This window comes from Pelodiscus sinensis, chromosome 20 (genome assembly GCF_052426305.1).
Source record: "Pelodiscus sinensis isolate ZL-2025 chromosome 20, ASM5242630v1, whole genome shotgun sequence".
Taxonomy (NCBI): Eukaryota; Metazoa; Chordata; order Testudines; family Trionychidae; genus Pelodiscus; species Pelodiscus sinensis.
This window is the reverse complement of record NC_143071.1, coordinates 4,522,178-4,805,000: the sequence shown is the minus strand read 5'-3', so window position 1 is coordinate 4,805,000 and position 282,823 is coordinate 4,522,178. Positions and strand designations below refer to the sequence as shown.

General features: G+C 51.6%; 1 protein-coding gene and 1 long non-coding RNA gene across 6 annotated transcripts in view; both read right to left on the bottom strand.

The window, feature by feature from the left end:
• Positions 1-46,460: 46,460 nt before the first annotated feature.
• On the bottom strand, positions 46,461-166,054 carry LOC102460467 (uncharacterized). The gene is made up of 3 exons (XR_331134.5): positions 165,453-166,054; positions 97,110-97,193; positions 46,461-47,958 (listed from the first exon to the last, which is right to left on the bottom strand). It is a non-coding gene; the product is annotated as an uncharacterized LOC102460467 (long non-coding RNA).
• A 45,943-nt stretch (positions 166,055-211,997) lies between these two features.
• SLC39A11 (solute carrier family 39 member 11) overlaps positions 211,998-282,823 on the bottom strand; it is a 322,339-nt gene continuing 251,513 nt past the window's right edge. For all 5 annotated transcript variants that reach the window (XM_075904010.2, XM_075904012.2, XM_075904009.2 and 2 more), the window contains 3 exons: positions 218,073-218,171; positions 215,566-215,724; positions 211,998-214,084 (listed from right to left, as the gene is read on the bottom strand). In XM_075904010.2, the coding sequence (XP_075760125.1) occupies positions 214,006-214,084; positions 215,566-215,724; positions 218,073-218,171 (337 nt within the window). In that variant the 3' untranslated portion in view covers positions 211,998-214,005. The remainder of the gene's footprint in view (positions 214,085-215,565; positions 215,725-218,072; positions 218,172-282,823) is intronic.

Below are 282,823 nucleotides of genomic sequence, written 5' to 3'. Positions count from 1 at the left end.
GAAGGGACTCGTGTCACTGGGTCATGCCGCAGAGCCCGGTCGTAAAAGGTGACGTATTGACTTGGGAGGCCGACGTGAGTGCACATGAGGTACTGGGCCTCAGCCGGGCCATCTTTCTCCTTTGTTAAAAAAGATCCCAGCGTCCGAGTGCTTGCAAGTGTTGGTTTCGGGCTGTTCCGGCAGCGTGAGCTCTATGGCTTTACACCGCTGCCTCATCACCGTGTTGCCAAAAAGACAAGGAATTCTCAGGCCTGGACTCGTTTTAGTGGCCTGACACCAGATCTGACTCCAGCCCAGTGGTGTAGCTAGGACAGGAAAAGTGGTGGGGTGGGAGGGTGCAGCTTTCAGAGGGGTGGGAAGCGGGGGAGAGGGATGGTGGGCCTGGGGGGCAGGAAGGATGGGGTGTGCAGAAGGGATCTAGTGCTCTCTGGAGGTAGGAGAGGGGCAGGAGGCAGCCGGTGCTCTGGGGGGGGAGAGATAGGGAGGGGTCACAGGAGGGATCCAATGCCCTGGCAAGAGGGGGCAAGAGGGATGGGGGAGCTGCCTCAGGGGCATTCAGGGTGTGGATCACACTCATGGGGCGGGGAGAGGGAGGCTCACTGGGGCTTGAACTCCGCTCACCCTTCCCACCCCAGCTCAGTTGCTGCCAGCCCATTCGCATCCCCCTCCTGCTGCACACTGCTGCCCCAGACAGTACCCTCCCGGGACAGTGCTAGGGCCAGAGGCCGGGGCAGCAGCGCACGGCGCCAGTAGGAAAATTATGCGGCCCAGCGGCGAGAGGGGGGTGTTCCAGCCTGTGGATTTGGGGTTTCCAGCCCTGATTTGGGTGGGCCTGGATGCTAAGGGGCAGGCCAAGGCCCACTCAGGCCCACTCATAGCCACGCCTCTGATCCAGCCCAAGATCCCATCAGGCAACTTGGGTTCCTTTGGCAACACCCTGGTGAGCACCGTTTCCAAGCCCCTTCCTTGCTTATGGCTTGGCTTGCCAGATGCTTTCAACAAAAATCCTGAACATGGCAAACTTGGTTGAACCAAAAAAAAAAGAAAAAAGAGAGAGACCAAAAAGGTCGCTGTGCCTTTAAATGGCCCCACACTCCTCACTCCCCTTCCGGACACCTGGCAACCCTACTTATGGCTCGCTAGACGGCAAAGGTCATACGAGACAGAGCCCTTCACCTCAGAGAGACTCCTGAACTCCGCTCAGGCGAGTAACACACAAAATACACGGGGCCTGGTCCCAAACGGGTGTAGCTCCACGGACAAACATGCTCGTCGACAATGGGTCCGGAGGTGGACACCCATGGACTTCTCTGGGAAAACAAATCAGCGACGCTCAGTCTAGCTGCTAGTGGACAGGCAGCGTGTCGCCAAGACTGTCACCTCAGTTGGAAAGAACAGAGGCAAAGCCAAGGACTGGAGGGATCGCAGGAGCCTCCACCGCTCTCGGGTGTCCGTGGGAAGATTATTCTAGACCAGTGGTCACCAAACAGTAGATCAGGATCTACAAGCTGAACCTCTCTAGTTCGGCACTCTTTGATCTGGCCACATCCATTGTCCGGCATGATTTGAGTTAGCCAGATGGCCACTTATCATGAGTGCGGCCAAGTTTCCCGCGATCCCATAAAGTTTGTTTATAGCCACCAATCCTGGCGCTCAGTGTTTTTAGCGCTAATTTAACCCTAAAGAACCCAGGGTATGTCTACACTACCCTCCTAGTTCAAACTAGGAGGGTAATGTAGGCATACCGCACTTGCAAATGAAGCCCGGGATTTGAATTTCCCGGGCTTCATTTGCATAAGCGGGGAGCCGCCATTTTTAAAACCCCGCTGGTTCGAACCCCGTGCAGCGCGGCTACACGGGGCTCGAACTAGGTAGTACCGGTACGAGGTGTACCGGTGGAACGAGGTGTACCGGTAGTTCGGAATAGGAAGCCTAGTCCGAACTACCTAGTTCGAGCCCCGTGTAGCTGCGCTGCATGGGGTTCGAACCAGCGGGGTTTTAAAAATGGCGGCTCCCCGCTTATGCAAATGAAGCCCGGGAAATTCAAATCCCGGGCTTCATTTGCAAGTGCAGTATGCCTACATTACCCCGCTAGTTCGAACTAGGAGGGTAGTGTAGACATACCCCCAGTCAGCAGTGGAAGTGCTGGTAATGCTACTAGGCCATGATACGGATTCGCATGATATTCTTATTGATAAACTAGGCAAATATAACTTAGATAGGGCCACGATAAGGTGGGTGCATAATTGGCTGGATAACCGTAGTCAGAGAGTGGTTGTTAACGGTTCTAAATCCTGCTGGAAAGGGATAACAAGTGGAGTTCCTCAAGGGTCTGTTTTGGGATCCGTACTATTCAATATCTTCATCAATGATGTAGATATTGGGATAGAGAGTACGCTTATTAAGTTTGCAGATGATACCAAACTGGGTGGGGTTGCAACTTCTTTGGAGGATAGGGACATAATTCAAAATGACCTTAGCAAGTTAGAGAAATGGTCAGAGGTAAACAGGATGAGGTTTAATAAAGAGAAATGCAAAGTGCTCCACTTAGGAAGGAACAATCAGTTCCATACATACAAGATGGGAAGCGACTGTCTAGGAAGGAGCATGGCGGAAAGGGATCTAGGGGTCATAGTGGACCACAAGTTGAATATGAGTCAACAGTGTGATGCTGTTGCAAAAAAAGCAAATATGATTCTAGGTTGTATCAACAGGTGTGTTGTAAGCAAAACTCGTGAAGTCATTCTGCCGCTCTACTCTGCACTAGTTAGGCCTCAGCTGGAGTACTGTGTCCAGTTCTGGGCGCCACATTTCAAGAAAGATGTGGAGAAATTGGAAAGGGTACAGAGAAGAGCGACAAGAATGATTAAAGGTTTAGAGAACATGACCTATGAAGCCAGGCTTCATGAACTGGGCTTGTTTAGTTTGGAAAAAAGAAGATTAAGGGGGGACATGATAGCGGTTTTCAAATATCTAAAAGGGTGTCACAAGGAGGAAGGAGAAAATTTGTTCCTCTTGGTTTCTGAGGACAGGACAAGGAGTAATGGGCTTAAAGTGCAGCAGGGGAGGTTTAGATTGGACATTAGGAAAAAATTCCTAACTGTCAGGGTGGTCAAACATTGGAATAAATTGCCAAGGGAGGTGGTGGAATCTCCCTCTCTGGAGATATTTAAGAACAGGTTCGATAGACATCTGTCAGGGATGGTGTAGGTGGAGCTTGGTCCTGCCTTGAGGGCAGGGGGCTGGACTCGATGACCTCTCGAGGTCCCTTCCAGTCCTATGATTCTATGATTCTATGTTGACCTCTCTGTGGTTCAGCAAATTCTCTGGTTCGGCACCGGACAGGTCCCAAGAGTGCCAGACTAGAGAGGTTCCACCTGTCCTGGTCGATCCTGGAGCCTCTGACAGGGGATCCGGACTGATTTGGTCTGGAGGTTATGAAGTGCTGGCACATCATCTGCCCCTTCCCACACTGCCGTGTTGTTTTCTGCTTTGGAGCGGCCCCCGGGAGCCTCCGGCTTGCCAAGCCAGGTGGGGGAAGCAGAAGTAACGGACGCTGATGTCAAGGTGACCCTCTCTCCCTGTACCCCATCTCCACAGTGTGAGCAGGGCGGGGCCTCAGAGAAGGGGCGGAGAAGGAGGCGGGGCAACAGTGTTTGGGTTTGCGATAGATCCTGGATTGACAAACTCAAAAAGCGATCTTGTGCTTTGAAAGGCTGGAGGCCCCTGTTCCAGGACAAGGCTTGGGCACATGGGGAGACGAGGGAAGCTGGTGCCGGCTGGCATGGACAGACGAGGTTTCGCTCTGGGGCTGACACACGAGCGCGACAAGTCCCTTGAGAAGCAGCTTTTAACAAGCATTCCCCGCCCCACCCTCCCTGGCAGCTGCGCCCCAGGGCTGGGGAATCTCCCAAGCTCCCCTGCGACTGCTTCTCCACCTCTCGGTGTCAATCAGTGAGACCATCCCCTTCGGCGGCTCCTCCAGGCTGCCATTCAGAAAACAAGTGGAGGAAGAGGAGTCGTGAGCTCCCATTTGATCCTGTTCCTGTCGAGCCGGTTTGCTCTCCCATCCCACATTGTTACTGTTCCCATGCAACCTCCTCTGGGCATACCGGGGCATGTCCGGAAATGATTACCATCAACTACAATAACGTTAGAGCTGCTCCAGAGCCCAGCCACTGCGAGGGGGGGGACCCACTGTTCCTACATTTTATGAATGAGTAACGCCTGATGCTTTCTATAAACGTCAAGATAAATCACCTGTGGGCATTCTCCTCTCCGCACAAACAACCCATTCACGGCTGCAGCTTTTCATGGAGACGGCAGCCCAAGGGCCTTTCTCCTTCCCAGGAGCAGAAGCAGGGGTGGGGGGAGTTGTTGTGCAGACATTCTTCCCCATTTACTCCTTCACATTTGCCCAAGCACAAAGATCCTCATCTCAAAGCCGGGGGGGGGCGTTTTAACTAAAGGCTGAAACTCTCTAAACCAGGACTCGGATGCTGCAGGACCAGAGCGCCCCGGTAGTGGGCCACCAGCAGGGAGCCCTGCGGGGCTGGCAGAGTTGCCAGCTGCTCACAACAAGCTGTGGGTGGAGCAGCCCAGTGCTCAGCACGGGGCTCGGAGACCCGGCGTGCGGCTGCCTGGTGGAGCTGGGAGCCGCAGTGCATGGCTGGCCGGAGAGGTCCGGAGCCATGGTGCACAGCTGCCTGGTGGAGCTGGGAGCCGCAGTGCATGACTGGCTGGAGAGGTCCGGAGCCATGGTGCACAGCTGCCTGGTGGAGCTGGGAGCCGCAGTGCATGGCTGGCTGGAGAGGTCCGGAGCCATGGTGCACAGCTGCCTGGTGCTGGGAGCCGCAGTGCATGACTGGCCGGAGAGGTCCGGAGCCATGGTGCACAGCTGCCTGGTGGAGCTGGGAGCCGCAGTGCATGACTGGCCGGAGAGGTCCGGAGCCATGGTGCACAGCTGCCTGGTGGAGCTGGGAGCCGCAGTGCATGACTGGCCGGAGAGGTCCGGAGCCATGGTGCACAGCTGCCTGGTGGAGCTGGGAGCCGCAGTGCATGACTGGCCGGAGAGGTCCGGAGCCATGGTGCACAGCTGCCTGGTGGAGCTGGGAGCCGCAGTGCATGACTGGCCGGAGAGGTCCGGAGCCATGGTGCACAGCTGCCTGGTGGAGCTGGGAGCCGCAGTGCATGACTGGCCGGAGAGGTCCGGAGCCATGGTGCACAGCTGCCTGGTGGAGCTGGGAGCCGCAGTGCATGACTGGCCGGAGAGGTCCGGAGCCATGGTGCACAGCTGCCTGGTGGAGCTGGGAGCCGCAGTGCATGACTGGCCGGAGAGGTCCGGAGCCATGGTGCACAGCTGCCTGGTGGAGCTGGGAGCCGCAGTGCATGACTGGCCGGAGAGGTCCGGAGCCATGGTGCACAGCTGCCTGGTGGAGCTGGGAGCCGCAGTGCATGACTGGCCGGAGAGGTCCGGAGCCATGGTGCACAGCTGCCTGGTGGAGCTGGGAGCCGCAGTGCATGGCTGGCCGGAGAGGTCCGGAGCCATGGTGCACAGCTGCCTGGTGGACTTCTCCACCCCTGTGCTCGCCAAAGGAGGGGAGCACTCCAGTCTGGCCAGAGCAGCCCCCAGATACAGGGAGCTCAGCCTGGGTGCACCATGGGTAGGGGGCTCCAGCTGGACCCAAGCAGCCCCCAACCACGCTTTCCCCATGGCAGTGCGGTGGGTCTTTCACTTCCCCCATCTTTCCCCTCAGGCCTAGCCCCTGTCTCCGAGTTTTCTACCCGCCTCGCTCTGGAACTCAGCTTTTATTTTCCAAGGCGTATTTGGAACAGAAACGGCTCCGTTTAGTAAACATGAGTCACGGGCTCGGCGCATCGCTAAGGCGTGTCTAAAAATACACTGCCTGATTGGGATCTCCCAGGCACCCAGGTGTCAGCCTCCCTGGCACGGCCGAGCGAGCCTGGAGAACAAGGCAATCAGTAAAAGCCAGGCTCTGCGGTCACAGGGGTCATGTGTGTGCGGCATGGCCCTGAGCAGAGGGCTCTCAGAGGATTGGAGGAGGAAGATCCCACAGGAGAGAGCGGGAGTCGATTTCCATACTCCGCCCCGGGGTGTTCAGTCGTGCAAGCCAATGGGACGTTCCACCGGAGTCCAGCTGTGCCGAGACACGTGGTTCATAGACACCCGCCTCTCCGGGGTGATGCGTAGCTAATCCCACGGCCACAGACATTAACACCCGTGCACAGCAAGGACCCCCGCAAAGTAGGGATCTTCCATAGCGCGTGTTTTAGTAATCGTGTAGGCTCAATCGGTTTTAGCGGTTGCACAGGTATTAAAGGGACAGGGGTGGCAGCCAGTGCACTCCTGGCTCCACTCCTGGGGAGTTTGCACGGCTGCTTCTTTTAAGCCATCTCCCCATCCCGAGCATTGGCTCCCGCCTGGCCCCCGTGATACTGCCTCTGTGGGAGACAGTATGGGGGTGGGCGGGCAGCCACATGGGGAGCTAGCTTAAAAGAGGCAGCAGTGCAAGGTGGCTGGGGGCTCCCAGCACTTTTAAGCCAGCTCCCCACGGCCCATGGGCACCAGCTCCTGCTGCCCCCTCCCCTTGCTGCCTCTGATACTGAGGCAGCAAGGGGAGGTAGGTTACATAAGAACATCACAACGGCCATATTGGGTCAGGCCAAAGCCCAGTCCATCTAGCCCACTGCCCTGTCTTCTGACAGTGGCCAATGCCAGAAGCCCCAGAGGGAGAGGGAATCTTCAAGTGATCCCTCTCCTGTCCCCCATTCCCAGCCTCTGACAAATAGAGGCCAGGGACACCATTCCCACCCATCCTGGCTAAAAGCCATCAATGGGCCTAACCTCCATGAATCTATCCAGGTCTTCCTTGTCGTGGTTTGGATGAACTGATAAGCCCAGGCTTATGCGTTAATGTTGAACTAGCTATCCGCTGCCATCCCAACAGCAAAGGACTGAAATCAACACCGGTCCCGGCCACTTGAGCGAAAGGAGCATCCCCCTTCGCAGCTGTAATTTTGTTCCTTACGGTGCCTTGGGGCCGTCCGCAGGAATAACATTCCCCCTGGAGCCGGCAGCCCCACACAGAGGGGCTCCCCACGTCCATAACCGATCCCCAGCCTGTTCCTAAGCCGCCGGGCCTGCAGCTCTGCAGTGTTGAGTTTTCAGCGGGCCACCCTGCCGCCGCAGTGACGCCAGGCGTTGCAGACTGGGCCTACGCCACAGGAATGCCACAAGGAGGGCAGTGAAGCAAGCCCCGGGTGCCTCTCGCTGCCAGCTGGCCCAGCTGTGCCCCGCCACACTATGCAAAGCAAGGACGGCGCCAATGCTCAGAATGCAGTTCAGCGCGAGCTACCCCAAGTCTGTGAGCAGGAGGCCGCGCCTGGCGTGGGTCATGTTTGACTGGTTCCCGGTGGGGGCGGCTCCCACGCCCCTTCCCCCAGCTAAGATTTTTTTTTTCCCTGACACCACTAGCTTCCTTCAGGCCGGAACTTGTCAGGCAGGCTCGCTCCGGTATTGTACCTTAGACAAACATCTCTGTCTTTCATCCACTCGGTCTCTCCTTACCAGCCATCCAGAGCAAATGCAGACGTCTCCGAGCGAGAGGAGCTTTCATTCACCCACTTTCTCCCTAGAGGTCACTCATAGGTCAGTCACTGGGAACCCACCTGGTCCCAGTCACGTGGCTGGGACTCAGTCTGGAGTTTTCGGAAAACGAGGATCTGGCGAGCTGAGCAGAGAGTTCAGAGTCACGTGAAAATTCAGTGCAACAGGACGGGCCGCTTGATGGCATTGATTTCCCACCCCCAACATGATAGCAACCAGGCCCCTCAATGTCTAATGAATTTACCCTCCCATGGCCCCTTAGCAACGCCATTTGACAGGTGGTGAGTGGAGGAAAAGTGACTTGCCCAAGGTCACGCGGGAAGTCAGTGGCATAGCCAGGAATCTGCTTGTTCTCCAAAACTTTCTTCTCCCCTAACTCTCAGGTCTGCCTCTGTCTGTCAGGATATTCCCCTGGCTCATTCCAACTAGGGGGGCAGATAGCAGCTCCCCCCACAGTTACGACGGTGCTTATCTTTTCCCCCAGGCAACACCAGCTGCAAAAGAAGGAGTTCTGTCCCATCTACTACCGCCCCTGAGACTCACTTTGGGGCCCCACTCCACAGCCAGGGAAGCGTGCTGAGCACTCTGCATGGATACCCATAACAGAGGAAGCAGTTTTCCAAAAGGGTTTTAACAAGCTCAGAAAGGCAGGCCTGGGTTAGGACATGCCTCATGGTAACGCCCTTATCAGCCCACCTCTCTAGGTTCTTTCCTCCCCACCAATCCTGGCACACCTCCCACACCTAACTGCTCTTCCTACAGCACGTGAGATGTCTGGCTTTCCAAGGCAGAGTGATTTGCGGGGTGGGGAGAGACGTGAACTCACCGTGACTGCCATGAAAAGGCCGTGAGCTGGCTCAACCTTTGCTAGCCACAGAGGCACGCTGGAGGCCCTAGCACATCTCGAGGGCCGGACACAACATGCGGATTTTCCCCTGCCTCCCTCAAGCCTTTCACAACGGCCTTGGGTTCCGGGTCAAATTCACAGCTGGTTTCATTCCATTGACTCCAACGAGAGCACGGCTCTTGGCTTGCGGCCCGTGAACACAAGGGCTTTTGCTCTAAAGGGGTCCGTGATGTGGCTTGACGTTCCCAGCACACCCCCATTGTCTTCTCTCTCTTGCCCTTCTGTTTTGTTACCTACTGGCCCCTTGAGGTGAGCCCCCAAGCCCAGAGAACTAAGATATTCCTTTGGCCCCCATCACCAGCTTTGAGTGCTGGGTGCCCGTGTCCTCACCGCACCCCTGTGAAGAAGGGCAGTGCGGTCGTTCCCATTTTGCATATGGAGAAGAGAGACACCAGGAGATGAGCAGTAAAGGTGGCCCACCTAACCTTAACACTGCCCTTGACTGCCTTGAAGTCGCACAAAGACCTGACTGAGGAAGGAACTGAATTCAGACTCTGCGCTACCCTCCTCCCAATGGGCCATCCTTCCTCCTAACCAAACCCCACCCTTTCTTCATTAAATGCTCCATCCTCCAGCCCACATGCCTTTGTTATAATTTCAGGGGAAATGAAAGCGTTTGGGGTCGGGAAGACCTGTCTGGATTTCCGAGACCACGTCGTCATCTTTCTCCATCAGAGATTCTCAAACTTCATTGCACCATGACCCCCTGCTCCACAGGCTTCAGTGCTGGCCCTGGATGGTGGGACTTGGGGCGCGGCCCTGAGCCCCAGCAAGTCTGCCACCAGCCCTGGGACCCACTTTGGGGTCCCAAGCCACAGCTTGAGAATGGCTGATTCAGTTTGCAAGCTCTTTGGGGCTGCATAAATGTACCACCCAGAAGCAAGCCCGTGACCAGCATCAGACAACATTAGTAACATCGGGGCTGGGTAGAAACACAGCTGGGAGATTAATGAAGATTAGGTTCTGCAGAATAACACCACCAGCTGAATATCGGGGGGGGGGGGAAATTCCTCACGAGTGAGCTGTACAAAACTGGTGGGATAATTTCCTTAGGGAATAGGTAGCAGCCGCAGCATGTGAGTCATCTGAAAACAAGGGAGAAAACTAGGGTATACTGGAGGAGATGAGTGGGTGCTGGTGGGAGGGCAGACTAGATACCAGACCCATCTTCTCTCAGCTCTGGTGTCTTTAATTCTTTGTCATTCCACCTTGTCTTTTAATGAAGTCACAACAGCCCTTCTAGGGCACACAGGGTTAAAGATCTGGGGTGCACTAGGGATGTAAAATCCTATTTAATTAGTTAACCGGTGCAACATTAAGATTAAATTGGTTAACTGATTAAATGGGGTGGGCGGGAGGGGAGCCGTCTCCACGCCAAATGGGTTGCTTCCGCCTGGCTGCTTCAGATCCCGCACACGGTTCCAGGCAGGCCTTTCCCCGCCACCCCCCATCCACCCCTGCGAGGCTGGAAACTCCCACCCCGTGGGGGAAAAGGGGCTGCTCCCAGGTAATAGTCACCCATGAAGGGTAATGCTTACCAGGTAACCAGTTAACCGGTTACCCATTCAGATCCCTGGATGCCACGCAGCAGACCAAGTAGGTCCATGCGTACACCACAGCCCCTAGCACAGACACGGCACACATCAACAGAATGAGTTTTTCTCTTGGTGCAAGACCACCACCTCCGCAGGGGCTGTTCGCTGTGCCCACATGTGCTCCAGCGGGCAGTCGCATCTACCCCCGGGTTGTGTATTATGTCACCATAGCTATCTAGGGGCAGTTTTTCACACCTCTGGCCAACGTAGCTAAGTAGGGATCATTTTGAAACCTAGACCAAGCCCTAGCGTCTGGTTTCCAGCAACTAGACACACAACCGGGCAGAAGAAACTCAACCGCCCACCCGGCCCGAAGAGCCCTTTTCTAACAGGCTTTGGTTTTAATGATGCACTCTTGTGTTCTTTCCACTCCCCCCGTAACGTGTGGGCCAGCCCTGAGATGTCACATACCAGCCATTCAGAGGCACTGAGTCAGCCTTATCTTGTTTTCTAGGAAATGAGTGCAAGGTGCTTTTGCCAAAGTAGAGCCTTGTACGTGGTCGGTGAACACAGCTGCTGCTGGACTATTTGGAGAGAGAGGAAAAGAAAGAAAACATTGAGAAAGGGCAGGTCTCATGCGGAGGGAGGTGAGAAGCCAGGGGAACGGCCCCGTTGAAAATGCCGAATGAGCTTTGAATCCGACCCTGCTAGCTCCTCGTCCGCAAAGCGTACAGATTAAAAACAGGATGTTGTGCTCACAACGGGAGGCATATCAGTTAGACGCGACAGAGGAGAGAGGCCAGGCCAGCCGACACGGGCAGGCAAACGGAGCAGTTGCCCCGGGACCCAGAGGTTGAAGGAGGCGGTGGTGGTTCTTTAAATCGCTGCCGGACTGCCACTCCACGCCGCGCCGAGAGCTGAGGGGGTACGCGTCATGATTGGGCAGCACAGAGGGCTGGCGGCACCCAGCCCCGCCCCTTCTGCCTGAGGCCCCGCCCCTTCTGGGAGCACAGAGCCGCCTCCCCCTCACACCTTGGCCAAGGGCCCACACCATCTGTCAGCTCCCCTGAGAAAACCTGCATTGGTCAATCACGGGATAACGACCACACACCAGCGTGAAGGGGCCAAGAAAATGCTGGGCAAGCCGGTGCCCAGATTTGGACCAGAACCCCGGTCAAAAAGTGGGTTCCAGCAGCTTTAGTTAGCTGTGCTGACCGGGCCATTGGCTGTCCGGTTGGCAGTGCCACCGTGCGGCAGGGCCGGCAGACTCTCTGGCAGCTGCCTCTGCTCGCAGGCCCAGCGCCCATTGGCTGAGTCAGGGCAGGGGAGGAGCAAGCGCGATGCGTGAGCACTCCACCAGTGGCCGTAGAGGGGCCACATGGCGCACACCTCTCCCGCTGCTGCCTGGCCCTCTACACCTCATGCTCTTCATGGGGCTGGGCTCAAGGGGTGGCACATGCCCTGTGACGAATCGTGGTCTGGCACCCCTTTGCCGGGAGTTCAAGGAACAAGTATCCCTGCCTCCGCGTGCTGGGAATGGTGCTGCTCCCCCATCCCGCCTCATCCCAACCCCTCCCTATCTGATCCTGTCCTGCCTCCATACCTACCCACACCCCTTACAGCGCTCTCTGCTGAAGTGCATGGCCAGCACCTACCAGCCTGGAGCCCTAATCTTAGTTGGGGCTCTAGGCACTAAACAATTGAAATGCCAAATAAGGGGGAAACTGTTCCCCTGTGGATTCCTAGTTGAGCCCCAGGAGTGGGCCTTTCATGGACTCATTGCAGCTGTGATTACGGGTGGTCCTGATGCCACACACAAAATTATAACCACTTTATTGGACCAAAACATGAAGCTGGTGACGAAAAATGAGAAGGGGGAGGCAAAGAATCATGGAAATCTTTGTGCAATTTCACTCATTAAAAAAAAAAATCACCCCTTGTGACTATTTTGCTGCCAGCTCTAGCATCCTGTAACAAATAAAACCTGAGCTTAGCAGAATACATCTGTCAAAACAATAAATAGGTCTCTTTGGGCTTTGCAGGGAAAATGAGCACGTGGGGGAGAACAAGTGGCAGAGGGAGGAGGGATGGAGTGGGAAGGGGCAAGGCCTCAGGGAAGGGGCGGGGTAAGCGTGTTCCGTTTTTTGGAATTAGACATCTGACAAGCCTATGAAAAAGGCTAATACAACCTTAGGCTACATCAGGCAAGGGGTTTCCCGTAGAAATGGAGAAGCGAAATTATTATACAGAGCGCTGGTGAACGTTCATCTGGAATACTGTGTGCATCTCTGGTCTCCCGCGCTTAAGAAAGATGAATACAAACTGGGACTGGTACAGAGAAAGGCTATAAGGAGGTTCACAGGAATGGAAAACCTATTATACGACTGTATGGCTAAGGAGCTTTGCTTGCTTAGCCTAATAAAATGAAGGACTAAGGGGGAGATAGGACTACCCTCCCTAACTATGTCAGAAGAATGAAAACCAGAGAGGGTGCAAGTTATTTAAGTTACGAGCCAATGCTGGCACAAGACGAGGTGGATATAAACTGGCCCTTGGTATATTCAGGCTTGAAATTAGAAGAAGGTTTCTAACCCTCACAGGAGCAAAGTTCTGGAACAGTCTTCAAAGGGGAGCAGTGGGTGCAAAAAAAACCCAACTTGGTTTAAGACTGAGCTTGTTAAGTTTATGGATAAGACAGCTAAGATGAAATTGCCTACAGAGGCAGGTGGCTCATTTGTGTCTTAGCAAATATTTCCAAGGGCCTGAGATCGGTCACTAGATGGGGAAGATCGAGTCGCTACAGAGAACTCTTCCCCCCAGGTATGCAGCTGGTGGGTCTTGTCCACATACTGAGACTTTAACCGAGGACCATATTCGGGTCAGGACGGACTTTTCTTCCCCAGGTCCCACTGTGGGTTTTTCACCTCTCTCTGCCGGATGGGTCACAGGTCACCATCGAACTACACAAAATGGTGGATTCTCCGAAACGTGAAGTCCTTTAAATCAAGGCCTTAATGTGTACGACCTTGGTGTCCAACATGCTAGCCGCTAGCCACCGTGGCTATTTGGCTAGTTGGCTCACAAAATTACATTTTCAGAAACATGTGGCTAGTTTGTTACCGCAGCAGCCATTGTAGCGGCTACTGCTTCAGGACTGGTTGGACACCACAGGTCTACAAGGTAAAGATGGACAACCCTGCATGAACACACCATACAGCTATGACAGTGAAACTGGCAAGTTCTGCAGAGTTAGGTGAAGTTCCCGGTTTCCCAGTGTGGCAGGGCGTTGTCCTGCGCTGGCCCTTTCAGGGGCTGGGAGCTGGAGTGAAGGAGGGAAGCCCAGCTGAGGCAGCTAACCAGGGCCCAGCTGGAGGCCATATAAAACAACTCCTGGAAGGAGGAGAGAGACCTGCCTGTCTGCCTGCAATGAGCAAGGCTTTGGCCTAGCAAACCCAGGCTACCCGGCCTGAGGCCCAGGGCTGCAGGGAGGCAGCCACGGTTCGCAAGGAGGCAGCTGCGGTACCCTGGGGGAATTTGGACCAGGGAAGCCTCAGGCCATAAGTCCACAAGGCAGGGTTGCAGGAGACAACCGGGCAGGCAGAGTGGGAGAAAAACTGGGGGTTCTAGGGAGTAGGGAAGACCCTGCAGGAGGAGCGGAGGAAGAACAATGACCTCCCCCCCTCCGAAAGGGGGTGCAGACCAAGAGCGGAGCGATCGCTGCCGGAGGGCAGTGACCTGAAGAGAACACCTCACCCCAAGGGGGCGCGTCGGTGTCGGAGCAGCCGGTGACAACCCCACAAGCCACCCTGAGGGAAGAGCCATGCAGAAAGTGAGTGAACCTGCTACACCAGCCATGGTCATTTTCCCGCAGTTAGATGGAAGATGACAGGAAAGGGGCACGGACCCTGGAAGACTAAACGAGATGCCCATGAAAAACCAGGGAGACAACTCTCAGCATTGTCCAGCGTCAGCCAGAACTCCTGCATCTCGTGGAGGGCAGCTGCACAGGGCTTGGCTGTGACCAGACAGTCACTGCAGCTGCTGAACAAGTTTCACAACAGGAATTAACCCGCTGAGTTACCAGAGGACGGTGCCTTTTGCTTTTGAGCTTCCACAGGAAACCCCTGTATGGACACACGCCAACCAAGGGAGGGGAAAGTGGTGAAGGGAAAATGGTGAAACACAAGGAAGAGCTGTAGAGGGCAAACCACATTCACTGCCGCTCTTCCCTCCTCAGACTGAGAATGATACTAGGTGTTCATACACAGACACGCAGGAGATGGAGAACAACAACTTAGCTCCCTGGGCTTTACCCAATACCTTGTAGCATGCCCCTCCCCTTGCTGCGTTTTCCTCAGGCGCTCCAGACACACTTTTAATTGCAAACACAATGGCTACGTCTACACTGCGCATTGTTGCACAAGATGATATGCAAATGCACAGCATAGACATTACCAATGAGGAGTCTTAACCTTAAACACTAAGGCTACGTCTAGACTGGCATGATTTTCCGCAAATGCTTTTAACGGAAAAGTTTTCTGTTAAAAGCATTTGCGAAAAAGAGCATCTAGATTGGCACGGACACCTTTCCACAAAAAGTGCTTTTTGCGGAAAAGCATCCGTGCCAATCTAGACGCGCTTTTGCGCAAAAAAGCCTCGATCGCCATTTTCGCGACTGGGGCTTTTTTGCGCCAAACAAATATGAGCTGTCTACACTGGCCCTTTTGCGCAAAAGCTTTTGCACAAAAGCTTTTGCACAAAAGGACTTTTGCCCAAACGGGAGCAGCATAGTATTTCCGCAAGAAGCACTGATTTCTTACAGTAGGAAGTCAGTGTTCTCGCGGAAATTCAAGCAGCCAGTGTAGACAGCTGGCAAGCTTTTTCTCAAAAGCAGCTGCTTTTGCGGAAAAACTCGCCAGTCTAGACACAGCCTAAGGGTGAGTCTACACAGCAGGGCTTAACTCGGAATAAGCTATGCAAATTGAGCTATGTCAATTGTGTAGCTTATTTTGAAAGAGCTTATTTTAAAATTGGGGGCGTCTACACAGCACTTATTTTGAAATCGAGCGCCCTTCCTCCGACTTCCCTTACTCCTCGTACAATGAGGGTTACAGGAGTCGGAGTAAGAAGTCCTCCAGCTTGACAGTATTTTGACATTATTTCGAAATAACTGCCTGCTGTGTAGACGCGGACTAACTTATTTCAAAATAATGCTAGTTACTTCGAAATAATGTTGCTGTGTAAATGTACCCTAACAGATTTATTTGGGCATAAGCTTTTGCAGGCAAAACCCCCTCTTTGTCATGCATCTAACAAAGCAGAGTTTCGCCCACAAAAGCTTATGTCTAAATAAATCTGTTAATCTTTAAGGAGCCACAGGACACATTGTTTTTGCAGATATGGACTAAACACAGATAGCCCTCTGGCACTTTTAATCACAGTCTAGTGAGAAATATGTGCCCTTTTATTTTGTGCACAGCTCCAGGTGACAGCGTACATGGCTTGGTATTCAGATACATTTTTGAAATACCTACAGAGAGAGGTGTTTCCATTAAAATCAGATTTTTCCAAGCCCTTCATCTCTTAGGCCAAGTCTACACTAAATGCTGCCATGATCAATGTTCCAGAGTTTGATTTAGTGAGTCTAGTTAAGACTTGCTAAATTGAATTCAGAGGGCACCCTCGCTGGCTGCTGGCACTCCTGCTTGCGAGAAGAGTAAGAGAAGCCAACGGGAACATTTGCTCCAGTCGGCCTTGCGCTGTTGGATGGCACGTAGGCGCAAAACAAGGTTCTTAACTTCAGCAACATTAATTATATAGCTGGAGCCAGTGTACTTTCATTCAACGTTCCCTAAGAGTGTAGACCTGGCCTACAAGATCAGCTGCACCTCTCCTCTGAAACTTCCAGTCCCCAATTTGTATAGAAGGCCAGAAGGAAGCAATAGAACTATCTAGTCTAGCTGGCTGTGCAAAACAACCCAGAGAAACTCGCCCAATAACTCCCGCATCAAGTCCTTCATTTCTGGGTGATCTATTGTGTAAAAATCCTGATTTAAACACTTTCAGGAATGGAGACCCCAGACAGAGAATTTCTCTCAGTCGGTAGCTATGGAGAAGTGGGTAAAATGGAATCTAAGAATCTGAAGGAAGCAGGATTTGCCCGGTTACTCCCATGGCTGGTGGAGGAGTTTGGCAATTAACCCTTTCCTGCCACCCCTGTAAAAATTCACAGCGCAGCATTGCTAATCAAGGTGTTTAAAAAAAAAAAAGCATAAATCCCCAAGTCATTCGTGAACAAATGTCAATAATATTCAGTTCATTGCAGCGAGGAACTGCCCGCATGCCATGAGGAGGGAACACAGCCGCCGTCGCGTGGTCCCTCAGGCAAAGAGGTGAGGAAACTCGGCTCCACCTCCATTCCCCGTATTCTAGCTGCTTGTTTTCTTAGAGGTGAGCCAGTCTCCCCTCCCTCCCACACTTCCTGTCCCCCGGTCCCTGCACTCACCACCACATTGTCAAGGGGGAAGGGTGCCAGGTCCTGCAAATTCCCTCTTTTTTAGAAAAAGTTCCCCTGCTCCTGAGGAATGATTAATTATCTGCCTGGTCAGAGTGTAAAATACCTCACTCGTGCTGCCGGCAGGGCTGAGTTATTGAGTGAGAACGCTCCCCCCACTCTCCGCCTTGAGATTACACGGCCAGGGCTGCACACTGAAAATCCAAGTGCATGCTGGGAAAAGGTAAGGGAGACACAAGGCGCCTTTTGTGAAGCAGAGGCTGGGGGCTCCCACCGTCACATGAAGTCAGTTTCTGAACAGAAAAGCGTTCGTGCTAATCAAAGCAGACGGGGGCTGCGTCGGAGCAAAACGACCCACCTTTCTTGTAATAGGGCAAGGCCATGTCTGCTCAAAGATGAACACCAACGAAGCTTTTCTTAAGGAGCTGCCCAGCAAAGAGAAATGCAACACTTAGCCCTTGCCACCTCGCTACATTTCACAAAGGGCTAAGAAGTATTATTTCCCCATTTCATGGGACGGGGAAACTGAGGCACTGAGAAACCAAGCTCCACATTTTCCAAAGTGGCTGCTGATTTAGGGTGTCAGACTAGAGATACTCAGAGTCTGATTTGTAAGAAGTTTTGAGAACTCCCTTTACAATAAGGGCAAAGGTCACCTCTGCAGGAGACGGAGCTTTCTCAAGGATTACTGAACCATCTTCCCCAAGAACTAGGAGCCATCATACACACATCATATTTCTTTGACCTGGAGTTCTCTAACATCAATACACAGGGACAAGTCGATATGGAAACACCTAACCCCTTCCCCAAACAACACTGCACACATTTCTCCCCCGGGGAAGAGGAGGAGAGAACTAGCAACATGATAGTGGTTTTCAAGTATCTAAAAGGGTGTCACAAAGAGGAGGGAGAAAAATTGTTCTCCTTGGCCTCTGAGGATAGGACAAGAAGCAATGGGCTTAAACTGCAGCAAAGGAGGTTCAGGGTGGACATCAGGAAAAACTTCCTAACTGTCAGGGTGGTTCAACACTGGAATAAATTGCCTAGGGAGGTTGTGGAATCTCCATCACTAGAGATATTTAAGAGCAGGTTAGACAGACACCTGTCAGGGATGGTCTAAACGGTGTTTGGTCCTGCCATGAGGGCAAGGGACTGGATTTGATGACCTTTCAAGATCCTTTCCACTTCTAGTGTTCTATTAAATAGATGTTGGCCAAGTCCCAAAGGATACGTCTAGACAGAGGTGCTATTTCGGGATACATCCAGTAACCCGAAATAGCATTTTCCAAGTCTTAACAGCATGCCTGTTATTTCGAAATGCAGTCGAAATAATGGGCTTGCTATTCTGACGTCCTGGCAAACCTCGTTCCATGAGGATCAAAGCACTTGTCGGAATAGCGGTCTATTTTGAAAATTGGTGCTGTGTAGACTGCACCAAATTTTGAAATAGGGTACCTGCCTTCAGAGCCAGAGCCTAACCTGGAACCCTGGAGAAGCCCCCCCAACTCTGTACAATCTGGGCGCCCCTTATCCGTCCAATGTCCCAAGTCCACATTGGTTGAGGGCAGGGCTCGAACTCTGGCTCAAACCCTTTGACCTCATAGCTCAAACTGCATAGCTTATTTCCAGCTAGCGCTGCTGTGTAGACGCACCCTTAATGCACTAATGGGAGGTGCTCAGATATTACAGTGCGGAGAACGATAGAAGATGCTACAGAGCATAGAGGAGGCTATGCAGGCTCTCAAGCCCCTCTGAAAAATCAAACTCAAGTGCAGCCCCATAATTCTTGGCCACTCTTGAAAACAGTGGGCAGAATGACTTACGCCACGTCTCTCTCTGAGTCAATGGTCAAAGGGGGAACAGAAATCGGATCAATAAGCTTCCTCTAACGTGGCGCCGTCTGCATTTCTTGCTCCACTTTACAGTTGGACACACCAGATTTAACCGTGGCCTTGTGCATTGCTCAAATCCTGCTGCTTCAAAAGTCAATCTTCTCCCGACCCTTCTTTTCTCTAAATGATGCCCCAGCTACCTATGAAAAGCGGTTTATATGGAACAAAGACTTCCGTCCTTACCACATTTGTGATTAGAATGGATTATACCCTGGCACTTGAAATGGGTTTGCACATGTACCATTTGGGTCAAAGCCAGCTCCGGTTACAGCACCATACCTAGGTTCCCCTCCGGCTGGATTTGATCCTCTGTAACTAGATGCTTCCCTCTTTAAGTAAAGGTTGTCAGCCCATGTCTGCCAAGATATTTTTCTTTGCCATCCAAAGCTGATGCTTTTTTTTTTTTTTTTTTTTTAAAGGGAAACTTCATGGTGGAGATTTCAGATTTAAAACTTCCTAGCAGTGGTGATGAAATGGTGTCTAAAGGCTCCAAACCACATTCTTCTGCTGCCTTCTCTGATCAAGACATGGCTTTGGGACTCCGCGAAGGGATGGAGAGCTCTTCACTTTCACATGACCTGGCAATGTGGCACTTGCTTCCTGAAACTACTAGTGCCTCTGTCTCGTAATGTTGCCGATATTTGGCGACTTTCTTAAAGCTCCAACTCCTGGAGTCACGTGAAAACACACACATTTCAGCTTTTATTTTAAAAAAAATAAGTATCTAGCCCTTATAGTTGGGGGAGGGAGAGAAACCCAAAGCAGGGGTAATCTACAGATTCAAAAGCCAGACATTACATTTAAAAGAACCCCAAAGTATTATTTTGTTTTTAAAAACATGGTAATTGAGGATCTAATTCATGATTCTTGAAGGCTGGGGATGCTATGGGAGTCATTAGCAAGTCAGTGACAAGGCAAGTCAAGGAGACAGAGCAAGAAATAGAATTCTAGCCCGTCTCCACTAACAGCATTCATAGCCTAAGACAGAAAATGCTCGCGAGGACATCGAAGTGAATGTCTGTACAGAAGGGACGAACTGCAAAGGAACATGGCAGCTGAAAGATTCAACTGTTTGGGGGAGGGGGAATTATTTCAACTAGCTGCCGGGGAGAACGCAAGAAGGGGCGCTCATGCTGGGCAAAGACGTCCACAACGGAAGTGGGGAGAGACCATGCAATTAGCAGATCCACTCTGTCCCCCAGGTCCAGTGGCTGCAGTCCCTCCATGAGCGAGCCAAGAGCTGTTCAGCAACAACAGCTGTGGAAGGGTTTCTCGTCCAGATTTGCTTAAACCCAACAGACAGAAGCCTGTGCTTTTTTAACTGAACGTAAGAACATAAGAATGGCCACACTGGTTCAGACCAAAGGTTCATTCAGCCCAGCGTCCTGTCTGCCAACAGTGGCCAATACAAGATGCCCCAGAGGGAGGGAACCCAACAGGTAATCCTCATGTGATCCCTCCCCTGTCACCCACCTCCAGAGAAACAGAGGCTAGAGCCACCATTCCTACCCATCCTGGCTAATAGCCACTGATGGACCTAACCTCCATGAATCTATCTAGCTGTTTTTTGAACCCTGTGAAAGTCCTAGTCTTCACTACATCCTCTGGCGAGGAGTTCCACAGGTGGACTACATGCTGAGTGAAGAAAAACCTCCTTTTGTTAGTTTTAAACCTGCTGCCTATTCATTTCATTTGGTGACCTCCTGCTTCTTATATTGTGGGAATAAGTAAATATCTTTTCCTTATTCACTTTTTCCACACCAGTCATGATTTTATAGACCTCTCTCATATCCCCCTTAGACGCCTCTTTTCTAAGATGAAAAGTCCCGGTCTTTTTAATCTCTCTTCATACGGGATCCACCCCAAACCCCTCAGCATTTTCAGTGCCCTTTTCTGAACTGAAGGTCAAAGCCTTCCTGAGTCTGTTGTCTCCAATACATGGATGGGTTCGGATGCCAGTCCTAGAGATTACCGCAGCGGAGACATGACCCGTCACCCTGCAGCTCCACTGGCAGTAGCAGGGTGACCTCAAAAGGAAGTCTAACTTGGACCATGCTGTGCACAATTCATTGCAGCCTGTAGACCCAGGGTGGGGAGGAGAGTGGGGCCCATGGGGGATAAATTCCATCCCTCTCCTTCCACTGCAGCATTCTTGGCTGAGTCTCTGGAGGGGGGGAGCTTTCCAGAGGAAAGGAGGGAGCAGTTGCTCCTCGAACGATAAAATGATGCAGTGTGTTCTTTTCAAGGCCAACTTGCCGGGCCAGGCGTCTATGGGCAGCTACTGAGGAAAACCACCTCTTTGTGCCTGAAAAATAAAAATCACCTTACACTAAACCCCCCTCCCAGAGATGGGATGTCGTCTCTGATCCTGGCACATCAGTGTCCCATGCGTGGCCTCCTCCCTGCACACCGCCCAGCTGAAACACACCCACGGCAATGGAGTTCCCTCAAGCGGATGGACAGGAATGGAGCATGAATGGAGGTCAGGCTTGCTCCAGAGGGGCCGGGACTTTAACAGGCTGAAAAAGGAGCTAGATACATTCATGGGGGACAGGTCCATCAATATTGATTAGCCAGGATGGGTAGGGATGGTTTCCCTAGCCTCTGTGTGTCAGAGGCTGGGATTGGGCGACAGGAGAGGAATCACACGATGATTCTCTGTTCTGTTTACTCCCTCTTGGGCACCTGGCATTGGCCACTGTCGGAAGACGGCTAGAGGGACCTCTGGTCTTACCCACTGTGGCCATTCGTATGTTCTCAACGAGAGTAGCATCAGAAAGGGGAGATGCCCTACAGAACAGAACACACCCCTTGAGAGCAGAATACACCACTGCCCAGGCCAACAGCACACGTCAGGAATGCATGGTCACTGCTGTGCAGACCCAGCGGAGAGAGGACTTTAGGGTCCTCTCCTCCCAGCACTTTCCACCCCCAGATCTTTCAGCAGGATGCCAACCCTGCTGTCCTTATCCCGCATCCTGTGGCCAGCCCACTTGCTTTATTGTTTTGCAGCATCTGGCTTGGGTTTCAGGCCCCGGCCTTTCCTCCGTCCCTGCCACGAGTCTCAGCCGTTTCCGCCTGGAGTCCAGCTGTACCACTCCACCTCCTAGCCGCAGGCGGCAGAAAAGTAGGGATTACGGAGAGGAGTAGGCAGTGGGAATTCTTGGGGGAGGGGAAGGATGTGGTATGGGTCAAAGTGCATTAACCCCCGAAACAGGGAGAAGCACCCTCAGAAAAGCTTCTAATGGGGCCCTATGCTTTTGAGCGGAGTAATGGGGTTGGGGGGAGGGGAGCTTGGAGGCATTAAGGCCACCACGTCGCAGCAAATGAAGACAGCCACGTCTTGCAGCTGCACGGCGGCTTAACAAATACGGTGGCCAATCCTGCAATTCCTCTCTCACACGTGGGGCCTAGAAACAAGCCATGTGCAGCTCCTCCTTTTCCCCAGCCCCATGCTCACTCTGACCAGTTCAGTGCAGCAGCTCCTGCTGGATGTCTCTGGCATGCTAGCAGGACCATCACTGGACCAGAGAGCCTCCTCACTTGTAGGTCTGGACTCTCCCTGCCCTGCAGGGGAGCGAGCGCTCATTACCTTAGACTTCACTACATCCCCACTGGACAAATTCCCCCCTCCCCACAGTGCGAGTGGACTCTCCAGGCTAGCAGAGAACGCTTTAATATGACCCACTGGCCGGACGTTGCAGTCAGAGTGGAGATGAGGGACGTAAAATCCCATTTAAAAAGTTAACTCGTTAAACTGGATGTTTAATCGGTTAACCAGGATCCTACTGGCAGGGGTTTGCTCCAGCCTGTCCAGGCCCACTGTGCCACAAACCGCTCCAACCTGGCTGGGCCAAGCCGGCTGAATCATGCCAGGCCAGGCACTGGTTAACTGGTTACCCTGGTAAGCATACCGGTAAGAAGAATGCTTACCTGGTAACCAGTTAACCCTTTCCATCCATAGTGGAAACGGGGTTTCATTTTTACCACCGGGGGTAATTAACCACTGGAGCAATGTGCCAGGGGCTGGGGTGAATTATTAACATTGGGTATTTTTCTCACAGCTCTAGGAATTATTTCGGGGAAGTTTTGTTACATGGGAGGTCAGACAAGATGCTCACAGTGGTCCCTTCCGGCATGGCTATCTATCATTCTATGAAAACCCAGACGTTTGCACAAAGAAATCAAAGCTATTTCACCACCAAAAGCACCAGCTCATCCAGGAAAACCCTGGAGCCAACTTCTCCGTGCTCCAAGACAAACGCTGAGCAGCTGTGAATTAATTTAGGCCAGCTAATATTTGCATTACTCTAGCACCCGCAAAGGCCCACTGTGGTAGGAAGATGGTGAGAGACAGTCCGACACATTTCTATGGCCACGTCTGTATGTACACACTAGAAGCTCGATCTTCTGGCGTGCGATTTAGCAGGTCTAGTTAAGACCAACTAAATTGAATGCCGAGGGCACCTCCAATTGGCACCAGTACTCCTACCAGTCACGGGGAGTAAGGCAAGCCGAAGGGAGCCTTTGCTCCCATTGACCTTCCACTGTGAAGACAGCACCAAGCTCAATTTAAGGTATGTTGACTTCAGCTACGTTATTTAGGCAGTTGGAGTGACGTCCCTTAAGCCAACCTCTGGGTCCAGTGTAGACCTGGCCTTTGAGATGATGCTCATATGACCAGAGAATAATCCCGGTTTGGGGGGTAGACTCTTCTTGAACTAAGTCGCTGTTTGACTTGATTGCGGAGCAAAACAAGAACCCTACGCAATCGACACACACAGCCTCACAGAGTGTATTTAGAGTGATGTGCGGCTAGAGACACCCCTGAGCACTGTCGTTCAAATCCTGAATCCGAGGACGTTTGCTTTGTGATTTTGGTTCAGCCCATCATAGAAACAAGCCCCGGACCAATTCCAGACCTGAGGGCTACTGCCTTCCTTGGTCCTTAGAGGTCCAGAGTTTTGCTCCATTTTCTAACAATAGTTCTTCCTCCTGGGCTTTACCCGTCTTCATCGAATTGCTTTCCTGTGGTGCACCATGCTTCTGCAGCGATGCCATTCACTGGCAGGGTTTTCCCATCGCCCTGCGGATGCTCCTTAAAAGAGCAGCAGAAGAGCAAGACCAAAAGGAGAGACCGCTTCCAGCAGCACCTGGATGTCTCTCCTGTTGGATCAGGGAGCCAAGGAAGGCTCCCTGCTGGGAAAAGCAAACAGCTCCGGGAGACGGCGAGGGGAGGAATCCGCTCCCTGCATTCTGCCTTGCCAACAGCCGCCACCCACGCCTGGCCTGGCTCCCGCTCCCAGTGCTGAACTCCTGACCCTCCCCCCCCCACCCCAGGCCGAGGGAGAGTCCTGGGACAGCCTGCGCCTGGCTCCCCCATCAGCCTATCCTGGGCCGCGAGCATTAATGCCAGCAGCAGCCACCACGGCATCCCCCCAGCTCTCCAAATCAGATTAAACCCACAGAGCGGCTGGTGCCTTGTAAGCTATAACACTGTAATAATCCCCCCACCCACCCACCCACCCACACGCGCGCTCTGCCCCCCCCCCCCCCCCCGTTCCTGTTGAGTGACTGTAGAGGAGGGGGATGGGAGAGAAGAGCAGCTAGTTTTAGACCGGGCTGGGCAATCATTTGTGATGGGGGGGGGAGGGGGAGGCACTCCATGATTGTGGTAAGGGGTCAAAGGTCGCACTTTTCTAGGGAGGGGTGCGGGGTGTAGGATGGGTGTAGAAGAGAGCTCGGGGTGCAGGAGAGGATGTGGAGTCTGGGAGGGAGGTTGGGTGAAGGGGGGGGAGGGTTGTGGCCTGGGGCAGGGGATTGGGATGCAGTGTTAGGGAGGGGATATTGCTGCAGGGGAGGATTCTGGCCTGATGCAGGAGCCGATGCAGGGTCTGGGTGGGAACTGTAACCTGGGTCAGGAGCAGCAGGGGGTGTAGAGAGTTTGGGCGGTGGAATGGGGCAGGGAGTTTAAAACATAAGAATAGCCATGCTGGGTCAGACCAAAAGGTCCATCTAGCCCAGTATCCTCTCTGCCCACAGTGGCCAATACCAGATGCCCCAGAGGGAGGGATCACAAGTAATCCTCACATGATCCCTCTCCTGTCAAACATTTCCAGACAAACAGAGGCTAGGGACACCATTCCTACTTATCCTGGCTAATAGCCATTGATGGACCTAACCTCCATGAATCTATCTAGCTCTTTTCTGAACCCTGTTAAAGACCTAGTCTTCACCTCATCCTGTGGCAAGGAGTTCCACAGGTTGACTGTGCACCGAGTGAAGAGAAACTTCCTTTTGTTTGTTTTACATACAATCAATTTTGTTTGCAACGTGGTTCTAGCATGTTGGTCCCCAGGACATGACAGAGACAAGGGGTGGGGGAGGGAATATCTTTTACCGGACCCACAAGTCCTCGAGCTACACAGAGCTCTTCCCCGGATCAGCTCAAAAGCGTCTCTTCTAGCTACGGCCATCAGTCCATCAATCAGTATTACTCCCCACCTCCTTGTGTGTCTCAGAAATAAATGAGAGAGTCATAAGCGAAGAGGACTCAGAAATTCCACAGCAAAGGGTCGCATTGGGTGAGATTAAGTTCCATTCATGGAGCCTGGGAATTGAAGCAGCAACGATGTGCAAAGTCTTGGGATTTTGATTTCTTTGTACCATAGCTGCACCTAGGAGGCCCTCGGGGACAGACCCCACGGCGGCAGGTGCCGTGCAGATTCAAAGCAAAGTCCATTTCCCTCCCTCGAATGCTGCAGCAGCCGCCTGGGTGCCAAGCCACGGCCAGACACAGCATGGGTGGTAGGTGTGCTAGGAGGGGGAAGCATTGGCACCCCAAACCACCAGCCTGGCCCCACCAGTACTCCGCCCCCACTGGGCACAGGGAGGCCGCCTGCCCTCCTCATGCTCTAGGGCCGGGAAGGAGGCAGGAATATGATGGAGGACTCACCCTGCTGGAGCAGCAGTCCCCATTTTATTCACCTTCAGGTCGCCTGCCTCCTCCCCTCCACTTAATTTCCCTCTCTTATGGCTCCCCGTAGCAGAGACCAGAATGTTGCCTTTTCTATGGGAAATGCGAAAACGGGGTGACACCTTCGTTGCCTGCCATCCGATTTTTTTCCCTCCGCTCTCTTTTCCTCCCTCCTGTGCTACCAGATTTTGCTACAGAGCCTCTAAGCCTGTCTAATTGAAAAAACATGACTGAGGCTAATTGACAGCAGAAAACGGAGGGAACATTTGCCCAACATGATTTACGGCAGCAAAGCAGCCACCTTCCCCCACTCCTGTGCCTCGCTCGGAGCCCTGCTGCCAGAAACAGCTCAGCCAGGGGGAGCGAAAAAAAAAATAATTAGTGTTTAATTTTTTAACCATTTTTACCCCCTTTTTAATGGCTTTACATAAACCTGTCCCGGAGTTTTATGGCTTCCAAAGTTATGCCCCAGTCTAGTCCTCCTCACTGGTTTTAATTAGAGCGAGACATGTCTGGCACCGCGAAGCAGAAGAGGAAGAATATCGACACAAAAGCCCCATTTCAGAACTGTGTGGCTGTTGTAAGGGCCCAGACCAGCACAGAGTGGGTAGCCCCGAGCCGGAAGATCACGGCTTGGGTGAAAGCTACAATGGAAAGGCTCTCTTGCTAATCGTTAACACGCCCAGTTTCGAAGCAGGTCTGGCTTTAGCTGGCCAGAAAACGTCGCTAGGTATTCAGACTACCTCGGCCACGCCGGAACCCGCCCCACCACCTTACCATCAGGGCACCCCTTATCCCGCCTGCCCCGGGGTCGGCCAGCTGTTGGCCTTCCCGTCTGCACCCAACCCAACCCGACTGGACCCATCCTGGGGAAGGAACGGAGAGGTTTCCAAGGGGATGTTGGTTTGTTGCAAGGCAACGGTTACAGGAAGGTTGAGAGGGAAAAACGAACACAGGCCTCAAATTTTGCCACAAAATAGGGTTGCCAACACTCAGGTCGGGCTTCACTCTTCTGGAAATCTGGGGCTATTAGATTTAGGGAGGCCCCCGGGCTCTGCAGTGGGGCCAGAGATGAGGAGTGTAGGGAGCCATTAGGGGCTCCAGGCTGGGGCCCATGGGTTTAGAATGTGGAAGGGGACTCAGGGTTGGGGGGCGGCACAGGGTGGGGTACTTACCTGGGGCAACCTCCCTTTGGTGGCCGGGGGCGGAGGGGGCCAAGTATCTCCGCATGCTGCCAGGCCCTCGTTTACATTCCAGCCCTGCAGCTCCCAGTGGCTGCCATACCCGAGGGTAGAGCCTGCAGGTGGGGAAAACATGTAGGTAGGGCACCTGGTGCTTATAGTTCCAGCCTAGTGGGGGGGGAAGGGGGCGAACGGGAGCGCCTGGAGCTGCTTCCCTCTCTCCCACGAGGCAGGGCTAGAACGCATGGGCTTTGGTGTCTACAGCCCCGGCTAAGAGGGCTTTACATAAAGATCTGCACTTTAGGCTGCCTGGAGATCTTTTTCTGGGGGCCCCTCTTAGCCAGGACCTGGGCTTCATCCCCTGAAGCCCCCCTCTTAATCCAGCCCTGCAAACACTTCAGGATGGGCCTGGAGTCACCCAGAATCGGCATCAATCTCTCAGTGACGACTGAAAGCCAGCCTGAGGAGTCTAACAGGATAGGCTCAGAAAATAAGGAGGTCACGTTGGTGAAGGGGGGAAAAAACCCCTCTCGCCTGGAATAGCTTCAGTCAGAATGGGCAACCCGCCTGAAAAACTGATTTTCAATGAATTGGCATTCGCGAGCCAGTGTGCGTTTGCTGGGTCTCCTCTCCCTGACTCAGGCCTGCTCGGGCAGACGCCCCATGTGAACGGTGTGAGAAGATGTTCCCACAACACACCCAACCGAAGCCACGGGGGGAAGTCCTGGCCCACCGGCCCTGAAGCTGCCTCAGCGTCCGTGGGATGGGAGGACAGTGTGGAAGGCCTCTAAAATCCATACACACGCTGGAGGAAAGTAAAGGGGGGGGTGGACGAGGGAGGGAGGGGGGAGATTTCAGCCTTCAGCATCCTGGTAGGCACTTGACCCGCTGCATCAAAGCTTCCAGGATCAATAGCAGCAGAAGGTCCCTGCCGTTTCTCTTCAGCAGAACCAAAGTTCCTCTCCAGCTCAGAGCCTTCAGAAATGAGACAGGCCTCCAGTCTGGCCATAGGCCCGGGCTGCCCAGGGGTAGGCCAGCTACTGGAGGGGGGAGCCGTCTCTGGCAGGGTCATGCACACATGCTGGGCTACCCGGAGGGAAAGGCTGGCGATAGCTCTGACTGCAAGCCCACTGACATCATACTCCATGAGGCTTTGGATTAGACCCTATATTCGCCCGTGGTCCAGGAGGTAGGAGGCCTAATCCCTAGACACCGGGGCGTGAGGTACCTGCTGCTCCGAGGCATACATTGACCCACAACAGGACATAATTTGCAATAGCTTCATTTATCGCTGCTCAAACTCGACTATTTACCTCACAGCAGCGACCTAAGAGCTTGTGCTAGGGCAGCCACGCCAACGCAGAGCACCGCAAGGCCACGGCTCTGCTTTGGCGTAGGGCAGGAGGCACGCTGCAAAACGCCACGCCTCTCGGCTCCCACTGCCTCAGCGGCAACGCGGGGTCCCGTTGCGCCATGCCGGCCAAAGCTCAGCCGCTCCCTGCGCGTGCAGCCCAGCCCCAAAGCGGAGAGTCACCTGGCACCACGGAGCAGGGCGCTCAATCCGGCTCCGTGCACACGGTAACGAGCACACGGACACCCGGCAGCTATTACAATTACAAACACAACTCCCGAGGAAAGCACTTTAGGATTAAAATAAATTAGAGCCATCTCCATGGCAACAGAGCCGCCAGTTTAGACACCATGATTATTTGCAAAGGTGAAGGGGAGAGAATTTTGCAGGGGCTGGTAAGTTGCAGTGCACGGTAAATGGGAATGCACATTGCCTCCCCTTCTTAGCTGTTAACCCCTTAGGAAGAGCTTGCATGGGATGTTTCCATCCCAAGTGAGGGTCCAAACACCGTCTACCTCCTTCCCCAAATGCCTACCAGCCACCACCGTTCCTTTCCTGCATAGCCTACAGCAAAAGCCCATGCAGTCTGCACAGATCCTCACCAATGTTCCCTCTTATTTTTTCCATCCATGTGTGCAATGAATTTTGTTATGTGCACCAAGGCATGTGCAAATGTGCACCACCAGTAGAAACCCAGGCTGCTGGCTGTGGGCTCTCTGGTAATCAGTGGGGTGGCATCTGAATTTCTCCCAGGTAGTCACCCAAGCGCCCAGCTTCCAGGGAAGACGGGTCCTCACAAACCCCTGAGCACACCAGGGCAGCTGTATATTTAAACATCCTTTCAGCACAGACTCCCACTGACCTGCAGCTTCAGCTCCCGAAATGCTGATGCTATAGTACAGGGGTGGGCAAGCATTTCAGCTGGGCGGCCGCTCCAAAAATTGGGTAAGTGGTCACACTCTTCCATGATCTCCACGGAGGTGGTGCAAGGTCTGGGATGGAGGATGGGCGCAGAATGGAGCTTGGAGTAAGGGATTGGGGTGTAGGAGTGGGTGTGGGAACTGGGAGGGAGTTTGGGTGAAGGAGGGGGGGTTGTGACCTTGGACAGGAGACTAGGGTGGAGGAGGTGGTGGAGGGTCTGGGAGGAAGTTGTGACCTGGGGAAGGCATGCAGGCGGGGGTGCAGGGTCTGGGAGGTGGTAGGGATGCTGGAGAGGATTCTGAGCTGGAGGAGGGATGCAGGCGGGGATGCAGGGTCTGGGAGGGGGTTGTGACCTGGGGCAGGCATGCAGGCGGGGATGCAGGGTCTGGGAGGGGGTTGTGACCTGGGGCAGGCAGGCATGCAGGCGGGGGTGTAGGGTCTGGGAGGGGGTAGGGATGCAGGAGGGGGCAGAGGGTTGGGAGGCAGGAGGGAGGGGCTGGGGTGACAAGAGGCAGGCTCTGGCGGGGGGGCCCTTACCTGAGTGGCTCTTGGCCAGCAGCCCAGCAGGTTCCTCAGCCAGGCTCCCTGCCTTCCATGCCCCCGTCGGTCACAGGGCCCATGTGCTGCTCTGAACACTGCGAACTGGCGGGGGGAAGGGTACTCTGTAGCCCAAAATAGCACTGCAGCGTAGATGTAACCTTACTGTGCATGTGCAAGCCGTGCTACCCCTTTGAAACGCCGCTGCAGGGTTTCAAAGGGGCAGCGCCGCACAGCTGATCCCGGGCTCCGTGCACCAGCGTTTCAAAGGGAGTGATCCCAGACTCCCCGCATATAGTACTTCAGGGAGGTGAACTGAAGGTTGGGGTTTTTGGTTTTTTTACAGTGTAAATGTTTTGTCATAAAATATAAAGTGAACACTCTACACTTTGTATTCTGTGTTGTAATTGATGCAGAAAAGGCGGGGGGCATTTTCCTCCTTTTTCTGAGCTTGGCACTGAACAAATGACCAAATCTCGGGATGTCTGAAAGGGATTCCTCCTAGGGGAAACAAAGGATTATCTCCTAATGAACCACACCAGCCCTGGATGTGCTCAGCTGTGTGCTCTGAAGTACCAATAAATAATAAATAATAATAATAATAATAATAATTAGCCGTTTCATTCCTAGGTTCTGTCATCTTCGCCCTGGGAGCACGCCTGTTTCCCAGAGAAAGCATGTAGGGCCACCCACCCTGACCGCCCCACTGCTTGGCACACTTTGAATTCCTCCACCTGAAAACGGGGCTTCAATGGGAGACAAGCTCCCCAACATGAGGGGCACAAAAATTAGCCCTGCAGGCAGGTTAAAATGCCTTCCTTTGGTCTCAGTAACTTAAGAGCATTGGAGTCCTGACTATTTCTACTAAAAAGCCTCGACGTGAGAAACGTGAGGGGACACCAGATTGGCGGGGAACATACGGACCTTGGAGATTGAAACGAGGGCCTGTCCGGTGGGATCTCTCAGAGGTTAAATGTCGGCTGCCAAGTCAAATCTTCAGAGCCATCTGCTATAGCTACAGTATAGATAGAGCTTAGGGGTGTCATGCATTAACTCACTGCTAAGAACGTAAGACCGGCCATATTGGGTCAGATTAAAGGTCCATCTAGCCCAGTGTCCTGTCTTCTGACAGTGGCCAATGCCAGTTGGCCCCAGAAGGAATGAAAAGAACAAGGAATCATCAAGCAATCGTATCCCTGTTACCCATTCCCAGCCTCTGACAAACAGAGACTAGAGACACTATTTCTACCCATCCTGGCTAATGGCCATTGGTGGACCTAACCTCCATGAACCTATCTAGCTCTTTTTTAACCCTATGAAAGTCCCGACCTTCACAACATCCTCTGGCGAGGAGTTCCACAGGTGGGCTTTGCAGTGTGTGAAGAAACTTTCTGCACACCTCAGTGCCGTGGAGGGCATGTTTCTGAACATTTGCAGTACAATGGTTAGGGTGGCAGCCTGGGATCTGTGTCAGCGATGGAAATAGAGACCTCACGTGCAGCCACTGCTAGAGAGTGTTCCTTGCCCGAATTGGCCTAATTTCTCATCTTCACACTCATGAGTTATTGGCATCTAAGGGGAAATCTTACCTGATTCAAGGGATGCTGGGAGGGGGAGAGGAAACCTGGGTTCAGATCCCTGCCTTAGCATGGACTTTTGGTGCTTCGAGTCCCCATCTGGCCAATGGGGCTAATAGCATTTTCCTACCTTACAAGGGCTCGGATACCATGGTAACGGAAGCCATAGACAGGAACACTGATGGGAGAGGCAAAGAGTCTCCGCCCCTTTTACCCGAGCCCCACCCCTTTCCTGGAGCATGTACCCATCCCATCCTCTCCCTCCCGCCCCACAGACCCATCAATTCTGTCAGCTCCCATGGAAGTACCTGTACCTGCGCGACAGTTAGAACCACATTAGAAGGGACCGCAAGGGTCAGTTCGCCTCAGCCCCTGCCAAGCCGCAGGAGGAGTTGTGTCCAAACCATCCAAGACAGGTGGCTCTCCAGCCTCTTTTTGAAACACCCCCAGCGAAGGAGCATCCACAACCTCTCGAGGCGGGCTGGTCCATTCTGCTATTGCTAGGACAGTTAGGAAACTTTTCCTGACACTTCCTCTAAATCTGCTCTGTGGTCGTTTAAACCCGTTTCCTCTGAGGTGAAGTAAAACACTTGATTTAACCAAACCTAAATGGGGGGGGGGGGAGGGTCTTAACTATTTGATAGCATCCCTACCACACCTGAGCCAGGCTGTGAAAGCTGGGACCTCATCAGCACATGGTTGGCTGTATCCCCAGGTGTCAGACCTGAGAGAAATAGAGTCAAACAGAGCCAGCCTCTCTATCTACATTACTCCTCCAGTGCAAAGGGCCAAGCAAAGGGGAAATTGGTGGTGTCTACCCATCTGTCCTCTTCAAGTGAAAAAACAAGCCAGATGCGCCAAGAATGAGACACGTATCAGAGGGGTGGCCGTGTTAGTCTGAATCTGCAAAAGCAGCGAGGAGTCCTGTGGCATCTGACGAAGTGGGTCTTTGCCCACGAAAGCTTATGCTCCAACACTTCAGTTAGTCTATAAGGTGCCACAGGACTCTTCGTCGCTTTTGAAGAATGAGACACGTTCCCCTCCTGCCCCTTCACCCCGGGCTCTCTCCCCTGAAATCGGAGAGTTGTCGCCTGAGTGCTACACAGTTTAGTTACCATCGTTCTGTTCAACCATCTAAACCAACAGAAGCAAAGTGCTAGAATATAATCTCATCTCTTTAAAAGTTAGGTGCGGAGCAAACCCTTCTGTGTGCAGGCAGAATATGAAAAGGTGATGAAAAGGGATGAATCTACTTTTCTACTGGCCTGCTTAAGCAACTCTCAAAGTGCTTTTGTAAACCTACCAGGGCATCTTGCGGAGCAGGAAAACTGTCAGAGACCAGCACCTGAAAATTTGGGGCCCCGCAAGGTCTTAATGTCCATCCACCAGCCTCTTCCGCTCCCTGGTCGGTGGCTCTGCTTCCGAGAGAGAAGATCTAGTGAACTGAAAAGTGACAGAGCCGGCCAGAGCTCTGAGCAGACACTGAGCCCGTGAAAGAGCCGTTCGTGTGGTAATGAAACCATTGAACAGGCACTGGCCAACCCCCGGTCTAGACTATCAGTTTCTGAATTTACTGTGTGAGGCGACAGGGCCTTTGTTTCAAATAGTTCATTAGTGTGTTGCTGATGATTGTAAGTAAAACCATCTCTAAAAATCATCATCCGTCCCAGCTGTTTCCCAGCACAGGGGTAGCAGTTTAATAGCCCTGCGCTGGGCCCCATAAATCCTAAGGACGACCCTGTCTACCACTCAGCACCTCCGGTTATTCCCTCCCCTCCCAAGAAAATCGCTCAGAGATCTGGTGTGTGGCCTCATCAATTAAATGTCTGTCCGGGCGGGTTGAGATCCTCCAAGGACAGAGGCAAACAAAATGGCCAAAGCGTTATCCCGCCCTGAAGGGGTCAGAACGGCGTATGGAATTCCACCGCAGAAATCGATCCATGAAACCGACGCTAACAGTTTAGATCAGGGGTTCCCAACCTGGGGTACGCGTACCCCCCAGGGGTACGAGACGCTTGTCAAGGCGGTATGGGGAATATTTGGTAAATAACTAGATTATCCTAATTGAAATATTCCAGAAGTAGTTGTGTTAGTGAAAAAAGTTGTGGATTCTACAGTCTAGAATGTATTTCCTTTCATATTGAATAGGGGGTACGGGAAGGTCTACTAAAAGCCAAGAGGGTACGGGGACCAAAAAAGGTTGGGAACCCCTGGTTTAGATGGTATCTTTTTTTGGGTGGACATTTTCTGGTGTTTAGACTTGTCTGGACACGGGGAAATTCAGCAAGAAAACGTCCTTGCCAGAAAAAAAGGCCACTTTGCACCCTCCCCCCCAACATGTCCACCCGCTCTACATTTCACTAAAAGGCCTCAAGCATTTTTCAGAGAAAGCTTTGTCAACAGGCCCCCCTCCCTTCACCTTGTTTGGAGACATCCGGCACACACCTGCAGCCCCCACGCCCGACAATGTGAAGCTGTCAAAACAAACAATGTAACAGAACGCGCGGCGTCCAAATCTGCAAGCCAGCGGTGGAAAGGACCACCCCAAGGCCTGGGAATTCCCCCGGAGCTGGCCAGCCGCTCCAGCAGATGGGTTTTATGAGCCCCGGAGGAGAAATAACATCTCCAAGAGCATCGAGCATGGCTTCTAAATACACACCAGATGATGCAGGGACAGATGACACAGGGAGGAGATAGGGGTTAGGATAGAAAGCGGGGTAGGCGGGGGGAGTTAACCACAGGGGAAAAGCAGCCTACAGCTCCCTCCTTTCCCATCCTTCCTGGCTGCAGCTCATTCAGAAATCCAGCCAAGTTCCCTCCCTCCTACCTGCTGAGATCTATTTTTACTTTGCTGGGTTTCTTCAAACTGAAATCAATTGTTACTTTACAGTAAAGGTAACTGCCTGGACATCCTTCCTTCCATGGGCAGGAGCGAAAAAGCCCCTTCTCCCCCTGTATTAACACTGCTCCTCCTGAGGTCATTTACACATTGCTGGAGGGGGTGGGGGCGTGATCTATCGCAAACGGATTTTGCTTTAGCAGCAATATTGGATGCGGGGCGACCCCAGCCCCGGTGCCCCTCTCTTCCTTTCCCGTAGTGACCCCGTCTGGAGTAATAGGATTGCGCTTGCTTCTAAAAAGCAGCCCGGCCCTTTCTGCAAACACTGATGGGGAACGCCTCCCGTGGTGCGTCTTCCGGAGTTCAAGCTGAACTTGGTTCAGACTCAAGCCGGGCAGTTCTGTCCCAGATTCCTCCGAGGATTATTTGGGGATTTCTTTGCAGTGGGGGTTTTTTTTTTTTTAAAGCGTGGAAAGAGCAAAAGCGCCTTGTGAAGGGGCGGGGGAGGGAAGGAGAAATGAAAAATAGAAACAGGACTTATAATAAACAAGGGGCTAGAACAGCGATGGGCAACCACGCCTAGTGAGCGGGCCCCCCCGTAAGCTCAGAGGGCCATGTGATTGCCAGTGGGGGGGCAACCTGGGGGCCACTGAGGCCTGCCCACCTCCTCTCTGCTCCCTTCCCCCCATGCCTTTCGCACATGGGAGCGCTGCACGGCCGACTCTTCCCCCTTGCCGAAGCGCCGTGTATCCGCCAACTCACGCCCCGCCCTGCTGTTCCCCCTCCCTCCCAGAGCATGAACAGCAGACTCACGAGGCTCCGAAAGTGCGAGGAGGAGGAAGGACGGGGCTCCGGGGCCCCAGGGCGCAAGACACACACTGGGGAGGGGAGCAGACAGGAGGGCTGCAGGTTGCCTGCTCCTGGCTTAAAAGCCTCCTTCCAAGCAATCTGTGCATAGTGGAGGTGGTGGGAGAGGTTAGCTACAAGCCACGTCTCTAGTCTTGTTCCAGTCAGGAGCAGAACCTGAGCGGCTGGAGGCCTACGGGTGTGGCTGCTGCCGACAGGGCGAGCGGTGCTGAGTCCTTTCTTTGGGTGATGTTCTCATCTCTGTGGTAACCAGACAGCCAAGCTAGAAGGACACAATTGGCCCTTTCCCGCCTTCAAATCTAGGACGGAGTCTGGTATCTGGAGGCAAATCTTGTTTATCTACAAGGAATGGTCCAATTCCTGCTTCCGCAAATGCAAGAGGAACCAAAAACAGAATTCAGAGAGGTGGCCGGATTAGTCTGCATCCGCAAAAACAAGGCGCCCGGTGGCACTTAAAAAACTAATTCGGGCAGACGCTTTGGTGAGATACAGCTCACTTCCTCGGACGCTGCCGAGAAAAGGAAAGGAAAGAGGAAGGGATACAGAGATGGGAGTGTGACATGAGCGCTAATGAAATCCTAGTGGATGTGGCTCACCTCTAACAGCGATGAGAAGAAAGAGGACCCATTGTTATGGGAGAATCACTCCATGGGTCTATTTAAACCTTTTCGCCGGGGCCCACGTTTGCCTGGGAATTCCAGCTCGGCTGTTTCGCTCTGCCGAAGAATGACACCGTGCAAGTCAGAAACTGCGTGGCTAGGGAGGCGACAGTGCTCCCTTGCTGGTTGTGGGAGGTTGCGATTCGGACTGGTGTCTATTTATTCTTTTGTGGAGAGCCAGTCCGGTTGGCCCGATGTACATGGCCGAAGGGCGTTGCTGGCACATCGCCCATTAGCAGATGTGAATGAACTTGTGATGATGTCACTAGGGAAGATGGGCGGATAAAGTTGGCAACGGGAACTGGTTGCTGGTTCTGTGGAGGGGTGGGAAGTTTCTGGAAGGGGCGGGGCTTTGGCCAAAGGGGCAGGGCCAGGACACTTCCTGTGCTCCCCTGTCCACGGACCCTGATTAGACTAGGGGTGGGAGAGCGCGTGAAGTCTTTGCCCGGCGCCTAGAGAGAACCGCCAGCTGTTCAAAACAGCTGTCGATTCACTCGAGCCGCCGCACACCCCTAGCAGGGCAGGGGGTTAGATACTTTACGCACTTCTTCCACCCCCAGGCCAATCAGGGCTAGAGAGACCTGCCAGCTGTTCTGCACAGCTGGCCGTTCCCTCTGGTGCTGTGTGCCCCTGGTGGAGGGAGGAGACTCAACCAGCTTGGCGGGCCCAATCCGGCCCGCAGGGGGCTCTCTTGCCCACCCCGTCCTTGAGCAACCAACTGGCAGACTATGTATCGTGTCCTCAAACGGTTGGCATATAACAACCTACTATCGCTAGCCACTAATGAAGCTACCGCAGTAGAGAGGCCAGTGTGGAAATGCTAACATCTCCTATTTAAACCACACAGCATGTATTTACAATACAAGCAAGAACCAGAAAGGGAAGCAGCACAGTCTAGTTTCACAGGCCAAGAGGAGAGAATTTCAAAAAGGAACCAAAGCACGTCAGTGGTGAAGAAAAGCAGGCTAAGGGGTGAAAGGGATTGTTTTGGTTTTTAGCATATTAACAGTACCCCTTTAAACTGGGTTTCAGCGATCCATGGCGAAGGGTCAGAGCCAAGTAAAATCAGCAGCCATTCTTATTTCTTTTCCTCTCCGCCACATCGAGCTCAAAGCAAAAGAAAAGTGCTGAAACAAGAAGTTTCCTTCAAGCCTTCTTTTCCTGGTGAGCTGGTTTACAATAAGTACCTGCTGGGGTCACAGAAACATGAGAGAGGCGCCTTTCACCTCTCACAAAAGCGGGAATGGGGAGGGGGGGAGTCACTCTGAAAAGCTTGCAAAATGGAAAAAAAAAGGCACAGAGAAAAAGAAACACAACATTACCCCTTTTTTCATCTTCTGCAGCTTTCATGGGAGACCATTTCTATCCCGCTTTGGCTCAGCATCTCAGAGCCAAGTTTTTTGGATACCCGGCTCTCTTCCAGGGCCATAAGCGTATTTTTGCCAAGCAACGAGGTGAAAATCAAAGAATGTTTAGTGACAGGAAAAAAAGGGAAAGTTTTTCCGCCTTAAAAGAAAAAAAAAAGGGGGGGGGAAGGAAATGGGGCAGATTGTCTGTTAAATCAGATGAGCAATGAGGAACCCCTCAAAAGAAAGGCTCAAGTTAAGGCTATGTCTACATTTGAACTCGATCAACAAAACTCTGTCATTTACCGGTGCTTAAAATCATGCCACCCCCCATGGACAGAAAAGTTTTGCAGCAGCAAATGAAAGTGTCAATGCTGCTTTCTGGGCAGGAGCGCTCTGCTGCCAATCAAGCAAAACCCCCTCATTGAGGGTGGAAGTATTTTGTTGACAAAAGGACAGAGCATCCACACCTGCTTGTAGTGACTGGGCTGTGTCGAGGCAGCCTTGTTGTTAAAAGCTGCATAGCGTAGAGAGGACAAGAAGCAACAGGCTTGAATTTTGCCAAGGGAGGTTTAGGTGGGATATTAGGAAAAACTTCCTAACTGTCAGGGTGGTGAAACACTGGAATAAATTACCTAGAGGGGTTGTGGAATCTCCATCTCTGGAGATATTTAAGAGCAGGTTAGACAGACCTGTCAGGGATGATCTCACCGGATTCGAAGCCTGGTAAATTTCACGTTTCCGGCTGTTCCAGCCTGAAATTTCATGGTGGTGTAACCACGAGGTCCACACCCAAAAGGAGATGGCGGGGAGCTGATGGGGGTCATGGGATTGCCCTCCTCTCTTCTGTGCGGCCTTCGGAGCTGGACTCTGAAGGCAGCAACCTCAAAACTTCCTGCAGCTGCAGGAAGTCGCAAGAGGTAGAATAGGGTCTGGTCAGGCCCCCTACTTTCTACCACCAGAGCAGTTTGCAAGAAAGGGACAGGTCTTGCCCTTCTCCAGCCCAGTAGGAGGTAGGAAGCCCCCTTGAAACCAGGAGACATCACAATTCACTGGGAAGGGCTTATTTCATGGTCTGTGACATGGTTTTCACCACGGAGACACAGGTAAGGGGCCCGACTGAGGAGGTTTTCAAAATTCACACTCAGTTTCCAAAGGGAGAAATATTAGATCAGATTTCTTGCCTGTCTCCCTCACCAGCTGAGGTGCCCCACTCCCGTAGGGCAAAGCAATACAGAACCGGGGGGGGGGGGGGAAGGGTGAGGAGCTGCTTTTTCCACTCCATAGACCTAGGTGCCAGTGGAGTGAAAAGTTTAGTGAGTCTCAGCCGCCTCGTTGCTGTTGGACCTGAAAACCGCACGCACATGAATCGAGGGCAGGGCCGGCTGCTTTAAAGAGCCTGGTCTGTTGAATAATCAGTAACGAAACTGGGATGTTGTGAAGGCCAAGGCGATAACAAGGGTCCAAAAAGAAATGGAGACATTCATGGAGGTTGGGTCTATCGATGGCTGTTAGCCAGGCGGGGCAGGAACGGTGTCCCTAGCCTCTGTTTGTCAGAAGCTGAGAATGGGTGACAGGAGATGGACCACTGTAGGGGATGATCACCTACTCTGTTCCTTCCCTCTGGGCCACCTGCCATTGGCCACTGTTGAAAGACAGGATCCTGGGCGAGATGGACCTTTGGTCTGACCCAATCTTCTATTCCATCTCTGGCTATCTTCAGATCAAGATTGAGGGTTTAGCAAAATATAAGTTATTGGGCTTGTTACAAAGGTATCAATATAATTGAGGAGCTTGTGCTCTTCAGGTGATCAGACGCAGTGACCTTAAGACTCCCTTCTGTCCTTAAAAATCTGTGAATCAATTCAAGACCTAGGCCACATCTTCACTCATCAAAGCTTGGCACCACTGTGATCGGTCTTCCGGAGTTTGATTTAGCGGGTCTAGTCAAGACACGCTAAATCAAACTCAGAGGGCACCACCAGCCACGGCTGGTACTCCTGCTTCTGCGAGGAATAAGGAAAGCCGGTGGGAGTGTTTGCTCAGGTCGGCCTTCCACTGTGGGGACGGTGGGGATACTCAAAACAAGGTACACTGGCTCTAGCTACTTAATTAACGTAGCTGGAGTGGCGTATCTTGATTTGACCTTTCCCTTTAGTGCAAGCCTGGCCTGAGATGTGTTGGCAGCACCGGGTGTGGAGTTGAGAGGTATCACTGATCGTGTGTGTGTGTGTGTGTGCACACGCTAAGGCCACTGCTGTCAGCAAAATTCCATGTGAATTTGAATGCTTGTGAAAGCTAGACGTGAGTGCCAGTTTCCATTCGCGCTCCTTCAGTCTGCAGCCTAATAAGCATTAATAGAGATGACAGTTTATCTAAGGAATAGCCCGTGCAAGCTTTTAAGCGCCTATAATTATGTTCTGACAGCATCCGAGGGGAAGGGAAGCCTCCAGAGCCAGGCATTGACGCATGGGGCTGTCTCGCACACAGGCTGTATCAAGGTGGAAGGCTCTTTCTTGCAATCGCACAGCAAGCAGCAATCTGGGGCTTAGGAAACCAAGCGGCCCCACACAGCTCTGCACTCAGGCCTGGATACGCCCGTGGGTGGCACAGCCCTCCCCGTAACCGACTGCAAAATGAAAGGCGGCACCTGGCAAGGTGCCGAATGCCCAAGATGGGCTGGGGGTGGAGGTGTTCTCCCATGGGCGCGGATGGGCACGGAGGGCCAGTCGCACCCCATTGGGGCTGCCTGGCCTTTTGCAGGATCCGGGCCAGAGACAGGTAGACAAAGGCATTTCAAAAGCACCTCCTTTAGCAAAAACCGGCGCACCCCGGAGAGCCCTCTTATCGGACAGAGCAGGCGCCAGCCAGCACAGCGCACACAAAAGCCCAAAAGCAGCGCTCAGGCCGAGCGAGCCTCGACTGATTATTTGCATTTCATCAAAAGCAAACTTATAAATCCCCACGGGTTTAGCCGCGCTTCCTGCTTGTATTTATTAGCAAGAACAACAGGTCGGTTTTCCTCCTTAGACACACAGGTTAAAAAAAAAAAAAAAAAAAAATCACATCACAGCTCCTACACCTCCTTCCCTTTCCAATGGCCCGGCCTCGTGTTGACTTTCCATCTCTCCACAAGCCTGGATTACACGCCCGACAAGAAGAGCAAACAGCCTTTGAAGTCAATATTAGTTATGAACTTCAAGACGGCCGCAGCAGGAAGCGTCTTACCCTGCGCAGTGCTGGGACCACTTCCCCGGAGCTGCTGGGGGAAATAATTCACACAGTTCAGAGAGCCGGCAGAGCCCAGGCAAGGCTGTCTACCAGTGGTTCCCTCTAATTTCTTTCCATCTGTGTGCAGAATAAATTTTGTTACATGCACCAAAGCATGCAAGGATGTGCACCGCCAGTAGAAACACGTGCAGCCAACTGTGGGCACTCTAAGCATGGAGCAACCTAGGAATCTCTCTTGGGTGACCACCCAAGCTCTCAGCTGTCCAGGAATGCTGCAGCATGCATCCCCCTGCCCTGCACAACCCCCACAGTGCTGTCCACTAGCATGAACAGGAACCAGACGCCACCACCACACGGCAGTATGTGCGTGGAGGCGCAGATTCATCCAGGAGCAGCTCCCTGTAAGAACATTATCTGCCAAACTGAGTCAGGCCCATGGTCTCTTCTATACCTGAATCCAGCCTCCACCTCTCACCAGTGCCCAAACTTCAGGAGTACCATGCAGAACAAGGCAAATACAAAGGGCTCTGCCTCTGCTTTCTGCTCATAACTTCTAGCAGTCAGATTTAGGGGTCCCCTAAATATGGGGCTGCATCACTGGCCATCTTGGCGAATAGCCATTGTAAAACTGGTTTCAGAAAAGAAAACGTCCAACTTTTGGCCACACCACCATCCCACAGCAAGGAGTTCCACAAGTTAATTGTGCTGAGTGTGAAAAAGTATTGCCTCTTGTTTCTGTGCCACCTGCTGTCTATTAAATTAACTGGGTAATCTTTGCTTTTTGTATCATGGGCAAGGGTGAAGAACCCTTCTCTATTCCCTCTTTTCCTCGTGGTTTGTGATTTTATAGACGTCATATCCCCGCTCAGCTGTCATTTTTCTAAGCTTAATAGTCCCAGTCGTTTTAGTCTCTCTCCTCGAAAGGAAGCTCTTCCAGAGCTTTGATCATCTTTGTTGCCCTTCTCTGAACTGTCTCCAGTTTCACTATATCCTTTTGGAGCTAGGTCCTGCTTTGGGGAGGGGGTTGGACTTGATGACCTCCTGAGGTCTCTTCTAGCCCTAGGATCCTAGGAGATTGGGCAACCAGAAACGGACACATCATTCCAGGTGTAGATATACCCTGGATTTGCATAACGGCATTATAATTTTTCTGTCTTACCCCTTTCCTAATAGCGCTAACATTCTTATTGGACTTGCCGACTGCTGCAGTGCATTGAGCTGAAGTTTTCAGAGAACTGTCAACCGTCCCTCCAAGATCTCTTTCTTGAGGGGTAACAGCATGAGGTAGGCATGGTTGGGACTATTTTTCCAAGGTGCATTACTTGGTACTTATCCATGTTTAACAATTTACATCCAATTTAGTTTACGCCATACCTGCACGGGCTATTGGCGTAAGTGCGAACCAGCACCAGTGAATGCATTAGCTCCGATCTGCTCCAGCACCAAGTTCAAACCTATGCAATCAGTGAAATGAGTCTACAAGGGCTCACTGGCAGACATGGTCTTGCCCCAGTCTATGCTATTTTATTTTTCACTTTTTATTCAAGTTACACGGAATCATCATCATCATAGAAACCTAGAAATGGAAGGGACCTCGCAAGGTCATCAAGGCGAGTCCCCTACCCTCACAGCAGGACCAAGCCCCATCTACATCATCCTTGATAGGTGTCTGTCTAAAATGCTCTTAAATATCTCCGGAGATGGAGATTCCACAACCCTCTTAGGCAACTGATTCCAGTGTTTCACCATCCTGACAGTGAGAACGTTTTTCCTAATGTCCAACTAAACCTCCCTTGCAGCGATTTAAGCCTGTGAACATACAACATTGGCTGGTGCTTGTGATGGATCAGACTAATATTCAAAAAGAAGCTGGCCGCATGACTGGAGCACGGTCTTCTTGCAAAGGGTGGCCACATTTCCAAAAACCTATCCGCTTTCTGAGGCTTCTCTTACGCGCCCACTTGGTATGAACTTTGCCATTACAAAAACGGCCCCTAGTTTACCATCACACACTTCCGTCGGAGGAGGAGCTCATCGTTTTTCCAATAACGTGCAATACAAAATCTTGCTGCTAACAATGAAAAAGTAATTAAGTTGTCATTCTGTTCAAAATGTAGCATGGTAGACTCTTTCCTAGAGCATTACGTTAGCTGGGATAAGGCACCTTCAGAAAGCTGGCAAAAGAACATCAGAACGGCCAGACTGGGTCAGACCAAAGGTCCATCTAGCCCAGTATCCTGTCCTCTGACAGTGGCCAATGCCAGACGCCCCAGAGGGAGGGGAAAGAACAGGAAATCATCAAGTGATTCCTTCCCCTCACCCATTCCCAGCCTCTGACAGACAGAGGCTAAGGACACCATTCCTACCCATCCTGGCTAATAGATTCATGGACGATAAGTCCATCTGTGGCTATCTAGCTCTTTTTTGAACCCTGTTCAAGTCCTGGCCTTCACAACATCCTCTGGCAAGGAGTTCCACAGGTTGACTGTGCTTATGCCTATCGTCATAAGCTGGATCTCTTTAAAAATGTCCCCAAAGCCCCATCTAAATCCTGGACATAACTCACCACATGTCTAAGTATGTTCCAATTTCCCTACAATGCCTCCAACAGAGGGCATCCCCCTATTTCAATAAGCAGAGGTGATTTTTTTTTTTTTTACACTAAAATAGTTTTATCAGCACTGTCTAGATGGATACAGTTATTGCAGTAGGGAGGTGCTGGCTTGTTTCCCTTTTCTTCTAGGAATAAGCCACATTTGTTTAAGCACTGTTTTAGCCTGTAACTGGGAACAAATTAGGATGATGGTGCATGAAGACATACAGGTAACACTGGAGTAAAATTCAGGGTAAGTGGAGCGATTGGGCGGCCATCCAGGAGATATTCAAAGACTGCCTAGCTGAGCAGCAGAGCACCCACAGCAGGCAGCATGAATTTCTACCGGGGGGTGCACATCTGTACAGAACAAAATTTATTCTGCACGTGGATGGAAGAAATGAGAGGGAATGCTGGTTGAGATCTAGTAGCGGAATAGCAGGGCGTGGTGCAGAACACGGATGAAAAGAACCGGTCCCGATATACCTACATGCGTCTCTCCGAGCTGTCAATGTCATTCAATCATTTTTAAAAGAATTGTGTTAATACAAGAGCAGCATTGGAACCACACTGGGGGTAAGACATACTGAAGTGACAATTCAAGACAAGCAATACAAGCTCCCCTCACCTCCGCTCTAGAGGCAGCCTCTGCTGCTTAACTGAACACTTAATTGGCCTCATTAACACAGGTCTTACAACTGACAGGTACTTCTGTTGTTTTATATATATCTTAGTTTTTTCTATTTCTACACCAATTCATCTGATGAAGTGGGTTTTACTCACGAAAGTTCATGATCCTATATATTTTAAAACAAGGAGTTTTACCCGGACTTTCTCTTATAATTTCAGATATAAATTCTGGGTTTGTGTTATCCCTTTCTGAGGAAGTGGGTTTTGCCCACAAAAGCATATATATGTTAGTCTCTAAGGGTACGTCTAGTCTACAGGGTTTTGTCGACAGAAGTTTTCTCGACAGATACTGTCGACAAAGCTTCTGTCGACAAAGAGCGTCTAGACTACAGCCAGTTCAGTCGACAAAGCAAGCCGCTTTGTCGACATAACAGTGTGGACGCAAAGGACAGTGTAGATGCAATAACGCCTTCTATCGACAGAACTCTGTCAACAAAAGGCGTTATTCCTCGTAGAATGAGGTTTACATACATCGACAAAACTGCTGAGTTTTGTCGACGTTATGTCGACATAACTCAAAGGCAGTGTGAACGCAGGTATAGTTTTGTCGACAAAAGTCCACTTTTGTCAACAAAACCCTGTAGTCTAGACACACCCTAAGGTGCCATAGGACGTCTCGCCATTTTTAAAGTTACAGACTAACATGGCAACCCCTCTGATTTTTCTGCTCCTAGAAGTTCCTTTAGTCCCCGTGCCTCCCTGCTAGCAGTAGGATGAGTTCGTGCCAGCTGCGAGGGTAGCTTCTTTTGGACATGCAGAGGCCTGTCCTCAAGGCAGAGGACTAAAACCGTGCAACTTATTTCCCAGACACCACCCAACTGCAGAGAGGTAAACCTCAGCCACTCTGGCTGTTTTCCATCCCTTTGTCTCTGATCGAGCCTGGGTTCGCCAGCGTTCCTACAGCAATGCACGGACGGGTGGCGTAAGGAGAGAAAAGGATCGGAGAATAAACACTCACCACCATGCACGCCCTCGATTTGAACTACCTTCTGAACTCACGTCTTCCCTGGCAGAGATCCAAACCAACATTTGTCGGTTCAAAACACAGCAGCTACAAAGGACAAAACTGGGTTGAGTTGCCGGAAGAGAGATGGGACAGTTAAAGAGGCGGTGGGTGGGTGCATGGCACACAGGTAGTAGTGTCAAGGGGCATTAAGGAAAAGGACAAGGCCATCAGTGGAGACATGTGGGGTCTTTTTTTGGCACTGCAGCTCAGTTGTGTGAGTTCCCTTTGCCAAGCCTACACAAAGCACAATTCAACCAAGTTTCGGCTGGGGGTGTGTTCCAACACCACCTTCTATCCTGGCTGGTATCGTCTCCTTCAGCTCCCCTGTCTGTTGTCTCTCGTCTTGTGCTTCGGCTTGGTCTCCACTGCCAATTGAACATCACCCATGGGTGCTTTAAAAAAGCCCCATCCCCGCCGAAAAGTTTAGACAAAAGTTTGGCCCTGGCAAGTGGCCGTGTAAATGGTTGGTTGGCAGCAGACGCACTCTCCTGTTGAGAACGCGAACCCCGCACCTAGGGGACGGAAGTATTTTGTTGGCAAAGTACCAGCAAGCGGAGCTCACACTGCCAGACTTTTAGTGAGATGGCTGTGTCGACACAGCCGTGTCACTAACAGCTGTGGACTGTAGACAAAGCCTTCGATCATAAGCCTTTTGGGCAGGCAGTCTCTCTTTGTTCAGTGTTCGTACGGTCCCTAGTCCAATGGGGGCTGGGCTCCTCCTTACTATGGTAATTAGTGATGTGAAGGATTAACTGGTTTCCTCACTCTTCCCAGGAGAGACTTACCGATTATGGTTAACCGAGGGGAAGAGGCGGGACCACTCCAGCCTACCCAATTTAATCGGTCAAACATAACATTTAACTGGTTAGACGGGATTCTATCTCCTCAATGGGAATGTAAATAAACAGTTAGGTCTCTGTAGCCTCATTAAAAAGAAAGTCACCGGGATTCACAGGTGTAACAAAGCAGATTTTGGCCCCCACAGCTCACGTTCAGAAGTGATTTTAAGTGGTGGTGAATATCACGCCATTAGACGAGTATAGATGCCATTGTGGAGGCCGGCAGGTGGAACGGTAGCAAAAAAAGCAGCCAACAGGAGGTGTAAGTAAGAGATGTAGCATTATCTAACCACCTGTTAGCTGCCACCCCTACCATCTACATGTTTTGTTAGTCTACAAGTGCTACCAGACTATTAGTTGTTTTTTTAAATTTACTCTATGTTTTTGTTAGTTTCTACAGTGCCCCGGGACCACTCATTTTTAAAGTTACAGACTAACACAGAAAACCCCTCTGAGACATGGAAATCCAGGTTTGACTCACAGAGGGGAACCCTTTAATTTGCCTGGGGACTGTTCCTGCTGGTCACAGCTGCTGCAGAACACCAATCCACTGGGCTCCGCTCAACTCTTCATGCATCCAGGAGGAGAAATACTGGCAGACCTCTTCAAAAGCACTCCAGCAGCTGAACAGACCAACGGGCTATTCTTGCATTCAAGCCGTTTTAACTCTGCACTTACTCTTTGGATCCTCTGTGCACCGTGGAAGTACATTATTGCTTTAATGCAGCACTACACAACGGGATGGAAACAGTTTTAGGAGACAGTTTGCACACAGTTAAATTCTCCTTTACTTACACCAGTGTGGCTGTAACCACATCCACCAAGGAAATCTACTTCATGAGAGAGACCAACATTTGATCTACCTTTGGATCATTGGCGAACAGAAGGAAGAGAATATCCTTTTGATCACATCTATTCTGCACCACTCAGAATCCAGTTCTGCATCTGGGCATTTAGAGGGGCCATTTCACGTACCTATATGCCCACCAGTTAAACTGGGCTAATTAAAAAAGAGCCAGTTACAAGCTTGCTCCCTTCATTTTTCACCATGAGCCACACAAAACCATCACTGCAAAACCACAAGCCATTCAACCATCTTTTGATTCGGGGTTTCATCAACACTCAAATTTCAGCCCAAGGGTACAGACTAGGTCAAAACCCCTTTTCAGCAATTCTGGGGCCAAGGGCCGCTTGCAGTAAAAAACTACATGAAATACAGTGAGTTTCTTCAAATCTGAACTGAAAACACAAAGCAGAGGCAGGAAGCCACAGCATAAAGAAAACTATGCAAACTTTAACCACAAAGTGCTGCCAATCTCAAATCTAGACCCTTGGTAAAAATAAGCATCATGGCACACGGAATACAAAGATATTAAACATACAGTCTTTATTCTAACTTGGCTTCTGTGAGAAAACAGTTCCCACAGAGAACTGAAGTCACATCGCCTCCATTTTGAAAAAGATTTTCAGTCTCCGTATTAGTTAGTGCTCCTGTTGCTGTGTAATTCCATAGAGCACTTCTGGTGCCTTGCATGAATATCGGGTAGGAGGGAGACAACACACACATTTGGGAGCTGAAAACCACACACGTTATTGGCACAATTGCCACGTAAGCCGGTTGTACATTGGTGCTCACACCATCAGGCGGTGACGTTTCAGACGGGTGTTCAGGTGGGAGTAGGACAGGACATCCAATTTCCACTCTGGCACATTCAGGTGCCGAGATGGTGGCCAGCACCCTGGCTTCCTTTGTATCCGACTCTCGCATTCTCCTGCTGCCTGACACCCCAGTGCTGAGGTCTCAGAGCTAAGGCACGAGGGACTGAGTAGCAAGAGAGGCGATTGATTTTTTTTTTTAAAGGAGACATTTAAGAGATGCTGAAGGTGACATTTTCCCAGTTTGTTACTGGTGCCTTGATGCTTGCTCCCTGGAGTTACCGGTCTCCTGTGTTCCTTCATCTGGTCCCCCGCCCATTCTGGTTTAAAGATAGCTGCAATTAAGTGTCTCCGTGGACTTGCACTGAACTGAGGTATCCACACAACACGTCTTTTCTCTACACCACGAGAGGACCTGCATCTCAAGAGACTATCCCAGCAAACATCCCAACATGTTCTCATCACCATGCAGGTGCACACAGCTTGCTCCCTTCATTCAGCAAGTTGCACGTCAGCAGAGGTTTTCACCTTTGCTATTTTTGTGGCAAGGGGCTGCATCTACACTGGGTCATAAACCAGCCGTACGTAGAGGACCAAGATCCAAAGAAGTCAGAAGGGAGAAAGGAGAAAAAAAAAATCTGTAGCTGTTTCCATGGAAAATAAGCAAACTGTGGGGCTCTTTCCAAAGAGCATGGAAATCAAGCCCCTGGTTGACTTGAAAGCATTTAGCCATTCACCCCACCATAGCCGGCCTGAAAGCCTCCTGGCGAAAAGGAGAATTTCCAGGTCTAAAGGCCCAGAAGAGTGCATCTTGAAGGAGGTCAAGTCCCATCTCTGCATGGGATTCCCCAAGGTACGGTCAGAACCAGGAGGAAGCGGAGTAAAACAGAAAAAAAAATGGGGCAAAGCATAGAAAGTGAACCACAGTAATTGCACTGTGAGGTAGTTTCCAGGTGGAGGGAGGCTCCTTTTAAGATCCCATCATAACCTCCAAAACCATCTAGACTCCTGTAGAAACCAGGCTGAACTCCTTTCACCCAACACCTCTACTTCAGGTCTTGCAGGTGAAGGGTTGCTCTTGTGCTTTCCTAGGATTCCACTTCCCAAAAGGTGGAACGAAACCTCTTTTACAGAGATGCTCCAGCAGCAAGTTGGTTTTCCCCTTCGCATACCTGGTCCACGTGCCCAGAAGTCTCCATCTCTCGCCACAGAACCTGCAAAGAGGGGAAAAAAAGAAAGCAAAGAGTCAATGAAACACTTGGGTTGTCAGGCTAGAAGATTCAAGACAAGAAGCAAGGGGCTTAAATTGCAGCAAGGGAGGTTTAGGTTGGTTATTAGGAAAAGCTTCCTACCTGTCAGGTGGTTAAACACCGGAATAAATTGCCTAGGGGGGTTGTGGCATCTCCATCACTGGAGATATTTAAGAGCAGGTTGGTCAGACACCTGTCAGGGATGATCCAAACGGTGCTTGGTCCTCCCATGAGGGCAGGGGACTGGATTTGACCTCTCATGGTCCCTTCTAGTCCTAGTATTCTAGATTCTAGGGTTCAGAACCTCCTCCGCTATTACGGAACCAAAGAGCAGGAAGGCTGGCGCAATGCAGGGAAGTGTAGACATCAACCTGACGGGTACCTTAAAAATGTTTGGGCCCATTCTCGTGCGGTGCTTCACACCCGTGGAGAGAAGCTGTGCACTCAATTCATACCAATGTCAAGAGCTCTCGGCACCTGGCACCAGTGAGCCCATAGGAGGTACAAATCCACACTGAAGTCTCCAATGCCACATCCTTGCGTGCTTCTTTTCCCGCCTTAGGGGGAAGCAGCAGGTACCGGGCACTGCTTTCCCAGCAGACGCAGGGCATCAGAGAGCCTGAATCCACTCTTTCCTTCCTGAGCGATACTGAGGGCAGCATACAGAGGGAGGAGGATCGAGGACAGGACGGAGAGAAGTAGCCAAACTTGCCAATCCGGGCTAGCACGGGGAATGCGTAGGTTGGGAGTGAAGCAGCTTTTGGGGGCAGACGGTATCACCCTCTCCATGCAGCACCAAACACAAGCGGGGACCTGAGCTGGCAGCCCTCGAGGCCCCATGGAGTTATGAAAATGCTAACCCCCACCAAGAATTGCATCCAACGGGGCGTTCCCCACTTCATTATATTTTCTCCCCTTTACACAAGCTTGTGTCTATTAGTTTAGAGCAGGGGTTCCCAAACTTTTTGACACGGGGACCAGTAAATCCATTCATGAGCTTTCGGAGGACCGGTAACATTCATTTGCATATTTGCATATTCATTAAGCAAATGATGACTATTCAAATACGTTGTTTCTGGTCCTCCCAAAGCCCCCAGTGCCAGCTTTAGCAAAGCTCTTGATACGGTCACCCACCATATTCTTGCCAGCGAGTTAAGGGAATATGGATTGGATACATGGACTGTAAGATGGATAGAAAGCTGGCTAGACCAAAGTTTCCCAAACTTTTTACTTTAGTTGGAACCTGGTTTTTTTGGTACTGTTTTTTGCAGCCCAAAAATATAAACGCATATAAAAAAAGAATTAAAAATGAATAAATTTTCAGTGTTTCACCAGGACCAGGCCTTGGGGGACCCAGCCCCACATGGGCACTCCAGGAGGCAGGAGCAGAAGCAGAAGCAGATTGGGGGTAGGGTATCTGGCTCAGAGGGAGGGTGCAAGGAGGGTTGCCAGGTGTCCAGTTTTGTACCGGACAGTCCGGTATTTGAGAGCTCTGTCCGGGAAACAAACTGAGAAAATACCGGACATAGAAAATGTCCGGTATTGTCTAATTAGGTAAGTTTTATTATTATTAGGAGTATCAGTTGTGGCTGAGAACTGCCTGGCTGGTAGATGTGCTAACGCTGCCTGAGTGTGTCTACCAGCCTGGCAGTTTGCAACTACTCGAGGGAAGGTATGGGGGGGGGGGGGCAAATTGGAATCCCCGGGGCCGGACTCACTCGTGTGCCCGGGTCTGCATGTGCCTGGGTCAGTCCTGCTTCCCGCCAGCCGATTTGCTCCCTCCCACCCCTCCTCGCTCTCCCCTTCCCCCCCCCCCCGCTTCTCCTCCCAATCTCCCCTGGCCAGCCCCGCTGCTTCTGGCAGCTGATTCTCCCATTCTCCTCCTCACAGTCTCCCCCGTCCAGCCCCCCATCCAACCCTGCTTCCTCCGCCCGCCCGCCCTGATCTCCTCCGGACAGCCCTGCTGCCGCCATCCCTGCTTCCCGGTGGCCGGTTTCCCCCACACACACACACTTCCTCCCAGCGTACCCCACCCTGCTCCCTTCCTGGCAGCCACGCTGAGGCCTGGTATTTTTTTCCCGTGGCCCGGTATCAGGCCCATAGTTTGGGAAACGCTGGTTTAAAGGAAGCTCTTTGGGGTCGGGACAAAGTCTTCCAAAAGGTCGGTATGGCATCAAGTACAAGGGATCAAGCCAGATGTGGGAACATCCACGCATGACATCTGCTACAACAGCAGACCTTGGCTGGGGCAACAGTCCTTAGCAGGCTATTTGCCATGGACTATGATGGTATAACAGGCCCGATCCTGACAGCCTGTAGGCATTACCACAATACAACTCAACGTCAGGGCAGAGCAAGGCTACTGCTGTAGGTCCAGGCCCCAACCGACTGCCGCCTAGAAAGTTTATGCCTTCTGTACACCAGCTGAGCCAGACTGGATAAGCAGCAGCAATTCCAGCTTCCCCGACCCGGTTCAGTCAACGTGCCCCATCCCAAATCCCTCTAGGGCTACGTCTAGACTGCAGGCTTCTTTCGGAAGAAGCTTTTTTCGGACAAGATCTTCCAAAAATACTTTTTCCGAAAGAGAATGCCCACGCTGCAAAAGTGCATCGAAAAAGCGATCTGCTTTTTCTAAAGAGAGCATCCAGACTGAATGGACGCTCTCTCGCACGTAAGCTGTGATTGCTATGGACGGAATAGTCACTAGGGCACCTGCGCTTTTTCCTCCTCTTCCGAAAGAACTCCCTCTTCCTCCCCCACACACGCTCTTCCCCATAAAATGAGGATTACCTATTGTACAAACACCCCTGTTTTCGATTTTTTTGAGGAAGAACGCACTTGCAGTGTGGATGTAACTCAAGTTGTGTTGGAAAAATGGCCATTTTTCTCACAAAACTCTGTAGTCTAGACATACCCTAGGGGGTAAAGGAAATCGCAGCCCACTCTCTGCTGAGATGACATGCCTAAGGGAAGCCCGCCAGGATGGAGGCTTGCGTGATGTAGACACATCTGCACTAGAAATTGGTCTGAGATCTCCTAGTTCATTCCCAGTAGGCTGCCAAAGAGTCGTGGGCAGATATCTCCTTGCATTGGCCAGCTCAGTTATCATTCAGTGATAAGAGCAGAGGATGTGCTGACATCATTCCTGGGAAAAGCAAATGTACTCAGCCGGATCTCTGCAGGGAGCCAAGAAAGGACATCTGCTCCTACTTTCGGCTTCTATCATCTGAGCGTGTGATTAAGAGTCTGATCGACCAAACTCAATTTTGCTGGGCATGGCTCTGGATTGATCATATCGGAGTGCGTGATAGGGCTTGGAAGAATGCAAGGAGCGGGCAGAGGGGGGTTCAAACTTACAAAGGGGGGTGTCAAGGCTGATGAGGGGTGAGACCGTGAGGGTGAAGGTGGGCTGTATGGCACCATAGTTCACAAAACTGGGAGGGTGTTGGGGAAATTCAGGGAGGGTAAACACCCCCATGGGGGGGGGGAGGTGTAGGGAAATCCCTGGGGCAGAGGCTGATGAAAGGAAGTCAAAAAGCTCATTTCCAGACAACAAACAAAGCCCCATGGTTGGGAACACATAAGAGATCGATCATGGACTACTCCTTTGTGGATACTCAGTCCCCTCTTACCCATGGAACTGATGAAACATCACAAAGCCCGCAGGCAGATAACACGATAAGCCTATTTTGCCGGGGGGCGGGGGGGGCTGGAGAGGAGGAGGGGAAACTGAGGCACAGAGCAGTTAAGGTGGTTAAAATTAAATTGTCCCAGTACACTAGCCCTGACAGTAAGGAAAGGTGCCTTAAGACAGACACAGGAACAAAATGCTGGAGCCCTGACTGACCCCTCCACCCCCATACTCAGACTGAAGTGTAACTGAACCCCGGGAGCTGCGAATGGCTCTTTAATGCATCGCCTGCAGCTCTTTGCACGCGCATGTGATTCACTAACCACCAGTCTAAACCATCAACCAAGCCAGATGCTTTTACTAGGGATGTGAAAGGTTAATTGGTTCACCAGTAACCAGTGGGGGCTGGAGCAGCTGTCCACCTGGTACCGGTAAGGGGCTGCTCTTGTTCGGGGTAGCCCCCTCCATCCATGGTGGGCCTGGGCACCTCGCGAGGCAGGGGCTGCTCCCACAGAATAGCCTCGGTCCGCGAGGCGCCTGTGCCCTCCATGGACGGGGCTACTCTGGGAGCCAGCAGCCAGCCCCAACTTGGGGCTGGGAGCTACTCCAGACAGGCTGCAGCGGTCTCCAGCCTGGATCCTGCTTAGTTAACCGGTTCAAACGCTAGGGTAATCTAACCTTTAATCGGTTAACTGATTAACCAGGATTACCCCCTTCACTTTTACCAAGTTATTAGCCACCTGTAATTAATAAAATAATCATTCTAATGTCAGCCATTTTGCTATGAAAATAGACAACGAACGGACATCGCTGTTAACGCAGAGCACTAATCCGGCCAATCCACGGAGGTCTGAGTCTTGGTTTTAAGTTCACTTTGCTGCAACAAAATTGTACTTCAAGCCACGGATGATGTGGGCTTTGGCTGCTGCTGGTTGGCTTCCCCCGTGCTACTCTCGGTCCCCCTGGAGTCTCTATGGGTACGTCTAGACTACAAGCCTCTTTCGAAAGAGGCGTTTTTGAAAGAATCTTTCGAAAAAGCCTCTTTCGAAAGAGCGTCTAGACTGCAACCTCTTCTTTCGAAAAAGTGAGCCGCTTTTTCGAAAGAGAGCACCCAGGCAGTCTGGATGCTCTCTTTCGAAAAAGCCCTGTTCGCATTCAAGAACACCTTTTTTCGAAAGAGCACTTTCGAAAAAGGCGTTCTTCCTCGTGAAAAGAGGAGTACCGCCGTCGAAAGAAAAGCCGTGTTCTTTCGATTTAATTTCGAAAGAACGCGGCTGTAGTCTAGACGCAGGTGAAGTTTTTTCGAAAAAAGGCTACTTTTTTCGAAAAACCCTGCAGTCTAGACACAACCTGGGTGTTCAGCAGGTTAGGAATACATGCAACTGTGCCCTAAGAAACTTCCCACACAATGACTAGCCAAACGGTGCCGTTCAAACCGGGCCTTCCTCCCTGTTGCCCAGCAACCCCATGCACTTGTCAGGGGATGATGAACAGAAACGGAAGGGCTGAGTGTGCCTGGGCGACCCCTGCAGTCGATCCGACGGTCCTGGTGGAGACAGGAGGAAGCCAGACTTAGGAATGGAGTCTTGAGAAAGGAAACTGGACAGGACTGCTGTCCATACAACCCACTTCCAAACTCAAGGAGTCATGGGAGCCGACATCAGACAGCCCAGCCCCTAGGGAGCACAACATCCTCCGTGCTGCGTCTGGAAAGTAGGAAGCCAATGGCCAAGTGACTGTAGCGCAGCCGTGTCCGTCCAGTGCAGAAGGGCAGTGGTCTGGGGAGGAAGCCCTCAGACAGTCGGAGGCCCCAAACAGCGGACTGTTAGGCCCCATTCCTGGTGACACGTTCTGCCCCCATTTAACAGCATAAGGGAGAGGGAAGACCATCCCCCCCGACGAGGCCTGCGACTCCTACGGAGGCAGACCGTTAGCAAGAAACTTCTTCACTGAGCAGGACTGGTGGATTTTAGGCCCTGTTGCTATGGAGGCAGCTTTGGCGTCTCCTGTGAATTCCCTTGCAGGATGCCTGATTTTTCTTTTCCCCTCCTCCCCCAATCCCCATCCTTTTCCTGCCTCCAAAACTGGGGGGAGGGGGAGGAGCACGGATTGTTTTTTTTTTTTTAAACCACCATCGACTCGAGATTGGACTGGGGGGGAGGAGAGCAAGGAGAAAGAAGAGCCCAACAGCCAGCGCTGTGAGATGAAGGGTCCAGTCAAAGTGGATCACACCCCGCCCTTCCTTCTCCAGGGGTACATCTACACTTCGAGCTGGGCGTGCCATTCCTAGCCTGAGTGGACATCCACCTGGTCGCTCTAGCAGAACAACGTGGCTGCAGCCATACGAGAGGCAGGAGGGTGCAGCCTTTCCGAATACTCACCTAGCCAAGAGGTTAGGCAGCTAGCCCCTCCGTTGGGGGCTGCGCTCCATTTTTAGCAAGCTAGCTCGATGAGAGTTACTGCAGGCACGCCTCCTTGCGCTGGGAACGCCACGCCGTACACCAGGTATAGACCTACCCTCAGAGGATTCCCCTCTCTTGGGCACCGTTTAAACACACAGTACCAGCAGCTTTCTTTTCTTTTTTTTTTTTAAATAAATAAAGAGTCACTTAGGGTACGTCTAGACTACATGGCTCTGTCGACGGAGCCATGTAGATTTGTTGTTTAGGAAAAGGTAAATGAAGCCGCGATTTAAATGATCGCGGCTTCATTTACATTTACATGGCTGCCGCGCTGATCCGACAAACAGCTGATCATTCCACGAGGAATAACGGGGCTGCCGACAAAGTGCTTTGATGTCGACAGGGGGAACGTCCAGACTAGCGCGTGAGCCGACAAACAGCTGATCAGCTGTTTGTCGGCTCAGCGCGGCAGCCATGTAAATGTAAATGAAGCCGCGATCATTTAAATCGCGGCTTCATTTACCTTTGCCTACAACCCTAATCTACATGCCTCTGCCGACAGAGGCATGTAGTCTAGACACAGCCTTAGAGGGAACTGAATTTTGCACCATAACCCTGTTCCATTTGACTTTATTTGGCCTCTGGAGGTTCCTGTCTTAAGGAATTGATTTTTCTATTCTCTCTTATTTTCCCCCTTTGTGTAAAAAACCCCCCAAAAATCCCAAACATGTTTCATCATTAACAGACATCCTAATGAGAGCACCATGTCTGGCTTCCCTTTACTGTTGACATCAGGTAACAGCATACAAGAGAGGGAGGACTCAGATGCTCTATTGCACCTCTCATACGGTGTTCCCTGTAAGTTGGGCGTTCGTGCGGCCACTCAGAAGATATTCAAATGCCATCCAGCTGATTAGAAGAGCGCCCACAGCTGGCAGCCTGTATTCTTATTGGTGGTGCACATTTGCACATGCTCCCATGCACATACATTTATTCCGCACATGGACGGAAAAAGTCCACACGTGGTTGGAGACGATTAGAGGGAACATTGCTCTTATACCTCTGGGAGCAGCGGAGAGTGAACGACATTCAGAGAAGATCGGTGCCTATATGGCAAGGTGCCATCTATCTCTGAAATGCCACAAGATGGTTCTTTACATACACCGCGAGGGAGACCCATTCTAGGCTGTTTGGTGAGGCGGGTTTGGAGGTAGCCCACCATGCAGCTCCTAAGAGTTTGCAAAACCCTGTGCACGAGAGTCTCCGGCGTTTGCAAATGTGTTAAAAAACAAAGCCTTTTAAGAGCTTCCAGATGTTGTGTTTGTGTTGTGGTGTTACCCTGGCCGATCCTCCAGAGGCCGATACGCAGCCCCCTCACTGCCGGGATGACATAGCCGCAGCCAAGGGGAACGGCCTGGAGGAGTGGAAGGGGTCAGAACCCTTTTCTTTTTCTCTCTCCTCAACTCAACCAGTTAACCCAGGCGCTGCTGGCAAACAGGCAGATCCCCCCCCCCCCCCCAGAAACCCAGCATCACGTCCTTTCTTGCCTGGGACACCCCTGGAAATATGGTGAGGGAGGCAAACATCCCAGCTCCGGGTCATTAGCGTACGGTGAAGCCTTTAAAGCTTAACATTCACCAGGGATGGAACGAGGGAAGCGCAGAAGAGAGTAATTGTCTTCTATGGCGGCCAGGTGGGGGGGTCTTTCTTCACTTCCAAATCAGCGGTGGGCAACCTGCGGCCCCAAGGTCGCCTGTGGCCCCTCAAGGTTTGACGGGTGGCCCGCAAGACAGCTCGTTTTCCTACCGATATTACTAACGGGATAGGCATGTGAAGTCAGGCACGGGCGGATCCCTGGGAGAGCCATGAGCTCTCTGCATCCAGTCCAAAGCACTGCTCTGGTTCCATCCGCACTCCCCCGCAAAACGACCCTATCCCAGACAGCCTCCTGGTTACAACAATCTTGTGGCCCACTGAGATGAAGGAGGGCCACTCACGTGGGCCATTCACTAGCCTGGGTTGCCCATCGCTGTACCAGATGGTGGAATTTAGTAGACTCCTAGAATCCCAGGGCTGGAAGAGACCTCAGGAGTCATCGAGTCCAGCCCCCTGCCCAAAGCAGGACCAAGCCCAACTCAATCATCTCAGCCAGGGCATGGTCAAGCAGGGACTTAAACACCTCCAGGGATGGCGATTCCACCCTCTCCCTAGAGAACCCACCCCAGTGCTTCCCTATCCTCCTAGGGAAATAGTTTTTCCTCATATCCAACCTAGACCTCCCCCATTGTAACTTGCAACCATCGCTCCTGGTTCTGCCATCTGCCACCCCTGAGACCAGCCTCTCTCCAGCCTCCTTGGAACCTCCCTTCAGGGAGTCGAAAGCTGCTCTCAAAGCCCCGCTTGCTCTTCCCTTCTACAGACTAAGCTCAAATCCCTCAGCCTCTCCTCGTAGGTCATGTGCTCCAGCCCCCAATCATTCTTGTTGCCCCCCGCTAGACCCTCTCCGATGTGTCCACATCCTTTCTGTAATGGGAGCTCAGAATTGGACGCAATACTCCAGCTGTGGCCTCACCAGGGCCAAATAAAGGAGAATAATCGCTTTCCTAGATCTGCTGGCAACGCTCCTCCTACTGCAGAACAGAGTTCAAATCCCGACAGAATCAGCACAAGCGCTGGTGAGTTTCAGACACATTGTGGGCCAGACTCAGGCCCAAGACTGGGATCACAGGGCCTGACGGACGTGCCAGGGCCAACCCGTGTGTGAGGGATCAGGACTGCAATGGGCAGGTGAATGCCTGGAGACGCAGGGGGAAGGGGCAAATGGGGACTGAGTTGCACTGGCAATGCTGGAGGAGAGAAAGATGCACATCTCATCTTCTGGCTGTTCCAAGGAGCGAAATTCAAAACCCACAAAAATAAAATACATGGAGATATACCTCTCTCTCAGAACTGGAAGGGGCCTTGAGAGGTCAAGTCCCCTGCCCTCATAGCAAGACCAAGAACCACCCCTGACTGATTTGCCCCAGGTCCCTAAATGGCCCCCCCTCAAGGAGTGAACTCACAACCTTGGGTTTAGCAGGCCAGTCAGCTATCCCTCCCTCTAGAGCACCTGCCTCCTGCAGCCAATCCAAACCCACGATGCTACTCAAAACCATCCCAGCTTCCCCATGGGCAGCAAAACCCACGGGGCGAGGAAACGATTTGCGCAGCTTTGGCCTCCCCCGGGCCAGACAGCCACAGAACGGAGATGGGAAAGTCCCACGGCGGCGGCATCTGCAGACGGAGCCGACAAGCCAAACGACATTGCTTAACGAGCACTGGGCTGGCAGGCAGGGTCTCCCACCCGCAGGACTCTGGGAATCTTTGCCCAAGGCGGTGCGGTTACAATACGCTCCTTTTGAAGTTCCCTTGAGCGAGCGGCCTGGAAGGCAGCAATCGTAAAACACAGATGGCGCAACTGTGTGTGCAGGCGCGGATCGGTTATCTCAACCTCTCCCGGGGTGAGGCGGGGGAAGGAGGGTGAGCGCTACGCGGCTCATTTGAAAAAGTGCTTGCTGCAGGAGATCAAAGCCGGTTCCTGAAGGGCCGCGCCCAGACCTGGCCTCCGAGGAGCAGCATTGCTTCCATCGTACCTCGCAATGCAGGCTCAAACGTTGCTAGCAGAAGGGAAGGCGTTCTTACAAATAGCAATGACGGCCCAAGTACAGCCAGGTCTCTGCTGCACCCAGCGGCACTTCCTCACCAGTAGACCTCCAAGTGGTGGAGGTCGGCAGCATGATTTCTATCTTCCAGATGGGGAAACTGAGGCACAGGAGGAACTGGGCTTGGCCCAGAGAAAGATCCAGGGACAGAAGTTCTAACCTGGTCCACTACCACCATGCTGCCTCTTCCCCTTTTCATCAGATGGCTCTTCTGGCACTCAGACTCAGACTGTAAGGTCAGAAGGGACCATTATGATCATCTAGTCTGACCCCCTGCACAGTGCAGGCCACAGAATCTCACCCACCCCTCCTAGAATAATCCTCTCACCTATATCTCAGATATTGAAGCCTTCAAATACTTTGAAGACCACAAGATGCAGAGAATCCTCCAGCTGTGATCTGTGCCCCATGCTACAGAGGAAGGCGAAAAACCTCCAGGGTCTCTGCCAATCTACCGTGGAGGAAAATTCCTTCCTGACCCCAAATATGGCGATCAGCTAAACCCTGAGCATGCGGGCAAGGCTCACCAGCCAGACACCCAGAAAGTTCGCTCTAGTAACTCCTATCATCCCTCCATTGACCTATTTCCCACTGACAATGAATGGTCAATTAGTTACCAAGATCACTCAAAGGTATAACCACATGGTAGTCCCCAACCTTGAAAGGGTGGGGCAGGTATTCTTGACACAGGTGCCTGTTGGGGGCAGGGCAGGGCAGGGTGGGGGGAAGGAGGAGAAAGATGCAGCCACTCGACCGGCTTCCAAAGCAGAGAGCAGAACTGGACTCCAGCTCCAATCTGATCCAGAGACCGAATGCCCCTGTGTAGACGAGATGTGACCCCAGCGTCCTGCCCATTTCATTGCTCGACCTTCCTCCCCCTCCCTGGTGCTTTTCATTAGGGCAGGATTTGAACCTGCGGGAGCTGGTTGAATGCCGGCGGGGGGGACTTGCATTCGGTTAGTGATGCAATTCCCCTGCGGTTGCCACTGGAGAAGTTCTACGTCAGCAGTACCCCTTCCTCCTGCCCTCTGCTCCCAACCCCGCTGCATTTCAATGGGCAGGAAAAAGTTCCGACACAGGTGCTATAAAATGCTCGGGGATCCCCAGGCTGAAAGCTACACTGAGTGCAACACACATGCCACCTTCGGCCCCACCCCTTCTGCTCTCAGCCCCGCCCCTTCCAGGCGTGCAGCGCCGCCTCCCACACCTCGTCTGGCTCACATGCACTATCCCCAAGCTACCCAAGGGCTGAGATCCTCGTGATGCCAGGAGGTCAAGTGACATGGCCAATAAGGCCCCACATGTAGCAGGGCAGCAAGGTCTCTACAGCCCATGGTTCCCCCTCTGACCAGTAGGAAACACTGCCTCCTTGGGGAATGAGGAGAAAGAAGCATGAACTGCTAAGGCCGAGGCTGCAGCTGGTCAGTGCCAGGCTCAGCAGCAGGACAGGAAGAACGCTATGTCCAGAGGAAACAGAAAAACAGAAAGAGGCAATCACCAGATAGCCGTAGGACGTGCCTGCCAATTTGTTTGCTTGAGGCGTTTCTGCTTCTCCCTCCGGCCCCTCAAACACAGAGCTTGGGACTGGCCGCGTCTCTTTTGGCAACGCCACCCTTTTCTAATGCATCAAGCTTCCCAGGGGAACTTTGTACCGGTGGACTGGCTCGGTGCAACAGCAAAGCCAAACAGGCACGGAAATCATTCTGACCGATTTGGCCTCCTGGCTCCTGCGGCACCCGTCCGAGCAGAGCGACTTCCCAGCCGCCTCTCGTCTCGCGGGCATTCTGCGTTTAGTCCCTCTCGCCCTCGGGCACTGGGAATTCTCTCCAGCAGGTGTGCCGAATGATGTAACCTCCTCCACAGCGGTGGATCCTATTAGTGCAAGTTATTATTTCCAGCCCCTACAGAGCCCATCCAAGATCAGGGCCCCTTTACGCAAGGCGCTGTACGTAGGTAGAGTAAGAGACCATCTCTGCCCCAAAGAGCTTCCGATCTAACCAAAGGAGGGCTGGTTATCTCTGGCTTTACAGAGGAGGAGCAGATGAAATGACTTGTTCCAGCTCACACAGGGCATCTGTACTGGAACAGTGACATGAACCTAGAGCGCCCCAAGGCATGAACCATCCCCCAAGAAGCACCGATTAGCTGACAGAGGGCAAAAAGAGACCAATGGCGCTACAATTTACCCCTAGTAGAAGATCTGACCCCCCCCCCCCCCCGAGACTTATTTAGCCTAAACAAAAGCTCGTCTGCTTTCTATACCATCATCTCATGTCTCTTGCTCCCATTTCCTGTCCCTATGCAGGCTCCTGCAGGGCCAAGGCACAGGGAATATTTTGGGGAAGGGGAGAAGGGACGAGACTATTTTTAATTTGTTAAAAAATCCACAAGCAATGAGACAGGCCCCCTCCTCTGGAGGGGGAGAAGATATAGAATGCATGGGTAGAACAAAACAAAAAACAGACAGTGGTTTGCACAGTTAGTGCCTTGACATACCAGACACGGGTTTGATTCTAGCCCTAAAGGGATTCATCGTTTTGGGATGCCGGTGTATTCACATGCTCCAACGTGCTTCACGGCCAGAGTGATCTTCAGTACGCCAAGGGCTGGATTGTAAAAGAAAGATCACCATGGAAAGGGATTTATTGTTGAAGGGAAAGACTCTAACCGAGATGCAGCAGACCTATGGCCGGCACATCAGCCCAGCTAGTTTGACAAGGCAGCTCTGGCCCAGCCATCGCTTCTCCTGGGAGACTGTGTCTCGTCAACCACGCAGAGGAAGATCAGCGTGCTGTCCCAGGAACTGACTCCCAGAGTGGACTGCAGTCCATGCTTGCAATTAGGAATGGGAAAGCGTAATCTTGTACACCGTTAACCAATCAACTCATCGGTTAAGGTTCACGGTTACAAGCAGGCTCCTGGTACACGGGGAGCTTAAAAGCCGTCACCCTGCATGCACCAAATCCTGGGGAGCTGCCTGTCTCCCTGTGCTGCTGCCTCGGATACAGAGGCAGCAGCCGGCTCCCCACACGCATCCCACTGCAACCCCGTGTGTGACCGCTGACATTTTCAGCAGCTACATGGTTACTTAATTACATGCATGTTAACATCCTGAGATGCAGTTGCGGCAGGTGGGTGGATAACGGGGGATGGGAAGAGAAGGTGGGTCTCCCTCCAGCTTATGGTTACACTACATATAAGCCCCTCGCTGCTGAAACAGAATGCTACTCTTATGCCCGATCTCTTGGCCTGGCGGTGGCGTGATCGTTAGCGCCCGGTGCTCATTCGTATCCTGCCTTTAACAGCGCTGGTCTTCGCTGCAGAACGTGCATGCGGGCTGCCCCTAACTCGAGTCTCGTCCACAGACGAACCTCCTTCGCTTGAGCACTGTGGTGCTTTTTCGCCCAAGCTGGGTAGGCCAGCAGAAACAAAGGCTCCAGGACGAGCGAGCCGAACGCCTGCTCCCATCGCTCTGCAGCGTGCATGCGAGGCTGCGAGCCCTCCAACGCCACAACGCGCCCGGGGTAACCCGAGAGGCAGAGCCGTGCTCCCACAGTTGACCAGGAAAATCCCCCAGAGCGGCTCAGATGGCTGCAGCAGTGAGAAACAGGCAAAGCCTCGCAAAGGCTGCACTGGGGCAGAGGGAACACGGAGGCAGTTGAACCGGCACCCTCGGGTCCGGACCGGGGCTGAACGAGAGGCTTTGCCGGGCCACAGGAGGTCAATATTGTCTGGCAGCGTTACCCACACGTCCACTGCTGCTGCATTTAGGGTTTAATTAGAGCTAAATAACACAGAACACTGAAAGCCAGGACTGGTGGCTGTAAACAAACTTTATGGGACCAGGGGAAACTTGGCCACACCCGTGATAACATCCTGCCGGACCACGGATGTTGCCAGCCAGCCACCTCTCCAGTCTTTTCACCCGAGACTCTCTGCTTTGTCAACAAAGTTACAGCTGGCCAACAGGAAAAGAGCAGATGGGGTTCCACCCCCTGAACCCTACCACCTCCAGAACTACGGGGGGCACCCAGGTGCAGCCTCTGAAGGGAGGCCAAGGAGGAAAGCAAGCTGGAGAAAAAACGGCCAGAAGCAGCTCCGTATGGAAACGTGGTGTCTCCTACCCCGTTCTGTGGCTCAACCATCCAGTGGGATTCACTGCCTGGGGTTGGATGACCTGCAATTTGATCCATATAAATTGCAGGGGGAGGGGGGAGCGATGGGGAGCAGATTGCATTGTTCAAGCAGCCTAGAGCAAAGCTGTACTGTGATGGGACCCTGGGCAACAGGGTTCTTCCTGGCTTTCATCAGCTGGGTCATCTTGCGCAAGGCACGTCCCCACTCTGTGCCTCAGTTTCCCCTTCCACCTTGGTGGCCTGCCTGTTTAGGCTTGTAACCTCTTGGGGACAGCACCTCGCACCATGGGGGCCTGATTGCTGCTGGGCCCCTCCCCCCCCCAAAAAAGACAACCGTAAAACACGTGAGTAATATCGATAAAGATTCCATTGCACTATTCCACCTCCTTCACGGAACTCTGCCCCAAACGGATTATCCTCATTTGCCAGCCTACACGTTCAGCATGAAAGCCCTGCTAGAAAACACAGCGTCTCGGAACAGATGTCATGAAAGCTTCTGGCGCTGGAGGAAGCCAAGCGAGCCTTTTGTTCCCATGCCACCCTTGCTGGCAACATGTTAATAAGTAACCACGTCCCAGACAGGTGCTGTCAGCTTAGCCTTAGGAGTTCTCCTTCAGTTGAAAAGGTGAGTCACTTCCCTTTTATGGCGTAAACCACCATGAGTCATAGAAAAATGGTCCCTTTTAACTCAACGCGCTTACACAGACACACACTCGCCTATTGTTGCGCACACAAACATCGGCGATGGGCTACAGGAGAGATCCAGAGGAGAAGTCCCTTTGGTTCTGGCTGTTAAAGCCAAGGATCGCAAAGGCTCTTGCAGCAAGCTGGGTCCAAGACCCGGCCTGAGCCCAGTCAGATTTCACATTGGAAAACCAGGTTACCCCTAAACTCGGTCAGAAAGGACCAAGGCACCTTTTGCCATGGCAACAGCTTCCTCCTCTCACATCAGAGGAATGATCACCCATGGAGCGGCCAATGGGTCATCTCCTAAGTGGGGGCACTCAGACCGCAGGTGACGTGCCACGGCCGTGTCCCATCTGCAAGCCCATGGCGAGCATCTGGTGACGGCTCGGGGAGGAGAAAGAATTGCTACTGTTCCTTGGCGTTTCATCAACCCCCCCAAGATGCTCAGGTGCCCCCATCACAAAGAGGCCATCAGATCAGGCAGCCTTGCGACGGGCCGAATGCCGTGGAAACAGCAGCGCACTTGGCTAGGTCACAAAGGAGACTGAAGCTTGCCTGGTGCAGGAGCTGACAGAGCTTGGCCCTCCAGTCCTTACAAAAAAAATAAAAAGAAAAAAAATCTACCGATCAAGCAAATGCATCAGAGGAGAAACTTTGCACCCGGAGCCTGGGGATGCAGAACAGGGGGGCTTAGTTCGGCCTGTTAACCACAATCACCAAGTTTCGGATCAGAACCTGGGGTTGAAGCTGAATCCAAACACCCTCATCTCAAAGCATTTTAACACAAGATTCCCCCCAAACCCACACCCACACACACACACACACACCCCCTTCCCCCCCTCCCCTGCTTACTCTAACTGCATGGCTATAAACAGGGCGGGCCCACAACATTTTGGCACCTGAGGTGGGGAGCTCAAATGACTCCCCCCCCCCCCGCCTCCTCGCTTGGGCCAAAACTTTGAAAGGTCTCAATTCTGCCTCCTTCCTCCAGCCCAGCACTCCTCCATCTCGGTGCATCTAGAGCAGAGAGAATCCCTCTGCACCAGCAGCTGACACAATCTTCTACACGCTGGGTCCTAGTGACACCCTCCCATAGTCTGGCACCTGTGGCTGCTGCCTCAGTTTGCCTCATGGTAGGGCCGACCCTGGCTATAATGATCATCTATCACAGGGGTCCCCAACACGGTGCTCACCGGGGCATTTATGTGCGCCCAGCCTGAGCCATTCTTGCGCTGTGGGCTCCGGCGCATGCGCGGATCCCGCCCCCGGGTGCGCGGCAGCCCCAAAAAGTTTGGTGACTGCTGATCTAACACATCTTGCAGCTGCTTGCATTTCAGACCCTTTCCTCTGTGGGAAGAAGAGACCTGGAGCTAGTAGAACAATTCATTTCCGCTCTTCCTATCCAGTGAGTTCTGCTCTCCTCCATCCCCAGCGTTCCCGGTGGTTTTGGTAAAAGGGGACTGGCCCTTTAAGATGATGCAGGCGCCGTGTCTAAACGGACCAGCAGAGGAGGGAGTGCGGTGCTGGGGAGAAGGGGATTTTCGTCTAACGAGATCATCTAGGCGGGTATGTCAGAGCTTTGGAAGGGCTCCAGGTAACGCACCGGAGGGGCTGGAGGCAGGTTTCACTCAGACCTGGCACCTTCATTAAAAAACAACATCCCACAACAGGATAACCTTGCGACGGCTGGATGGATGGGCTGTCAGATTAAATTATCTCCTCGCCTGTGAACTTCCTCGACGTCCCCGCAACCTCACCCCTTCGGCTGCCGCGCCAACCAGCCTTCCCCTCCCCTGCACTCAAACAGAGACAGGATGCCAGGCAGGCAGGCTACGTTTGTGCCTTTGTAACCACCACCGGGCAGATTTGAACCTGGGGATCTCAGTGTAGGAGCCTTAAGTGACAACGCCAGCTGGCTCAGCCTAAACTGGAGAGCTCCCTTGTTCGTATCTCTCGCTGGAAGTGGTCTAAGTGCCGCTACATGGGACAGTGCACCACACGAGGTGTGCGAGTTACACCTTCCCCAGTGGAAGCCCTTGGAGGTCTGACGGTGCCAGTTGGACGAGGGACAGCGGTGGTGGGTGAACAGCTGGCTTGGGGAGGCAAGTCTCAGCTCCGCCCCTTCTGCTCAAGGCTCCGCCCCTTCTGCTGGCTCAAAGTTAGTGCTCCCCCGCCCCATCCAGTGCTGAGCAGACGTACAGCCCCAGCATGCTGGGCAGCCCCAGCTCAGCTCCGGAGCAACCTGGTAACTTCAGCCCCGCCTCTGGAGTAGTCAGGCAACCTCACTCCCTCCCCTCCGCCCCACTTCTGGCTTTTCCAGCTGGCTGGACAGCCCCACCCTGGCCCCAGCCTTTCCAGCCAGCCACAGCATGGGCAGGGCCATCCCTGACTTTTGGGAAGGCAACGCCTTTCCTTGCCTGCATTACCCACCGCCCTTGAAGATGGAAACTGAACTCGGTGGACAGGGAGAGCGGCCCCTCTAGATTCGGTCCACTTGCCCCGGCCCATATAAGGAGAGGTCCCTTCCTTAACAGTCACGTGAGTTTCCCCAAGAGGTTTTCCTCCGACGGATGCTGCATTGTGCACTCGTCTGGGGAACGCAGGGCAGCTTCGCCGGCCCACGCCTGCGCCGAGCAGCACTTTGTGCCTCCAAAAGGAGAGCACCGAGTGAGCCGTGGGCCTCAGCTCCTTTTTGACCACGAAGTAGACTCTCCACAGCTGAGGGGAAGGAAGTTGGGAGGTAGAATCGATGTCTTGAAGACCTCAAGCCCACTGCCAGGCAAGCAGCCGCTCCTCCTTCTGCGAGTATTAGCTCACCAAATGAAGTGAATAGGCAGGCAGTGGGCTTAAAACAAACAAAAGGACGTTTTTCCTCCACTCAGGCTAGGTCTACACGTCTGAAAAAAAAAAAAAAAAAAAAAAACCCACGTCCAGACTACTTTCACTTTCGAAAGACCTGCTTTCGAAAAAGCGATCGGAAGAAGATATACCAATTCCTGAAGAAAAAATAAAATATCTTCTTCCAATCGCTTTTTCGGAAGCGGGTCTTCCGAAAGTGAAAGTAGTCTGGATGCGTCTTTTTTCAGAACACCCTCCCCCTCTCAGAAAACCTTAAAAAAGGAGGTTTATGCAGTTTTTTGGAAAAGGTTTTTCTCCCCCCCCCCCCCCCCAAAACGCATCCAGACTACTTTCAGTTTCGAAAGACCCGCTTTTGAAAAAGTGATCAGAAGGAGATATGCACATTCCCACGGAATTTGCATATCCTCTTCTGAAAATAAAACTTAGTCTAGACATGCCTTAAGTCTGCTCCTGCTTCCAAGCCAAGGATGGGCCACCTAGACTAGTGAGGGGGGCCACGAGTAGCCTCCATCTCAGGGGGGCGCACAACTGTCGTAACCAAGGTGGTCTCCGGACGTAGGGGCGTGTTGCTCACTGCACTGGTGTACCTAGAATTTGCAGGGTGTGCCAAGCAAACCATAGCCGCGCTGTGTTTGGATGCAGAGGAAGCGCGTGGCTCTCGCCGTCACGGTTGTGTGCAATCGGCCTGCACCTCATTACATGCTAGGGATGTGAACAGGTAACTGGTTAACCGGCTTACAGTAACCTGTTAACTAGTGCTCAAGAGCAGGCCCCGCACCCACAGCCGGTGGTGGGCGCAGGCCTGCTCCAGCCCCCCTGGGCCCACACTGTTGGCCAGGCTGGCAGCCTAGCAGGACCAGAGGCTGGCAGCCCCACAAGGCCGGGACCAACAGCCGCCCTCGGTAGCCCCGTGAGGCCAGGAGTAGCAGCCCCATAGGACCAGGCAGGCTGGAGCGGCCCCCACACCTGTGGGATCCCGCTTCCATCGGTTAACCAGTTCAACTCAACGTTGAACCAATTAACTGATAAAAACGGGAGTTTACATCCCTGCTTCACGTGCCCTCGCTTTGAGTGTGCGTCACTAAATACGGCGGCAACGGGAAACAAAACGCCTCACAGGTCACAGAGAACCTGCATGGCCCACGGGCTGCAAGTTGGTCACCACTGTCTCTAGCATCAGCACTGCAGGTCCCCCCCCCCCGCCCACACACACACCATAAGCATCACAAATTGCTGGACATTACGGAGTCTAAACAGGAAACGATGCCAGCGTTGGGAAGTGCCAGATGAATCGGTGTGGAAGGGGATAAAGGAGGCGGCACTCTCAGAAGGACGGGACCGTCGGGGCAAACACCGCTCGCGGTGGCATTTAATTCATACACATGTGGATAGGGGGCCTGTAGCATCCCCGTTGTGGTCACTGTACGGCACATCCCCCCCTCGATCAAAACTCAACATTAGCCAAACTGTTTGCCGTGGGCTTTCGGAAATGCACACACGGCACAGACCCTGCTGAGCAAGATGAAATTAGCTACGCCTCTGCCAAACGAGGCGCCTGCAGATGTCTCCGTGAGAACGAGCTAACTGCCCAAAAAAGCTAGAGATACAACTGCCAAAGAGTTCCCATCCGACTCGCTTGTTTCCTAGATAATCATAGAATCATCCAGTTGGCAGAGACCTCGGGAGTCATCGAGTCCAGCCCCCTGCCCAAAGCAGGACCAACCTCAACTCAATCATCCCACCCAGAGCTTTGTCAAGCCGACATTAAAACCTCTAGGGATGGAGATTCCTCCACTTCCCTAGGGAACCCAGTCCAGTGCTTCACCACCCGCCTAGGGAAATAGTTTTGCCTAATATCCAACCTAGAGATTGGATCCGCCAAAATTGCATCTCTGCAAACTGCTCCAGAAAAAGCACAGTAAAGAACAGAAGAGGGGAAAACCATCCCTACATATTCAAGGGACTGTCACTTTTTAAAATGTATCTATAACTAGGCTCGGAAGGAGAAGATTGTGATCAGTAAATGTTGATCTTACCATACACGCACAAACCAACCAAAATGTTTCCGTCAATAACAGAAACGTACAGATAGGCAGAGTAAGCAAAAAGCAAAATGCTGCTTGAGAACCTACTAGACTAGAGTTTGATTTAAGGCTATTTGCTTTGTATAGTGATATACAGCATTGACAGTTTGTGTTTTAATGGGTAAATCTCAACACCTACAGTCACATTCTCCTCAACTGTTTACATTTAAATTAATGAAACATCCAAAACAAATGCTAAAAAATAAATGATCAATTATTTTGTATTTAAAAAAAAAAGGAATTCTGGCAAGCTTAGCTATGACTTATCAGCTTGACCTGTCCTTGGACCCTGCTAGCTGTCAAGCAGGACAATTAAAGTGGCAGCTTTATTAAGTTACCCAGGGCAACACGGCTTTAGATCTTCGAGGCCATTCCCGGTAAGTACGGGCTCCGGCGTTCCCTGTACGCTGGGCACCAGTGCAGCCACTCTGGAGAAATTTCAATACTGCCCAGCTGATTAGCAGAATACTCATGGTGAGGTTTGTGTTTCTCCTGGTGGTGCACATTCACTCATGCCTGGGTGCGCATAAAATTTATTCTGCACCAAGATGGAGAAAAATCCACCTATGGATGGAAAGATTAGAGGGACCATTGACTGGCTCCACATTTTAGTTGGCTGAATTTCATATTATCAGGGCAGGAGGTAATTTTCCAGGTCCTCTGTGTTCTGTCTGGGAAGGAGAATGGGTTTTAAAAAGGACAGTCTTTTGTTGTCCAGTTGCTTTCTTGATTAGGGGCGCTACAAAGACTTGTGTGGGGGAAGGAGGGAAGGGACTGGAAGAGCTTACAAAGCTCCAATCCAGCATTAAAGCACAGAAAAGGCTTAGCTACCGAAGTCTGTGCTAACCTCCCTCAGTCTGGAATTCTCCCTTGGGGTAATTCATTAACCCCTTTTGCCCATAAAAGTCGTGGGAAAAGCCGCAGTGGGGAACTTGGGGCTTGTTTGCCATCACCCCTCCTAATCTAAACTCAGCCCCTCAGCTTCCTCATCCAGGAAGGAAAGATTCCCCACCCTCTCCTCTTTCCTTACTACTTTGGGGTCCTGTATAATGGAGAGCGCTCCTCCTGGCCCGCACATGCGGCTGTCTACAAACCGAGTGAACCCAACGGACCTGCGCAGCCCGGCACTACTGGAGCGTTACATGGAGAACTGCACTAAGCAGTTGAGTGTTGATGCTTAAACAGCCCCTAAATAAATCCAGCCAGTAGGATCTGAGCGTTCCCCCCTCCCCCCAACGTAAATCATCCTTTATTAGGAGCAGGCTAAGTCAGTGTTAACTCAAGAAAGCCCTGCAATCCTGCACCAAACTCTTCCCACTTGAAGGCTAACAGGTGTAAGCCTCCTACTCGGATTATCGCCCCAGATCCTGAATTGATTTGTAAACTTGGGGGGGAGGGGGCAGTCACACAAGACACCCGTGGCTTCCCAAGTAAAGCAACCATCTAGAGCTGCTTGCCGGAAGATGGACTCAGCCCCAGGACGGAGGGAAACGAAAGGGCAGCATGCTCTCTCGTGTGGGAGTGAACGGCAACGCTGCCTCTCAGCCCCACCTAAAGAAATGCAGCCATCCTTGTATACTTGAGCCTCCCCATCTGACCCTCTCAGACAGAAATCAAGGATGTAAAAAATGCACTTATTTAGGTAAACGTGGAGCCGCCGAAATTTTCAGCAGTTACATATTTTCATGGGGGAGGGGGAGAGGCGGCTCCGTGGGAGCTGGTATGCATGGGGAGCTGGCTTAAAAGCCAGCTCCCTGCACACACCAGCTCCTGCCTCTCCTCCCCCTCCCACACTGCTGCCTCTGTATCAGAGGCAGCAGCGCTATGGGTGGGGAGAGATAAGTGTAACCATGAAGGTTATTTGAGGAGCTGAGTCTCTTCAGCTAAATGTGTACACGCGTTTACTTTCACATCCCTAAGAGAAACGATCTCCCCACGCATTCCCTTCTCATTACCCAAGGGCCATCACGCAGCTTGGATTCCCGGGAAGAAACTCAAACGCCCTTGAGGAAATATCAACAACTTCAGTTGCAAACTAATCCGCGTACCTGGAGGGGTAGGCCAAGAACTCCTGAATCCATAGACATGGTGCTGTTTCTAAACCCAACCCTCAACCTGAGCACACAAGGGTTTCTTTAGGTCCAACGCTCTTCTCACTTACACCAGAGTGGGAGGGATAGCTCAGTGGTTTGAGCATTAGCCAGCTCAACCAAGGGTTGTGAGTTTAATCCTTGAGGGGGCCATTTAGGGATCTGGGGAAGATCCATCAGGGATGGTACTTGGTCCTGCCATGAGGGCAGGGGACTGGACTTGAACTCTTAAGGTCCCTTCCAGCTCTACGAGCTAGAGCAATGCCGCTGAAGATAAGCAATCAGGACTTCATTAACACCCCATGGTGCTTTCCATAAGTAGAGAATTAATAACCCCAAAGTCTGATGCAGCGCTCATCGCTAGCCTCTATACCTAGTTTAGATGCAATTCAAGGTGGTATTTTTCAACCTTATCCTCAGTTGCCGTATATTTAGTTATGTTGCATTATCTTAACCCCAGTAAATGCGTTCCATGCAGAAGTAGCCACATTTTACCACTGGGGGAAGCGCGTCTATTTCTTGAGGGCGGGAAAGTTTCAATCGTGTTTGTAAACAGCCTGGAACGCTTTGCAACGTTCCCATGCTAGAGTCTGGGCCAATTCTTCGGAAGCAACGTTTTGCAAAAAGGTTAATACGCAGGAAAGAAATACTTCAGCAGAAGAGGTGTTAAAAGCCAGGAGGGACCCTGGCGACCACCCACACTGAGCTCCAGCATAACAAACCAGGGACTTTCCCCCAGGGATTACTGCATCCTGTAATGAAAGCTTTGCTGGGACTTTGATGTTGGGGAAGGAAAAAGCTAGCCAGACCCATCTATCGCAAGCCATCCACAAATTCCTCCTAAGCCTGACAGCTCTGTTTACACCCTTCAGGGATGGCCGGAGGCACCTCCTCCCCATTCCAACCTATGAGCCCAATGCCACAAGGTGCTGAACCACCTCCTTGTAAATGCCCCACCACGCTCAGGTCCCACAGAAGCCACTGGATAGGTGCATAAGCTCTGCAAAGAAGGCAGGGCCTGTTTGTGACGTTCTGAGAAGGCTTCAGCAGGCAGGGAGACAGGAGGCCACTGGGGCGAGGACAGGTTTAAAGAGTGCTTCAAAGAGGAGGTGTCATGGCAAATTTTGAGGGAGGACAAAAAACGTCCACCGGAGAGGACGAAGACACTTCCAACTGCTCTCACGTCAGCCTGGGTCCGCGTTTGAACCCAGAGTGGGCAGCAGCCGGAACACGGCAATAGAACCGACTGTACTCCCCTTTTAAACACACACTACTTTTTCTGGGGGCGAGGGGAGAGAACACCACTCGGCAAATTCATTCCCCAGCTCTGAGCTGATTCCTATCCTAGGGGATTACCCATTTAAGCAGTGTTTTTTCCTGTTCTGACCATAAGCTGATTAATTCCCCCGCCCCCTTTTCTCCCCTGCAAAAGGTGGATATCAAATACAGGCAAGACGTAGCGCATCCGGGAGAGAGAAAGAGCGCGACCAGTCCCTGAGCAACACAAACACAGAGCGCATGTCGGGGCTCAAGGAAGGAACTGCAGCTCCTATCAACCAGGAACGCCTCCATGCGCCATAAAATTGGCCTCGGGCCTGGAACCGTTGGGTCTCACTGCCCGGGTGCACAAAAGGGGTGAGTGGTCAAGCTCACAGTCATGGCCTTGGTCTTCAGAGCACTTCATGGAATGGAACCGGATCCCCTAGAAAAATCTTCTCAGCACCAAGACAAGGCTGATGGACAGCAACTCTGCTCTAGGGATGTAAAATTGTGGTGAAACAGCACGGCCAGCTCCCACCTGCCCCTTCCTAGCTGAGGCAGGCATGGGGTCACCGCAGCTCAGTGTGGCTGGAGCCACCCAGCCCAGTTAACCAGTTACCTATCTGGTAAGCCAAATGCTTACCAGGTAACTAGTTAACCATGTAACTACTGATATCCCTAATCTGCTCCTCTAGTGCAATGGAAAAAGACTTGCTTGTACAAGACACAAAACCTTCTCAGGGACCCAAGCAAGAGCAAGGAAACTCACCCTGGCAGGATGTATTCACCATCCTGAAGGCCATTGCTTTCCACGCTTCCACAGACAACCATCACTAACGCGCACGCAGCACAAAAAAGCTCCATCAACAAGTGTGACATTTCCACTCTCCTGTGGAAAGTCACTTCATGCATATATAGAGAGCTCTATAAAATCATGGCTAGTGTGGAGAAAGTAAATCAGGAAATGTTTACTCCTTCTGAGAACATAAGAACTATGGGTCACCGAGTAAAATAGGCAGAAGATTTAAAAACAAACAAAAGGATATGTATTTTTTCATACGCACCCAGGCAACTTGTGGAACTCCTTGCCAGAGGATATTGAGAAGTCAAAGACTATAACAGGATTCAAAAAAAGAACTGAGCAAGCTCATGGACACAAAACCATCCTGGTCTTTTTGTCGCTATTAGCCAGGATGGGCAGGGAGGGTGTTTGTAGGCTGTTTGCCAGAAGCTGGGAATGGGCCACTTGACAATTCCCTGTTGTATTTATTGTCTCCGAAGTGCTTAGCACTGGCCACTGTTGAAGGACAGGAGACTGGGCTAGTGGACCTTTGGTCTGACCCAAAATGGCTGTTCTGATGTTATCACTGGGAAGTGCTCAGTTGCCATAGAGATGGTTGCTGTGCATGTAGCACTGGGCAGGCCCTCAAGTTCATGGGTACAAAGGTGACAGAGCCTTCTCCTGATGCCCGAGCTGCATCCACTCAGGAGATGAAGGTCAGATTGTGGGTCCTCGAGGAATTGCCTCCCCACATAAGCTGGGTTATGGCAGTTCGCACAGTGGCCCAAGTTTGGGGCTATTGCGTGAGGCCCTGTACAAAGGTATTCTAGTTATAGACCCCCATATACGGGCATGTTGGACAGTAAAGTCAACCAGATGGGGGAACAGATAGCCTGCTGTTCTAACCCCAAGCACCTACAAGGAAAGGCAGGTCACATTCATGGAGAACCGCACAGGCCCTTTCAGCGTGAGGCGAAGGATCCCTTCTGATCATGCCATCAAGAAGGATGAGAGCGAGACAGTATGTTCTACAGGTCTGTAGCACTTCAATTGGACATGTTGGGGCCTGAAAATTACCCGCTCTGTGAATGGAGCACAGCCAAAGGCAATGCAGTGTTCATGCTAGCAAAAACCGAGCCAGGCTAAAAGATTTTTCCCTCTCCAGAGATGGATTCCCACGCCCCTCAGATTCCGAACCACCCCGAAATTCGGCAGCTCTTGCACTTAGAGCCCAACTTTGTAGACCTCACATTCACCCGCTTAGTCCCAGTGCATCAGCTGTGTATCACAGAACCTCCTCTCCCCCCCCCTCAAAGCTAGCCAGAACATGGACTCAAGTTCTGGTGAGCGAGCATGGAACCAATGCAGTCAGTCTGTCAATCTTCGGTCGATGGAGGACCCAGTCACCGTGGTACACAAATACCTTGGAATCTTTAATGCATTTATTCTCCCAGGCCCTCAGTGAGGTAGGCTGGTGTTATGATCCCCACGTTAGGCCAGGTCTACACTACCAGGGAAGTGCGAATTAAGATATGCAACTCCAGCTACATTACATAGCTGGAGTCAATGTACCTTAATTTGAGTTTCTGCACCGGCCCCACAGCAGGAGATCAATGGGACCAAGGGTTCCCATCGGCTTCCCTTACTCTTCATGATGAGTAGGAGTACCGGCACCGACAGTGGTGCCCTCTGAGTTCGATTTAGCGGGTCTTGACTAGACCTCCTAAATCAAACTCTGGAAGATCAACTATGGCAATGTCGATCTTCCATGTCGTGAAGACAAGCCCTTACAGATGAGGAACTCAGGAAGCAACTAGAAGTACTTTTGTAGAGCTCATCCGGGAAGTCTAAGCCGAAGAGAGGTCTGTGTGCACACACCTTGCTGCAGGGCAGCAGGGAAACTGAGAACACACCCAGCACAATAAAAAGATAATTATACGATCGGATCTGGGAAATTAGCACAGCAAAAAAGCCTGTCTAATTCTCACAGTGGACTCTGGGACAGGATAGAGAGGTAAAATTAAGTCACATTTTTAGTGAGACAGGCCCCTGGGGCGAGAATTAGGGTTTACTGTAAAGAAAGGGTGGAAAAGCTTGAAAAACTATCCCCACCCTAAATTTGGCCTTTGGGCTGCTCCTGGTCCCTTCCTGACGCTCAATGTGAAATTAACACTCAAACACACGCCCAAGAACACACAACATTGGCCCCGTAGACTAACTGGCCTAGGATTTTAGAGGGAAAAGCATTAAAAAAAAAAAGTTACCAGGATTAACTAACTACCTTCCAAAGAGCAACAAAAAGGCCCACCCAACAATTTACCTTTCAATTGCTCCAGTCGAATGAGGAAACATGTATGCAATGAGAAGAAATTAAACAAACAAAGTTATTTTTAATATAAAATCTTCCTCTCTTTCACCAAGAGAAAAATATTTGCCTTCTATCCAACGTCGTGTTAGAATGCGGTGGAAGAGAGAGCTGGCGGGTCTCATATCTGCACCAGTTAGCACTATAAACACGGATATTGCTGTGCATATTGGTTACATTTCACAGAGGATGGCCACGTGGTCACAGCTGCCACTTCTACAGTATGTATCCACAGTGGTTTGCAGCTCCCTTAAAAAAAAAAAAAAAAAAAAAAAAAGGATTTTCTTAAAAATCTGGAGGAGGTTGTGAGTGTGGGTGTGAGTGAGTGAAATAGACATTTTGGGCAGCAGAAAACTGGTCAGAGCAGAAGAAACTACTGTTCAAACTTCAGTGCACCTCAGTCCCGCCCCCAGTCCTGACCTACAGCACCTCCTAATCTGACACGGCTTTCCCCAAACCATTACCCCACAGTTATATAACCTGTCTGCCCTCTATTCCAGCGCTTGGCTCAGAATCTGCACCTTTCCCACCCCGCTCTTCCGCCCCACGGCCAACAGCTATCGCCTCCACGGCTCTGCCAATGCATCTCAGAATCAGAGAAACCTAGAACTGGATGGGACCTAGAGAGGTTATCAAATCCAGTCCCTGCCCTCCTGGCAGGACCAAGCCCCATTGAGATCATCCCTGACAGGCGTCTGTCTAACCTGCTCTTAAATATCTCCAGTGATGGAAAGTCCACAACCTCCCCAGGCAATTTATTCTAGTGTTTAACCACCCTGACAGTTAGGAAGTTTTTCCTCATGTCCAACCTCAAGTTCCCTTGCTGCACTTTAAGCCCACAGCTTCTTGTCTTATTTCTCTCATTTATTGATAAGAAAATCACACAAGACTGTATCAAATGCCTTACTACAGGCAAGGTATACCGCATCTACCACTTCCCCCTTATCTGCAAGGCTTGTTATCCTATCAAAGAAAGAAAGCTTGTTATCCTATCAAAGAAAGAAAGCTATCAAGTTGATCTGACATGATTTGTTCTTGACAAATCCATGCTGGCTGTTACCTATCTTCTGCCAGACGCCCCCATCCCTGTATCACACTCAGCGCATCTGACTACCATTGGAACTCATAGCTGATCTGTATTCACCAGCTACCCCGGTGCGGAGTACTCCTCGAACACACCGCTCAGCCAATGCGCCTCAGCCTACTACGCTCACCTGTGGGTCCCACTGAACTCGGCTAGAACTCCGGAACATCCACAGCCTCTCTCTCTCTGGAAAAGAGAACCGCTTTTCGCTACAAGTCTCATTTAACACCCTGTTGTTTCCCATGCACAGGAAGACAGCAAAGCTACAGCGAACGAGCTATTTTACACATCCAGCGAAAGATTGAAATGCCCAATTTCACACACTCCCCCTTTTTTTAACATTTTAGATACTGGCAGAGCCCAACCAGTTCATGTCATTTAAAAAAAAATCAATGCTTTTTCCTGAAAAGTAATTGTGGCCAGCATCAGGGTTACTAGTCCTGCAACTACACAGCATGGGGCTCATGCACATCACCAGCACAACTTCACAGGGACCGGGCCAGCCAGCTGCTCTAGAGAAACAAGGTATTTTTGGGTACAATGAAGAGATTCCAGAGGATTAACAATGAACAGTGACTAAAACCAAGGGACTCAAGTTTATGAGAGGCTTTTAATTAATTTACATGGTTTGAACTTTTGCTGAGTTCTGCTAAACTTTTGAGCCACGAGGAGGACCGAAAGTGATCCCTTAAAAGAGCAAAAATGCACCCCCGCCCCCACACACACATCTGAGAAAGAAGAGTAAACTGCAGTCAGAAAAGTTCCATGCCAGGGTGGAGCTAAGTTTGTGCTAGGAACATTTTTGAAAGGTAATCGGTATGATCAAATCTCATCCTTCAGGGTTTAACTTTCCCATAGGGGTCAGGAAGGGATGGTGTCCCCCATACCTACAGACATGCTCCCCGCCACACTTGGCCAGCATGCACCGGGAGGAGAGCAGCTCCTTGCTTCTGAAGCATCAGAAATCAAATCCCACAGTTAAGAACTTGATTAACGAGATCAGTTTGTAATCAGGAACGTGGTAGGGCTAAAATCTTTAGAACAGGGATCACATAAAAGTCAGGCTCTCCCTGCCCAGGGAACATTGCAGGAGCCTGCCCCCATTGCTATCTTGGCACACGGCTACACCAAACACAGGCATGAAATCTGCCCTCTGCCTAGGGGGGAGACTGGGGTGTTTCCCCTCCCAGCACCACCGCAAGGCTAAACAAGTGGCCAGCCACACAAAACCAGTGTCTGAATCAGCGCTTTCCATCTCCTGAGGAGGAGCCCGGCTCAGAGAAGTCACGTTCCACCTGGGGCCTGCAGGACTTCCTGCCTTCGCCGACGGGCACGCACTGTTCTGACACCCGCAGAAACTGCGCAGAGCGCGGACGACCCTCGTCAGCCTCAAAAGGTTTGAGCGGGGAAGAAGAGCGACGGAGAGCAGAGGCCGGGGAAAAGGAGCAAAGCAAGGGGCGCACGCACGCCTCTGAACTAGGGAAGGGAGGAGGAAATAAGTATCCAGTGTAATTGCAGCAGAGCGAGGCAACAAGCTTGCGTCAGCATGACGGCCACCCGGCAAGAAACCTCCACCTCCCTTCCCGCACCCCAGGGTGGGTCTGCCGACAGACCAGCTTCTTCCAGGGAGGAGAGCACCCTCAGTTCCGCTCGCTCATCCAGCTCTGGAGAGCCAGCAGTTTGAGCTGTAGTTACTTCATTCCAAGGGCGGTCGGTGCAGCCGGGACAGGGGGAGGCAAGCCAGCCCCACCTACAGCCCCGCCCCTTCTGCTGAAGCCCCGCCCCCACCACGGGCTGGGGAGGAGGCGGGGCAGCACGCTGAGTGCGCCCCCTGCACCATGGGGAGGAAAGAGATGGGAGGAAGGGGGTTTCGCCCAGCCTCTGGAGCACCAGGGAGAGAGGGGGGGTTGTTAGAGAGGGGGGGTTGTCAGATGGTTTAAACAAAAATACCAAACAGACCCTCCCCCCCCCCAAAAAAACACACCATGGGGGAAAAAATTCTGTTGAGAAAAAAAAGGGGGGGGGAGGGAAAAGACCAAAGTTGTTGAGCCCCCCCCCCCAAAAAAAATAAATAAATAAATACACACACAGCGTGGCCACTTTAAGGAATGCCTTTGAGGTTTCCTGGCCCCACCAGGCGGTCCCAACAGGCTGCCCGCCATCTTGTCTCCCTGCTCCGGGCCGGACAGCTACCCTGCAGAACCTGGTAAGCACCTGGAATTTTCTCTTCATGGCTGGGAAAAAAATCAGAAAATACAGGACATTTCAGTATATTCCACGGGACAAGGAGACCCGAAATCTAGCTACACCGGGCCTTTGTCCTGCCTGCTGTCGGCACAACTGCATCACTGGAGTCCTGGCATTTGGAGCAGAGGAGCAGGCAGAATTCTGTCTTGGATGGGTTCACGAGAGTGCAGCTGGCGACGCGGGGCATCGGGGACCCTAACGGGGGCAAACCCCAGAATAAACAAGGTCTCTCTACTGTAGAGAAAGTGCAGGAGCACGTAGGTACCAGCCACATTCTTGGACACAAACGGTCCGGAGCACAGCGATACCCAGGTATGTGGGTGAAACAACCCCCAATCCCACCTCTTCCTCCCCTGCGACAGCTGAACCCCTGCACTGCAGGGGCAGGTCTCCAGTTCCTGCCATCAGCTTCCCCAGCCCTGAAACATGGGGAAGGTGGGTGGCAGGCGACCTGGAGCACAGGGAGGGCAGGCAGCGCATGGTCCCAGCCTCAGTGTGGCTGATGCCCGGGGACAGCCCAGGAGTCATGCTGAAGCAGGAGGCAGAGTGTGGGCGGAGCCACACCTAGCGGTTTGGGAAGGCCACGCCTTCCCGACTCGTATACCCGCCGCCCATGAGTAGGCAGCAGGCACTGTGCGTAAGAGGAAGCGTATGGGGACAGGACAATCAGTAGAGGTGCTCTTAATCTCCCAGTCACTGCAACGGTGCCCCAAAGCCCTCCCCGGCGAGAAGCGTGATGGGGCCAGCTGCGTTTTGGGAGACATTCTGAGCCACCCCTGTGTTTGCGCCATCTTGGCCCAAGGCGAGGCAAGGGAAAGAAATGCAGCCGGAGCTGCCCAGGTGGTTACAGCCAACCACAAGGCGTGGCCACGGTTCCCTCCACGTCCGAACTGCTCTTTCCTCAGGGAGTTTGCTCCCCTCAGTGTCTCAGTGGGGAAGGGACAGCTGGATCGCTGAGGGCCAAGCCTTCCTGGCAGTGAGCTTCGTATTGTACAGTGAGTCTCTGCACTTCCCCCTCGTCGGCTGCCTCCCGGAGCCCTTGCTACCCTCCGTGAATTTATCGAGCTCTTTTTTGGAACCCTGTTGAAGTCCTGGCCTTCACATCCCCCTCTGGCAAGGAGTTTTCACGCTTCAAGTGAGAAACCGGCTGCATGCCGCTGCCAGTCAGGAGAGGGTTAAGGTGGTGCTTTTCAGTATGCACACTGCTGCTGTGCAGAAGGGGCTGTCCAGGTTGCATCTCCAAGACAAACATACCCTCGCTGGAGCCTGCTCTATTTGCATGCAGGTCACAGGCATTTGGCAGCTCCCAAAACGTCCCACTTTCTTAAAAAACTGTTGTGAAGTGAACAGATGGAACATCATGCTTAGTTACCACCCCGGTGGCGGCCTGACCGCAGTTAGCCACCCACCCTTCCACCCAGGCTACCTCCCCACCCGCTCTCCTTCACCACACGCCGGGCCAGTAAATTGTCACGGAGTTTGCAGTAAATCTGTGCAGCATAAGGGGCAGGAAGTGAAACAAACAGGGAGTAAGAGCCACCATGGCTCGAGGGCGTCTGCGGGAAAGGTGGCTCGCTCAAAGGGCACAGAAGATCAGGCAAATGCAGACAGAGAGAACACCCTTTTGCACTCAATGCTACACGCCACTAGGGTGGCAGATGCATCTATGAGGTACGCAAGAACGACCATACTGGGTGAGACCAACGGTCCATCTAGCCCAGTGTCCTGTCTTCCAACAGTGGCCAGTGCCAGGTGCCTCAGAGAGTGAACAAAACACAGAATCATCCAGTGATCCTTCCCGTCACACAATTCCAGCCTCTGACAAACAGAGGCTAGGGACACCATTCCTGCACATCCTGGCTCACAGCCATGGATGGACCTAACCTCCATGAATTTATCTAGCTCTTTTTTGAACCCTGTTGAAGTCCTGGCCTTCCCATCATCCTCTGGCAAGGAGTTCCACAGGTTGACTATACGTTATGTGAAGTAGTTCTTCCATTTGTTTGTTTTAAACCTGCTGCTTATTAATTTCTTTTGGTGATCTATAGTTCGTGCATTTTGGGAAAGAATAAATAACTCTTCTTTATTCACTTTTTCCATACCATTCATGATTTTATAGACCTCTATCATATCCTCTTTCAGCCTCCTCTTTTCCAAGCTGAGAAGTACCAGTCTACTCTCTCCTCATTTGGCAGCCAATCCCTACCCCTAATAATTTTTGCTGCCCTTTTCTGAACTTTTTCCAATGACACCATCTTTTGAGGTAAGGCAATCACAACTGCCTTCAAGGTGTGGGCATACCAGAGATTTATAAAGAGGCAATAATATAGTATTTGTTTTATCCTCTATCCCTTTTTTAAATGATTTCCATCATTGGGGGGGAGGAGGGGTTCTTGGGACAGCTGCTGTACATTGAGTGGATGTTTTCAGAGAACTATCCACAGTGGACTCCAAGGTCTCTCTCTTTAGGGTAACCACAAATTTAGCCCATCATATTACACAAATATTGCTACCCACACATAGCCCCTTTGAGATCCTCTCCTCACGGTAAGTTTCCGTCAACAGCTACAGAAGTTTCCTCGGTGGAGAAACAATGGGAGAACTTCATGGTCACAATTATTTTACCCAGCCAAAATCTAACCTTCCCGAATCTATGCACCCTCAACCGTTTCCAGAAGCCGCTTTTGAAAGCTGGGAGACCGCTCTGAGCTTTGACCCTGATAGGCCCTGTTTTTTTGTTTTTTGCTTTTTTAAAATTGACTCCAGAATCCCAAGGCAAATGGCCACGGACAAAGGACCACCTGGACTCGCTAAAGAAGCTCTTTGGTACCGAAGGGAAGCAGGAGAGGGTCGCCTGTAGCACACGCCAGCGAAATGAAGGCCATCTCGTGGTGCTCTTTGCTCTGCTACACAACGCCGAGTGAGCATCGAACCAGAACCCGGGCAACATCAACTGCACCTGTCAAACCCGCACAGGGGCTGCTCTGCTGTTCTCTTCCCTTCCCAGTAGGGTAAAGGGCCTCCTGTCTTTTCCAGAACAGGGCTTATGGTAACCTACTTCAAACGAACTCAGAGAGGTCTTCTGGGCCCTTCTCTAACCAGGGTGAGGGGGCCCCCCTCCGGTTACCATGGGGCTTACAGGGGGGCGTTCTATGGCTTTTGTTCCACAGGTCCGACAAGATGACCGACAGCCTTAAAAAAAAAAAAATCTGTCTCAGATCATGGCCCAGTTGAAGGCCATGGCAGGATACCCATTGGTTGCAAAAGGGCAAAGATTCCACCAAGGAAGTCTAGAATTCCCACCCTCAGCCGGAGCAAATGGATCAGCACCACGCAGATACATGAAAGAATCTAAAAGGGTCTTGCCCAGCTGACCCTACCCAGCACACCACAGGTGGCTTGGCACTAGCGTGACCCAACATTTAACAGGCTCTTTCAGGCTTCCATTGGAATGCAGGGTGGCTTCCCCAATGCCCCTGCCTAGCCACACACGACAGTGAGGAGGTTTCTCGGCAGTGCTACTGGCTTCCAGGAAAGCTCAGAAGCCCTGCAACCACCTTCTCTCCTAGTTCTCCAGCAGGTTGGCTCCCAGAGGCAGGGTTTCTGGGGCTCTGCTCACCCAGTCCTTGCAAAAAGTTTCATTCACCTGCGGCATTGCGGCATGAGGGCATGGCTCACAAGAGCAATGGAGGAAGAACATAAGAACAGCCAGAGTGGGTGAGACCCAAGGTCCATCTAGCCCAGTATCCTGTCCTCCAATAGTGGCCAATGCCAGGGGCCCCAGAGGGCATGAACAGAACAGGGAATCAAGTGACCCCTCTCCTGTCATCCATTTCCAGTCTCTGACAAACTGAGGCTAGGGGCACCATTCCCACCCAGACTAGCCAATAGGTATTGATGGACCTAACCTCCATGAATGTATCTAGTTTATTTAAGAGGGTTTTAAAAGTCTTGGTCTTCACAACATTCTCTGGCAACATCCTTTGGCAAGGAGTTCCACAGGTTGACCACTTACCTAGCCTCGTCTGTAGCCCGGAGTCAATCCGGGAGGCAGGTCTTTGGAGATAGTGACTCAGCCTAGATTGGGGAGGTGGTGGTGGAAAAGGAGAACTCAAAAGTGGGCGTAGCCAGTGCAAAAGGGGGCAGGGCAAGGCCAGTTGGAAGAAGTTAAACACCCAACCCAGGACTGAATTTGAGGAGTGCTTGTGCCCACAAGCCCATACCGCCTGGCATGCACTAGTGTGAATCTGGCTGGCCATAAGGCTTCAAAAAGATAACATTTGTACACACTGATGTTTTTGCACAACTAAATGCTTTTCATGGACCAAATTTCAAAAGCAATTACAAATATACAGAAACTGGACTGAAGACAGCACCAAACGATACTATTTGAAGCCAATTTATTTATGCCTTTAAACCCACCCGGCTGGTATTTCAAGATGAAGGCAGAACGAGGCATCTGACCATATCGCCTTGTGTGAACTCCAACATCCCTATAGAACTCTGGTGGTCTTCAAAACCAGCCAGCGGCCCCCTCCACTCCCCAGCTGAACTACCCATCAGCACCTTTCATGGACCACACAGGTCAGCCATTGTTAAACATTCCACCCTTGGGGCAGTTCGCGATCGGCAGCCCCCATCCTCAAAGAACACAGCTCCCCCCTACCCCCAGAATAAAAGGATTTCTCAATATTTGCCTTTGCAATATCAAAGGGGGCAGCACACTGGTTTCTGAGGCCCTCGGGAGCTTGCTGGTGGTCTCTAAACAAGCAGACGCATGAGCTCATACCAAACACCCACAGGCTCTTGCGGCCAGCCCCCGCTCAGGCCACGGAAACCTTCAAACAAACCCAGCGAACAGGAGAGTCCCAGTTCTCCACGCAAGCCACCATCTCTCTCAGCTGGTTCCACCCAGGGAGATGGTTCTTAAAGTAAACTCCGCGTTCCTGGGGTTTACCCAAAATATAAACCACCCAGGACAGAGGCTGGAAGGGCAGCCTACAAGGGAAAAAAGAAAACACAGAGTCGCGACTATTTCCTTGGCCGAGCCGAGTTAGTTCTCCATGATTTAAGGAAAGGGAATTCTAGACAGCCTTCCAGGAACCCCTTCCCATCTTATCTAGATCAGGGAAAGGGCAAAAAGGTAGAGCACCCCTCCAGGATCTTGCCGCTAAAAACACAATGTCCAGGTCACAATAGGATGGCAACTCCCAGCCGAGGAAATAAACCGCAAGCTCCCGGACTTACTAGTGATGCTCCCCCATTTGAAAGAGGCTGTCCCCACCTGACGGGTGGGGGGGGCACCTCGTGATCCTTTCGGGGCACGTCAGTGGTTTGCGGTTGCCTGGCACAAGACTGCTGGGGTTTCCTGCTCCCCTTGGCACATGGGGACTAGGTCTCTCGTGGCTGCCATGTACTCCAGGGAAGGGAGCCGAGAAAGAAAGCCAGGTGCAGCCGTAACCACTGCCTAGTGTGAACGGAGGAGATGCTGTGGGAAATAAGGCAAAATGGGAGCTCGCGGTCAGTGGTGTAGGCGGGTAAAGGAGAGGAAGAGGCAGAGGGAGGAAGGGAGGAAAAGTGACCACAAGAAGCAGCTCATTTGCTGAAGCCGGTCTTTGAAGGACACCTGGTAGGAGCTAGAGCTATTGATTCCTAGTGGGGAATTCCACCAGCGGAACCCTTCAGCCAGAACCTGTCTGAACTAGGGATGTTCGCGTGTCAACGACTAACCGGTTAACCGATACGTGGATCTTATCGTTTCATGGTGTTGGTTATGCTCAGCCCAGTCACCTTCCTGGAAGCCGGGCCGGCGGATGACCCCATTGCGTTGCTACACAGTTACCCCATCGCACGGTTACCCCATCGCACGACTTTTCACATCCCTCATCTGGACTGTGGGCTAGTGGCCTTCTTACAGGAACAGCACAATGACAACTCAAAGGGGTAATTGACCAATAGACCTATAAGGGGCTGAACCTTAGACAACCCCCTCCTCTAACCCATAAATTGCTTTTCTTCTGACCGCCCCAACCCCACAGCCCCCCAACTCCGTTTTACACGTACTCCCACTATTGCTTCGCTCCCAAAACTTGGTAAAACGACACACATGCAGGAAAGCTATTCCATTGCCTAGAGATGATCATTGCTGCCCAGGGACGAAACACGGTCCCCCTAATCTCTACCGAGATTAGCGCTACGGATTTATTGTCTTCGTCTCCCAAGCAGAATAATCCCACCTAATCCCAACAGGATAGGAGGAGGGCATTGCTACGTCAGTACCACGGCGCTTTCCTAATACCTCAGCTGATCAAGTTCCCGAGATGAACCAGTTTCCCACAAACCCTCACTGCCCTCTGTATGGCCCCACGGGGCTGCCCTTGGGCCTTCCTGCTCCTTCGGCGATTTCTCAGCCAGCACTTTCTGTCCAACCGGTTCTGCTCTTTATTTCTGTTTCAGGGAGGATCGTCACCATGGCAATGTCCAGGTGACCGCACAGGGGGGAGAGAACCCACCTGCATGCAAGTCTTAATCCCTGAAAGAGTGTCCAAAAGCGGCACGCACCCAGAGTAAGAAACAACGACTGTCCTGCAGCCGGGGTGTGATCAAACACACGGGGATAGAACGGCAGGACAGCGGAGCAACCTTGTGCAGCTGAAGGGCATTTAGGGAGTTCACTGAAGCCATAGGATACATGCGGCTCTTTAAAGGAAGGTATCCACCACGAGTTTCCTCTTTGTTTGAGGATTCAGGATCTGGATAGCTAGGAAATACGTCTCTGCACTCGGGATGTGAAATCCCCATTCATCAGTTAACCGGTAATCCCATTCATCAGATAACCGGTAATCCCATTCATCAGATAACCGACTAAGCGGGCTGCTGCCGCCACCAGCAGCAGGAGGCTCCCAGCCCCAGGGCCAGGACTTCCGCTGGCTCCCGGCCCCGCAGGGACAGGCCACAAGGCGGGGCTACTTTCAGGCACCGGTTAACCAGTCCCCGATAACCATTGCCCAGTAAGTTTTGCCAGTTACCTGATCACATCTCTCCTCCGTACTAGGCAGCGGGAGCAGCGTGAAGATCTATGAAGCATCTCGTTTGCAACATCCAGGGACTTGTTCTGGCCCCCATGGTGACACAGCACAGAGGGGCTCTTAAAGTGCTCCAGTTGGAGGGCGGGGGGGGGGAGGGAAGGGGAGATTCAGCCATTTCAAGAGCAGCCTCTGGATGGGGCTCTATGCTGGCCCCTTGCAGCCTCTGGATGGGGTATCTCACTAGCCCGGAGCACAGTGGCTATTCTGTGCGGTGCTGCTGTGCAGCCCCCTCCCCAAAATGAAGCAGCCTCTGGGGCAGGCAGTTCCGCTCCGTTTCAGCTCACACCAGGTTTGGGAGCTCAGACCTCCTGCCCCAGCCAGGGGCTGCTGCCACACGGCGCTGCTGCCTCTATCACAGGCAGCAGCACGGAGCAACAAGCAGTCGGTCGTGAGGGGAGCTAGTTTTTCAACTGGCCCCCCTTGCAGGCCAGTTCCTGCCTGGCACCCTATGCTGCTGCCTCTGATACAGAAGCAGCAGTGCAGAGTGGCAGGAGGCTCCTCAGGAGCAGGTCTGGAGCACGCTGCCTGCCGGCCTCACCCTTGAGGACTATAGAATAGTGGACTAATCGATAAGAATTCGTGAGGTTACTCGACTATTCAATTAACCGATATTTAACATTCCAAACCAGTGTAGAAGCCTGGTTCCTCCCACTGGGAATAAGTCTCTTGAGAAGGGCTTATTCAAAGAAAACCCCTCTCTCTAGGTTACCATAGTGTTCCCATCACCAGGCTATCCAAGCGCCTTGTATGAACTGAGCCGGCCCTGAAAATCCCAGATGTGTTTCGGCACCATGTGTTTCAGGCCGACACCACGGTAACAGTCCCGCAGGACAAAACTCACCCTGTGCCTCAGTTGGCTTCTTCACGCGGCTCCTCTTCACCACCCGCACCCACGGCGGCTGCACGGGTTGGCAAAAACAGACTCAAGCGGGAAGGAAGACTCGTGACTCAGTCTGCCCATTTTTTTCCCGGCAGCCTAATGATGGAGCAGAGACAGCTACGCCGACCTCGCCCCTTTCATGCCTCACCTCAGGGAACGCACACGGATTTCACAATTCCCTGCCAAGTATCAAGTGTGCAGATGTTGGATTCTTGGCAGGCAGTGCAGCTCTGAGCCCTGAGGTCACCACCACACCCCTCCCAAAGGCATAGTGTGGGGCTGATGACCATACCCACCCAGCATGCTTTCAGCTGTACCTTTGTGCCCGAGGGCTTAAGGGAACGAGAATCAAACAGCCTCCCACAACCACGCAAAAGAGCAGGAGCAATACAGAGAAGGAAACCAAATAGATTCTTGCCCTCTGCTGGGGTTCCTGCTCCCCAGGGACCATCTATCCCTACTTCCCATGGCTGACTCATGTGAACTAAAAGGGTAGAGAGCCAAAACGCAGCCTCTGGAATCCACCAGGTTGTTTCAAACGGCCATCGCATGGCCTTGTTGGTGGAGAAAACTCTCCTAAGCAGATACTGTTAAGTAACACAGAAGCACACTCACCCCCACCCCCAGCTTTGATAGGGCTCACTAACACACAGCCCCAGCCTCTTTCGCGGTTTTCTTCTATTTTCTAAAATTAGTGCAAGGTCTTGCGATAACCTCTTTGCAAACATTGGTTCATATGAACAGTGTTCCCCATTAGCTGAGCATTTGGGAGGGCACGCAGAAAAGATTCAGATGCCGCCATGCTGATTAGCAGAGCGCTCACAGCCGGCACTCTCTGTTTCTATGGGTGGTGCACATCTGCACGTATTTTGGTGCACATACAATTTATTCCTCACAGATGGAAAGGCTTAGAGAACATAATGTAAGAATATAAGAATGGCCGTACTGGGTCAGACCAAAGATCCATCTAGCCCAGTCTGCTGACCGTGGCCAGCACCAGGTGCCCCAGAGGGAGTGGACTGAAGACAACGATCAAGCAATTTGTCTCGTGCCATCCTTCTCCAGCCTCTGACAAACAGAGGCCATGGACACCATTTCTAGCCCCTTGCTAATAGCCTTTTATGGACCTAACTTCCATGAAATTATCTAGCTTCTCTTTAAACTCTGTTCTAGTCCTAGCCTTCACAGCCTCCTGTGGCAAGGAGTTCCACAGGTTGACTATGCGCTGTGTGAAGAAGAACTTTCTTTTATTAGTTTTAAACCTGCTACCCATTAATTTCATCTGGTGTCCTCTAGTTCTTCTATTATGGGAACTAATAAATAACTTTTCTTTATTCATCCTCTCCATACCACTCATTATTTTATATACCTCTAACATATCCCCCCCTCAGTCTCCTCTTTTCTAAACTGAAAAGTCCCAGTCGCTTTAGCCTCTCTTCATAGAGGAAACGCTGCAGATGATGGATTTTTTTCCCCCTCCACCATTCATCACATGCAACATGAAAGAAGAAAAATACCCATGAACTAACAGGAGGCGAGAAAACTAGAGACGAGACCGGCTTTGCAGTGGGAAGGGGAACCGGAGCCAAGCAATGGCTACTTGGCGGTCTCTTCTATGCATTTGCCCTGGAGCTGACCTGCAGGCCGGGTGCTGGTCATCCCAGATGTAAACAGAGCCTCTGGGACTCTAGGAACAGCCGGTGATTTATGACATCGCAAGTGGGGCTCTTTGGATCAGAAGATTCTTCAAGACATACCTGGAGTGCAGGCAAGAGCGGGATTGCAACCCTAGCCCGGCTCCAGCTTGGAGGGAGGCATAACATGATCCGCTCATTATGTAAAACCCTTGGCACAACTCCATCTCCCATGTATCCTGTTCACAATCTTGTATCCGGTCTGGGAATTCCAAGAACATCTGCAACTGTCTTTTGCCTGACCGCACATCTGCGAGCCGAGGCGCGTCGTGTCCCTACCTGCCGCGCTCTGTCATTAGAAACGAAGCGTGAATTCCCTTCGCACCAGTGAAACACATGAGCCTCAGTGCCAGGTCACACCTGCAGCACAAGGACCTTTTAACCTTCGCCCCCCCCCCCCCCCCCCCCCCTTGGACAAACCAAAAATACACTGCATTCTTCCTTCTCCCCAAAGGAGGGAGATAGAGATCAGAGAGTGGGTGGGGGATTAAAAAGTAACAGGCCGCTCAAACAAACCCCCCAAGCCCTGCCATACAAAACATGTCCAAGTCTGCCCACGCAAAAAGTCACGTCTCTTTTTAAAAGAAAAAGCACCCAAACGAGAGAGCTCATCTCATGGTTAAGACAAAGCTTGCCTTTAAAAAAAGGGGGAGGGGGGAGAGGCAGATCTCTGACCTCAGTCAGGTGGGAAAGATACAGCCCAGGGAATTTATTAACAGCTTCAAGATAACTAACCACATTCTCAGAACCCATTTCCTTCCTTTGGCCTCACCCAATCTCTCCCCCTCCAAAATGACAGCTACATAGAGACATGCTTAATGATTGACCAGGGAGGTGAGCTGTACTCCAGATGATCTCAGAAAAAAACCCATAAAGGGTATGCAGGCTGGGGCATATGAAGCGCTTACCGCTGCCTTCAAAATCAGTATGGGCAGGTGTTCGATTCCTGCATTTGTGCTGGTCACTTGTAAAGCGACGGACAATTTCGAGGACTCCATTAGAGACATGTTAAAAAGAAGCCCGGGGGGAACCCAGGCCCTTCTGAAAGTCCTGGCCCCAGTTGCTGGACAGCAGCATGAACAGACACTAGACATGTGCTACACCCCAGGCAGGGGCACAATGAAAGCTTTTCGTTTTAACCTAAGCAAACCCTTCTAGGGTGCCAGGTGTCTGGTATCTGTCTGGTAAAAAAAAACGGAAAATACCGGACATGTAAAATGTCCACTACAGGCAGTCCCAGGGTTACGTACAAGATAGGGACTGTAGGTTTGTTCTTAAGTTGAATTTGTATGTAAGTCGGAACTGGTACATATTGTAGGGGAAACTCTAGCCAAACATTTCTCCAGAGCTCAGTTTTATTCTCCCACACCTCACTTCCCTCAGTCCTTTATTCTCAAGCTGAGGTGTCTGCTGAGAAAAGCCGCTCCACGTCTCCCTGGTCTGCTGGGGGAAAGCAGCTAGTGCGGGGTTGCCTCACCCCGTTTGTAAGTAGGGATCCGATGTAAGTCGGATCCATGTAACCCGGGGACTGCCTGTATTTTCTGTTTCTCAGAGAGAAGGCCACTTGGGACATTCTGACATTCTTCCCCTGCTGCGTGTGAGGAAGCATGGTGATTTAAAGGTGCAAGGACTTTTTTTCTTTTTTTTTTTTTTTGGTGCAGGTTTTTTTGTTTTTTTTTCCTCGCCACGTTCAGTATTTTTTGTGAAACCATCTGGCAACCCTAAGCCCTTCTGCACTTTGGGCTGGTTTTAGTTTTGAGAGAGGAGAGACCGTTTCTAACCGAATACTTTGAAGGTGAAATTTAGTCTCCCCAGACAGGGTCAGGGTAAGGGCTGTAATTGGGGAGCCCAGCTATGGATAAAGATTACTCCAGCCGAGCCAGAGCAGCCCCCACCATTGAACACGTTAAACGTTCACATCCCTAGTCGAGGCAAGGCCTCGGCGTTACCGGGACTTCAGCTGCCCAGCGATTTGGTGCCGGCCTCCTCGGCACCGGCTTAAATTTCACACTGAAGAAAGGGCTCGTAGGTCAGCCCCCCTTCTGCTGCTCCTCTTGCTTGTTTACACTTGGCTTGATGGAGGCCTGGGAACGGGTAACCAGGGGGTTGGGGTGGGAGCAGAAGCCTCACTAGGCCCCGATCGCCTTGACACCACCCCGTCTCATCTCTTTTTTGGGTCGGGGGGGGGGGCTCTGACCCACAGAAAAATCAGTCTGGGGGAAGGGGGGGGCGCGCACACAAGTGACAAGCAAAAAATGCCCCCCCTCAAAACAAAACGCCCTCAGTGACATGAGTGACATGGCTGCCGACTGGGAAGCAGAAAAACACTCATCTCCCCCTCATGCACCAGAGCATGGGAGTGGCCAGGCTAGTAGATTTTGTGCGCCCCCCCCCCCCAGGCTCTGGAGTGGGGCCAAAAATGAGGGGTTCAGTGTGTGCGAGGGGGCTGCCAGGAAGGGAGCTTGGGGTGTGAGAGGGAGAGTGCAGGTGTGGAGTGGGGGTGCAGGATCAGGCTGGAAGGTGGGGGGGGGGGGTCTAGGCAGTGCTCCAGCCTCATGGGGGAAGCCGCAGGGCAGAAGCACCAGCATCAGCGCCCCCGATGCTTTAGGATCATGTTGAGACCCTTTCGATGGCACAAACCTAGACTCTCTTCCTTTTATGTCTGTCCATCCCAGAACGCCCCATGCAGGGCTTGTAACAGGAGCTCAGTCTGTACCCCCTAAAGTGCCATGGGACACTCAGGAAACTGCTCAGGGCTTTGCCTGTGAATACAGGGTTTCGTTTAACGGGATGCAAAGGTTTCTGTGCGCCACTGAGCCTTCCTCTCCCCCACCTACGCCACTTCTTCAAAGGGCTCCAACAGCCTCTGACGACGTCCCGCATTGGTCGTTGGCAAGAAACTACCAAACAAAGCCATTGAAGAAAAGCCAAGATGGTGGCATTAGAGTGGCTTGGGAAGCAAATTCCCCCTGCCACCCTCCACACCACACCCTCCTCACCGGACGGAGAGACCACGCTGGCAGGTACAGGCTGTCCTCGTGCCTGCCTGAGTTTGAGAGAGGAACAGCGCTGACCTGGCATCTGCAGGCATCGAAACGTAGCCTTTCAGTGGTCGATGGAGTGATGGGGGGATTGCTGAACCGCCCCGTTCTTCGTGCTCATACTCAGGGGAACCCCGCCTGGAGACTACATACTCCCAACTCTCCCTCTCAACCCCCACTGTGTCCTTAACCTGTAGCCAAGTGCGACGGGGCACACTCACCCCACCCGGGCGAGAAGGGGTTAACCCTGCATGGAGGGCTGAGAAAGCCACACCCCACCCCTCTCACTGGGCATGCTCCAGGTGCGCTGGGATAAAAGGGAGCAGCTCAGTTGAGGCTGACAGCCGGAGGGAGAGGGTGTGCGCCGTCTTCTCCAGGCACGCTGCAGCGCAAATCCAGGGATGGAGATGCCACAACCCAGGCGGAAAGCAAGATGCTCCCAGAGGCCTCCCGGAGTGCAGAGATGCCAAGCAGGGGGCAGCCCACACACCAGGGAGATGAGACAGAGCCCCTGCCCACACCCCCAGCAGTGGGGACGGAGGCAGGAAGTAGCCCAGGGGAAGGTGTCTCCTAACGGGTGAGTGAGACAAAGCCGGGCGTCAGTGTGTTTTGGCTGGAGCTTTTCCCCACCGACTCAGTGGCTCAAGCCACAGCCATTAATAGGGCCCTGGGTTGGTATGCAGTAGAGGGGGAGCCTGAACCAGTAGGGGATGTAGCTCTCTTCCCCTGTCTCCTAACTGGGGAGCGGCATAGCCCTGTGAATCAGGGGGAGTTTTCTGACTCTGCCTATTAGGCCACACTGCCTCACGATGGAAGGCGAACATCTAGACGTGGGTTGGGAAGAACAAAGCCAGGAACTGCATGCGCGCGCTAAAGGAGGCAGGCACACTCGCCCCACCCTGGGCAAGGTCTTCCCCAAATGTGTGTCACCATATCGGTCAAGAATAGTCGAGTTATTACTTAGCCCTGCCTGAGTGTAGGGACTGGACGAGATGTTCTAGTAAGGTCCTTTCAGTCCTACGCGCCTAGGATTTAGTCCTCTGTACCCTGCCTCATCCTGTACATCCATCCTTCCAGCCGGTTTTTCCTAGCTCTGCCCCAATTGGTCTGCCTACCCCAGGATCACGGTCCCCTGGACTGCCAGCATGCCCAGGGACGTTCCATCAGAGCGCAGCCAGGAAGACGAGCCCTATACGCGAGCCCTCCGCCTGTGCAGTCCGAAATCGCACTGGCTTCAATTTCCCTCCCAGCCAAAATTACAGAAGGGCCCAAGATGGAACGGATTAGAAGGGCAACGCCTAGGCCTTCTGAAGAGGACACCAGAAGATCAGCCCCTCTCCAGCGGGGAACACCCATAAAACCTGACCCATGCACCATAACTCATGCGAGCTGGCAGCTGACGCTCAGAGGCCAGCCGAGTCTGCACGTAGGCAGCGTAACCTTCACCTCCGGAGCTCTGGCCGAGGTCAAGGGACCGATGTGAACAGAGGGAAGAGAAGGCTGGTAGGGGCTAGATTTTTTTTGGTAGATGTGAGCAATTGCACGTGTTTATTTGCACGCACCGACAGGCAATGAGGCAACACACTAACTCTGTGCATGTGCAAACACCCCAATCTGCAGGCAGGCATCCGGTTGGCAGGGGCAGACCTTTGGCGCATTTTGCATATTCAGCAAAGCTGGGCCTGGCTTATGGCTACAAATGGAAGGGTTTATTTTTAGAAAAGGGAAGGAGAAGAATACAGGTTTTCATGGAACGGAAGAGATGCCGTTATGGAGAAATTCCCTGCACCACGGGAAATGCTCCATTCGGACTGCCAATCTTCGTGGAAACGAAGAGGCGAGGTTATTGCAGAAGCTGGCTAAAGCCTGCAAACACAGCGGTCACTATTTTATTTTCCAAATTCTGCATGGCCACTGGATTCTCCCTCTGGGTTACTACTTTCATTGAATGGAAACAAGGATGGAAACACGAAAAATAAGGGACAAGGCTTAATATAGTGTGCATCTTTCTCTCAACTGTACATTTTACTGCCCTCGAGTATACAATGCAATTTAAGTGTCTAAATAATTGGTACTCTCAATTATTAAAAATAAGGGCGGGCAGGGTACCTTTACTCCCACAAAGCCCACACCCCTGGTTCCCCCCCCCCCCACACACACACACCCCCTCTGGTGCCCAAGCCCCTACAGCACCCCAAATCCCCTCCAATACCCTGTGCCCCTTCCTGTACCCCAAATTACCTCTGGTACCCCACATCTCCTCCAGTGCCCCCAAGCCCCTGTCCACACCCCAAACTCCCTCCTGTACTCCAGGTCCCCTTTCATGCCCCCTCCAGTGCCCCATACCTCTGCAGTGCCCCAAGCCCCTTCTTGTACCCCAAATCTCCTCCAGTACCCCAGGTCCCCATAGTATTAGCGACTCTCATGTGCTGGTGCAGAGGTATTTCCCTTTAAGGAACAGTCCTGCACTTGGCTACATAATTGGAAGTAGTAACACACTTGTCGCACCCATCTGGTGGTTAAGTCACAGAGGACAACAATCTACTGCTGCTGCCTTCAGATGAAGCCACTCCTTAAGGTCAAATGGGCTGTGTCTAGACTGGCCAGTTTTTCTGGAAAATCAGCTGCTTTTCTGGAAAAACTTGCCAGCTGTCTACACTGGCTGCTTGAATTTCCGCAAAAGCACTGACGATCTCATGTAAGATTGTCAGTGTTCTTGCAGAAATACTATGCTGCTCCTGTTCGGGCAAAAGTCCTTTTGCGCAAAAGGGCCAGTATAGACAGCTCAGATTTGTTTTCTGCAAAAAAGCCCCGATCGCGAAAATGGCGATCGGGGCTTTTTTGCGGAAAAGCACGTCTTGATTGGCACGGGCGCTTTTCCGCAAAAAGTGCTTTTGCGGAAAAGCGTCCTGCCAATCTAGACGCTCTGTTCCGAAAATGCTTTTAACGGAAAACTTTTCCGTTAAAAGCATTTCCGGAAAATCATGCCAATCTAGACGTAGCCATGGTGTATATCCCTGCTTTGGTGCGGTTTGGATTTAAACAGGTCTGAAGCAAGGTGAGGGAGATTAATCCTCTTATTTGCATGAATATTCGTTCCCTATTTACCGCTACTTATTGACCTGTACACACCACAAATAGTTACTCCGATTATGGGTTGCTTGCAGGTTGTTCAATTTTGAGCAAGTTGACACACAGCATCCAAGATACTCACAAATAGTCACGTTTGGTTCACTACCAGTTAGCAAAAACAGGGGGAAAAATAGATTACACGAGGAATAAGTCTCTCATGGGTTAACTCTCAACCAACTAGTTAGGAGGGGTTATTAAATAAGCAGCCACGGGCTCTGGTGCTACTTGGCTCTTAAACACCGAGTAAAAACACTGTATGGGGAGCTTAGATCCTCAATGAGCCAGACAACACATTACGTTACAAGACAAAGGTGCAGGTAGCATTACTATGCAGATATTTTTATATTCCTCTCCAGAACGGAGGTGCAACACCAACCCGCCTAGACTGGTGTTCCCTGCAAGATGAATGCTTGGGCAGCTGCCCAGAAGAGATTCAGGTGCCACCCAGCTGATTGGCAGAGCGCCCACCGCCGGCAGCCTAGGTTTCTACTGGTGGTGCACATGGGCACGTGCCTTGGTGCATATACCAAAATTTATTCTGCACATGGATGGAAAAAATTAGAGGGAACATTGGTCAGCGGAGGAACCGGTTTACAGAGCTTAATACATGAGCCTGTGGGAAGGGATATGAAAGGCTAACCAGTAACCACATCTGGATCTGTTCCTGTCTGGGGCGGGCCCAAGCACCTCGCAGATACCAGCCAGCCCCAGCGCCGCGGCCTGTAGTATGGAGGATGCTCCAGCTGAGCTGGAGCAGTCCCCTCCATGGATCCCACTTAATTGGTTAAATGTTGGGTCAACCTAACGTTTAACAAGGTAACCGATTCATCCCGATTTTACATGCCTAGCCCCTAGTTTTTTTCCTGAACCTCTCCCCTGAAATTTACATACCAAAACTGCAACCTTAATTAATATGCAATTCACATGACAGTGTCTAATGATCCTCAATGAAAAGGTGGGTGAAAGACAGACCCAGAAAACCAGCAAGAAAACGGTGGTTGGAATCACACCCACACGAGAACCGGGGGAGGAAGAGAAAGCAGCAAAATTAAGGGGCTCGGTGACGCTACTTAACTCGTTTCCTTTTATATTCAAGCCCTGCTCTGGTTCCCACCATCCACCTCTCTAGTCTGCTTGGAGAACGCAAAATCCATTATTTATTTTACCACAATCAAAGCTAAACTCCCCCCCACCAGACCGGAATCACCTGTTATTTACCTGGACAGGTGTCACTCCAGTTGCACAAACTTCAGAGAAGCTGGGCAGGAGCCAGGCCTCTGATTTAGATGCCAGGAGATGGGGGGGGGGGGGTAGGAGAGTTGCGGGGGCGCCAAGCAGGAAACAAACAAGGAGAGAGAAACTTTTTGATTAATTGAGAAACTGCAGCCGTGCCATGTTTGAATAAGATTGCACAAAGGAATGTGGGTCTCCTTTTTTGTGTGTTCATTCAGTTGAAACAGAACGAGCGGCGTTCACGCCAGACAGGGAGGGGAGGAGAGAGAAAGATTCATGGGAACTGGCCCGTATTCGGGATGGGGAGAAGAGGGTAGCAGCAGTTGGGGGGGGGGGGGGGGTCAGCTGCTTTTTTATAAATTAGAGTGATTGCATGTTTATGCAATAGCTGTAGAGCTGCTGGAGTAGCCTAGCTCACCTCAAAAACCTCGTACTCAGAGGGGGGGAAAAAATTCAAAAACCCTGCTCTGCCCCACATGCAAGCCCCATCATAATTTCGCTTATACCCTCTCCTGTCCTGCTGGAATTGTACAGGGATATTTGTGCTCTATAGCTTAAAAAGCCCCCTAAGAAACGTCAATGTCTTATTTCCGGGTTACTGCTCCTTTTAAAACCTGCCCCTTGTTTGCCATCTGTTCCTGAGAACAAGATACCGGCTGCATGTTGCAGAGACTGTAAGGAGATGCCTACTCTGTGCTCCCTTGTAGCGGCTTTACTCTTGTTCTTTCTTGCTCCGCTGTTTCCTTTGGTCTAACGTTGAAGAGTCAGACACACAGTTGCTCTTTCGGGAAGAGGGGAAAAGAAACAACAACAGATGGGAGTTGGATACGACCACACTGCCACATTCAAAGCGTGGCAGACCCACGACACTTGGGGGAATGTTGCTTTATTTTTTTTTTATGAGATCGTCATGAGATCTCATTGCACAAAACGCAGCTATGAAAACAGACCACCACCAGCTACCATGGGGAGCTCTTTCTTCTGACAGCCACTGCACATAGAGCAAGGGTGAGCAAGAGGCTGCCAGCGGGCCGAATCCGGCCCACCAAGCCACTGGATCTGGCTCACAGCTGCCTTGCTGGGACCCTTAAGCGCAGCTGCAGCCGCTTTGAATGTGGCTGCTCTATTCTGGGAGCGAGGAGGGAGGGTCTGTGCTCTGTCACGCCCCTCAGCAAAATCTCTCTGCTCCCATTGGCCAGTTTCCAACCAATAGCAGCTGAGATGTTGCTGGCAGCAGGGGCAGCCAATGAAGCCGCCTCTCCCTCCCACCACCACTCCTTCCCCCGCCAGAGCAGAGCCACTTGGAGCAGCTTGCGACTGTAGCCTCCAGGTTCCCGCAGGGCTGCTGACTGGGAGCTGCTCAGGTAAGAGCCTTCCAGCCAGAGCCTGCCTTTGGCACCCCTCCCTCACCACAGCTACCTGCTCCAGGCCACCACCCAAACCCTCTTCACCCCCTTCCCCCAGGTCACACCTCCCTCAGGCCAGAATCCTCTCCTGCACTCATACCCCCTCCCCGACCCTGCACCCCATTCCCCTGCCCCAATCACAACCCCCTCCTTCACCCAAATACCCTCTCTGACTATTCCCCCTCCTGCACCCAGTCTCCTACCCCAAGCTCCCCTGTCCCAGGCCCCAAACCCCCTTGGTAAAAAGGTGGCCCTTGACCACTTGCCAAAATCTTGGAGTGGCCCCTCATTAAAAATTACCCACCCCTGACATAGTATATTGGCCATTACAGAATGCCACGGATTTGTTTCCAGCATTCCCCCAGGACTTTAGGGATTGCGTATAAATCTACCTTTGTATCTATTTGGACTCTACAAACCCGGGAGCCCATTCAAGACAATGGGAGTCCTTCCATTGACTTGAGGTTTGGGTAACACACCCCTCACCCCAACCCGCCAGCACAGAGCTGTTCTGCCAAAAGTCACAGAACACGGACAAAGTACTTTTTTCTCTTCCTGCGTCCAATCTGTGCTGTCTGCAGGACTTCTGTAAAGAAGCCAAAGTACGAGGAAGGAAGCACGACAGAGAAATGTCTCTCAGGTGATTGAGCAAGTCAATATTTTTGTCCTACCATTTGCGATGGCATCCCCACCACATCCTTGGGGCTAACTTCCCTCACAACGGTCTTATGCTCACACAAAAGAGTCAACCTATCCCTCCCACGTCATCTCTCAATCCTGTGCTAAGTCTTCCATCTCAGGCTCAAGGGGCAACCGCGAAGCTGGAATTCGTCTGCAAAATCTGACCCCCATCAGAAGGGATCCGAATAGAGACATGGAACGGCTCTCGTTACAATGAGTGATTTCCCCTTCAGGTCCTCTCACCTTATTGTTAGAGGTAGGTCACATCCACCCTGAATTAGCACTAGGTGGCACTCCCACCTCTGTATGCTGCCCCTCCTTCGCTTCAAGCATCTGAGGAAGTGAGCTGTAGCTCATGGAAGCTTATACCCTAATGCAGGTGCTAGTCTTAAGGTGCCCCGACTCCTGTTCGTTTTTACAATATTTAGCTTTGTTTCTACGTCCAGTCAAAGACACCCTGGCTTGCTATGTAGTTGTATCCCTCTCCCCCAAGGAAAAAAAAATTGATCATCAACGGAGCACTGTTGAAGAGCATGATCAAAGACTATCATGGGGGAAATGCTAATGAAATGAGTCTACCGGCAAAGGGGAAAAAAACCAAACCACCAAGGCATGGCATTGCGATCTACTTACGTGTCTTCCCGGCTATCCGATGCCATTTCAGTCTACAATGCCAGCGTGCCAAAAGCCTGACCCGGAGGCTTCATGAAGGACTGTCTGGGAGAAAGCAGGGAATCGGTGTTTGTTATTTGCATATACCCATCGTGCCTCCTTTCAAATCCCACCCCCCCACGCAGCCACTTTCCTCTTTCATGCAGCAAAAGGAGGAAGCGCTCTTCAAACACACGGTGAATCTGGTCACTGCACTGCCCTGCGACAGCATATGGTGACATTCAGGGCACGCCTAATGCTATGCAGAAGAGTGACGCTGCCACGGTCGATCTTCCAAGGTTCGATACAGCAGGTCGATTTAGCGGGTCTAGAACAGACCCACCAGATTGAACTCAGAGGGTGCCCCCATCAGCGCCAGTACTCCTGCTCCTCATGAGTAGAGGAAGCCAAAGAGAACGTTTGCTTCCATCCACCTCATGCCACGCGGACAGCGCAGAAACACGATGTAAGATACGTAGCTGGAGTTGTGTATCTTTCTTCGACCTTCCTACGTAATGTAGACCAGGCCTCAGTGTCTAGGAGGTGCAACTGAAATCTTTTAAGATGTTATTTCCGACACGTGCACGGATATTTTTCCCTCTTTCCAGTTGTAGAGGGTCATACATTGCCCAGAAAAGGGAAGAACCCTCTCCCTACCGCCTGGAGGACTGACCTGGCATTTCGGCAAAACCTACTTTTGAGGATGAAAAAGGAGATGGGGGAAGGCACTGCTACAAAGATCTCACCATCCTATCAACCACCCCCAAACTCAGACTTCAGGGATCACAAGTGAGCCATCCCCTCTTCCCTAACCAGCATGACTTTCACCAGCCCTTTTGTTGCTGCATCCGTCACAACACAAAACCCCAGGGCCCTATTGTATCACACGTGATGGGGGGGGGGGGGGACATTCCCGGAGAAGCCAACAGAAATCATGGATGCTCGGCAACCTCTTTTCCTTTAGCTGCCATAATCTCGCCATTAGATCCCCCCCACGTGGGAAAGTTTTGACCTTGCTCTCCCCTCCCCACCTTTTGTAGAGGTGGAAAAAATGATCCAGGGAGTTTGAGAGACCTAATTAAGTCAATATTTGCAAGGCTTTAGGCAAATGCCTCCAAGGGCTAGGGTTAAGATCAAGCTTCTTCTACCTGTTCAGCATAGCCACTGCTGAGCAAAGTATTTGGATCAGTGACAGCTTGGCACATCTCTGGCCGTGCACTTGCAGGCACGTATGGTATTAAGAGACCGCATTGCAAGTAAGAGATTCATCCCCACTGCTCAGGAGGGCCTAAGGGAGAGGAAGAGGAGGAAGAAATTCAATCATGGAAGATTTATGCAGCCAAGCTACTGTTTAGCCAGGTAACCTCCACCGTGCTGCTGGTGAGGTGCTTTGAAGATGGATACGCAAAGTTCAGCAGCAAGGGCTGCCTCACACCTGTTCCTAGAAACCACAATCCACCCCCCTCTGGGCTCAGCTAGTGTTTGGGAACAGTCTCCAAATTACAATCAATTCTCCTTGTAGAATTGCCCCATTTCCACAGCAGAGTATCTCTCCAACGACCACACGCTGCACCAGACTAGCAGCCGCCCTTCAGTACTTTTGCAGGTCTTCAGGAAGGGCAGGGGGAGGAAAAAAAAAAAAAAAAAAAAAAGAGTAGACAGTGGCCTAATCTCTCTCAGGTCTACAGTTGCTATGTCCTGCCCAGATTCTTCAAAGGAGAGGATCACCAGGCACAGAGCCAGCTCTCCTCATCTGTTGGTACCCATATGGCTTTGCCTAAACCATGCCACCCAGAACTCATCAGGTTTTCATTGCTCTAACCCAGTGGCTCTCAAAGCGTGGTCCACTAGTGGTCTGCAGCTGGCTTACAGGTGGCCCACAGCAAGGAGCCTGCCCGGATTGGCTGGAGGTCCCCAGAAAGGTCTGTAGTGAGTGGGATGGGCCACGGGCCAAGAAGTTTGAGACCCACTGCTCCCCCCGGCACCGCCTCCCCCCCGCTGCTCAGTAGCATTGTCTGCATCTCCCGCACCCCTTCCCCACCAGCACTGGAGTTCAATTATGTCCTCAGAAAGCTGCCGTGCTCCTCCTTTATACCAGCGCAGTTTACAAGAGGAATATTGCAACATGTGGGGTGGTTATTAACAGTGACTACTGTAGCCATTTTGGTTTTTATGAAGTGCAAACGCATGTGATTTTAGGGAACCGGTCACCTAGAGGAGAGAGAGATTCATTCCCTCTCCCCTCTCTAGGCTTGGTGGGGGGGAAAAACTGCACAATCATCCTTCAAAATTGCTACGGCCCAGCTGCATTACAAGGCATCTCGAAGAGGAATCCGACACACCAACGAAAGCGTCCCGCTTTACATATGGGGCCATTTCATTTAAGCACATCTCGCATTCATGTGGCCTGCGTGGGAATAGAGAGCGCTTTGTGTACCAACGATCTCTCAACACCCTTTACACATGGAATTTGATCAAATGGGACTTATGATCTTCGCGTTGCTTTGAAATCCACCTCCCGCTCCCCAGCCCCCGCTTCTGCACCCAGCGTTACCGCAGAGGTCAGCCAGGACATGAAAGCGAGAGGAGAGAGACAGAGAAGCTTGGCACGTGGACAGCTCAGCCGTGGGAGGCGGCAGGCACCCCGACTGAATGACAGACATTGTCCCCACAGCGCCATGAAGGAAGAGAAGCCGCCAGTGAGAAAGCATTGGCCAGTTTCTGATCTCTAAGATCCTCTCCAACGTCAATGCTCAGAAGAGCTGCACCCAGCACAGATGCAACTATAGCCATGTTGCAAACACACACACACACACACACACACACACACACACACACACACACACCTACCCCTCCCTCCATCCCATCATCACCTAGACTAAATTTTCTCCTGAAGTAGGGATGTAAAAATGTAGCCATTTAAATGGGACATGGCTACACAACTCCTGGGGAGCCGCCAGCCACTCCACGCTGCTGCCTCTGCATCGGAGGCAGCAGCGCAGGACGGCCGGTGGGAGCCGGTGCATGCTGGGAACTGGCTTGAAAGTCCACTTCCTATACGCATGGGCTCCCAGTGAGCCTGCTGCCACCTCGCATGTAAACCATGTAACCGCTGACGTTTTCAGCAGTTATACGGTTATTCAGGTACACGCATTTTCACATCCCTATCACGAAGTGCATCTACACGAGTATTTTATGTTCCATTTTTGGAAAGTGTTGGTTTAATAATAGTACTCATGGCAAGGAACCAGTATCTGACCCCTGCAATGGATTTAGCATCTTCTCTCTCCATGCTGCACAGACCTGGGATGCTTCTGCATTTCTAAGCCCATCACCCCACTCTACCAACGCAAGTCCATTCTGAACAGCCATCATCGGGCCACGTGAATCCAGTGGTTTTGTACCTCGTCCTTCCAGTACGCCACACTCTCAGCTATGGGCTGTCGTCATTGGGCTCGGAGCAGGAATTAACAGAACGAAGTTCTACGCCTTGTGTTATACAGGAGGGCAAACCAGACAATCCAAAGGCCTCTTCTGGCCTGGGGGAGGAACCCCCCCCCCCCCCCACAAACTCACAACTTCAGCTGTTCCTGTCCTGCCCTCCCACCCCAACGGGAGCTCAGTTCCGACTTGCATTCAACGCGGAGTCCTACTTGCCTGATGAAGTGAAAGACCCTCACAACTCTATTATGGGGATAAACATGCAACATGCTGTTTAGAGAAGTGGTTCTAAAACGATGCGTCATGACCCAGGATTTGGGGGGGGGGGGGAGATGGAAGGCCGGGCCCTGGGGCTCATTGCTGCAGGGGGATCAGGGGAGCAGTGGAGAGGATGAGGAAGCTCCCTGCCTGTCCTGGCACTGCAGACTGCGCTGCACCCTAGAGGCAGCCAACAGCTGGCCCAGCTCCTAGGTGGGCTAGAGGGGGAAGAGCGCACGGGGCTCCACGCACTGCCCCTGCCCCAAGCACTAGCCCCACACTCCCATTGGCTGGGAACCTGCTGCTGGCTGTTTCTGGGGTGCAGCCTGGTCTGCGGTGCCAGGTGAGGCAGGAAGCTTCCTTAGCCGCCCCCCCCCCCCCCCCCACAGCATTGCTGTCCGGGAGGTGCTCAAGGTAAGACCCTCCTGCTCCAGTCCTGCCCCCGCAAAGCCGGAACCCCCTCCTACACCCGCAAGCTCTCATCTTCAGCCCCATCCCGGAGCCCACACGCTAGTCAATTCACATCGGGTTGCAGCATCAACGTTTTTCTACAACTGGGTCACGAGAAAATAAAAGTTTGACAACAGCTGGTTTAGAGCATCCCCTTACCCGTGCTCTCATTTGAGCTATGCAGGAGAGGTATCGCAGGTACCTTTGAACAGCAGCAAAGGAAAACAACGCGGGAGAAACCCCTTCGCCCAGTATCTTGGGGACGTGCCGTTGGCACCCGGTGGAGAGCGCGTTCTTTGGCTGAAACGCTGACCTGTGCGTCAGGCGTCCTGGAACCGCATGCTACAGACACACCAGGAAGTCACAGCCTTCCTGGGCCTCTGCAGAGCTGGGTGACGGATGCTGACAGCGGGGAGCTCAACAGAGGAAACGCACTAGATGAGATTCACAGTCCCCACTTCCAGTGTAACTGGCTTGACCTAAGGATGTTAAGTATTGTGTAACTGACTAATCGAATAGTCAATGAATTTTTGCATCAACTATTGAATTAGTCGACAGAGTGACGCTAGCCCCCTTTGAAACGCTGCCGTGGCGTTTCAAAGGGGCAGTGCCACGCAGAGGCCGGGATCAGATGGGGACTCCCCAGCTGACCCCAGGCTCCACGCGGTGCTGCCCCTTTGAAATGCCTCCGCGGCATTTCAAAGGGGCAGCGCCACACAGCTGATCCCGGGCTTCGTGTGGCGCTGCCCCTTTGAAGTACCCCCCCCTTAGGGGAGAAGCAACTAGTTGACTACCCTGTCGACTAGTCCTCAACATCCCTAACTTGACCCAGACCCCCAGCAGGCTATTGAATTGCCCTGGTATTTGAAGCCATCTAGAACATTTTGCATGGAAGCCTGTAGGACGGGTGGTTGACGACTCGTCTATTTCCTCACCGGGTCCTAGGCTCTTGGGCCTTTCTGCGTGACCTCGCCCAGCTAGTCTGGAGAGTTAACATGGCTTCCCGGGGCTGCGCTATTAGCCGAGTTTAAGCTTGTGGCACAGTGCAGTTCTGGGTTTTCCTTATTCCTGCCTCGACATATCCCTCTTCCCTCTCCTCCACAACTCAACTGTGGGTTATTACCCACATTCTTGCACCATGCGAAGGCCACTGCCTTCATATGGCGAGGGCCTTCTATCTGGTAGCCTCCCCACAACCTCTCCTGTCACCACCGTCCCAGAGATGAATCGAAATCTTAGCCTGGCTTATGAGCTCATTGACGCTACTGGAAGAAGAAGAGGAGAAATTCATGGCAATCCACGTTAAAACAAAGATTAGATTACTAGCACATCTGAGAGAAACAAAATCTGGCCACTGGATTTGGGAAGAGTTAATCGTTCTGCAACTTTTCAAGAGAACCGAAGTGGGTCCTCGCGATCGGGGAGAGAAAAGCGAGAGTCCCCTTGACTTTCTATGCCCAATCAAAACAGGGGAGGGAAATAAAGAGAAACAACATGTTGCTGATGAGTTTTCCATTAATAGCCAACAGCTAAACCCCTCTTCTTTGTATTCCAGTCTTAGCTCTTAGCCTCAGCAGGCCACCAATTTTCCCCCTCCCTGCTTTTTAATAATAATAATGATAATAAAAAAAGTTATATGACTTTAATTAAATGCACTTATTAAAAGGGTGAAATATTTGGAGAGGCTGTTTTTTGACGCTGGAGGCACATTTTCCAGCATGCTGCAGAGCGCCTACATCCGCCCGCCCCGGGCCATTTTTAATGCACAAATAAATCCCCACCTGACGTGCTGACAGATTATTCTGCAGTGTGGCAGCCAACGAAAGTAAACACCGGGGCAAAGTTTTAACCTCTTGCAGTCCCGATGCGTTTCCCCCGCTGAGCCCAGCTTAGGTGTAAATGATCAGCAACAAAGTCACTCTTCCCATTTGCTCCCCTTCAGCCCTACTTTCACAGGGGAGCCCTTCAGACATCGCCACCTGTGGGTTTTGGGGGGCTTGCCCCGCCCAGGATGAAGAGGTGGATGCTTAGATCGTGCCCCTTCCAACCTACACGTTCTCCAACCCCAGCCTGGACTAGCCATGTTGGACTTCGGGCTCCAACGTCACCAGCTCACCCATGCTTATCTCCCCAGTTTGGTACTTAAAGAGGTTTCAATGGAAGCCCAGTTTCATTCATCACGGCCCTCCTCTCTACAACCCTGCCTGAAGAGAAACGCTGAACCCACAGGGAGGGAGCCAGTGGAAGAGAGCAACAGAAGCGACATATGTATGAGTCAACAGTGGGCCCTTGTAGCCAAGAAGGCGAATGTTATATTAAGGTGCATTAGGAGGAGCATTGCCAGCAGATCTAGAGAAGTGATTCTTCCCGTTTATTCAGCTCTGGTGAGGCCACATCTGGAGTATTGTGTCCAGTTCTGGGCCCCCCACTATAGAAAGGATGTGGACGCATTGGAGAAGGTCTAGCAGAGGGCAACCTAAATGATGAGGGGGCTGGAGCACATGACCTATGAGGAGAGGCTGAGGGATTTGGGTTTATTTAGTCTGCAGAAGAGAAGAGTGAGGGGGGTTTGATAGCAGCCTTCAACTTCCTGATGGGAGGTTCCAAAGAGGCTGGAGAAAGGCTGTTCTCAGTAGTGATGGATGGCAACAAGGAGCAATGGTCTCAGGTTGCAGTGGGGGAGGTCTATGTGGGATATTAGGAAAAACTATTTCCCTGGGAGGGTGGGGAAGCACTGGGATGGGTTCCCTAGGGAGGGGGTGGAATCTCCATCTCTAGAGGTTTTTAAGTCTCGACTTGACAAAGCCCTGGCTGGGTTGATTGAGTTGGGTTGGTCCTGCCTTGGAGGCCTGGACTCGATGACTCCTGAGGTCTCTTCCAGACTTAGGGTTCTATGATATTTCCTGCCACTGTACTGTTCTCTCATTCCTTATCGAAACACTGAGGAAAGTGTCCATCGTACGCCATACACTCCAGTCCGACAGAAAAGGCCCTGGGATGACAGTGGATGAGAAGCTGGATAGGAGTCAGCAGGGTGGCCCCTTGTAGCCAAGAAGGCTACTGGCATATTGGGGTGCATTAGGAAGAGCATTGCCAGCAGATCCAGAGAAGTGATTATTCTCCTTTCTTCAGCACTGGTGAGGCCACATGTAGAGTACTGAGTCCAATTCTGGGTCCCGCATTACAGAAAGGATGTGAATGCATCAGAGAGTCCAGTGGAGGGCAATCAAAGTGATTCAGGGGCGGGAGCACATGACTTCTGAGGAGAGGCGGAGGGATTTGGGTTTGTTTAGTCTGCAGTAGAGACGAGCGAGGGGGGATTTGAGAGCAGCCTTCAATTTCCTGTATGGGACTCCCAAGAGGCTAGAGAGAGGCTGTTCACAGTGGCGGCAGATGACAGAACGAGGAGCAATGGTCTCAAGTTGCAGCAGGAGAAGTCTAGGCTGGATATTAGGAAAAACTATTTCACAAGGTGGTAAACCCTGGAATGGGTTCCATAGGGTCTCCATCCCTAGAGGTTTTGAGGTCCCGGCTTGACGAAGCCCTGTATAGGATGACTTAGTTGGGTCCTGCTTTTAACAGAGGGGTCAAACTCTGACTCCGGAGATCTCGTCCAACTCTAATAGTCTATATTCTGGAGGACTGGAACAGCCTGCCATTGCCCCCACCCAAGGACAATAGTTTGAGGGGAAAAACCCTTCAGAGTGTATTGCTTGTATAGGTCCCCTATTTGCAGTTTTCAGCACCATGCACAGTCGCCATTCTGTAATAGCAAACCAACATCCAGCAGGGGTGAGGTTTCTGCATTCAGCATCAGGCCTGCATCACACCGCCGTTGCTACGCCAAAGGATCCGGCGCAGGAGGGTCCAAGTAGCTCCCAACCCACTGGAAAGCACTGGTCTGCACCACCAGAATCCCAGATTCCCAACAGCAGCAGAGTCATAGGCAGAGCTGAAAGCCAGAAAAGACCATCCCGTCTAGCACAGGCCGTCAACCCCACCCTCAGGAAAAACCCAGCCAGCCACACTAGCCTGACTCACTACAGCCCGCAGGAGAGTACACCCGGACGAGCTACAGGCAGAGAACAGAAGGCTCCGCGCTGTGACGACGTCTGAGGCCAGGAAGGGGAATGAATAAGCTCTAGCAGGTCACCAGAGAAACAGAAAGGTGTGTCGAGCCGGCCACCTTGCTCCCCCGCCTCCCTGCCTCCATCCGCACCCTGGCAATCCTCCAGCCACGGCCGCTGAAAGAACTGTCTGGTCTAGAAACCAAGACTTTGCCAGGTGGAAAATTTTCGCATGCTACAAACTACGTGGGTGCGTGGCCCCAGCAGCTCATAGAAACGGACTGTTGAAGAATCCCATCTCAGCAGAGGAACACCCAGCCGCCAGTAGGGATCTTCTTTGGGTCAGGGGCCGCTGGTCCACAGGGGAAGAAAAAAAAAACCTATATCAGCCTGCACAAACGTGAAGGGAAAAGAGACACCAAACACCCACGCCTCCCTGATGTGGCCTCTGACCGGGAAGCACAAAGACACTCCCCCACATTGTGCTCTCACACCCGAGCCTGGGGGGGCCCCATGCAGTACATTTTGTGAGCCCCCCCCAGGCTCTGGGTGGGGCCAAAAGTGAGAGGTTCAGTGTGTGGGAGGGAGGGTGCAGGAGTGGGTCGGGGTTGGTGGGTCTGGGAGGACGGTAGGGTGCAGGAACAGAGCAGGGGTGCAGGGTCTGGGTGAGAGGAGGTGCAGGAGCGGGAGGAGGGTGTGGGGTCTTGGCAATGGAGGGGCGATGACCTAGCGCCGCTCCCTGGGGATGCGGGGCTGGAGCGCCGGACCCACAACGCTGGGGATGGGAGATTACTACGCCTCAGGGTCCGGATCTAGGCAAGCCGGAGGCTGGATCCAGCCCTTGGGCCATAGGTTACCCACCCCTGCTTTAATCCGTCTTTCTAGTCCTCATTCCCCCTGCAGCTCACCAGGCCAGTCCTCCTGAAGGCTGCTCCCAGTTTTGCCAGGTGCCAAGAGACCTGTGTGTCTGGAATCTCTTGCTGGGCCCCCTGCCATAGCTGCCTCGGCCCCATGCCATCCGTTCCAGTGAAGGAACCACAGCCACTAAACCATGGCCTGCTACCCAGGGCTTTAAAAGGCAGCTTTCCACCATGAAGCTGCCTTAGCACAGGAGGTCTGGCTCTCCACAGAAAAGAGTGCACAGAATGAGTGCACTGTGAGTGTGCATCTCACCAGTGTTAAGTGAGTGGCAAGGCACCAGAAATCCTCACCCTCCGACAATTTTGTATAGATGCAGCAAGTTTCGTGCGAGGGCGGCACTTGCCCTCCCTGTCCCCTCTCATCTGTCTCACACACTGCATCCCTTACCCTACTTTGCCCTCTCTTGAATCCTCCCCTTCTTGTCTCAAAGTCAACCTGTGGAACTCCTTGCCAGGGGATGCTGTGAAGGCCAGGACTTGAACAGGGTTCAAAAAAAGCTAGATAGATTCATGGAGGTTAGGTCCATCAAGGGCTATTAGCCAGGATGGATAGGAATTGTGTCCCTGGCCTCTGCTCGTCAGAAGCTGGGAATGGGCAACAGGGGAGGGATCACCAGATGATTCCGTGTTGTGTTCACCCCCGCAGGGCACCTGGCATTGGCCACTGTGGGCAGACAGGACACTGGGCCGGATGGATCTTTGGTCTGACCCAGTGTGGCCATTCTTACGTTGTGGCATAAGCATGTGGGAAGCCAGAACACAGGGCTTTCGGTGGAAACCGCTGACTGGAAACCGCTTTCTCCAGTCCAATACAAAGTTCTGCCACAGGCAAAAGCAACAGCCCACTTCTTCAGGTGATCGGAGTTATGAGTAGGGGATATGAAAACTCGAATTCATAATTATGTAGATGGTAAATGGCAAAGGCTTCGCGCTTTTCAGGTGAGGACACCAGCTGAAAATGGAGTGCCAAGAAAGCGCCGTAGTTCACCCGCTGCTGCCTTGGGCTACAGCGATGTCTCCAACACACATGCAGCCAAGTCTGGTGACAACAGATTGGCAGCTCCCGCCTTACAATGGCTTAAGCTTTGGTCAATGCTCTGATTACTGTGGTAGCCGCAAAATACTTGAGCCAAAGTCAGGTCCCCACTGCACTAGGACTGCTCAAGTAGCCAGGCCTAGGTCAAATGTTCAATTTGCTTCTCTGCCACAGATTCCCTATATGACCAAGGGAAAGTCACTTAGTCTTAGCGGGTGGGGTGTGGTTAAATACAGTAAAGATTGTGAGGGGCTCCGATTTTATAGCACTAGAGGCCAAACACCACTATGACTAGATGAATACACTTATCAGTTAGAGACAGTCCCAGCCCCAAAGAACTGACAGTCTATTTAGACCAGACAACAGAGGGGAGGAAGAAATGCCCTCCTCCTCACTTTGCCACCAGGGACCAGATACAGAATGTGACATGCCCAAGGACACAAGGGCCATCTGTGGCAGAGAACCCAGAAGTCCCACACTCCAGCCAGGTGACTCAAGACTCAACATTGAGAAGAAAAACGGTCCTGTGATGGAGATGTTCAAAGTGACGACCACTTTTCGAAACGTCTTGATGCACTAAGCCCTTCCTTCTGCCCACCAGCCAAGAGTCACACTGGTCACCTTTCAAGTTCATCAGAAAGTAGTTGGCCCAATGCTGTTTGTACCCATCTCCCGCATGTCATAGTACGAGGAGTCTCTGCCAAAACAGGTTCTTAGCAAACAGCCGAAGCAGGAAAGACCAACAGGCATGTCAGCCACTGGGCTGAGTTTCTCAGTGTTCAACCCAAACGTGGTCAGCGCAGCAACTCCTCCTCAGCGAGACGAACAATCCCTTCCTTCCCCATTCGGAAGAGCCACCCGGATCACTCGGCCCGCGCGTGACGGAGATATGCTTGAACAGAATCCTCCCTCTTGTCCCGAAACATTAAGGCCTGAACTGTGCTTCTAGGCCTGACAAGACGCCGCATGCTTTGCTAATCCTTGGAGGAGATTAGCTTTTTATTTAGAATTCCTTCCTTTAAAATGTGGCAGTTATGAAGATTTGCCCACCCCCCCCCCCCCAACCCCCTCGCCATCAAGCTCTTGGCAAGGAAAACAAGACTTTCCCCAAGCTGACTGGAAAGGTTTAGATAGGAGCAAAAACTACATTCTAAACCGTAGTCAAAGCAGTGAGAACCTTCACTGGTGCAGAAAAAGGACAAGAAACGTGCCATAAAAGGGTTGCCACCTGCAAAAAAACCCAGATTTGCAACATCATCATGCAGGACAGGAGGCTGTAGAGCAGTGATTCCCAACCTCTTTCCGATGGAGGAACCCCTAAAATAATTTTTCGTATCCCGAGGAATTCCTACCTATGAAAACGTTTGCTTGGCCAAGTTGACAGCAGGGAGCGTAATTCAATTACTGCTAAATTATTGTCAAGAAAATTTGTAAAGAGGTGTATGTATGTACACACACACACACACACACACACACACACACACACACACCCCCCTTGACAAATGGCGGTGAAAGCCGATTGCCAGCCCCGCACTGCGCAAGAGCCGCATTGCGCATGCGTGCGCTGCCGATAAACGGGGCGTGCGGCTGAAATCCAATCGCCACGGGTGTGTTGATTCTATAGTTTGTCGAGCCCTGTATATATATATATATGTCAGCTTACAGCAGGCATGTCCAAAGTCCGGCCCACGGGCCAATTGCGGCCCGTGTTCCGGTTTAATACGGCCCCACAGGTAATTTGGCAATATCTATCTTTTATGGCCCCCAACGAATCCATATGTATTGAGATGAATACATTGTAAAATCTCAGTTAGTCAGTTGGTCTAAATCAGTTATAAATATATTTGGACACAACATGTATACTTGGTGTTATGTTCCTGTTCATATTTTTTGAACTTAAAAGTTGACGGACAACCTTTATTACCAATAATATGTAATGTACTTTACAATGTTCCTGACACATATTTCAGCTTCCTGGATTTTTTTTTCATTTGGGCTTCAGATATGAAAGGCAGAGCGATTTAACACCTGTTTAGATTTGTCATCCATGTGACGAAATGAAAAGTATGCCGTTTGCAATAAACTTTGCCTAAAATAGTTAATTTGCATTTAATTTTAATGGTTCAAAGAATGTCAGGCAAAATGGTCGGCCCTCACGCATGTTCACTTCATCAAATCTGGCCCTCTTTGAAAAAAGTTTGGACACCCCTGGCTTACAGGATAAGAAAAAAAATGATTTATTCCACGATTTCTCGCGGAACCCCTGACGATGGTCTGTGGAACCCCAGGGTTGAGAAACACTGCTGTAGAGCATCACCCAGGCTTGCAAACATGTGGGCGTGCCCATGATGGGGTAGAAAGTTGCATTACAAAAAAGCCTCTTCCAGTGTTGCAGATCAGTTTAACAATGTGGGCCACAAGAAACCCCAAACAAAAAAAAAAAAAGAACAAACACACACCACCCACATCCCACAAGATTCAAATGCCATGCTACAGATTTAAAGGAGCAAGGAGAAAGCATCCATCCTGAATGAAAATAAAGACTGCAAGTTTTTCTTATGAACACTACATAGAGGCAAATTCCCAGATGGTGTAAGCTAGCAAAGCACTGCTACAGTCAACAGAATTCTGCCTGCTTACACTGGCAGAGAATTTGGCCTACACATTTTACACCTCAGAACAGATGTATGGCTGGCCAATTCCATTCAAAAGGTGCTTCAATACTCCTTCCTGTCTTGGCCCAAGATCAAAACAGCTGCCACATCTCACTCAGAGGTGGCTGCTTTTCACAGATGGATGAAGCAATTCTGATTTCGTGTCCACCTGACGTTGATCACCACGGTGCAGACCATCTTTTATTCCCGAGTATCCCAAAGAATATCAAGGTAGAGGAGAGAGAGGGGAAGCAACAGAACCAACAGCTACCCGCTGTGTGTGGGGCGGGAGGGCCTGCACTAGCCCAAAAATCAAGTCCCAAAATAAGAAAGAAATATTCCCATCTCATCCAGTAGAGAAACCGTCAGTGTGTGGACTCCAACCAGAACAATCATACAAGGACTTCCTTCTACCTAGCATCAGGCTGTTTCCTCTAGCCAGGGTCTAGCTGGAGAAAACAAGTGCTTCTGGTGGTCATAGACCAGGGGTTTTCCAACTACAGGTCGCGACCCAGTGCTGGGGGGGGTGGGATGTCAGGCACTGGGGCTCCTTGCTGCAGGAGGATCCGGTGAGCAGTGGGGGGCCTAAGCTCCCTACCTGTCCTGGCACTGCAAACTGTGCTATGCCCCAGAAGCAGCCGCAGCAGGCCCAGCTCCTAGGTAGGAGGGCGGGCAGACAGCGCGCAGGGCTCTGCACGCTGCCCCTGCCCCAAGCACTAGCGCCGCTCCCCCATAGCTGGGAACCTGCTACTGGGGTGCAGCACGATCTGCGGTGCCGGGAGAGGCAGAAAGCTGCCTTAGCCTGGGAGCCGCTCAAGATAACCCCCTCCTGCTCCAGCCCCAACCTCCCCTCCAAAGCTGGAGCCTCTTCCCCTCCACTCCAAAGCTCCCATCCTCAGCTCTACCCCGGAGCCATGCTCACCTGTTTTAGGAACGCTCCTGCCACACGCCCGCTCTGCCTCCTGCGCCTGGCTTCCCCATCCCGCAGCCAAACAAGTCACAGCTGCTAACTCTTCCTTTTAAGTCTGACAGCTCAGGCAGTCAGGCCAGGCTACCTTACCCCTTCCTGCTTCAAACGGGGTGAGGCACATACACCTTCAGGAAAGGTCAATATATTTTTTGCATGTGTGTTTTGGTGAAAAGGGGCTTACAGCAGAGGACAAATTATTATTAGTGGGGATACATCGATGGGAAGGAAACACCAGCTGAATGTTTCGTTTCACCTCCACCTTTGGACGCAAGCGAAGCAAATTTGGTGGGTCTCCTCAGCTACACAAGATTGGTTTTGTTGCTTTGCAACCATCTAGCTATGCTGATGCAAACCCCTAGGCTGTGTCTAGAATGGCAAGTTTTTCCACAAAACCATCTGATTTTGCGGGAAAACTTGCCAGCTGTCTACACCGGCCGCTTGAATTTCCGGAAAAGCACTGACGATCTCATGTAAAATCATCAGTGCTTTTCCAGAAATACTATGCTGCTCCCATTCGGGCAAACATCTTTTTCCGAAAGACTTCTGCGCAAAAAGGCCAGTGTAGACAGCAGAGTATTGTTTTCCACAAAAAAGCCCCAATTGCGAAAATGGCGATCGGGGCTTTTTTGCGGAAAACCACATCTAGATTGGCCACGGACGCTTTTCTGCAAAAAGTGCTTTTGCGGAAAAGCATCCTGCCAATCTTGACGTGCTTTTCCGAAAATGCTTTTAACGGAAAACTTTTCTGTTAAAAGCATTTTCGGAAATTCATGCCAGTGTAGACGTTGCCCTAATGAAGATTCACTCAAACCGGTTTCAGTCTTGCTTCAAGCTGGTTTAGCTTAGATCCATCGGCAAGTCACGAGAGGCTTGAACCGGTGCATCTACATTAGAGGTTTACCCCCAGCATCGCCATCATTCAAGATTCGCTAAGGAATCTCTCGATGTTTAGCGTTTTATATCCTTGGCTCCCAGAACGATATCAAATGTATGAACATCTCAGTTCACACCTAAGGGCGGGGGGGTGGGGGAGGGAGGGAGTTTCTAGCACTTATTTACAGGGAAGAGCTTTAAAAGGGGACCATGAAGGCTCCAAAAATCAGAGCATGGATTTAACTCCCACTGGGCAGATTTGAACCTAGGACCTCTTGAGCTTAGTGTAGGAGTCTCTACAGCTTGAGCTATAAAGCCAGCTGGCTTGCAGTCCAGGCTGAGGCACTTCCTTGTTCTTACCCCTTGCTGTAATTGGTCGAAGTGCCACTCCATAGTACAATGAACTACACCCAGGTATGCAGGTTACAATGAATAAAAGGCACCTGTGATATTTGACACTCAATCTTTGAATGTTTGGGAGGGGCAATGCTTTCACTTGATAGAAGAGTTGGACCAGTGCAAGGAAGTCAAACCCAGGTGAGGCCCAAGACTTGGGTGGATCTCTGGCCACACCAGAAACACGCTATGCGACTTGGGCCTTGTTTGATTAGCAGAGCCCCCCCTCCCCGCCCCCCCCCCCCAAGCCACATGGGGTAGACTAGTGGGCAGGTCCAGAAGTTAGAAGAGCATCATGGGGGGGGGGGGGATTTGGAGTGGCTTGTCACCCCTTTGACTTTGGTCGGCCTGTCGCTTCTACCAGTGCTAAAATCCCACTGCAGTGCTGAAATTAAATGAAAAATGTAGTCATCAACTCACTTGCCCACACAGGGATCGGAACGTATAAAGACAGACAAGCAGCCCAGAAAAGGTTTGGAGGACTCAAGCAGCTGTTTTCACTCACCAGACAGAGACGGGATTGACTCCAGCCGTGCTAGATCAATTTATATGAAACATGAGGAAAGATGCCCTGGAACGGAGCAAAAGGTAACCCGGGCACTATATTAAAAAAGGAAGGGTATCGTGAGGCGGTAGCTGTCAGGAGGCATTTCTGCAGCAATAGCTTTGGCAAGATAGACACAACTAATTTAGGGCTGCCTGACGGAGGTATATTAAGCTGTCAGTCTGGATGATATGAATTTAATCACTCCTGGGAGATCAAACGCGCCACTGGGCCCCAGTGGTGGTGGGCCGGACACACACGAGGGTGAAGAGAGGGGAACCCCTAACGGAATACAGTCGGCGCAGGAAAGCCCACGTGAAGCGGAACAACCCCAGGATGTTAAGAAAGCTCACCTTGCTTCAGGGATCTTCTCTCTGGGCTGGGCCCCCAGGGATTCAGTTTGTGGGGACAGAGCAGAAGACCAGGCGGGGTGACTGCAAGACAAGTGTGCCAAGAGACATGTAGGGCAGCGGGACCCTTGCAAAGGCTCAATGCTGGCCACGCTCCTTGTAGGGAAAAGGGTTGCCCCAGGGCAAGACACTAGATCCGGGCTACTCGACTTTGGAAGCTCTGGGGGCCACAACGATACTCACCGCACATGCCGAGGGCCGCAACTTAAGTGTGGTTGCATAGACATGCAAATATATGCAAATATAGGCAAATCGCTTTTCACACAATGCCCCAGAGTCCAGGCACCTCCTCCACGGGGGCTAGAAACACTGACAACCTGTACCCATCTGTTCCAGCCAGCCCGTCTTTCAAATGCTTACCCCCGCCTGGGAGACGCCTCGCTGTTGTGGAGCGTGTTCCAAGCGGAGGCCGTGTTCGAAGGATCCTACCTGCGAGCTGTGTGTTGAGCCCTGTGTCAACCCAAACAGCATGGTGGGCCACAAACGGGCCGTGCGCTGAGCAGCCCTGTATTAGATCTTCCTTTGCACGGAGGTCAGGCAGCTCAGTAGCGCCTCTCCGCTCAGACCGATGGATATCTGCTTAGGAACCCAAGGGACCGCTGACCTGGCTAAGTTGGCTGAAGTAGGAGGGCTCAGGGAGAAGCAGACGGACTCCTTGGTGGCTAGTCCCGGGTAAAGAACTCACATGGTACATCTTCATGAACCCTGAGCAAATGACGACTCAGGGACGGATCCACACAAGCACCAGGGTCATCAGACATGGAGCCCCGGATCTCTGGCGTCGGAGTCCAGGTTACACCAAGAGTCACGCCAGGAGTGGTTAGCAGGCTACACCACGCGCTGGGGCTAGTGCCATCCGCACACAGAGCCAGCATATCACCTGAGCATTTGCTTTGCCTACCTGGGGCTGCCCTACAAATCGCGCGTTTTGTCCTGTTCCGGCCCAAAGCCTTGAACGGGCCAAAGTCTGCCCGAAACCGTGGTGACTATTCCGGTGACGCGGCTTGGCGTTTCACTGCCAACACTGACTCGGTCTTGCTCCTAAACTACTGAGGAGGAGGGGGTTGGAGAAGGTGGCCGGCCGTTCAGTGGGGTGGCAGGAGACCTCCTCAAGACCTCCCCTCAGAACTGAGCTGCTCCCTTTCACTCCACTTGAAACTTCCTTCTTGGCCATCTATTGGAGCCCCATTTCTCTGGGCACTCCAGCTCTGGTCTTCATTTGCTCATTGCTGTGGTGGAAAGCAGAGTCTACTACAGGGTCTCTAGGAGACTGGATGGCTGCCCTAAGGTTAGGGAGAGCACCAAGCTCATGGCCAGAGGGAAGGGTCAGAGAGGGAAGGGCATTCTCTCTGCCGGGGGGGAAGGGGGCGAGGGACAAGCCCGGGGAGACGGCAGTGGGTGAAGAAAGAAGCAAGGTGTACGAAGTCAAGTGACCAGCGCGCTCTGTCAAGCTGCCAAGGTGGCAGAAATACTTGGCAAAGATCCCTCACAAACACCGCGCCCGGCGAGTCTCTGTGTAAATAAGGGTGAAGAAACCAGCCACAGATCCTACTTCCAAACATGCTTAGAACAAAATAATCCCTTCCGCTGCCCCCGTCCTTCCACTTCCCACCCCCGCCGAGGCGTCAGAGAGGCCTGTCTAGCAGCTTGGGTCAAGCCGTGCCCGTCCCCCCACCTCTGACCTACCTGGGCTGCATAGGAGTGAAGGCAAAGGCAGTTCTAGGATACCCTCCCTGGGCAAAGTGGGCTACAGATCCTGCATTCAGAGCCAGAAGCCGAGAAAAAGCGGCTCTCAGAGCAGAACAGACTGGAGAAGACCCAATGAAGAGGCACAAGGAGGCTGTCAAACTCACCTCCCCTTTGCTAGGGGGCAGGCAGAAAAGGGGGGGGGAAGGAATACGGAACACCAAAGCCGCAAGCACCAGAAAATGCCTTGAATGCTCTTCTCCACTCCGGTTGGACGTATTCCTGGATGGGGAGTTCGGCGTTCCCATCAGACCTGCTATTTCTGAAGCCCTCCCGGTGTAAAATTGGAAGGTCTTGTCACACCCCCAACCTAAACCACATTCAGGGGTAAAGATGTTAAGTTTCCATTAACCAACTAATCGAGTAGTCGATGGAATTTCCATCGACTACTCGATTAGTCAATGGAATTTCCATCGACTACTCGATTAGTCGATGGGGAGGCGCAGCGGGGAACCCGGCATGAGGGAGTTCTCCGCTGCACCTCTACCTCCCGACATCCCCGTCCACGCAGTGCGGGACCGGCTCCTGCTCCACCCCCTTGCTGCCTCTGATATAGAGGCAGCAAGGGAGGGGCCAAATGCGAGTAGTCGACTCGACTAGTCTTTTACATCCCTATTCAAGGGGCAGTTGGTGGAGCAAGGTCTTGCTGCTAAGCAAGATTTCACCACAGCATCATGCTGGGACGTGGCACTGGGAAGAATGCCTCATTGTACACCGCACGATGTCGATACAACAGGAGAGAATCTGGGAAGGTCATGACAGTCAAAGTCTGGATTTTAAGGGACGGGGGAGGAAATCAGTGAAGAGATTCTGGAAAAAACAAAACCCACCACACTGGCGGGGAGGGGTGGGTGGAAGAGGCTCATTCCCTTTTGTAACAGCCACCCTTCATTTGCAAGTCAAAAGATTTTTCTCCTTTGCCAACAGCAGCAAGTCCATCCAAATTCCAGGTCCAAACACCTGGGTGCGCAAACCTGCCCCGTCCTCACCGCCCAACCTAACACTGACTCACGTATCAGGTACACGTGATCCCTCTTCTTAGAGGGAAGGTAGAACACTCGAAGAACATCTCTCAGCAGGGGTGGTCAGGAAAGCCACACCCCCATGACAGCAGAACCATCTGCAGCTAAGCCCCCTGGAACCGTTTCTACCCACAGGATTCCTTTGCTCCAAGACGCTGCAGTCCGTCGAGAGCCACGCTCATTGGCTAGCCCCTCACAATGTCCGTGCCGCGTCGTCGTTGGATCGGGATGCTCAGTAAAGCTACGAAAAGAGTTCCTTAGCAACCTGGGAAGGCCAGCCCCGATTTCAGCAGGCCTGGTGATTAAAACATGCTCCCCCAATTAACGAAAGCAGCTGGGTTCCCCTCCCCCACCCCCAGCCTACCCCTAGCCCGTTACATAAAGCCACGAAAGCTCGTTACATAAAGCTAATTAGCAGGGCTCCACTTTCAGCGTGGCAAACAGCTACGCTAATCCTGGATTTATTCTCCTAGAAACTAATTTAATCATACCATGCCAGCCAGGCGGTTCACATGGCTGGGGGCACCGAAAGCCCTCTCGCCTGGTAACCAGCCATCGCTTAGGAAGTGACCTCATGAGCTACCCAGGCTGATCCTAGGTGACTGACAGCACTCCCCATGGAGGGGCTCTTTTAATCCTCTAACATGGCCCCAAACAGAACCGGCCACATACAAGTCTCAAATAAACCAACCCAACAGAGGTTTGGGGAGGAAGGAGGGTCCAAGGATCAGAACACTAAGCTACATCTCCTCCATCCATTGGGCTAAACTCTCTGCTCCGCCACAGACGTCCTGGATGGTCTTGGGCATGTCTCCTAACCTCTCCATGCTTGAGTTCCCCCCCCCTTTGTACCATGGGGATAGTAGCAGCACCCTACCTGATAGGAGTTTGGGGAAGCCTTACACTGAGGTGCTCAGACACCATGGGGATGAGGGTCATAGAAAGCGTAGTGAGTGTATTTCTCCAGCACACAGTAAGGGCTCACACCACTAGGAACTGCAGCCCTGCTTGACGGCCATTTGACACGTGGGGCCCCATGAGGTGTTTCTGGCCTCAAGGCAAACAGCACAGTCATGCCCTAGAGACAGGGGCCTTCCAGACACTTCTGTCTGATGTCTACAGTATTCCCAACGCTAGATGTAAACCGCATGCAGCAGGGCCGCCAGCTTCCCCGAGCCCCCACGTACGGTGCGGCGGGGAGGCTCCGTGCCCCTGGAAGGAATAGGGCCTTGGGCAGAGGGGGGGCAGCCAGCCCTCAGTGCTGCTGGTCCCACCACCCAAGCACATAGAGTAGCCTTCCAGCGGTGATTTAAAGAGACAGTAGCAGCGGTGGCGTCCGAGCACCTCAAGCCCCAGGGTAACTGCCTACTTTGTGTGCGCCCCCCCCCCCCCCATCCTGTTGGCCTGCCCACCTACCTTCTCGGCATGATGTACTGTCCCACCTAAAATAGTGATAGAAATGTAGCCGTGTTAGTCTGCTGTAGCTGAAACAAAAAACAGGACTATGTAGCACTTTAAAGATGCTAATTATCTTACCCATTACACAAAGCTAGCTTCCCCAATTATCACCTCTAATATCATGAGCTCACAGACATGCATCTCCCCCCTCCCCCCGTCCCCCTTCTGTTCTGAAATTTGATTTGTCCTTTTCATAGGTGGTTTTTTTTTTTTAAATTGTATCCTTTAGTATATATGGTTGTGACAATTTTCTTCCACTATTTGATCTGAGGAAGTGGGTCTGGCCCATGAAAGCTCATCCCCTAATAAGCCATCTTGTCAGTCTTTAAAGTGCTACATAGTCCTGTTTTTTGTCCCATCTAATGCCACCGAGACCACTTACAGAGAGAACGAGTCTGCTCTACGGCCTTAGCTGAGAGCCAGCTGGCTTTTAGGCTCAAGGGGTAGAGGTTCACGCACTAAGTTCCAGAGGTCCCAGGTTCGGTTCTGCCCGCGGATGACCAGGCTCCATCAGGGCATTCAAAAAGGTATGAGTAAGATTCAAAAAAAAAAATCCATGAGTTCTTAAAACAGTGCATTTAGTTCTCTCTTTTTTTGGCAGCGTGGCTTTTGAACTTCTGGGTTCAGGTTTTCAAATTTAGCTCAAGAATGACAGAGGGCTATACACTTTTTTTTTTTTTTTTTAATTGAAAGCTGCGATTCTGGTATACTCCAATTCCCAGATTATAGTTTTTTTTTTTTTTTTTTTCTTAAAACTCTCTCAAACAAAACATCACAGGAATTGGCAACACTGTTTGATTTAAAAAAAAAAAAAAAGTCATTCACAGGTGTGAAAACTTGCGGAGGGGGAAGTCATCTGCACTATCCATGCTTCAGAAGAGTACCCCAAAGTTTGGGGGCTCACCTAGCATCTCTGAAATTCTGAGACGGTGAGGAAGAGGACACAATGGAAATAGACACCTCACGCGCTCTAGGCTCGCCGAGCTGTGTCTATTCATTTATATTTTGAGCCTCGCAGACTTGTTTACACGTCTGTCTTCCCCGCAAGCCCAAGGCAACTCAGACACAGGAATGTCAGCCAGGAGGAAATCAGGAAAGTGTCACCCCTCTCCCCCCAAGCATATTGGCAAGGACCTTTGTTTTCCCTCTCCATCCTGCGGAGTGCTGATGGGGAAGATGGAGGAGCTCCCAACTTTTCCTGAATCTTTACTCTCTGCCTCACTTTCCAGAACCTGCGTGCAGTTGAATTGCTATGGAATTTTGCTGCTTATGTGAGTGTTCAAATTAAAACCCTCCACCTCACACAGCTTCTCGCCCCCTCTTTGCGCTTAGCTGGCTGATGCCTGAGACACTACACAGCGGCGAGAGCTGGGGGCTTTGGCAGCCCAGTCAGTGGGTGCTGGCCCAACCTCTCCGCAGGGTTGAATTTCCTTCTCGTTCCTCTGTAGCAACTCTTGAACGTTCCCTGAAGGCTCGCGACACAACCCAAGCCTCAGGACAGGAGGAGATCCAATAGTCCAGGGGTGGCCAACCCGTCGCTCGCGAGCCGCATGCGGCCCTTGAAAGAAAAAGTTGCGGATCCCCCACCTGCTGCTCGCAGCTCTTAAAGGGGCAGCGTGTTTGTCTGAAAGAGACAGAGCCAAGTCGCGGTGTCATGTGCAGACTTCAAAACGGCCGCATTAAAAAGGGAAAACTTTTTTTTTTGGCTCAACCAAACACGATGGCCTTCCCCCCCCCCCCCCGCCCTTTACGCTGTATCCACCGCTATTTTGGCTCTTCATCTGTAATAGTCAGTAACTTCATTTCGAAACAGACCATCGAGTTTTTGCCTAAGCTCTTTGTGGGTACAGAAGGGAATAGGGAACAAAAAAGGAGCTGTCAATCCAAATTCAATCTAGATACACACTGCACCATGCACCCTGCCAGCCAAAACCCAAACAAGGCCACGAGATCTTTCCAAATCGCTAGTAGCTCTTCAGCATGGACGAGCCCATTTTCAACGGGCACCGAGAACCCGCTGAAAACCTCGCTGCTCGGGTCCGGGAAGCGTGGAAGGGTTGTACTGTATGAAGCAGTGTTTGATTCCACCCCAGCATTTGGAAACCCGTAACTCTCACTTACTCAGGGCATTAATCTCCATAGATTAACCTAACTACTGTTGAACCTAACTACTGTTTCCCTGCTTCTGAAATATAATCTACATCGTCACAGGCTGGTTATCTTTTAAGCAGCTAGGTCTGGGAAGCTCCAGAAGCACATAGCAGTTGAATTTCGCCCCACTACTGCAGGGAGGAGAGAAGTATATTTGTATATTTTGTTGCGTGTGAAGAGAACATGCATCTCATTAGCTCAATAAAGAAAATAAGGCCTAAGAACATGGCAACCGAGGTCACAAGCAATGCTCCCTGTAATCATTACCATCCACATGGAGAATAAATTTTGTTACATGCACTGAAGTGTGTGAGAATATGCACCACAAAAACCTAGCCGTGGGCACTCTGCTAATCAACTGGGTGGCATCTGAATCTCTTCTGATCTTACACTAAAACAATGGTCACAAATAGTAAATTCCTAGCCGATGACAAAAGGGCATTGAAAAGCGAGCTCCATGCTCTTTTCAAATGCAGATGAAAGGCTCGGAGCCGGAAGAAATTGGGCGGGAGGGGGCTTGCGCAGCGGCAGGGAGTAGCAAGAGAGTCTACTGCTGGAGGAGGGAAATGGAAGACCCACCTACAACTGCCGGCAGTTCCAGTCCTTAGTCCTACACAACACGGGCATGCGAATCCTGTCGTGCCCCACCCCAGCACCACTCCATTCCAGAAATCTCTCAGGACAAAAGGCTACCGCTTGTGTCTAATTAGGAGAAAGCATGTAGCTCAAGCCCCAAACCACAGCGTGCAGCAGGGAGAGGTTAGCACATTAGAACCACAGCTGCATTGGACACGCTTCCACACGTGTTCCCTTCTGGAAGGCCCGGTGCTGGAGTTAGCGCTCTCAAGTTAAAGGCAGCGATGGGCAAGCGAGGGGGCCGCATGAGCATGCCTCCACCTCGGGGAGCCACAAGTTTGTCATAACCAAGATGGTCTCCCAAGAGGGGTAGTTTTGCTCACTGCACTCGTGTACCTAGAAGCTGTGCCGGGGGAGGAGGGGTGCCGACTGATCATGGCTGCCTCCCCTCCAAGCGCTGAGGGAGCGTACGGCTCTCAACGTGGCACGCCATCGGCACGCACCTCACTTTACGTGCGTCTCACTTCAGCAAAACCAGTTGGGGAAAAAACCCAACCAGGACTGAAACCAACAGAATCTGGCAGAATCCGCAGGGATCTCACACCCTCACAGAACGTTGGAAGTTAGCGCCGTTGGTTCTGCAATAAATGTACCATCGTGCTCCTGGCAACCTTGGAGAAACAGGACTCCGCATTCCAGAAGGTAAAGAGCATCCAGAAAAAAGACGATGACTCATGAGCGCAGAGGAGATTTTTGATCCTTGGGAACGGTCCACTTGAGGACTTGACTTTCGGCTCGGTGATGCCAGCTTCACGGACAGCCTTCCATAAAAGTCACTCGTCCAGCATTCGTATGGTAGGTCTCATCTCCAAAGACAGACCCCAGCCTGCTTTCCACCTGTGCCGTGCCTCCTGGTGGGCTGTCTGCGTGGACTGAACCCTGGAGAGCTAATATATGGAGATACACCATCTCATAGAACTGGAAGGGACCTTGAAAGGTCATGGAGTCCAGTTCCCTGCCCTCACAGCAGGACCAAGTACCATCCCTGACAGATTTGCCCCAGATGCCTAAATGGCTCCCTCAAGGATTTAACTCACAACCCCAGGTTTAGCAGGCCAATGCTCAAGCCACTGAGCTATCCCTCCCCCTTGTATTTAAAGTGCAAGTCCCTACTGCTTGAGCTAAACCCAGAAGCTCCATTAGCTTAGAACAGCAGTGAACATCCTGTGGCCCACAAGACATTTTGTTCACCATGGCTCATGCACAGGGTTGCCAGAGAGTCTGCTGGTTTCTGTCCACGTAGTTTCTCTCTTAGCGTAAGGCAAGGGCCGTGAAGTGAGATGCGTGCTGTTTGCACACAACACTGACTGAGCGCCGGGTGCTCCTGCTACAGCCAAAAATGCTGATACGGTTCCATCGGCACCCGCCGCAGTGAGCAACACGACCCTAGCCCAGGAGATCGTCTTGGTTATGACAATCTTGTGGCCCAGTTTGATGCAGGAGGGCCACTCGCTAGCCTAGCTAGCCCATCACTGGCTTAGAAGCAGGACCAGACTTACAGAGCTCCTGATGTGGTCCAGCAACTGCAAGACAACCAAAGATACAAGAGTGATGTGCACGATCAGTGAAATGCGGCCATCTCTGGGGAGGAACGCAGCAGTCGGGTGGGGAAAGGATCTTGAATGCTTCCCTCAACCTTCTGAAAAACTCAACATACACTTATGCCGCTATCTCTCCGCCATCCTCCCTGTAAATCATTCTTATCAGTCCGACGCACAACAAACAAGCAATAAAAAGGCAGGACTGAGTAGCTTATATAACTGCTACATGACAGCTGTACTCCGCGGCTGAGTGTGTTCAAGATATGGGCCGGCTTGCTTTCATCCTCAGAGGCTGTATTTAAGCAATAAACCATGGTCATGCCCTGCAGTGTCATTCCACTCCGCAAAGTAACTTTAAAAGAGATGCACCGAGGGGGGAGCGGTTCCACATTTATCGCTTGGCAACGTTTCCCAACTACCCGCTCTGACAACTGAGGCTGGGGTCGGAAAGTCAAGTTTCTTCTGCATGACGGATGTAATAGTGTAGTCGATTAACCAATAAGCAAAAGCGTATCCGTTAATTCTATAAATGCCCCCCCCCACCCCGAGTACATTTTTAGCAGGCTGACCAGCCGCATGGATGCTCTCTTGAAAGAAAGCTCTGATTGCTAGTCACAGAATAGCACCCAGAGCACCTGTGCTTTTTTCGATTGGTTCTTTTTGCACAAAAACCCCGTTGCCCGTTCACACCCCCCTTTTTGCGCAAGAACTCTGGTGCAAAAAGGAGTTCTTCCTCGTAGAAAGAGGAGTACCTACACTGCAAAACCCCCTGTTCTTTTGTTTTACTGTCAATTTTTTGGCGCAAAAATGCGCTTGAGGTGTGGACGCTCCGCAGGGTTTTGCGCAAAAGCACTGTAGTGTTGACATCGCCTTGGCATTAAGCCACCTCCGTTAATGCCCCTCCAGGACAAAAGCAACCGCAGGCTGACTCTCTCTCAAGTGCTCGGCAGAGTTCAGCCTTCCAGGACAAGTTATGTAAGTTTCATGCCTGTGTGGAAGCCGCCTGCCTCATTTATTGCTCCTTTACCGCACCCTGAGATAAGGGAAGAGGCGAAGGGCCGTCCCGAGTCACCGGCCCAGCCAGACGCGCAAGACCCGGCAGGTGCTGTTCAGAAACTGGGTGCCTTGGACATCACCAAGCAAACAGCACCTCGAGTTTGGGGAGCTGGCCCGGCAGGTGTTAACGCAGTCGGTGGGAACGATAGTCCCCGTGAGGTAGGAGCTCACGGGGTCTCACGGTGCAAGTGAAGAGGCTTGGGATTTACGCACAACATGCATTCGTGTCCGTGGATGGGCCCACGGGAACACAGGCATGGCATGCTATGGAGAGAGCGTGTCAGGTCTCTGCCCCAGGGGGCTGCCATCTACCCAGATAGGGCTACGTCCTGCCTCTCTGGCCACTTCTGCACATTGATGTGGTAGCAGCACGCGACGCCATCTCTCCCCTTTCTTCCTGACTCCCGCACAGTTCTTCCATCCTTGCTCAGAGACGCTCCTCCTTCCCCAGTCCAGGCCGGTAGGGGGTTTGAAAGAGAATGGCTCAGACAGACACACCCCTCCCCGCCAAAGCTGCCCCTGCCAGGAGCACTCCAGGAGGGAACTGAGGCACTGCAAAAGGAGCCGGCTAATTAGGCCCCTTAATTAGGGCTCTAAATGGTTACCCGGTTGACCAGTTACCCAGTAAGCATTAGGGTTAGCACTGCGTTTCTCAAACTGTGGGTCCTGACCGCCGGGGGGGTCGTCAGCAACTTAGAAGGGGGGGTCGTGGTGTCTCAAAGTTTGAGGACCCCATGGTTAGGTAAGTGGTTAACCGGGCCAGGCAGTGGGTGGAGCTGCAGTGGCCCTAACCCACCACTGGCTAGGAAGGGGCAGGCAGGACCCCAGTCTTGGAAGCTCCGGCAGCGACCGCAGCCCCATAGACCCGCTGTGTCCCATAGGCTGGGGCGGGGGCCGCGCTCCAGCCTGGCTGAATCAACTACACCACGCTGCGGGCACTACAACGCAGCCCAGCAAGAACGAAACACACACACACACACACACACACACACACACACACAGAAACATTTTGTTTACCCTGTTGACAGGTTAACCACAGTTTTGCACCCCTAGCCTTCATCCATCATGGGTTGATTCCTCTTGCAACGAGGAGGAGGCTGTGTGAGGAGGGGATTTGCCGCACATCCCAATGTGGAAACGCTTTGGAGCAGACTGGCCACTAGGGGGCAGCGGTCATGACCCATGACGTGGCCCGTCACCGAGATCTGTGTCGCTAATATCGAGTTTGGTCCCCACTATCCCTGCCACCCGCTCTTTCTGGGGGAGGAGCTGCCAGGGTCCTCGGTCTAAAGGGAGCACACATGGCTCCCGCTCCTTGACAAGCCACCCTGGCACCGAGGAAAGGGCGCTCAAGACAATTCCTTGGCTCATGGGGAGCGGGAGGAAAAGGCCGGAGTGAGGAGATGCGACGGCAGGGGCAATTCTGCCAGGGGAGATGAAATGGAACCACGCCGACCAGGACTATTCCAGTCGGCTTTGCTTAACCAGGTTAACTCCCTGTGCAGCCAGCGTGAAGGTCCAGAGCTGCCTCAGAAACTAATGTAAAATCCCAAATTAATCCATTCGTCGCTTCACTGTTTGGTGAACCCAACATTTAACCGGTTAACCGACTAGGCGGGATCCCAGCCAGGAGAACACTGCGGCATGGCTGGAGCTGCTCCCAGCCCTCTGGGGGGGGGGGGGGGGCTGCTCCTGGGGAACTGGACCATTTCCCATTCACATCCCTATCAGAAGCCCCAAAGGAGAGAATTCAGGACAGCCACTGGCAGCTTTCAGCTACCACACCCCCCCACCAGCATTCAGATCCCAACAGCCTCTCACCCAAACAAGCTGCCAATTCAGCAAGGTCACCGTGGGCAGGCAGAAGCAGGGTGGGCGCCTGACACCCAGGGGTGCTGGAACCATTAGCCTAGCCAGGGTGCTGAGCCATAGAACCGAACGGTAAACTCAGTATAGGATCGAAACCACTTCAAGCCAAGCGAGTGCATCAACACACATTCCAACGATAAGCACATCCATCCAAGGGGTTGGGGGACGATTACAGAAAGCTTTTAACCACTGACAAATATTCAAGTATCCGTTTGTTATAAACATTCAGTCATAAGGCATTAACCCTTTGTAAGCGATTTACGAAGGTGCGCCCTGAATAGAAAGTGTAACCTTTAAGACTGATCCGTCCGCGGCGTTAGACAACACACGGCAATTTGTTCCTTTGAAACCATTCGGAAAGTAGCAATCAAACCCAACAGGGTTCTATTGGCTAAATTACCAAGTGTGGTTTCGAGTTCGCAGCCATGCTGTAGCTGCATTGGTCCCAGGATATTTGAAATAGTCTGAGGTCAGATTATGTAATTTTAGAGTGTTATTGGGGGGGGGGGGGAGAATTGCTGTGGTTTTAAAAAAGGTGGCATCTGTCACCTCTTCTTGTCCCATAGCTCCTGGTGCTTGAAAACACCCAGAGATGAACGTCTGGGCAATGCAATCATGCCCTTCTCTTAAAGGATACACATGCTGAATATTCAGCCTCTGAAGCTCTTGCATCTGTCCTCCAGAACCATGAAATGGTTCTTGCAGCTATCCATGCACAGACTTAGCCCTGTATTTCCTCTCAGCCTGAATTTCCCAGGCATTGGGTTTAAAGAACGGTTTCCACTTAAGAGGTGAAAGATCTCACAAGGACAGTGGGAAAATCATCCACAACACAACACAGTCCTTCAACCCCATACAGTTGCATCACTTCAAACAGCACCTGGCACAAACAACCTCACGGAGCAAGTTTCAGCCGACAGAGAAACCACCCCGGTTTTATAGGCATCTGGATGAGTCAAGGGCGGTTATGGGAAGTTAGTTCAAAGGAGCGCCCTCCGTCACTAGCGCCCTAAACCAAGATGTGCTCTCATCCATGGAGAAACAAAACCCCACCAACTGTATCCTCACCTGCATGACCTGGACCCAGTATTATCTCTGCAGAAACTACTAGCCTTGTGCCCAGGTAGAGGCAGGATTGCAAAACAATTTCTGACAATTCGTGGTGGTTTGAATTCTTTCACTGGAAGATTTCAAATAATTTGTTCCTGGTTTCTTAGTTCTCCAGTTCTCCCCTCTAATTTTCTTTCTCTGCAGGGGGAGGAGTGGGGAAGAGAGGGGAGGAGAGGGGGAAGTGGAGGAAGAGGGAGAAAGATGGGGAGCCAAAAAAGTTTTGATTTTAAAAGCTTCTTCTTTTGTTGGAAAAAAATATACTTCCGAATTTTGGTTTTAAAAAAAAAAAAAAAAAAACCATCTTCAACTCCCTCCCTTATTTTATTCCGGTTTATTTTGTTTTATTTTTGTAGAGAAAGAATTCTAACTGTCCAAGCCATTTCTGCTGGCGCCTTACCCAGGAGTATTGCTAGTTCTCAATGTGGACGAGGGAGTTGGGGGTCCTTTTGTCACCCCTTGGCTCGCATAGCTTTGATGAAAGCCAGCTTCACAATCCTGCTTGGGGTTAACCACCAGGATGGATCCACACCGCCAGAGGAGTGATTTAAAGGTACCTTCAGAGGGGTGAGCACAGAACATCTCTATTAGCAGCTAGGCCATAGCCGCAGTGCTCACCCCATGGCAGGACCTGTGCACTGACTTCTTATCTCCACAAAGGCTACTCCCAATATTCCCCACTGGAAAATGGACAATAGAGCCAAGTTTAAAATGAACCAGGAGTGTAATAGCTACAACTAGATGATAAAACCCAACACAGGAATAAGCAGGTGTCTCACACGGACAAGGATAGAGGTCACGGGAATATGCCGTAAGGAACACGAAAGCACCATAACCCGCCTGCTTAGCTTGACGGGCCCTGCATAGTTTGCTTTGAAGAGACATGTTTTACTGGAGATTGTCGGGCGGAAGGGAACCTGCTCTTAAACGCCGCCATAAATTTGCCTGAACTTTGTTTTCAAATGTTTGCTGGGTTATTTCTCCCCCCGAACGTGTGCACACCCCCCCCCCCCCCCATGAAGACGGGATTTATGGCTTGTCAGAGCACTCATTTTGCGAGCAGGAGGGAAAAAAGAAAGAGCCCCGGGGGCAGTAAGCCTTGCCACGTAAAAAAAATAAATAAATAAAAAAATCTGAGAAAAAACACTTCTAAAAAGAGGGGGGTTATTTTGAGATAGAGGCATGGGGCTGTACCGGGGTAAGATCAGCCAAACAGCATGGCGAGAGCGGGAAAATATTACACGGAGCATGCATGTGCTCTTGTTGCCCTTTGTAAGCATCTCCCCTCCACCATCCTGTCTGGCCTAGTAAAATGCCTTCCTCCCCCCGCACTAGCAGGCATGTCACACCATTTTCTCCCTCATCCTAGTCTAGAAAAGGATAGTTTTCGGGGGGAGCAGAGAACGAATGGCTTTGGGGTGCTGGCTACTCAGTGTTCAGTAGTCTGCTTCACCACAGCTTTCCCGCCTGGCCAGAGGCCCGTGCACTGAAAGTCTGGACTTTGTTGCTTTTGAAAAAAATCCACCCGTAATCATCCGCTGCTTTATTACTGTCCTTGTTCCACACAGGGGAAACTACCTCCCCGCCCCAGGAAAACACCGCGAAGGCGGCCTCTTTCATCTTCGGCAGGTGAGGGGAGCCACTGCAGCAGCTAGATACGCTCAGAGCATCTTTTTCGTACTGCGCAAATAAGACGCCTCGGGATGGGAGAGGTCGATGGGTTAACCGTTAACTCGGGGGGACTCGGTGGGAGGCTGTGCCTTTAAGGCGGGGCGTACTTCCACGACATCCCCATGACTGACGTCCAGGAGCCACACGGAAGCTGGAGGTGGAGGGTGGGTGGGACCACACCTGGCAGTTTGAGAAGGCAAGGCCTTCCCTTGCCTGTTGCGCCTACCGCCCACGAGCCAAGGGCTGGCATAGACCGAGTGGGGATTGGGGAAGGGCAGGGTGGATGTGGAGACCTGCTGGAGCCAGGCTGCTCTCCTCCCGCCCCCCACCGGCTATAGGGTGGTGCTCCTGGTTCTCAGCTGTGGGTTTCCACTGCTACTCTGCCTCTTTCGGGGTGTCCCCCCATCCCTGCTCCTCCCCAAACTTCAGCACAGCAAATGAGCTATTTCCAGTGCTCTGGGAAGCATCTACAGGACTGCCAGACCACTCAGGGTGCCGGACTACAGAGGTTGAACCTGTACCACTCAGGGTGCCGGACTACAGAGGTTGAACCTGTACCACTCAGGGTGCCGGACTACAGAGGTTGAACCTGTACTACTCATGCATTCAGCATTGCTGACCCTTGTGCACAGGAGATAACCTGCTGATCTTGCAAGGCCAGGGGCCAGGCACATGAGAAAGAGAACCCGGGTACTAGAGTCCAAGCTATCCCCGAAGATGGCACGTTGGAAAGCAGCTGGCACCAACTCGGTTATACATTGGGGCTCAAGCTACCAGAGACAAACACCAGCACAGTAGGGTAGCTGTTGCCTGCAAGGACCCTAAAGGTTTTGTATTTGCAGCAACTTTCCATGGCTCATTTGCCACAAAAATAGAAGGGGCAACTCCAACTTTTGCTACAAGGTGGTGGTTTCTATTTCCACACCCTGTGGAAATGGCTCTCACCAGCCAGCAGGAAGGGAACAATACCTGCTCATCCCCATGGTGCAAAGCAGATAACCGGGTGATCCCGCTGCATTTCCCCGGGCAAAGCAGCCTTCCATCTTTGAGCAGCGTATTCCTGCACTGTCGTTCTCCCATCGCCACAGTAAAGGGCGGATATGTTTTACTCTAAGTTCTGCTGGGCGATGGACGTCCCATCATAGGTGGTGCACCTCCCCCCCCCCCCCCACGTCCTTGCTAAAATTTAGTTACAAAATAGAGTGCTCCATATGCCTCCTTCCTGCCCCACTGGGTGAGGACTCCCTGCACCCCCTTTCTCCTCCCTTGGGGTCCACAATTCTGTTTCCTACTTTTTTCTCCACTCATGCTCATCTGAAGAGGGTTCTTCCCCATCGAAAGCTCATGATACTGTATATATCTTTGCTAGTCGCTAAAGGGGCCATAGGACTTTTTTTTTTTTTAAGTTACAGACTACCACGGCGACCACCCCTCAGACTCTTCCCACTTGTAAAGGGAGACCAAAAGTTCAGGGATGTCTCCATTTCCATGCCCCAACCACAATACTTTTTACGAAGGGCTCAGAAACCATAGCAGAGAAGACGCGAGAAGGTCTTAGAGTTGCTTTTACTGTGAAGAAATTGAAGCTGAGTCACAGAGTTACAGCCGTTTGGTTTCCAGATTCAGGGAGTGCCTTACAGTTACCGGATGCGTTCCTGGAAAGCAATTAGAGGCCGGAGGGCAGGATAGCACAGGGACCTGGTCATGGGGAGCAAGAGCCTTTCATCTCAAGGTTACCATCCCGCCCCTAAACCAATCCAGCCCAGGTTGGTGGAGGGGAATGGGTGTGGGGAGGGGAAAAAAAAAAAGTCATCCCGCTGCCATTCGGTAGGGTAGCTAGGCAAGAACTGTGCATGAAAGAGGTCACCCTCCATGCACGGGATACCTCATGCCCAAGCAGGTGGGCCTAGAAACAGCTTGCACCTGGGCCTTTTGGCAACTGAAAGAATCAGGCCTAAAAAGCAGATTTCCTCACGGTGAGAGCAGTTTTCCTTGCCCTTTAAGTCACTCTTCTCTCCCTCCCACGCCCACTCGCTCGGCTATTCGTTATCCCGAGTGATTTCATAATCTCGGGTACACAATGTAAGTAGAAAAGAACTGACAATGTTGCACTTAAAACCCAGTCACAAGAGGGATAGAGGGAAAAAAACCCGACTCTGCACTGCACAACAACAATGGAAAAAAATTGGCGCTACAGTAACTGAATTGTAGAACTGCAGAGCTTGAAGGGACCTGGGAAGGTCATCGTGCAGCAGATAAACTCAGGGTTTGTCTACATGATGCAGCTTTTAGCCACCAGGTTGTGGTGCTACAAGTCAGGCTTCATAAACACTGTTTGTGGGCACTTTTGTGGACATAGAGTGTGCTATTTATGCTAAAGTTTCTGTCTTGGGGGAGAGGAGGTTAAGCACCTGTGAATGACAAAAGCTGTGTCGCTGAATTACCAGTGTAGACATGGAGAATAATTGATCACCCTTGTCTTGATCGCATAGCAGCTGCTCATATATTGAAAACCTGTTGTCCCTCCTCAATTGTCTTCTCTAGACCAAACACATCCTGTCTTTTCAACCTTTCCCGATAAAGGGTTTAGAAAAATCTGACCCATCACTTTTATTGCTCTCCTCTGAAATCTCTCCCATTTGCCCGCATCCTTCCTAAAGCATAGCACCACCCACCCGGAGACACTACTCCAGCTGAGCTCTCACCCGGGCTGAGTAGAGTAGGACAATTCCTTCCCTTATCTTCTAGACGACGCTCCCGTTAATACACTGTATGAGGACAGCAGCCTTTTTTGCCACTGCATCACATTGACAAGCCCTATTCAATTTGTGATACGTGATAATCCCTAGATCCTTTTCAGCAGTGCCAGCACCTAGCCATTTTGCAGTACAGGCAGTCCCCGAGTTACGCGGATCCGAAGAGCACTAGAGCAATGTTCCCCATCATTTTTTCCATCAATGTGCAGAATAAGTTTTATGTGCACTGATGATGTTAAATATTGGATAGTCGATTAACCTCATGGATTCTTATTGGTTATTCGGGTATTCTATAGTCCCGTGGTCCCCAACACGGTGCCCGCGAGCGCCATGGCGCCCACGGGGGCATTTGTCGGCGCCCGCCAAGTGCTCAGGGCTGGCCTGGTCCCAGGCACGTGGCGCATGTGCAGTGCCGGAGCCGGCCCCGGGTGCGTACCGCACGGTGAGCGCCGGCCCCGGGGGCGCCGCGGATTGACCCCCCACAGCGCATGGGGGGGGGGAGAGAGCGCCAGCCCCCGGAATGCGGCTATGGGGGGGGCCGCCCCCCCTCCCCGCCCCTCCCGGGCGCCCGGCAACCCCAAATGGTTGGGGACCACTGCTAGAGTCCCTGCGGGTGAGGCTGGCACAGCCTGTGCACTCCAGCTCCGCTCCCAAGGAGCCCCCTGCCATGCCGCACTGCTGCCTCTGCGTCAGTCAGCAATGGAGATGCCAGGTGGGAGCTGGTCCACAAGGGGAGCCAGTTTAAAAAACAGCTCCCTTTGCGGACCAGCTGTCTGTCACCCCGCGCTGCTGCCTCTGATACAGTGGCAGCAGTGTAGGATGGCAGCAGCCCCTGTCCAGGGGTGGGGCAGGGGAGCTCCTGGACCAAGCGTGAGCTGGAACTAGGCCGGGCTGCCTGCCCACCTGGCTCCTAATACACTTTAAATGCAGAGTCATAGCAGGGTTAGGGCCTGGACCTGGCGCAAGCCGGGACTCAGTCAGGCTGCTGGCTAGCCTGCTAAAACATTTCCTGGGGGGGCGGGGAGGGGGGGGAGGAAGAGGGAGGGGAAGAAATGCATGTAGTCTACAGCATTAATTGATTAACCGATAAGCAAAACTTATCGACTACATTAGTACATCCCTAATGTGCACTGAGCCATGGATGGATGTGCACCACCAGTAGAAACATGCTGGCAGCCGTGGGCGCTCTGCTAATTATCTGGGCGGCATCTGAATCTCTCCTGGGTGGCCAATCAAGCATTCAGCTTATAGGGAACATGGCACTGGACCCAGGACTGATCCCTGTGGGACCCTATTCTTTCTATCTATCTATCTATCTATACACACACACACACACACACACACACACACACACACACACACACACACACACACACACACACACACACACACACACACACACACACACACACCCCGCTCAATTTGACAGCAACCCCTTGGTTACTCTTTGCATATGCTCTTTCAGCCAGTGTGCCCACTGCATCGCTCACATCTCCTCAGTCTGCTTACGAGAACAGCGTGGGACTTTCAAAAGCCTCACTAAAATGAAGCGATATCAGCTCTGCTGCTTCTTCCTCCTCCCCCCCCCCCGCCCCTCTATCCTCACACAATGCTACTGTGCACATGCTCAGATGGCCCCCGCCCGCTTGCAACATATCCAATGTCAAATCCAAGGATGATTTTGCAATTCAGGCAGCAGACAAGAACCAAGGATACCTGGGTTCCACTCCTGGCTAGGCTATAAGTTCTGTTTGACCTTGGGCAAAGGAGTTTGTGCCTGGCTTTCCCAGCTGTAAAATGGGCAGACTGTATTTTCTCCCTCCACCCCTTCTCTTGTCTAACTGCGGTTGACGCAGGAGCCGGATCTTGCTAGGTGCTGTTCCATTGCCTACTGCAATGGGGCCATGAAGGCTTCCGGTCCTACTCTGGGACTAAACCAGCAGCCACGCACACAAACATGCCATTCCAGCCCACTACACAAATTCCACAGCATCGGGCCCTGCCTGCCCTTGTCCCCATAAAGACAACCCATGGGGCTGCACCGGCGGCAGCCTCTAAGCGTAGGAGAGCGAGTGCAGATTTCAGAGGGGCCGAGCGCGCTGGGATCTGACCGGGAAACCACACGATGTTGGACCCCGGTTCTCAGCGCTGCTACGTGATGCTAAATGGGCACCACCCTCTCTAGCGCTGTAATGCCACTGGAGCTATTTCAAGGGGGGCAGGGGAGACAAGTCCATAGGCAGATGTGAATGCAAGCCCGCATAAGAGCGGCGTGTTTCAGTTGCCAGCATTAGCTCCCGTTATCAGGCTCAGGAGGTTCTGCAGAACCCCCCAGGTCCCCTCGGCCTCCCCATGTGCTGTGGGCCCTGCTGCTGGCTCCTCACCTGGGCTACCAGCCTCTGCTGCCCCACACTCTGGGGGCTCTGCTGCTGGCCCCAGGCCTGAGGTCCCAGCTGCTGACCCTGCACACTGACCCCATATGCTACAGGTTCTGGTGCCAGCCCCATGCTCCAGGTTCCTGCTGCCGGCCCCCGCACGCCAGGGCTTTGCTCCTGGGGTCAGCTGAGGTGGCCGGGGTGGGGGGGGGGAGAGGATGCCAGCAGCCCCACTCTTAAATGTTCCAGTGCCACTGTCAGCACTAACTGGAATTTTGCTCAAGGCCAGTAACGGCCCTCACGGTGAGACAGCTGCTCCGAATGCGGAGTCGGGCCATTCCCCAGCATCGAGGAAAGCCGAAGATGGGAAGAAAATGGAGATGCTCGATGGCCAACAGCGTTGAGCAAAGAGGCGGCAAAGCAGGGAGTTCGGGGGCTTAAACGTGAGAAAATCAACTTTAAAAAGAAAAAAAAAAGCCCAGAAGCTAAATAGAGCAAAGGACACAACAGGAAACTGACGAGGAGGAATGCACAGGGAGAAGCAAGAAAAGGGTGAACGGGATAGAGATGGGGAGGGAAAATCTGCATGAAGTGGAAGCTACACCCAGTTCTGGAAGCTACAGGCCTGTGCATGGGCTACCTCGCAAATGCCATTAAAAAAAAAAAAAGCAAACAATTAAGGAAAAAAGTCTCTGGCTTTGTTTCTGGGCTAGAGGAAGCGGTAGTAACCGCTCCTGTTTGTTCTTCTAAAGAGAAAGTTTCAGTGTTTTGATTTCTCCAGCTTCAAACTCTGGAGATTTTTGTCTTCTGTGAATCAGAATTGCTCCTCTCCAATTGCTCCATTCCAGATTCACACCCCTTCGCAGGCTTTTTGTTGGTCCCCCAACCACCCCATGAAAGAGGGAAAGGGCAAGACACAGCTGTTTCTGTGCCTAGAAAATATGCACCAAGAGAGCATTTCTTAAGCCAGAAGGGCTCCCTGTCACTCCCACCGCACAAGCCCAGCTGGGCAGCACCATCCCAGGGACGGGTAAAGGCATTCGAGTCAAGTCACTTGCAGTACCAAACCCGTGAGGAAATGCACACGGGAGGCCTCGATAAAAAGCAGCCGGCCGGCTAGGACTCAGCTCCAACTGAAGTCAGTGAAAACGGAGCAGAGATTCCTACATTGTAGCTGCAGCTAGCCAAGATCTGTCCCCACTGCGGCACTGCACCAGCACACAAGCCTGGTCTGCAGCGATTCTGAGCCGATCTAGTGAAACCCAGCTGCAAAATCCCACGTGAATGTTCTTGTTTCAGTTGCCGAGTGGCTTGGTTTGGTTTGAGACCGCTTCTAAGGGACGGTTTAAGCATCCTGTTGCTTGGAACTGGATTCAGTGTCACACTTGCTGGAGACAAGCTCATAGGAGGGGACTAATAGAAAAAGACACCTTGTGTAAGGGGAAACTGAGGCACAGAGGGCAGCGTTGACTCGCCCAAGGTCAGACACACAGCCAGGCATAGAACTGGTTTCTCTGCCTAGCGCCCTCTCTATGATCCATATTCCCTTTGAGAGGTCTATATAGTGTTGCAGAGAATTGTGTCCCTACAAGACACGGGGGGGGGGGGGGGAAAACGCACCAACAACAAGAGGTGAGTTTTAGAACCTCGTCCCTCCAGTGGGGAAGTCCCAAGAAGAGAACAATTCCAGGGTGGCAGGAAGGAAGCTTCTGTCCTACTGTGAAATTTGCAAAAAAAACCAAGCAAACAAACACTCTCGGGTTTCTGAGTACAGTAGGGAACCAAGTCACCATGGAAACCCAGCTCCCAGGTTTGGTTGCATCACTGGAATTTGCATTTGTAGTTTACAAATACAACCAGCTAAGAATATCAACAAGACTGAACAGGGAAGCCTTTCATAATGAAAGTCACCTGCTGAGCGATCCCTCGGTTTGGCTGCTGCAGTCCCGAGGCTGCATTCTCTGCCCCCCGTGTCACTCCAGAGCCACTCCGCAATGCTGCTCAAGATTTAAACACAATCCGAATTTGGCTCTTTTCCTCTGTTTGTTCCTTCCAGCCCTGCTTGCGAGTCAGTCACCAACTTCTGTGCACGAAGATCTGAGAGTGCGAGTCAAATCTGTCGCCTCTTCACCGGAGTCGGGCACGAAGGATGCAAACGGGTAACCGGTAAGAATCACCCTTAACGAGTGATGCTTACTGGTTATGGTTAACCGTTACTGGGAGCAGCCCCCAGCCCCACAGGGCTGCTGGCTCCTGTGGGCTGGGAGCTGGCAGGAATGGCCCTTCCCTCTGCCGCTTCCGACCCTCCATCCCACTGTAAGAGGCTGCTAATTCCCAACCTGGAGTCCACAGCTCCACAGAGCTGGAGCAGCTCCTGCCAGCGGGATGGGGGCCCATTCCAGCCCCCCTCACCCCACCCCTGCCCACCATTTAACCATCTTGTTAGTCTTTAAAGTGCTACATAGTCCTATTTTTTGTTTCTGGTTAAACTGAGCATTTAACTGGACTTTTACATCCCTACCAGGAACTTCCTAAAAACGGTTTTAAAGTATCTTTAAATCTAGCCATCCAGGTTGGCTGAAAAGTTGATTTTTGAAGGAGTGGGCCGGGGGCAAAAGGACTTATTCAAATTATGGAGACAGCTCACGCACTAGAGCCATGGAGTCCCACACGCTAGACATGGGGCTATTTGGCCACTTGAGTGTGGCTAGTTTGCCACCGCAATAGCCACTATAGGGGCTGCTGCTTCAGAACGGCTTGGACACCCCGGCTCTAGAGTGAAGGGAACTGGATTTCCCCTCCCTCCCGCCCTAGTTCAGAAATTCTCTATTCAACATGGCCTCTATTCCAAACACCCAGCGGCCTCCAGCATACAAGGGGCTCAGGGGCCGAGTAGCCCGGGGGCTAGCAGTGAGCCAGGAGAAGTAAGGCCAGTTCCCTTTGATTTGCTCCCACTGAACAAGACTGTCGGGAGGGGGATTTTGGTCACTGATCTGGAAGGACCCTTTGAAAGTCCTGTCACCAGGAAGGCCGGCACATTTCAGCCTCTCACAGGACTGTCAGGAACCAACAGGCTGAGTCATTCCGCAGCAATGCGGCCATCCCTACACAAAAAGGTGTGTGTCTGTAAGGGGTGGGGGAGGCAGATTCCACTGCCCACCCCCTCGCTTCTGCATCAGGGGAGAGCTTGGGACGCAAAGGAGGAAATCCCCCCAACATGGGGGAGGCTCATTTAAACCCCAGGTCCCTGTGTCCTTCAACACAGACACTGTGGGGAGTAGGGCAGGACTGCATGGGTGAAGTAGGAGCAAATACCTAAAGTGCAATTTCCACCTTCAAGGCCCCCACTACAAAAATTGTTCCAGCACAGCAGGGCTGACAGCCACCATGGGCCCGAGGGCAAGTTAGGGAGGTGGGCAGGCAGATGGGGTGGGGCCTCAGGCAGAAGGGGTGGGGCCAAGGGCAGTCCATCCTTAGCCCCGCCCAGAGCGCAGCCCACCCCCGAGCCTGGAGAAGCGCAGCCCTCCCATGGTGTTTCAAAGAGGCCTGGAGCTCCAACCCGCCACCGCTGGTACTGCAGCAGCTCCAGGTCCCTTGGAGACACCGGGACCCTGTGCAATTGCCTCCTTGTCGACAGGCCTGCTCCAGCACCATTGCACACGGCAGGGTCCAGTCTCCCTTCCACTGCTGCGTCTCGTTTCTGACCCAGGCTGCCTCACTCAACCACCCCCAAGTGAAACACTCAAGCCCCAAGCTCAGCACCCACATTTCAAAGTTGGGTTGACAAATCCGAGGCGCCTTGACCGCCCGTGGGCATGCGGAACCGCGCTATTTGCTAGCCGTTTTTATTCCCCAAAATCTGGGTATTAGGATTTGGGGGGGGGGGGGAGTTTTTGTACCAAAGCCTGTAGAGATGAGGTTTTGGGGTGCTTCTGCAGGCCCCCGCTTCTGCATTTAACGTGCCAGAGTGGGGAACAGCCTTACAATGGGGCTGGAAGCGACCCGAGGTAGTCACCCACGCCCCTTCCTGCACTGAGGCAGGATTAAAGAGGAAAGATCCCCCCCCCCCCCCCGACACACTTCACCTGGATCACTGCACGGGTCCTATCTGAACACCAGAGCACGTTCGTCTGCCTTCGAACGAGGCCAGATTTCTACTGGAGTTCAACACAAATAAATTGCATCTAAAGAGAAACTTCACTGGTGGCGCCCGGGTGTAAAAAGGACCGTCCCAGAGCTAAGGCCAAATCGGAGTAAGCATCCATTAAAGGAACGACACACACCGATAAGGGCCAGGTGGAAGCCAAGCGACGCGCTGCTCAAAGCCACGGCACGGCTGCCGGTAACCGGACAGAACTGAAGTCTGGAAAGTCCAGCCCCGGCAAAAGCTGCCTGTCGAGAACTGAGACCTACGCTGGATCGACAACGCAGGGCTGCGGTGCACAGCCTGGCACCTACCTATCCACAGCCGCCTGAGAGCGGAGCCATGGAACAACACTGCCATCAAGCGGCTGTTCTACAGAGCAACTCGGTTCTGACATGGCTCCTGGGGGTTCGCTTTCTGTGCGCGCCTGTGACAGGGACATTTCTCCTTCTAGCCCAAAGTTAATGAAAACCAAGGCAGCCACCCCCGCACGCTACGCCTTCGGCGTAAGTTTTAAGATACTCGGTACAAGGAAGCTGTGTGCATTAGGGACGGCATTGTGTAGAGAACGACACAATGAGCCCTAAACCTAGGCTTATCGGTTAATTCTCTGATAGAGGCAGCAAAGTGTGTGGGCGAGGGGGGGGAAGCAGGAGGCTGTCCCCATTCGGAGCTAGCTTTAAGCAGGCTCCCCACAAGCACCAGATCCACCTGCCCCCACCCTTGCGCTGCTGCCTCTGATCGTCAGAGCTAAGGCCAAATCTGAGTCAATGTCCATTAAAGGAACGACACACAAAGGCAACAGAGCCAGATGGAAACCAAGTGACACACTGCTCTCAGGGAGCCGGCTTTCAAGCATGCTCCTCCCGCGCTTGCCGGCTCTGCGGACTAACCGGCAACTCCCCGCCCCCCCCCCCCGCCGCTGGCTCCTACCGAGGCAAGGGGGACAGGGAGCATCGCAGAGCTAGTGCTGAGGGCCGAAACCAGCTTTTAAGCCAGCTCCCACCAACTCTGGCTCCTGCCTGGCCCCCCTCCAGCACCAACTCTGCAATGCCGCCCGCCCACGTTGCTGCCCCTAGCAGAGGCAACAGGGCAGGGGTGGCAGGGCAGGGAGGCTGCTGCAAAGCAGCCCCTGGTCCGTGGGGCTCCGAGCTCTCCGCAGAGGCTGCAACGTGGGATGCAGAGCAGCCTCTGCCTGTGGGGAGCTCAGACTCCGCAGACAGGGGTGCTCCACCCCCCACACTGCTGCCTCTGTATCCTGCCTCCCATCTCCTGCCTGCCACCCCACACGGCTGCCTCTGCTCGATAGCAGGGGGCTCCCCGGGAGCGGGGTTGGAAGCACACTGGCTACCGCCCCCATCCCGAGGCACTATCGAACAGTCGTGTAACCACTACAATGTCATGTGGTCACATGACTCCTCAGTCACACAATATCTAACATCCGGAGTGTGCAATCGGCAAATCATGCTACTTCCAGCCCATACCTGACAATGCCACTGAGAAGCAATTCACAAATAGAAATCTGTTTCTTAATCCGCTACAACCTCAACATTTGCAGCCAATAAACAAGCCAGAGAGTAAAGCATCCCAAAAAAGCCGTGCGTTTCCTCTGAGCACGAGTCTGTACAATAAAGACAGCTTCAAAATAACATGCATTTCAATTCATAGGACGTCAGGTCTCGATCCTGTCAGTACAAAGATCCAACGCCTTGACGAAAGGTTCTGTATCAAAGGCTCAGATGCAACACGCCCATCTCTGTCGCCCTACTGTTTCTCTCTCTCACTTCAATGCATCTGATCAAGTGAATTGCAACTCACAAAAGCTTGTGCCAGGGTGGGCAATCGTTTTTGATGGGGGGGGGCCACTCCAAGATTTTGGAAAGTGGTGGAGGGCCGCGCTCTAACATAGTATTAATGGAGGAGGTACAGAGTCTGGGATGGAGGTTGGGTGCAGAAGGCAGCTCGGGGTAATAGATGGGGAGCAAGAGGGAGACTGGGAGGGAGTTGGGATGAAGCAGGCGGTTGTGACCTAGGGCAGGGGACTAGAGTTCAAGGGTTTGGGATGTGACCTATAGTAGGAGAGGAGACAGGAGATTGGGGTGCCAGATCTGGGAGGGGGTGTGGTGTAAGAGGAGGACAGAGGGTTTGGGTATGTTGAGTTGGGGTGGGGGGGCAGACATAGGCCGTGGCCAAGAGACTTGTCAGCTGCCAAACTCGTCTGCCTGCCCGCCCAGCTTAAAATGTTTCCCAGCCGTGTGCTTCAGTGAATAACTGAGCCTAGGAGAGGGGGCGTGATTCTTCGTAGCTGCCTGTTATTCTAACAAGCAGTTCCCATTGGCTGGTTTCTGGCGTAAACCAGCCAATGGGAATGTGCGGGGCGGCTCCTACCACTCCCCCCCTCCCCTCCAGTTTCACAACAGGAAGCCCTGCAGGTGTGTTTCTGCACGGCACAAGCTGGGGAGCCTGGCTGGGGCTCCCCGCTGCCTCCGTGGGCCGGATCTTGTGGCTGGGCAGGCCCGCGGGCCGTATTTTGCCCAGGCCTGGCTTACGCCATCATAAATGTTTTCGTTTTAAAGGTGCCACCCAACTTGGTTTTTGCTGAAACACACGAGCACGGCTACCTGTGACACCGATCCGTTGGGTCGCAGCGACTGCTAGACAGAGGGTCTCTTCCTCCGAACCCTTTAGAGGTGTCCCGCAGACAGATCTGCAAATATTAGTTCAAACTGGATTCCTCCAGGGGAAAAGGAAGGAAGAATTGCTGGGTAAATAGGCTGGTTATAAAGCCTCAGAACCGTTTTCCTGATCCAGCCAAAGGCCAGGATGTCTGAACCATGGATGGTGAAGGCAGACTGAGGCTTCGTAAGACCGGGTACTTGCTCCGAACGGAAGACGCGAAGAACCTGAAATCGCAATGCTGGACTATTCCTGCCAGAGCCAGTGCTAGGATCAAGAGGGTTAGATGTGAAACACAGATACAAGCAAGCCAGATGCACGGATGGATGGGGTGAGGTAATGGTGTGCCCAGATCACTGGGGTTGGCATCGCAGCACCGACACTGGCAGACATCAGCTCCTGCCGACCAACCCGGCCCTATAGCCGTGTGCCTCAGTTTCCCCACTGTAAAAAGGAGAGGAGACTAACCTCACAGGGGACCGAGCATGAGTGGATGGGAAGATTCAGCCATTTAGTTAAATGACGAGCTCTGGAGATGAAAAACTATTCATGATCAGAAGCAGAGAGATTATTAAATTCTCCAGAGATTTCCACCAGGGAACATCCCCGCACGGAACTGCTCGTTAAAAGAGAAAGGGACTCCTTCAGAAGAAAGGCAGTTCCCTAGTTGTGGAAGACAGAAAGGTGTCTTTTCATAGGCACTTGGGCGGCGGGGGGGGGGGGGAATTGTCGACTTCTCTCCGCTTTTCCACGAAAACGCCGCTGGATCACGAACGTGGCGCATACTCAGTGTGAGACACGGATCTCCCTGCTGGCACAGAGAACGGGGAGGCTGAAATAAAGGCTCACGCGCACCTTGGAGAATTCCCAAGTTTGGAATCAAGCGAGCGTTATGAGGATTGAAAAAGGAGGCGGGACAGCTGTAGACTGCCGGGCTCGAACTACCGGCAGGAAGAGCCCAGAGGATGTTCTTAGCAAGGACGCAAGCCGGTGGCCACCTAGGACTTCACGGCTGCCACTGTGCTGCTCAAAATGGCCCTGGGATGTTATTGGAGCCATAGGTCTTTACAGGTTACGGTTGCAACCACCAGAGCCATCCCATCCGGAGGATGTTTCGGGGTGACCATCCGAAGCCCTGCCCGTTGGTTGAGGAGGCTACTGGGAGGCCCCCGTCCTATGGGCACGGACCTGAGCAGCCGGGGATTACCTGGGTGCCTGGCACCAGCTGCAGGGGCTGCCGTCCCCCTACCACATTCACCACGGTGGCAGGAGCTGGAGAGACCCAGCTGCTTGCTCACTCAAACGGCCTCTCCCCCTTGGCTTGCCTGTCCAGGGGTTACAGGACCCAGCTGCAGCGTCACCCCACGGCACGTCATGCCAAGCGCCTTCCAGCTGGCAATATGGGGGGGGAGGGGGGGGAGACGACTGGTGATCCATGGCTTGTTGCCTTTCCCTACAGTCCTGGCTGGACTGGGACTCATTGTCCCTCTACTGCCCCAGTCTGACGGCTCTGAAATTCTAGCTGGGCCCAGCCACATCCTCCGCTGCAGCTGGCGGGGACCCCTGGCCCTAAGGGAGATGCTCTAATCTAGATACTGGCAGGTGTCCATGGCACCATGGACATGCCTCGGCCCCCTACATAAGGGATTCTGTTGCTCAGAACCCCCCAAATCCTCCCCCTCCACTTACTGACATGGTCTGTTCTCTCAGCTCCCTGCACCAGTCTCTGCCCAGGCCCGGATCTCCTTTGGCCTCCCCGTCACAAGCCCCTCTCCTCCGATCTTCCACTGTCTCCCTCTTTTCAGTCTGGGCAGGGAGCTGCACCCGCGAGGGTCTCCCTCTTCCGTGCACCTATAGGAGAGGGGCAGATCTTGTTGCGCACACATCAGCAACTCGTGGTAGAACCCAGGGGGTGCGTTGCCCCCCATAAGCCTGGCCAAGATTCACTTGCTAAATGGGGTGCTCCTTCATGCCCCCTCCCTGGTCCCCAGGGTGGCCCTCCGTACACGCCTGCCCCCACAGGCTCCAGTCGCCAATGTGTGCTCGCGTAACACCGACGGGCGGAACCGAACCGGGGGATCTCTGGAGCTTGGTGCATGAGCCTCTACAGCAGTGTTTCGTAGGTGTGCTGCAGAGGACAGAATTCAAAATGGCCACCCTTAAAGGAGCATGCAGCTTTTTTTTTTTTTGCTCAATAACTTTCCCCCAATTTTTTTTTTTTTTTTGGAACTCTACAAAAAACATCCTTGGTGTTTCTCAAAAAAAAAAAATGTTGTTTGGTGTTCCTTGGTCTTAAAAAGTTTAAGAAACACTCATCTACACCTTGAGTTTAAAGCCAGCTGGCTCTCAGCTAAGGCTGTAGAGCAAACTCAATCTCTAAGTGCCACTCCATGGAACAGTGACCCATGCCCAGTACATGTGGGGGTCACACGCAGGTGTGGCTGCAGAGACCAGCAGTGGAGGGCCAGGAGCTGGCTGTCAGGGGAGCAGAGCAGGCTCATGGAAGGTTTTAAATTCACGTCCTTAAGCATTAAATACAAGCTCCCTGGCTCCCGAGAGAACGGAACAAACGCGCGCGCACACACCCACACCCTCTGCCCAAGTTAACCCCCTTCAGCTCCCTGCTTCCTCTACCTCCCCTAAATGTTGTCACACCTGCAAGCTCCAGCACAGTCTACCTCCCCAACCCATCCAGCATGGATAAGCTGCCACCCGCCTGGTGCAGGCAGCCCCCTACACCTGCCGGGGATGCAGCAGGAGGGAAAAACAAGGCTTTGTCAACGGCATGGTGTGGCCAGCCTCATTCTGGGGGGGGTGCTCTATGGAGACATGGCGGGGGGAGGAGGGATTTTTTACCTCCGACTGGCCAACGCGTGTTAATGCAGCAGAGCAAACAGCTCAGGTGAGCGGTTCTTCTTCCACCAGAGGCTTTAACCTGGGGGAACCACCCCAGCGGCCATGTCATCACAGCTCTAACCCGTCAGCTAACCTGAGTGAAGAACACCCCCTCCCCTCAACCCACAGCACACACACACCCTTGGCCTCACCACAGCCAGCACCCGACCAGCAAAGCTGGCCTCTTGCCAGGCTAGGTTCCCCGCCCCCCCCCCCCCCCATCCTCCTCCAGGTTCACCTAGATCTTCCCCCCGCCCCGGCCTCCACCTCCCCTCAAGAGCACAGGAACAACCTTACCCCACCCCAGGCAACATTTCAGCTTAACAAGCCACACGCCCTCGGGCCCAGGCCCCACCGTCCGCTGTCTGGCCACGTATTTACCCTTCACGGCAGGTGCTTCTTTGAATTTCTCCGTTAATTCCTTCAAGAAGCTATTAACCATGTGCGGCCCCAAAGGTGCTAGGTGACTCCCTGAGGTATTTCCAATGCCCCCCACCCCCCCATTACCAGATTACCTGAGCACCTCACCTGGACTGGTCCTCACATCACCACCGGTTGGGAACTGCCGTTCTCCGCACACTGGGCACTGCGGCCGAAGGAGGGTTCAAGTCCTCGTCCCCCACAAACTCCCAAATCCCCACCTCATGCCCTAACTCCTCAGAAGCGATGCTGTCAAAGGAACAAGCGCACCACCCGCGCTTCAGCCATTCATTCCCCCAGAGCGCTAGCCTGCTCATAAGCCACAGCCTGCTCCCCGACCTGCCCCAGCCACGAGGGCTCACACCAGAGCTCCTCACTGGGCCACCCAACAGAAATCAGTCAGAAAACACACCCACCCATCCCCCCGGCTCCTCGTTTGCTTCTGTGCTCTGAACGAAGGTTACTGCTACCTTGCAACAGCAGCCCTTCGAGAGAAACCTGGCCCAGGTGCTTTGAACCTTTGGGATGCCAGGAGGCAAGATTTTCCGCCAAGCACACCCCACACCCACCAGGTGGCAGCACACACCAAGAAGAGCAGCGGCCACCGTCCAAAGGGCCCACGTGCAATTTCCGTGGGTCACCACTGTAACGAGACTCCCTCGGGCAGCCTCCAAACGGTATCCGTTGGGGACATGGATTTGTGTGTTTTAGGGCGTAACGTTGGTTCGGAGGAGGAAGCGGAGGGATGACGAGAGACATCTGTAGGACTGAGAATAGACGTTTAAACCATAACCTCTGACCCAGCTGTTGGGAGAGTGTTCTCTTCGGAGAGCGTGCGGGAGAGATACCTCGTGGGGCCTTCGCCCAGGGCCGGTCCTAACCAACTGGCAGCTCCGGGCGACTGCCCAGCTCACCCGTAGGGTTTCTAGATGGTTTAAAAAAATTAAAAAAAAAAAAAAAAAATCGATACCGGACAATTTGTCAAGCCAAAAAAAAAAAAAAAAAGATCGGGGAGTAACCCAGGAAACCTGGGGGGAGGATTCAGGAGGTCGGGCTGAAATGCAGTCACGGCCTATCCCTAATACCAGCTCTGTCGGCAGCCCCTTGAAAATGGCCCAGCTCACCCGCCCCTAAGACTGGAAACCCAGCCACTGCAAAGAACAGCTGTAAAGTCACGTTCTTGCAGAGACACAGTGTGCCCGCTAGGGGGCGCTGCTCTCCGCACGGCCGATGCAACCTGCAAAGCAGCCACATGGCAAGTCCACCTGCCAGGAGCCCAGGGGCACCGTGAGCATGAGGCAGGATCTCGGAAAGCAGGGAAAGGGGGGATTGGGCATGAGGCTGACCTAGGTATGAGGTAGGCCAGGAGGTACCAGCAGCTCCCTTACCACAGGGGAGGGCAATGCCCACAATGCACCTCTCCCTCTCGTCCCAAGACAAAGGCCTGGGCATCCCAAGTGACAGAGCAGGCCACAGGTCAGTCCCGTGTGCCTCCTCCCTCTCCAGCAAGCTCCAACCAGATGCCTGGAGGCAAACGTCAGCCCCGGGCACCCTGCTTTGCCTGGTTTTGTTTGCATCCAAACATCTCCGTGCCTGGCAGCGTAAGATGGGATGGCAGGGCAGAGCGCTGCTGGCTGGGGGCACACGGAGACTTGACTGCCTTGTCTCCCTGTCCCAGGCCAAGGCACGTCGATGGGGAAACAGGCCCTGCCATTACCCATTGCTACCAATTCAAGGGAGAGAGAGGAGACCAGCGCCGAGGGCTGTCTGCCTAACTTGTCGTCCCCAGCATGCCGGGCCAGAACGACCCTGCTCCTGCCGACACCAGAGCCAAACCTGCCCCCTTGCTTAGGGAAGCGGCACAGTGCACTCCAGCTGGGGCTCTTCGCCCGTTGGAGCTTGAGTCAAGTTTCCCTAGAGTCGGGGGCAGCGATCCCTGTAAGCCAAGTGCACGGGCGACCACCCAGGAGAGATTCAAATGCAGCCCAGCTGATTAGCCGAGAGCCCCCAGCCGGTAGCATGCCTGGCTACTGGTGGTGCACATCCACACATGCCTTGGTGCACATAAAATTTATTCCACACATGAATGGAAGCGATAAGAAGGAACGCTGGTTGGGGATAGCGCTGCTTTGAGAAAGTTCCTGAGACCCAGGAGTGGAACATTGCCAGGTGCTCTAGCCCACAGACTGGAGAAAAGGAAGGGAGGTTTGGGGACTTTTGCAATTGCTAGGGCAGCCAAAGCGACACAGGCTGACTCCAGGCACACGGACTCAGGCATGGGATGGGAGGAACGCTCATTCTGATCACCCTGCAGCGAAACCATGGGTCACAGGCCATTCTCAAGTCCAGATGCAGGTGTCTTGAGGCCCCGGGACGTGGCAAGGCGCGAGTCAGGAGGTAGCGAGCAGCCACTAGACAGACAACTATCCAGATATGGAAGGATTATGGAAATACCCCCAAGTGTCAGTTTCACAAAAATATTTCCATTGATCACTGAAATGTACACTAAGGCCAGGTGAGAGAGAGTGCCACCTGAGAATGTAGAGTATGATTTAGGGATATTTCCTTGGTAGATTTTGACACGCTGCTGACAATGTGTGTTTGAACAGCTGTGAAGCCTGCCCACCCCCAATCTCAACTTCTATCATCCACTAATTGTCTGAGCCTCTTCACCCCCACCACCACCACCACCTTCACGTAATTTAGTGCAACTGAAAAATCGGTAACAGCCTTAACATGGGCCATCAACACCACACAACACCCTCCATGTAATTTAGGCCAGCCCCACTGGATCCCAGGTAACTCAAGTCAGCTGTTTGTGGGTTTTCTACAGAAAGTCAAAATGAGGCCAGCACCCCACAGATAGGTGAACTCCCCTCCCCCCTCCCCTGGCCACAAACAAGTGTAAAGCTGATGAACCTGGATTGTTAGCAGGTGAACCTACAACCTTAGGGGCTAAAGCAGGGCCAGCTCGAGCCATTCCTGTGCCCTGGGCAGCGGGCACGTGATGCATGCGTGGCTCCGCCCCCGGGCACGTGATGCATGCGTGGCTCCGCCCCCGGGCACGTGATGCATGCGTGGCTCCGCCCCCGGGCACGTGATGCATGCGTGGCTCTACAGCTGCCATCAGGTGCTCCCCAGACAGCTGCCCAGCTAGCCGCACCCCCCCTTAATCCGGCCCTGGTAAAGCCATGTGCCTATACAGCATGAGCTAAAACGCCAGCTGGCCCTTAGCTAAGGCTGGAGGGCAGATTTCACTCTAGCGATCCAAGCGCCTTTAGGTTACACACAATGAGGGTCTAAGAGTCCAAGCAGCATTAGCGGGAAAGAGCATTTTTCTTCCGAGACTTCCGGCGGGATCTCCCTGGTCTGGCACTCAGGACCTGAACCGCGGCGTTTGCTAGGCCAGGGGAAACCAAGAGCTCCCCGCCTGGCTGTAGGCTCTGTACCCAGCCAGGGCTCTCTGGTCCAATGACACTCGTAATCCTGCCGGACCACGGATGTTACCGGACCAGAGAGTCCTGCATTTTAGAGGTTCAACCTGTACTGCGGCAGACCTTGGGCTCAGCAGCAGAATCGCAGGCTGGTTCTGGAGAAGGATGCGGCTTGTCTGTCCAATGATTTGTATTAGGCCCCAACTGAAAATCAGGGCTAGACACGGGCACGCCGACGATTTGACAGGGCGCTTTTCTTTTTCAACACAAAACCACTGATGACTCAGACGCGTCTCATCCCGCAGCCAGGAGACTTAACGCAGCAGCCTCGGTCACCACCACTGCAGCCAGCCCCCTCCGAAGCCTGGTCTCAAGACCACATTTTAGACTCCTTAGGGGCACCAAGTCTAAATGCACCACGGAGGAGTCATGTAATATCGGAGAGGGGGGAGGGAGGAAGGGGAGAGATTTCGGCTTGTCCTCTCCACGCAGCTCTGAATAGCAGGGGGAAGGCCAAGACTCCTATTTTGGAGAAGAGATTGAAGCCAAGTGCTTGGGACTGCCGGATGCTCATTTAAAACAAAGAAACAAAAATGAGACACCACTCCAAGCCTATAGGCCAGGGCAAGGCAGAGCTATTTCATCTGAGACACATTAGCACAGTAGCCTGGGGAGATGGAGGGAGAGGGGGGTAATATGCAGCCAAAAAAATCTTTTCAAGCATGGGAGGAAGTTTGGAGTCCTCCACGCCCAAGGGTGAAAGGGAGGGAACCAGACTGCGGGCTATGGGCTGATATAAATCAGGGAGCCGGAGGGAGAGAAGACTTAATGAAAATGCTGTCTTAGAAAGAGGGGGAGTAGAGAAGGAGAGGCAGAGAAGTCACTAAAGGAGGCTTGTTTACCCTAGTTCAAAGAAAGGCACAGCAAGCCAAGTAGTGGGAGATGCACCCAGGGAGAACCTGCGGCCTAGTCTGACTTTAGAAATTCCAGGCCCATGAGGCTGTTTTTCAGGAAGGCGTCTGAGCATCCAACTGGCTGCGATTACTCTAGAGAAGAAATCAGGCCACGGTTTTCCGGACCTGGGCTCGGTAGAAAGGGGATCAGGCATCTTTAGGGACTCTATGACATCCCCCCTCTTGCCCAGTTTCCATGGCCTGATGCGCATCTGCAAGTTTCTAGGGGCAAGTTGGCCTGCAGCGCTCCAGGGCCAGCGGCGGTCGGGAGGAGACGCCAGACACGGGCCATGAAGCGTTGGGTCCGGAGTCACGGGGAGGCTCCGAGTCAGGCAGGGGCTGGAAGAAGGCAGCTCTCTGTTTGGAAGGGTTGTTTGTTTTGCACTCAGACTGCTGGAGAGTTACACAAACCCAGGGAAGTTTAAAACTGCTGGCAAATGGTTGTCACCAGCTGCTCCCAGGGCCGGCTTTCTCCTCCCCCAAGTCCTCCAGAGAGGGAGGTCCTAGATTCTGCAATTGTTTTCTGAAACAACATTTAAAAACACCACTGAACGCCTGGGCCGCAGAGACGGCTTTGAGGACTTGCGGGTCTTCTCCCAGCTCCGCACAGCTAACCGCTGCCAAAGCCCATCCTCCCTGTCTAATCAACACCCACTCCCTTCACTCCTGCCCCACGTGGCTAGCCAGCCTCCGGGACCCGCTCACACGCTAACCGACCCACTCCCATCCAAGACTCAACAGCATCCATGGCCCACGCTCCCCACCAACCTCCCCAGCACCCCACACGACTACGCGGCTCCTGTGACTGGCACCGGGGCAGAGAGGAGAAAAAACAGCCACGGATTTGCACATGAATTAGGGATGTAAAATCCCCTTTCATCGGTTAACTGTTAAACTAGATGTTTAATTGATTAACCAGTTAGAGGGGGCATGGCCCCGTCAGCATCCCAGTCTACCACTGGGCTGGAGAACTCCCGCCCACCCCCAGCTCTAGCTCCCACTGGTTAACCTTAACCAATAATAACCTTAACTGACCCGTTAAGGATGAGCGTTACCAGTTAAACATTCAGATCCCTAGCATGAATGGCAGCTGGGCCCATCACGGAGTGACCAGCTGCCCTAGGATGGGGGTGGGGAACAGGGGGAGAGAAAAGTTACCATCTCCTGGGCTCAGGGCAGTTGTCATGCTCAGAGCCCCCCGAGTTATGGCAAGCCAGCCCAGCCCAGCCCAGCCCAGCCCTGGGTTCTGCGGGACGGAAGCCTCAGCAGGCACAGGCGCTGCAGAGGCTGTGGGAGGACCCGGACCCCGGTGGGTCCGGCGGGAAGGCAGGCCGGGGTGGGCATTTATCCCCTCTCTGAAATATGCCACGGCGCTGACTCTAGCAAGACGCCAACACGCAAAGAGATCAGGTCGCTCAAGCTGGCCGGTGAAGCCCAGAGCCCAGCGAACGCCAAGCCCCGTGTGCAAACCCCCACGCCAATGCCACTGGCCCCAAGAAACAGCCCGCCAGAACGCCTGTGGACTCCAGCGAGGCAGGGTCCTCCCCAGCGCCCCCCCGTCTCCGCCTGCCCGCCTTCGGGCCGGGCTCTGTGAGATCACTTCTACCGAGACCAGCCATGAGTCCACAAAACCCAGCGGGCTCCCCGGGAGTGGGGCTGGGAGCACACCGATGGGGTAACCTGAGCGACACGGAGGAAGAGCCGCGCACAGCGAGGCAGAGTGCGAGGGGCACCGCGCACACAGGGAGAGGATCCGCCACGCAGCACGGACAGATCGCATGAGGCTGCTGCCCACCCAAAGGCACGTCAGACATGTGATCTTCCTGGCCCAGCGGTGGTCAGCGGGGCCAAGAGCCATCACGGGCCCCAGGGCAAGGTGGGAGGGGGCTTGGCTCCAGGCGGCGGGGCTGGCAGCAGAAGGGGCATGAGCCCCCGAGTACCACCCAGAGCATGGCACCGAGCCCCACGAAGAACCCTCAAAGCTGCACAGAGCGGCACTCCTGCAGGTGATCCAAGGGACACGGGACTGCGGCTGCTGCTGAAGTAGCAGGGGCGATGGCCAGGAGCTCCCGGAGCCTTTGAAAATGCCAGGCCCCTGGCCAACTTCCCCCAACCCCTCCTCACTGGCAGGCCTGACGCCGGTGCACAACAGAGCAGAGTCTCTGGAGACGGACAGAGCTAGGGAGCAGGAGCCAGGGCCCCTGGGATCCATCCCCAGCTCTGCCACGGAACGAGTGCGCAGCCTCAGTTTCCCCCTCTGTAAAGTCACGATTGTGATCAGTGTTCCCTGCAAGCAGAGCACTGGGGCAGCCACCCCAGAGAGATGCCACTGCCCCCCAACGGAGGAGCAGGGTGCCCACAGCCAGCAGCATTGTCTCTCTCCCGGTAGCGCACCGAACAAAATTGATTCCGGCCATCGATGGCAAAAATTAGACCGGCAACACTGACAGTGACATGTGGCCTCGCTCACCTAAGGCTGCAGGAGCTGGGATGTGGGCAACTCAGACTAACGAACGGGGAATCGAGAGCCTCGTTACATTCCTGTTCTCCCCAGCTGTGGTCAACGGCATTTGAGAAACACCGAAATAACCAGCGACGGTATTTGTCGGTTTATATGCACAGAGCCCCTACGACCCGCTCTGACGTAGCACGAAGATTAAACTGATCACAGCATGACAGCTCCCGCAGAAACAAGCCTGGCCCCCCTCTCCGATTGTCCCACCCAAACGCTGGCAAAGACGACTCCTGCCACGTAAAGTACTGCACAGTCCAAACGTCAGCCGGCAGGGGTTCTTGCAGACCAAAGGTGGGGGCAAAGTGGGCATCTCCCTTCTATTTAGAGGTGGGGCTCAGCTGAAATGCCTACGTAAGACCGGCCAGACGGGGTCAGACCAAAGGTCCCTCTAGCCCAGTGTCCTGTCTGCCGACAAGGTCTAATACCAGGTGCCCCAGAGGGAGTGAACAGAACAGGGAATCACGCAGGGATTCCATCCCGTCACTCATTTCCAGCCTCTGACAAACAGAGGCTAGGGACGCCGTTCCTGCCCATCCTGGCCCATAGCCATTGACGGACTCTCTCCCCTCCAGGATGACCTATCCTCTGGTGATCTCGGCAGTCGCATACGGCGGCATGGGGGTGACACGTAGTGGGGGTACCTTGCTGGTTGCTATGCTGGGCAGTGGGTTGTGAGTGACCTCCACTGGCTGCTGGCTGCAGCACGGCCCAGCAGGGCAGGGGATGAGTCATTATGCAAGGGGGCTAAGAACCTGTCTGACCAGTGATCTCCCAGGGAGCGGAAGAAGGGGAGGGGAGCCCTGGCTGGGGGCAGGGCTGGAAGTAAGTTAGTTTCGGTCTGGGAAGCAGGGGAGAAGGAGCTAGGGAGGGGGCTGGGATTGTAGGGACCTCAAAAAACAGCAGCTCCTCCTCCCGGCCACCACCACTTGCTTTGACACGCTTACCAGGCTAGAAACAGCAGCAGGGTTCTCCTTCCCGGGAGAGAGGAAAACCTGCTTGTATCCCGTGCCACTTCAAAACCTCTTTGAGGGACCATCTTCTCCAAATGGAGAAGGGGCGGTTTGTCATGAGCACATGTTAAGTCTTACAGCAGGGCTACTCAATACACGGCCCGTGGCCCGTTTGTCTGTGACCTGTGGTGCAGTTTAGGTTTACACGGGGCTCAACATGCAGCCCACGAGTGGGAGCCAACACAAAAAAGTAGTGAATATAGTGGTCTTCTGTTGAGATCTGTTTTAGTAGTTAAGTCCCTGGACTGTCATTGCTCATTCAAAACATGCAATATGGGTGGAAATTGGGGAAATATTGCATTGTATTAATATCAGCAGAACTGACTTAAATGGGGCCTGCGTGTTGTGTAGTCTTGCCTTCATCTTTGTGTTCCTGCCCGTCACTGTGGAAGAAGCTATTTGCACGTGTATGCAACCACACTTAAGCTGCGGCCCTCGGCTTGTGAGTATCATTGTGGCTCCCGGAGCTTCCAAAGTTGAGTAGCCCTGCGTTAGAGAGGGATTTCCAATCTACTGTGATCATGCAAAAAAACCTAAAGACACTTAAGAGGTCTCAATCTCTCTCACACCCTGCAATCCAAATTGCAGGGCTGTGTAGACAAACCATCAGTCCCAGTTCCCAGAGTCAGAAACTTGTGAAAGTTCCACCTCTGGTCAGTTACAGGTGTGACCAACCTGCCTCTATCTACTCCACTGTCAACTGATAATTGGAGCGTTCATGGTGCTCTGAAGACCTTACAAGTTGCCTGCCAACTAACAGTCCCTGAACAGCCTGCCTAGTGTACCCAGCTGCCTCTAGGTGACTCATGGGAGTGGAGGAACCACTGAACATTGCAGGACCAGGTCCTTCATGGCTGCATTTCCCAGCATTTTGTTGGCGATCTCTTGCACAGAAACCTGTTCTCGCAGAAGAATGAAAGCACGGTGCTCCCAGAAGCAAGTCGAGCGGAGAAATTCACTGGATTTTAAACATACGTCAGTGTTTACGTCCCCAACAGAGTTCCATTTCCAGAGATGAACGGCCCCTCGGGCACCCAAAAGTTACGGACAGGCCACTCAGCAACCTTTAGCTCTCAAAACGTAAAGCCAAGAATAAATCGAGACAAATACACATGCTACCGTTCAATCGCAAAAGTCACTGGGCTCAAGGAAGGACTCACTGGGCGAAGATCCATTTTAATGGTCCCTTCTGATTTTAAAGCTAGGACTCTATGAAGTGATAGCCAGTGGCAGCAGAGTCAGTGTCAGTAACAGCACCAGGTTACCGGAAAGGCTGCACCAAAAGAAATCAAGGTTAAAAGCAGAAGGACTTGGCTGGCCAGTATCTCAATGTTTTCTACTGCTCTCCAGCGCCTAAGACATGTGCAAAATCAACATCTTCTGTGCAAAATCAACCGAGCCAAAATACAGGCGGTCCCCGGGTTACATGGATCCGACTTACATCGGATCCCTACTTACAAACGGGGTGAGGCAACCCAGCACTAGCTGCTTCCCCCCAGCAGACCAGGGAGACGCGAAGCTAGCGCTCCCCCCAGCAGACCAGGGAGCCGTGGAGCGGCTTTTCTCAGCAGACACCTCAGCTTGAGAATAAAGGACTGAGGGAAGTGAGGTGTGGGAGAATAAAACTGAGCTCTGGAGAAATGTTTGGCCAGAGTTTCCCCTACAATATGTACCAGTTCCGACTTACATACAAATTCAACTTAAGAACAAACCTACAGTCCCTATCTTGTAAGTAACCCGGGGACTGCCTGTAGTTCCAATCGCAGCAAACGAGGGATGGGTCTTTCTGCTCCTCCATCCACAGTCTGGGGTGGGGACAATTACTAAGGTGTGAAAAGGACATTCGTCCCTACGACCGCTGCCACGTTTGGGAAGGAAACCCAAGGACGTTGTCTGTTCGGCAGGAGGGGTCCTCGGTGCACTGGTTGAAAGACTAGAGAACCTTTTGTCTATGAAGGATTTGGTTTTGGTGGAAGGCAAGTGACTGGCTGGCAGCCTCAGAGGCGTTTTGATAGCCACAGAAACGGAACTGCGCCAGCTGCTGGCAGATACTCAAGGGCCATGTGGAAAGGAAGCCCATGATATGAAAACCAGATACCACAATTGGACATGCTAAGCAAAGAGCGGTGTTGCAAGAAACCCCAGGCGGGAAAGGCTTCCAGTCCTGCGGGATGCTCTGCTTCCACAATGGCCATCTCAACGGTTTGGCTCGTGCCGATTGTAGACATTGGCCGCAACACCTGGCACTATCGGTCTATGGTTTCCTTCCATAGGACAAGAAGCCACAACACAGGAGTTTAGCGAGTTTTCTGAACAAAAAGAACTGCACCCCGGAAAGTTACCCGGATGTTCCTGTTCTCATCCCACAATGCGAGCGCTGCTGCTAAGTGCAGGAATAGAACCGGGTTCGTAAAACACGCAGAAAATAGCGACGCTACGAAACAGCGAGGCACCAAGTCCCCTGGAATTTGCACATGGAATTTGCACCTGTGCCTAGTGCCAAAAACTGCTCAGCCCAGGGGGGTCTCTCTTGAAGATCTGGCCCATTATAAAAGAGGAACCCTGGAAAAACCTTGCACTTTGGGGGAGGGGCTCAGCCAAAAGGCTCAGCGTGGAGTGGGCTGCAGAGAACGCCCTCCCCCCCCCCCCCACCTGCCTCACCCAGAAGCAAACACACACATCACTGAAAGGCTAAGTTAGCGGCAACTCTCCTCCGCCAGCCATCCTGCATGCTGACCGTTGCACAAGGCAGCTTGATTTATAGCTTGCCCATCAGTTTCATCCCCCAGAGGATATTTATGATCTTTTCATAGATCCACAAGTCCGTGCACACACACACACACAAACACACACACACACACACACTCACTGCTGCCTTGTCAGATCGCCGCTTGCTGACAGAGTCCATATTTGTTTCCCCGCGGGGGTGAAAATAAAGGGGGTTTTGTATTTTCCTCCCTCTTCTCTTTACGGGTCTGAGTGCGTTTATTTGACACTCCAGCGCTCTTTGTGAGCGGCGTGCCCCAGGATAAATGCTGCCCTTAAGAGCGACTCGCCTTTAGACACAGGGACCCTCTTCAGAGGAGAATGGGGGGCTTGTTGAGATGAGGCGGGAGGGGAGGGGCGAGGAGGCCGCTGAAGAGAGTCTGTGCAGCCCTCATAGAAGGGTCTCTGTCCTGGACATACAATAGAGCAAATTCTTAAAGACACCAGGCACTGAAAGGAAGGAACGGGCATTTTCCTCCCTTAAAAAAATAAAAGAAAGTTTTATGGAACAATCGAGGAAGCAATCAAAGAGGGGCTTTATTTTCCCCAGACATTTTAGGAAGCAGAGAAAACACCCTCCCCTCCCCCTTCTGCTCCCTGACTTTGCTAGGTAAAGTTCCCCCTCTCTCCCCTTTTTACAACATTTTCATCTTCCACAGAACCAGGGCCCTAGAAGTCCCCTTTATGGGAGCGGGCAGGGGAGAAGAGGGAATAGAAGGGACCTGAGAACAATGATAATGGAGAAATCATAATTTCCAGTTGAAACCAAGCCAAATATTGTCCCATGGTTCAAACCTACAAATGGTTCCTATGAAAAGCCTAATTTGTCAGGGCGAGGGGAGAGAAGAGCAACAGTCCTGGTGAGAGGTTTGTGTTTTGCCACAGGAGACAAAAACGCAAAAAAACCAAATCCAAGTAAGCCACAAAGAAGCAGCCGCACTAAACGCCGCCGCTTCGCCTCCTGCCCCCAGCGCAGAGCAATGGCTTTGCGTGCCCGTCACACAGGGGCGGCCCGTCCATACAGGCGAACAAGGCGGTCGCCTAAGGTGCCAAGTTACATGGGGTGCCAAATGGTGGCGCAGTAGCGTTGAGGGGTTGGGAGGTGGGGGCGCCGAGTGCATGGTTCACCTAGGGAGCCAGTTCCTGGCAGCTCGTCTAGGGCCGCCCCTGCCGTCGCACGCACCCGTTTGGATGTCTGGAAGGTGGGAAAGTGCAGAGAAGAGAACATGCCCGGATGCTGGATGCACGAACATGAACTAGATCCAGCCATCCCTGATCCTTGCATTCAGCTGCAGACACACGACCGGCGGTTGGGTTAACACACACAAGAAGGGGGAGAGGTTGCATTTCCTCCTCTATCCTTAGAGCAGTCAGAGTGTCGGCCACACCAAAAACACACAAAACAAAACCCCACAGCTACCAGCAAACCTCCACTCGCAAGGTCTCAAGCAGGGGTGGGGAACTGAAGGCCCGGGGGCCAGATGTGGCCCCTGGCTTGCCTGGATCTGGTCCCCAAGGCTCAGGGTTCCATCCCCAGGATTGGGGAGCTAGGACTGGAGCACCCCAAATCTACTCGCTTGCCCCTGCTCCCCACCCCAGGTGCTAGTGTGCGAGGGGAACGTGGAGAATGTTTTTCTTCTCAATTGGGGCCACACCAGTCAGGGTTGGGGGGCTTTTTTGCTTCTCATTTGTGGGGGGCTGACAGACTTCTTGAGTGGGTCAGCAGCCCCCCACCCCAAAAAAGTTCCCCCAGTCCTAGTCTAGAGTTCAGACCTCAGCCAGTGGGCAGACAACATCCCCTGCTGTTCCTGCCCTCCTCCTCCCCAGCCCTCTGCCAGCCCCCTAATATTCCACACCTAGGACCAGTGCCTCCCAGGAGAGGGGGAGGGGCAGCTCGCCCCAGGTCACCCATTTGAGAGGGCTCCCGTGAGGCAGGAGGGGGACAGCAGGGCCGAATCTGAGTGAGGGGCCATCGCCCCTATCCATAGTGCAGGGGACAATTCATGCTGCCAGCCAAGCCCAGATTCCACTGTAACCACAGTGCACCAGGGCCAGAGCTGGGAGCAGGGTGAAGGAATCTCACAGCTCAGGGACAGGCGTGATGGGAACCAACCCCATGCAGAACCCCCCACCCCACCCCGAATCCCTTCTAAGAGGACAGCGACCTTGTGCCTGGGCCCGCTAACAACCTTAACCTCTGATCTCCCGGGGGATTTTTGAAAGGAGGAGGCGGTTTCAGACTCTGCCCCAATCCCCCCCAAAATGTGGGTGTCCCTGCCTGGAACTCTCCTTAGGAAAAGACTGGAGACCGTACCACATTGTATGGGTGTGGGACTTGGGGAGAAGTCTAGTGCACCTGTAACCGCCACCAGGCAGATTTGAACCTGGGACCTCTGGAGCGGAGTACAGGAGCCTCTATCCTCTGAGCTAAAAACCAGCTGGCTCCCAGCCCATGCTGTAGAGGGCTCTTGGTCTTAACTGGGGCTGTGGTCTAAGTACCACTTGCATTGCTCAGTAACCACACTAGGTGTGTGGGTTACACACTCACCCAGGCGTGACCTAAATTAGGATTTCCAAGCCAGGTGCCAAGAGGTGAGCAGCAGAAATCCCGAGCCTTTGCCTTTCTAAACGTGCACACGCACTGCTGCTCTACACTCTTGGTGCAGAGCAGACGACTGAACGTGAAAGAGGCACCAGAAGTCCTACCCTGGACCCCTGACCATGACAAAGTTCTCCCCACCACACATCCCTTCCTTAGTCTCAGACACGGACCTATAGACCATCTCGACGTACCCTGTTTGCTCCATTTAGCGTCATTAGCCAGATAGTATCAGAGGGGTGGTCGTGTTAGTCTGGATCTGCAAAAGCGACAAGGAGTCCTGTGGCACCCTATAGACTAATAGATGGATTGGAGCATAAGCTTTCGTGGGCAAAGACCCACTGAATCGGACGTAGTGGGTCTTTGCCCACAAAAGCTTATGCTCCAATACATCTGTTAGTCTATAAGGTGCCACAGGACTCCTTGTTGCATTAGCCAGACTAGAGTCATCAGCAAACACGCTCAGACTGTTTGTATTTAGATCTGGCCTCCTATTAGATAGATTGGTTTGTTTCTTTAAATGCTCAAGGCTTAAACCCAAAAGAAGTTCCCCAAAGCCACTTGCTGGGTGTTGCAAGTGTTCAGCTCGTGTTGCCCATGTAACACATCGGTCAAAGCCAAGAGACCTAGCCAATCCATGTTGGCTTGGGTTGCCACTTTGCTCAGTTTCTTGCATTTGACAAAGCAAACCCCAAGCTTGAGGGCTGCAAATCCACTCCCCATGCCCACACCAACTGCTGTTCATCAGGCGTGTCACGCTCAGACTACAGCTCTTCAGGTTTTAGCCAGCTGAGTTCTCTAGTTTCTTGCATCTCTGGTTTGTGCTGAGGACTTTTTGACCACAGCAAACATGCAACAGAAGAGACACCAGCATTCCAAGGGGTAGCGAACAAGAGAAGCAACTGTCTGCTCCATGCAGAGCCGCTCCCCCCTTCCCCAAGACATGTGTCAACTCCTTCCTCTTCCTCCTTCCTGGTCATAAAACAGACTCTCCCACGATGCCCAAAACCGTTACAGCCAAGGTGGGTATCTGACCATATGGTTTATGGACTCCACTTTACACCAAACAACTTATTAGGCCCCTGATATCACAGAGGTCAGTCCAGAAGGGAGACAAGTTAGGAGCCCTTGAGGATATCGAAGCATGAAGGTCGGGGAAGAAGAGAAGAGTCCCTGGACCTTCTGTAGGAGTTCACGAGCTATGCAGAGTCAATGAGCCCAGGTCCGCAACATTAGCAGTGGCCTAGAAGGGACGATCATAGTCTAAGCCCAAACTAAATCCAAACCCACTCTAACAACAGGTGGGATCTTCCTTATCCCAGAGGACTGCTATACATGCTATTATGCCCATTACACAGATGAAAGCAAAGTCTTGATGTACAGAAGGTACTAGGTTCCTACAGCTGCTAGGGATGTAAGCGACTAATTGACTAGTCGACTATCCAATAAGCAAAAGCTGATAGGACAGTCACCACACTAGTTGACTAGTCACTTCCCCCCCCACCCCGCTGTCTATCAGAAAGAGGCAGCAAGGGGGGTGAAAAGGATGGGGTGCTGGGGGGAGCCAGCTTAAAATCTGGTTTCCCCCCAGCTCCATCAGAAGGGGCAAACGTGCAGCGGTGGTGTTCTACCTTTGAAATGTAGAGTCCTCACTGGGGCTCTTGTACATTTCAAAGCAGAAGCATTGCATGGAGACTGGGGCCAGTGGGGGCCACCGAGTCGCCCGAAGACTCCATGCGGCATTTCAATCTTTGAAATGCACAGGCGCCCCCGCTGGGGCTCTTGTACAATTCAAAGGCAGAACGCCGCACTACACTTCCGCCTTCGAAATGTAGCCACAGCCGGCGGGCTCTTGCAACATTTCAAAGCAGAAACGCCCTTCTTGACTAATGGAACAGTTGAAGGAAATTCCATCAACTATTCCATTAATTGATTCATCTAATTTTAACATCCCTAACAGCTTCCCCTAATGAAAATGAAAGCTGCCGGTGGTCAGCATGCCTTAAAAAAAAAAAAAAAAAAAAAAAAAATTAGAGTCCAGGCCCTTGTGACTTGCCCATGGTCATGCAGGTCAGCATCAGAGCACTAGAGATCTGAATTCATCCAGTTTTAACCTACATGTCACACTGCTTCCCTAGGCTCAGCTCCCCTGCATTCCTCTAGCACCATTCAAAAGGGGGCCAACCAAGTCTCTGTCATGCAAGCACATTGCATGGAGATCCAGACAGAGATTATTCATCCTAGTCGGCACCACCCGACCCAACACATGGCTTGATATTGCCTTCAAGGACTGAAAAGCAGCGATGGGCAACCTAAAAGATAGTGCCAGTCTCCCAGGATAGAGTGGCTTTGCTTACTGCGCTGGTGTAGCTGGAGGGGGTGCCAGTTGAACAATAGCCGCGCTGGGATTGGATGCAGAAGGAGCACACTGCACACAACACTGACTATGAGAGCAATCAGCAAGCGCCTCACTTCCTGCGCATGTCACTTCAGTAACACTGGTAGCGGGGGGTGGGGGGGGAGAATAAGTGGAAGGAAACCAGCAGAATCTGGCAACCGTGCCTGTCGACACCAGTCAACAAAATGTCCCAGGGGCCAAACCGAGAGCCCCTATTGGCTACAGGTTGCCCACAACGGTCAACGAGCATTTTTAGGCTTTTTGACAAAATGACTCATGTGGCCCAATCAACAAGAGGCCTCCTCATTCTACACAATGGGAAGATTTTGGCTGGGACTTGGGATCAGAAGAGGAAGAGAAAATTAACCTACCTCATGTTTTAACAGGAAAAAAACGGCATGGCTAAAACGCATGATCTCACACATCCATAAGACAATTTGTTTTCAAGAATTGTAAGAACTAAAGTTCTCCAATTTATCCACTCTCAAGAACGTTGTGGACACGGATTTCCAGTGTCTGAACTAACACGGCTTAGTGGTTTATTTTACTCTTCCTTCCCCTCCTTGAGTCCAGAGCCAAATGTAATGCCTAGTGGGAAGAAATACAGGACTGGGAACCAGGAGTTTTAGTTCTGGCTCTGACATGGACTCGTTAAGTCACACCCTTATCCCATGCCTCGTGCATCCCATAGGCAGAATGGGGAGAATTAGGATTACCCCCTCTTCACTAGCAGGCTGGGGCTCAATTTGTTACAGCTCTTGGATTTTGCACCACAGCAAGGATCAATTGCCATTGGAGGCACTGAGCATGACCAGTGTTCTCAGCACCCTCCATTCTCAGGGTGCACCCTTGATGCTCTTCCGAAAGGGGGGACTTCTCCACCAAGAATTTATCCCCGAAGGTCTAACATCAAATGCAAGCAGCACCCAGGTTGTTCTGAAAAAGCTCCCATCACCCAAGCCTCCACGTTCATAGGCACAGACGCGATACGAACAAAACGATCACGCTAGACATCAACTAGACTCAGAACGATCCAGTCAAAACACCAGCGCAACAGTCCCACCCCTTTAGGCAAAAACCTGAGCCCACTCAAAGCCTGCATGCCCCAAACGTGCATCATTACCCTGCCACACAACAAAAGATCCCCAGATGACGGGCCATTACTGAAGACATTCTGCCCCTAGATACACAACTCTAGGGACCACCACCAAGAGCCCATGACGGAGCATCTCTTGCAGTGATCTCAGTGTGGATGCTCTCCAATGCTGTAATGGCATCTCTATCATCTGATCCAGTACAGAACTATTATTAGCAGCCGCTCCCACCCCTCAGTAGCATGTACAAAAAAAAAAAAAGGACACTGCCTCTTTAAAAGAAAAAAGGAAAAGGCTTTTTGGCCATGTGAGGCTCCCGTCGGCCGCCACTATCTTGGCAACACCATTTTGAATTGCCGGAACTGACAGCTCCCCTGCCCTGGTGAGCACAGGGAGCCGGGGGCCCAGGTTTGCCACCCATGATGTACAGGCTACTAGCTTCCAGCTCCGCATAAGGAACAGATCCTCGCCTTCTTCTGAAATCGGCCCTCCAATGCATGCCACACTGGCGGAGATGGATTTACCACGTGTTTACGTGCAGCACTTTTGATGGACCCCAGGGAGACAGTCAAGAGCAGAACCATTAAAAGAGCAAAGCCCTGGATTGGCCTTTCAAAGGAAGCAGTGAGGGCAAAAAAAACAACCCACCCACCCACACACACCAATCCCCTACACAAGTCTTGAAAAAGGTTACGTACAATGGCACATCCATGACTGCTATTAGCAAATCTCTCCAATGGCTGGAGATGAGACCCAACGGGTAGGGCTCGGAATTACTGCAGTCTTTCAATCAAGATCTGAGGACTTCCATATCCATGAGAGATTCAGATACCAGCCAGCTGTTTAAGCAGAGGGCTCACAGCAGGCAGTGTGTGTTTCTACTAGGGATGTAAAGTCTTTTAATTGATTAACTGCTTAAACGGGACATTTAACCTGTTCACTGCTTAAGGGCAGGGCATTTCAGCCCAGCACCCCCTGCCCAACCTGGCTGGTGTGAAATGGCTTTCTGGCTGGCCTTGGTAACCGGTAAAACGTTGGACTTTTATCCCTCTTTGTTACTTTTCTGTTCTGCTGAAAGTTTAAACAAGTACTCAAGCTGAACTGTGCGCCTAACACTATCCCTCAATGCTCCAGCGAATAATAAGGTGAAGGAGGTGAGCCTCAAGTCAAGCGGCGTGAGGATCCAAAATTCAAGAGTATTCCAAATCTATTCTGAAGAGAAGACTCTCTCCATCCAGAGAAAAGCGATCCAAGGAACTGTCACAGTTCAGACGCAATCGCTATTTTTAATATACAATCAGCAAGGAGAAGTGGTGCTGCTAGTGTTATAAAAACCAGTTAATTAAAAGGGAACATACGTTTTCCACAGGAGGCTGCATTTCACCATATAGCAAGAGGATGATGACAGACAATGCACCCTCAAAGGAGTATAAACAAGCACTATTCAGAGCCAGAGAGATATTTCTGCCATCAGTGATTTGCCAGCCTTAGATAGCATTGTGTGACGTTCCATCCCGCAAACGAAGGCGTCGCCAGTTTTATTTATATCGCAGCCCTGCCTGCATGCCCCACCTGAAACCAACACTCCATGGTGTTGGGTACCCATCGACACTATGGGGAAGATTGAGGCTGCCACGGTCAAACTTCCAGGGTTCGATTTAGAAGGTCTAGTTAAGACCCGCTAAATCGAACTCAGAGGGCGCCCTCATCGGCGTCAGCACTCCTGCTCCTCAGGAGTAAAGGAAGCTGACGGGAGTGTTTTTCCCCCCTGTCGACCTCCCACTGTGTGGATGGTGATTTAAGAGACATTGACTCCAGCTACGCAATTAACGTAGCTGGAGTTGCATATCTTAGGTCAACCTTCCGTTCCAGTGTAGACCAGGCCGGAGAGAGACAATCCATGCTCTGAATCTATGATGGCAGGACAAAGGATGATCATCTTCCTTCAACAGATAGCCAGTCAAGTCAGAGAGAAAGGAACGATTTGCTATACGTCACAGAGGTAGTGGTAGATCCAGGAACGGATTCCAATCTCCTGCACCCCCAATGAGTGATGGAACCATATGACCATCCTGCCACTACCACAACACCACGGACCTGGGCAGGATTATAGTTAGAGCCCTGCGCAGACACAAAATTGCTATCAGCATCTGCACAAAATGATCTGCGGATACCGGCAGATACAAAGCGGATCGCCGTGGATTTACAAGACTAATTATTGATGTGCCGAGCCTGACAAGTCAGTCCCCTTGTTGGTCTTCGCTTAATGGTGGTGATTTGAGAACTGCTTTGCCTATCCCTTCACTCGGAGTTTCGGCAAGGGAGGGACAAGTACTCAAGTGAAGGAGCAAACAATGCAGTTGGTAATACCATCCGTTGGTAATACCTGGGTAGGTTCCAGTCCCACCTCGCCGCAAGAGCACTCTCATATTGATTTGTGGCTGCTTATTACCCTCACTCGCCAAACTTAGCACGCAGACAGTCCGATTTCATTTTCGGTTCACCAAGGCAGAGTCTACCAGGAAGCTTCACAGCAATCAATAAAAGCTGCAGCTCAGACAGGACTCCGGAGTAGGGGTAAGTGGGTTTAATTGGGACGGTGTCCTCCACGTCCCATCAGTGCTGCAGCCGCCACGCCGGCTAACGTCCACGGGAAACCAAGGCTGTGACACGTGCTCGTTCAGGCAAGCACTTGTGCCATGTGACACTGAGACAAGGAGAAGATTTTAAAAGACTGATCCATAACTAGCGTGGAGAATGGCACTAACAGCTGGGCAGGCTTCTGCACCCCAGCTCCGCCAGTAAGCGGGGGCTCACTCCCCTCCTCCAGCTCAAAAGGGACCATAGTGAGGGCTAATCCGGGCACCATGTTGATTTGCTCAGAATCGTAGGAAATCGCTTGGGCAAGCAGTGCACAAAATGTCGATGCCATGTGGCCGTTTCACAGCCGTAAGCGGGCAGGGGCGCACAGACGAGGCTGGCTGGGTGACAAGGGCAGCACGTGCTGGGCCAAACCTCCCCCAATGTGCAGGAAGAGGAAGAAGCAAGAGCAGATCACGACTGCACCTCTCCAGCACTCCTGCAATGGAACTGCTTGCTGGCAGGCCAAGCTGGGGATTTCACTCCCTAGCACTTTGTTTGCGGGGAGGATTCTGGCAAGAGGTCTGCAGTGTGCAGACACACCAGACTCCCCCACTTGGGGGTTCTGCCATGGAGAACACGAGCTCTCAGATCTTAGTCCCCCAACACATGGGAAAAAAAGCCACCGATCTAATTCCACCAACCCAACCGCTACCCGCTCTACGCTCTTGTGCGATTTCAGGAAGACATCCTGATGTACAGGACAGCGAACAAACACGGGACCAAAACTCGCCAGTAGAAGAACTCTGTTCAAGCTAGTGTTGAACTCATGCCAGGGACAAAGAGGACCAAGTTGGCGAGGCAAGTTCCCGCCACCTTCTTCCACACGTGAACCTTTCAATGCAGCCATTCTTGAGTGACTTGACTGAGGGCACAGAACAAACCTGCAAGAAACCAAAAGACGGCCTGACACCCTGTCTCTTGTTCTAACCACTATGCCGGAATCTGTTCCTTCATTTGCTTAGGATCGCTGCTGGCTTCTTCCTTCCTACCCGTCCTCCGGCCCCGCTGCAGGCTTACAAAAAAAACCCGAAAGGGACTGCTCACTTCTCTTGCAGGGACATTTTTATAGGGGCACTGTCAAATCTTGAGACTGTAGGGGGGACGTATTCCACCCTGTAAGAAGCAATCATAACAATGTGTGGGAAACGAAGCGGACTCTTGTTTACGTCCAAGAAAGCTCAAATACTTTTATGCCAAACAAGCATCACTTTCTCGCCACAGAAAGCTGCGGCGAGCACTTTGGAACAGTCGCGTCCCCAGGGAGCTGCGTCCAAAGGCACAGACAGCACTCATTTTCTTGTGCGTTATTGGTTGCAGGTCTAGACTGGTGTGGTCTTTTTGTTGTAGGACGCACAAGAAGGGAGTTATTCATATTTTTCCAGCAGGCTCACAGAAGTACTCTTGTGCATCAGAGGGACTTGCATAATCAGTCTCAATCAAGTGTTTCTCTGATTTGGTGTGAACAAGAAGCCGCCTGCCAGCCGCACAGCACACACGGCCCATGCCCTCCGCAAGACATTGCTGCTAAGAGAAATTAGCGCGCACAGACCAGGGCCAGCTGGTGGCATAGAAAAACTGAGCTGTATTACTGCCAATCCATATTTTTTCCCCTGGAAACATCCATCCATACCTGCAATGTCAGGATCACAAAGAAATGCCGTGTTTTCGCTCATTTATTGCCTTCCCTGCCACTCTTAGCATGGACTGACAAGATACCCGTTTGCAGCTTTTTATAGACTGGAACTTCTACTCTCTTCACACTACTAGTAAAAAGAGTGTATTTTCCCCATTCTAAGAAGCTAAAGATTTCTTTTAACGCCCGTGTAATAGACATTTATCCGAGGATAAAATATGCACGTGCCAAAGAAAAGCAAATATTTCTTCGAGCAAGAAATAGAGTCCTTCCTTTTACCCCCCCTCCCCAGTTTTAAGTTTCTCCAAGCAGCAAGAAAAGCTGCAAGCTGTGTTTATACCAACTCCTTCCTACACCCGCCCTTTTAAGAACAGCCAATATCACTGTCCAGTTCAAAATACTTCAAGCACTCATTGAAATGGCTATGACAGGTTAGAACCGTTTCCAGGCCGAGTGGCAGCGCTGGGGAACACTGTGTGGCCCAATAAAAACAGTCTTGTCACAGATAAAGAGGAGGCTCAGATTGCAAAACCAAGGGGTCAGGTCACTTAACAGGAGTTTAAGAACGTGAATCATTCGAAAGCCTTCTAAGTTTAGATTCCCAGAGCGTTCTCCGTTCGTTGTCCACCCTAGCTGCAGGGCGCATGAAAACATCTGTCCTTCCCACTGGGAGAGTAAAAACACGTCACCAAGAAAGATGTAGGGGGGAAATGGAAACAAAGACTTATTATATAGGGGAGAAGCCGAAAGCAACCATTAGACCTGCTCACAGTGCCCCTGAAAGTAAAGGGCTTGATGTTAAATTGCAGGCCAGGGATACTCTGTGCCTTCAGGGAGGGACCTCAAAGACCAAATAAAAATAAAGCACCTTGCTAAAAAGGTGGTTACAAGCAAACTGGCGGCGCTTTCTGTAAGGACAAGCCATTTTATCCGGCTTTTCCATGGAGACCCGGGCGCACCAACGTCCTTGTGATCAGACACCCGCAAGGAAGGCGCACTGCCCTTTTGGACTGGAGACGGCTGCCCACCGCACCTCCCTGGCATGAGTTGGAGAAGATCAGGGCAACACACACTGAAGCCCTTCTATCTCAGATCTCTGGGTGTAACTCAGGGAATGGATTATTGTCCTGTCGATTGTACCCCCAGATCCACCCCCACACATGACATTTAGTTGTTTTTATTCCAATGTCCTTCCCTTCACAGGCTGATCATCCTCCATTTGGGCCTTTCCAGACATCACCTTAACCTCCTGGTCAACCTGAAGCCCAGAATCCGGGAGGTTCCTCAGTTTCGCGGATAGGCTCTTCCTTCCAAGCCTGAACCGGCTGCGGTGGCGGGCTGGCGCTACTTCCTCACCCATCCAGCCACCCAAGTAACGGATCTGGGGGCGAGAGCCACTGAAGAAACAAGTGCAAAAGGCACCGTTTTATGGCTCTTTTCCTTTGCCTCTCTGGGGCACAGTTGCCAGTTACGATGCCCACGGGAGCTGCCCTCTGATGAATTTTCTCTGGCCAAGAATAAAGGGCGCTCAGGACAGTTTGTAAAAGGCAATCGGGGGAGACTTGTTTTCCAAATGCATGTAAACCCACCCTTCCTGGGGGAGCAGAGAGAGGAGACAACTGGCTTGTGAGCACCGAATCTGGTTAGGTGCGCTCCAGTGCACCCCACCTGTTACCATGTCCCCAGTTCCCACCTAAAACGTTTCCCCAAAGGCTAACGCACCAGGAAAGCCACTTACCTTCCATTCAGCACCCAGGGTGCGCCAGTCACACGAACGGGCCCCGGTCTATTCCACACAAAGGGGCAGGACGATACATCCCCAAAACGCACAGAGAGAGAGAGATTCCACGGTGGGGAGGATCCGCGGGCAGCACAGACCCCGCCGAGCCGGGTGAGGAGCTCCTAGGTAGATCCCTCCCGCGCCGGATGGGGAGCGACTCCTCTTGCGAGCCGCGGGGCGCAGAGAAGCAGCAACTCCGGCGCAGCCTGCGGGTGCTTCGGCCGATCCGCCCGTGGCCCAGCCAGCCCCGGGGGCATTTCCAAAGGACGCTGCCCGGCTCCGGCTGGAGAGGGACGCCTGAGCGCACCGCGGGCAGCCGAACCTGCCGGGGCAAAGCAGCGCGCAAAGGCGCAGCGCGCAGAGGCGCAGCGCTACCTCGCCACGGCACCGGGCGCAGGAGGAGCGCAGCCTTGCGCAAGCAAGAGCCGAGCCCCGCTGCGCCCTCCCGGGCCGGCTCCCCCAGCCGAGGCATTGCAGGGGACCCCCCAGCCAGCTGCTCCTCCGGGGTGAGTGGAATCCCGGGCGCTCCAGCGCTGCGCCCACGCTCCTCGGCCGCCTGCTGCCACTAGCCCGGCGGGCGCTGCCATTCCGCCTTTTTATACGCTCCAGCTGCGGGCTGCCGCGAGGCAGGCTCGGTGGGAAGCGCACAGCCCCATGGAACTTGTAGTTCCGCCCGCCCAGCCCCGCAGGAGCCGCCGGCCCGAAGCCGGGCGCCTGTTGCACAGAGAGGGAGCGGGGTGAGGATGGAGGGTAGGTGAGCTGCAGGAGTGGAGAAGGAACCGAGTCAGGGTTTGCTCAGCAGAAGGAGCAAAGCACCTTTCTTACAGGGGGCAAAAAGGTTCCAATTGTCCCTCCCCAAAATCGTATCCTTTTTTAAATTACATTCTGGATTCTTTTTATTTGCCATTTGTGGGGCCCTGGGGTTTTTATTTTTTTTTACAGCCTGTGCAGTGCCCTGGTTTTGCATTGTCATGCTTTCCTCCAGTCAGGAGAGCTAGACATTTACCTGGAGAGGCCCAATGATTCCCGTGACTCCAGCAGCTGGGGATCTAGGAAAGACGCCAGATATCATGAAACAGGCAATAAAATCAGCTGACTAGATAATAATGCAAGTTCCAAGTTAAAGGGGTGTGTGCTGAATGAATTCCCTATGCCACAGAGTAACCGAGTGACCTAGGAGTCTTGGTGTGTGGGCGTGAAACTGATTAACTACCCCATCTATTGGTTTAATTATTGATGTATTCATTAAGTCATATATTAACAGAACTAGCAATTAGCCCCACTATTGGCCTGGGTATTAATTTAGACCCCGTTGACTCCTGGAAGCATTTACACACAGGAGATGTCCACTCAGCGTCCATGGAACTACTCACAGGTATAAAATGGAGGACGTGTAAGTCTAGGTAGGATTTTTGAGAGCTTAGGGATGCATTAATTTGTATGCATCTTTGTGGATTCCTTCTGATATCATTCCAAATTTTTCTAAGGTACCGAAAAATACCTGGGTTAAGACAACTGGGTGCAGAGCAAAGGGGATGCATGTATTTATAATGCAAGGCACCCCCGCCTCAGAATGAAATGCATATATTTATAACAGAATGGAATAATACGCATATTTATAATGCAAGATGCTCCGGCCCCAGAATGAGACCCCAGGATTGCCTGGATCAGTGATGTTTGAGCAGGGGAAGGGAACCTTTTTTGGGTCGGGAGCCGCTGACCCACAGAAAAATCAGTTGAGGGCCGCACACAAGCGAGAAGCAAAGTGAGAAGCCCCTGGCTGAGAGAGAAAAAGGCCCTCTCCACATTCCCCTCGCACTCCAGAGCCTAGGGGGGCCCAGGTTAGTAGATTTGGTGTACTCCAGCCCTGTGAGTGGGGGGCAGAGGGCTGGAGCGCCAGCATGGGCGCCCCAATGTGGGACACACCTGTTCAGGAGACGAATTCCATTCTCTCCCGCACTGAAACGGGACTAGGAGAGGAAATGCCCTTTGGCGGCATGAGGTGGTTCTAGCCTCCTGTGTGGGGTTTTTTCCCAGGGCTAAGCCCCAGTACCTCTGGGCCTGGCCGTTCGTAGCCCTGGCATCCGTTCTGAGTGTACAACCACGGTTTGAGCCCTGGGCCTCTTCGCTACACACGAAGCACAGCTTGTTCCCCGTACAAAGGTAGCCGGAAGCCCTGCAGCCCATGAAGTGGACAGCTTGGGTGCGGGATTATAGAAAGCCGGCAGAGGGACTTGATGCTGGGTGGCTAGTTCGGGTGAGGATACCCACGCCATGTACGCTGCAAAATTGTCTTAGGCACAAATTGGAAGAGCAGGGAGGAGATCTGAGGGCCAGCTGCTCAGCGGCCATTACGACTAATGTGCATGGGGCAGCGGTTTTCAAACGACAGGAGGCGACCTAGTGCTGGGGGGTGGAATGTCAGGCACTGGGTCTCACTGCTGCAGGGGGATCAGGGGAGCAGTGGGCGGGCTGAGGCAGCTCCCTGCTTGTCCCGGCACTGCAGACTGCGCTGTGCCCCAGAAGCGGCCGGCAGCAGGCCTGGCTCCTAGTTGGGGGGAGAGCACACAGGGCTCTGTGCACTGCCCCTGCCCTGAGCACTAGCTCCACACTCCCATTGGCTAGAACCTGCTGCTGGCCACTTCTGGGCCGCAGCCTGGTCTGGGCCTTAGCCCCCCTCCTACACCCGGTCCTCAGCCACCACCCTGGAGCCCATACTCCAGTCCCATTATGGGAGGTCGCAGCATCAGCAAGTTTCTTCAGCTGGGCCATGAGAAAAAAAGTTTGAAACCCGCTGGCCTCGGGTGCCCCTCTGCCGCGAGGCTGGAGGATGGGAAGGAAGGCAGAGCAGCAGTTGAGTGGTGGCATGCCGAGGTCCTGACCTCTGTAGTGAGAGCAGGCATCTACCAACCAGCCGCCCGTCTGCACGCCACCTGCTGCAAACCCTGCTATTCCCTGGCTGGACCGCACTGCAGTTACCCAGCAGGGGAGTCTCCAGCTACGCACAGGTGGCGTGTAACCCTCCTGCACCCGAGGGGGCTGTCGCACTGAAATGGGAAGACAAATTCCGTAACAAGCCTGCCAGGAGCTGGGGAGGGGGGGAAAGGGGAAGATAGGGATGCCAGGTGTCCAGGTTTCATCCGGACTGTCCGTTATTCGGGTCCCCTGTCCTGTAAAAAAAAAAAAAAAAAAGAAAATACTGGACACGTGCAATGTCCACTATTTCCTGTTTCCCTCGGAGGGAAGCCCATAGGGCACGGAAGCCCGGCGGGGACAATTTTCCCCAGCTGCATCTGACAGGGGTGGTGGAGTGAGGAGCACTGCGGGGACATTTAAAGGCACAGTGCTCCCCCCTTTTTTTTCTCTCATCAACTTTGGTCTCCCCCTTTTTTTTGTCCTCCACAGAATTTTTTCCTGGGGGTTTTTTTTTGTGGGGGGAGAGGGGGAATGCTTGGTATTTTTTGTTAAACCATCTGGTAACTCTAGGGGAAGGGCAGGTGTTACACAATTAGACAGCAAATGTACATTCTTATTTTAGTATTGGTATAAGAATGTACATGGGGGCTATGTCTACACTGGCACCCTTTTCCGGAAATGCTTAAAACGGAACAGTTTTCCGTTAGAAGTATTTCCGGGAAAAGTGCGTCTACATTGGCAGGATGCTTTTCCGGAAAAGCACTTCCCGTCATTTTCGCGATCGGGGCTTTTTTGCGGAAAACACTACTGTGCTGTCTACACTGGCCCTTTTCCGGAAAAGGACTTTTACCCAAACGGGAGCAGCATAGTTTTTCCGGAAAAGCACTGATGATTTTACAGTAGATTGTCAGTGCTTTTCCAGAAATTCAAGGGGCCAGTGTAGACAGCTGGCAAGTTATTCCGGAAAAGCGGCTGATTTTCCGGAATAAGTGGCCAGTGTAGACACAGCCTTGCTGTATAACGATTTGCCCATGAGATCTGTAGGCTTCTACAGTATTTCATCCTTTTTCTCATGAGTAGACAATGCCTCAGTTACAAACCAAGCTGGTTCTTCTAGTACCTATGTCATCCTTTGTCTGGGATGCTCTTGCTCTGTCAATTTGTTGTGAGTGGAGAATGTGTGTGAAAGTCCTCAGGACGGGCCAAATGGCCCCTGATGATTGAGACCCTTGCAGATGATGAGGGAACATCCTGGAGGTGGGATGAAGGCTGACAGAAGTGAGCAGAATAGCCAAGCCCTGGAGACAGGCGGATGCTCCCGAAGGAGAGCCCACAAACAAGAGATAGTGAAACCTGACTAGAAATAGCAAAAGAGAACTGCAGGGAAAACACCCCAAGATTCACACATGAAGGACTGCAGCACGACACCCCAAAACACACCGGCGCCAATGAAAACTGGATTACTGTCATGCACTTTATGTCGGGCTGCCTCTAAAGAGCCTTCGGAAACTTCAACTGGTCCAGAATACGGCTGTTCGAGTTTTAACCAACACTAGTTATAGGGAGCACATTATGCCAGGGCTTTGGGGGCTGCACTGGCTTCCGGTATGTTTCCAGGCACAATTTAAGGTTTTAGTTCTGACCTATAAAGCCTTAAATGAGTTGGGTCCGGGTATCTGAAGGACCGTCTTCTCCCCTACGAACCTGCCCGGGGATTGAGGTCAGCTGGGGAGGCTTTGCATCGTGTTCCCCCACTTGTGGAGATAAGATTAACATCTACGCGGAACGGGGCATTCTCAGCTTTTGCTCCCAGGCTGTGGAATTCTCTTCCTCGAGATATTCGCATGGCGCCAATGCTAGCGTTGTTCCGGCATCAGGCTAAAGCCACCCTTTTTACTCGTGCTTTTATTAATGTTTGAGTCTGCACGTGTGTGTTCCTCCTCTCTATGGCTACATCTACACTGGCATGAATTTCCAAAAATGCTTTTAACGGAACAGGTTGCTGGGCCCCCATGGTGAGTGTGGGGGGAGGGACGCCAGCTACTGCCTGGTACTAGGCCCCCCACAATACCCCATCTCACGTTGCTTGGAAGGAGGGAGAAGGAGGCAGAGCAGGGACAAGGCTGGTAGAGAGGATGAGGCAGGGTGAAGCAGAGGTGGGGCCTAAGGTGGAGGAGTGCACTAGGCCCCACATCTGGGGCACTGGGGTAGGGGTTGCCCCAAGCACCCCCTGTAGAGACAGCCCTGATCAAAGGTTAAGCAGAATCATTTTTCTACCTTCTCCTTGTGACACCCTTTTAGGTACTTGAAAGCCGCGATCCTGTCCCTTCTCAGTCTTCTCTTTTCCTAACTAAACAAACCCAATTCTTTCAGCCTTCCCTCACAGCTCCTGTTTTCTAGGCCTTTCATCATCATTGCTGCTCCTCTCTGGACCTTCTCCAATTTCTCCACCTCTTTCCTGAAAGGTGGTGCCCAGAACTGGACACAAGACTCCAACTGAGGCCTAACCAGCGCAGAGCAGAGCGGAAGAATCTCTTCTCGTGTCTTGCTCACCACACGCCTGCTAATGCCTCTCAGAATCATGTTGGCTTTTTTTGCAACAGTGTCGCCCTGTTGACTCATATTTAGCTTGAGGTGCACTGGGACCCCTTAGATCCCTTTCTGCAGGACTCCTTCCTCGACAGTCCCTTCCTATTCTGTGTGTGTGAAACTCATTGTTCCTTCTTAACTCTTATGGACCTTGGAAAATCAGTTGCACTAGCTTAGGCTCGTAGCTAGATTCCCTACACAATGAACGAGGATCCAAAAAAAACCAGCAGGGAGGTAGGGGGAAGAGTTGCCTGAACAATCCAATGGAAGAGGCCAACGAGAGGGGTGTGTCCTAAACCCCGCCCCTCTGGCAGATTCAGATGCTTTGGTACAGGCTGAAAGGGAGTGCTTGTCTGCATTTGCAACCCTCAGCCTTGAATCTTCTCCTGGATCAAGGTCACAAGCCGTTCATCTGCTCTTTTCATGTCGGTCAGCTGCAGCTTTGTTGACAAAGCAGGAAGTCTCTTGGGTGAAAAGCTTGTACAGGTTCAACCTCTCTTGTCCGGCATCATTTTAATTAGGCAGATGTCCACTTATCATGGGTGTGGCCAAGTTTCCCGTGCTCCCATAAACTTTGTCCTGGCTCTCAGCACTCTGTGCTGTTATTTAGCTCTAACATATCCAAGAGTCCAGCCAGCCGTGGAACTGTTGGTAATGCTGCTAGACAATATTGACCTCCTATGCTACAGCAAATTCTCTGGTTTGGCATTGGTCAGATCCCGAGAGTGCCGCACTAGAAAGTTTCTACCCGCACAGCAGTAAACTGGGTTTATAACAGGCCTAAGGAAACACACACACAGATTTTTTTTTCTCTGCCCAAAATGAATATAAACCTTTTGGGGTCTTTTTTTATCCATGAGAAAGTAGCAAATAAAGAAGGGTGCGTGTCCACATTTTTTTTCTTTTTGCCTCTGCTGTTTGCCTTTAAAGAGGAAAAATATACAATGTTCCCAAAATTGTACAACTTCACTTCAGTAAGGATTGTTTAAAAAAAAACAACAGACCAAAACCAAAAAGACGGCAGGGACGCAAAACTATACCACGTGCTGAAATAATGCCATATGCCGGTGCATCTGATTTTCCAAATCTTTCTTGTCCCTCTTTGACATAACTAAAGGGTCTGATTAAAGGGTTGAAAGTGAGGGGTGCGATTTTGACTTGCATAAAGGCCTGGAGTAGAACGGGAGGGAAAACCCAGCCCTGGTTTTGTAAGAGGCTGGTATGACTCAAGGGATTTTCAAAGCAGTTGATTGCTGCTGTGTACCTGGGCTTGGGTGGCGATCGGTGATGTCACTTCCAGGTAACTGAACATTCGAACATGTAGCCAAGTTGGAAAGTTTGCGTGACTAGAGTTCTGGCTGGGAACACAAAGATATTATTTTAAGTGATTGTCTCCTCCCCTTCCCTAACTTCCTTGTAACAAGACAGCATTCCTGTCTGACATTCCTTAACCACCGCTGAGTCGGGGAGGGGAAATCGAGAGGAGAGGAGAGAAAGGAAGAAAGCAAAATGTGTTAATTACTGAAGTCGCCCGAGTGTTTGTGGGATGGTGGTGGGTGGTGTGGGAGGGAGAGACCAAAACTGCCAATAAAGCAAGATAAAGTATGTAAGAATCAGATAATAAGGCCAATTAAAGAAAAGCCCGTCGGCTAAAGAATATGTCAACCAGATGTTTCCAAGACACAGAAAATCAGTGGTTTCCCCATAGGCCCATCATAGCACTTAAAAGCCTCCTTTATTCTCTCAGAGCTAGAACTCTTGAGTTCTCATTTGAAAAGGGGGTGATGCAATTCCCTCCAAGGTCTGCTTCGGGTAAATCAAAGGTAATCTCAGAAATTTGGACGTTGTCTGATCCCAAACTTTCTGTGCGGGTGAAATGGCGAGGCCATCAGTTGGCACTGAGGTGATTCTAGGAGAGCCAAGAAACTGTCATGATGGAAAGAGGTCAGAGCAAATTGAAGAGACTTAGGCCATGTCTACACTAAAGGGGAAGGACGCATTAAGATTCGCAACTCCAGGTATGTTAAATATATAGCTAGAGTCGACGTATCTTAATTCAAGTTTCCCCGTCATCCCCACAGCGGTATGGGAGCAAATGCTTCTATTGACTTCCCTTACTCCTCACAGGAGCAGGAATTCCAGTGCCGACTTGATAAATCTGAGATTGAGTTAGCAAGTCTTAACTAGACCCGCTAAATCAAACTCTAGAAGATGGATCGCAGCATTGTCAATCTTCTGTTTAGCAAAGATGTGGCCTTAGTAGTTGAAAGAATTCTTCAAAAAGGTCTCACGTTGAAAAGTGAGCCTCCGAAAGCTAGCCCTGCCCACCTCTTCTTGATCATCTCCAAGATAACTTAAACTCTACATCCTTCTCGCAGTGGAAACAGGATTGTGCTAGTCCCCATGAAACCCACGCACTATTGTGGGAAGATCTTACAGGCTTCTTTCCCTACAAGTTTGTGCCATCACCCAGACAACTCAGCAAGCACATTTCAGGTGACAGAATAAACCATCAAGTGTGGGAGGAATCAGAATCTCTGGAACAAGCACGGCATGGAAAGACCATGCCCAAACGCATGCTTTCTTGTGAAGGGTGTTCCCATTCTCTGCCTCCCGCCTGCTCAAGTTCCCTGGAAAGCACCTGCAAATGAGGGAGCTGCAGGCTACTCGGGTGCAGCGAGCACAGGACGACGGATGGTAGTAGTATGGGAAAGTAGGCCACTGCAGAAGGAAACACCTTCGGGAAAGGGGATAATGAACACACCCCCTAACTCTACGAGGGGATGTCACAGGTCTGGCTAATTTCTCCCCCGGCCCTTCCTGTTCCCTGAGGCTAACTTGACACTGTCACTTGGCTGCACTGAAACTGTCTCACTTAGGGATGTGAAAAAACACCCGCCTGAGCGCAGGAAATGTCCTTTCTGTAAAGCGCCAGCGTAGAAGCGCTGCAGACCTGCCCTTTGAATCAACTCCCACTCTGCTTTTGGGCCTCACACCGGCCCCCCCAACACGTGGTGGAATCGCAAGGTTCTTCCGCTCTCAGAGCAGGCCGTGGCTGCAGGCCCGGGCTTGCCTCAGCAGGCCCGACGAATGTCCAGTCCCCACAGTTCTGTTCCCTCCGGGAGCGATGATTGTGAGTAGGCCCTTCTGGCAAAATATTTATTTAGGGTAAAAGCAGCTCAGTGAAAACCACACTACACACGGTCTAGTTTGCCACACTTCTCCCCATCTTCCACGTCGGCGTCCTGGCAGACTTGGCTTCCCCTCAGCCCTTCCTCGGTGCCTCTTTCTGACGTGTCTGCTCCTCTCCCCAGTAGACTCCAGCCTATTTCTCCTCCCGACACGTTTCACTGTGGAGTGGCCTTTTGAGCTCCAGCTTTCCAGCGTGGACCAGCAAAGACTGCGTCTTTAAATCTTTGAAAACGATCCAGTGGGCGGGGCACTAGCCAACGAGACCCAGGTTCAATGCCCTGCCCTGCCCCACACTCCCAGCATAAGTCACTTTTAGATGTCCCAGATCCCTCTCTGCCTTGCAGGGATAACAGAGCTTCCAAGCCTCTCGGGGGCGTGGGAGGATACGCGATAAAAGAGGGTGAGGATGCTGAGAACTGCTGAAGAGCCAACCAGGTATTATTCTAACAGCCTCCCCCATTGACTCTCAAGTGTGTACCAGGAGGTGTTTACCTCAGGAGCCTTCCTGCATGGTCCCCACCGACAGAGCCAGCTCATGCATAGGACAGCTCCGGGCAGCCAACGGCGGCCGTCCCAACCGTCCTATTGTCAGGACGGTCCCCCATATTGATGGGAGCCTGCCGGGGTCCAGGGGATTACCTGAGGGGGCTGTCACTTGAACTCACTGCCCATTCCCCAGCCGGGTCGCTCCATTTCACCGCCGCGGCAGGAAGGCTTGTCCTGCTCCGTTCCCCTGAGCGATGCAGAGCTCGGGGCTGTGGAGTATACTGGGTTGGGGCACGCCACTTCCTGCAGGCATGGTGAAGCAAAGGAACCGGCCTGGGAGATGGCTTCCGTTTCCTGGGCTCCCATCGCCATGGTGAGAACAGGGGGTACGGCAGCCCTCTGGTGCCCCCCGTGCTAGGCTGCCTTGGTAAACCCTGGGTCATATAGTTTGAGGAGGGGGCTTCAGAGAAGGAGGAAAGGGAGGGTAGGAGGGGGCGGGGCCTGGAATTGCCCAGTGCCCCATAGGGTTGGTCCTGCCAACTGAATTCAAGCATTAGAGGTGGTCTATGGTCTTTGACAGTGTTTCTTACATTTTTCAAGACCGCAGAACACCAATCTTTTTTTTAATGCGGAACACCGGGAAAGTTGTCGAGCACAAAAAAAAGCAGGCATGGCCCCTTTAATTGCCACGCGGGTTATCCCAACTGAGCTTCCGTCTCCATGGGGGAAGAAAAAAAAAGTTAAAAGAGGCCGCGGTCCACCTCCGACTGTCTCGCGGCACACAGGTGTGCCACGACGCACAGTTTAAGAAACTCTGGTCTATGAAACATCTCACAATCCCATAGTGTGAGTTAGAGTCTGTCCGTTGGCTACAGATCAGACAGTCCCAGCAGTCCCTGCTCTGTCCCGGGGGAAACTGAAAGAGCGGGTAGGAACCCGGCATCAGGACATGCTGACACGGTCGCTGAATTGAATCCAGCAGGGCGACGTGTCGGGCAAGCATGATCGCAAAGGAGCACTCGGCTCAGGCTGCCCGAGAGCCAACATGTGCTGATACGTGGACCCACCTGGATCGCTGGAATCTCAGTCCCTAGCAGCTGGGGGGATGAGTCCTTCCTGTCAACTGCTGATTCAAGCGTGGTCTTGGTGGTGCATCGACCAGCTCTCCTGGGCCTGAAACGCAGCTGTGGAAAGGGGAAGAATTAAGGAGGGGAAATGGGGTTGGATGCATTGGAACCTCTGGTGGGTGCTTGAAAGGCCCTGCACAGGTGGACACGCTTTACACAGAAACCTTCCCTGAAAAGACAGCCATGGGCTCAAATTGCAGCAAGGGAGGTTTAGGGCGGACGTTAGGAAAAACTCTCTGTCAGGGTGGTGAAACACTGGAATAAGTTGCCTAGGGAGGTTGTGGAATCTCCATCACTGGAGACATTTAAGAGCAGGTTGGACAGACACCTGTCAGGGATGGTGTAGATGGGGCTTGGTCCTGCCGTGAGGGCAGGGGACAGGACTCGATGATCTCGCAAGGTCCCTTCCAGTTCTAGGATGCTGTGATTCTAAGTTTATGTTTAGGCTTCCGGACACAGGGGTAATGTACAATGAGATCAGAGGCAAATCTGCCTGCACCATAATTTGAGGACACAGCAGAGAAGGATTGTTCAGAGCAGTGAACGTCCTCTAGGACACCGATCTCCAGAAAGCAAGCAGCCAGCAAAGAGACAGGAGAAGCAGCAGTTTCAGAAAAGCAAACTGAGCCGCTCAGTAACCCTTCTCCAACCCAGTAGGGAAATCGCTGTTACGGGTTATTAAGAGCATCTGCATTGATCTTTCCTCAATAGTGCTGCAGAGAGTAGAGGCTCGCAAGGCATGCAGGGGACTGGACCAGAGGACCTTTCGAGGTCCCTTTAGCTATGTCTACACTGCACTGGAGGTATCCTGAAATAGCTATTCTGCATCTTTCGAGTGTGCTCGTTATTTCGAAATATAACGGGCTCGCTATTCCGACGTCCCTGTAAACCTCATTCCACGGGGAGTAAGGGACATTTTGGAATAGCGATTTATTTCTAAGTAAGTGCTGTGTAGGCAGCACCAAAGTTCAAAACGAGCTATTTCGAAATTGACTCGAAAGAAGCTACGCAATTTGCGTAGCTTAAATTGCGTAGCTTATTTCAAGTTCTGGGTGCAGTGTAGATGCACCCTTCCAGGCCTATGATTCTATGAGCCACTTGACTGCTTCACCACTCACCCAATGGGCAGTGAATGGCCATAGGGTGGGTGGGTGTGTGTGTGTGTGTGTGTGTGTGGTGCATGCGCACACGCTGAGAAGGAAGAAATATAGCTAATTCCTGTACGGGAACAAGCACCTTGATCAGTAAAGGGTCGTATTATTTTAGCGATGCTAGTTTCTAAACAAAATATAGATGAAGTTCTCTAAGGACTGTTTCGGTCGATTTTTTGTGGAAGGCGCAGCGATACAACAGAGACGGGCAGCAGAATATGGAAAGAAAGATAAACAGATGTAGAGAAAATGGTACAGAAAAAAGTTGTGTATACTGTAGACAAGCCCTGTTTCCACATGACCAGGGTTTCTTATGTTCTGTTCATTCCCTCTAGGGCACCTGGTATTGGCCACTGTCTGAAGACAGGACACTGAGGGTTTGTCTAGATTACATGCCTCTGCTGACAGAGGCATGACCCGACATAGTCAATGAAGCGGGGATTTAAATATCCCCGGCTTCATTAAAATAAAAATGGCTGCCGTGATGTGCTGGCTCAGCTGATCGTCAGCACAGCGCAACAGTCAAGATGCGGATCGGTCAACAAGGGAAGTCTTTGCTGACCACTCCCTTATGTCTTGTGAAACGAGGTTTACAGGAGCGGTCGACAAAGGCTTCTCTTGTCGACCGATCCGCGTCTTGACTCGCGTGCTGTGCCGACGATCAGCTGAGCCGGCACAGTGCGGCGGCCATTTTTATTTTAATGAAGCCGGGGATATTTAAATCCCCACTTCATTGACTATGTAGGGTAGCCTGTTTTACATGCCTCTGTCGGCAGAGGCATGTAATGTAGACGTATCCTGAGTTAGATGGGCCTTTGGTCAGACCCAGTATGGCCGTTCTGATGTGTTCTGTTTCTCTGGGTCAGGTCGCCCTTGTAACCTCTGAAAGTCCTCTGACCTTCACACCCCCATAAAAAAAATAATGATCTAAATGTGGAAACAAAAAACATTTTGTTTCCTTCTCCGCGAGTGCCAAGTTTCTAAAAAGAGCTAATAAAGAACGGTTACTCCAGGGACGAGGGAGCTGTGCTTGCAGTAAAATTAAAAAAGAAAAAAATCTTAACAACCTGAACCTTTGCCCAAAATGTGAACCCAGCCCAAGATACTTAACCCTCACAATTTGGGGGGCGGGGGAGAGGGAGGGTAAGAAAAAGGTGGTAAGACATTTTCAGTTTTTACTCTGCTTTGGATCCTGTCCTGTACCACAAGCAAACGTATTGAAATACCATGTGAGAGGCAGGCAGGAAAGGCCGGGTGAATGGGCTGGTATAGAATAGCACATTAGCGCTCTTGTGTTTTTGCTGCTTGGTCTAGAATCTAGATCTAGAAAGAACTCCTAGCCTACTTCTTCAGCCCTAATATGGTGGCAGTTGGGAGTAACTAGCAATAACTAGTGATAGGCTCTATGGTGTCTCTGGTGGTTCACCTTTCACTAATTAATCTCCCCCCGTCTGCCCTTGTCAGGCTGTAGTGACCCCCACCGCTGCAGCAGCTCCAGCCCCCACCAACTCACCAGAACCGATGATGTTATTCCAACAGTATATGTATTACACTGTGTTACACAGATCCAGGGGAGAACTTTAAAACACAAAGGGCAGAGAAATACCCGGCAAGGCACAAGTACCCGGAATTGTTACAACCCAATTCCTAGTTCCTGTTCTGCTAATCGACATTTGGCAAGTCGGTAACCCCCTACCCGTGCCTCAGTTTCCCCAGCTGTAAAATGAAGCTAATCCTTTGCAAAGCACTTTGAGATTGACTGCTGTTTGGCAGAATCAAGGGACCTGGGTTCTGACCTGGACTGCCACTCGCTGACTTAGGGACCCAACTATGACCGGGAGGGACCTAATGTGCCATATGCAATATTATAAACACCCAGTAAGAGACAGTTGCTGCCCAGGAGAGCTTACGAACAAATGAGACAGGAGTAAGACACAAAGGGGAGGAGACAGGAAGGATGATCCTCTTTGTTTTACAGCTGGGGAATTGAAACAGGGAGAGATTTGTTAAGTAACTTGACTGAGGTCATACAGGGAGTATGTGGCAGAAGAGAATTCCACTCTTCTGAGTTCCTAAGCACAGCACCCTCCTTTCTCTCTTACATTACTGCATTACTTACTAGACGCAATAGCACAAATACTTTTTCACCCTAATAAGTCCCAAGTATCAAAGATTTGGTGCAAACTAAAGGTTCACACTACTTGTGCACGGCAGGTACATAGGTACATTTGTGACCCTTAACAATAAAACCGCTTCCCATTGGCAGTCTGTAGGATCAGGAACATCTATGCACCTGTGGGTCTAACCTGTGGGGCCCAGAATAGGCCGTGTCCTCTATTTTGCACACCGATATTTGGAAAGCTCGCTAAAGCCAGGCTGCTTTTCCAAAGTACATTGGGTGCTACCTTTTCTAGACGAGTAAGTGAGAGACTTGAAAAGGCGAGCCATCTAAGGTCTCTTCCAAGCGGGGGTGGGGGAGTTTAAAAAAAAAAAAAAAGCACGGAGTGATTTTCAAGGAGCCCAATGATTTAGTGTCTCTTTCTTTCTCTCCCTACACTTTCTGCCTCCTGCACAAGGATCTATTGAGAAGCAGCAGAACAAACGTTCCCTTATGCAGCTCCAAAAAAAGTCTCCGTCGGTTTGTCTGAGACAGCTGCCTGTAAGCACGCTATGGTTACTCATTAACCGGGTCTCCCAGGGCTGGGGGAAAGGAGTAAACTTAATAGACCCTAAACAAGAATCAAAAATAAAATAAATAAATCAGGTGTCCTGGGAAATAAAGTGAAGCAAACAGGTGGACCGGGAGACACCTTGACAGTCCAACACAGAGGGGCATCTAGTCTCGCCGTGGTGCCCAGCCAGCCCCGGAGCAAGTGGGAAATGATAAGACTGAGAGTAAATGGACAGGCACAAAAGAATGAGATTATTAAAAGGGGAAGGGAAGAAAGACACTGGACAGAGGGGGACTTGTGCTCTGCTCCACTTTATATGCTTAGGGTACGGAGCAGGGGGTGGGGGTTATTACATTGCAAAGTTGCCTGGTTCTGCTCTACAGTAGAAATTCATTCCCGTTCCTTGGCCTTTTTGCATTAGAACAACAGACTCTTTGGAAACAGTTTCTGGGGAGACAGCTAACTCCACCAGCCACCTCCCAGGGATTCAGCCTTCGGCTCCCCGTCGCCGTCACCAACGTTCTCACTCGAAAAGGGCCCGGTCTACGCATTACTGCCTTCCCAGGATAGTGGGGATTGATGCCACAATTCTGGGGGCATGCCTGGTTGCAAAGGGGTAGTTATGAAAGTCAGGGCACCAATGTTCCTTCTAACCTTTTCTGCCCACCTGCAGGTTTTTCCCATCCGTGCGTGGAATAATTTTTATACACGTGTGCAGATGTGCACCACCAGTAGAAACACAAAACCTACTTGTGGGTGCTCTGCTAGTCCACTGGGCAGCATTTGAATCTCTCCTGAGCGGCAGCACAAGCACCCAGCTTACAAGGAACGCTGCAGGGTACCCTCGCCTGGTTCCTTTCCTTTATCAAGGCAGATAAAATGGCTCTGTGGCTGAATTTAAATCCCTATGAACACATATGAAATATTTCCAAAAATCAGTGGCTGTGTCTACACTGGCATGAATTTCCGGAACTGCTTAAAACAGAATACTATTCCGTTTTAAGTTTTTCCGGAAAAGGAGTGTCTACATTGGCAGGCTGCTTTTCCGGAAAAGCCCTTTTCCCGGAAAAGCGTCTGTGGCCAATGTAGACGCGCTTTTCCGGAAAAGAGCCCAGATCGTCATTTTAGCGGAAAAGACTACTGGGCTGTCTACACTGGCCCTTTTCCGGAACAGTGTTCTGGAATAAGGACTTATGCCCGAGCGGGAGCAGAATAGTTTTTCTGGAATAGCGGCTGATTTTGAACAGTAGAGCGTCATTGCTTTTCCAGAAATTCAAGGGCCAGTGTAGACAGCTCGCAGCTTATTCCGGAAAAGCGGCTGATTTTCCGGAATAAGTGGCCCAGTGTAGACACAGCCAGTATGGCAAGCAAACGTTATTTGCACAGGACTCGCTAGAATGCCCATCTCTTTAGGGGTGGTAACTCCTCTAGACCCGCATCCCAGCTTAACCTGCTGTGTAGTGTATTCCTCTACACCAGTGGTTCTCCAACCTTTTTGGCCCGGGGCTCATCCTGCTCAACGTGGAACTTTCCGCGAATCACTAGCCAACCACCCGCGATGATAAAATTGGTGCAGGAGGGGTGGTGGGTGGGGTCTGGCTGGGAGGTAGAGTGCAGGAGCAGGGTATCAGCATGAGGGAGGGTGCAGAAGCAGAGAGGAGGGGTGCAGGGTCTGGGTATGAATGGAGTGATGGGCGCTTATCTAGCGCTGCACCTCCTGCTGCTCCCATTGGCTGTATTCTGGCCAATGAGAGAAGCAGAGGAAGCCTCCAGGTGAGCGGTTTCCTGTGCTGCTGTCCCTCCAGTAGGGGGGAGGAGGAGCAACAGCACGTGGATCCACTTCCTGCCCCACAAGCCGGATCTGGCCTGCGAGGTTTGCACCCCCTTCCCAACGTGGGAAGCCAGTTCTTGCGCTCCAACCTCATGGAGGTTGTGGGGGGCTGAAGCGCCAATGCAGGCTCCCCACTGCAGAGGAGCCAGCTCCGAGCCCACAGCCCACCTGCAAGATGGTTGCAGACCACTCATAGTCCACGGACCACACTATGAGAACCACGGCTCCACGCTACTACGTTGGGCAGCGACCCCTGGAAAACCTGCCAGCAGTTCCTGGGTGGCTCTCTCGCCTCCCTCTGCCACATGAGCAACTGCACAAGCCACCGGCGGCGCTCACGTCGCTTAGCTCGAGACTGGAGAGATGCCACCTCTGCGTGGCAATGGGGAAACAGCGGGAGCCTGACAGCTCGCCAGTAGTTATGGCTGCAGCAAAACACTGGGTAGCTCTCCCACCAGCAATAGTCAATCAGCCCTCCCCGCAGCTCAGAACTTGGTACGTCCCAGGCTCGGCTTGCCCCACAATTAACTCGTTCTCCTCCACGTGCTTCTTATCGCTTGGTAAATCTCCGTTTCTAGCAATGGCAATCAAAGGAAGACGGACTCATAGATGCCCTACGAAATTCACAGTCCACGGCGGTCAATTTCACGGGAGTCCAGGATTTCAGCTATTTAAATCTCAAGTTTCTTGGGGTTGTAAATGTCGGGGTCCTGAGCCAAAAAGGAGTTGGGGGGGTCACAAGATTATTGGGGGGGGGGGGAGTGTGGCACCGCTACCTTTGATTCTGTGCTGCTGCCTGCAGGGCTGCCTTCAGAGCTGGGGGGCTCAGATCCGAAGGCAGAGCGACCACCAGCCTCAGCAGTGCTGGCGTGAGGATGACATGGTCTTGCCACCTTAACATCCGCGCTGCTGCTGGCAGAGCTGGGCTCTCGACTGGCAGCCACCACTCTCTGGCTGCCCAGCTCTGAAGGCCGTGCAAAAATGAAGCTGGCAACCCCATAAGCCTCCTAAAGTAACCCTGCAAAGTGCAACCCGCCGGCAACTCCCTTTTGGGTCAGGACCCCAAACAGAGAAACACCCGTCTCCCCATGGAATCTGTACAGTATCGGGTAAAAGCACAGAAGAGACCAGCTGTCATGGGGAGAAACTAGATTTCATGGTCCAAGATGCATGTTTCATGGCCATGAATTTGGTAGGGCCCTAAACACAGACAACCACCAGCGCTAACCAACAGGATCACCCGCCTGCCGGTGGTACCTAATAGTATCCACAGCAAACTACCACTCCAGTATGGTGTTGCAAGGCATGCTGATACATGAGATGCTTTCTTCTGGATGAAACGTAACCCCTGGATCCTGACGGCTTACTGAGTGTGTCTAGACTACAGGTGGGGGGGGTTTCGAAAAAAAGTAGCCTTTTTTCGAAAAAACGTCCCCTGCATCTAGACTGAGGCTGCGTTCTTTCAAAAGTAAATCGAAAGAACACGGCAGTTTTTTCGACCGTGGTAAACCTCATTTTATGAGGAAAAACGCCTTTTTTCGAAAGCGCTCTTTCGAAAAAAGGCATTCTTGAATGCAAACTGTGCTTTTTCGGAAAGAGAGCATCCAGACTGCCTGGGTGCTCTCTTTCGAAAAAGTGGCTTGCTTTTTCGAAAAGACTAGTTGTAGTCTAGATGCTCTTTTCCGAAAGAGGCTTGTCGTCTAGACGTAACCCCTGTGCCTGCAGAGCCCGTAACACGTTTTGCAACGAGACAAGGCTTGCTCTACTTCTGTGGCCCCTCTCACTGCAGTATCTGAGCCCTGTGCAAGCTTCAAAGCATTTATCCTCACAACACCCCTCGGAGGCAGGACAGTGCTGCATTTCACAAATTGGGGAAACTGAGGCACGGAAGGGTGCAGCGACTTGGCTTAAAGTCGTAGAAAATCTGTCCAAGCAAAGATTTGAGGTCAAGTGTCTGGTGGCCACCCTAACCCCGAGGCCATCCTTCCTGTGAGTAGACCTGTGTCAGTCTCTCCCCTCCCGCACCATGCTTTCCGATAGACAGGGCATTCTCGCCTCATGGTGGATCATCTTGCACCATTGCTATGCACTTTTAAGCAGCTTCCACTTTTTTCTCCCATCCCAGAGGGTTCTGCCTTTCAGTGGTGGGTGCAGCAACTCCCATATCATCTCTTGGGATCCTTGGAGATGAGAGAGACCATACAATGCTCTCTACTCTGCACTGGTTAGGCCTCAGTTGGAGTACTGTGTCCAGTTCTGAGCACCGCATTTCAAGGAAGATGTGGAGAAATTGGAGAGGGTCCAGAGAAGAGCAACGAGAATGATGAAAGGTCTAGAGAACATGCCCTGTGATGGAAGACTGAAAGAATTGGGTTTGTTTAGTTTGGAAAAGAGAAGACTGAGGGGGAACACGATAGCAGTTTTCAGGTATCTAAAAGGGTGTCATAAGGAGGAGGCAGAAAACTTGTTCATCTTGGCCTCTGAGGGTAGAACAAGAAGCAATGGGCTTAAACTGCAGCAAGGGAGGTTTAGGTTGGACATTAGGAAAAAGTTCCTAACTGTCAGGATGGTCAAACACTGGAATAAATTGCCCAGGGGGGTTGTGGAATCTCCATCTCTGGAGATATTTAAGAGTAGGTTAGAGAAATGTCTATCAGGGATGTTCTAGATAGTACTGGGTCCTGTCCTGATGGCAGGGGACTGGACTCGATGACCTCTCGAGGTCCCTTCCAGTCCTAGTGTCCTACGAGTCTATGATTAATGTACAGAGTGATTGCTGCGACTGTCAATGGGGGAGGGGATTCTTCGCCTGCGGCGGAGTAGATCCTACAGCAGCAGTTTTCAAACTTGTTCTCTCATGACGCAGCTGAAGAAAATCGTTGATGCTGCGACCCCACAGAATGTGACTGGAGTGTCGGCTCCAGGTGGGGCTGAGGATGGAGCTTTGGGGGGCTGCGGCTTTGAAGGGGGTCAGGGCTGGGGCAGGAGGGCTTATATTGAGTGGTGCAGCGAGGGGGCTAAGGCAGCTTCCTGCCTCTTCTGGCGCCACAGACCAGGCTGTGCCCCAGACGCGGCCGGCAGCAGGTTCCCAGCCAATGGGAGTGCGGAGCTAGTGCTCGGGGCAGGGGTAGTGCATGGAGCCCTGTGCGCTCTCCCCCACATGTAGGAGCCGGGCCTGCTGCAGCCACTTCTGGGGCGCAGCGCAGTCTGCAGTGTCAGGCCAGGCAGGGAGCTGCCTTAGCCCCCCACTGCTCACCTGACCCCCCTGCAGTAACGAGACCCAGAGCCCAACATTTCACAGCCCAATACCGGGGCATGACCCATCGTTTGAAAACCTCTGTCCTACAGAACACCTGGCAACCCTTGGGATTCAGGAGTCAAAGTCTTCTGAAAAAACTCAGCTTCTTCTGCCTACTGCATATCCTTTGCAGTCACCGCTAGGCCTCACGGCCCCAATCAGCCCAGTTTATCAAGGGAGACAGCGTAGCCTGCATTGTCCAAAGAGATTATCTGCTGTCCTTCAAAGCCAGAATACAAAGGCAGCCGCATACGCTAATAGTGAGAAAAAGGTGTGGGGGGGGAGAGATGTAAGAAAACCATTTTCCCCCTGCGGGTCAGCTGGTTCTTTGGAGAGACAGGTACTGTATGATTAGATTTTTGTGAAATGCTAAACATCTGGAGCTCAGCATTACAAAGCAGCCTTTGTGTAGCTGGTAAATTATCGGCAATAAAACAGCACTTGCTGCCGAGAGCTTCAAGCCAAAAGAGGGAGAAGAAAGAGCAAAGAGCCCAACTGGAAATTTCCAACCTTTTCTGAATTCTCACAAATATTTTCTGTGGTTCTGTGGGGGAGCGGGGGGAGTCACCTGACTCACTTCCCATGACGGGCACTGTCTACACTGGCAAGCCAACAATCATCGGCATGACCTTTTTTTGTAATTATTTACATCGGCGTTCGCTGAATCCTCTGGTTTTCCCCTTCAAGAGGCATTGCTCTTTGTTTTTAACTAGATCCAGACTGTGCTGCGCCCATAAGCAACCGCATAATCAACACCCCAGTGTGTCCTGCTTGTTGTCTACAAGCAACACTATTATAAGAAGTCGGTACACATGGTGGGATCCAACCGTATACATGGCGTGATCCTGAAAACACTCAGGTATGAAAGCAACTATGCAGATGAACATAGGGGGTTGGAACGAGTCCCATATGAGGAGAGATTAAAGAGACTGGGACTTTTCAGCTTGGAAAAGAGGAGACGAAGGGGGGATATGATAGAGGTCTATACAATTATGAATGGTGTGGAGACAGTGAATAAGGAAACGTTATTTACTTGTTCCCATAATATAAGAACTAGGGGTCACCAAATGAAGTTAATAGGCAGCAGGTTTAAAACAAATAAAAGGAAGTTCTTTTTCACACAGCGCATAGTCAACCTGTGGAACTCCTCGCCTGAGGAGGTCGTGAAGGCTAGGACTATAACAGGGTTTAAAAGAGAACTAGATAAATCCATGGAGGTGAAGTCCATTAATGGCTATTAGCCAGGATGGGTAAGGACTGGTGTCTCTAGCCTCTGTTTGTCCAAGAGTGGAGATGGATGGCAGGGGAGAGATCACTTGTGTTCTTATGAACAGTCCCATTGAACCCACCACAACTACTCACCCGTGTAAAATTAAGCTTAAGGATTTAAAGGCGTGGCCCTATCCAGCACAATCTCCTTTCCTTTCTCACTGCCTTGGTTCCCGTTGGAGCCTTGGATGCAAAAGGAATGCTGAGCCTGTGATCTGAAAAGTACGCTAGGATCCTTGGGTCTGAAAGGTAAATATGCTTTATCCCGCCTGCCCCTTGGGGGGAGGGGACTAGTAATAATGGTGGCTGGTCCCTAAAAAAATCAATGGCACTGATCAGAATTACAAGTCAGAAGTGACACCAGCTAGGAGTTCACCACTGATTTGAAAATGGAGAGTTTGGGTCAATATGCCGGCTCATGAGTGTTTTGATCCTATGATGGGCACTATTCAAACCCCTTAAAAACATCCAAGCAACACTCCATCCACGTACCTTGTGCCTTCCAATCCCGGGGAGAGGCAGAGCAACGGGTCTGTCTCACACTTTGGGTACGTCAGCACAGCAACATTACTTCGAAATAACTTAGTCGGCATCTACAAACACAGCAGGCAGGTATTTCAAAACAACGTTGAAACACTGTCAAGCTGGAGGACTTCTCATTCGGACTCCTCATTGTACAAGGAGTAAGGGAAATCGGAGGAAGGGTGCTCGATTTCAAAGTAAGTGCTGTGTAGACGCTCCCAGTTTCGAAATAAGCTACATCATTGATGTAGCTCAATGGATAAGATCTGGAAGAGCAAAGCAATTAGCTTAGGAACAAAGCTTATGTTCTTGAAAACGTATGTATTCAGCAGCATGTGGCATGGATGTGAGACATGGGTGATAACGAAAGATTTGAAGAGAAGGATATTGGCGTTCGAGAGGAGTTGTTATAGAAAGATCCTGAGAATAGGATGGATGCAGAAGGTCACCAACAAGGAATTATATAGAAAGATCCGGATGAAACATCCCCCTTCTGTTCTGAAATGTGATTTGTCCTTTTCATATGTGTTCTTTTTTTTAATTGTATCCTTTGGTATATATGGTTGTGACAATTTTCTTCCGCTATTTGATCTGAGGAAGTGGGTCTGGCCCATGAAAGCTCATCACCTAATAAACCATCCTGTTAGTCTTTAAAGTGCTACATAGTCCTGTTTTTTGTTTCAGCTACACCAGACTAACACGGCTACATTTCTATCACTATTCTACCGCAGAAAGTTATACAATGGAAGTTACAGCTATTCGGGCATCTCTGCAGAATGAACAAGCAAAAAGTTAAGACCCTGGTATTCGGCATAATGGAGGGTCCGAAGAGGAGAGGCAGACCCCACAGAGAATGGGGAAATGATATAGTAGATTTGTGCGGAGCTAGTCCACGGAAACTAAGCCACTCGGCACTGGACAGGGAAAGATGGAAGGAAAATAGTGAGGGAGGCATCGGACACCATCGGTGGTTGATGATGATGATGAATTGGTGTAGCTTATTCCGAGTTAAGCCCAAGCAAACCCTTGGCGCATGTGATTTACGTTTCAAGCTATTGCCTTCCTCCCCCCCTGCCACACACCAGAACGAAAGCTGCGACAGAGGAAAGCCACCAGTGTCATCATAAAAAACGGCTCCTCTGGAATTTAGGCAGCTAGTCAGCTTCAGCGAGGAACATCAGAAGACAGAAACCACTACAACCGTCCCACTGAAAGACTAGCACGAGCCTGGATCTTGCAACCGACTGCCCAGGGCCAGCACAGAATCCACTGCAGGATCAGGGCCATGGTGCGTCTGTGTGTTTTCCCTAGAGGCCTAGCACAAAAATCCACTCATTGAGCACACCTGGCAGTAAACACTGGGCTTTCAATCTCAGCCGGCCGTGCCTTCCTTTAAGCGGAGGGATGAGGAAATACCAGACTCTCCAATAATAAATAGCGCATAAAAAGTAACCGTTTGTGAAAGTCCAATCACAGAAGTAGCGGGCTCCTCTGAGGAGCCCCACCGCAGGCGACGGACGCTTTTTTTGAGAGCCACTGTGCACAGCCGCGGATGGTCTCCTGGAGGAAGGGACAGTGTACTTTCTAAGACTCACAGCTGGGGGGGGCTCTCCACCCTGCCACCCCCAAATTACACCCCTTGCCTCCAGGGGAGAACAATGGGCTGCAGGGAGAACTCTCCGTGAGAGCCGCTGAATGCTTTTCACGCCACTGAGAAGTCTGAAAAAGGAGCAAAGGCCTGGAGTCCTGGGCCAGGCCTTGCCCCCAAGACCAGCCCTGATGTGTCCGTCACTGTCTCTCTCTCCCCCACAGTGTCTCCTAATGAAAAAATAAATTCAGGACATCACGTACAGCAGAGGTGGGGGACCTTTTTTGGGTCGGAGGCCACGGACCCACAGAAAAAAATCAGTCGGGGGCCGCAAAAAAATCCCCACCGCTCACGGAAGGGACCCTCGCCTGAGAAAGAGAAAGACATTCTCCACATTCCCCTCACACACCAAAGCCTCGGGGGTGGGAGGAGGCTCGTAGATTTTGTGTGCTCCAGCCCTGTGAGGAATGGCGGGGCGGGGGGTAGAATTTTGCCACATCTAAATCCGACGTGGGCCCCACACTACAATGACGAGAAAACCCGGGCACAGGCACCAGCCACTTGTGTGAAAATAGCCTCCGGGGGTTCCGAAAATTGCGAGCCCCAGGAGGTCCCCTGCGTCAGACCCATCGCGAAGGTGAGATGAAGTTTTGGCCGCCCCTTTGCTCTATAGCGTGACGAGAATGTGATACACCTGTCTCCGTCTTCAGGTAGCAGGCAAAGGCCTGCCCTTCACAACAATGGCTCCCATTGTATCCCCACCTCCCACTGCAGTTCCTATTGACTGGGAAGCCCAATCCGTCAGCGCCTGTCAGTGTCTCCAAAACACACGACGTTCGTTATTGCGCACACACACACACACGGCGTACCACAAAGCCCCCAGGCCCTCTGAGCCGCGCTCCTTAACACGCAAGGTGTCAGTCAGCTCAGGCGATGTGGGAGGAGGCGGCTGTCAGGCTTCACCGCCAATCGCAGGCAAGGGAGAGAATATTTAAAGAGGAACCGTCTGCAAACACCACCCTGTAAAATCATTAGGGGTGTGGGGACAGTCCGTGTCTCGCTGCCTCCCGGAACAACACGAGCCATTTAGAACACAAACCGGAGGCGCCCGGCAGAGAGACGGCTTGCGACGTGCAGCAGGGAGCTCGTCCCATTCTGCCAGCGTGGCCGTGGGTATCCGAGATGATGACGTGCTCGCGCCAGCCCTGGAAGCGGAGGTCCGCAGCAGTATTCACAGACCACAGCCAGCCGGAGTGGTGGCCTTGCAAGACCTCCCGGCCAAGGCGCCTCCGCCAACATGTATTTGTATTACGACAGCATCTAGGAGGTCTAGTCCTGGATCAGGTGGTGTAGAAACACCCAACAAAGAGACCGTCTCCACTTCGGCGCGCTTACAATCTAAGTATAAGACAAGAGCTAGACAGGCCAAGTCAAGGAAACAGGGACACAATAGAATTGGAGCAGGCCTGGGGCCCCCTTTGAGTCGCTGTGCCGGGTGCGCCGCATGGCTTTGCGGGCTGAAATGGGGGCCCAAGAGCCGTGCTTTTGGCAGCACGAAGGGCTGACTGCTTTTGGCCCCACCCCTTCCGCCCAAGGCCCCACCCATCTATTGGAGGCTCCGCCCCTTCCAACTGAGGCCACGCCCCTTCCAGGGGCATGGAGCCAGGCCTACCCACACCTTGCCCCCAGGCCCACGGTGGCTGTCAGCCCCACTGGATTGGAGGAGCCAATTCTAGAGCAGATACCCCAATTCAGTCCTGGGTCCCTCCTGCCGAGATTGCCTCCAGGGGCCCGTTGGTGCCGGCTGCACGGATGTACATTTTGACACGTGGATGCCTGTTCTCCAGGAGTGAGACTGAGAGCCCATAATTACCACACACAGTAACTGGACAGCAACAATTCGGGTCTTGCCTGACCCTAAGTTTCATTTTTTCCAACCGTTCAAAATCTGTTTGAGGCGGAAGAGGGCGGGAATCCATCTCCATGTCTAGATTTTAATTCTATAACCGAGGGCCTTCTTTGCACCTCTACCACTAACTAAAAACCACAAGGACCCCCCTGCACACACACAAAACCTACTTTGCTGGGGAGGGGAATCATTTTCCTTTTCCTAGATCTAGTGTTGTGGGGCAGGATCCACCCCTCGTTTCGAGCTGAGGAGAAACTTGGCTTGCCAGCGCCGGTCACCTGCAGAAGCCGGGCGCGGACGCTGCCCACGAGAACGCGTCAGTCCTTACGCAAAGCAGGCGATACAAGGAGACATCAGCTTGGGTAACCTTCCAAGAGAGTCTAAGCCACAGAATCACACTCCTGCTTCGCATGAGGCCCAGGTGGATTTCAGTTTTCCATTTTATCAGCTTGTCATCTTGTCTAAACACCCTGCGCCTCACGCCACAGATGGGAAGGCAGCGACGCTCGGGACTTTCGCGCCATTCCTTGGAACCGTCGTCTGTGTTGCTTTGCTACGGCTGTTTTCATCCACGTTCCGCAGGCTGGGGGAACACGCCACCTGTCCAGTCTTGAGTGTGGCGTAATCTGGCGCTATTTCTCCCCCTTGAACCCAGCGCCCCACCAGGAAACGTCTGTCCGGGAGATGTCAAGGATTGAAAGAACAGAGTCAGAACCCTCCTCTCCTCCACCCCAATGCAGCCCCCTTCTGGAACGAGGCCAGGGCAGGAGGATGCAGAGAGGAAAGCGAGCGAGATGCTTGCACTGATCTTCTCTCTGACACGTATCTTCACTCCATAAAGCATCAGAGGAGTCTAGCCTCCCCAGCCTGGCACGTCTCCCAAGCACTGAAATCCACTCGGAACACACGTTGGGGGTGTGAAAGCCTCACACGACCCAGGGGCTTTTTAACAACAGTGGAACCAGACCGACCGTGCTGGGTTGGACTCCAGGCCCATCTTACAAGAAAACAGGAACAGGAAACAATTCCCACCATGGGCTTCCGCCTATCCGCCAGAGCCAATCTCAAGGAGATTTGCAGCAGGGGCCGGGGGGTTTTGAGAATACGACATGAGTTCTACAGGGAGAGATGCAGATGCGGGATAACCGACTGGATGCCATTCGCGGTCCAGGAGAGCTGGCAACCTGAGCCACTTGCTGGAGGCAACTGCCGAGTCCCAGGCCGAGGCCAGGAGCAGGGCCCCAGGCTCACGGTTGGGCCCCTTGGCAGCTGCAGAGCCTCCAGGGCCAATAGCCTGGGCCTGGACTTGAGGGCTGCGAAGCCTGTGGGAGCGGAGCTGGTGGGACTCCAAAGGCCGGTGGAGCTTATGAGACTAGTGGGCAGCAGGGAGGCCAGTAGGATCCTGGACAGGACCCCATGAGGACTGCCCAGAGACAGGGACCTGCAACTGGTGAAGATGGTGGTGAGTCAGCAGTGTAGGGCAAGCCCCTGCACCCCTACCTCCCACACCTATCCCGCGCAACTTCCCACCCATGTGGAGCTAAGGGAGTGGGGGAGTTGCTGCAGCATCCCAGGGCGCCAGCTGTTCCCCCCCCCCCCCCACACACACACACACTGGGGCTCCGCTGTTGGTTCCACAGGCCAAGGACTCTGCTGCCTTCTCTCTGGGGCATGTGGGATTGGCCACTGTCAGCAGACAGGATACTGGGCTGGATGGACCTTTGGTCTGACCCAGTCTGGCTGTTCTGGGTCCTGACTGCCAGCCCCACATGCTAGGGCTTTGCTCCTGGCCTTAGCTGGAGGAGGAGGCATGGGTGCAACTTGAACCCACAATCCCAAGCTCAGGAGGCGGATGGCTTATCCATTAAGCCATTGAGACCCATCCTGCTGCCCTCCCCTCCCCTGATGCCTTATTCTCCCTCTCTTCAGTGGATGCCAACTACAGCCTGGAGGGAAGCTGGTGACCCCCCCCCCCTTTCATACCCCTTTGCATCAGCACCCCCGCTCCTAAAAATGCCCCCACGCCCCTGGCTTTTCATTCAGAGAGCAGAGGCGAGAGCGTGCCGGTCTGCTCAGTCACTGCCCTCTTTTGCTCTAGAATCTGGCAAAGGGCGAGTTGCCCTTTGGAGTGTGATTCAGACCCCCCGGTGGAACGAAGCTACGGACCCACATCAAGCAACCGCGCTCACGCTCGTGACAGAGTTAGGGCCCAGCTGGCTTCCACGGAACATCCCTTGGCTTCCGTGTACCAAGGTGGGGTACAGCGACCTAGCCATAGACCGCCCGAGTCCGTGGACCGAGGTGCCCTGGAAGCTGTGGGGAAAAGTCGCTCAGAGACATTGTGTTTCTCCAACAGGCTCTCTGCATCTCCCCCTCCCGCCTGCCCAGATCGCTGGGCTGGACACGTTCATCCGCTGCCGTCACTCATGGGCCCGGTTGGCCGGCCCTGCTCCAGGACGGCAGAGAAGCGAGGATCCTGGACCCAGAGATCAGGGCTACGGGACATGCACTGGGTCCCCCCACAGGAGCACGCCTGCTGGTTCCACAGAACCCGCCTTCCCAGCCCCCAACAGTGATCCTCTCCATCCCCACATATTTCACCCCTCTGTGGCCTTCAGGGCGACCTGGTGGCTGCTTCCTTTTAGCTAAGTGTGGGTCACCTGGGAACCAGCTTTCTGGCTTCCACCTGCTCTACAGGCGCCAGAGGCAGACTTCTCCCTAGCTTTTCCCCCAGCCCCCGAACACAGACACCTCGTCGACAGGCAGACGAGAGAAAACACTTCCTGTCCGCCCCGATGGCTCCTAGCCGGCGGGCAATAATGTTTTGCCGGCAGACACTTCAGAAATTTTTGAAGTGACCCCGGGCTGCACCGGAAGGGCGGGGCCTCAAGCAGAAGGGGCGGGGCCAGGATACTTCCCTGTTTCCCCACCCACAGACCCGGATTGGTCTGGGGGTGGGGGAGCACCTTTGCCCTCCCCTTCAAAGGTTCCCCCTAGGTGCCCATGCCCCTGGCGGTGGGAGGAGACTTTGCATGCTCCCCCTTCTGCCCCCAGGCCAATCAAGGCTTGGGGGAGGGGGAGCACGTGAAGTCTCCTTCCAACCTCCTAGGAGCACGAGGTGCTTTTAAGTGCCGCACGCTCCTTGCAGGGCAGGGGCAGGGCGGAGGAAACTTTGCGCGCTCCCCCTTCTGCCCCCTAATTGACCTGGAGGTGGGAAAGCGTCAGGGCCACTGTGGGCTGGATCAACCCATTTGGTGTGCTGGATCCGGCCCACGGAGGCCTTTTTGCCCACCCCTGTCCTAGGCCAACCCCAAGGGCACATATCACCACAATGCTTCCAGAGAACATCAGAGCGGCCAGACTGGGTCAGACCGAAGGTCCATCCAGCCCAGTGTCCCGTCTGCCCACAGTGGCCGATACCTGATGCCCCAGAGGGAGGGAACAGAACAGGGAATCCTTATGTGATCCCTCCCCCATCGCCCATCTCCAGCAAAGACATCCAGCCCCTGAAAAAGAGGTTCCCCTGGGGTGTGCGAGGCCAGCTGTGTGTGCAGCATCGCCCCAGGCCAGGAGGAGGTCACCAACCTGGGATGACGTTGGCCAGTTTAGCCGGGACTCGCGGTAGTCTCTAATACCTGCTGCTGGGTCGTCCTGGGGACGACAGTGGATGAGAAGCTGGATGTGAGTCAGCAGGGTGGCCCGTGTAGCCAAGAAGGCTACTGGCATATTGGGGTGCATTAAGAGGAGCACTGCCAGCAGATCCAGAGAAGTGATTATTCCCCTTTGTTGGGCACTGGTGAGGCCACATCTGGAGTATTGTGTCCAGTTCTGGGCCCCTTGTTACAGAAAGGATGTGGCTGCATTGGAGAGAGTCCAGCAGAGGGCAACCAAAATGACGAGGATGCTGGAGCACATGACTTTTGAGGAGCGGCTGAGGGAACTGGGCATATTTAGCCTTCAGAAGAGAAGAGTGGGGGGTGGAGGGGAGATCTGAAAGCAGCCTTCAACTACCTGAAGGGGGTTCCAAAGAGGCTGGAGAGAGGCTGTTCTCAGTAGTGGCAGATGGCAGAACAAGGAGCAATGGTCTCAAATTGCAGTGGGGGAGGTCTAGGTTGGATCTTAAGAAAAACTATTTCCCTAGGAGGGTGGGGAAGCCCTGGGATGGGTTCCCTAGGAAGATGGTGGAATCTCTATCCTTCGAGGTTTTTAAGTCCCAGCTTGACAAAGCCCTGGCTGGGATGATTGGGTTGGGGTTGGTCCTGCTTTTAGAAGTGGATTGGACTCAGTGACTCCTGAGGTCTCTTTCAGCTCGAGGATTCTATGACTTCAGGTCATATCAGGTTTCCAGCTGAGTATTTGCCCAGCACAACAATGTCACTCCAGTTGGGGAAGCAAAGTGGGAACTGGGCAAAGAGCCAGGAGCGGTGATCTCCAACCCATCGATCGCGATCAACCGGTCGATCGCGCTGTCTCCAACTGTCCATCTCCACATTCCCTCTGGCCTGAGTGGCTGCCCGGCCCCACACAAGAAATTTTAGGTCCACTCTCCTCATTCACAGAGCCGTGCAGCATTCACCAACACTCACTTTCCTGCGGGAACGGAAGGTGAATGGGGGTGGTGCTGGTCGGGTCACGTGGTGGGCGGCCGGCTGCCCCTCTTTGCTCCGGCTAGAGCTGGAGTGCGGTGAACGGAACACTGCGGCCAGCTGATTGTGCCACATGGCAGCGAGCAGCTGTCCCCTTTGCTCCGGCGGCCGCACTGGCAGGTAACGTGCAGTTGCAGGTGTCACATTGCAGCTTGGTGCGTAGAGGTCAAAATCATAGAATCCTAGGACTGGAAGGGACCTCGAGAGGTCATCGAGTCCAGTCCCCTGCCCTCATGGCAGGACCAAATACTGTCTAGGCCATCCCTGATAGACATTTCTCTAACCTACTCTTAAATATCTCCAGAGATGGGGATTCCACAACCTCCCTGGGCAATTTATTCCAGTGTTGGACCACCCTGACAGTTAGGAACTTTTTCCTAATGTCCAACCTAAACCACCCTTGCTGCAGTTTAAGCCCATTGCTTCTTGTTCTATCCTCAGAGGCCAAGAACAATTACAAACAAAATGTCCAATTACAAACACCTGATTTTAGATTTCTATAGCATCCATGAAAAACAGACTGTTTCTTCTACAGCCCTGTCTTGGGGGTAGATCTTGGGCTGCACGTAAATGCAAAAACCGATCTTCGGCTGGAAAAGGTCAGTGACAGCTGGTCTGGAGGCTGCCAAAACTCAGCTCTGCGAGGGGTGGGGGAAGGAAGGGAGAGGGTGGCTCTTTCCACCCGCCAGTGCTGCCTTTTTATAACAATTACAGAGGCCTCCGGGGCTTTCACACCCATTCCCCTGGATGTCCCTGTGTTCTTAACAACTTAATTTGTTTAATGACTCAGGAGGCCCTCGGGCCCCCTCAGGCTGGTTGTCTGGCTCCATTTCCTTGGGCTCTGCAGGGTTTTTAAGAGCAGCCCATCAAACCACAGCCCCCCAAGCCAGCAAAAGGGAGAGGTTTCGAAAGCGCCCAGGAAAGGCGGTTAAAAGCATTTCCCTCCCAGAGCCGGGACGTTCCCCGCGCCAGGGAAAGCAGAAGGACCTAACGCTGGCGCTTGCTCGCTCATCCTGAAGGTGGACTGGATCCAGCTTTGTGCACTGGATCCAGATGCGGATTGCTCATCCCACCCCAGGGGGTCTCATGCTCTTTGGGCTGCAGCCCACCCCGCTGCACACAGGCCTTTCCGCGGAGCACCAGCCAGCCAGGAAGACAAAATGGAAGCAGAAGGGGGTGGGCTGCAGGGTCTGGCCTGGAGATTGGGGGGATTGGGTGGGAGGGGGGGTGCAGGCTGAGAGTTGGAGGGGTCTGGCTGTGAAGTTGGGTGCAGGAGCAGGCTGGGGGGGGCGGTCTGGCTGTGAAGTTGGGTGCAGGAGCAGGCCGGGGGGGGGGGGTCTGGCTATGAAGTTGGGTGCAGGAGCAGGCTGGGGGGGGGGTCTGGCTGTGAAGTTGGGTGCAGGAGCAGGCCGGGGGGGGGGGTCTGGCTGTGAAGTTGGGTGCAGGAGCAGGCGGGGGGGTCTGGCTGGAGTGCCTCCTTGGGGCCATAGTCTAGGTGCCTCGTATGCTTACCTGCAGATGGGCGCCCTAACAGTGTTCCTGGTAAGCTGAGCGCTTGGGCGGCCACCCAGGAGAGATTCAAAGGCCGCCCAGCTAACTAGCAGAGCACCCACAGCCGGCATGTGTTTCTGTGGATGGTGCGCATCTGCACATGCCTTGGTGCACGGAACAAAATTTATTCTGCACATGGATGGAAAAACTTTGAGGAAACGTTGCTCCCTGGCAAAACTACGTCTCACATATTTGCGCCACAGTCTCTCTGGAGGAGCTGCCGTGATGCATCATGGGAAATACTAGATGGATATGTGACTTTCCTGTGGTGACTGCCACTTACGTGCCAAGCTAGGAACTGCTTCTAGCTCCGAATTCCTCCGCACTAGAATTCATTAGTTACCCTCCCCTGCATTCCTTTAATGCATCCATTTTTCTTTATGACCTAATCTTCCCTTGGCTCCAGAGCGCAGCTTTATAGCGGAGAAATTCTGCCTCTGTTTCAGTGTCAGCAACACAAACTGGGGCCAATTTCTCCCCTACTGTTTCCATAAAGGATTTTTGAAGCGGAAGGTGTTGGTTTTTGCTCTGGGCACCATAAAGCAATTGCGTAAGAAGATGGTGAGGAAGGCATCTGTCAGGCTTTGTAATCATTTCGCTGTTCATGTAAGAACATGAGAATGTAATGTATGAGAGAGAGTCAAACAACTCTTCCGTGTTATCCCGCAGAGGGATGTAAAATCCCGTTTAATTAGTTAACTGGTTAAACGCTAAGTTTAAATGGTTAACCGATTAAATGGGGCGGTTGGGAGGGCCGGGCTTGAGTGTCCAACCAGTTAACTGGTTAACCATTCACATCCCTAATTCAGCACTGGTAACATACAAACATTTTTTGGTTATTATTGGGGTTTTGTAAAATTACATTAAAATGTTTCATTTAAACGCCGTTTCCCATTCTCACATATTCCCCCTGTAGAATTATAAACCACAAGAACCAAGGCCAGAAATCCCAACAGAGTATCCAGCAAAATCATACCCAGAATTCCCTCTCTGCCCTTCCAAGAAAGATGGCACTTTTGGCTGTCGAAGCTTCCCTTGATCCAAGAGAGATTCAAACAACTCTTCTGTGTTATCCAGCATACGGATGTAAAATCCTGTTCAGTGAGTTAACTGGTTAAATGCTAACTTTAAGTGGTTAACCGATTACCCTGAACAAAGCTGTGCGGAGAAGAGAAAGTCCACTGCACCGAGGATTTCAAGATGCCAGAATCCCATTCAGAATAAAGTGCAAAATAAAACAAATCAAAATTCTCCGCAATAGAAATAGCTGGAGGACGGGGGGGAATCCATGTCAATTGGATGAAAACATTTCATTTTGAGACTTTAGTTCCTACTGTCTCCTAATACAGGGTACAAAATGAAAAGAAATTCAAGACAAAAAGAAGTTTTGTTCTGCAGATGACAAAGCGGGACTTTAACTGTGTGGGAACTCTCCTCCATACCCTTCCCCAGCCTCCCCAGGGAAATGCTGGTAAAAATCAACATGATTTCTCAGCGCCTTTAGATGGTGATGAAACCGGGCTTTCTGGCAGAAAACTGTTCGGCCCAAACCGTTCCTCACCGCTCAAACCATGATGTGAAATCAGCGGCTCTCTCACTCACACATCTTGCAAGAACATTCAACCAGGGATATCGGCAGTGAGCAAAATCCTTCCAAACGGCATTGCCCCATAATGTGCACACGCTCAGAACACAAGCGAGCACAGCTGAAGTGGTGCGGTCTCATTGGCTTCATTTGAATCCGGTTCTGAAACACACCAGGGCTCATAATTACACCTGGTAGGACCCAAGAATCGTGGCATCAGAGAATCCAGAGCTCATTGGTGCCGGCACTTTAAAGACTCCGTGACATTTGATGACAGAGCAGCAACCTGAGCAGTGTTCCTGCTAAGCTGAGCTCTTGGGCAGCCACTCAGGAGAGATTCAGATACCACTCAGCTAATTAGGAGAGCGCCCACAGCCGGCAGCAGGTGTTTCTACTGGTGGTGCACATCCGCACCTGCTTTGGTGCATGCAACAAAATTTATTCTGCCATTGGAAGAATTAGAAAGAATGCTGATCCTGAGCCAACATTTCCTTTCCCTTCTCGCACTGCCCTGCACCCCAGAAGTGGGCCCGCTTCTGGACAGCCGTGGGTGTACGGGCGCTGCAAGGCACTCTGGGATGAAACACGCTCTGGGCGCTCGGAGGTGATGATATCTCCCCCCGCAAGAGACAGGCCTGGGAAGGGCTCAGCAATCTGCCAGGAAGGAGCTGACTTGCACCTTTGCCCTATGCTTCAGGAGACAGAGTATGCTGCTTTTCATTGCAACCAAGCTGCCAAGTCTAACAAAGTCCCCATAAAAAGAAGAGGAGGCATTTTGTGTGAAGGTTCTTTTTTCACCGGGCGAAGGGGGGAGGAAGGGAGGTGAACTCAGAGTTTCTTTGTGTGTGATGACTCAGGTGCTACCCTGGGTGCGCGTCCTGCATGCCCCGGCCTTCCTCCCCCCCCCCCGCGCTCTCTTTTATGGCATCGGCTATGATAATGGGATTATTGTTCGGTTGCGTGCAAAGCTCAGGCCTGAGGTTTCTGGTCCCCGCCCACTCCCTAGAAACCACAACCGTGTTGGGCTGCACCTTTCCTTCGCCCTCCCTCCCCCCGCCCCCGCTGCCTTGGCAGGTAAACATTGGGCGTCCACACGCGATCCCGGCGGAAGGCGGCCCTGCCCCAGTTCTCACTGGCAAGGAGGCAGCCTGCGGCAACGGCCTGGCCCCCAGCATTCCTCAACCCTGACTCAGCAAGAAGGGCCTTGAAGCAACAGGAGCTGTGTCACGCTGCCTGTCTGGGTGCTTTACCTGGCTCAGCTGACACAGCCTCCCTCCTCCCTCCTCTCCCCTGCTGGGACAGCGCTGACAAGGGGAACCCGGCCTGTTGCAGGCAGCGCAGAAAAGTCACCCCGGGGAGCCGTGGGAGGGGAGACCTCAGGCACTGGGTTCTGGCACATGACTGGGCTCGGAGTCTCTTCCCAGGGGCCGTTGGTGCAGCTGGGGCCAGGGGAGGTAGGCCCCTAGCCCCATCTATGGCCCCGCCCCCTCTGCTGAAGCCCCGCCCTCCATGGGGAGCGGAAGGGATGGGTGGGGGTCCGTGTGCCCAACCTCCCCAGTCCCTGGAGCACCAGGGGAGGGAAGAGGCGGAGCGGCTCCAGCCTGCCCAGCCAAGAGCACGGGGAGGGCAGGTGCGGGGGGCAGCAACACTCCACCCCCCCCCAGTATACCTACGGCAGGTGTTCTGGGGGGCGGAGCGGTGCCTGGAGGTTTGGGAAGGCAAAGCCCTCCCCCCCCACTGCCTAGGCTACCAGTCGCCTATGTCGGCGGGGGTGTCCTTTAGCACAACCCCCCCCCCCGACCTGCAGCACCTTCCCCCCCAAACAAGCAGCACACGACATGTGGGCCCAGGTTTTCGGGCACCCAAAAGGAACAACGCTGCAAGAGGCAGAGCCGGGGGGCCCAGCAAAACACAGGGATGGAGTCTTTTCCCTCCCCTTCTCTAGCCAAACACAAGCACAGCCAAGGCGGGAATCCTCCAGCGCTTTACTGAAACCCCAACCATATCTTCTGCTAGCTACGGAGCAGGGCCTGCCGGGGGCTGGACAGACAAGGAAGGAGGAAAGGGGTTCAGCCCCCGAGCACTTGAACTCTGAGAGTCAGTCAGCTTCCCCACCCCCTGGCAGCCCCCTCCATGAAGTTGGCTTAAAACTCATGAACAGAACATTTAAGAATATCAAACCGGCCAGACTGGTCAGACCAAAGGTCCCTCTAGCCCAGTGTCCTGCCCGTCGACAGTGGCCCATGCCAGGTGACCCAGAGGCAGTGAATGTAACAGGTAATCATCAAGTGATCCCCCTCCTGTCATCCATTCCCAGCCTCTGACCAACAGAGGCTAGGGACACCATTCCTACCCATCCTGGCTAATACGTATTGATGGACCTATCCTCCATGAATGTATATAGTTCTTTTTTGAACCCTGTTCAAGTCCTGCTCTTCACAACATCCTCTGGCAAGGAGTTCCACAGGTTGATTGTGCACGGTGTGAAGAAAAACGTCCTTTTGTTTGTTTTAAAACCTGATACCTATTAAACATTTTTGGATCTTTGCATTTGCCTTTCTAGCCTTTAGGTTACATTTTCAAGCTGGTCCGAATAACCGGGAGGGTTAGAAACACCCTGATGTTTGGAAAATGAAAGTGGAGATTCCCCCATATTCCCAGGACTGCAGGTTCCAGGAGTTTTTGGAAACACACCTCACAGTGGAAGAGTAGCAAGATGATGGCGACTGTCGGCAGCGCTGCCAGGAAGGAGGGAAAAGGTGACTGGCAGTTTCTTTGGGCCTTCGGGACTCTGGATTGTCCCAGAGACTGACACCCTGAGGGCTGTAAAGAAGTGCACAGGAGGCCCTCGCGATTCGCAAATATCACTATTCGTGGCTCTGCTTATTCACGGGTCTCCTGTCCCAGCATGGGGGACACAGCAGGTGGGAGGAGCTGTGGGGAACTCACCACAGCAGCCAGGAGCCAGGGTGGTGAGAACCCCCGGCCCCCACAGTAACTTTCGAGACCACAAGGAACTCACGCAGGGGCCGGGAACCACGGTTCCCAGTATTTGTGAATGGGAAGGATTTCCTGCAAATGTACACAGGGTCCTTTGTAGCCCAGAACCACCCTCCCGAGCTATGCACTGCTGTCCGGCCCGTTCCTGCTCCTGGCACCCTCCTGTCCATGTGTTTCCAAAGTGGAGGGCAGGATACGGCCATCTTTCCTGGCTAGGCACAGCCCACAACCCTTCCAGGCCAGAGTGAGGAGAGGGGAGAGAAGAATCCCTGACAGAAGGAAGAGTAACCAACACCAGGCAGATTTGAACCTTGGCCTTCTGGAGCTTTGTGTAGGAGACTCTACAGCTTGAGCGATAAAGCCAGCTGGCTCTCAGCTTAGGCTGTAGAGCTCCCTTGTTTTTCTCTCTCGCTGTAAGGGGTCAAAGTGCCACTCCATGGGACAATGAACCACACTAGGCGGGTGGGTTACAGAAGCACATGAGTGCAGCAGGGTGGGAGGGTAGGTTGGGAGAAGGGAGTTTAGCTACTTCTGGAGATGCCTCTAAAACCAGGTCTACACTTAGGGAGAAAGCCAACTTAAGATACGCAACTCCAGCTACAAGAATTTCTGCGGTGTTCCCACAGCAAGAGATTAATAGGAAAGTCGACATCCCTTGCTCCTCATGACCCAGTAGAATACCAGAGTCAACAGGGGCATCATCAGCATTTGATTTAGAGGGTCCTTACTAGACCCGCTAAAACAAACCCCGGAAGATCGATCTCTGGATAAATAGAGACAAGCCCTAACGGTGAAAGTGCAGAGGTTGTTCAGGCCTCATGCTTTCTCCCGAGTCACTCCCTTGTCAGAAGCTAATTTCCAGGAGGTGGCCAAATTTCCCTCTTGTCCCCAAAGCGGCTGTGGCAGGCCAGCATCATGGTGTGTGAGAAACAGCTGCTTTCCCTTCCCCAGTCCCAGTCTGAAATAGTCCCTCCAATGACCTAATCCAGCGATAAACACATTTCCAGTGCAGTACACCTGAGCTAACAGCAACACCTCAGCATATCACTTCCAGCATGGCTATTGTCTTAGGGCAGTCCCGGTGTGGGCAGAAGAGTTTCCCGCTGGGTGTGCTTACCAATGATTAACTCTTAGTATCCCATAAAGCAGCAATCGCTGTTCGAAAGACAACTGGGTCTCTTTATGTCGGCTTCTAAAAACAAACAAACAAAAAGAGAAATGGGCCTTTTTATGTTGGCTTCTACAAATAAGCACACGTGAAATAAATACCAAAGCTTGCCCTTTTACAGCACCGTTCACCCCTGGACGGTCTCAAAGGGCTACACAAATCCTACAGAATATAGCTACGCCCTTGCACGCGCACATTATATAATACATCTGAATGACTCACCTTAACCACCGCTGAAATGTAGCCATCTCTGAGGGGAACACGGGAGCGGGTGAACAGCACCCAGCAAGATTTAGGGACGGGACGTGAATTTTACCAAATTACACCAGAAGGAATTTCAGACGGGAAAATGTACTGGAAGTTACCTGAATTCAGGGAATTTGCTCAGGGGACAAATTCTGAGGTAAACGCACTCACTTGGGGACTTAATATGCAGCAACCTCAATGGACCAGAGATAACAAATTGGCTTGGGGCATTTGTGCTTGGTACACATTCATCACCAATAGCTTGAGAGCAAAGCGTTCCTCTGAATGTTTCATCGAGATTAAAGCCAGATGGGACTATTAGATCATCTATCTAGCCTGACCGCCTGCATATCACAGGCCATTAATTTTTACCCAGATACTGCTCTATTAAGCCCAAGGACTTCAGTTAGACCAAAGCATTTCAATCCTCCGAGACCAGAGGGAAGAGAGCAGGAGAAACTAACATGCTGCTAATGCCCAAGGCCCCTGGAATGGCTGTGAATGTTGCCCGTATAAGGAAATACGAACAGCTGACAAGCTTTGCCTTTAAATTTCCTTTCCTTTTCCCACCAACCACTATGCTGATTGTGATGTTTTTAGAAAAAAAAATGTTTTCCGGCGGGGGGAGGGAAGGAGAGAGGGAACCACATAAAGCGTCCCAGAGTGTAAAAGGTTAACCACAGCCAAAAGTTCTTGCATAGGATTATAAAACCAAACTGAAAGCCATCGGAATGAAAACGAAGGGAGAAATCCATCCGATTTAACAAAGACCATTTTAAAAATCTACCGGATCTATCCACAAAGGCTTATTCCTAAAAACCGTGGCACTAAAAGTCAGTGGGAATTTTGCCATCGACGTCAGCAGGAGCCAACCCTTCATTCTGGAAAAGCAGCACCACAAATTAGATCCATTTCCGCAGTCAGAGCACTGCCAAAACAGCCGAATGGAAGAGAATCCCGGCGTTTTCATTTTGCCATTGCACAAGATATAGTGGGAATAAAAGGGGGCGTCGTAACACCCTCCCAGAATACAGAAAACACAATGCATTTTCTTTGTGCGACTTTTTTGGAGGCGTGTTTCTGAGATACAGGCAAAAGGCTGAAGAGCTAGACCTAACATCTGTGAGGAATGGCAAGGGATTTAGATACATGTTTTTCATAATCTCAGCTAATCAAAGTCTCTTCTTCATTAAAACAGAATCAGAAATCCTAAATGTTCTAAAATCTTGGATCAGGCCCCCTAAAGATTAAGAACAGACGAACAGCCCTACTGGGTCAGACCAAAGCTCCATCTAGCCCAGTGTCCTGTCTTCCTACTGTGGCTAATGCCAGATGCCCCAGATGGAATGAACAGAACAGGTAATCCTCAAGTGATCCCTTTCCTGTCACCCATTCCCAGCCTTTGACAAACAGAGGCTAGGGACACCATTCCTACCCATCCTGGCTAATAAGTATTGATGGACCTAACCTCCATGAATCTATCTAGTACTTTTTTGGATCCTGTTAAATTCCTGGTCTTCACAACATCCTCTGGGAAGGAGTTCCACAGGTTGACTGTGCGCTGCATGAAGTTTTTTTTTTTAAAGGAGCATTTTAAAAGGTAATATATGTGGGGGATCTTTTTCTTAGCAGCCTGGGGTCACATTTTCAAATTTTTGTTTGCAGCCATCAGCATTAGAAATTTACTTTTTCTGAAAATGAAAACAGATTCTTGGGTATTCATATGACTCCAGAATCTGGAACTTTAAACCTAATATAAACCATTGTCGGGCTAGCAGTTAAATTACAAGAGTTGGCCACACTGTTGCTAATAGTTTGTTGCCTGCTAGTGATTTATTTCAGGGCTATAAGGAGGCTTATTAAAGGAAGAGGAAAGCATAGTTGTTTGAAAATGTTGGCATATAGTGGTTGTTATTAAACAGTTAACACTGAACAATAGTTTCTTTAGGAATTGATCCAACTCACTAAATCAATGAAAAGGCAGCCATTCATTTTAATGGGCTTTGGAGCAAGTCCCTGTTGATGGCTCTCATTTACAGGAGTGCTCCATCCTTCTCAAAGCACAGATAAGTACTGCAGTGTCTCCAAGACACCAATATGTGGTAAATGTTGGTAACATATTGGTTGTTTAAGGATGACCACCATTGTTCCCCTTAAGCTGAGTGCTTGGGTGGCCACCCAGGAGACATTTAAATGCAGAAGGCCCAGCTGATTTGCAGAAGGCCCAGAGCGGGCAGGATGTGTTGCTACTGGTGGTGCACATCTGCACATGCCTTGGTGCATAGAACAAAATTTATTTCACACACGGATGGAACCAAATTAGAAGGAACATTAGTGACCACTGGCATGGAAATCAGCAAAGCCAGAAGGCAATGTGTGAGAGATCAAGCGTAAGGAGTCAAGGAGGAATTACAAGCATTAAAAGAAGAGAGGCTTAATCCTTGATTTTTCAGAAAATGTGCCAGTGAACTGCATGCACAATAACTCAGAGGCTAATTGCTCACACTCAGTGTAATAATTCTTATTGGCTCAAAGTGCTGCAAATGCAGTTCTGACATCAACTGTATGTTTTGTGGGTCCCTTCTGCACCCACCATGTGATCTTCAGTTGTGTCTACGGTGGCTGAAAAGGAAATCCCCACAAAGCCAGCGGACTGCCCACATGCTTACTCTACTAAGGATCAGATTTTTTAAAGGTGACTAAAGAGGTAGACAGGCCGTGAGTAGGATTTTCAAAAGCAAACCCCAGGCTACTAATTCCCAGTGAATCAAAGGGAGTTGGGTAGCAAGGGGCTTTGGAAAATCTCGAGATCCCTTGCCTGCATTGTCCAGGCACCTAAACATCTTTATTTACTCGGGCTTGGCCTCTTTGGGCCTCAGTTTCCCCTGCATAAAAATGAGACAGTGGCATGCTCTGAGGGTAAATGCCTTGAAGACTGGGAGATAATCAGACGCTACAGTAATGGGCACGAAATAAAAGCCTCCGACAGAATAACGTGAGATGACAGAGCAGCGGTGGGCACCCGAGGTCTATGTGGCCCATGGAGGCTCTATTTGTTCACCATTGCCCACGCACTAGGTTGCCAGATTCCACTGGTTGCTGTCCACGTAGGGTCCCCTCCCCCCACCGATATTAGAGAGACCCACACGGAAAGCCAGGGCCTGTGAGGCGAGGTGCAGGCCGACTGCACACAACGGTGACCGCGAGAACCGCGTGCTCCAATCACTGCACGACTTTCCCCGGAGGCCTGGCGCTACCGGCAGACGGCGTTCGCTTCAGAGACTGGCGGTGGCCCTCCCCACGGCCTCTTTCTCTTTACTAGAGGCAGGAGCCCCAGCCTACGGAGCCATGCTCATCACCGGCTAGTTCATACGTCTGGAGTCCCGGGCTCCCTGCTTGGGGCAGAGATGTAGTGGGGAGGTTTGGAGGAAACCCGGGCCCGCTCACTGCTCCGGTTCCGGCCCAGGGACCCTGAGACCGCGGGGTTACTGCCACTCGCAATCTGGCCGCTTTTCCCTGGACCGCTTCTCCAAACAATCCCTCCCAGCACTTTTCCTTTGATATTTGCTCATCAGTGCTCTGCTCACACCCTCAGCTCCTCCTCGCAGCACTTCCTCCTCCCAGTCCTTTGCTCTTTTCCTTCCCCTTTCCTGGGGGGCCTTTATAAAGCAGCCCCATGGACCCTAACGGGTGACTAATCAGCCTATAGCATCCACCTAGCATGTTCTAATTGACCCCAGGTGCCTGCCTGATTATGCTGGACTTCGCTGTGGCCTTTTTTTGCTCAGGAAAGGGAAAGCAGTTCCCACAAGCTCCAGCAGCTCTTCCCTCCACCAGCGAGCGGCCGACGGCTGGTCTGGGCCTGTTGCACTATGCAAACGCAAAACTGCCGTCTCCCGGGAGACCGTCTGAGTTACAGCCTTGCGGCCTGCTGAGCTGAAGGAGGGCGGCTCATGCAGCCCACTCACTAGCCTCGCCGGCCCATTGCTGCGACAGAGGCGCTGTTCCTGCGAGGATGCCCGCGTGTGCTTAATATTCTGCCCTGAGATTACTGTCATTGAGCTAATTACAATGGCTACGTCTACACTGGCATGATTTTCCGGAAATGCTTTTAACGGAAAACTTTTCCGTTAAAAGCATTTTCAGAAAAGCGCGTCTAGATTGGCAGGATGCTTTTCCGCAAAAGCACTTTTTGTGGAAAAGCGTCCGTGGCCAATCTAGACGCGGTTTTACAGAAAAAAGCCCCAATCGCCATTTTTGCGATCAAGGCTTTTTTTTGGAAAACAGTCCTGTGCTGTCTACACTGGCCCTTTTGCGCAAAAGTCTTTCGGAAAAAGACTTTTGCCCCAACGGGAGCAGCATAGTATTTCCGGAAAAGCACTGATGATTTTACATGAGATCGTCAGTGCTTTTCCGGAAATTCAAGCGGCCAGTGTAGACAGCTGGCAAGTTTTTCCACAAAATCAGATGATTTTGTGGAAAAACTTGCCAGTCTAGACACAGCCAATGTTTAAAATTAAGCACGTGCATAAATCTTAGCAGCATCAGGGGCTGTGTACCCCACAACGGCGGGACACGCCAACGTAGCCTTTTTATGAAATGCCACCTAGTGCCGCACATCTCCTCCACGCAGAAATATTGTGTAACTCGGCAGCATTTGGCCCCAATTGTACTTAACTGTGGTACTGAGTGGGCATAAGTATTTTAGTAGCTACATTCTTTTGGGGTTAGTAGGTGTCACGTTACTGGATCTTGAGGGAAGCAGCCAGATCACCGATGCACCCATAGGTGGGGGTTTTGGCCCCAAGAATGGTATAGAAGGGGGCCATGTGAGGTATTGAATAGAAGCTTACTATCTGCTAATCCTATGTACACTATTTATGTGAGTGTATAATGTCTGTGTGTAGGTAGGATTCTGTAATCTGTGTGGAAACTGAATATTTCTCTGAATGGGGTTGAGCATTGGGCAGAGCCCGGCCTATGAACATGCTAATTAGTGAGGCCCTGTGGGACAATGGCACTCGATGGGCCAAGGACACACCTAAAGCATGAGGGCGGAGGCCTAAGAGCTGCAGCAGAGAGAGGCTGAGGGCCAGGTGACCGGCTGCGGCCAAGGAGAGGCCAGGAAGGAGTATAAAGAGGTCATGTGGTAGATGCCATTTTTTTCTCAGCTCAGCACTTCATCCCAGAGGCAGCATTGCAGGGATCGAAGAGCCCGGAAGACCTGTGAACCCATCCTGATGCTAGGATGTGCAACAAGAACTTTTAAACCAGCAGCTGTAACATCTCTGCTAGAGCCTGCATCGAGGACTGGGAGATTCGGTGCATGTAACGTACTATTCTTTAACAACCTCACTCTCAGGCTTTTCTTTCTTGTGATAATAAACCTTTAGTTGTTAGATGCTAAAGGATTGGCCCAGCGTGATTTGTGGGTAAGGTCCAAAGGGTAAATTGACCAGGGATCTGTGGCTGGTTTCTTGGGACCGGACAGAACTTGTTCGGGGTAGGTGGGATTGGGTGCTAGGACCCCCCACCTGTGTATGAGGCCCGGGGCCATCTGGGGCACGGATATTGCTGGGGTGTCGGAGGGGTTTTGCTCGTGAGGCTTCAGGCAGGCAGCTGAAGCGCTCGGTGGGACTGGTTTGTGGCCTGCTTGGAGAGGTCACCAGTCTGGGGGCTGTAAGGAGCCCCGAATTTGAGCAATTCGCCCTGAGTGGACGCCATCCATCACTACTGTGAACAGCCTTTCTCCAAGCTGTTTGGAACCTCCCTTCAGGAAGTTGAAGGCTGCTCTTAAATCCCCCCTCACTCTTCTCTTCTGTAGATTAAATAGACCCAACTCCCTCAGCCTCTCCTCGTAGGTCATATGCTCCAGCCCCCTCAGCATTTTGGTTGCCTTCCGCTGGACCCTCTCCAACGCATCCACAAAAATGTAGGTAGTGTCATGAGCTTTCATGGGCAAAACCAACTTCTTCAGAGGAGCTGGAGTGGGATAACAAACCCGGAATTTATCAGAGAAAAAGAATGGGGTGGGGCAAGATACTTGTCAATGGTTGGACCAGTGCTAATGAAGCTAATGAAGTGTCCCATCTAGTTAATGTCTTTGTTCCAACCCAGGGAAACAGTGTCGAATTTGCAGATGAATGTCATTTCCCCACTCAAAGAGAGTTCGCATTCATCTGCAAATCAGCAGAATTAACATTCGCCTGCAAATCTGACACTGTTTCCCTGAGCTCGAACAAAGACATTAGCTGGATGTTGCATGATAAAGCCAGTCTCTCCTGCCTTTTACACTTCATTTTCACATCAAAAGCCAAGCATGGGACACTTCCAGCCCACTGAATTAGCCTCATTAGCTCTGGTCCCACAATACTCAGGTACTTTTCACCCCCTCTTTTTTTCTCTCATAAATTCTGGGTTTGTGTTATCCTTCTCCAGCTCCTCTGAGGAAGTGGGTTTTGCCCACGAAAGTTCATGACACTACCTACATTTTTGTTACTCTCTACGGTGCCCCAGGACGACTCGTTTTACAAAAAAGAAAGTACTAATGCACGTTAACCTCACCTCCACCCTCTGCACGCTGCAAATGTTTCACCACAAAGATCTTAGATCTAACTGGTATCAGTGATGCGGGCACGTACAAGGGTTGTGTGATGGTTGACGGGATCCATATTTATTTGGTGCAAGGAAAACAAGAGCTTTTCCAGTTCCCCTGTGTGGGTTGTATGTTGCAAACAGTTAATTAGCCCTCACCGCACTCTTGGGAGGCGGCTAACTATCACTGTCCCATTTTAGAGAGGAGAAAACTGGTGCAAAAAAGGTGCAAAAGCCCTTCAAAATCCGGCCCGTGCAACGTGGCCAGCACGGACTTAAACAGTGAAGAGACGAACACGGCCAGCATTGTGCAATATCGCTTTCCAGCAGTGCCTGCCTGTGCCAGGTGCTTTCCACACACTCAAAGCTCCCCTGTCTCTGCTCCAAGGAGTTCCCCGTCCAGAGGGCAGGCATGGAAGTGTCAGGATCGGCCAGCTAAGTGCAGCTGAATGCTCGCCTTGGCCAGCTGGCCTGAGTCCAGCAGTAGCACTTAGGTCAGTGGCTGCTCAGGGCTGGTGTCAGACTTTGCCGGGCCTTGGACAATGGAGTTCGGGGGGCAGCTCTGGGCCGCCTGGAAAGGACAGGGCCTCAGGTTGGAGGGGCAGAGCTAGGGCTGCCTATACTTTGTGGGCCTCCCTACCCCAGCTCACAGCACCACCGGGACTGTGCTGCGCCTCCTCCCCTCCTGCCAGCCCACAGCGCTGCCTGTACCTCGCCTCCCGCCTCAGCCTTCAGCATCGCCCAGTCTGTGCTATGCCTCCCCTGCCCTCAGTGCTGCCTGTTCCTCTCTGTGCCTCCCCCCTCAGCATCACTAGGACCACGCTGGGCCTCCTTCCCCGCCGGCTCTCAGCGCCACCTGGGCGGCTCCTCGTGGAGCACTGGCAGCAATTTAAAAGGCCCAAAGCCCCGGACCCTTTCAAATCACCAGGCGCCGTGGCAACTGCCCCATTGGTCCCCTCTCTCCATTGGTGGCCCTGTCAGCGCTCTGGTGGCTGACTCGTTCCCAGTCCTGCTTCAGTCTGTTCAAACCCTGCTCACTTTCTGGTTTGCCCCAGCTCCAACCCCTAGGCAAGACTGCCCACAGCCCGAGTCCATGACAGTTAGTGGCAGGGGAACAATAGCCATTGACACAAAGGACACCAGAAGAGGCTGTCAAAGAAACTTGGAAACAAAACCGTCCTGCGGATCTTCATTTTATCCTGACCCACCCCCCCCCCCAGGATACACCTCAACCTCTCGCCAAGCAAAGGTCACACGAACGCGCAGATACTTATCTGCCCCCTTATTAACCTGTGACCCACCTTGGCAATTTTTAATGTATTTATCCACCGCACAGGCTGTTACCCCAATGTACAGATTGGGCAGCGCTTTACCAGGGCTGGCCCTACCATGAGGTAAACTGAGGCAGCCGCCTCAGGTGCCAGATTGTGCGGCCAGGAGGGGGAGGGGGGGGTGCCACTAGGACCCAGAGGGTAGAAAATTGTGTCTGCTGCTGGTGCCTATGTAGGTAGCAGAGCAGAACCATGAGAGGAGCAGAACGGGAAGGAGACAGAACTGAGACCTCTCAAAGTTTTGGCCCAAGCGAGGGGGCACGGGGGCGTCATTTGAGCTCCCCGCCTCAGAGCGGCTGATTTTCCGGAAAACACTGGCCAGTCTAGACACAGCCATGGGGTAAGGCAGTAAGCCAGCATAATCTCTCAGGCCGTGTCCAGACTCAGGGGTTTTTTCGGGAAAAGTAGCCTTTTCCCGAAAAACACTTCCCCTGCATCCAGACTCAAGCCGCGTTCTTTCGAAATTATTTCGAAAGAACGCGGCTTTTCTTTCGATGGCGGTAAACCTCGTTTCACGAGGAAGAACGCCTTTCCTTCGAAAGTTCCTCTTTTGAAGGAAGGCGTTCTTCAATGTAAAGAGGCCGTCTTCGAAAGAGAGCATCCAGACTCGCTGGGTGCTCTCTTTCGAAAAAGCGGCTTTCTTTTTCGAAAGATCCGCCTGCAGTCTAGATGCGATCTTTCGAAAGAGGCTCTTTCGAAAGATGCTTTCCAAAAAGCCTCTTTCGAAAGAAGCCAGCAGTCTAGACACAGCCTCAGTGGTTTACAGGTTGTGGTCAACGGGTCTGCTAAAGGACATGGTTTAGCTACCTGTCCCGGTGGCTCCTTTTCCAACTGAGTTTAAAGGGCATAGGTCATGCTCTCGGCCCATTTGCTGCTCAGAGGTCCACAGGGCAGGTAAACATTGGACAACGATGGTGTAACTTCCCCACCTGTGTGCCTCAAACTTATTTGGGATGGATCACCTCCAGTGCCTGGGACAGAGATCACCTTCTGTTCCCATTCCATCCTCGACCACTGCTGAAACTGCCAACCATGCTCCCCATTGATACCCCTTGGGATGGAGGACTTGGTTGCACGGAGACCAGAGATAACATCCAGGTTCTACTAGAATCCATGGCAAAACTCCCTTACACCTCATTGGGCGCACGATTTCACCCCTACTCTCTAGGACACTTGGTTTTATTATTTCTCCAAAACCTCAGGAGCCGAGAAGGACAGATGCAGGAAGGATCAACCGATCTCATTTAGCAGGGCAAACCCAATGAACAGTGAATTCCTGCAGCTTGAATCTGGATACTGATGCCAGCTAACAGGGCTTTTCCTCAAAGAGGTTGCTCTTTGGTGGGGGAAGAGAAGGTATTACAGGTTGAACTTCTTTAGTCTGGCACCCTTGGGACCTGACCGGTGCCAAACCAGAGAATTTGCTGAACTACAGGAGGTCAATATGGTCTAGCAGTGTTACCAACACTTTCACAGCTTAGTGAGCTATTAAAGGACATTTCAGGGTAAATTCGAGCTAAATAACAGCACAGAACACTGAGAGCCACGACTGGTGTCTGTAAACAAACTTTATGGGTCTGCAGGAAACTTGGCCACACCCATGATAAGTGGATATCCGGCTAACTAATATCATGCCGGACCACGGATGTTGCCGGACCAGAGTGTGCCGGACTAGAGAGGTTCAACCTATAGTTGTAGTTTGAGATGCACTATTTTTAGTCTGTCTCAGAACAAAGCCCTCAGGCAAACGAGAAAGACTCGAATTAGAGGAAGGAATGGAATCAAATGCAGGGAGGAGAAGAAAAGGGAAGGCAAAATAAGTCAGCAAAGACTCTGATTTCCCCATTTATTGAAACTAATCACAGTTAAAAGGTCAGGACCATTGGCAACCAGCATTATTGTATTACCCAGAGCTACATACAAATAAATAGAGACAAAATCCAGCCAGTGAACTGAACCCGACATCAATTCCATGGCTTTAACTTCGCTCATTGGTGCCTAGTCCCCTTGGCTGCATTGCTACAGCCTCTCTAGGAGCGTCTTGTTTACTGGGAGGCTGTGGCATACATGGCCTACGACTCTCATGAGGGACTCTGCGGCATACATGCTACAAAGATAAGCCAAGAGTCCTTGAGCTGCCTAGACATCAGCCAGGCAATCTAGTTGTCTACCGTGGTCGCCGATGGGTCAAATCAAACCCCGTTGTGATGGGGGAGAACAGCTTGTCTTGAAAGTGAGCAGGGACGCACGTTCTTCATCATTATCTTGACGTCTGCTTTTCATTATTCAGCTTAGTATGACACAGTCATATTCCATTAGTGCGTGTCTGTCTAAGACTGGGTGGGCCGGATCCGGTCCACCACTATTAACCCCTGGTGGGCGCCCACCTCTATTTACCTGCACCTCCACGGGTATCCAGCAATCGCAGCTCTCATTGGCCAGAGATTGCTGTTCGCGGCCAATAGGAGCAGCAGGAAGCAGTGTCCCAGTCTGCATCATTTCCCACCCCTCCCATTGGCTGCGAACAGTGATCTACGGCCAATGAGAGCTGCGATCGCCCGATATCTGTGGCGGCACAGGTAAGTGCAGCGACAGTGGCCTGCCTGTGACTAACTCTGGAGGACTGCTGGGTTTTTACTGCCCGCCCCCCAGTATAAGAGAAGCAGGACTTGCTTCCGATCTGTTAAGACAAATGACTCCGCATGTTTGGGAACTATTGCTAGCCAAACAAATGCTTGGAAAGTGGGAGAAAACACATCAAGGTGTTGCATTGCTGACTGTCTTAGGTAATGAATTAATCGGACGAGTGCTGGGGAAAATAAGAGCTGTCGTGAGGGCAAGACTGGCCCTTCAAAAGCTACCATGGATGCCTTCATTGGGGGATGGTGGAGATGGCACGCGGACAGGCCCACCTCTGGGAAGAGCAGACACTAACACTTCACAGCGATTTTCAGTCTGATTTAAAACAGCAACCATCAAACAGCAACTTCTGAAACAACACCCCAGGTCCAAGCGGGCAATGGACCCTGCTATACAACAGAGTCATGTAGCACCTTAAGAACAAAACTGTATAATCACATCTTGCATCCTACGAGATTGCACGCTCTAAAACAGATGTCTTTCACATTTTCCAAGAGACAAAGAATTGCCCATTGACCATCCGGAGTAAGGCCCCATTAGGATGACATACCCAGCAGGGAAAACTGGTACCTTCTCAGCTTCTACCTTCTTGATATGATTCTTACAGGATTTCTCTTTTTGTTGGTTTAGCTTATTTATGTCCATCAAAAGAGCTGATGACACTGAAAATGTCTTAAGCCCTAGGAGTATGTATTAGACACGCTGCTACACACTCATTTGTTCAGGTGCCCTTCTTAGTGCTAGCACTTCCATGCCTCCAAGATGAAGTTCAGACACCACACAAACACACCCACCAATTATTCTACTGCTTGATTAGAAGCCTCTTTCGACACCTGAATGTGACTAACAGAACAAGTACGGCCCAAACCAAAAGAGCTTCGACTGTTACAGAAACGCCCCAAAAAACGGGAGAAAAAGTAAACAATCAACTGCATCCTGACTGATATGCCTCTTATCGGTAGCCCAGTCGAAAAGAATCTGGTGGCAAAAGAAACCCAGGACCTGCAAGGAGCCACCAATCTTTCTGCTTTGAAAATAATCAAGGTGTTACAGAAAAAAAATATATACAAACTCCTAGATAATGAACACCCAACCTAATCAATAGACATATAAAAGATCTAGAAGGAAATAAGCGTTCCAGTTCCAACTGCTGCCAAGTTGCGCAGATGTCATCTTCCATTGGCCAACAGTAAGCCACCATTATCCAAGTCCGACATCCAAGGACATCATCACCACAAACCCTAAGATGGAGGTCCAGGAAGCCAGCTTCCCATTGCCACTGCAAGGAGGAAAGGAGAGGGAGTGAGTGCCCGTGCGTCCCAACTTCCTCTCAGGCAGACACCAGAGTCGTCTTCCCGTCTCATCTGGGAAAAGAAGGGATTCCACCCGAACCCCGGTTATTCCCCTAGGCCTTCGAAGGCCTCGCATCTTGCTGACCCTGCCCGCCAATCAAAATAAGATTCATCCATCGGGCTCCTAGGAGAGCCGGTGTCAAGAGGACCTGCCTCTCCAGGTCTTAGCCCCTGAGAGCGCTCACAGCCCAGCACCTACACCTGAGCTCCCCCGACACTGAGACAGGCCGAGCCATCTTGGGGGTTTAGCACAGGTGGCTGGTGACCCAGCCGCCCGGGGATGGTACCCTCAGCCCTCCCTTGTGCCTCAGGGCCCCCACCCCTTCTGCCCCCTCTCCTCCTCCTACCCCCGGAGGAGCACAAAGCACCCCCACCACGCCCCACGCTGGGTGGCCCGGAAGGCCAGACAGTGCAGCCTCCGCACCACCAGGCCCTGGGCACAACACCCCCAGCCTAAGAGCATCCCCAGCTCCAGGTGGCCAGTGCTAGAGCTTCAGGGGAGCAGTGCAGCCCTAGCCCCCCTGAATCCCCAGCCCAGGCCAGCCAGGGCAGAGCCTGGAGACCAGCAGGAGGGCAGCTGGGCAGGGGGCGGGGAGGGTGTGTGGGGGCACAGTAGGCTGTTGCAGAAGCACAGTAGGCTGTTGCGGAAGCACAGCCGCCCCCTGCGTACGATACCCACTGCCCATGGGATTTAGACAAACACCACCATTAAAAGCAACGGGGACGTATCTCCAACGCTTCTAGGGCAGCTCTGAGACTCTTAATCACAGTTCTCTAATGCCATTTTCTCTCATTTATTGTCTCAAAGAGAGTCTGCAGCACTGGAATTCATCCACAGATTTGGTACCGTTACCCTGGGCTGGAACAAAGACATGAGCTGGTTGGCTCATTACAAAGTCAATTCCTCCCACTTTTAACATCTGCATTTCCACATCCAAAGCGATGTATGGGACACATCTAGCCCACTTAATTAGCATCATTAATACGGGTCCTACAATTGAAAGGTAGTTCTGCTGCTAAAATATATCATGATATGATATGGATGGAGACTGCCTATCTCCGAGAACTGGAAGGCACCTTGAAAGGTCATTGAGTCCAGTCCCCTGCCTTCACAGCAGGACCAAGTACCATCCCTGACAGATTTTTGCTCCAAATCCCTAAATTGCCTCCTCAAGGACTGAACTCACAGGCCAATGGTCAAACCACTGAGCTATCCCTCGCCCCCCCCAAAAAAACATCTGACAACTTGGTTTCTGTTATTTCCACTCCAACCCATCTGAGGAAGTGGGTTTTACCCACAAAAGCTCACGATTCCAGATCTGTGGCTGAGTCTCTAAGGTGCCACAGGATGACTCGTCGTTCTTACCGTTACAGACTAACCCAGCAACCCCGCAGAGATTTTCCTCACCAGGTTTGTGCTTCTGGGATGATGTCATCCATGACCACATAGACCATAGCCCCAGCAGCAAAGCCCAAGGCATAGGGGAGGATAGGTTCTGCCAGCACAATGGCAAAGGCACCGAAGACACCAGCTAAAGGCTCCACCATGCCGCTGAGCTGTCCGTACCTGTAAGAGAACCAAGACCGAAAGCCACCAGTGAAGCCTGGATGAGCGTCAGGAAAAGTTTCCTTTACCCCTTTCTGTACCCAACGTAGTGCAGGTAGTTGCTGGACTCCAAGGGCCCAATCGTCCCACTCAGGACATGGGTATGTCCCAGCCCATGGGAGCTGTGAAGTCTGCAAACCCAGAATGCACCGGACAGGTTCTGAATAGCATTAGGCTGCCGTGCTTTTGAGTGTGCAGAGCGGATGCAAATCTGCCTTCCCATCTAGGGATGTAAGTGCAGTCGATGAACCGATAAGCAAAAACGTATAGGTTAATGCTATAGACTACACGCCTTCCCCTCCGCCACTTGCCAGTAAATGTTTTAGCAGGCTGGCCAGCAGTCCGGCTCAGTCCTGGCTTGAAACAGGTCCAGGACCTACCCCTCCTGCGGCTCTGCATTTAAAGTGTATTAGGAGCTGGGTGGGCAGGCAGCCTGGCTCAGGTCTGGGAGCTCAGACCCACCTCCCCAGATAGGGGCTGCTGCCACCCCGTGCTGCTACCTCTTTATCAGAGGCAGCAGCGTGTGGGGTGACAGGCAGCTGGTCCGCAAGGGGATCTGGCTTTTCAACCGACTCTCCTTGTGATCCAGGTCCCGCCTCGCCCTCTGCCTAGCGCGGAGTGGCAGGGAGCACCTGAGGAGTGAGGCAGGAGCACGGTGTTGCCGGCCCCATCCCCAGGGACTATAGAACAGTCGACTAACCGATAAGAATTCTTGAGGTTATTCGACTATTCAATTAACTGATATTTAACATCCCTATTCCCATCCCCACACTGAAAAGGAGATGTTTGCCAACTCTTGCAAAACAAATGAGAGCTTCTGAGACCATGGTGAGCCAACCCAGCCAAAGACACATCCCCTCCATGAATCTGGAAGGCTTGCAGAGTTGAGAACATCTGGATCCAGGCAGGCAAACGGTCTTCTAGTTTTTCCTCTCCTCTCCCTGTTTATATCCCACCCTACACGCAGCTACACGCTGGTTCACTGCTGAAGGAACCCTGGAGTAGGGATCCTTTCAGAACACATCCATTTTGCCTCTTTCCATCCTATCGAGGCGTAGTCTCTAAACCCAGTTTGATGACTCATCATCTGTCCTTAGCTGTGTATGCCAACAATGGTTTGCCTTTGCCGGTGGTCTAGGTTGTTCTTCTGCAATCGGTCCATCACCCTGGTTTTTTTGCTGCGCTAGGTCCTCCTAACTATGCCAGCCTAATGCCTTCCTTCCAGCACTGTCTGGTCAGACATCCCAGAATGCACTACCGACCGTGTCACCTGTGAGGATGTCCTTCAGCTGCTGTCCTCTGCTGTGACATGACGGGGCTAGCTGCAGGGAATATCCCAGAATGCACTAAGAAGTACACAGCCGGGCAGCTGGATAGGCAGGGATGCACAAACATCTGGGAATGGCGTGAATAACCGTGGTGGTTATGAGCAGTCAGATAAGAGCATCGGAAACATGGTTGTACGTTTAGCACTGCCAGGCCTGGGCAGGGAAGAGAAAGTCGCTCTCAGGTCAGAAGTTACGTTTTTATAAATGTGTGGGAGCAACACCAAGTTGGAGGTGTGACAAAGGCCTTAGGGCTCTAGGGACGTGACCGACTCATCGACAGGGTACTCGACGAGTCGCTTCCCCCTCCCCCCTTGCTGCCTCTATCAGAAAGAGGCAGCAAAGGGGGGGAAGAGGAAGGGGTGCTTCGAAGCGGCAGTGCTGCGTGGAGCCTTGGGCCAGCTGGGGATTCTGAGTCCTTAACTGACCCCGGCTCCATGCGGTGCTGCTGCTTTGAAACGCCACGGGGTGCACGGGACCAGTGGGGGACTGCTTGAGTCCCCCACTGGCCCCGTGCTCCCCACAGCTGCTCTTCCTCATTTTTTCAGGAAGAACAACTCTTGCACAAGAGGGGGGTTTTGTGCAAAAAAGGAGCCATCTATACAGCCCTAATCACTGTGAAAACGTCAGTATTACCAGACCAGTAAGACCCGGCCTCCTGTCACCAATCCGGGTGACAGGTTGGAGAATGCTTCAAAAATGGAGCAGCTTTTCCGCAAACAGTCAAGCCTCTGATGAGTCCTCTGATGTTTCCCATCTCTGTTCATTCCCTCTGGCACACCTGGCATTGGCCACTATTAGCAGACAGGACACACGGCTAGACGGACCTTTGGTCTGACCCAGTGTGGCCGTTCTGATGTTCTTAATAGGAGGTAGCATAGGAAGCAGCGCATTACAGGCACCTATGCAGTGACAGCAGCTAAGAAATGGATGGAAGGACACGTTTCGGCGTGTGAAGGACGTTCCAGGAGAAGCACTGCTTACCAAAACGCTCTCCATGTTGAAAATCCGGCTCCTCGCAAAGGAAGGCTGACGGCAAGGCCTTCTGGGAAATTCTGAATTCCAATCCCAATTGCTAAGTTCCTATGGGGAGAAAAAAAAAAAAAGCAAAATACAGTACATATCATTCCTCAGGGAGGAGACAGGCAGGGCAGGCTAGGTCTTAAAACAGTCCTTAAGTATATCTCTTTAATGTCAGTGCTCCCAGCCCTTGGGGACAATTCTAATCATGCTAACGCAAGGTGTTTCTAGTGTGCGTTTCAACTTCAAAGCGCTCCGTGAACATCCATCAGCCCCTGGACGCAACGGAGAGCGAGATGAAAAGATTTGCCCAAGGATACAACCAGACAATCAAAGCCCAAGACTTTCAACGCCTCAGTCTTGAACTCGAACCCTTGTCCAGACCCCTGTACCTGGTTGCTGAACAGAGAGAACTGCGGGTTGTTTAGACGCTTCAGGGGGTAGCCGAGTTAGTCTGTACAGGATAAACTTAAAAAACAAAAACGGGTCTGGTAGCACTTTATAGACGATCAAAACATATAGCTGGTATCATCAGCTTTCATGGGCACAGCCCACTTCTTCAGATGACCGGAGTTTTGAATTTAGGATGTGCAGACCCAAAATAAATAGGGGAGAAGGGGGGGAAGGAAAGGGGGAGGAAAACAAGGAGCAGAGGTTATGGAAATATCAAAGGGAAAAACACCCACTAAGGCAGGACTCCTGAATACGCAGCCTGGGAGCCACATGCGGCCCGTGGTGCGGTTTGAGTTTACACGGGGCTCAACACGCGGCCCGCAGGTGGGATCCTTTGAACATGGCCTCCACTGGGAACACGCTCCACAATGGCGAGGCGTCTCCCAGGCCGGGTGAGCACTGAAAGACGCAAGCGGACAGGCTGGCTGGAACAGCCGGGTACAGGGTGTTGGTGTGTCTAGCCCCCAGGGAGGAGGTGCCGGGAGAGCTGGGGCATGGTCTGAAAGAAGCTATTTGCATTTTTTGCATATATTGGCAACCACACTTAAGTTGCGGCCCTCAGCATGCACGGTGAACATCTTTGTGGCCCCTGGCGCTTCCGAAGTTGAGTAGCCCTGCACTAAGGAATGGCAAAGATGGGAGGGGAGGAGAGGGAGTTCCCAGGGGGGGAGAGAGAACCATGAGGATTTGGGTTGGCAGGAGGGGGACAAGGATGGGAAAACAAAGCGAAGGGCAAAGGAGTCCCGTGCAGTACAAACAGACCCTCGCTGACAGCTCCATGTTGCAGGGGGCACGCCCATCAGGCTGCCTTGAGAACGACCCGTTCTGAACACCGCACTTCTGCAGGGGATTCTGGGAGATCAGAGCCCCCCGGAAAGACGGCTCGGGGCTCCTGGGACCGGAATGGGATCCCCACTTGTCCCAGTGGGTGCCAAAGGAGGAGTGAAAGGACCCACAGAGCTACCCCCACATGGCCTTAGAGGCAGCCCTGTGTGGCTAGCTCTCCAAGAGGGGCCAGTGTCCTGCTCTTGGAGATGCCTCTGCCGTGATGGGAGGGTGTGTCAGACACGCATTGCTTTCAGCATCCGTCCGATAATGCAGAGGTGAATCCCTCTCATTTAACGCTCTTCTCCCCCACTGTCTGTCCGGGTGCACAGTCGCCGCATTGTTTGCTTTTATCCCCTCCTGCATGTGACTCGGAGCTGCAGGGTCGTGTGTTTTTAACCTACAGGCTTAGAAAGCAACCCAGCTCACATCCACAGCCTGGATCGCCCAGCGGGGGGGATGCACCGTGGACTAGAAAAGCGGCAACCTGCACCCCCAAACCAGAATCTGACTGATGTTCGAGGACCCCGGATGCACCATCCAGTAGCTGAGAGGTTAAACCGCAGCCAAAGCACAGACCGGTCCAAAGCCTGCAGGCGGCCGATGAAACAGAATCGGCCTGGGAGTCTCCACCTCGCCATGTAGGTTGCAGGTGTTTCCAGCTGTGGTTCCGGGTCTGTAACTGCCTCAGGGCTGCTGCTTTCACCCATCCTGGCCCCGCTTTTCCATTCCACGCCTTGCTGACACTCCAACCCCCTGACACTTCAGCCGGTGGAGTAGGTGACCCTGTCTAGATGCTATTGCGCCAAATACAGAATCAACCTGGAGACAGGTCCTAGCAAGTCCATGAGCTACGCTCTGCTACCCATTCTATCCCCGCTTCCCCCTTGCTGCTCCCGCCGCTGGCAGATAACACCGGCAGGGAAGCATCCTGTGCAGCTCCAAGCGGTGGCCTCCTGACACCAGGGCTGGTGGGGAAACCGATTGTGGTTTTGCTTCGTGGCCTCTGATTTCATGGCAGCGCTCGCCACAGCCCTTCCGCCGCAAGCAGGTAGGGTTCCGAGGCTGGCGAGCAGGCAGCCCGGCGTGGGGAGAAGCTGGTTCCGATCGCGACGCGTCGTGGAACGGCTCCCCTAGCGTCCGGCTGACATGCCAACAGGCTCCTTCCGCGGAACTGGCAGCGGGGAGGCAACGGAGCGAGCAGGGGAGCACCTACTAGGGTTGCCAGGTGTCTGGTTTTCACCCGGACTATAGGTTATTCGGGTCCCCCATCTGGTAAAAAAAGACATCCTGTTTCCCTCAGATGGAAGCCTGGTGGGGACAATTTTCTCCTGCCACCTATGGCGGGGGAGTGAGGAGCCTGGGGCCATTTAAAGGCACAGCGCCCCCCCCCCCCTCTTTTTTTTTTGCTCAACAACTTTGGTCTCCCCACCCTCCCTTTTTTTTCCTCAACAGAATTTTTTCCCGGTGTTTCCTGTTTGGGGGTGTGTGTGAGGGTGTCCGGTATTTTTTGTTAAACCATCTGGCAACCCTAGAACCTACAGGTGAACAGCTCTGAATGTGGAGAGGCACTTCAGTGCTAGCCAAGAGCGGAGGCCGAGAGTCCTACCACAGGCTCGGCTTGCGCTGCCCTGCTCCCGAACACACCGGCAACCTCGCCACTCGGGCTGGCTGCATGCTTTCCTCAGCCGCGGACAGCGGCCGGTGCGGCTTTAAACATGGGTGTTTGTACGAGTCAAATAAGCCTGGGAAGAAAAATCGCACTGGGTTGTTTAAACGTCTAACGTGGTTGACAGAAGAGAGCGCGAGAGAAAAGCGGGGGAGGGGGAGGGGTCCTTAACCAGGGCGGACCATTACAATCAAAAACATTATTCAAGGGTGTGGGGGTGCAGGGAAAACATCCCGTATAGAAACAGTGGAGCTGCTGTCTGTGTGCTGGAGTTCTCCCCCCCCCCCCCCCCGCTCCTTCCCTTGCCTTAGCACAAAGCCGCTATTACTGGCTCCGACCACAACAAATTACTGGGTGGAAGAGGGAAGTGTGAATGGAAGGGGGTCCGGACAAAAAGAAACCCCGATCTCTCTCCCCCACCACACGCACACAACAGCACCGATCCCAGAGGGGAGACATGCCCTGCTCTGCTCTGTCCCTACGGGGCTGTGGCTGCCTCCGAACAAGGAGAGGCTGTGAGAAAGCTGTCAGGGAGCAGATGTGGGAAAGGGAAATGCAGCAAGGACAAAAGATTTCGCCCTTCTAGCTACGAGAAGCCTCAAGCTGGAGCGTGTAGCCTGTTCCCAGCCCCCACCACAAAAAGCGGACCTGATCCAAGTCCTCCTTTGAAGTGGCAATGGAGCAAGGTGCCCTTCTCTGCCCGAGGGCGTAAGGCTCGGAGAGGTCACAGGCTTGGTGCAGGGCTAGGAGCTGTTTCAGGCTTCCCTTCCGTTCCAGCTGGGAGTCCCCACACAGGCGTGCCACTCTCCAGGTTCCTCTCCTGTCCCTGGACTCTCCTGTGCACTCTTTGTCCATGCTCCGTCGGGCAGGCCCTGCTGGGCGTGAGCGGGCACTGCCCGGGGAGGAACCGGGGCCAGCACAGTGCTCAGACAACACGCGCTAGTGGGTGGCCGGCGCCTCATGCCTGCGCGGAAGGCACCAGTCTGCGGCGATCGAACCGGGGCAGGCTTGTTGGGTTTAGGGCTTTGAAATTGTAAAAAACCGGGAAACCGTGGCTGGAAACCCAGCTGCTGATTAACCCGCAGGTGACAGCGGGAGGGAAGTGGGGAGTGTTGCCCCACCTAACAGGTGAGGCATTACTGGACGGACAGGGATAGGAACCTGAGAATTCCTCAGTTCTAAAGTTTGGCTCTTTCCTGGCCTCGCTCCCGTCTTGCTTTGCCACTTATGGCCTGGATGCAGGCGCTCCATGGTCTTCCAGGCTCCTGGTCCTTTCTCTGCTCATTCACAGGTCCCCCAGCTTCCCCTGCCATCCCTCCCACCCCAGAAACCCGATAGCTGCCACAGGGAATGCTGCTGCCTCCCATCATCTCCACAATACCCCGGCCTTTCGGGCGTGGAACGTTTCCCAGATGCTGCCAATTGTACCTGGGTGCAAAGAGTTCATTAACAGGACAGAGTCTGGGGACAGACGCCTTCCCTCTGGCTTTGCCTTGGCTCAAAGCACAGAAAGGACATGGCCACGCAACTGTGTGTGTCTAGGATATGTCTACATTGCATTCCGCCTTCAAGAGAGGAATGCAAATGCAGACAAACGAAACTGCATATGAAGCGCGGATTTGAATTTCCCGTGCTTCATTTGCATAATCACGTTATGGTGCGCTTTCGAAAAGGCGCTCTTTCGAAAGTGGAACCGCGGTCTAGACGTGGTTATTTCGAAAAGGGCAGGCTTTTTCGAAAGATCCTGTACTCCTGGAGTTTTCGGAGGTGAAAAAGTTTCCAGACCTGCAAAGTACAAGACCCCTAAGCCGCTCGCCTTTTCCCCCTACTTCTGCGAAGAGTTTTCTGGGAAGCAGCTGGGAGGGAAAAGCCGGAACCAAATAAAGCTGCATTGTGTGTCAGGAAAACAAAGGGCTCCTTATGAAGGAAATAGGTGGAGACACTTGGAAGGCTTCCTCCTATTGCAACGAGAACACGCTGCAAAGCAGATGTCCTAGCAGTCTGAACCAAGTGTGTTTCTTAGTGACTGCAGGATGCCGGGGACAACTAGAGGCAGGAGATTGGGGGATAACTGAGTGCAGCCATCTGAGCCTGGCAGGGGTCAGCCTGAAAGGCACAACTGTGAATGAATCTGAACCCACCGGGAAGGGGGTGGACCCACAGTCAAGAAGACGGTGAAGTAAGTTACGGTGTGAGTAGACACTAACGGACACTATTAATGGTGTTAGCAGACACTAATAGACATTAACGAGATCCAAGCAGACAGGGACAGTTGTCGCCACCATCATAAACCCATTTCTCAGATGGCAAGACAACCCTTCAGTCATCACCCAAAGTACAAACAGGTCTGGGTTTAAATGGGACTAACAGGGAGGTGTTGCCTATTGGAGCTCAGATACACCTGGGCTACGTCTAGACTGGCATGATTTTCCGGAAATGCTTTTAACGGAAAAGCACTTTTTGCGGAAAAGCGTCTGTGCCAATCTAGACGCGCTTTTCCGCAAAAAAGCCCCGATCGCCATTTTCACGATTGGGGCTTTTTTGCGGAAAACAAATCTGCGCTGTCTACACTGGCCCTTTTGCGCAAAAGTTTTGCACAAAAGGACTTTTGCCCGAATGGGAGCCGCACAGTATTTCCGCAAGAACACTGACAATCTAACATGAGATCGTCAGGGCTTTTGCGGAAATTCAAGCGGCCAGTGTAGACAGCTGGCAAGTTTTTCCGGAAAAGTGGCTGATTTTCCAGAAAAGTAGGCCAGTCTAGACACAGCCCTGGGGTCTATTCCTAGCTCTGCTGCTGGCTGATGGGTGACCCCGGAAAAGTCTCTTTGGAGAAAAACGTCCAGGTGTGTTTACGCTGAAGCTGGGCAGGGGCCTCCCAGCCCAGGTAGCCAGGCCTGCATTAGCTCTGCTTGAGCTCCAAAGAGCAATGGGCATGTGGCCGTGAGGGTGGTGGCACAGGGGAGTCACCTGAGTACAGGTCAGCCCAACGCCCAGGGCCATACTTGGCCAGCGAGCCTGCACCGAACTGGTGGGTGTTCGCTTGTCTGGCACCATGTAGACATACTCTGAGCAACTCCGGCACTAAGGAGCAAGTCAGTGGGGCTGAGGCGCCTGCAGGCCTAAATCACTTCTAAAGCCGCGACTAATTTCCCTAAGTCACTTAGGGTACGTCGACACTGCGGTGCTATATCGGGACACCTCCGGTATCCCGAAATAGCTACTTTGTATCTGGACTGTGCACCTGTTATTTCAACACAGCTTTCGGAATAACGGACACGCTATTCCGACGTCTCTGGAAACCTCGTTCCATGAAGAGTAAGGGATATTTCGGAACAGCGGTTTACTTCGAAATGTTACGAAATAAGTTATTTCAAAATACATTTAAAGTCAGCGACGCAATTTGTGTAGCTCAACCTGCGTAGCTTATTTGGCGTTAAGAGGGCTGTGTAGACACATCTTTAGATACTCTTGGAAATTTACCCTGTACTTTGTTGTGCCTCAGTTTCCCCAACTGCGAAAAAGGAGGGCAATTAATACTTCTCTCCTTCAGAAAGCACTTTGAGATCCACCGATGAAGAATACACAGAAAAGAGCCAGGCATGGTTTTACCACCACAAACCCCCAAGAAGGGATAGGTTGACGGGATTTTCAAGGAAGACAATGATTCTTCTAGATTCTCATCAGCGTCCAGCTGGGAAGCAATGTTTATCATTCCTGTTCCAAGGTGGTGGCGATGGCGGTTGCTGGCCAGAGCACAGGGAAGTAACGGTAAGAAAGCTGCAGATCCTGCTTCTCTAAAACCCACCAAGGAGCGGCTCTTTCTAGGGAGAGAAAATGACCCATTCCAATTCCCGGCACCTACGGGCACATACCCGCAAGCTGGACCTTCTACCCTACAAATCTTGCCTGCCAATTGGTATGGCATCACGCTGGGAAATTCCTAGTTCACTTTCAGAAAAAGTTGGCATCTCTGCGTATTTGCAAGGTCAAGGCACAGAAAGCCTTCTATAAGCCTAAACCCTTGTTTTCAAGGGCCTATTCTTTTACAAACTGATTATGAAAGGAGGCCCCATATTCTTAACAAGCTCCTTTTCACTACGGCTTTCAGTGCCCTACAGTGTATAATGTGCATGTGTATTCTTGCATGGCAGGCCCTTACATACTGTTTGGATTGTTATCGGCTTGCCATGAAAGAGCCGATTGTTTTGGGTTTCCAAGATTACATCATGGCTTTCCACTCGGGCTGCCTGTCGAGGTGTTTGATTGGGGCCGGCAGGTGGGAAGGAGTTCTGTGGTGAGCACAGGGCCTTCCGCCTCTCCCCATACCTGCCCTACCTGTTCCACCCAGCTGCCTTAGCACGCAAGGGCTTTCTTGTGCTGCATTGTAGCCTCTCACGCAAGGCGTGTGCGCGCATGCGGGAAGGGGTGGGGGGCAGGCGGCCTGGATGGAAAAGAGGTGAACGACGTGCTCGTTTCCAAATCTGACTCACGCTAGACGAGAGAGATTTCTGGCTACCGGTGCTTGTGCAGGATGCTAGGATCTGGTGACACACCTGTGCAGGCCTGTTGTCAATGCTTTTTTTTTTTTTTTTAAACATGTGCCAATGTTCAAGGAACGTTTGGCACAACTGGTGGGCAGGTTTTCCTCCCCTCAGATTTACGTTTTCCAAAGCACTTAAACATGAGATAGAACGACTGCCTACTGCCACCACCTCTTATGACCAGATAAGTGTTATCAATCCCGTTATACGGATCCGTGGTGCCCAACCTTTTTTGATCTGCAACCCCCCTGCTGCGAGGGCTGCCAACTGCCGGTCCCAGCCCCCGGCCGGATCTAGGCGCTGAGCCGCGGGGGCCACCAACTGCCATTCCCAGCCCCCGGCCGGATCTAGGCGCTGTGCCGCGGGAGCCACCAACTGCCGGTCCCAGCCCCCGGCCGGATCTAGGCGCTGAGCCGCGGGGGCCACCAACTGCCATTCCCAGCCCCCGGCCGGATCTAGGCGCTGTGCCGCGGGGGCCACCAACTGCCGGTCCCAGCCCCCGGCCGGCCGGATCTAGGCGCTGTGCCGCGGGGGCCACCAACTGCCGGTCCCAGCCCCCGGCCAGATCTAGGCGCTGTGCCGCGGGGGCCACCAACTGCCGGTCCCAGCCCCCGGCCAGATCTAGGCGCTGTGCCGCGGGGGCCACCAACTGCCAGTCCCAGCCCCCGGCCGGCCGGATCTAGGCGCTGTGCCGCGGGGGCCACCAACTGCCGGTCCCAGCCCCCGGCCGGATCTAGGCGCTGTGCCGCGGGGGCCACCAACTGCCGGTCCCAGCCCCCGGCCGGCCAGATCTAAGCGCTGTGCCGCGGGGGCCACCAACTGCCGGTCCCAGCCCCCGGCCAGCTGGATCTAAGCGCTGTGCCATGGGAGCCACCAACTGCTGGGCCCAGCCACTGTCCGGCTAGCTTTAAGCAATGTGCGGCTGTGCCCAACCCCCGGCCGGATCGAAGCGCCACAACCCCCCAGGAAGACATCCGCGACCCCCTTAGGGGCTGCAACCCATGGGCTGCGCACCAATGATATAGCTATCATTGGACTGCAGCAGGGAACACAGCCAGAAGGAACAGATCCCAGGACTTTGGAATGCCAGTCCGGGGTTCTGATTACACACGATCATGTTCCCCGCAATTGTGGAGTTCTCGTCTACCCTTTTTGCCTTAGATGTAAGCAAGGGGATTGTTGACTCTCTCCAGAACTGACGGGCCGACTTATAGCAGAGTAGAACCCAAAATATTTGCCCCTGGAGGTAGGTTTTGCACTCGAGCACTGCTAAAATATCGACGAACAGCATAATGCAGGACAATGTAGCACTTTAAAGACTAACAAGATGGTTTATTAGATGATGAGCTTTCGTGGGCCAGACCCACTTCCTCAGATCAAATAGTGGAAGAAAGTAGTCACAACCATATATACCAAAGGATACAATTAAAAAAAATGAACAAATATGAAAAGGACAAATCACATTGCAGAACAGAAGGGGGATGCGGGGGGGTGGGAAGGGGGAGGAAGGAAGGTAAGTGTCTGTGAATTGCTGATATTAAAGGTAGGGAGAGTGGGATGTTTGTGAGTTAATGGTATTACAGGTGATAATTGGGGAAACTGTCTTGGTAATGGGTGAGAAAGTTCAAAGACTTGTTAAGTCCTTGTTGGCAAGTGTCGAATTTTAACATGAATGACAGTTCAGAGGATTCCCTTTCAAGTGCAGATGTAAAAGGTCTTTGTAGCAGAATGCAGGTGGCTAAGTCATTTAGAGAGTGTCCTTTCTGGTTAAAGTGGCAAGAAACTGTTTTCTCTTTGTGATCTTGTCTGATATCTGTTTTGTGGGCATTAATCCTTTGGCGAAGTGTCTGAGATGTTTGTCCAATGTACATAGCAGACGGACACTTTCGGCACATGATAGCGTAGATTATATTTCTGGATGCGCAGGAATATGTGTTCTTGATCTTATAACTCACTTAACACGGCTACATTTCTATCACTATTCTACATGACGAACAGCATGAAATTCAGTAGCAAATAATGCAAATTGGAAGGGGTGGGGAGTGTAATTCTAAACCAGATAAGAGAATAACAACATCAAACTCATGTAGCTAATGAGGAGCTTGGAACGGCAGAAAGGACAGGCGGGCGAAACTGAAAGGGATCAAATATAGAAAACTGATAAAGGAAATATTACTTTCAGACAATGCACAATTAGCCTATAGAACTCACTGCCATACTGTGGAGTTCAAGAGTTTGATGAGAACACAAGAATAGCCAGACTAGGCGCAGTAAATATCTATGATATATTGGAGAGAGTTTGTCGGTTTGCTCAAGAACTCTTCCTTAACGGGAAGAGCTAGGACCACCAAATTTGGTAGCCAGCTTCCTCTTGTCATAACTTAGAGCCAGGTCAGGGCTTGGCTGTGCCAGGACAATGGGATGTGCCTGGAATGGGATTGCTTCTCAGAAAACCATACAGAAAAGACAGAATCAACAAGCAGGTGAAAGGGGCTGGCTGGCAGTGTGCCCCCCCACCTGTTCCCAAGATTCTTCTAGCCCTGAGCCCCTCACCCTGGAGGTGCCCTTTAGTGGGGGGGGGGGCTAAAGCTCCACCCCCGATTCATACAGGAGCATTGCTGGCTGTTCCCCTTCGTCAGGGAGGCAGGGGAAAGTGCATTGTTGGCTGCATTCCTCACTCTGGCTGGCAGGGGGGAGACAAACCTAGACCTCCCCCACCTGGGGACCACGCACCCCTCCCCAGCTGCGCCCACCGGAGCTGCTGCAGTGGCCATAGAGAGGTGCTTCTCACCTGGCCCCAAACTGCTGCGGAGAGAGAGGGTTGGGATCGTCCTCTCTCCCCAAGGCAGCCTGCATCCTGAACCCCTCCTCCCGCGCTCCACCCCAGAGCAATGATTCAAACGAAGCACGGACATTTTCCTTTTATTTTTCAAACGACGAAAAACGACTCTACTTAAGGACCCGAACCACGCGGCGTAAAGCTAGTCATAGAAGAAGCATGAGTTTTGGAGTCCCATCCATGCCCTCGTTGTGTCCCATCCCTCTGGCTGCACACTGCTCCGCCAATCATCGATTTTTCAGGCCAAAAGAAACCTTTATGACCATCAAGTCTGACCTCCCTCATCACCCAGGCCCATGGCCAGGGGCTTCTGCATCCCAGCCGGAACTCCTGTCTGACCTGCAGCAGACCTTTCAGAAAGACATTCAGTTTCGGTTTAAAGAAGTCAATTGATGCAGACGCCACAACATCCCTACTTACGGGTCCCAAGGCTAACTGCTTAAAGTGTGCATCTTATTTCAAGTCTGAATTAGTCTCGCTTCGCCTTCTGCCGTTGATTCTCATTAGGCCTTTTTCTGCTAGGTGAATCAGCTGTCTACAGTCAGCAATCTCTTTCACAGGCAGGGACGTGTAGATGGCGATCGTGTCACCTCTCAACCTTCCCGTGGATAAACTTCATAAAACGAGCTTCCCATTTAGATGGCAAAGCTAAAGGAACCTTGTTTTAGCTACTCTATATTTTAGAAACTTTGTTTTGTCTGTGCGTCCGTCCGTCTGTGAGTCCGTTTGCTTAAGAACGCCTCCTCAATGGTAAAAGTTAGGACCACTAAATTTGGATGCAGCTTTTTCTTATCGTAACTTAAAGCAAGGTCAGGGGTTGATTGTGCCAGGACAATGGGATGTACCTGGAATTCAACTGTTTCTCATAAACTGGAAAGGTAAAAGGGACAGTTATACTGCAGAATGACCACAAGGTGGCAGCAAAGGGACCAGAAATGGTGACTGGGACAACTATAACCACATTGGGCCAGTAGGGGGCAGCGGTGGAGAAGAAGACAGCTCTCTACTGTATATTTCAGAGAGTTTGTCTGTCTGTCTCCCCCATCTGGGGGACACGCATCCCTCCCGCAGCTCTGCCCGCTGGAGCTGCAGCAGCCATGGAGAAGCATTTCTCACCTTACCCCAAGCTGCTGTGGTAAGAGAGGGTTGGGGTTGTCCTCTCTCCCTAGAGTAACCTGCATCCTGAACCTCTCCTCCCCAGACCCACTCTAGAGTAATGATTTCAATAAAGAAAAAAAACCTTATTTGAGTTAAAGATCCTAGCAACACCAGGTTAATCCTCTAGTTACTTATAAAGCACCTGACATCTTTTTGCTTGTTAAATAGTAGTCGTAATAATAATAAATAGCAGCTGCGGTAATAACGTAGCAATGCAGTGAGAGTTCCCTCATTCAGTTTGAGGTACAATCCCTAGTTATTCCAATTTTTACTAGTGCACAGTTACAAGGTTTCCCCTAGGAAGAGCCGGCGTATGGAGGACGGGGAAGGAGGAATGATGCACATTCTCACACATCTCTGGAAAGCACCAAAGAATTGCTCTGACTTGCAGATGATTTTGATCGTCCGATGCAAGGCTGTGGACAAGGACTTGTGAGAACTTACGGTCTGGTTTCTAATGGATTCTCTCTCCTTGGGCATGCTTACATGCAACACTCACGAGGAAGTATAGATTATCACAATTACTGCATTGTGTTTGTATTACAACAGGGCCTAGATGCCCTACCAAGATGGAGACTCCCTTGTGTTAATCTGCATGCAAACATACATTAGGAGACAGTTCCTGCTTTGAAGAGCTAACAATCAGAACAAAGACAACGGACAAGAGATTGCAAGAGGAAAGAGGGACAGGACGAAAAAGTAACTCCCCATGGTCAAACAGAAGTCTCAAACTATACCTCTAGCCCTAGGAGTCCTTGAGCATTTTTGGAAAAATCCTGATTATTTGCACTAGGGATGTAAGAGTGTAGTCGGTTAACCAATTAACCGATAAGCAAAAGCTTATTGGTCAATGCTATAGACCACATGCATTTCCCCCCACCACCAGTACATTTTTTAGCTGGCTGGCCAGCAGCCCAACTCAATTCTGGATCATGCCAGGTCCAGGAGCCCTGCCCTGCCCCCCACACTCCCCAGACAGGGGCTGCTGCTACCCTGTGCTGCTGCCTCTGTATCAGTGTGGGGCAAGAAGTAGCCGGTCTGCAAGGGGAGCTAGTTTTTAAACTGGCTCGCCTCATGGACCAGCTCCTGCCTGGCACCCCACGCTGCTGCCTCTGATCCAGAGGCAGCAACATGGGAGTGACAGGGAGCTCCTCCGGAGCGGAGCTGGAGCGCGCTGGCTGCCAGCCTCACGCACGGGGACTATAGAATAGTCAAATAACGGATAAGAATTCATGAGGTTAATCGACTATTCAATTAACCAATATTTAACATCCCTAATTTGCATGCAGAATATATGTTGCTGGTCAATGACACTTACACACATGTATTTATTTGACAAGCACCTTAACTTCCAAAGTAAACATGCTGATACAACACATGTGCAAATGAATACAATGACTAACGAGGCTGGCAAATACTAGCACCATTCATGGTAAGTTTCAATTTCACATACTGGTGCAGTTATCAAAGCTGAGGAGAGGTTGGTAGCCCGATACTAATACCGCCCCGTGTTCAAGTCAATGTGCAGGTTTGTGACCCAAAAGAGACAGTACGATGGTATCTCATGTCCCTTTGATAGGAAGTGTTTGCTCCCGAGGGTGTTCACGACAGTTCTGTGAACTCACAACTGGGTGAAATCTAAAACTCACAACCATCCTGCTTCCTTGTTCCATACCTACACCTGTAGGCTTTCCCACTTTTCCATCAGCATTGCATTGGGGTTGCATACGGAGCTGTAAGAAGCATTTTGGGAGTCGATTGCTCTCGTATGTTACTATTTTCTGACCAAACTGACGTTAAACCACCATGTAAAAAAAGGTGGATTTTAGAGCCAGATCCTGAACCACTGAAATCAAGCTTTGTTATGGAGGGCACAGAATCCAACCAATGAACAGTAAAAAATTAACAGGGAGAGATGGGTTTCTTGATTGCTTGCCACTGCAATCTCCTTGCAACAGCAAGTAAACCGAACACTTGTCTGGGAACCAGGAACTGAATGCTCATCCAAGTTCTGCCAACAATGTGCTGAAGTCTTGGACAAAGCTGTATTGGCCTGTCTTTCGCTTGACTTCAATGGGTGTTGTGGGTGCTTAGCACATGTGGGGAAAAAAAATCAGACCCTGAACATGCCTTGCATTTCAGTTTCCTCGTCTTTTAAATCAGCAACAATCGATTCACACCCCACGTTTGGAGCGGCAGGGCACTATGCTCTTTTTATTTAGTGCTTACACCGCACCACAGTTGCAAGTCACCCTTTTTGTGTTGCGTTTCTTAGTTATAACAAACAGACTGTTTCCCCTCTCCGGCTGCATTTGGGTTTCGGTTGCCCTCCAGGCATCGAGCGTGAGAACGCTGCCTTTGTGAGCTATTGTGACATAAACAGGTAAGTGAAACCACATAACTAGTCCCTATGGCATCTTTGGTGGCCGCTACATTGTCCCGCCTTGCCGGCAGGCCTGACCATCCAGAAAGCCTTACTGAGAAGAATTCGCCAACTCTGAGCGTGAGCTTAATTGGCTCAAGAGAAATGCTCGAAATGGCATTCCCAGTGTGGCCGTGGTGGGGGGGAGTTGATCAGCTAATGGGCCAGGCGGAGTTTGTCCCTCCCCTCCTGTTTGCAAACAGCAGATTGGCGGAGGGGGCGCGGATGCTAACCCAGGGCGTAGGGCTGACAGAGGGCGAGGAAGTCAGCTAGGAACAGAGTACATTGACAGCAGCGTCTGAGCTCGTACAGTTGCTAGGAGACGAAGGTCTTGCCAGGCCTCAGGTGCCAACACCCCTCATATCTGCTGCTGACGCTGTTGTTCATTGCCTGCTCGGGAGGGTGAATTCTTCGCCGGGCGGGTGATGGACATGCACCTCGATGGAAGAATTGGGAGGGGGGATGTTTAGTGCACAAACTGTTCCCCCCCATTTCTATAACACGGAAGAGTCCTCACTCTGGCACGGTTTTGGGGGCCTGCAAAGCCTATGCCGCTCTTCTCTGCCACCCCCGTTCCAAGGCCCCTGGCTTTGTTCCCCCCCTCGCCTCCAAGGCTGGGTGTAGCAATTCTTTGAGGACCCCAAGTCTGCTGCAGCTCCCGTTACTGCTCAGCCGCCCTACGCCAGCCTCCGAACCGGACTGAGCTTCCCCCCTCTCTCAGATGACTTGGGCGTCGGCGTGAGAGGCCAGGCGGAGGAGAGCCACGGAGGAACGGAGCATTGCAGGGGTGCCTTGTGGGGTTGGGGGTAGCAGAATGGAGCATTGAGGAGGGAAGAGATGAAGAGAAGGAGAAGGAAGCAGGAGCAAGATGGAAAGAGGGCGAGGACTCCCCAAGCCCAAAGGAGGGAATCAGATTGGGGTTCAGGGAAGTCCAGGCTATTCTCATTAGCCAACGCGCAAACCAGACACTCATCCCCGAGAAAGCCTCTCTGGTGAGACTGAGGAAAGACAGTCTGCGACTCGGCAAAGAAGTTCCTTTGCATTGCCAGATCCACTAGCCCCCTCTCCAGATCAGGGAGCTCACACTGGCAAGCCCCCAACCTCTGGCTGAGCCGAGATCTCACCACAGAGACGGAATATGAAATACAGGGAGATCTGCGGGGAGCAATGCGGGTCCTTCCTGCACCCATCGAGGTGTGAGATCCATTCCCCGCTATCAGACCCCAGCTGTCTGAAGTCAACTGAATCCCACCCCCAACACTACACACAGGCTAATTTAAAACCGGGCTAGCAATATTGTCACTTGTGCTGTTTAAAGCAGCCCCCCTAGTCAGCTGCTAAAGGGTATTAGCAGCATCGGTGGCAGGCGCCAGTACCCTGCATGACAGCACCGCCAGCGTGGGCACCAAAGCAGAGATCATGGTGCGTAGCGACTTGCCCACGGCAGGCTCACAAGAGCCAGGGTGAAAAGGTTCCTTAGCAGAGGAATTGTCCCCAGTTCTCCCACAGCCCATGCCTCAAAGGAGCAGAAGAAAACGCAACAGATGTTTGCTGTGGTAGCCTGAGCAGCCCTCCTGCCCTCTCTCCGCCCCCAACAGTCCACGGTCACTCACTTAATGCAAAATAACCTCCTGTCAGCAGCCCCCGACTCCCACAATCAGCTAATTACGGGAATAAGGAGTCCTTGCTTTGCTCCAGAAGGGATTCATACCCCTGCATACGGGGAGAAGTGACCCTTCCTGTCTGTCTCAAAATGAGACAGCCCTTGAGTGGGGTTCTGGGCATGGGCCTGGCTCAATATTAATCTGCTGGAGCTGCCATGGTGCCTCCTGGGAATCGTAGTTTAAGCATCCCATACCCCTACTGGACTCTATGAGCCAGGCCCGCCGGCTTATGTACCACAACTCCCACGAGGCACCATCATGATTCAGCGGGAGTGTGAATTCTAGTTTGGGAGCATTTCGTGCCCATGGCATGCAGTTTCAAAGATCCAATGGGCCAGAGAGTGGAAACTTGCCCCATGTGTCCAGGGGGCCATGGAGTTTCCTTTCCCCTTTGAGTAGCTCCCCGGATGTTTAGCAGTCTTTTCATAGACCTGTTGTCACCTACCTAGTGGTTGAAATAAAAGTCACAGCAGTACCTGGCTGAAGACACTACAGAACTTGCAGCCCAGCTATATGACAGAGCTGGCACATGGCAAGTCACCCCAACACAAACCCAACAAGCTGCTGAGTCAACCTGACATGTTGGAAGGCTCTGTTTGAGTTGCTCTGTTGGAGGACTGAAATCGATTTAGATAGGCCAGGAGGGTTAGAATCATAGAATCCTAGGGTTGTAAGAGACCTCAGGAGTCATCGAGTCCAACTCCCTGCCCAAAGCAGAACCAACCCCGACTCAATCATCCCAGCCAGGGCTTGGTCAAGCCGGGACTTAAAAATCTCTAGAGATGGAGATTCCACCACCTCTCTAGGGAACCCATCCCAGCGCTTCACCATCCTCCTCATGAAATAGTTTTTCCTAATATCCAGTCTAGACCTCCCTCATGGCAACTTGAGTGTCAATGTCGAAGGGTGTGTCTACACTGCACCCTTAGCTTGAAATAAGACATGCAATTTGCACTACGAAAATAGCGTATCTTATTTCAATTCTCTTTTGAAACAGGCTATTTCGAGCTATCCCGTATCCCTTGTGGAACAAGGTTTATGGGGATGCTGAAATAGCATGTCCAGTATATTTTTCAATAGCAGACACATTCAAAAGATGCGGAGTAATTATTTCAGGATGCCTCTGGTACCCCAAATAGCATTGCAGTGTAGACGAACCCTAAGTCAGCGATGGGCAACCTAGGCTAGGCAGTGGGCCGCAGGAGTGGTCCTCCTTCACGTCAGTGGGCTACAGGATTGTTGTAACCAAGATGTCTCCCAGGATAGGGCAGTTTTGCTCACTGCACTTGCGTACCTGAATTTGCGGGACGTGCCGATTGAACTGTACCAGCGCTTTGACCGTGAGAGCTGTGAGTACCCTCTACAGCAGGGGTGGCCAACCGGTTACAGGCAAAGAGCCAAAATAGCTGTGAATTTAGCACAAAGAGCTGGGAGGGGGGGGGGAGTTGTTGAGGAAAAAAAAAGGACTACCCCTTTAAAAGGAGCCCTCAGCCGTGTTTGGTCGAGAGAGAGAGGGGGGGGGGGAAAGGGCCCGCCCCTTTAAAAAAAAAAGTGTTTGGAGGCTTTTTGGCCACATCAGGCTCCCGCCGGCCAACACCATCTTTAACGGCTGCGCCGGACAGCTCCCCTGCCCCGGAGAGCACAGGGAGCCGGGGGCCATTTTCAAGGGCGCAGGGGTGGCTTCATGAGCCACGGGGGCAGCTTCACGAGCCACATTCTGGGGAGGGGGGGGTAAGCTGCCACGGCTGCTCTACAGACAAAGTTGTGTGCCATCAGCATGCATTTCACACTCTCTTGCTTTACATGTGCGTCACTTTACTAGTACTAGTAAGAAAAAAACCTAGGTGGATGGAAAACAGCCAGATCTGGCAGCCCTGCACGTGGGCAACGGTGAGCAAAATGTCTCACGGGCCACACACAGAATTGCGATGGGCCGTAGGTTGCCCACCACTGGTCTAAACACAAAGAACTCATTCACACATTAGTACAGTGCTGGGGATGGACCTGGAGAACACGCTACGGCTGTCAGTCGAGGAAGACTGAAATACGACATTTGGGATGTACCGCAAGAGTGGCCTGGAGTTACCATGTGGTGCTATGGTGTCCCTACCTAGGCTGTACGTGGTCTCCAGCTATGGTAACTTGGCAAACCAAACCAAACCAAACCAAACCAAAGAGAAGCTGGATAATTTCATGAAGGTTAGGTCCATAAAAGGCTATTAGCCAGGGGATAAAATGGTGTCCTTGGCCTCTGTTTGTCAGAGCCTGGAGAGGGATGGCAGGAGACAAATCGCTTGATCATTGTCTTCGGTCCACCCTCTCTGGGGCACCTGGTGCTGGCCACTGTTGGCAGACAGGATACTGGGCTAGATGGACCTTTGGTCTGACCCAGTACGGCCGTTCTTATGTTCTTATGTATGTTCTAAACTTTGGGAAGAAGTTCCTATCCTTCGGCCTCATAGCACAAAATCCTAGACTGGAAAAAACAGCCCTGGGCATCTAGCCCAGGTAGACCAATTTCAAAACTTCACCATTGGTCGTGAATGAGTGATAAGCAAGAGCAGTTCCCATTGTTCAGGGCAGCTTGATGGTAATTGTTCTGTTATGGCAGGCTGCTATCTAGGGCCATGTTGCAAAGAGCTCCCCGTGTGCAGAGGCTATTTATTCCACTGGGTTTGTAGAGCTTTATTCTTATCTTCCCTCTTATTTCGATAACTGTTTGGTTTATGAGTCATGCCCATGCACCGGGTAAAAGTTCACTTCTCCCTCTGAGAAACACAAAGAGATACTTCACGAACGACACACGTTTCATTTCTTCACACGCCTGCGCTCATTCTTTTCCTGTGTTTTGACCTCAGAGAACGCTGCTTGAGGCTCTCTCCTGCTCCTAGAGAAAGGCACTTGCAAAAGTAGCTCTGTCTGTTGTGCATGGGATGCAGCTGGTATCGGCAAATTCCCGCCCAAGATTGGCACTTGGAAAATTCTACGTAAGACACTTGGTGAAAACTAGCTACACAGATACCTTTTGCATGGGACATAAAACAGCCACCATCTGACTTGCTGCCACCGGATGCCCCAAAGAACCAAGAGTGAGAGAGTATAGGTTTAAATTAGGGATGTGAATGGATAACCGTTTAACCGGTTACCCAGTAAGTATCACCCTTACTGAGTGATGCTTACCAGGTAACAGTTAACAGGCACCTGGAAGCAGCCCCACCACCTGCAGCCTGCTGCACCACCAGCTGTGGTGGGAGCCGTCCCTTCAGAGCTGGGAGGAAGCTGGCAGCCCCCTTGCTGTGCAGGGCCAGGAGGGAGGCAGCAACCTCAGCTGTGTAGGCCGGGAGGCAGGTGGCAGCCACCCTACCACACAGGGCTGGGGGAGAGCTGGCAGCCCACAGCCCCTCTGATGGCAGAGCGGACAGCCCCCCTGCGCGGGAGCCGCGTGTTAGGGGTAGGTGGCCGGTTAACAGACTAACCAGGATTTTACACCCCTAGTTTAGATCTGAGTCCTGGACAAGTTCCAGTTTGCACAATAGCAAATCGTCTACCTGACAGTCCCTAGAAATTTTAAACTGGATCGAGTATTAACCTTTTTCTATCATGGACGTGACTGCAAAACTGCTGTGCACCATTAAAGAGCTGACATGTTTCATCCTAGATGTAACTACATATTCATACACACAGGCTACGTCTAGACTGGCATGATTTTCCGCAAATGCTTTTAACACACATGTAAAATGTATCTGTTACCTGCAGGTATTCAATTAATTTCATTTCTTTCTGTTCATGAACGGTCAAAGAACACAGCATGTCCTTTTCCAATTTGTCTGGTAGCACTTTATAGATTAACAAAACATGTAGGCTGTGTCTACACTGGCCACTTATTCCGGAAAATCAGCCGCTTTTCCGGAATAACTTGCCAGCTGTCTAGACTGACCCCTTGAATTTCCGGAAAAGCACTGACGATCTATTGTAAGAAATCAGCCGCTTTTCCGGAAATACTATGCTGCTCCCGTTTGGGCAAAAGTCCTTTTCCCAGAAAACTGTTCCGGAAAAGGGCCAGTGTAAACAGCACAGTAGTGTTTTCCACAAAAAAGCCCCGATTGCGAAAATGACGATCGGGGCTTTTTTGCGGAAAAGCGCGTCTACATTGGCACGGACACTTTTCCGGAAAAGCATCCTGCCAATGTAGACGCGCTTTTTCCAGAAATACTTATAACGGAAAACTGTTCCGTTTTAAGCATTTCCGGAAAATCATGCCAGTGTAGACGTAGCCGCTGATGGTATCATGAGCTTTCGTGGGCACAGCCCACTTCTTCGGATGTCTGAAGAAGCAGGCTGTGCCCACGAAAGCTCATGATACCATCTACATGTTTTGTTAGTCTATAAAGTGCTACCAGCCCATTTGTTGTTTTTTTTCCTGTAACAGACTAACTCGGCTACCCCCTGAAGCTCTTTTTCCCAATTTATTATTTGAAGTTACTCACCAAATAATGCCTGGAAATAATTCTTTGTTGTTCTTTCAGGAGCAATGAGTTATTTTAAATCCAAGCTGTTTTCCTTGGACAGACACACACATGACATGGTTCTGTTCCCTGACTAGACAAGTGTAGCTCATAACATTTCCAGCATGAATACTCACCCAGATGAACTTCAAACCCCCTTTCTCCAAATACTGGGCTTTCAATTTGTCATTTCCCTGAACCAGCCTGCTGCTGAATGCGTTCTTTAGGAAATGTGAGGAAAGTAACACAAAAGGGGCCTGTGTACAGGGAGGTAAATGCATGTTCACATGTGACAACGCAGAGTCACCGAAAAATGTTAAGGTATTTGTCTGAGGTTACATTCGCTCCCTGTGCAAAGAAGCCGGCATAAGACTCAGGCAATAGCTAGGCCGTGGTGGGGATTTCAGTGATGCACAAGTGATGCTGGCCACAGGGAGAATTCCACTCCCACAGTGCATAAACCTCAGAGAGCTCAACACTGAACTTCCTTAGGCTACTTTGAAAATCCCAGCAAAGGCCTGGATAAAGCACTAGCTAATTAGTATGCAGCGCTCAAGCCTGGACTTATGTTGGGAAACGAACACAGCGAGGCACAGGCTATCCAATAAGTTTCTGGACTGCATTGGAGACAACTTTCTGTTTCAGAAGGTTGAAAAAGCTACCAGAGGAGAAGCTGTTCTGGATTTGGTTTTAACAAATAGGGAGGAACTAGTTGAGAACTTGAAAGTGGAAGACAGTATAGGGGACAGTGATCACGAAATAATAGAGTTCATGATCTTAAGGAAAGGTAGAAGGGAGACCACCACAATTGAGGTTATGGATTTCAGGAAGGCAGATTTTGATAAGCTCAGAGAACTTGTAGGTAAGGTCCCATGGGAAGCAAGACTGAAGGGAAAAACAACTGAGGAGAGTTGGAAGTATTTCAAAGGGACGTTGTTAAGGGCCCAAAAGCAAACAATTCCGCTGTGTAGGAAAGATAGAAAATATGGCAAAAGACCAGCTTGGCTTAACAAGGAGATCTTGCATGATCTCAAAATAAAAAAGGAGTCATATAAAAAATGGAAACTAGGACAACTAACAAAGGATGAATATAGGCAAGCAACACGGGAATGCAGGGGCAAGATTAGAAAGGCAAAGGCACAAAATGAGATCAAACTAGCTACAGGCATAAAGGGAAACAAGAAGACCTTTTATAAATACATTAAAAGCAAGAGGAAGACCAAGGACAGGGTAGGCCCACTGCTTAGCGAGGAGGGAGAAGCAGTAACAGGGAACTTGGAAATGGCGGAGATGCTCAATGACTTCTTTGTTTCGGTCTTCACCGAGAAGTCTGGAGGTGTGCCTAACGTAGTGAATACAAGCAGAGAGAGGGTAAGTTTAGAAGATAGGATACACAAAGAACAAGTTAAAAATCACTTAGGAAAGTTAGATGTCAGCAAGTCACCAGGTCCTGATGAAATGCATCCCAGGATACTCAAGGAGCTGATAGAGGAGGTATCTGAGCCTTTAGCTATGATCTTTGAAAAATCATGGCAGACAGGGGAGATTCCAGAAGACTGGAAAAGGGCAAATATTGTGCCCATCTATAAAAAGGGGAATAAAAACAACCCAGGAAATTATAGACCGGTCAGTTTAACGTCTGTCCCAGGGAAGATAATGGAGCAGGTAATTAAGGAAATAGTATGCAAACACTTGGAAAGTAATAAAGTGATAGGGAATAGCCAGCATGGGTTTGTGAAGAACAAGTCATGCCAAACTAATCTGATAGCTTTCTTTGATAGGATAACGAGCCTTGTGGATAAGGGAGAAGCGGTGGATGTCATATACCTAGACTTTAGTAAGGCATTTGATACGGTCTCGCATGATATTCTTATTGATAAACTAGGCAAATATAACTTAGATAGGGCCACGATAAGGTGGGTGCATAATTGGCTGGATAACCGTAGTCAGAGAGTTGTTGTTAATGGTGCTAAATCCTGCTGGAAAGGGATAACAAGTGGAGTTCCTCAAGGGTCTGTTTTGGGACCCGTACTATTCAATATCTTCATCAATGATGTAGATATTGGGATAGAGAGTACTCTTATTAAGTTTGCAGATGATACCAAACTGGGTGGGGTTGCGACTTCTTTGGAGGATAGAGACATAATTCAAAATGACCTTAGCAAGTTAGAGAAATGGTCAGAGGTAAACAGGATGAGGTTTAATAAAGAGAAATGCAAAGTGCTCCACTTAGGAAGGAACAATCAGTTCCATACATACAAGATGGGAAGCGACTGTCTAGGAAGGAGCATGGCGGAAAGGGATCTAGGGGTCATAGTGGACCACAAGTTGAATATGAGTCAACAGTGTGATGCTGTTGCAAAAAAAGCAAATATGATTCTAGGTTGTATCAACAGGTGTGTTGTAAGCAAAACTCGTGAAGTCATTCTGCCGCTCTATTCTGCACTAGTTAGGCCTCAGCTGGAGTACTGTGTCCAGTTCTGGGAGCCACATTTCAAGAAAGATGTGGAGAAATTGGAAAGGGTACAGAGAAGAGCGACAAGAATGATTAAAGGTTTAGAGAACATGACCTATGAAGCCAGGCTTCATGAACTGGGCTTGTTTAGTTTGGAAAAAAGAAGATTAAGGGGGGACATGATAGCGGTTTTCAAGTATCTAAAAGGGTGTCACAAGGAGGAAGGCGAAAATTTGTTCCTCTTGGTTTCTGAGGACAGGACAAGGAGTAATGGGCTTAAAGTGCAGCAGGGGAAGTTTAGATTGGACATTAGGAAAAAATTCCTAACTGTCAGGGTGGTCAAATATTGGAATAAATTGCCAAGGGAGGTGGTGGAATCTCCCTGTCTGGAGATATTTAAGAACAGGTTAGATAGACATCTGTCAGGGATGGTGTAGACGGAGCTTGATCCTGCCTTGAGGGCGGGGGGCTGGACTCGATGACCTCTCGAGGTCCCTTCCAGTCCTATTATTCTATGATTCTATGATTCTATGACTGGCTCCTGGAGGATATCAGCCAGACGACCTTTTCTTTCTCTAAGTTTGATGATTTCACCAATGTGTTGGACATGATCTTTTCTTTGTTCAGTGCAGATGGACTATATATTTGAGAGACTGTCTGTCTGTCTGCCCGTCCGTCTGGTCAAGAACTCCTCCTAAACGGAAGGAGCTAGGGCCCCCAAATTGGTACACATCTTCCTCTTTGTACAACTTAAAGCAAGGTCAGGGTTTGGTTGTGCCAGGACAACGGGATGTGCCTGGAATGGAACTGCTGCTCAGAAAACCATATAGAAAGGAGACAGAATCACCTGGCAATCAAAGGGGTTGGCTGGGGGTGCACCGCTCCCTCTCCCCTGTCTGGGACTGTCCCAGCTCCGAGTCTCCCACCTCCCGGTGCCCTTTAGGGAGGGCGGGACGGGGAGAATGGAGATGCCAGGGAGCGAGGGGAAAGTGCCCAGTTTGCTACATTGCTCACTCTGGCTGGGGAGCACAGGGGCAGACAAACATGACCTGCCCCAGCTGGGGAACATTCTACCACCCCTTGGCTGTGCCTGCTGGAACTGCAACGGCCATGGAGAGGCACCTCTCACCTGGCCCCATGCGGCTGCGGTGAGAGAGAACTGGGGTTGTCCTCTCTCCCCAGGGCAGCCTGCATCCTGAACCCCTCCTCCCCAGCCCACAGCAATGATTCAATGGAAGCCTGCACATTTTCCTTTTGTTTTCCAAAAAAAACCACAACAATGAATTGGACTTAAGGACCTGCCCAACACCGGGTAAATCTCCTAGGACTTTATATTTGCCAAATGAGCCACTGACAAGTGGTCGTTTGTTTATATATCCAATGCTGTTTTCAGCCTGCCCCAATCTTGATGCTCTCAGGGCCATTTTCCCTGCAGAAAACCAGCATTCCCATTGCCGGGAAAAAGGCAGCAGGGAGATATCAAGGCAACGGACTAAGGACAGCAGGTAGGGAAGTGGGGCAGGTCCCTTGATCACAACTGCTGGCAAGTCGTCCTACCAGGCGGTGTACAGAATACACAGTAAAAAGCAAGAACCTGGATGAGTGACTGTTGCGTCACAAAGGAAAAAAGGCTCGTTAATAATGCTGCCAGTAGGTAATTTACCAAGGTACACCCCCCCGACCGACACCTGTGCTACCTTGGTTTCACACTAACCAGGAGGAAGGAACCGGCCCTTGCTTTTTGAGAGGCGTATATGGGAACTGGAACAGTAACACTGCACGGGATTTCCCCCACCACAGTAGCGAGAGCGTGAACGCACAGACTCACCAAGGCCAAGCTGAGGAAACGGCTAATGCACAGGGCATGTGAGAGAGAATGTGAAGGGTTAACCCTGGCCACCGCGATGAGGTCTCCATTGGACAAGCAGGTGTTGTCTGCAGTAGGTTGCGCTGCCTTATGTGCCTACTTGCTTCCAAGATGTTTGGGCGCCACAGTCATTTGAGCCGGCTCTCTTTCCACCCTACGGGGTGGGAGCACTGTTCCTAGCACGCAGAAAGGATAGATGGTTTTCTGCCTAAATTTGTGACTGTAATGTAAGGGATCTGAGTTCCCGCTCCTGGCTCAGCCACAAATTTCCAACGGGACCTTGGACAAGGTATCATCATTGCCCTGTGCCTCAGTTTCCCCATTGGTAAAATCGAGACCATATGTTCCCCATCCCACGGGACTCGAAACGCACACTGACAAATTCTGAGAGTACAGAGTTTGCAACAACACAAGATGTCAACTTCATGCTTCGGGCTGCTTATAATTCAAATATGTGTATGGCGCAAAGGCAGATGCACATACAATGTTTTTTACAAAAGTCACTGAAGCACAATAGAGAATGGAGCGTTGATTCCACGCCGGGGAAGGAGGAATTCAAGGAGCTCAAGCAATTTAGTTTATCCAAGAGAAGGTTAAGTGGTAACTTGATCACAATCTACAAGTACCCTTGTGGGGATGAGTGATAATTCTGAGAGCAAATGGCTCTTTCAGCTGGCAGGAAAAAGAAAGAGACTGAACAGCTGGACACAGCAGACAGACAAACGAATTCAGATGGGAAACAAGGTGCAAATTTTTAAGAAAGGGCAATCAGCTATTCAAATAGCTTACCTGGAGTCAGGACGGAGTCTCTGTCCAAATCATTTGAAGTCTTTAAATCAAGACTGGAGATATGCCTGAGCTCTGTAGGAGGGCAGATTAGAAATCATGTTGATGACCCTTTTTGGCCCTTGACATCTACCAACTGGGTGATAACAGACAATGGAGCCGTGGTTCACATGCCACACTCCCCCCGCCCACACACACACACCCTGGATTTCTGTGTTTTACTGAATCAGGCCGTCGGATCATTACTCTCCCTGTGCCTCAGCAATCGGCTCATTTCAGTCCACTGACTGGTTTCTCCTAATGCCAATGGCGTTTACAAGATCACTCTGACAGGGCCAACTTTTTTTTCCTCACTCACGGGAGAAGGCACGTTGGAAAAAGGCTTGTCCTGGCCTCTGGGAGCAATTTGCTAATAACTCTGCAGGAGAGCCCCATGGATTAGCCTAGAAGAGTGATTGGAGTTGACATTTTATCAACACCGACTCCCAACTGAGCCTCGGGGGCGTTTCAGAAAGAATTGTAAAGCAGTAAGGAACATGCAGGCACGTCACCAGCCCTCTGATTTTGACTGGCCTGGAAACAGCCATGTGCAACAGGGTGGACTGTTCCACCAGGACCTGAAGAGAAGGTGAAAAGAAAACCTAGGGAGACGATCTGCAGAGGGCTAGCAGTAAGAGTAGAGGCCTGGAAATTAGGATCCCTAGGTTGTCCTGGAAAAGGACCCTACTGGGTGATCTTGGGAAAATTGTTCAAGGTGTCTGTAAAATAGGGATAATATTTGTCTACCTCGCACGAGATGATGTTTGCCAAGAACTTTGCAGATCTCAGATGAAAGCCACTATACAAAGGTGAGTGAGAGAGGCTATTACACGTGTTTCTAAGTCATCCATCACCACAGTATCTGGGCGCATTATACCAAGGAGTGAAATGTCTGGTTTCTACAGCCAACAGCTTCTCAAGAGAGAAAAATAACATTTTAAAAATGTAAAACATTTAGGAACATTTCAGAAGATCTCCGCTAGTGAACTGAAGGAGTAGCTTGGTGACAGACACTGTTGTAGAATTGCTCCATATGGCTTCAAGGTACTTATGCCAAATCTCTGGGCAACTCAACCAACAACTGCTTTAGATCCTAACAGCACCAACTTTGGACTGGTTCATTGACTTACCAATGCAACAATCTACTATATATATATATTTTAGAAACGTGCATCCGTCCATCCGTTTGTGAATCCATTTGTTCAAGAACTCCTTCTGAACGATACGAACTAGAATCACCACATTTGTTTCCTCTTATTGTAACTTAAAGCAAGGTCAGCGCTTGGTTGTGCCAGGACAAAGGGATGTGCCTGGAATGGGATTGTGATTCAGAAAATGGAAGAGAGGTCTAGGCAAGAGGGACAGTTATACTGCAGAATGACCACAGGGGGCACAAGGGACCCAAGATTGGGGCCAGAACAGCTATAACCCCATAGGGCCCAGAGGGTGCAGGGTGCATAAGGGGACGGCTCTCTATTATAGGGATGTTAGCGTACAGCCGGTCTGAATGATTAACCGATAAACGTAAGTGGAGTAGCACTTTGATTGGATGCGGAGGGAGCACATGGCTCTCATAGTCAGTTTTGTGTGCAATCAGCACCCACCTCACTTCGTGCCCTCACTTTACATGCATGTCACTTTAGTAATACCAGTATATTACTGTGTGGCTGGAAATCTGGCAACTCTGTGGGCAATGATACACAAAATGTCTTGCGGGCCACACACAGAGCCCTGATGGGCTGCAGGTTGCTCACCATCACATGCACAGATAACTTGAAGGGGAGGGCAGAAGAGAGCCCGCAGAAGGGCAGCTGCTTCTTAATTCTCCCATGAATACCTTGCTAATGCTGTGAATATGCTCATATCGTGGGACTAAAACACACTCAGACTGTACATCCTGCAGGACGGGCCTTGATGTTTATATCTGGTCTGAAAGGAGCCACATATACATAGGGACTGCAAAGCCAACAAGCACCCATATGGTGGAGGCAGGAACAAAGGAGGACACATTTCTTGGCCCCAGAGACCAATATGGAAGATGGCAGTGGTGGAACAGATGCACTTGGAACCAGAAGAACCTGCAGGATACTCGCTCTCTCTCTACCAATGCTAACTTTGCAACATTTCCTGCTCTTTCATCCTACCAACAGCTCTGCAGATGCACTGCAATTCTGGACCGCAGCACGTCAGATTTATCAGTTCGGGGGATTTTCTCGCCTGTGCTGCTAAAAAATTCATCCGCATTTCTGTGAAAAGACACTGCCCCCTCCTTGCGGGGTTTACTCAAATTCAACCATTCAAAGGAGCAAAACATTTTGGGGGATATTTTTAGGAACAGTAGGAGGCCCCTCATTTGAGACAGTGCTAAACAATGTTCTTGCTAACTTTTTCATCCAGGTGTGGAATAAATTTTTATGTGCACAGAGTCCAGTGCAAAGGCGCACCATCAGTAGAAACAGAAAACCTGTCTGCGGGCACTCTGCTAATCAGTTGGGCAGCATTTTTATTTCTCCTGAGTGGCCACACAAGCGCACATCTTAGAGGGAACACTGGTGCTAGTAAAACTTAACAACAACAAATAGTCTAGTAGCACCTTATAGACTAACAAAACATGTAGATGGTATCATGAGCTTTCCTGAGCACAACCCACTTCTTCAGATGACCGGAGTATTAAAAGTCCAGTCATCTGAAGAAGTGGGCTGTGCCCACAAAATCTCATGATACCATCTATATGTTTTGTTAGTCTTCAAGGTGCTACTAGACTATTCATTGTTTTTAAGTTTTTCTAGTTATAGACTAACTCAGCTACCCCTCTGAAACTGGTGCTAGTGAGGGTCTCTAGAACTCTTCACCCCAATTTACATTTTTAATAGAAAACAAATGTTGACATTGGCACCGCCACACAAAATGCGGTTTAATCATGTGGCTGCATTGATGCTGGGCAGGTCCAGAGCTGGAGGGAGCTTTAAAGTCTTACAAAGTTTATTAAAATATTTTAATTGAAAAGAAAATTCGCAGATAGAATGGGTGGTCTAAAAGCAGCGTTGGGATTATGACCCATTGACAAAGATGCCTAGTAGTAGTTGCCAGTTAATGTTTATAGCTTCGCACAAAACAAGTTCATCCTGTCTTCTTTGCAGGCATATTTCATAAACACATTGCACATACAAAATTAATGCAAAAGTCATGGCTGCATAATTAGCTTAGTTCCCGTCTTTCATTGTCTCCCCTCCTTCTCACTTATGACCTACAATTCAACGCCTATTTCCCCATCTGCTTTTGAAATTACTGGAAGGCCTTCCCAGGAAATGTGGCTACCACGCAGGACTGGAATTGAATACAGTCAGAATTGCCTCACGGATGGGATGCCAGGCAACTGGAATGGTATTCTTTGGTAACATACCAAACAACCGCTGCTCTCCCTGCCCCAGGCCGCCTGATGCAAGACCACCTTAAAAAGCAGCAGAGCTCAGTTTGGGAATTTATATGCAGAAACAAGTACAGGCTGGACCTCCCTGGTCCGGCACCCTCGGGACCTGACTGGTCCCGGGATGAGGGATTTTGCCAGACCAGGAAAGGTCATTCCTAGACCACCTGCCCGCAGGTTCCCCTCCTGCTCTGCCGCCCCACTGGACTTCCCAGCCCCAACCCCTCCCCAACACATGGCATCTCTTCTCAGCTCCTGACCCCCTTCTGGCAGCCCAGCTGGACTGCATGCCTGGCTCCCATCCCCTGCTTTGCTAGGACTCTCTGATCCTGCCAGATCACAGATGTTGCCGGACCAGACATTCCCGGTTTATAGAGGTGCCACCTGTACGATGAAAATTTAAGAGGTGTCCTGTGGCACCTTAAAAATGAACAGTTTTATTTGAGCATAAGCTTTCATGGCCCCAAAACACTTGTTCAGCTGGCCAAATAAATTGGTTCGGCTTTAAGGGGCCACAGGACTCGTCGTTGTTTTTACAGACCCACACGGTGACCCCGCTGAGACTAAGGAAACGGACCGGGTTAGGTGCTCGTGTCATTGGAGTTATTCTCAAGGGGTATCACCCGCAGCGAGATCACGGCGCTTGGAGACAGCTCAGCCCATGATCCAATTATCACTTAAAAGCAAAACGAAAGCCAAGCTCTGATGAAGTGCGGCTAATAAATACACTGTTATTCTCCTCCCATCTCCGGACGAAAATAGCCTGCAAAGGAACCAGCGCTCGAGAGAGGGGAATGAATTCTCTCTTTGCAGAGCCATCTGAAACAACATTTGGATTTAGCTAAGCTTTTGGCCACATGGCCACCTGTGACTTAACCAAAAGGCCCATTGATGGAGTCAGCTAAAGCAACAGAAACCGACTGACACCCTCCCACCCCTCCCCCAGCTGACTGCAGCCCCCTCCCACACAAGGAGCTGCGGGAGTCCACCTTTTCAGAGAGAAACCTTGCCCGAAGGGGCGGGGGGCCGTTACAATAACCTCCGTGCCAAGGGCTCGTAAAAGCGAGGCCACGCACCTCGCTAATCGGCTGCCTGGCAATTCCCTTTAGCCAGCCTGCTGCTGGCTATCGCTCCTGGCTTCTCCCCTTCGACGCTGAGTGCACGTTGCTATATTTAGCATCTGGTTAAAAGCAAGCGACGGCGTTTGCCAGCTGAGGCGTAAGAGGAACGGATTGTGTGCGTGTGCGAAGCAGCCCCGGGAAGGAATCCAAGTCTGCTCCCCAGTGACGGTTTGGGGTTTGTGTTCCCCGGAGGTTTGGTCTCCAGCCACCCAGGCTATGGCGGCGTATCTGGAAGGCCAACTTCCCTCCCCTTCCCACCCGCTCTCTTCAGCTCCAGGAGGCTAACAGCTGGGCACATCTGTCACCAGTGCTCTGCCACGGTCTCAGCCTCCGTGGTCGAGTCTACACTAGCAAAGCTCCGGCTGTAAGTCACCCTGTGGGATGGGGGAGGGCTGCACAGATATCCCAAACTGTTCCCAAATTTCCCAATGCAAATCCATGGGGAAACCGGAAATTAGAACAATGATCTCAACCAGAGCGACACCAAAATGGTGACCGAGGGGTGGAGAGTCACCGGGCCCTGTCCACAGCCAGATGGGACCCTCAGCCAGGTTTAGTGGTTGACAGGGATACAGCGTAGAACAGGCTTGTCGGCACAAGACCCAGAAGCCGTCAGTACCATGCAGCTTTGGGGAGAGGGGGACCCAGAGGCAAGGGATCCCATCTGCACCCCAACCCAGCAAGACTCACCCACACACTCAGAAGCCTGCCCCAGCCCCACAGCCAGGCCCACCTATGGCCTATGTCCAGCTTCCTGGGCAAAAGGAGTCACCTAGTCATACCCCCCTCCCACGCTCAGGTTACAGAAACGTATGCCATTATGTACATGAGGGGAGACACATCTAGGTATTGGTGCAGTGCCCAGGGAAACTGAGGCACACACTCAGGCGGGTCATTACAGGATAGTAGAAATCACACGCAACAGAAAGCAGAACAGAGTCAATACAATCCCCACCTTGTCACATATAAACAGGGTTTTTCCCACTACTGCCTTTCCCCTCCCTCCCTCTCAGAGTGTATATATTCCCCTGCCAGGAGAAGAATGTGAAAGAGGCGAAAGCAGACGGCATTATGGAAACCTAAAGGCCGATACCAGACAATTTACTAACAGATGTAGCTGTAAAAAGGACCTATTATCACATCGCCTACGGTAACAATGTCTTCATTCAAATTGTTTCCCCTCCTCAGAGTTTATTTTTAAAAAGAGAACTAGGCCCCCGCTGGCTGCAGAGACCAGATCCCTTGTTGAAAGCGAGCCTTGTTTAGTCTTATCTGGGAAAGATAAACATGGATAATGGCTTTAAAAAAAATATGAACAGGGACACTCTGTAGATCAAAGCAGAGGTCGGAGAGATTCTTGTGTTAAAATAGTATCGGTGGAGTTATTCTCAGTGGATCAGACCAAAGGTCCATCTAGCCCAGTGTCCTGTCCTCTGACAGTGGCCAATGCCAGATGTCCTTGCTCTGTCACCCATTCCCAACTTCTGACACACAGGAGCTGGGGACTCTAGTCCTACCCAACCTGGCTAGCAGCCTTTGATGAACCTTACCTCCATGAATTTATCTAGTTCTTTGTTGAACCCTGTTAAAATCCAGATCTTTACAAAAATCTTCTGGCAAGGAGTTCCACAGGTTCACTGTGTGTTGAATGAAGAAAAACTTCCTTTTGTTTGTTTTAAACCTGCTACCTGTTCATTTCATTTGGTGAGCACTAGTTCTTGTGTTATTGGAAGGAGTAAATCATTCTTCTGTATTCACTTTCTCTACACCTGTCATGATTTTATAGACCCCTATCATATCCCCCTTAGCCTCATGTTTTCTAAGCTGAAAAGTCCCAGTCTTTTTAATCTCTCCTCATATGGCAGCTGCTACAAACCTCTCCCCATTTTTCTTGCCCTTTTCTGAAATTTTTCCAATGTCAAGAGATCTTTTTGAAATTAAGCAACCCCTTCTGCCCACGGTATTCAAGATGTGGGCGTACCATGGATTTTTATGAAGGCCATAAGGTGTTCTCTGTCTTATTCTCGATCCCTTTCTTAGTGATCCCTAACATTGGTTTTTTTTTTTTTTTTTTTTTTTAACCACTGTTGTTGCCCAGTCTTAGCTTTTTGCAGTCCGAGTTTTAGGGGCACCCAGTGCATGGGATTGCACCCCTGGCCATCTTGGCAAATGACCATCGATGGACCCATTCTCCATGAACTCAACTAATCCTTTTCTGAACCCCTGTAGCAGCATCTCCTACACTTCCAGTCCTGGATCCCTAAGCAGGGATTAAGCAACTAGTCGGGTAGTCGACTACCCAATAAGCGTTGATTTATCAGGTAGTTGAGTCACTACTTGACTACTCGCTTTCTCCCGTGCTTGCTGCCTCTGTATCAGAGGCAGCGGGGGGCAGAGAGCAGGAGCTGGTGCTGGGGAAGCTGGCTTAAAAAGTAGCAATCCCTACAATGTGCAGGACAGAGATGCTATCCTTCACTTGTGACCAATCCACCCTTCAGAGGCTGAAGGCTGGTCCCAGCTCTGTGGTTTCACTTAGGAGCATCTCTAAGCACAGCAACATTACGGCCCGGCTGAGGACTGACCTGCAAGGTCGAACCCTGCGTAACACTTCCCCCTCCCTCCCTGGACTTTTGGAGCACCACAAATTCACTTATTTGTGCTCTGTCCTTGCTCTTCTCCGTCCCTCCTAGGGAGGCCCACTGGCGGAGGAGAGGGGGTGGGGAAGGGGCCCCAGTGCCCTGCAATTCAAAGGGGCCCGGGGCTCCTAGCCACAGCACCAGTGATGGCCAGTGCCCCGGCCACCTTTGAGTTGCCACTGCAGCCAGGGGAAGAAGAGGGAGGAGCATCACAATCCAGGCACCGCGGAGGGCTGGCTGCCCTGGCCCTTCCCCTTCCAGGGATGCAAGGGCCCCCTCCTTGCTCCAGGACTCACAGTGGCTGTCAGCTCCCAGATCTGGAACCCCGCAAATCGGCGGATTCACAGCTGTTCAAGCTCTGGGAGAGAGGGCCCTTCGCCTGCTGAAGGACTCGCGGCCCAACCGCCAGAGCAAAGCTGGAGACTCCAGCTCATCCACACAAGCAGCCGCCCCTCGGCCAACCCAAGACCGACAAGGACTCAAACTGCTGGCGCTTCAATGCCCAGGAGCCGGGAAGAGCATCAAGAGAAGCAGCTCGGGAGGGAAGGACGTTGCTAGGCAATGCGAATATTGCTGACTGTTACGAATCTGCTTCTGGGGCCTTTAGAAAGTCAAGTCCTCGCTGTCAAGCAAAGGCAACAAACTCCACTTCATGTATTGTGCTGTAAGTGTGCCCCCCGCCCCGCATCCATCTCAGGGTAAAATAACTGTCCTGAAAGCGCATCCTTCGAAATAATTTCCCACAGAGGCCGAACAGAATTTGCAACCAGGGTGGCAGCCAGTGGTATCGGCTTTATGGGCACTTTCCCGAGTATTACAAATTAACCCAAACGCAGCCTCTGTCCAGACCCTTTTCGGGCCAGAGGAAGGAGCGGGGAGTCTCTCGACTGTGCACAAACTGGTGAGGCAACTGCCAACACCTCATGAAAGACTGGCAGCCAACGGCTCAGTCCACAGCCACATCTTAGTGACTTCCACAAATAACTGGAGAGGCTCCTCCTCTCTTGACACAGCTGTAAGTAATGGCTACCGACGCAATCTGACTGCAGGAGCATCCCCAAGAGCTTCACAGAGCACATACAAAAGAAGATGAGGCCACCGTTCTCCCATAGGGCTTCACTTGGTACAAACATACAGTGGCAAGGAGTTCCCACAGTCACCTACCCCTGGAAATCCACCAAGCTCGCCCTTCCGCTTTCCCACCACCTGTTTAATCCAGAGTCAGTCTCAATGGCTCTCACACACAAATACACCCACACATGCCCGAAAGTATGAAAGCTCAGTGTGAAATGCCGACTCTTTCCTGCACCCTCAATAGTCTCTGAAATGCCCCCGAACAGATACACATGTAGGTGGTCAGATTCACTTGTGGGCTTTTTGAAAGGGGAGGGGAGGGAAAAAACACAGCCTTCTGAGCTCATAGGGGACACACACACACACACACACACACACACATCCATAACACCGGAACGGGGGGGTCACCAAATGAAATTAATAGGTAGCAGGTTTAAAACAAACCAAAGGAAGTTTTTCTTCCTGCAGTTCACAGTCAACCTGTGGAACTCCTTGCCAGAGGATGTTGTAAAGGCCAGGACTTTAACAAGGTTCAAAAAAGAGCTAGATAAATTCATGGAGGTTAGGTCCATCAATGGATGTTAGCCAGATTGGGTAGGAATGGTATCTCTAGTCTTTGTTTGTCAGAGGCTGGGAATGGATGACAGGGGAGGGGATCACTTTATGATTGCCTGTTCTGTTCACTCCCTCTGGGGCATTGGTCACTGTTGGAAGACGGGATACTGGGCTAAACGGACTTTTGATCTGACCAAATATGGCCCTTCTGATGTTCTTACATCCAAATGCAGAAAAAATGAATGCCGTCACCACATTTCCAGTCTTACATGAGATCACTTAGCAGGCGGACAACTGCTGCCAGCAATACATTCAGAGCTGCCAGGTTTAATAAATCAGAAACAGGGTTGTCCAATCAATCCGGGTCCTACCCAACTCTGCTGATCACCATGTGGTTAAGATTTTCAATAGTCCCCAGGTTTTTTGAGCACCTAACTTGATATATTTTAAAGGGACCTGAGTTTCTAAAAGAACTGAGCCCCCATCCTCTGAAAATCAGCCCTTCCTTCCTCCCCCCCCCCCCCCGCATCCCCCTCCTGTTCTGAAATGTGATTTGTCCTTTTCATATGTGTTCATTTTTTTAAATTGTATCCTTTGGTATATATGGTTGTGACTATTTTCTTCCACTATTTGATCTGAGGAAGTGGGTCTGGCCCACGAAAGCTCATCATCTAATAAACCATCTTGTTAGTCTTTAAAGTGCTACATTGTCCTGCATTTTGCTTCAGCCCTTCTTAATGATGTCTCCAATGGGGCATCTAAAAATGGAGGCAGCCAGTCACTAGTCTGCCAAAAATCTCTCTCCATGCCTCAGTTTCACCATCTTGAAGAATATTTAGGAGAGCTGAAATAGATGCTCATGAGCAATTCAGGTGTTTGATATTGTAAGTACAGAGAGGGAGATATTTTAAAATACCCCCTACGTAAAGCCAGCAAATTGCCCTTCCAGTAATGCAAAGCATTAGCCCAGAACAATCTGCTACGACTAATTTACCTTTTGTAAATTACTACTGTCCCTTAAACATTATGGCGTTACAGGAAACCGTAGCCATCAAAATGAAATGAAAGGAAGCTTTCTTCAGAAGCAGCCTTGGCAAGCAGGGACAGCACCCGTGTCTCGACTCAAACATCCTCGATGGTAAAACCGAAATGACTGCAATCCTCACGAGACTGCAATAAATGGCAGGATGTGAGCTGTTATTTGCCATTCAACACGGTCCTCTTTGAAGGGCAGTTGTCTGCTGCCCCAAGATCCCTGGAAAAGGTCCCCAACACTGAATTCTAATGGGGCATCTCGCTCAGCGCTTCTGTGAGTGTAAGATTACACTAACAGACACGAACAAAAGTCCCACCCTGACTTCCAGAGCCTGGCAACAGATACAATCAGTGTAGCACGGCCAAGGTAAATTGTTCAAGATCTCCCCAGCTGCCAAGACCATCTGTGGAGCGACGCTTTCTGCTGGAATTCTGCCTGACAGCAACTGCACAACTCAAAAGGCTTTCCCTTGTCTGAGAGTTACGGGTAGGCATTCACTTTGCTCGGGGTGCCTGTCAGTTCAGCAGTAGAAAACGACTCTACTCATGCTGGAAGTAGCCATCCATCCATCATCCAAACGAACCACTCTGCTTTAAGCAGCAAACATGATTAGCCTGGGGTTTGGAAAAGCAAGGCACAGCCATTCCTTAGCATCACAGGGGACACAGGCAGCTGACCCTTGGTGGCTGTCTAAATAAAAAAATATTCCTTAACAGCCCTAACCGGTTTTAAACCAGTGTAGACACGCGTAGGCCTGAGCACCTTTTACCGAGCAGCTTCAAAGGAAAACTTTTGCTCTTTGGTCCAGAACCAGGGAATAGAAGATACAAGGGTTGATTCCTAACCATTTCAATTCGCATTGGCAGAGCAGAGCAACTGCCAGGCCTGGCTTATCCAGGTTCTCAGTGCAAGGAACTGTGGATTTGGGAGAGTTAATTTATCAGAGGCTGGACCATCTTGTGTTACTTTTCCTACTAATTACGTTACTCATGCGATCTGCACTCATGCCCTCGGATAGAAGATTAACTAAAGACGCCATAGTCAATCTGCTGTGGCTTCCATTTGTCAAGGCGGAAAGTTTGCTTGTCCAGGTCAAAGGCTTAAAAAAAAAAAATCTATGCCAAACCCAAGGTTTTCGCAATCCTTGGTTAGGTGTCATGCTTGAAGAGTCTTTACGAGAACTCACTTGCTCTAGGAATTGAGTGTCCTGAAAGTGATGCTGTCTTTGCCATGCTGTAGATCGCAGACTGGGAAATTCTAACCAAGGCTCCCATGAAGAAATTCAACTTTGGAGAAACAGGCAAGGAGAAAAAAGACATATTTTGAACGTATTTGTAAACAGATCTCCTGAGGAGGAAGCATTTTCAAGCTTGCCCGGTCTTGTTTTCCAGACACACTTGAATTTTCTGGCCATTTGGCTTCCCTCTTGTAATGACCAACACAGAACTTAATTTCTGTTTACAATTAAAACTATTTTCTTAGGGACAAAGAAAGAATTGTGAGGACTTGGGAGAGAGGAGCACACATGTCTATCGGCTACTACCTCGTCACGTTAAGAATAAGAACATAAGAATGTCCATACTGGGTCAGACCAAAGGTCCATCTAGCCCAATGTCCTGTCTTCTGACAGTGGCCGATGCCAGATGCCCCAGAGGGAATGAACAAACAGAACAGGTAATCCTTGAGTGCTCCCTCTCCTGTCGCCCATTCCTGGCCTCCGACAAACAAGGCTAAAGACACCATCCCTACTCATACTGGCTAATTAGTATTGATGGACCTAACCTCCATGAATGTATCTAGTTCTTTTTTGAACCCTGTTAAAATCCTGGTCTTCACCACATCCTCTGGCAAGGAGTTCCACAGGTGGACTGTACACTCCATGAACAAATATTTCCTTCTATTTATTTTAAACTACTACCTATTGCTAGTCAGTGACTTGCATGAGAAACTCCTCACTTCTCCGTTGCTTAATCATGGGCAACTTGCTTTCCAAACACAGAGGAAAGATCAGAAACATCCTAAGTTCAGTGTTTAAATCTGCTCCGAGGCATAAATCAGGTACTTGTTCTCCTTACTGCCAATCAGGGCATTCACAGGTGGCATTTAGAAGACCAAACATAAACACTGGGCCCGCAGTTATAAAACAACCCCCCTGTTCCCGCACTGGCTGACCTGCCAGAAGCCTTCTCTTCTCGTGGAGAAAAGGTTCGAGGCCAGGGCAGAAGGATATTTCAGATGCACTAGCAGGGCACAATTCTTCTGTGAGCTCTGTGCACCGAGTGAAATAACCTTTTCCGTAGGTAGTTCCTGTCTTCCCAAAGGATCCTAAAGCAGCTGCCACCTAGATGGAGCATGCTAGGACTCAGCACTGCACAGCAGCCTGGGGACAGACTGTACTTGAGTCAAGACCCGTGTGCCAAGTTCCTACCAATATGAAGAAGGGATCCACACGTTTCCAACTTCTGATCCTAGAGACACATCCAGCTGCCTGGAATTCAGTTTATCAAAGGAGACAAAAGAGTTGAACCCAGGGGACCTTGTAGGGTTGGCATGGCTAATGTGTGTATGGGGGGGCTGGCTCTGGCATTCCTGGAAGGGGCGGGGCTTCAGGAGGAAGGGGCGGGACTGGAACAACCAGCCCCCAGCGCTGCCTGGATGGCGTGGCTTCCCCCCAGAGCCGGCTGGAGTGTGCCGCAGTAGCGGCGGTGGTAGCCGGGAGTCTCAGGCCCTTTAGAATCGCCGGCCCCCGGGGCAATTCCCCCCTTGTCGGTGGGCCTGGCTGAACCAAACATTCTGGAATTCCAACCTGAGGCCAGCCAGCCAAGGAATCTCCCACCTAAATCTCAGACACCTGAGCTGTCCCCTCCAGGTTCACAAGCCACTCGGGCAGCCGACAGGAGACGTCTCCGTTCCATGGTGCAGCTCTTACAAATACACATTGCTCTGCGCTTTGCATCTCTCTTGCAACCACCTGTTGAGACTCATTAGGTCAGCCCATCAGCCCGACACACAGCTAACAGACTCAGCCACCTCGCTGGTTATGAGTCCGCACCTCGCACCGTCTCGCATGCTCATGCCAGCTCACTTTCCTCTTGCAGATAGAGTTGCCAGGCATCCGGTATTTGCAGCCTCTGTCCGGTAAAACCCCCCAGAAAATACCAGACACGCAGTGCCTCTTTCTTTTGTGCTGTTTTTTTTTTTTTTTTCGTTTAGGGACTCGCAGCAGCCCTAAAAGGTTGGGGACCACTGGTTTGGGGAGTGACGTAATCAATGTTAATACGTAGGAATGTGTGTCATATGTTATCCTATACTGTGAGTGTATCCAAAGATTTATTAGCGACGAGGAGTCCTGTGGCACCTTATAGACTAACTGAAGTGTAGGAGCATAAGCTTTCGTGGGCAAAGACCCACTTCGTCAGAAGCATGTCAGAAAGATTTATTAGGGAGAGGAAATATTTGGGTATTGTAGGGTGGACCTGAATGAAGCAGTCCCAGGACCCTATAAAACAATCATGCTAAGGTCATTCCCTCTTCAGCTTTTCCTCCTACCTTCTATCGAGCTATTAGCTTAGCTTTGCAGTACAGCCTAGACACCCAACATGCCACCCGTCTGAACCATTAAAATCATCAGGCATGGCAGGGGTGAAGGCCTCTTACCGCCAGGTGTTCAGGGCAGGCTGTGACTGTGCTAAGTAGTAGTAGAAATGTTACCACCCGGAGTCACAGAATTGTAAGACTGCCCTGTAACCTTACATTTTATAACACTGGCTATTCTTTCTTTTTTTTTTTAAAAACAAAGGCTTTAACAATTGGGTATTGTTCTCAGTTTAAGTGTCTCTGTCACGCAACCTGAGAATTCTCTTCCGAGAAAGAACTCTCGGAGTCCTCTCACGCTGTAGCCTGACTTGGGACAAGAACCTGCATAGTCTGTGGTCAGATGCGGCCTGTAGCAAGCAATAATCCCTAGCCCATAAACTCAGGTCAACCATTACGCCTCACTTCAAAACTCCTTGCAGACAGAATCAGACAAAAATATCAACGTGTCAGCATATAGTTCCTGAAAAATTGCGGGCTTTCTTACTTTTACCATATCATTATAAATCAATTAGAATATAAATACTGTACTTACATTTCAGTGTCTAGGATATAGCCATTGTATGAAATTTTAGTTTGCACGGGCTGAACATCTCTGGGTCGGGACTCCCTGGTCTGGAAGGTGTCGCTGGACCATGCATATGACCAATAGGGATGCAAGGAATCTTTTAAAACAGTAGCTGTGTAACCGTTAAAGATCCTAACAGTTACAAGGTTAACCGTTTTACCTGGGGATGTACGGCTGGGCAGGATGAGGGAGGGAAAGATGCTGGAAAGGCAGCCCCGTGACTGCCAGGGAGCCATCTGACCCACGCTGAGGGCTCTGCAGTACAAGTCGGCTCCCGGCACGCACTGGCTCCTGGTTGCCAGCCCTGCTCCCAGGGAGCCAGCTTCCCCAATCCTGGGACACTGGACCCACTCCCAGGGAGTAGGGCCAGCAGCTGTTGCATGCCAGGAGCCAGCTTATACGTAAATCCCTCGTTGCCAGACCAGAGAGCCTCAGCAGCTGGGAGTCTGGTGGATAAGAAACGGGGCCCGGATGCAGGGAGCCCAACCAGCTGGCAAGGGCTGGCAGCAGAGCCCGGAGGCTGGGGCTGGCAGCCAGGAGGGGACTCAGAGAGAGCCCGGAGTCGTTCAGCAGAGGGACTCAAATTTACCTCCCCTGCTCCAGCAAACTCCCTTGTTTGGGATCAGTCAGGTTCCCATGGTGCCGGGCCAGGAAGGACCAACTGTACTGACTTTGCTCGTGCTTCTTATGTAGCCTCTTGCAAAACTAGGCAAACATCTAGAAAACGACTCTGTACCCTCACAGTGCACGTACCCCTGGCTGAGACCCAGTGGTATTAGGAGCACAGGGGTTTGCCTGGCTTCTTCTGGGAGAACGGCAGCAAACCTGAAACACATCTTGATTAACAAGCTTTCCAACGGCTAATGCCGCCCTGTAAAAAGAGAGGCTAGCTGCTCCTCACACCTCCTGCAAAACTCATGGACGTTCCCAGTATACACTGCATTGCAGAACAGCATGGGACAGCAATTCTTGTGCAAAGCTCCTTCTTGTAGTTAACAGCCATCGTTTTTTTTTTTTTTTAAATCGTGCCCTCAGGGAATGTTAATTAAAAGGTGCTTAATAACCATCTTACTGCGATGTATTTTAGGAACCAAAGCCAATGCTAGGCTCTAAGCTATAGATCAGGAAATAGCCATCTGGCTGCGGAACTATGATTTACCTTCGACCTCAGGGCAAGGTAGAATTCCCCTATCCAGCCCTCCAAGGGCATCTAAAACAGATTCTTCTCCAGTGCGTATTTCTCAGCACACCCTAAACCCAGTGGAACTGCTGAGCATGTGTTCTCAGTCTGATGAGGAGGCCAGCTTGCCCCACATTTGGATGAAATTGGAGCTGCTTCTTCATTAGCAATACATTGAAGTCATCTAAGCAAGAAAGTGAGAAAAGAAAATGTGTGTGTGTGTGTGTGTGTGTGTGTGTGTGTGTGTGTGAGAGAGAGTGAGAGAGAGAGAGAGAGAGAGAGACACACACACACACACACACACACACACATCCAGCGTGTCTTCCGTTGTTTCTCAGAACACAATGATGTCCATTCATTCAATAAAACAAACAAAAAAAAAAGTGCAACATTTCTGCCTGGTTTCAATCGCTGTACATTAATCAAGCCGTAGCCTATTTTTTTGCTTCCAGCCTGAGAGACACAGCGTGGGAGGAACAGCCTGTCCATGGAATAATATTTTCCAAGCCATAGTCAAAGTCTGCCTGTCAACCCATAGCCTCTCTGCTGTCTCTTCTACCCGAGCTGGACAGGAAGCGATCTGTGGGCACAGCCGTTCAAAACAAGGCCGGTATTCCAAGCAAATGGGCCGATGAATGGGGTCCATTGTGTTACAGTGGGAGAAATATCACCATCATCATGAGAAAGAAAACACACACACAGAGTGTACATCTCTCTCTCGTACCCTCCCCCAAATAGGATCTTTCCTTTGAAAGACAAGCCTGAGCAGGTGGTTCTGTTTCCCAGATTTGACAGCTCTCATGGCAAGATGTAAATGAGTATCGCTTGCACAAGGAACTCGACACTCGCAATAGATTTAGAAAGGCAGAGAAAGGGGGACAACGACACTCGGGGAGAAAAAGAAATTCAGCTTCCCTTTCCTGATGCTGAGAGCAGCTCTGCTGATTAACTACTTTTTGCCATTGCAGCTGACTCTTCCTTCTTAAGATGATTGATTATGCATATTTGGCCGGTTGAGTGTGGCTAGCTGGCTTGAACAATGTGGCTATTTGGCCGGTTGAATGTGGCTATTTAGCCGGTTGAGTGTGGCTAGCTGGCTTGAACAATGTGGCTATTTGGCCGGTTGAGTGAGGCTAGCTGGCTTGAACGATGTGGCTATTTGGCCGGTTGAGTGTGGCTAGTTTGCTACAGCAGTAGACACTACAATGGATACTGCTTCAGAACTGGTTGGACCCCATGGCCTTAGAAGCTCCCAGCAGCCCTCAATTTACATACCAGTTTGCTGTTTGTTGAGCCACTGTCTTCATCGGCCAGCATGGGGAAAAGAGGGGAAACCAAGCTCCAGTCTCTGTGGCCCCTCCAAGCAGTACATGGTAGAACAAACCCTCGTACCAAAGCCAGTCTCTTCCCAGTCCTGAAATGGGGAAGTGGGAGTGGGAGGAACCCGGGCCCACTCTCCACTCTGGGTTCCAGCCAGGGACCCTGTGATAGCAGCTGTCTGTAACTGTCATGTCACTGGTAACAGCTGTATCACAACCACAATCTCCTGGGGCACTTCCCCGTGGACTTCCTCGGCACCCTCCTTACTATGGGTTCTTCCTCCTGGTACCTGCTTTCACTTTCTCCTCTCAGACTCTCCACAGCTCCTTCTCTCCTCAAACGCCTCATGCACACTGAGCTACCAGAAAGGGAGCCCTTTGAACCAGTCTCAGCTGGTTCTTCCTTGGCCTCAGGTGGTCTGATTAGTCTGACTCACTTGGCTCTGGAAACCTCCTAAGGGGCTCTAGGTGACTTAATTGCCCTGACTGGTTCTGGCAAGTTCTTGCTGGTTCTGGGTTAGCGCTTGTTAGTTTACCCCGGGAACAGAAACTTACTCAATCTAGGGCTAAGATATTTCCCATCTACCACTCTCCTGTACCCCTGTAGCCTGACTCTGTCACACCACTTCGCTTTGGTTGCTAATTGGTCGCATGCGGATAACGACCCTTCCTTTCTCCCACCCTTTGTTTAGATGGTAAACTCTTTGGGATAAACTCTTTGGCTGCATCTAGACTGGCAAGGTTTTCTGCAATTTTGCGGAAAAACTTGCCAGCTGTCTACACTGGCCACTTGAATTTGCGCAAGAACACTGATGATCTAATGTATGATCGTCAGTGTTCTCACGCAAATACAATGACTCTCCCGCTTGGGAAAAAGCCCTCTTGTGCAAATGCTTTTGCGCAAGAGGGCCAGTGTAGACAACTGAGAACCGTTTTGCGCAAAAAAGCCCCGATAGCAAAAATGGCGATCGGGGCTTTCTTGCGCAAAACCACGTCTAGATTGGCACGGACGCTTTTCCGCAAAAAGTGCTTCTGCGCAAAAGCGTCTGCCAATCTAGATGCTCTTTTCCGCAAATGCTTTTAACGGAAAAATTTTTCCGTTAAAAGCATTTGTGGAAAATCATGCCAGGCTAGACGTAGCCTTTGGGTAAACTGGTGTGCATAATGCCCAGCACAACTGCAATCCTGATTCTGGTTGCGGTCTCTAGGTGCTACCGTACTACAAACAACAAAAAATAGTACAATTTCACAGTCCGATTCTCATTTTCTAGAAATACTGAAAAACGTGGAGTCTCTTCTCTCCCTTTCCCGGGTCACCCCTGCTCCTAAACTAGACAAAGGTCACAGAGTTACCCAAGTTGTTCCTGACACTCCCGTAGTAGAGCTGGCTGGAAGATCAGACACATCTCCAGTCTCCCCGTGACAAAACCCAGCAACACACAAAATCCTTCAAGTTAAGAACTTCAGAAAAAAAAAAACGCAGCACATAAGAAACGCAACACGTCAGAAAAAGAAGCCGCCAGCGCCAGATGGGCTTTGGCTCAGTGCAGCGGGACTCATGATGAAATGAAAATGCCAGATCTCAGCCAACTAGAAACCACATCAATGGCTTTTCCCTTAATTCCAAACCTGATTTAACATGGGAGGGAAAAATTTGGCTTGTAGCATTGTATGGATGTTCAGTTACGCAGTTTAAAGATGGAAAAAACATCAAGTCCTCCACCACCAAGCAAGATTGCTCCCTCCTGAACTTTCAAGTACTTGGCCTACCTTAAGATGTATTATTTCCAGAGAGGGAGAATTCAACCACTTCCCTTTCCTAATGTTCATTCTGCAGGTTTCCATCGCTGAATTTCTTTCCATTACCCAGTGGATTGGGATGTTAATGCTGCAGCTTCGGTGTTCTGTGGGACGCAGGCACTTTTCGGCTCCAAGGCCAAGATTTCTAAAAGCTGTTCTTGATTTTGGGTGCCCAAAAGGAAATACCGCCAAGGAGGCTGATTTTTAGGACACGCCGAAGTTACATTCTGAAATCCCGTTACTGTGGTCTCTCGTAGGCAGGGCTCGACGAACTGCAGCAAAAGCTACTCGCCAGCCCCGCACCGTGCGTGCGCCAGATTGGCACTGCGCATGTGCGCAGAGCTGGTGAACGGGGTGACCGGCGGAAATCTACTCGCCATGGGCGAATAGATATAGCAATTTGTGGAGCCCTGCTCATAGGTATTCTGAATTCTCTAACAAAGTAACAACTTACTTCCTCACCTCCTCAGTCAGATATCAACAGTTCCAGAAAAATAGGCTTTGCCAAGACCAACAGTCTGGACGTCACAAGGAGTGAGATCCGATGTGTCCTGAAAGCATCGACACAGAGAAAGTCAGGCAGGCAAAAGATGCCTGAGTAGAAAAGAAGTCTCACAGGATGAGCAAGTTTAAAACAAACAAAAGGAAGTTTTTCTTCATGCAACACACAAGCAACCTGTGGAACTCCTTGCCAGAGGATGTTGTGAAGGCCAAGATTTTAACAAAGTCCAAAAAGGAGCTAGATACATTCATGGAGGTTAAGTCCATCAATGGCTATTTAGCCAGGATGAGTAGGAATGGTGTTCCTAGCCTCTGTTTGTCAGAGGTTAGGAATGAGTGACAGGGATAGGATCGTTTGATCATTCCCTGTTCTGTGCATTTCCAGTAGGAGCACCTAGCATTGGCCACTGTCAGAACACAGGATACTGGGCTACATGGATCTTTTGGTTTGACCCAATGTGGCCGTTTTTATGAGCCGTGAGCTGGTATAGAGAGCCATTGGGAAAAGCCAAAGATTGATGTGAGGGGTGGTCAGAACTGGGGAAGCTCTGCTGAGTTAAAGGAAGGCTTATGCGAGGCCCTGGGAAGGAAGGCATGAGCCTGCCTGGTTAGGAGAAGCTGAACCCAGAACAAGAGAGCTGGAAGAAAGGCCTGATGGAGTGGAACACTGAGGCAGGCTTGTCGCAGAGCTCTGATTCAGGGCCCGGGGAGAAGATGCGCGGGAAAGAAACAGGATTTGGTACTCTCGGGCAGACAGGCCTGGAGAGCGGGGCCCTGGACTGGGGGGCTAGTGGAACTGCGGTTAATGGCTCTCGGGTGGTGACTAAGGACTGGTGACCTGTGAAAGAGATGGAAGAGCTGCGGCATTGTAACCTGGCTTTAGTTGGGGGTTTTGAGAAGAACGGTTTTACTATGAGGGGTCTGGCGATTGGGACAGCTGACTTGATTACAAAAAGGTTTGAATTTGCCGCTAAGACAGACAACATTACTAAGCAAAAGTAGACTCCAAGGGGAAACTGAGGCAGGTGAGTCCTGGCCTGCCATCTGAAGACAGTGGTCACTCTATGACACCCAACTAGTACAGTGTTCTGAGTTTGACACTGGTTAATATCCCATGAAATAACTTATGAAATAATTGCCAGCTAACTGCAGTACCACACTCTGCAGTACCATGAGAAGAAAAAGTCTTTCTTGGTGCTCAACTTTTGCCCTAAAACAAGAGAGCTGGTAAGCCTTTTGACTGTAGTCTTGCCATACTTTTTGTATTCTTTATAAGCTATTTAACCTCAATATCCTGTCTCAGTAGGTTCCGCAGACCGTACCTAGCTGGAGAAAGTATTTTGTTTAATGAGATACTGTATAATCTATACAGGTAATAGTGCCACAAGCTTATTCATTGCCTGGTACTTCACAACCCTAATAAATACCATCTGGTGTCTGCAATTTATTACAATGCAGTGTAAGTTGTTCACCTATTTTACTGCTTGTCTGTGATTTACTACGATGGCACAAAGGGTAGCCCTAGGGTATGTGTTTCAACATTATCTTCTATAGTGAAGAAAACTGCAAAAAGTTCATTTTGCTTCCTTCCAGGGTTCCTAGTCTAACCCTCACCTGATTAGGAACTAGCTGCCAAATCAGCTGAGAACTACAATACAGGCTAGGAAGAAAGACATTACGATCCAGTGTTGGAGAAGAGTAGCTAAACCATTATTAAATATGCTGTTATCCCTTTATATATTTAAAATTCTTGCTTTTCCATCTTAGTGGAATATCCGGTAAGGTCACTGCCATTTGGCTTTTGCTGATGGGCAGTAGAAAGCAGGCTTTTTAGAGGAGACGCTTTAAAAAATTCGACACTTTACGCCTGAGTTTGAATAAAGAATCTAATTACCTTACCCATTCCAAAGCTAGCTTCCCCATTTATCATCTCTAATATCATTAGCTCACAGACATTTACCTTCCCCCCCTCAATTCCCCTTCTGTTCTGAAATTTGATTTGTCCTTTTCATATGTGTTCATTTTTTTTAATTGTATCCTTTGGTATATATGGTTGTGACAATTTTCTTCCACTATTTGATCTGAGGAAGTGGGTCTGGCCCACGAAAGCTCATCACCTAATAAACCATCTTGTTAGTCTTTAAAGTGCTACATAGTCCTGTTTTTTGATTCAGCTACACCAGACTAACACGGCTACATTTCTATCACTAAGAAAAATAGGAAACACTTTAGTAAAAACTTCGGGGGGGGGGGGGGGCCATGTTCGTCTGTATCTGCAAAAACAACGCAGAGTCTTGTGTCACGTTAAAGACTAAACTCAATTATTTGGGCACAAGCTTTTGTGGGTAAAACCCATTTCAGACGACACACGGATGCCTTTAATAAAAATGTTCAGCAAAGAAATATTTTTCCTCCTTTGGATCGGGAATGATTTTGTTGAGATTTCTCCTCCTTCCTGCCCCCATTTCTTCACTTCATTGGGAGACTGGGAAAAACAAACCAGGCTACTCCCACCCCATCAACCACTAGCAGGGAAGGTTGGGGAGCCCATATGGCGGCCGGGGGGACAGGATGGGGTGGTGAAACACATGAGTTAGATGTAGATATTGGGGGCTCGGCGGGAGAGCTCCTCACAGGGAGGCCTAGTGACTCGTCAGAGGAAGAGCGCGCACTGGCGAGGAAGAGATGTTTCTTCAGTGGAGAGAAGGGAGGCAGCCAGGATGGAGGCCTCTGCATTTCTTCCACAGCAGGGGAAGGGAGGACGTTGCCCTCTCCCAGGACACCCCCAAAGGCCTACGCTACCTCAAGCGTGGCTTATCTCCCAAAGGGGAAGAGGGTGATGGGCGAAGGTCCAGCCCAGATGGCCGAGAGCCGAGCCTTCAGCTCTGGTCCAAATTAAAATGAAATGATGTTTCTGAAGGAATTCTGTCCTTTCCTTTTCTCTTTTTAAATACAGGTCCTGCCGATTACCCAGGGCCCGAAGAATGCTGCTGTGGTTGAAATCTGCTTGCTTTTTTTTTTTCTGGCACAAACTGTCCCTTATGACTGGATTTAGCCTTGTGCTATGACAAAGGCTTCTTTCTTATGGAATGTAATAGCTACAATGCACCATGGAACAGCCTCTATTCACTGGCGTACGACATCCCTGGAAAAGGCCTATTTAAAAGAAAAACCAGGGTGGTTTTGTCTGAAGAGGCGAGGCCGCTAGGTCTCCTGACACTTCCCATTATAAGACCCTGTTCTCGGTTGCCTAAAACTTTAAACTTGCCAACTTTAAAACATGTGGGCAGAGATTTTCCAGGGCTAGGACCTGCCTCAGGCTGAACGATGTGGGCACATTTCTGCCAAAATGGTCAGCCATCTCCAAGGCAAAGCTAAAGAAGAATACAGTTTGCCCGTATTCAAAAAAATATGCTGGCCTTTCTGTCGAGAAACTCTCCTTTCGTGCAAGCATCACTGTAGGGACTTGAAATTTGGTGGAGGCAGAGGAGGAGAAAAGGGGGCCTTTCTCCCACTCCTATCAAGATCCACCTAGATTTGGGCAAGTTATAAGCTGAGATGCAGCATTTCTCAGAGCAGCCCAGAACTGCTACTGCTCTGGGGTCCTGAGGCTAATTCGGCCACCTTGATACAGGACTCCTGACTTAGGGATGTTCAATTTAGTTTAATCAACTAGTCGATAAGCAGGGGAGCCGGGCCGCGAGCTAACCCCTGCGGCTCTGCCTTTTACATGTATTAAAAACAGGACTATGTAGCACTTTAAAGACCAACAAGATGGTTTATTAGGTGACGAGCTTTCGTGGGCCAGACCCACCTCTGATTCCCAGCTCATGCAGGAATCCCCCCCACACTGCGCCCCAGCCTTTTAAATGTATTAAGAGCCGACAGGTTCTTAATACGTTTAAAAGGCTGGTGTGCAGTGCGGGAGACCGTCATGAGCTGGGAATCAGCTATCTCGGCTCGCGCTGGGTCCCCGCTGCTGCGCTTCTGATTTTTAAATGTATTAAGGCCAGCAGGCTCTTAAAAAGCAGAGACGCAGTGTCTGGGACTGGGCGTGAGTTGGGAATTGGCTGATTCCCAACTGCAGCCTGCCCCTCCGGAGATGATGCTGTGGGGAACCAGCTTTTAAGTCAGCTCCCCCCAGCACTAGTTCCTGCTCCTTCGCCCCGATGCCTCTGATACAGGCAGAGAGGGGGGAGAGCAACTAGCTGAGGGTCTAGTTGACTAGTCGCTTCCCTCCCTATCCTGACTCCCAATCCATTACATCACAGACATCTGTCTGTCTCTCTCTTGGAGGACAGAGAGACAGATACATCGGAACCATTTTGAATAAATCGGTTAGTGCACACTGGACCACCCTAATACGGAAATGCCAAATTGAGGGTCTTACCAAATTCCTTACAGCCTCTTTCCCAAGAGCCACCAAAGACTGTTCACTATAGATGGACATTTGATTCCAGAGATTGAGGCTTTTATTATTAAGCCATGATTTTTCTGTTCCACTGGGGTTGGTTTACAAATCCTGCCACCCCCGCCCTCCCAAATCTCTCTGGGGTGTGGGGAGGGATTGGGAACTGACATCCATTTCAAAATCCTTACCCTGCTTCAAGCAAAACCCCAGGCACAGCCCCAAATACGGCATCGTGCCCGCTCTGTCGTCATAAAAAATGTGAAGGAGTTTTGTGATTATGACCCAGGAACTTGACTTGATGGTGAATTCCTCCCCCAAAGGAAAAACAAAATAGCCAGAAACAGAAAAAGCCCCTTAGGAAAACGCTGTGGGTTTTGAAGGGAGCATTTGAAGTGCTTTCCGTACGCTTGAAGTACACAAGGGCTTCATGAGGGAGGAAAAGCATAATTGCATTCCTGTGTTCCTGCTTCATCCTCTAAGAAACAACATAGCTTCTCACACGGCTCTGGTGTCCCCCCTAAACAAAGTGGACGTTGTTGTGCAAGAACGTGGTATCGTGCCAAGAGGCCTGTGCACTGCTGAGCTGGAGGGATGGGGGGACCGGGATAAACGGTTCCTTGTGCCGATTCCCCCACGCGAGAGCTCCTGCCCTTCGGCAGAGAGGAAGGGACCCACGGCATGTCGACCAGACCCTCAACTAGTCGCTTCCTCCCCCTCGCTGCCTCTATGAGAGGGAAGTGGGGGAGCAGGAGCTGGTGCTGGGGGGTGCTGGCTTAAAAGCCGGTTCCCCCCAGCACCATCTCTGCAGGGGTAGGGCAGGCAGGAACACGGAGGGAAACCATGACTCAGCTACATGCTCCTCTCCAGAGCAGGTTCACTGACGTGTTGTGCATCAGCATCGGGCGTGTTCGTGGCAGTGTGAATCCACCATCGCTCATGGCCTCGCGCAGCATGGAACGGGCCTGGCGAGGGATGGCCTGTGGCAGCGTTGCATGCCGGGGACAGGGATGGGAGTGAGTAAATCACGCAAACTAGGCATTAGAAGGAAGGAAGAGAGGCTGATGGGTGTGCAGAGTGAATATGCCCCCATCTGTGTCATCCCCTCTATCCCAACCCCACAAATGGCCTGATCTAAAGCCCACTGAGTCATTGGGAGACACAGACTCTAGCGGGCCACAGATGAAGGCCCCATTATCTTGCAAGGACCCAGCGTATCTAATGTTGCACAGAGCCCTGCAAAACTCTGCTTGGCCAAGCTGGCCTCCAGAGGACGGTAATTCCATTCAGACAGGCAAGACCAGCACACAGAGGCGCCTGCCCGCACACCCCTTTTATCCAGGAGAAAAGGCCATTTACTTGTCTCCAGAACTGGTGTTCGAGATGTGTTGCTCATGTCCACTCAACGAGGTGTATGCACCGGTGCCGGAAGATTTCCCCTCAGCAGTACCCATGCGCTCAGAATGATGGGCAAGCCAGTCCCTTCTCCTTCAAGTAGAGGAGATAACCCAGGCTAGCCTGGATGGGACCCCTGGTAGGAACAAGACCATGCTGCTGAGCCCACAGAGAGAACCGGTTCCACTTGGCCACATGAGTCTGTCTGCTGGACGGCTTACGGCTTCCCAGCACCACCCCCAGGAGGTGAAGCAACGACAGGGATGGGTGGAAAAAACAGAGACCAGCTATGGAATCGCGCAACAGCGAACGCAGGTTCTGGGGCTCCATCACTGGAGGTACGAAGGAACTGAGGATGGAGGGGCCTGAGGGTGCCCTATATAGTGCGGCATGTGTGCGCCACTCCAGGGGGCACCTGAGCTGGCCCCCTAACGGGTACTATTAAGGGAAAATCTTCCAGCAGTGGCACATGTGGTGAGCACACCTACCTACCAACCTGGACACGAGCTATCACACAAAGAAGAACTATGTCTGTCCTTAACCAGGTCCTCAGCACTCCCCCTCCCCCCAGAGTCAGAAAGCACCCCAAGTTCCTGACAAGCAAAGCAGATAGCCCAGGCTCACAATGTGTTTGATTTCCACTGACTGTCTCCCTTGGAAGCTACCACCGGGCACAGCTGACTAGACCAGTGTTTCTCAACCTTTTCTTTTCATATATAAAGTACCCCTTTGAAAAAATTATAAGAACCCCCAGTACCTAAGTTTTCAGACACACAATTTTTTTTCTACCATTGCAGCACATTTGCTTGAAGAACTTAATCGTAGCCGGGCAGGTGATGAAACGTTTGGGTATTAAAAGTACCAGAATAATAAAGCACTGTAAATCTTAACAGAAAAATTCAGTTTTCTCCAAATTTCAGTAGTGTTGATGCATCCCCCCAGATTTCTCTCGAGTACCCCTAAAGCTACTCGTTTCACTGGTTGAGAAACACTGGGCTAGAGAAAGGTAAGGGAGTTCTCATTTGTGGGCCTCAGAGAGATGCTATTTCGAAATGAGGGGTACGGTGAGAGCCCCCTTCAGGTCAGTCACTTGCACCCAAGCAGTTCTGCTGTGGGATGCCAGCAGGGTAATACAGCTCATCTTGTAATTAACTGAATAGCCACCACCATCAGCATACCACTTTATTTTCTATGATGAAAAATTAACATTTTTTAAATGATAGAACTGCACAGCACTGTTCTGTCACTGAGCACTCAGTGCCTCAGCTTCCCCTGCTGTCCTTTGTGTGTGACATCTACTTCAACTGCAAGCATTTAGGGGAGAAGACTGAGCTCCTACCATGGGTTTGCACAGCACCCAGCAGAGAGCTCGAAGCACTAACAGGGCAGACTATCGGGGAGTCCATATCATTTTCAGCCTTACAAAAAAACCACACGGAAGCCTCGGTTCTATAGTTTGCCCGGCTGCCCTGTCAGAACGGCGGATTTGAAACAGAGGAGAGCAAACTGGACCCGATCCCGGACACACTCCTGGATTGCCCTGCAAGTAAAGTCGCTCCTGCAGGATCAGGCCCTTTTATCAGTCGGTTCTCATGCTGCCGGCTTTAGCAGCCCTTGGTGAATGGAGAGTCGAGAGCTCTAATGAAAAGGAACGGCCGGAGCAGCCGGGCTTGTGCGTTTCCCATGAGGACCCTCTCTCCTTAACAAAGACGTCCTCTCTTTAAATCCAGCAGTGGGAAGCCAGCTATAATCTGCACCTGTGTTTTACAGCTCTGCCAGAGCGCTGCGGCACTCGCTCTCACTCATTGTGCGCCACCAGATTTTACTGCCAAGATGTGGTGGTTTCGGTATCAAAGCCCTTGCTCCGCTCCCCCCAGGGTGGGATGCTAGGGAATGCAGGAATCCAGCCGGTTTTGATCGCTGCAGCTCCAACATCATATGGTTCCTTTTAATCAGCCACACGAGGTGGAGGGAGGGCGTAGGGAGGCTGTGTGAGCGGGAGGGAGGGGGAGTTAAATCAACTCATTTAAAGACATGGCTGCCCCTCTTTTTACCTTCCTGTCTGGAAGGCAGCCAGTGGCCAGCTCAGGCCTCTGTTCACATCTGGAGAGAACCTTCCCTGAATTCCAGGGCTGCGGCACTCAATCGGCCCATTCAAGACGCCCACTTTGGTTTTTATTCCTGTGCGGATGGCGCCCCTTCCACCTTGCATGTGCCGCTCTCAGCAGGGGGAGGGAAGCACTTGGCTGTGTGAAAGACACTTGGAAGGGTTTGGTATTTTGGCTAGTTGGGGAGAATTCAGAGGTTCCCACAAACCCCCAAAGCCGCCCTCAGGGTGACAGGTCGGGAAGCAGCACTCAATAACATGGCCCTAAAACTGCTGCGGTTTGCAGCGCGACCCCAGGTGGTTCCTTTAGGACGAGGGCAAGGAGAGGGGAGAAATGGAGAAATGAAACGCTCCAAAGCAAAGAGTCAATTGAAAGCGAAATCAACCCGAGTTCCCATTAAACCAAGCGGCACCTCTTGAGGGCCCAACACTTGCATGGCGCGCAGGGGGCAGAGATGATCTCCAAGATTCGGCCTTGACAGCTGTTTCATCTCCGGGTTGGAGCCACGCATAACGTCTGCCGGCCCTGGGAACCAAAACCCGGGCCAGCTGCAGAGACTGAGCATGAAAGCAAGGCTGCTGGAAGTCAGGCTGCAGGGAGCAGCTATTTGGCTTGCGGCTTGTGAAAGTTGGGTGTCATACCGCAGCTTTCTTCCCCTGTCAAATTTAAACATGACATATGACCTAGACTGTAAGAAGGAAATAGTGACTACAATAGCAAAAGCAAGAGCGAGTTTGAAGGCGGTGGTTAAGATCTGGAAAAGTAAAGTGATTCGCTTAGGAACAAAGCCGAGCGTCTTGAAAACGTGTGTATATAGGCGCATGTGGTATGGATGTGAGACATGGGTGATCATGAAAGAGAAGGATATTGGCATTCGAGAGGAGTTGTTATAGAAAGATCCTGAGAATAAGATGGATGCAGAAGGTCACCAACGAGGAATTCTATAGGAAGATACAGACGAAAGAGAACCTACTGCAGAAGGTTATACAATGGAAGTTACAGCTATTCGGGCATATCTGCAGAATGAATGACGAGCGAAAAGTTAAGACCCTGGTATTCGGCATAATGGATGGTCCAAAGAGGAGAGGCAGACCCCACAGAGAATGGGGAGATGATATAGTAGATTGGCTTAGTTTCTGTAGACTAGCTCCGCACCACTCAACACTGGACAGGAAAGATGGAAGGAAATAGTGAGGGAGGCATCGGACACCAAAGTGCCTTAAGCCCATGGTGGTTGATGATGATGATGATGATGAAGGTTGACGAATGGCATCCAAATCTACCGAAAGACGGAAGCCTCGCTCTGAGAGCTTATTTCAGTCTCCCTTGTTTGTGTGTGTTCTTTGCCCGGTAGCCAGAGGCAGAACTGGGGCCCATCAACAGTTTGCAGGAAGCCCTGGGGACAAACCCGAAGAACATTCGTACAGTATCGCTTCCTCCCTTACCGTCACGACGCTGACACCCGAGCAGCCCCGCAACCACAAAAAGGATGCACACTGCCCAGAATTCCCGAGCAGTCACCTAACAGTTTTACACAAATAACCTGGCACGCCCGGGCACCGTTTTATATGAAACAGCCAGTACACATTCAGCAGTGCTGACAACCTCGCCGGGCCCCTGCGAAAGGCTGGGGTGGGGAGGGGGAGGAGAGCCCAGATACTTTCCCAGAAGGGGCGGGGCCTCAGATGGAAGGGGTGGGGCTGGGGCCACCGGGAGAGCACCACGGCTCCTCCAGACAGCCCGCAGCACTCCAGCAACGATTTAAAAGGCCCAGGCCCTTTTGTATCGCTGAGTCCCCCCAGTTACCCTCTTTGCCGCCCCCATGGGCAGGCTATGCATTCTAACCAACAAGCACCGTTACCATCATAAACCAGACACCATGCTCGGCATGGACAGCAAAGAGGATTTCAGCATCCGTCTCCCAAAGAGATAATGGGAAAGGCTGGGCCAAGGATAGGTCCCCCTTTGCTAGTACGAGGTGTTCTTTATACTGTGGTAGCAACTAGGCGGACCAATCCTGCACCAGAGTGCTATTGTGCTAGGTGCTGAACAGAAACATGGTTCCAGCTCCCGGCTGCGTACACCCGTTTGCCTGGCTCCTGATGCCGAGAGAACGAACACAGGCGCAGGCGTCCATTCCGGTGTCTCCTGTTAAATAGGAAGGGACAAGGGATGTAAAATGCCGTTTAGAAAGTGGACCAGGTAAAAGTTATGTTAACCGATTCTGCAGGCAGAGGCTGCTTTGGCCATGCCGGGCCAGGCCAGGCCAGGCTGGGCAGGGCCTACTGCAGCACGCTGTGGGCAGGGGCTGCTCCGGCCTGGTTGGGCCCACCATGCTGCTCCAGCCCAACGGGGCTAAGCCTGCCATGCCACAGGTAGGAGACTGTTCTGGTGCCAGTTAAACAATTACCCCGGTAAGCATGCCAGGAAGGTGCTGGTTTGTGGGGTAACCAATTAACCCTTTACATCCCTAGAAGATGCAGCTGTGGCTTACTTGTTACTCTAATGTTTCAGCCAGCAGAGGGAAAGATTTAGAAAGCGGTGGGAAGATCAAGTGGCCACGTGGAGCAAAAGAACAATTACATCTGTCTCGGTGTTCATCGGAATTCTTCTCAACGATCTGAAGTTTTTGTTTTCTGCAGAAAGATCTTTAACGGTGCGTCTACACAGCACAGTTATTTCAAAATAACAATGCGCGCATCTCCACAGCAATACCGTTATTTCGAAATAACAGACGGCTTATGCTGACTGTTGTACACCTCATTCCACGCGGAATAATGCCTCTTCCAAAATAGCTGTTTTGAAATAGCGGTCGTGTGGACGCTCCACTGCTGCTATTTTGAAATAGCTCCTCCTCAGGGCCATTCAAAGTAATTACTCCCTAGTGCCTCCTGGGGCTCTAAATCGAGGTAGCATGTCCACATTAGGGAAGCCTGCCTCGGAATCGACTCCACGGGAGTTTGTGGCACTCTCATCCGATTGGACAAACACCTGTCATGGAGGGTCTAGGTGCAGGAGGATGGACGTGCATGAGGTCTCACGATCCCTCCATCCCTGCATTTCTAGCGAGCCTACGATTCATTTGCGCACACAGGAAAAAATTGTCTCTCCCACGGAGACGACACCTGTTTCATCCCCTCCCTTTACCGAGAGGATCCCAGGCAATGAAAGAGGAAATGAAACGACTGCTTCGCCTGATCGATCAACCACAAAAACCAAACCTCCGAACGAGCAGCTGTCACTCAATGGCAATGCTGGGACTGCTGCTTTGCTCCGCGAGGTGCGCTGGGCAATGGCTGGGAAGAGATGCAGTAACGCATTCGGAACACTGGGTGGCAGCAGAGACCCATAAAAACAGGCACGTTTGCTCGGCAAACCGTAGGCGAGAACAGCCGCTCTTCGTAGGAGCAGACCGAAGAGCACAGAAGGCCAGTGAGGCCATTCTGACGCGCTTAAAATGAAGCTGGCCCTTTGGCCCTTTTACAGAACAAATCTACAGCCTGAAGAGAGCCTGGTGGACATGGCAGAGGTGAAGAGCTAGATAAATTCGTGGAGGTTAGGACCATCAATGGCCGTTAGCCAGGATGGGCAGGGATGGTGCCCTTAGCCTCTGTGTGTCAGAAGCTGGGAATGGACAACGGGGGAGGGATCACGCGATGATCCCCTGTTGTGTTCACTCCCTCTGGGGCACCTGGCACTGGCCACTGTTGGCAGACAGGACACGGCTAGATGGACCTTTGGTCTGAATTGATCTGATGCAGGGAACACACCCCAACATATCCAGGGTTTAAAAGAGACTCACGCCTTCAGGTTCCAGACTAGTTTTCCTGCCATTCATTAACTGAAGTGTAGGAGCATAAGCTTTCGTGGGCAAAGACCCACTTTGGCAGATGCATGTAGATACATGCATCTGACAAAGTGGGTCTTTGCCCACGAAAGCTTATGCTCCTACACTTCAGTTAGTCTATAAGGTGCCACAGGACTCCTCGCCGCTTTTGCAGATTCAGACTAACACGGCCACCCCTCTGATACTTTCATTCATGTCTTCCTAACTAAAAGTTCCTAACTGGAGGGGTGGTCAAACGCTGGAATAAATTGCCCAGGGAGGTTGTGGAATCCCCATCTCTGGAGATATTTCAGAGTGGGTTAGAGAAATGTCTATCAAGGATGGTCTAGACAGTATTTGGTCCTGCCATGGGGGCAGGGTACTGGACTCGATGACCTCTCGAGGTCCCTTCCAGTCCTAGGATTCTATGATTCTAGGCACGTCAGTCTCTCGAAAAGGAATGAAGCCAGGCACGGGCGCATTCTAATCTTCTGCATTTAGTTGCATGTGTCTGAGCCTTTTCCCCTACGGGCCAGAATCAGTCACGTTTCCCTAGCAGCTTGGAGGCCAGCGTGCTTTTCACACGACAGCCCTAATCCTGCATTTGGAGCCACCCATGTGGGAGTTTGTGGCACTCTCATCCGGTTGGACAAACACCTGTCATGGAGGGCCTTGGTGCAGGAGGATGGATGTCCATGACATCTCACGATCAACTCCATCCCTGCATTTCTAGTGAGCCTCTGGTTTACTTGCACACAAAGGAAAAGATTTCTCTCCCACTGAGATAACACCTGTTCCAATGAAAGAGGAAATAACATGGCCTGAGCCAGGTGAGGGGCTCTCTCCGCACCCCAGAAGGGGTGGGGTTTCAGGCAGAAGGGGCAAGGAAGGGGGCAGCCAACAATCAGAGCTGCATGGAGCATGCGGAGCAGGGCTCTGGCAACAATTTAAAGGGCCCAGGGGCAGCAGCCGCGAGCACAGGCTTGAGGAAAAAGGAGCTTTGTGGCCAAGGATACCTACTCTAGACCTAGGGAAAAAGCCAAGGAACTCCAACAGCTACTTGGAACAAAGGGGACGTGGTGTGTAAGCTCCCAGCCCAAGAGCATCCCGTCCTAGAGGCCGCATGGAGCTCAAGGCATTGACTTTGGAAGGACCCTCCTGGGACTGGAACCTGGGTGCAAGGGAGCGGTAAGGGTGGACTCCCCTCTCTCACGAGCAGTCCTTCTGGTTGGGTGAGCCTGTGGTCTTTGAACAGCCATGGCCCTGGGGGCGGGCTGAACTCCCAGGAGGCAATGGTTCCAGCTGGGCCTCTAAACAATTCGCTGTCCGATTGTAGGTCTCCTCCCCAGGGGCCTATGGGGTCCTTGGGCTCACCCTTGGCACCAGATCCCAGCCCAGAGACCCCCAAAATAGCAGCCATGCATCGCCACGTCCCTTTGGCATAACTGCCTTCAGCTCCCTGAGCTGTTCCGGTACCGCCCCCTCCAGCAGGGCTGTGCAGACCCCAGGAGATGTAGCTGGGAGGAAGGCCTGGAGGCGGTAGAGCTGCACCAGAGGAACTGCGTGGGGCTGCCCCATGGCCCCATCTCCTGCTCCTGTTTGTCCCTGTGCTAAATCTCCCCACCCCCAGGTGTGTGGGAAAGGGCATGTGGCCCTTCTTGCCCCTCCCACAGGTCACTTTTCAGGGCTCTCATAGGTTCAGTCCCAGCAGCCAGCCACCCCTCACCCCCTTTCCAGCACTGAGCTGTCCATGGTGCTGCAGCTCCCTTTGGCCAACCAAGAGCACCTCTAGCTCAGGGGTGGGCGATCATTTTTGCAGGGGGGGGAGGGACTTCACAAATTTTGGCAGTGAGAGCAAGCCACCCCTCAGGGGGTGGGGCCTCAGGCAGAAAGGGTCTGTTCCTTTCAGGCACGGCCAGGCTCTGGCGGAGGTGGGGGAGAGGAGCCCCCCCCCAAGCGCTCCCCTGTTCCCAGGTCTTGACTGGCTTGGCTGCGGGCCAGATCAAACAGCTTGGCAGGCTGCATGCAGCCCACAGACCCCATCTTGCCCACCCCTGCTCTGGTGCCAACAAGAAACGAATTGTCTCTGGCTCTGCAGTTCCTTTTATAGGGCCCTTCCGGGGCCCTGATTGACTGTTCCTCACAGCCTCTCCGATTGGCTGCTTCCCCTGGAGCCACTCTAAGCTGGTTGGAGGAGGACTCTACTGCTCCTTCCCTCGGACTGGCATGGCAGACACCGAAACCTCCAGCAAGGGGCTTCTGGGCCTACTCCACCCCCTCACAAGAGTTCAGATGTATTTTCATACCCTACCATAATAAGCCACCCCCTCTGATTTCATTCGCAGCTGGAGATGGCACACAAACACACGGCAAGATCAGGAGCATGAGATGAACTGGGTCCAGAGGCTGACCTGTCCTTTAAGCTTATTTGTATATTTTTCTTTTAGCTGATGTTTTACCTAGAACTATTTTTTTTTCAAATCAGTAAACAGAATTGACAGAGCTAAGCCATGCCATGACATGACATAGAAAAGTCACAGATCTTCCGAACGCTACCCGTTAAGTGCAACGAATACTAAGGTGACAACTAGATTCTTCATGTGGATGTTGCAAATGTGCGGATTTCATTATAACATCTCCTCTCAAGCTCTGGGGTAAAGTTTCTCAAATCATCTGAGTGGACAAAGGAGCTTACTTAGAACATAAGAACATAAGAACGGCCGTACTGGGTCAGACCAAAGGTCCATCTAGCCCAGTAGCCTGTCTGCCGACAGTGGCCAGCACCAGGCGCCCCAGCGGGGGCGGACCGAAGACAACGATCAAGTGATTTGTCTCCTGCCATCTCTCTCCAGCCTCTGACAAACAGAGGCCAAGGACACCATTTTATCCCCTGGCTAATAGCCTTTTATGGACCTAACCTCCATGAATTTATCCAGCTTCTCTTTAAACTCTATTATAGTCCTAGTCTTCACAGCCTCCTCTTCACTTCCAAAAGTGACTTGGACAGGTAAGTGCCGTTGATTGTCAATGAAACTTTGTCCCATAAGTGTCGACGTCAATTCTGAAAATGGGAGTAAATTTGAGCCCCGCCAGGATCAGACAGTTGTTTCACAGCATCCAGGATCAGAACGCACAGAAGGCCAGGGTCAAAGCTGTGAGATCTGGAATACGATTAGACGCCTGAGAGAGTTTATTTTCGTTAAGCATAATGCCAATGCATTCCACAAGGTGTCCAGGAAACCCCAGTTGGAGCTTTGTTTGCATGTGTAATATTTACAGATGTCTTCAAAGAAGTGGATCAAAAAGTCGTTCCATTTCTCTTCAGCCAAGACCGGGTCCACTTCCTGGAATTTCCAGTCCCAGGTACATCAGCATAGCTACTGCACACAAGCCAGCAAGTGCCCTATGTTGTTTTAGAGACGGCAACAAGCCCTGTATGCTCAGTTAAATACAAACAACGGCGTATCAAACAAACATGGAGCTGCTAACATTTTCCACTTTCAAAAAGCATGAAAGAGATGCAGTCCTGCCACAGGAAGTGAAGGTTTCATTCTGGGAAACTGCTGTTAAAAGGAGCGGCAGGCAGGGAGAAGGGAAGAAATAAGGCGAGGCGAAAGAAACTCCGACATGCATGCTCCTCAGCTCTTCTCCCCTTGACTCTGGTATTTTTAATGTCTTGGTGGCACGTCACTGACGGACACGATCCGGAACAAGACGCCGAGGTTGCTCGGCTAACAACAGGTTGCCCGATTTTCTGTTTCCCAGAATTGAGTGTAGGGCAGCCTTTTAACGTGGCCAGGGTACTACGGTATAACACGTGGGTCCGCATGCAAGACTAAATAAACTCAATTTGGATTCCTCCTCCACAATACTACTTCTTCAAGAGTCTCTTTCCTCTAGATCTCAAAGGCTATGTCTGGACTCCAGTGCTTTTCCGGGATACCGGCGGTATCCTGGAAAAGCTCTGCTGCGTCCAAGCTACGCATCCGCTTTTTCGGAACAGTTTCTGAAAGAGCGGACGTGGTCTTTCAGCATCCTTATATCCCTCTCGGCGAGAAGAAGAAGGGATGCTCTGAAAGAGGATTTTTTTCCCCAAAATTTGGCCCCGAGTAGATGGGCCAAATTTCGGAAAAACCTCTTTCAGAAAAAAGCGGACTTTTCCGACTTTTCTCTGCAGCGTAGACGTATCCAAAATGTTTTACAAAGTCGCAACAAGTCACATGGCCCCACTAGGAAATAAATCAACACCGGCAACCTCATTTTACCCCAGGAATCCTAGCTGACCAGCCTAGGGCTGCCACACATCTGACTTTGCAAAAAGCGACTTGTTCCCTTCTAGCTGGACTGCACCCCAGGGGTAAGTGATTAAACGTTAGCCAGTCTTGCTAGGACCAAAACTGCACCAGGAGCAACGCTGAACATCTGCTCTACTCCACGACAGCTTTCCGCAAGGTGGCAGCTCCATCACTCTGACACCAGGAAGCGATCGCACGGGGGACAGCCGTGCACTCGTATGCCTTTGGTGCTGCGGGGGCTTGCCTCTGCGGCAGGAGCGAGGCAAAGAATACACGGCAGCACCAGGGTCTGCGCTCCATGTGTCAGCAGGAGGAATCAATGCAGAGGAAGGGGACATGCCAGCCACAGGTGACAGGCTCCGCTGTGTGTGATCCCACCGATAGGCACGAATTATTCAGGCTGAAAGGAGGCAGGTGCACAAGCTCCCTTCTGGTGCAACAGGTGCCATCCCCGCGCTCTAGGGGTTGGTCCCCGTCGAGACGGCATCATGGTACTCTGGGATCCGAAAGTGCGGTGCACACGCAGACCCAGGGGATGTTTTTCCAGGAGAAATAACTCTGCACCAGTGAAAGCTGCGGGATCGAGACTCGTACGGCATGTCTAGGTGAACAGCTGGTAGGTAGTAAGCTGGTGCATAAATCCCCAGCGACTGAGGGCGCCGAGCACTCAGCGTCTGCGGGAAGGCCCCCTGTGCCCTTTGATCAGCTCTGCTCTGAAGAAGGAACGTGCACTGGGTGGCGGCGGGGTTCACTCTGACAGTGCATGGCACGTGAGTGCTCTCTCGAGTCACACACATGCGTGCCACTCACCAGCTGTGCCTTTAGACAAGCCTTTAGGGTGGGAGTCTCAAACTCCAGGCCCGTGGGCGGCCGGAGCGATTGTGCAATCCAGCCTGGCATTCCCGGCAAGCTGGGGGAGGGGGGGAATCCGTTATTGTTCCCCAAGCCTCGCCCTTCCACCATCGCCCTGGCCTCTTCCCCCGGCAATCTGTCCCCCAGGGGGCTGGCGCCGTGCAGCGGTCATGTCCCCCCTACTCCCCGTAGTGGCAGGAGCTGCAGGGAAGAAGAGCTTGGGGTCAGGGTGCCATGGGGGGGAGGGTGGAGCAATGGTGAAAAGGGACAAGGCTTGGGGGCTGGTAATGGACAGACCCCCTGCAGCCTGCCCGGAGTCCTGTAATCGCTCCAGCCGTCACTGGCCTGCAGGCTGGGAGTTCGAGGCCCCTGCCTTAGCGGGCTTGGATAGAAAGATGGCCTTGCGGTCACGTCGCAGTCTTGGGACACAGGCGATTTGGGCTCAAGTCCCAGTGGCGCCACATCACTTAGGGCTGCCTTCTCGCCAGCCACGCCTGGAGTGGAGGGGTGGAGACCCAACCCTTTCTCGCTTTGTGCCTCAGTTCCCACAACCTTTAAGAGGTGGGTGCCACCCTGGGGGAAGGGAAGCCGTGATGCCAACACCCCTAGACCTTACCTCCCAGCCACAGCGCAGGCAAGTAGAACTCAAGCCAGCTGGGAGCTCACCAAGAGAGGAGAGAAGATTCTCTAATAGACTATTTCGCCCTCGGCCTCCCCCTTGAGCCTGTGGGCGATTCAGACTGCATGGAGTGGGGGCTTTTGATGTGTGGCTGCTTATTGTCTAGCAATATGGAGAAGCCCCCACCTCTTCTCAGCACCAACCCTCTTCCCTGGCTAAAACCCTGGAGCCCAAGTCCAGCTGGCATCCTAACAAGGATGGCACCCATGCCTCACTCCCAGAGCCCCCTCCCTCCCCCGCCAGCGACAGTGGACTTCCACTTGGGGACAGAGTCAATTTTTATCCCCTCGGTTGCTAATTGAATGGATCCTTCTAAGAACTTGACAGCACGTGGGGGAACAGCACGGAGACTTAGAAACAGGTGATCTTGACCTTTTGTGATGGCAAAGCAGTGAGCACGAGACCAAAACAATTATTTCAGCTCGTGCTCAGTTTGCCCGTCACCGACCTCGACAGCTATAATTCCTCCTCCTCCTTGTCTCCCGCTACGAAAGGCCACATGAAGCTAGGGGAGGAATCTGAGAACTATTCTCCCCACCTGGAGCTAATGCTCATAATGTATCTATTGGCAGCACTTTCCTTATGGTGTGTGCCTTAATTTCATGAGAACATAAGAACGGCCAGACCGGGTCAGACCAACGGTCCATCCAGCTCAGTATCCTGTCTGCCAACAGTGGCCAATACCAGATGCCCCAGAGGGAAGGAACACAACAGGTAATCTTCATGTGATCCCTCCCCTGTCACCCACCTCCAGACAAACAGAGGCAAGGGACACATTCCTACCCATCCTAGCTAATAGCGATTGATGGACCTAACCTCCATGAATCTATCTAGCTCTTTTTTTGAACCCCGTTCAAGTCCTAGCCTTCACCACATCCTCTGGCAAGGAGTTCCACAGGTTGACTGTGCACCGAGTGAAGAAAAACTTCCTTTTGTTTGTTTTACCACCACTGCCTATTAATTTTATTTGATGACCCCTAGTTCTTATAGTGTGGGAACAAGTAAATAACTTCTCTTTATTCACTTTTTCCACACCAGTCATGATTTTATAGACCTCTACCATATCACCCCTTAGTCTCCCCTTTTCTAAGCTGAAAACTCCAAATCCAATTTCCCCTCGCCCTCAGCCCATTCCTGAGCCAAAGCATGTTGAATTTTTGATTGTGTATTACAATCCTCTGGGGACAGTTCTGTGAAGTTCTTTATGGCTGCCCAAGAAAATGAAAATGACCCCACAAGAGAGATTTGGCTAGAATTAGCCAAATGATTTAAAAAACAAGGGGGGGGGGTGATTTTAATTCTTTCCTTTCCCTAATTTAAGCAAATAAACATTCCGCAAACACACCAGTTGGAGAGCTTGACAGAACTCACAAGCCAAGCAAGACTGGGTTGGATTAATTATGGGATGGGAGTCAGCCTGAAAGCGGCGGCATTGTTGATTCAACAGGTGGCGCTCTTTACTAGGAGTCCAAACTGAAAGCTAGAGAGCCAGGCGTTACAGCTTCCAGGGTAAGGCATTTCCAAATATGTCTCTTCTTTGGGGTTTATTAATTTCCTTTATCAGACTTTCCTTTCAGCAGTGTTTGAGTTGTACAGAGATGTCCAAAATCAGAGCTCTCTCTTTGCATACTGTGCAAGGAATAATCTTTTTGTAAGGTTTCCTCATACGCCTTAATGTAGTCGTGTTTAAAAGAGCACCACATTAAAGAATGCTAGGGAACCTTCAGTGTACACCAGCAGCGTCTACATCAGTGGGTCACATATAGCCCTGGGGGTCCACGGAGGTCTTCCAGGGGTACATCAACTCCTCTTGATATTTGCCTAGTTTTACAACAGGCTACATAAAAAGCACCAGCCAAGTCAGTATCAAATAAAATTCCATACGGCTAATGGCTTGTTTACACTGCTCTATGCATTATACACTGAAATGTCAACACAATGTTTTCATTCCAATTGATTTATTTTATAATTATATGCAGGGCAGGACAAACGGCGATGAAATCTACTCGCCAGCCCCGCACTGCGCATGCGTAAGATACGCACTGCGCGTGCGCACGCTGCTGGTGAATGGGGCAATTGGCTGAAATCTACTCGCCACGGGCGAGTAGAAACAGCGATTTGTCGAGCCCTGATTATATGGTAGAAAGAAGAAAGTTGGCAGTTTTTTTGTGATACTCTGTGGGACGCTTTATATTTTTATGTCTGATTTTGTAAGCAAGCAGTTTTTAAATGTATGGAAACGTGGGGATCTGCAAGGCAACCCAGACTTCTGGAAGGCAGACGGTCCTCTAGAAAGGGTGAGACCTGCTGGTCGACCTGGAACAATTCATGTCCAACACACTAGGGCACATTAGAAACAAGATCTCCATAGGCCACATTACTGCTCTGTGTAGACAAGCCCTTAGATACATATAACCATTTCTGGTGACTTCCAGTGTTTATCCAACCCACAACTACTTCTCCCATGTTTTTCTCCATTGGTATCGGGAGGTATTTTATCAAAGTTTATCACTTAAAACCTAAAATCACAAGTCCTATGGGTCAGACACGTGACCCGGGTCTTCATAATCTGTGATCCAAGATCTCACAACATTTAGGCCAGGGCAGGAAAAGCTAAACTCATTCCCCTAGCCAGGTTCCAAAACAGTCACTCCAAGTAATGCTCTCCTAGAATCTCAGGGCTTGAAGAGACCTCAGGAGTCATCGAGTCCAACCCCCTGCCCAAAGCAGGACCAACCCTAACTCAATCATCCCAGACAGGGCTTTGTCAAGCTGGGACTTAAAAACCTCTAGGGATGGAGATGCTCTGTTGGGAAGTAACGAAGAAGTTGTCCAATACACTGAGTTGTGTGGTTGTGAACGGATGCTGCCTTTGACATCGGAGGTGATGTCACGTCAGTACTACATCAGAGAGAACGTCTCTGTGCACACGGCTGATAGAGTTTTTGCACTGCAGAGCCACGGCACAAAACGTAAGATTATTATTCAGCACAAAGGCAGTTAAATGTGATGTTTCAATACAAGTAACCAGACCAAATATCCAGAGATTTATAAAAACAGATTCATCACCACCAGATTGAATGTTTTCCCCCAGTACGCTGATTGCTCTGAAGTA